The sequence below is a fragment of the Callithrix jacchus genome, chromosome 9 (assembly GCF_049354715.1).
Source record: "Callithrix jacchus isolate 240 chromosome 9, calJac240_pri, whole genome shotgun sequence".
NCBI lineage: Eukaryota > Metazoa > Chordata > Mammalia > Primates > Cebidae > Callithrix > Callithrix jacchus.
The window spans coordinates 12,935,219-13,137,436 of NC_133510.1; the positions used below are offsets into that span (position 1 = coordinate 12,935,219).

Below are 202,218 nucleotides of genomic sequence, written 5' to 3' on the forward strand. Positions count from 1 at the left end.
AATGAGACTTGGGATTCTTTTATTTTGTGAGTCATTGGAGTCCTTGACTTCTATTCACTAGGAAAGACAAGGTGATGAATCTACACCTGCTTCTTGAAAGCCATAACCTGTAAGTAACAGGTTTCACATTCACATCCACCAAACGCATGCCCGAATTTGGATATACAGTTTGAGCCTGAAAAACGAAAGTTTTGCCTGGACAGCAAGCTTTTGATGATCGCTTCACTCTAGAAGGAAAGCATGAATTATTTAGTTGACAGATGACCATTTCTGCCACGTCTTGTGACGGTAGCATCAGACACTGGAGATTTTAATCATCATTTGTTGTTTGATCACTTGTCTTTACGGCATACAGCGATATGCAAGATTGCACTGTCTGCTTTTGTCTCAGTATCTCACTGGATTCTTCAGTCTTCTCCCTGGCAATCAAGCCCCCAGAAGGAAACAAATGGCACACACAAGGGGTAATCTACGCGAATTTAATTAAAGGACTTTATATAAAGTTTCGGCAAGTGTTAAGGGAGCCAAAAAGGGTTTGTGACATGTGCACAGGGAAGCTGTCAGGTCACCTTAAGAATTAAGTTGAAAATTAGCTGGGCACGGTGGTGCGTGCCTGTAATCCCAGCTGCTCAGGAGGCGGAGGCAGGAGAATTGCCTGAACCCAGGAGGCTGAGGTTGCGATGAGCCGAGATCGTGCCGTTGCACTCCAGCCTGGGTAACAAGAGCGAGACTCTGCCTCAAAAAAACAAACAAACAAACAAAAAAATTAAGTTGAAAATGCTTATTGGAACTGCATGACCTGCCTGACAAGGGCCCTGGGCTAAAATAGAGAATGTGTATCCTTTGCCACACAAACACATGGCAGGGAGACAGCCAATTGAATAAATCCCCCACCTCTGCTCACCAGCGCCTTCCATTGGCTGAATTAACTAGAAGCCAGAGGCCAAGTTTGTTTGCCCTAATAATGTATTCATCTGAGCTCAGCCTCTCAAAGCACAGGTTGGAACTGAGAGAATTTCCAGGGGCAACTGAAGAATATCCAGTCCATATGCATATACATATACGTATACACATGTAATTTTATTTTTTTAGTTGGCGTTTCACTTTTGTTGCCCAGTCTGGAGGGCTGAGGCCTGCTCTTGGCTCACTGCAACCTCTGCCTCCCAGGTTCGAGCAATTCTGCCTCTGCCTCAGCCTCCCAAGTAGCTGGAATTACAGGTGACTGCCACCACACCTGGCTAATTTTTGTATTTTTAGTAGAGATGGGGTTTCACCATGTTGGCCAGGTCTCAAACTCCTGACCTTAGGTGATCTGCCCATCTTTGCCTCCCAAAGTGCTGGGATTACAGGCGTGAGCCAGTGTGCTTAGCCCCATTCTTCGATATTTTATATGATGCTCATGTGACCTGAGATTCAGATCTGAAAATTAATGTAACTTAAACCCATGTAGCCTTTAAAGTAGGATCACTTCTACCTTGAGGAGAAACAGAGGAAAAAATCATAAGCATACCAAATGTACACTGAGACTAAGGTTAGGGACAAGGTAACAGAAACTTAAGATGTCATTAATTTCCAATTATTCTCAGATTTTATCGGCACTAAAAATCTGGCTTAGAAAGACCCCTTTTCCCCAAATGTAGAACATTCCCTGATAAATTTCTTTGTATGGAGCCATTGGCTTCTCCCAATGAAGGATTAATATATTCATTTTATTACTTTTGATGTTTTTAATAGTGACTTTATTATTCATTATATTCTAAGTACTATTTTCGAAAACTTTTACATGAATTATTTTGATTTTTATCAATAGTTCAATGAAATAGGCACTATCATTAGTATAGAGTACAGGCATATTTTGTTTTATTGAGCTTTGCATTTTTGTGCTTTGCAGATATTGCATATTTTAAAGTGAAGATTTGTGACAACCCTGCGTCAAGCAAGTCTATCAGTGCCATTTTTTCCAAGAGCGTATGCTTATTTTATGTCTCTGTGTCACATATTGGCAATTCTCATAGTATTTCAAAACGTTCATTATTACTATCTGTTGTGGTGAGATGTAATTGGTGATCCTTGATGCTACTGTTGTAATTGGTTTGCGGCACCATGAACTATACCTATATAAGATGGCTAACTTAATTGATAACTACCAATAAATACTGTGTATGTTCTGACTGTTACACCAACTGGCTGTTCCCTCATCTCTGTACCTTTCCTTGAGCCTCCTTATGTTCCCTGAGACCTAACGATATTAATAATGCTACAAAGACCTGTAATTGTTGAGGGAAAGAGTTGCATCTCTCACTTTAAATCAAAAGTTAAAAATGATTAAGTTGGCCGGGCGCGGTGGCTCACGCCTGTAATCCCAGCACTTTGGGAGGCTGAGGCGGGTGGATCACGAGGTCAAGAGATCGAGACCATCCTGGTCAACCTGGTGAAACCTCGTCTCTACTAAAAATACGAAAAATTAGCTGGGCATGGTGGTGTGTGCCTGTAATCCCCGCTACTCAGGAGGCTGAGGCAGGAGAATTGCCTGAACCCAGGAGGCGGAGGTTGCGGTGAGCCGAGATCGCACCATTGCACTCCAGCCTGGGTAACAAGAGCGAAACGCCGTCTCAAAAAGAAAAGATTAAGTTTAGTGAGGAAGATATGTCAACAGCTAAGATAAGCCAAGAGCTAGGCTTATTACATAAAGCAGCAAGCCACGTTGTGAATGTAAAGGAAACATTCTAGAAGGAAATTAAAAGTGCTGCTCCAGTGAACACACAAATAAGAAAGCAAGAAGCCTTATGGCTAGTATGAAGAAAGTTTTGTGATCTAGATGGAAGATCAAACCAATTACAACATTCTCTTAAACCAAAGCCTAATTCAGAGCAAAGCCCTAACCCTTCACTTCTGTGATGGGTGAGAGAGGTGAGGAAGTTGCAGAAGAAAAGTTGGAAGCTAGCAGAGGTTGATTCATGAGGTTTAAGGAAAGAAGCCGTCTCTAATGAAAAAAATGAAAGACGAAGCAGCAAGTGTTGATTTAGAAACTGGAGAATGCTATCCAGAAGATCTAGCTAAGATATTTGAAGGTTGCTATATTAAACAGTAGATTTTTAGTGTAGATGAAACAGCTTTGAACTGGAAAGAGATGACATCTAGGACTTTTATAGCTAGAGAGGAAAAGTCAATGGCTGGCTTGAAAGCTTCAAAGGACAAGCTAACTCTATTGCTAGAGGCTACTGCAGCTGGTGACTTTAAGTTAAAGTCAATAATCATTTATCATTTCAAAAGTCCTAGAGACCTTAAGAATTTTCCTAAATGTACCCTGCCTATTCTCTATGAATAAAGCAACAAAGTCTGGATGGCAGCACATTTGTTTCTAGCATTGTTTACTGAATGTTTTAAGCTCACTGTTAAGAACTACTGCTCAGAAAAAGTTTTTTTTTGAGCAAAATATTACTGCTCATTGACAACACCTCTATTCACTCTAGAGCTCTGATGCAGATGTACCAGGATATTAATGTTTTCATTCCTACTAACCCAGCCTCCATTTCTGTGACCAATGGATCAAGAAGTAATTTTGACCTTCAAGTCTTTTTCTTTAAGAAATGCATTTTATAAAGCTATCACTGCCACAGATAGTGATTCTTCTGATGTGTCGGAGAAAAGTGAATTGAAAACCACCAGGAAAGGATTTACCATTCTAGATGTCATTGGGAAGATTTGTGATTCATGGAAGTATCAGCATTAACAGATGCTTGGCAGAAGTTGACTCCAACCTTAATGGATGACTTCGAGGGGTTCAAGACTTCAGTAGCAGAAGTAACTGCAGATGTGATGGAAATAGCAAGAGAACTAGAACTGGAAGTGGTGCCTGAAGATGTGGCTGAATTGATGCCATCTCATGAGAAATGAACAGATGAAAAGTTGCTTCTTAGCAGTGAGCAAATAAAATGGCTTCTTGAGACAGATGTTACTCCTGGTGAAGATGCTGTGCATATTGTTGAAATAATAACAAAGGATTCCAAATATTGCCTGAACTTAGTTGATAAAGCAGTAGCAGGATTTGAGAGGATCGACTCCAATTTTAAAAGAAGTTTACTATGGGTAAAATGCTGTTTAACACTACTTCAAGTTATAGATAAAAATTTCATAAAAGGAAGAATAAATTGATGCCACAGTCCCCACTGCTGTCTTCTTTTTGAGACACAGTCTCTCTCTGTCTCCAGGCTGAAGTGCAGTGGCACGATCTTGGTTCACTGCAACCTCCGCCTCCTGGGTTCAAGTGACTCTCCTGCCTCAGCCTTCCAAGTAGCTGGGACTACGGGCATGCACCACCACCCCTAGCTAATTTTTGTATTTTGAATAGAGATGGGGTTTCACCATGTTGGCCAGGATAGTCTTGATCTCTCTTGACCTCGTAATCTGCCAGCCTCGGCCTCTCAAAGTGCTGAGATTATAAGTGTGAGCCACCACACTCAGCCCATTGTTGTCTTATTTTAAAAATAGCCACATCTACCTTATCCTTCAGCAACCATCACTCTGATCAGTCAGCATCCATCAACATCAAGGCACGAACCTCCGTCAGCAAAAAGATTTCTACTCACTAAAGACTCAGATAATCATTAGCATTTTTAGCAATAAAGTATTTTTTATTTTATTTACTTTTTATTTATTTATTTATTTTGAGATAGAGTCTCACTCTGTCACCCAGGCTGGAGTGCAGTGGCACTATCTTGGCTCACTGCAACCTCTGCCTCCCAGGTTCATGTGATTCTCCTGCCTCAGCCTCCCAAGTAGCTGGGATTACAGGCGCCCACCACCATGGTTGTCTAATTTTTATATTTTTAGTAGTGCCAGGGTTTCACAATGTTCGTCAGGCTGGTCTTGAACTCCTGACCTCGTGATCCACCACCTCAGCCTTCCAAAGTGCTGGGATTACAGGCGTGAGCCACTGCGCCTGGCCAATAAAGTATTTTTTAGTTAAAGTATGTACATTTGTAGACATAATGCTATTGTATACTTAACAGGCTACAGTTTATGGTAAACATAACTTGTATATGCACTAGGAAACCAAATAATTAGTGTGACTCACTTTATTACAATAATTGCTTTATTGTGGTGGTCTGGAACTGAGTCCACAATATTTCTGAGGTGTGCTTGTAATTTAGTTGTAATTTGAAGCACAGAGAAGTCGAATTTTCCTAAGTTCACTTAGATAATATGTAGAAGATTTAGTATTTGGAATGAAGCTGTCTGATTTGTGCAGCTAACGTTTGTGCAATTTTGATTCCATGTTAAGATGTTTTAGATATGAATACCAGGAAAAAATATCTTGGTAGGCACAGTTTGATTGTCTAACATTTTTAAATTGTATTGTTGCCATGCAATAAGCTACTATTCTTCTAAGTTTATGTGTGCCGTAGTGATGTATAAACAGATGCTTTTCCATTTTGGGGGGATGAAACGAAGTCCAGAGATATGGCTAACTTTTGGACATTGTTCTGAATTATTAGTTCCTATTTGGTTTCTCTAAATAAACAATTCAAAAAAAATAGTGATACCATCACCCAAATCCAAGATCTCCAGACATTTGAAATAACCAGTAGAATCTGAGGCATTTCTGTTATTTTTCCTCAGCCCTCCAAATCTGCTTATTTACTGATAGCTTAGGACAAAATAAGGATTCAAGTGTCTTTGAGTGTTAGCGCACAAAGCTTTACGAGTTACACACATTTATTGGGAATGTATTACATGCTTGGTATTCTGATCAATATTTTATATAATCATATTAAATGAGCTTCACAATTACCTTATGAGCAAGGTAATAATATTAAACCCATTTCACAGATGAGGAAACAGAGTTTGAAAGACACTAAATTACTTATCCAAAGCCATACAGAGAGTAAGTTCTAAAGTAGTGATAGTTCTCTAACTGTATCAAAGACTACTTGCACAAGAATTATGTCATGGTGCTGGTAAAAACCCAGGTCTCCGTGTCTCCTCAGCATTCCCACTGGGTAACATCAGCATTTGTGTTTGAAAATCTCCATGTTTTAACCACTTCAGTTGAGATGTTTGAGAATCATGTTTATAAACTGTATTCACTAGTTAAAGAAGGGAAGCTGTGGAAAAGAAATGCAATTTTTGCCTATTATCCTGTGAAAGGGTGCTTTTCCATGTATTCTATAACTACTTGCTGTTACTCAGCAAGAAACAAGCATAGAGCTGTTAAGAATAGACCTAAATAAAGCATTTTAACTTGTCCTTTTGTGTAGTAGCCTCTGCGCCATGTTGAGAAGCATTTATTCATTTTGCAAACCCCATGAGCTTTCTTACAAACTTTCTTTTCCTTCTTTTGCCCCAAAACTTGTTGCTGTTGAGTCTAACCAGAAATGAACTTGGAATAGTAACTGTATTTATGAAATGTCTCTCTGTTTCTTGTAAGCCAGGATCTGGATTTGGTGGTGTTAATAGAATAGTAAATGGAGAAATCCCAGTGCCCGCTTTTGTAAACTTTCTGGTATAGCTAATGCTCCAAGATTTTAAGTTGTAGAACTGTGAAGTATAAATAGAGGATGTATTATTCCTATTAGCTAAAAAGTCCAGGTGACTGGGTCATGATTGTACTTTAAGTGACATTATCTAAATTATTCTACTGCTTCCAAGTTTAATATTCTTTTTATTACCTAATGCCATCTTTCAAAGTTACTCTGCACAGATTTTAAACTTCAGTATTTTGCGCAACTTAATTAAGCCCTAACCTATATTGTCCTGATTTTAATTTCATATGTGTATATATGAAGATGCAGTAAATCATACTATTTTTCACATAATTAGATGTTGAAGACAAGAAGAAAGAAAATTAAGGGAAAATAGAATAATTGGGAAGCAAATGATCAGTTTACATGTTGGTTTCCAGTTATTCAAAGAAAGGAGTAGGTAAGTGATTCTGGCAGTAAAGATAATATTAAAACTGACACCAAGGAGAAGAAAGGAAGAAATACGCAATTTTTGGCTATTGATTTATTCAATCAGAACTTTTATTGTGCAATAAGCCTTTATCTGTGATATCCTGCCCATCTGTTTGCATTAAGGTAATTGACCCATGTTGGCCATGCCGGTCTTCCTCTCACACATTAAATAATGTTTGCTCTTACAGAAGGTAGGGTGCATTCTTCCATTATGAAAATAGGCACGATTCATATTTTCTTTCCCATCTTCAGAAAGCTCAAACCTGTGAATGGGAAAGGTAGAATATATTCCTTCAAAAACTAAGCAACTAATCAACAATCAAACTCTGTGTATAGTATTTTCACACACAAAATGGAGACTGGGAAAAACAGAATAAAAAGTTTCTCATTGTTGAGTAACCCCCAACCTCCTTGGTAGTACAAGGTATGTATATTTGAAAAGCTCAGTAGCAATTTCATGTGGCGTAAGATTAAGGAGCAAGGGAACCCTAGTACAATAGGAGCCCCAAAGAAGCGATGAAGATGGCTCTGAAATAATGGGAAAAAGCTTTGTCTACAAGATCAACTTTTAGTTTGGTGTTGACGGAAGGGAAGGACTTAGATGAAAAGATAGGAGACGGAAGAGCCCTGCAGGGCAAATAGCTGCAGTGGATGGGAATATGCTCATGGAAAAGTGAGTTGATTCAATATTTTTGAACTGAGGTTTTATATGATAGGATAGATGATCTAAGACAGCTTGCTGTATTGTAATGGCTGTTAATTTATCTTTATTCCCTTCTCGACTGTTTATCATGAGAGGACAAGGAATGTATATGTATTAGTTTATTTGGCATATTTCTGCATAACTATGTGCCAAAGTTGTTCGATGTGCTGAGGATAGGCTGGTAAGGAAAGACAAGAAAGCCAAGGGCTTTCCTGTTTGGGAACTTCCATTTCAGTGCGGTGATGTCAGTTAGGAGCCCACAAACAGACAAAAAATTTCTGACAGTGGTAAAGTTACAAAGAAACGAAACAGTGCTAGACGGTATGGTTGTGGGCTGAAGGGAAGCTAATTTAGTTTAGATAATTAGACTTAGCCTCACCGAAGAAGCGATGTTTAAATGCAGACTTGATTCACAAGGAGGAGAAAGTCATGGAGTTGTGGAGGCAGAGCATAGAAAATAGCAAATGCAAAAGCCTTGAGACAAAAAAAAAAGAGTTTAATTTGTTGGAAGAATAAAAAAAAGACCCACTAATTTGTCTGCAATATTGTGAATGAAGTAGCAAGTGACAGAAGATAAAGCTCACAGTCTGTGAAGAGTTGTAGTCGTAGTATCCTGGGATCCTACCTATAGTAAATGCTTACTAAATATTTATTAAACAACTTAATAATGCAAGTAATCATTAGATTGTACACGTTTTGGCTATCAGTTTAAATTTTAATTGGAGAGAGACTGCAGTTTTGATATACAGGATGAACAAAGGACATTGGAAAACCGCACAGCAAGCAACTGAGGTCCACAACTCAGTGCTAACAGCCCATTTGCCTCCATCATGTGTAGAAGGATAGAGCTTCATTAATGGGCATTGGAATTATCCTGTGAACCACAATGTATCAAATTCTCGGGAGACCTGCAGAATGGAAGAGTAGGCAGAATGACACTGAAAAGTCAAAGGACTCTCAAGTTTACAGCTTTCAAATGTAAAATAATGAGGATGAAATTTTGTTTTAAAAATATGTGGAGAGAATCAGAGCAATCAACACACACACACACACACACACAACATTCTATGGTAATGATGAATGTAGAAATGAATGGGAATGATATCAGGTGTAAAGATGAACTGTGGCTTAAAGAGTGAAATAGGAGAAGGGAAAGTAGAATTGTCTTATAACCAGTGCTCTCTTGTTTAAAGCAGAGGGTAAGTGACTCAGCTGCTGCTGATATAATCTGTAGTAGGTTATAGAGACACATTTCCACTGTTAAATGACTTGGACTGAGAGGAAAGGGGATCTCAGGACTAAGAGTTTCTAGTCTTACTTTCTATTCTGAGTGTCATGGGACTTACATATTTTTTGAGAGAACTGAGCCATCTCCCACTTCCAGACCTCATTCGAGTTCTGGTGAGATAATCCGACTCAATGAATTAAACAGTCCTGGCTTTGATGTATTCCTCTTGTAAACATAAACAAACACAATGGTCAGAATCCCTCCGCAGCTCTTGGTAATGATGTAAAGACAAAGCTTTAGGATAAAACCTTGAGCAAAAAAAAGTTGGATTAGGCCGGGCACGGTGGCTCAAGCTTGTAATCCCAGCACTTTGGGAGGCCGAGGTGGGTGGATCACGAGGTCAAGAGATTGAGACCATCCTGGTCAACATGGTGAAACCCCCTCTCTACTAAAAATACAAAAAATTAGCTGGGCATGGTGGCGCGTGCCTGTAATCCCCGCTACTCGGGAGGCTGGGGCAGGAGAATTGCCTGAATCTGGGAGGTGGAGGCTGCGGTGAGCTGAGAAAGCACCATTGCACTCCAGCCTGGGTAACAAGAGTGAAACTCCGTCTCAAAAAAAAAAAGTTGGATTACATGTCTATATTAATATTAATAGATTTAAGTTTCACTTGTCTTAGAACTTAAGCGTGTAGGACACAGGTAAAATTGTACACAAAATAGCTGATATTCTAATCTTTCTATATATTTATAATAATATGTTTATATTTTCAATCAACTGAAGACTGTACTCCCAAATAGACTACGAAACATGATTCAAAGAAATAAATGTAAACAGAGAAAGAAAACACACAAAAAAAAATACATTGTTGGTGAGCTTTATATTTCTTTTTTTTTTTTTTTTTTTTGAGACGGAGTTTTGCTCTTGTTACCCAGGCTGGAGTGCAATGGCGCGATCTCGGCTCACCGCAACCTCCACCTCCTGGGTTCGGGCAATTCTCCTGCCTCAGCCCCATCCTTTGGTTTTATTGCTTAGCTTGCCTATAAAATCTTACATACAGAAGTATTAATTTGTTTTAGTTAATTGAGTAAAGGAGTATACGGTGTCTTTCTCAAAGGGACTTATTAATAACATACATCTGCCTTTCCTAGTTTATTTTTGTCTAGTTGGCAATAATCATTATCTACTATACTGTATACTGTGTCATTCATTTTGTTTCTTGGCTGTTTCTTCAACTAAAGTATATGCTCCTGGAGCTTAAGGATTATTTTATCTGTTTTATTAACTGCGTATGTCCAAGTCCTGGAATAGTTTCAGCACATATTTGTTGAATTAAAGAAGAAATAAGTAAATCAATCAATATATGAGTAAGAAAATTAAATGGAGGACAAATGTTTATATACACTCTTGCATCTCCCAGAACAACAAGAATGCATTGTTGACAAACAGGAAATGACTTGAGATTCTTGACATATATGTGAGACTCAGAATGGCATTCCACAGGAGATACTGTGTGACAGTCACGTGTGACTGTTTATTTCTTAAAGCTTGAGCCATCAGGAAACTTTCTCTTATTTTCTAATTTTTTTTCAATATATCAATATGATATGCTTTTCTACAGAATCTGACAGAAACTCTACTTGAAATTCAAGTATACTTTTCTTTCCTGAAAAAAATGCCTGACTACTTTTAGTTATAAATCTTTAAACTGGCACTAGCCTAAGACATATACACATTCAGAATATACATATATGTTTCCAATTAATCTTACTGTAATAGAGCTGAGATTTTAGAAAATTCTCTTAGTGTGCTGGAGTAGAAGGAAAAGCTAATTTATTTTACTGAATATCTTCTGTATGAGTCTGATCTCACAAAAACAGTAAGTGGACAGTGCAGCAAGTTAGAACAACACAGGACACAGATGATTATGAACGTCACTGGGCTGACTCTTCACATGTGATCCACTATGTACCTGAGCTGTCAGGAAGGGACAAGTCAATTTGAAAGATCAACTCCAGCAATGCTGCAAAATGTGATTGGATTGAACATTTGGGTTCTGTAATTCTTACTAGGTTTCATAAGGTTCTTAGATTAGTGCAAACTGAAAGATGTTTGTTAAGAAAAATGTAAAAACAGGCCGGGTGCAGTGGCTCAAGCCTGTAATCCCAGCCCTTTGGGAGGCCGAGGCGGGTGGACCACGAGGTCAGCAGATCGAGACCATCCTGGTCAACATGGTGAAACCCCGTCTCTACTAAAAATTACAAAAAATTAGCTGGGCACAGTGGCATGTGCCTGTAATCCCAGCTACTCAGGAGGCTGAGGCAGGAGAATTGCCTGAACCCAGGGGGCGGAGGTTGCGGTGAGCCAAGATCGCACCATTGCACTCCAGCCTGGGTAACAAGAGCGAAACTCCGTCTCAAAAAAAAAAAAAAGAAAAATATTTGACATAAGAATCTCCCTACTGGAATGTTCTTGTTGTCAGTCTTCAGGAGAGTAGAGTTCATGTCAATGCAGTACTGCTTCTGTCTTCCCACATCAAGTTGTGCTTGAAGAACCCATAGCATCTACCTCCGTAATATCTCCAGTTTGTGTCACAGGGGCTGCATTTGTGGTCTTCTTGAGAAATCAAGCACAGGAATGTTGCTGTTGTTGTTTCTAAATTGGACTTACATTTTCCCCATACTCAATGTTTCCTGCAGATTTCAAGATTTCCTTCAGTTGCCATCAGTGAAATACTCCAGGGGTTGGATAAATAAAGAGGTTTAAAAAAACAATACTTACTGAAAGTGCCCTTTTGTTCTTTTTTTTTTTTTTTTTTTTTTGGAAAGAGGAAAAAAAGGAGTGAAGGAGAGGAAGAAAAAGAGGGAGAGAGAACGGGAATGTGGCTTTATTCTAAAAATGGGTATTAATAATGGCTGATCAATATTTTGTGTATTTAAGGTGGAGAATGTATATTTTGTGTATTTAAAATGGAGAGCGCTATAAATATTTATTAAGTTTACTTGTTCCGGATCTGAGTTCAAGTCCTGGATATCCTTATTAATTTTCTGTCTCATTGAGTCTAAATATCTTTATGGGTCTTATGTATCTGGGTGTTAGGATCGTTAGCTCTTATTGTTGTATTGATCCTTTTACCACTGTATCTTTGTTGCTTTGAAATCTATTTTATCAGATGCAAGAATTGCAATTCCTGCTTTTATTTATTTATTTATTTATTTTTGCTCTCCATTTGGTTGGTAAATCTCCATCCTTTTGTTTTGAGTCTTTGTGTATCTTTGGATGTGAAATGGGTCTGGATATAGCATACCATTAGGTTTTGGCTGTATTTTTTGATTGGGGGATTTAGTTGATTTAAATTTAGGGTTACTGCCATTTGATGTTAACTGGCTATTTTATCCATTCGTTGATGTAAATTCTTCTTTATGTTGATGCTCTTTACTTTTTGTTATATTTTTAGAAAGGCTAATACTGGTTGTTTCTTTCTGTGTGTAATGCTTCTTTCAGAAGCTCTTGTAAAGCAGGCCTGGTGGTAATAAAACCTCTGAGTACTTGCTTGTTTATAAAAGATTTTATTTTTCCTTCCAGTTGTGAAGCTTAGTTTGGCAGGATATGAAATTCTGGGCTGAAACTTCTGTTCTTTAAGGATGTTGAATATCAGCCCCCACTCTCTTCTGGCTTGTAGGGTTGCTGCTGAGAGATCTGCTGTAAGTCTAATAGGCTTCCCTTTGTGGGTAACCTGACCTTTCTCTCTGGCTGCCCTTAGTATTTTCTCCTTCGTTTCAACCCTGGTGAATCTAATGATTATGTGCCTTGGGGTTGCTCTTCTTGAGGAATACCTTTGTGGTGTTCTCTGTATTACCTGGGGTTGAATATTGTCCTGCTTTGCTAGATTGGGAAAGTTTTCCTGAATAATATCCTGAAGAGTATTTTCCAACTTGGATTCATTCTCTTCGTCATATTCAGGTACACCTATCAAACGTAAATTAGGTCTTTTCACATTTTCTTTTTAAGACCTAGTCTCACTCTGTCACTCAGGGTGGAGTGCAGTGTCACTAACTTGGCTTACTGCAACCTCCGCCTCTCAGGCTTAAGTGATTCTCCCACCTCAGCCTCCCAAGTAGCTAGGATTACAGACATCCACCACCGTGCCTGGCTACTATTTTTTTGTATTTTTAGTAGAGACAGGGTTTCACCATATTGGCCTGGCTGGTCTCGAACTCCTGATCTCAAGGGATCCACCCATCCTGGCCTCCCAAAATGCTGGGATTACAGGTGTGAGCCACTGCACCCAGCCACCTTTTGTTCTGATTGTTTTATTACATATTAGCAGAAGTGCTTTGCTAATTGTTGCAGAATTCCTGAGAGATTTTCATTCTCAACTTGTAGATAATTTTGCTGCATAACAACTGGATGTAAAAAATAAATAACATTTTGTAATCAGAATTATCAAAATGATGCGAAGATCTTTTGTTGAATTTTAGTTTCATTAAAATTGCCAATATATGAAGAGTTTACTAGAGACACATGATTAAATGAGTGTTGAAAAGAGTGAAGGGGCTATGAAGAACCAATTAAGAAATACACAAAATTGATACCTGAGTGTTAATAAGTGAACTGTTTGAAGGAGACAACCACAAATAGAAAAAAAAAATCCCCAGATCAATAACATGCCCAACGTGGTTGTTTTGACATTTTCTTGAGTAGAGGATTCTCAGCCGAGTTAATGGAGGTGAATGAACTCTTATTTTCTGTTCTTTGTGTGATGCCAAACTATTTATTTATTTTAAAATGCATACTGATTTCTTGTTATGCTTAAAGTACTTGTGATAAGGTTGGGCATAGTGCCTCCTTCCTATAATCCCAGAACTTTGGGAGGATGAGGCCAGAAGATCACTTGAGGCTAGGAGTTTGAAACCAGCCTGGCCAACATGGCAAAGTTTCATCTCTACTAAAAATACAACAGCTAACCAAGTGTTGTGGTGCAGACCTGTAATCCCAGATACTTGGGAGGCTAAGGCACGAGAGTCTCTTAAACTTGGGAGGTAGAGGTTACAGTTAGCCAAAATAGCACCTCCGCACTCCAGCCTGGGTGACAGAGCAGAACTCTGTTTCTAATATATCTATCTATCTAATATATATATCTATATATAGCTAATATATATAATATAAATATATTAATATCTCAATATATAAATAATATAAATATGTATAAATGATGTGAAAATATGTATTTTTATTATATATAATGTATAAATAATATATTTATATTATATATACATTTTATATATATATAAAGTGCTTGTGATGGGTAAATAATGAAATAATGAAATATTTTTTCATTATTTACCCATCATTAGCACTTACATATAAGTGCTTGTGAAATATAATTTATATTCATGTCAATCCAGTTTCTATATATAAAATATTTTATATATTTTTATATATATAATATAAAGTGCTCGTGAATATATGAAAAGCTTTATATATATTTTATATATATATATATATATATATATGAAGTGCTGGTGATAGGTAAATAATGAAAAAATAAAAGATGATAAACAAAAGATTCTAAAATGTCTTACGAAAAGTCAACAAATATACAAACAAGGAACAGTTGTGCAGACTACAACGGGCATTGGAGGATGGAGAGATTTACAGGAGGAAAAAAGCACAATATTTCAGTAAGCAAAATGGGAAATGGGATGGAAGAAGTTTTAGGTAGAAAGAACAGAATGAGAAAGGTTTTAGACAGGGGAACATAGGATTTACATATGAAATTGGAAAACTCCAGTTTGGCTGGTTCTTAGCATATGCAAGATAGGAAGAGGGACAAAAATGTTTTAACAAACAGTTTGGATCCATACTGAGGAGTTCTTAAAAGGCAGTAGTAAATTCTTAAAAATAACTTTTGAGGCAGGGCCTATTGAATGGGTTGGGGGAGAACTTCCTGGTTGATACCTACTAATGCATATGCAAATCTGAGGCATATTTTAGGGGAGAGAGTGGAATTTAGGTACAACATACCTATGACCCCAAAAAGGTGTCAAGCCGAAGTGAAAAAAGGAAGAAGCACGTGAAGTAAAAAATTAAATTCTAAAAGACGACATGGAGGTTCTTGAAGAAAGTATTTTCTTGTATACACACACACACACGCATACACACACATACACAGACACACACACACACACAGAGACACACACACACGCATACACACACACACACAAAATGTTTTCTTTATCCACTTGTTCATTAATGAAGTGAACATTTAGGTTGTTTTCATATTTTGGCCATTGTAAATAACCTTGCAATGAACATGGGAGGAAATGAGATATTTGCAAGACTAACTCAAACACTGCATTAAATATTCCGTATTTAATATAAAGACATCAAGATAATTAATATATACCTCTAGTTTTTCAGATCGTGGATGTAAGCCCTGTCCCGAAAGGTGGCAACGGAGCAAAAGACCAGTAATGAAAAATAATTCGGGAATCCAAAACATGGCAAGAGAGCAAGGATAAAAAATTTTAGAGCAACTAAAAATTCTACCCTCCTCAATAGAGAATACGGAACTGCTGAGTATGCAAGTCTCCTGTCTTTCATTAAAATTACCTCCTCACCTCACAGAGGTGATAAGTAAAAAATTTACTTAAGATAAGTAAAAGAAATTATTGAGTACCTAAAAATACTATGCTCTAAAGTGAGTCTATAAACGGTCACATTTAATCATTTAATTCTTCCTTTGTGTGCAAATAACAGCCCTGCAAGTTTGGCAACATTGTTCATGATTTTTAGATATGAAACCTAGGCTTTAGATGATAAGAAACTTGATTTAATTCACACATTCTGGTTTTGCATATTGAATAGAATAACAAAAAGAGGCAGAGTAAATATATACTTCCTCATTTAAATACTTATTTTTATCTTTCTTTATTGAATTCCAAATTCTAACACATCATTTTGGAAAAGAGAATCTAGGGAAATAATAGTGTACAAGAAGAAGAAAATAAACTATAAAACAAAAAGAGGATAATTTTAAAAGACATTACATCTTGAATTTATAATTGTTCTGAGATGGATAGATGGATATATCAATATTGTATAAAGTTAAGGTTTATTCAACAACACCTGACTTCTGACAATTCTGACAAATCAAATGAAACTTTGGAAAGGTTTAGGAGAGTGCCTTTCATGAGGGAATTCAGTCTACGTAAATGAAAAGTATGCTGAAAGAAGAGAATGTACGACTGATTCTGTGAAGAAACTTTAAAAAGTAAACACTTAATTTTATTTATGTTGGATTTAATAGAGTTTGGAGGCAGAGGAAAAAGCAGGATAAGAAAACAACTTTCTAACTTGTGCATTTTTCCAATGTCCATCCAGAGCACAGAAACCATGGTGGTGTCATGGAATATTGTCAATTTCTGATATATTTCATCACAGTCAAATCAGCTCCACGAGGCAGCATCATGGACGATTTGACTTATGTTCTGCTTTTGTCTTCTACATGACTTTGTGTCTGTCATCTCCTTCCTGGCTGGGGTTATCACATGGCACTTCCAACTAAGAGTGTTGGAAGATGGTACGATCCTCTAACTGCCTCAAATTCTTAGGAAAGTGTGAGTCTTATAAGATGACACAATCTCTTCCCTGATGTGTGTCAAGTTCTTAGAAAAGTGTTGTGAGCTATTCCTCTTTCTTTGGTAGATTTTTGTCTTGGTGTTTACCAAGTGATCCAAGAGAGAGGTGGGGGGGCAGGAAAGAGAGAGAGAGAGAGAGAGACAGAGACAGAGAGAAAGAGAAAAAGAAAGGGAGAAAGAAAAGAGAGAGAAAGAAGTGGAAGGAGGGAGGGAGGAAGGGAAGGAGGGAGGGAGGGAGGGAAGGAAGGAAGGAAGGAAGGGAGGGAGGGAGGGAAAGAAGGAAGGGCAGCTTTATTGCATGGTCTGTGCTCTTAACCACAGCGATTTGCTTCCATGGAAGGAATTTCCTATTTAACTCACTGATTACATAGAGGGTACCTCATACAGATGATCTATAATGAAAGTGATTGGAATAAGCTTATTTTTTGCCAAGATTATAATACCTGGTATAATACTAGTTTACATCTCTTACAAGCTACCTAAGACTAGATTTATAAGTTCTGGTCTATTATTAAGTGAGATCTATGCAATTTCAAATACTGGGGAAACACACATAGTGAAATACGCATTACTAGAAACATTTTTAAAAAATCACTTGGAATTCCTGTTAGAATTCTTATAACCAGGATACCCTTACATCCCTTAGGAGATATTTTTTGGCAATTTACATTCCTTTTATGATTAAAAATGTGGTTTTTTGGCTACTGTATTAGTAGCCAAATAATAGAGACGGGGACGTCTTCTTCTCATGCTGCTCATAAAGATATACCAGAGTCTGGGTAATTTATAAAGGAAAGAGGTTTAATTGACTCACAGTTCCACATGGCTGGGGAGGCCACACGATCATGGTGGAAGGCGAAGGAGAAGCAAAGTCATGTCTTGCATGGCGGCAGGGGAACTCCCCTTATAAAACCATCAGATGTTGTGAGACTTACTGTCATGAGAACAGCACAGAAAAAACTTGCCCCCATGATTCTATTACCTCTCACTGGGTCCCTCCTGCAACACGTGGAGATTATGGGAGCTGTAATTTAAGGTGATATTTGGGTGAGGACACAGCCAAACCATATCAGCTACTCTAATCTATAATTTTCTCTTTTTTAAATTTTTTATTTAAAGTTCTGGGATACATATGCAGAGCCTGCAGGTTTGTTACATAGGTATACATGTGCCATGGTGGTTTGCTGCACCTAACAACCTGTCATCAAGGTTGGAAGCCCCACATGCATTAGGTATTTGTTTTAATGCTCTCCCTCCCCTTGCCCCTAACCCCCCAACAGGCCCCAGTGTGTGATGTTCCCCTCCCTGCGTCCATGTGTTCTCATTGTTCAACTACCACTTATGAGTGAGAATATGTGGGGTTTGGTTTTCTGTTCCTGTGTTAGTTCGCTGAGAATGATAGTTTCTAGTTTCATCCATGTTCCTTCAAAGGACAAGAACTTATTCTTTTTTATGGCAGCATAGTATTCCATGGTGTATTTGTGCTGCATTTTCTTCATCCAGTCTATCACTGATGGACATTTGGGTTGGTTCCAAGTCTTTGCTATTGTAAATAGTGCTGCATCAATTTTCTCTTAAAGGTTGTTTTCTCTTCTAATACAAAGAGCCAGAGGAAAAGCTGTACTTATACTTCAGCTTCCAAAATTCCCAAAGCTACAACACAGACTTAAGGACTGCTCTAAGCTATATCTCTGTCAACTGAATTATAGTCCTATTGTCTTCTAACAGGAACATAGGAAAGAAATAAAGATACATGTTAATTCTGTAAAACAGTCATGTAAACATAGGCTGACAAAATGTGTAACTTTCTTTTGCTCCTATGATAAATTCAAATTTGCAGTATACCACAAACGGAGGCCTACATCTGAGGAATCGAGCTTTCATAGAGCAATAAAAGCACTTATTTTGTTCATTTCTAACTAGCAACCTAAAATACAAAGTTCTTAGAAACAAATAGTTTAAATTAATAAAATGAATATACCACATTTTATTTATATTCTCTTCACACGTCAATGGACATTGAGGTTGCTTCCGTGTGTTGGCTATCGTGTGCAATGCTGCAATACACATAGGAGTTCAGGCATCTCTTTGAAATTGCAATTTCAAGTTCTTTGGATATATACCCAGTGATGGGATTGCTAGATCATATGGTACATGCCATGGAATATTTTTAGCCTTAAAAAAGAAAGAAGTCCTGTTATTGCAACAACATGGATAAATATGGAGCATGTTATACTAAATGAGATAAGCCAGATACAGAAGGACAAATACATGATACAACTTACATGAGGAATCTCAGATAACCAAACTCGTAGAAGCAGATAGTAGAATGGTGGTCGCCAGGGATTAGAGAGGAAATGAGGAGGTATTATCCTAAGGGTAGAAAGTTCAACTACACAAAATGAATAGGTCCTAGGGATCTGCTGTGTAGCATCATGCCTATAGACAACAATACTATATTTTATATTTGGAATTTGCTAAGAGGGTAAATCTTACATTGTGTTTTTATCACCCTAAAGTAATAACAGTAAATAAAGAGAGTGGGAGGAAACTTTTCAAGATAATGCCTATGTTTTTGTCATGCACTGTGGTTATGGTTTATTTACATGTGTATACTTATCTACAAACATTAAGTTGCATAGATTACAAAATATATGTACAGCTTTTAACTGTCAGTTATACCCGATAAAGTGGTTTTTAAAGAAGAAATCTTTATGAATGAGGCAAGCAAGTAGGGAAGGCGTGCCTAGTGGCTATGGAGGGAGATAGCAATACATAAGGCCAGAAAGGGGCTGAGGACAGATTTAATTAAGAATAGTAATAAAATTTATACTTAAAAAAAGATGATACCTGGGGTGGGGTCATCACTTATGGGAAGTGTCACTGCATACCATCTTCTGTGTTCCGATAGATGCTGCTATCTATCATACTCTATATTCTGTTGCTATGATTCTGTGAAAAGATAATAGGACTCTGGCGTGTGTGAGACCTGGTTCAAAACCTAACTTCGGCCGGGCGCGGTGGCTCAAGCCTGTAATCCCAGCACTTTGGGAGGCCGAGGCGGGTGGATCATGAAGTCAAGAGATCGAGACCATCCTGGTCAGTATGGTGAAACCCCGTCTCTACTAAAAATACAAAAAATTAGCTGGGCACGGTGGCGCATGCCTTAATCCCAGCTACTCAGGAGGCTGAGGCAGGAGAATTGCCTGAACCCAGGAGGCGGAGGTTGCGGTGAGCTGAGATCGTGCCATTGCACTCCAGCCTGGGTAACAAAAGCGAAACTCCGTCTCAAAAACAAACAAACAAACAAACAAAACCTAACTTCACACTTTCTGGCTGTAAGACCTTAGCCAAGCTTTGTTCTAAACCAAGCTTTAGTTTCCACATGTATGGAATGGATCTCAGATGAGATTATGTGTTGAATTTGTCAAGTTCCTGCCATGTAAGGGCCATCTTAAAAACTGTAGGACCCTTTGCCCCTAGCTTTGAACTTATTGTGGTTAAAGGTCCTGTCATACTGATCTTCCCATCTATCCCAAGGATTTGTATATTGACTAGCATTTGGTTGACACACACACACAAAATCTATTGTTAAGTAAGTGAATAATTTGCAGCTGCCACTCATACCTGTCCAAATATCAGTTGTGCATTTGGTAGACTCAAAGAAAGGGAGACCAGAAATCTGGTTTTCAATCCAATTCACCTTCCTGAGACTTATTTCCTACTCTCCTTCATGCATTTTTGGCTCCATAACTTTTGAGAGGTATTTCTTCCCAACTTGTCTGATTTAGACACAAAGGAATTTCAAACTCAAGACAAAAACAATCAATGCTGTCTTCTCGCACGGGAAATTGAAGGTCAGTACTTGAAGAACAAGAGAGAATGTAGTCTCCTAGAAATTACTCTACTCAAAATACAACTCACAGCTCATATGGGCTGGACCAGATTGGGAAAGCCAACATCAATCCACCCATAAGAGTAGCTTTTCTCAGAAACAAATTCTGTCCAGAAACAAAGAAAGTCAGAGAACTGAAAATAATGGCCTTGGTAACTATAACAATAAAAATTACTACTTCCCTACAATTTCCAATGCTGCAATAAAGCATCAAAAAGATGAAAGGGTCTGGACCCTGTCCTTGTCCACCTCGTTTCTGGCCTCCACATCACAGAGGGCACAGACAATACAAAAATAATCCATGGGTAACATAGTGCCTGTCTCAGGTAATTACCTAGAGCTATCTGCCATCTATTATTTGCCTTCCTGTTTCCCTCCCTGATTTCTCTTCCCTGATGAGCTGATGCTAGCAATCTGAACCAACCTGCATGATTATATTTGTATTTTTAAAATGTTGCCTTTTAGTTCCCTGAGATAATTTTCCTGAGGAAAATACCATTGGTGGTGAAAACCAAGCTGAGCACCCAGTGCAGGAATGTTCTTGGGACTAGAAGGATCATGCGGATCTGATATCTAAGGGGAAGCAGAGGATGGCAAAAGGAAGAACTGCTAAACTTATTGGGGTGTTCACTGTACCACGTGTGTTATCTCTTTTTGTTTTCTTCACAAAAATCTCACAGAATGGGTGCTAGTTTTATCACCCTCTACTATTTATGAGATGGGCTTAGATAATTTAAGAGTCCTGTCTGCTATGGTTTGAATGCCTGTACCCTCCAAAATTCAAGTTGTAATTTAATTATCATTATCAGAGTATTAAAAGGTGAAACTTTAAAGAAGTGATTGACTGGGTGAGGTGGCTCACACCTGTAATCTCAACACTTTGAAGGCCAAGGCAAGAGGATTGCTTGAGGCCAGGAGTTCAAGATCAGCCAGGTCAACATAGCAAGATCCCATCTCTACAGAAAAATTATTTTTAAAAAATAGTTGAACATGGTGGTGCCCACCTGTGGTACCTACCAATTACTCAGAAGACTGAGGCAGGAGGATTTCTTGAGCCCAGGAGTTCGAGGCTGCAGTAAACCATGATTGCACCACGGCTCTCCAGCCTGGGTGACAGAGCAAGAGTCTGTCTCTAAAAATAAAAACAAACAAATGAAGAGATGATTAAACCCTCATGGGTGGAATTAATGCTGTTATAAAAGGATGAGTTCCATCTCCTTTTGCCTCTTGGTCATTCTGCCCTCTGCCACATGAGGATCCCACCCTCCTGCTTTCCCAATGTTGCGGTGTGCACGTTGCCATCTTAAAGAAGAAAACGGCCTCATCAGACACCAAACCTGCTGGTGTTCTGAACTTACACTTTCCAGCTTTTAGAACTGTGGGCCAAGAAATTGAAAGAATATTCAGTCTAAGGCATTCTTTTATAGCAGCACAAAACAGACTGAGACATTGTCTAAAATATACAGCTCTTACATCGGGTATAAAAACATGAACATGGCTGTCTGATTTAAAAAATGGATTGTCTTAAGCACTAGGCTGTACCACTTCCTAATAAGAGGCTGGGATACTTCTGCATGCTTGAAAGTTGTGAAATATTTTGAAAGAACTGAAAGATGATGCATTTTATTATATTTATATTATTATATACCCTGAAAAAGAGAGAGAAAAAAGAAAGAATGAAGAGAGAAGAAAGGAAGGGAGGCAGGAAAGGAAGAAGGGAAGGAAGGAAGGAAGGAGGGAGGGAAGGAGGGAGGGAGGAAAGGAAGGAAGGAGGGAAGGAGGGAGGGAGGGAGGAAGGGTGAAGGGAGGGAAGAAAGACAGGCAGGTATATTACTTACAGTTACTTGTTCAGCAAAACTAATATACCTGTGGAATAAAAAAATTACATTGCTTTAGGATCACATTGTTAATTTTGGCCACCTGTTCATAATCTGACTCTTGATTTCAGTCCTCAGTTTCAGAGTGGATTCTCAATTTCGATAATGTATCATCTCCCCCTCTTGCTCAATTTGACTCCATCATACCTACCCTGAGGAAAACAATGTTACTAATGTGTCTAAATCCTTCTCCATGTGCATACAAATTTATACAAATATGATTATATATGCTTGTATGCAACCTTGAATATACCATCAACCCTAGCTTCAGGTAATCATCACTACTGTCCCTGTCTCAAACATGTATAATCATCACTAATGGAGCTAGTTCACCTGTTTTCTTAATATATAATGGAGGGCTGGCTATTTTACTGAAGTAAAGGCCATTGGGATGACCTCAGTACAAGGATTTTCAACCTTAGCTTCACATTGCAACCACATAGAAAACTTAAAATTTTTGTAATAACCCAGCTACATTTCTCAATTAAATCAGCATCGTAAGAGATGGGACAATCTTAGGAATCAGTATTTCCTCAAAGCTCCCCAGTATAATTTCAGTCTGTAGCTAAGTTGAGAATTATTTTCAAAGAGTCAGACAGATCAAACTTCATATCACCTGCCTATCCTGACCATGCCAATTACTACCCTCAGTAAGGGTTCGTTGGCTAAGATTACAACAGTGAAATAGCGGAGAATTGTCACTACACCCGTCCCAATTCTGACCTGTCCTGACCTAACTTGGTCTGCACAAACCAAACTAATTTTGCTAACATTGCAGAAAGAGCCATCCAACTTGAGGATGGTTCCAGCACCTTTGGCTTCGGGCCTATTTGCTCAGGGAGTTAGTATTGAGGTTGTTTATCCAAGCATTGCCACTCCGACTGAGTTAATAAAAATCACCAGTGGAGTTTGAGAAACTTAGATTCTCCATTTCTGTTCTCTCATCATTCTGATTCTATAGATTTGACGTGTGGCCCAAATATCTGTGCCTTTAAGGGACTATCCATGTAAATCTGAAGTGAAACCAGGTTTGGAAACCATGTTGATTATCACTGAGAGAAGAAAAGTTATTCCAAATAAATATAAAACATGACTGTATTAGTCCTTTCTCACATTGCTATAAAGGGATACTCAAGACTGGGTAATTTATAAAGAAAGAAGGTTTAATTGGCTCACAGTTCTTCAGGCTGTACAGGAAACATGATGCTGGAAACTGCTGGGTTTCTGGGGAGGCCTCTGGAAACTTACAGTCACCATGGAAGACAAAGGGGAAGTGGATACTTCACATGGCTGGAGCAGGAGCTGGAGCAGGAGAGAGGGTGTGGGGTGGGGGTTGAGGGGGATGCTACATACTTTTTTTTTTTTTTGAGACAGAGTTTCGCTCTTGTTACCCAGGCTGGAGTGCAATGGCACAATCTCGGCTCACCACAACCTCCGCCTCCTGGGTTCAGGCAATTCTCCTGCCTCAACCTCCCGAGTAGCTGGGATTACAGGTGTGCGCCACCATGCCCAGCTAATTTTTGTATTTTTAGTAGAGACGGGATTTCACCATGTTGACCAGGATGGTCTCGATCTCTTGACCTCGTGATCCACCCGCCTCGGCCTCCCAAAGTGCTGGGATTACAGGCTTGAGCCACCGCGCCAGGCCTTGTAATTCTTACTAAATTTTCACTCTTGACATTTTTCCTTTGTGCTAGAGTTGCTGTTGATGCATATATAAAACATGGATTAGTTCATAATTTTAAATATTTAGAGGATAACAAGCTACTAGGTGGTATATATAAAGTTGTAGTTTCAAAGGAATGTCAAAATATTGAAATGCAACTAACTCTGAATTTGGGTCACATCAATTTTCCAGTAAATTCTAGATTTCTGATCTAGCAAAATCGTTATCAAAGGCTAGTTTGCCATTATTTTCTGCCTATATATGGCTATGCAACAATATGAGGAGAAAGGGAACACTGTATCCTTTACCAGTATTCTGAAATCAGCAATTTTGTTCCAGAAAATATCTTGAACCCTAGATTTACAATATTTAGCATCCAGTGTTCAGGAACACTGACAAACTATGATTCAAGATAGCTCTAAATAATTAAAGATAATGGTTCTTATATTTTTCAAATGCCTTCAAAAAAATTATTAGAACTTTTCTGAGGGAAATAAAATATCAGTTGTAAGAGAGTATACTTTTATAATGATACCCAGATTACAAAATCAATAACATCACTATTACTAATTTAAATAAAGGATAAACATATAAATATTGGCCAGGGGCAGTGGCTCACACCTGTAATCCCAGCATTTGGGGAAGCTGAGGCTGGCAGATAGCTTGAGCCTAGGTGTTCAAGACCAGCCTGGGCAACATGGCGAAACCCCGTCTCTACAAAAAAATACAAAAATTAGCTAAGCATGGTGTTGCATGCCTGTAGTTCCAGCTATTTGGGAGGCTGGGGTGGGAAGATCCATTGAGCCAAGGAGGTCGAGGCTGCAGTGACCCAATCATACCACAATGCTCCAACATAGGTGACAGAGTGAGACCCTGTCTCTAAAAAAGGGTAAATATTAAATGCTTATTCTTCTTCACCTAGATTTCAAGTTATCTAAAATTAAAAGATTAATAAAATATTTATTTTAATAGGATTGTTGGGGAAGAAGAGTTATTTTGCAAGTGCAGGGTGATACTTAGCTGGTTCACAGTGTTACAAACATTTGTTCAAATAAACCATTTCTAAATCAGTTGATACAGTGCTGCAGCCCCAGCTACCGGGATCCTTAGTGTGGGATACCCCGGACCTCCACGTGACCTGGCAGCTATCACAAAAGGCATCTCTTGGACCTTGTTCTAGTGCTGTGGCAGTTCCAGTTTTCAAATATGTAAATATCACCCTAGTGCACATGTGAAAATATAATAATAATGTAAGAAACAAATCTTTATTTGAGAAAGCAAAGAAAGTCAGTGAAAAGAGAGACAATCACAAGGCCATAGTATGGCTGTTCCCCTTGGTCCCCAAGGATCATTTTAAGACTGAATAATAACATAAAAGCAGAAGGCATCAGACAAGGGACTGGAGAATGTTCCGTTAAGCAAGTTCATTTGTCTGAGGATGTAAACACACAGTCATTTTGAAAGCTGTTCTTGGCTCTGGTATTGTAGTTTCCTCTTTCCTCACATGGGATCACTCACAAAACTCCTGCTTCTTGGGGAATTTGGAAGAAACATACTAATCAAATCTTCAGTCTTCACTGGGACCGCGGTCTTCTCGCAAATCCAAAAAATCTCAGCACTACAGCGAGAAATATGAATGTTTCCTTTTTGAAAATAAGCACACCTTTTGGATCCATTGATCTGGTCAAGTTCTTTAGTACTAAATCTGAAAATCAATTTAAAATTAATTATAAATTCTATATTTGAAATATGATCACTGTTTAGTTCTCTCAGTTTCTCTTAAAGCCAATGTCATGTATCTGAATATTCGGAGACTTCTGCCTCCAGAAAACTTCAAAATCTGAAGCTGCCTAAAGCTGGCACAAAATCTGCCTAGAGCTGGCACATCTGAGCTCTTTAAGTTAATCACGATCCCAGGTAGAATTCTTTAAGAGAAATACTTAAATCCTGGGCTGAGAATTTGTATTTCCTTCATAAATATGGAATTCCATAAATGAAATCTACCCAGTTCAGCTTATATTAGAAGTACTTGAAGTTCTTTGAGACTTTACAAAGAAAACAAAGAAATAAAGTTACATTATGTTGTAAAAAGTTACCACATTTTACTATGCGCGAATATAACTTTTTACATAGTTATACATATGTGTTAGGTAAAAAGAGAACAAGACAGACTAAGAGAGGAAGTGAATGACTGTATAGATATGGTTCCAGCAATAGTACTCACTTCCTCTGCTAAGAAATTGGTGTTAACACTGAAAGAATGTCTTTAGAAAATTACACTTGTCTGGTCTAAATTTTCTGTGTGCCCAACACTGTTTTTGTCCTAAATGACGCGCATTACGCTACCGTTTTATTTTCCTGCTTCAGGGCTAGGCTTACTAAATCATAGCCTTGGCATTTACTCAGTAGTCAAGGAAATGGCTATACAACTGGAAGCTCAGTCTCTCTAACCTGAGTTTCTCAGGCTGGCTTATCTAAACTGCAGGTCTCAGGGGCCGGGGGCTGCAGGCTCCGAAACCTGCTTGGGGCCCCCTCCTCCACACTTTGAGTAAGAGTGAGTAAAGGGGCCAAGGATGATTAAAATCCCTTTGGGAGAAGGGACACATCTTAGACTCCAACATGAAAACAACGTGTTTACACGATGTCATCCTGCTACTCCTGGAATCCCTCAGTCTAGTAGCAACACCTCAGATTAATATTAATTGGTTCATGCCCAATATTGCTCTTGTCACAAAAAGGTAACCGTCATGTTTGTTTGTTTGGGTATTACTCTGCATGTGCTTTTTGTCATTATTATTTGTGTGACACCAGACTAGTTGACTTAATATGATTGATAATGGTGATTAGAGAATGGGAGATTCGTGTTTAAGTAAAAATAGCCATGACAAACCACTGGGAAATGGATGAAGATGAAGTGCATCCAGGGAGAAAATAATAGACTTATCATTGTTTGTGATGGAAGGAACTGCTGAGTCACAGCTGAAGCATGGCGTCTTTGACAGAAGACCTGCGATTATTATTCAGTTTAAGAAAACTTGACAGCATGCTTTAAAGAGTGAAACAGGAGGGAGGGGTATGGATAATTATTTGTTGGGGAGGGAAGGTAGATAAAAAGCCATAATGGATACATATATTTTGTTAGATAGAAGAGTAAGACCTAGTGTTTGATAGATTATTAGGGTGAATACAATTAACAATAATCTACTGTAGATTTCACAATAATGAGAAAAGAATAATTTGAATCCTCCTAGCATAAAGAAAACATAAATATTTAGTGATAGATATCTCAATTCCACTTATTTGATCTTTACATACTATATCTGAATGTATCAAATTATCACATGTACCCCAGAACATATGTGTCTCTTATGTATCAATAAAAAATCTAAAAATCCATTAAGAGGCCAATGATCTTAAATTTTATCTAATATAAAAATACTGTTATATTTAAAATATTAATACAGTTTTATTTAAATGTAGTTATGATGAGGGCTGTTTCTCAAAATTTTTGGTTTTATAGTCTCTGAAAAAATTTAGCAAATCTAATATGCCCTTACACATCTATTTTTCATAACTTTAAATAGTTAAAAAAATTGAAATTTTCCAAGTTTTATATATTCTATATGTGCTTTGAAATTTTTCATCTAAACCCTGAAGTGGCAGGTTTAGTTTATTTTAATTTATAAAAGATATTTGCCATATATTGTAATTGGCAAGTCCTCAACATGACACTAATTGTTGAACTAATCAGTCAATTCAGTCTTACTTTTTGTTAGAAAATAACTGACAGTTGTTTCATATAAATAAATGTGTCGATGTGTGTTCTTTTTTGTTTTTGTTTTTTTGTTTTTAGAGACAGGGTCTCGCTATGTTGCCCAGGCAGGGGTGCACTGGCTATTCACAGGCGGGATCCCATTATGGATCAGCACGGGAGTTCTGACCTGCTCCGTTTCTGACCTGGGCTTCACCCCTCCTTAGGCAACAGGGTGGTCCCCCACTCCTGGGAGGTCACCATATTGATGCCTAACTTAGTGTGGACACCAGATCGGCATAGCACACTGCAGCCCAGAACTCCTGGGCTCAAGCGATCCTCTCACCTCAGCCTCCCGAGTAGCTGGGACCACAGGCACGCGCCACCGCTTCAAGCGATGTGTGTTCTTATCATCAGCAGCACCCTTTGGGATTGTAGGTGCTGGACAGTCAGAGTAGCTGAGTGACTGAGTGCACAGTCCCTAAAGTGCAATTTATAAGCTGAGTGATCTCAGGCAAGTTACTTAATCTCTCTGTGATAATATTTCTACCTATAAAATGGGAATATAATGGTAATTTCCTCAAGGTTTAATCTTTATAGAGTACTTTGAATGTAGGATTAGCCGGGGTGGGGGGTGTGTGTGTAAGTAAACACATTTCTACCCAAGGATAAAGTTGCCATAAATTTGTCACAGAGATGAAATGAACTATACCTCCTTTCAATATTTGTTACTGGAGCTCTTTTCTCAGTATGTTGTACTCCTCTTTTTATATCTGTATTTATAATTCTCACAACCATTATTAATTTTCCCAGGATTCCATGGAAAGCTTGTGTTTACCCTCCATAGTTAGAGACGTACAAGGATGGAGAGGGAACAGAGCCATCTTCCCAGAACCAACTTCGGCCAGAGGAGTCCCAGGATAATCCCAGCCAAAAGAACGAAAACCTGAGTAATGGCTGTGACATAAGAAAATCCTAAGAGAGAAGACAGAGGGAAAGTTTTATGTGAGAGCCACATTCCAGTTTGCAAAGTTAAGATAGATGAGAACATTCATTAAATTCATGTATTATTCTAATTTAAGATGCACTCAATTTCCATCATGTGAATCAGATATTCTATTTCTCTCTCATTGTATGGATAATGTCAAGAGAATGAGACTCCATCCTACCTTTTCTTCCAAGCTGTCTATCTTCACTAGGGTGGAGTTCTTGTCTATGCAGTCCTTTCTACTGTTAGTCCAGGTTTTCTCTTCATTTGTGGTAAAATAATAGCAACTATTTTGGTACCATTGCCACATCTTAGGACATGGATTACATCTGTGGTCTGAAAAGAAAATTATACCCAATAATATAAACTGAATGTCCCTGGAGTGACTGGAGGTGGCTTTGAAACTAGATCATCTAATTGAACAATAAGGTCTAAGAGCAAGCACCCTGAAAACGTATTGCTTTAGAAGCCTCTGAAAATAAAGTGACCCCTGGTTATGGGTTGGGGCAACAGGGATTCTCTCTTTTCAGGGCTTAGCCTTCTGACCTCAGAATTACCAGCTATGCTTTTAAGCTTTTGTAACAACAGGATCACCTAGACAGAGTTAATAAAATGAGGGGTTGAAGTATCCAGATTGGTATCGTTCCAAGATACTTCTCAAATTTGTCTGTGGTGTCAAAAATACTAAATCAATTTGTGTATTTCCTTACTGTCTGTAAACGTAGTGCAATATCACTAAGGGTCATTGCATGACATAACTCTCTCAATACTCAGAAGTGGTGCACATGATCATATGCCATCTGACTGGTTAGCAGGTCTAAGTCTGTTTACCTGACGTATGAGTGATTAGCTCTTGGCACAGTTTGACGGCCATTTGTTCCAGCCTATTCAGTAGACTGGAGATCCGTGACTTGAGAAATTCCTCCTCTGTGGACAAGTTATTGGAGTTGCCCAGTTGCTGGGATAAGTTATCCTGCTGCTGGTCGACGGTTTTCTGAAGTTGACTCAATATCTCTGAACCTGAGTTAATTTCATTAGATATCTGCAAAACTCCAAGACACGACAGAAGACAAGTTCATATATTCTTCTGTTCTCATTATAACTATAGATAATTCTCTTGAGAGAAACATTTCTTAATTGTTCAAGATTTATTAGTAGTTCTTAGTATTTGAGGTATCATGCAAGAAACAAACCAGATGCCTTTCTATTCCAAATTATTTATAGTTCTTTATAATTTTATTTACATCTTAATTATTATTGCACTACATAAAATTAATGAATTAATAATTATCTATTTCTGACATTGCATCTAAGGAAGTGCTAGTCATTCTGCCATTCGTTTTCATACAATTATTTTATTTTTGTTTTATTTTATTTGTAGGCGAATGATGTAATAAAAACGGAATTCTTTGAAACAATGGTCTCACACTCTGCAGACCACCTGAGATGCTTGTTTACCAAAAGAAAATAAAAAGCAGATCTTAATGGCACATCAGACCATTTCTGGTTATGGGTCTATGAAGTATGCCTTTTCTGTAAGCACTTAAGGTGCTTCATCAGCACGACAAATTTAAGAACCACTGCGCCGAAAGTACTAAAGTTTAGAAAAGAAATGTCACACTTCTGTATTGAATAAATGGACATACGTTATCATATTTTCACTTAATTTTTAAATATACATTATTGTAGAAGATCAGCTGCTAATCCTCATCCTCTGATTGGCTCCAGAATATCTGTTACTGCTGCTTGAACATCATATTTCTTTTCAAAAGAGCAAGCTACATCATTAGCCTCCTTTCACATGGACAAATATATGTCCAAATCCTAATTATCCATTAAATCATTGAAAAGAAATGACTGTAGCAGAGAGGTTAGCATCATTCAGCAAATTAACTTCCTTGACCACAAGTTAATTTTTTCACTACCCCATGAGTGAATACCATGCCAATTCACTGCTCTGTATACCATATACTTAACAACTCTATGAAGTTTGTATTCTCAAGATGGTTTTTCTCATTACTCAGGAACTCCCATATTCATCCCCAACTACCCAAGGATGGGTCAGAATAAGTAGAATGTTCCTTTGTGGCTGTGGTGCTTGAGAGCGGAGCTTCCATTGTCATGTGGAGAGGGTTCGACTTTCTTACTCCATAAGGTGTATCAGGCCACTCTTCCTCCTTGTTCGTGTGTCTTTCTCATTCATGGAAACCAGCCTCCTGCTGCTTGGAAGATTTCTCTCCACTAGAGAAGTCTCATGTGAGGAGACTGAGCCTAGTCTAGTACTAAGTCTTTTAGGTAAATAAAATAGCGTGCATTTTCTTCAATACGTATTTCTTGACTTTATTTCTCAGCATTGGAATGATAAGTGAATGTGTGGCTAGGCAGAAAACAGGCTCTTTATTCTAATGAATAACTAGGAATGAATAGGCTTTGTCTAAGTCCGGTTATCAAGATAAAACAATTCAGAACCAAATCGTGATCGTGTCTTCAGGAAGATATGAAGAACAGGAAAGATATGAGACAGCAGAAAAGTATCAGAGGATTTGGATGCTAGGATCCATCCACAATCCAAGCTGAATAGACATGGTTTAAAATATGTTTTCTAGCCGCCTTTCTCAGGTTCGATGCTGTTATACTTACACATAATCCCCAATGTCACCAGCCCAATCAGCAACACCAGGCAAAGAGTTAGCAGACCCAGGGCAGTGTGGCGCCACATGGGCGATGGAGCTGGATGCCCTGGAGAAAGCCAGCAGAGCAATTAGCAAACAGAACCGGTTTGTGCTTGTTTCACTTCGGGTTGTTCCTTTCTCCCACTTAGGGAGCTTACAGATACTGACATTTCTCTCTCGCTTCCTCAATGACCTCTTTTAGAAAATATCTAACATGAAGTGCAATGAGGGTGCCATCATTGCTTCCACCACTCTTCCCCCTTTAGGAGGAAGTTTATCCTAACTTCAAGGTTTTTGTTTTGCATCATTACTCACTTTTCTTCCTCAAGTTCATTGAATTCATAAATGAGAGATACAAAAACTGCTTTTCCTGGACAGTAGGAGACACCTCAAGCTTTTGAGCTCAAAAGTCTCTATAAGGCAGATGTTCTAGCTGCCTTTTAAAAGTGGATTCTACTTTTAAAAGTATCTTTTGCCTGTTAACAATAACTTATCTATTATTCATGCTATTTATCACCTGGTAAATAATGAATGAATACTGAAAAAAAGAAGGGAAGAATGTGCAGGCTAACTTACAAACAGCAGAGTAGACCAGAAAGCCAGAGTAAAACTCTTCAAATGTTAGCATCCTGCTCACTGTAGTTTTTGTTTAAAATATCAACGGTGGTCATATTTTCCTTCACTTAGTATTCCTTGATTTAGGTCCAAATAACATCTAGCCCAATGTTTTAGATATAGTATTACAGTCTCCAGGTGCACTGTGATATGCACCATATCCACATCTCCCTTCTTCCTCACAGGTTAGAATTAGAATTAAAAAACCAAACAATGCAAGGCAAAAATGTGGAACCATCTTTATTAGACATATGCAAAGTCGAAGTCTATCCCCATCGCCTTTTTGTAAATATCCTTCCCTCAAATGTCATGCACCACACAAAATGTAAACATAAATCTAGAGAGCAGGAGAAAGTTGTTCAGATGACTGACATGATTCAGGAGAACCTGGAAAGTCAACTTATCTGAAAATAAGAGATGTGGTCTTATATATCAAATCAGATTCTTGACCATGGAGACTGCGATTTCTTCCAATTAGGCGTAAGAGAATCAGTTGAAGACCAGTGCTGAGTCTGAGCTTCCCCACATAGCAGCTGTGTAAACTCACTTATATTATCTAATTTCTCTCAGTCTCAGTTTTTTTATCTATGCAATGGAGGAAATAATATTCCAATATTAGTGTGAATTTTCATCACAGAATTATATCTGTAGAAAATGCACATAAAATACTACCTAGATACTATCATAACTGGTTCAATGCTACAAATTATACTTGGATTTCAACTACCCTAAAATTTGAAAAAATAATGACAAAAGAGAAACTAGCTCTGGTCCATTATCTTCCAGTTTTAAGTAACTTAACATCATCTAAAAAAATATGTCGAACACATGGACAGAGGGAGCATCACACACTGGGGTCTGTGGTGGGGGCCGGGGGAAATAGGGGAGGGACAGCGGGGGGTGGGGAGTTGGGGAGAGATAGCGTGGGGAGAAATGCCAGATATAGGTGAAGGGGAGAAAGGCAGCAAATCACACTGCCCTGTGTGTACCTGTGCAACAATCTTGCATGTTCTTCACATGTACCCCAAAACCTAACATGCAATAAAAAAGAAAAATGTCCTCTACCTTCGCTATTTTAGAAGCCTCCAATCTGGATTCTGAAAGAATATCCTATCCTCCTGGCATCTCTAACAAGGTATAAATATCAAGGATTAAGCTTAATTTCTGGCATATCCAGTTAGAATCTTTCACTGCAAGACAGAGCTTCCTGTAACAGAGTGATATCACACAATTTTAAAGAGGTTCTGAAACCCACATATTTTCACTCCAACCTTGGGAACACGTACTCTTCTAATACGTTCCACAATTTGTCCCCACTCTGAAGATTTCACAGCACACTTGTCTTTGACACCAGTTTTAAAGCCGGCACCTCAAAGCATTTCACGCCTTCCACTCCCCACAAAACACAGTTGGTGTTCTCTGAACTCCTACCTCTTTTTCTTAGGTTATTTCCATCTCGGTTATTTCTTGCTCCAGCAGAATCCTGAAATGTGAGTGTCGCGTAGGTCACTTCTTCAGACATTGTAAAAGGAAGCACTACTTTAAAGTATCTAATTAATGTTTCAATATCTTCAGGCCTGGGAACAGGGTGTCCTTTTCAAGGCTGGGAGTTTCTATACAGACACTCAACTGACCCAGACACACTACACTGCCCCTCTCTAAGAGGAGAATGACAAATTGTTTCTCTGGAGAGAAAGTGAGAAAAGTCAAATATTCTGCTTTAAAATATTCTCATTAGAATGTTACAGATCTCAAACTGTCTGCTCTGTCAGAATTATTTCTTGCTGTGCAGCAAAAAAAGGGGTGCTTAGAAGCAGAGCAGGAGGATCGTGAGGGAATTTCCATGATCCTCAGGGTAGAGGTTGCTCTGAATATTTCAGAAAAGAGTCAAGTTGTCTTCTTTACATCTATCTAAGCCTAACTAATCTGCATGGAGACATTGGTTCTGGTTTATACTCAGCCACATCAGATATCAAGCAGAGAGACACATATTAAGACAGAAAGAGCTGTGTCACACACCTGGCTGCTATTATAGGAAATTCAAATGTGTGTGTGTGTGTGTGTGTGTGAGAGAGAGAGAGAGAGAGAGAGAGAGAGCACAAGAGAGAGAGAGTTGGTAATGGGGCATGGAAGAGAAATTGATAGCTACTTAGCTACTTAAGGAGAGTATGAATGGGAATGCCCTTTCCCATTCATGGGAAAGGTTCCCAACAGAACAACAATCCTAGCTTAATCTTCCTGTAGATAGCAAGGAATACACAGGACAAGATTTTAAAAAATAACTACCTGAAGTTTCAGGCAAATGAAAGTGAAAAAAGCAGGCCGATTCTAGCAAGAATGAGACTGGCACGTGGTAAGGTGTTTTTGGTTTTAGTTTGTTTGTCTTTCAGTCATTCCTGCAGGGTAGCAGAACTCTTACAGAAAGCATGCTGTATTTCTAGACTACAAAATCAGATGATGCTGTGTGGAGCAACCACAGCCACAAACAGTGCTGCAATTATTGGATATCCATACAGACTACTGGATAATGAGCATCTCTAGAGTGTCTGTAGGATTAGCAGTCTCTTTAAACCTTATTTATTTACATTTTATTTTTTTAAACTCAATAAAATAACCAACTTCTATTTTCTCTCGCATAGGTCTAAAAATGCTCTGAAAAAATGCATCCGATAAAATTGAAGTAAACTCACTGCACAAAGCACTATCACTGTGATGCTTTAAATTTCAACAACATAACATGAGCAATAAAGAGTTGACAATTTGTATAAACAGTGTTCTGTTATCTGGAAGAACAGGAGAAAAACATGCTGCACATGTGGTTTGTCATAGGATTCATAGCCATAGGATTTACACACACCTTAAAGGACTGAATCTACTTCTAATCCTGCCAGAAGGTGGAATAATAGCCCCCAATGATGCCCTTGTGCTAATCCTCGGAACCTCTGAATATGACAGCTCACTGTGGCAAAAGGGACATTTCAGATGCCATTAGTTCTTTAACAGTGTAATGGATCAAATAAGCTACAGAGATGCTGTAAGTTTTTAAGGTTACAGACACTGAGGTGAGAAAAATACCCTGGATTATCTGGGTAGACGCAATTTAATTACTTGAGTCCTTAACATTGGAGAATATTTCTTAGATGTGGTCAGAGAGTGACGTGACCAGAACAAAGACACAGGGACATGGTGATTTGCCAGCTGAAGAGGGAGGAAGGGGCCGGAACCAATGAATTTGGGCTAGATGATGGAAAGGTAATAGCAAAACACTGTTTCCCACAGAGCCTTTAGAAAGGAAGACATCCTTGCCAAGAGCCTTGATTTTAGCCCAATGAGACTCATGTCAGACTTTCACCCTGCAGAGCCTTAAGATAATACAGTTGTGGTAATTTGTCACAGCAGTAATATGCAGTCAATACGGAACCCAGGAAAATAAGGGTGGGGGAGCTCTACATGAGTGAAGAAATTAAGGAATCTCCTCTAAAGATTTCCTCTGGGGAGAGGTAGAATATTAGATAAGGGCACTTAGCGGGAGGATTTGGTATGGGTTTTGCGGTTTCAGATGACTGGGGAGTGATCTAAAACCTCCAAGGTTTTCATGTCTGTGTGGAGATTATCTTAGTCAGAGGTGTCCAGCGTGAGGCGCACTCTCCCCACGGATGTGAGGAGAGGCAATGTAATAACTTTCTCTTTAGGGACATTGTGCACATCTCTAAACACCTAAATGTACGTATGTTGCTTGTTCATGTTTTTTTTTTTTCAAATTGATGAAATAATAGAAAATGTTTACAGGCTCTAAGTCATATATCAACAAAACTCCACTAACAAAAATATGGAAACAAATAATAAATCTATGCTTATGTTTACTATTCTAGGTAAGTTAAGGAAACGCAGAGACCATTGACATGAGGACTATTTAAATAGGTGATCACAAAAATAAGAAATTAAGAACGGTTTTCTATCTCTGCTCTGCTCTAACTTTCACCAGATTTTGCAAAGACTGGGTTTTTATTCTCATTTCCTTAATTCTTGAAGTTTCCTAACAAAATCTTAACCTCTCACTATCCATACAATGATGCTTAGCTTGAACAATGATGAAGAATGTCACGTGGTTCCTATTTCTAAGAGAAGGTTAATAACACTTCTGCAATCCAAAAAGCTATGTCGTCTATCATTATTTGTGTATGACCATATTAATTTAGACATTTCTGTATATACTTTTCTCTCTGAAAACTTACTGCATCTCTGTAGCTTATTTTATCAGTTACACTATTAAAAACCCCACTTTGCTGCAGTCATTTACCAAATTCTGGGACATTCCTCCTTATTTTTTAAATTCTTTTTTCAACTATCTTAAACCTTATTGACCTCTACTCCTTTCATGATTATTACCAGTGATGTTGACATTCAGGTAGGTGATAATTCCAATACCCTGGACTCTCAGTTCTTGAATTTGCCTCCAATAACCTTGCCCACACCCAGAAATGAGTTGCTTGCACTCAAAATTCAGTCGGCCACTAGATGATCCCAACTTAGAGCTATGCTATTCCCCATAGGAATCACTAGGCATATAATAGCTATTTAAACTTAATTACAATTAAATAAAATTTAAAGTTTATTTCCTAAGTCACACTAGTCATAGTTCAGGTACTTAACAGTCTCAGGTGGCATTGGCTATGCAATTGGACATAGCATTTCCATTATTACCCACTTTGCCATGGAACAGCACTGCGCTAGAGTGCAGATGATTTCATTTCCAATATGAGAACCTCCTCCACTATCTGTTTCAGATATTTCACTCTCTGACCTCCACCTCCTATCTCTCCAGCCCACTCTCTCTGAGGATTTGACACTCTATGGTATTTCAGTGCCCACTGAGATAGTAACTTCACTGACCATGTCACCATTTCATTGCTGTCAATCCCTCATGTCTCATTGCCTATTATACCTAGCACGTACCACTTACCAGGACCAATTATAAAAGTTACTTTCTTACACACAGCTACAACTTCCTTGCTTCCCTCTTTATTCATCAAAAGCATCTAGAAAATGCAGCTTGGTTAAATCCAATGCTACCTGCTCTGTGCATACATTCAAGTGGCTGAATGTGACCATATTAACTGGTTTTATCTTATGTTTTTGAAATATAACTTCCAGCGCTCTTACTAATCAATCTGTTCTGCAAATCTCCTAAAAGATTATTTATTCCCTGTCTCTTTTTCTTTCTCAGACTCTCAAATTTCTTTCTGTCTTCTCTTTCTACAAACTCAACAGATGACCTGGCTTTTCCATTAACATTATCCTAAGAAAAAAAATTTCAGAAAGGAGTTTTCTCGGTTTCACTAATCAAATATCCCAAAACATCTACATCTGTATGTAAGGTAGTAAGTATCCCTTTCAACAGTGTAGTATCCCCTTCAACAGTAAGTATCTCTTTCAATTGTACTACCTCATCTGAAATCAATCTCCATCTGTATATTAAAATCTATCCACCTATCTCCTTAAAGATTTCAAGCTTAAAGTTTTCCTTCTTTTGTTCCTTCTGGCACTATCAATTTTTCCACTTTTTAAATCTCTACTTATTCACTTACATTCACTTCCCAAGATGATATAATATCTCTGATGTCAAAACAAGCGAAAGCCATCTTTTGTTCACCATACCACCATACACATGATCATCCCATTTCTCTAATTTTCTTAACAACAAATAGGTTCAAAAATCTCTCTATGCTCTTCCTGAACCTATTCTAATTAGGCTTTTTCCTTCACTATTTCTATGAAAAAAAAAAACAACACTCCTGCTAAAGTCACCATTACCTCAATATAAACATATCCAATGGCTAGTGTTCGGGATTCATCTTACACATTGTGTAAGCAGAATTTTAAATAACTGATTATTCCATTTTCATTACAAACTTTCTTCTCCGAAATACTTTGTTCTCTAGGGCATCATTCTCTTGGTTTTCCTTTTGCTTCACTCACAATCCAATCCTCCCTCAGATTAACTGATTTCTCTTTAAATTAATTTAAAATGTTGTGTCCCAGAGTTGTTCAGTTCTTGGTAAGCAACTCCTCCTCTTCCTCCTTCTCCTTTCTTCTTCTTCTTCTCCTCCTCCTCCTCTTACTCCTCCTCTGCCGCCACCTCCTCCTCCTCTTCCTCCTCCGCCGCCGCCGCCTCCTCCTCCTCCTCCTCCTCCTCCTTCTTCTTCTTCTTCTTCTTCTTCTTCTTCTTCTTCTTCCTTCTCCTCCTCCTCCTTCTCTTCTTCTTCTTCATCTTCTTCTTCTCCTCCTAGAATGAACTAAATTGGATAGTACCCAGAGAAAGACTTTAATTTCTTATATATTTATGACTTGAGATAACAGCCACATACTGATAATGCCCAAAATCTTTTAGCTCCATATCAGTGCTTGTTATACAGGACCACATATCTGACTGGATTCTTGGCATATTGACTTTGATATATTATAGGATTTTCTAACTTAACATATCAAAAAATGGGTACCTCTTCCCAATGTGCTTCTTCATCTTAATAAATGAACACTCCATACATACAGTTTCTCAGCCAAAAACTTGGAATTGCCTTTGACTTTTCTTGCTGCTCTCACATCAATTAAACCTGTCAGAAAATATTGTTCACCTTGGAAAATATGGAAACATAGTTATAAAATGTGGAAGTATTATTGATTGAGAGGACCTTAAAAGAAATACTGATTTAACATGATAGGAGGGTTCATTCTCACTCTGATCTTTCTATTCTCATATCTCATGCCTATTTCAGAGGACACTTTTAAAGTGGGGTATAAATTGGAAAGTACCCAGAGAATGGCCAGAATGGCAATTAATTCAGAATTTATTTACAAAAAAGAAATAGGGAAAAATGAAGATGAAAGCCAGAGGTATCAAAGACTTAAAGGAAACAAATAAACTAAAAGCAGAAGGAAAATAAATGGCCACAAGGAGGAGACAAAGGATGGATATATGATTAAATTTATTTTGAAATCTATTAATATATTTACCCAATTATGTGAATATTCCTGACCAGGATAATAACATGTCCCAATTAAAATGAAGCACTATGAAGACAGTCCGACTGATTCAAATCCTGGATCAACACTTACTTCCCTGTGGCTTTTGGCAAGTTATTGAACCTGTGTGCTTTATTTTTCTTAATAGTAAATTTGTCATAAGTTTAGTGCCAACCACAAATATAACTGATAAAAGCATATAGAAAGAACAATCAATGGCAGATTTTATCACAGAAGTAAGTTTGGATTATTCTGGATTATCTTAAACATGGAAGAAACCTGGGCAATTGTTCAAGCACTGACAGTGAAGCTTAAGCCCACCAAACCACATGAGCGAAACCAAGATCTGCCCTGAACCTGTCCAGAAGAACTTGATGATATCACTTTTCTTCTCTTATGACACTTGACATGATGTACCATTATCTTGATCTTTGCTTTCTATGTTTCTTTACTATCTGTGCTTACCACCCTCTACTATAACATAAGCTAAATGCTTGTATGATTCGTTAACCATTGGTCCCCAGAAAATAGAATTGTGCCTGGGACATCTGCAGTGATCAACAAACATATGTTCAAATAAATGATTAATTAATAGTCCCTGCCATGTTTTGTAGTAATTTTAATAGGAAAGTACAATAGTAGATTTAACATTCTGCAAATTCTCAATTCAAATATAGTAGATCAATTTACTTTCCCTTCGATATAGACAAGAGACAGGGAAATACTGGGTAGAAGAGGGTGGTTCTCTGGCAAAAGCCCCATCCTTCAGTCCCGGAGACCAGCAGCCCAAAATGGGGACAGGCACATGTTTAATCTTTCTGTTTCCATGCCCCCAAAAGTTGCCTTTTGGCCTGCCATGCCCCCAATTTTGTACCCATATAAACCCTAGACCTCAGGCTCCAGATAAGAGAGCAGATGAGAAGACAAGCAGATGAATGGTGGAATGATCTGGCAGAGAAAGAGAGAAGAGGAGGAACTTGAATGCCAAGAGGATTTCAGCAGGGACTGATTGGCTGTTGGACGGCCAAACTCCAGAGGAAGATGACCTTCCCACTTCATCCCCTTTCCAGCTCCCCATTCATCCCACTATGAGCCACCTCCACCACTCAGTAAAACCCCCACATTCATCCTTTGAGTCCATGTATGATCAGATTCTTCTGGGATGCTGGACAAGAGTGTGGGATACAGAAAGCTGTTACACTGGCCCTCTGTCCTTGCAGAAAGGCAGAGGTGGCCCTTAGCTGGTTAACACTTAAGCTGGGTGCCGATGGTAGAACTGAAAAACCATTGTAACACTGGGGTTCCAGGCACCCACCTCCAGACACTGCAGTGAGATCAGAGCCCAAAGTGATCACCCCAGCTCCTGCACCTGCCTATCTGCATGCTCTCCCTCCCACAGGGGGTTTGAGCTCGTGGCTGTCAAACAGACAGACATACCCTTGTCGCATGCCCTGCAAGGGGGGCCATAACTCTCCCATTTCACCTTAATCACACTATTTCCCTTAATCACACTGGGAGATTAGATGAGATTAGATGGTACTGCTTATTTTTTATTTCTTTTTGAGATGGTCTGGCTCTGTCACCCAGGCTGGACTGCAATGGCACAATTTTGGCTCATTGCAACCTCTGCCTCCTGGGCTCAAGTGACCTTCCCACCTCAGCCTCCCAAATACCTGGGACTACACACACACCACCACACCTAGCTAATTTTTGTAGTATTTTGGTAAAGGAAGGGTTTCAGCATGTTGCTTAGGCTGGTCTCAAACTCCTGGGCTCAAGAAATTCTTCCCACTTTGGCCTCCCACAGTGTTGGGATTATAGGAGTGAGCTAGCATGTCTGACTGCTAGTAGTACTTTTTACAAGAAGTACACGTAGTCAAACTTCCTGACCTTTATTCAGATGTTTGCCCTGCCTGAAAAATACTGCCTTCTCCTTTCTCTTCTTAGGCAATATTTCCTTTTCTTCAAATATTGATGTAAATCTTAATTAATCCAATTGATTATTATTTATTATTGAACTTTTTACAGGCATATGGTTTGTATACCTATGCCTGATCAACTTTGTGGTATGACTGCAGACTGACACATATTTCCCTACTGTTTGTAACAAATGCTCTGTTATTTTGGTCTGATAGTTATTAATTATTTAGTTTATTAACTTTTTAAGAAAGCTCATTTCACTTTGAAATCCACACGTTTAAGCTTTCTGTAAATAAAGGAGAAAATATTAATTATACTCTTCTATGACAGGAAATCCTACCACTTCCAAATTAAACAGTATTTCGTATTTGTGGAAAGCCTGGTAAGTCAAAGGCACACAGCTTTAGCTTAAAGGTGGTATACATTTAACAGCCTGTGAAAAGCTATCACCAATTGCAAAATACTCACTTCCTTCTGTTTCTGTCTGGAATCATTATTATAACACCCACAGTGGTCAACAACTTATTGTCTTTCTCTTTTACACATCCACTGGCCATCCCTGTATATTGATCAGTCTTAACCACAATGTTATGTGTTCTACTAATTTTCATTCTTACTGTGTGTACTCCTTGTCATTGTTATCTTAGTGTCTTTTATTCATTCTTCAGCCATAGACATAGATAATGGAGTCTATGAATGACATCATAATGTAGTGGAAAGAAATCAGAAACCAGGTTAAAGACACTACTTTTTATAAGAAGTATGGTGATTAGAAAATTCCTCAAATTACTTAGATTTCTCGTCCCATGTGCAAAATTGGGATTATAATGTCTGTCAGACATATATGCTTCACTCATTCAACAAATACATATTGGGTAACACAGGAAGTCCTCACTTAACATCATCAATTCATAGATTCTTAGAAACTGACTTAGGTGAAGCAAGGTGGAACCAAGCTAATTTGATCATAGGCTAATGGTTATAAAGAAGAGCTAAATATTTACGGCATATTTCTGGTCACAAAAACGTTACTCAGCTTGTAAGTAAAGACTCAAAACATTTCTAAGGGCTGGGCGCAGTGGCTCAAGCCTGTAATCCCAGCACTTTGGGAGGCCGAGGTGGGTGGATCACAAGGTCAAGAGATCGAGACCCTCCTGGTCAAAATGGTGAAACCCGTTCTCTACTAAAGATACAAAAAATTAGCTGGGCATGGTGGTGTGTGCCTGTAATCCCAGCTACTGAGGAGGCTGAGGCAGGAGAATTGCCTGAACCCAGGAGGCGGAGGTTGCAGTGAGCGGAGATCATATGCCATTGCACTCCAGCCTGGATAACAAAAGCAAAACTCCATCTCAAAAAAAAAACAAAAAACACTTCTAATAGTAAACATTTTTAGAACTTTGAACTATACATAACACATACATGTAGGAAGGATGAATAAAAACATGTAAGTTAATTATTTACTCAACTTTTGGTCACACGGTGGCTGTTGGTGGTCATAGTAGTAGGTTAAATCAAGGAACTGATATTTGCAAAGCAAAAATTGTCAGAAGCACCTCCTAAACAATGTAGTTCAATAAGATAATCACCAGTAGAGTGGGCTCCCTGAGTGCTTTCAGACTGCGTTGCTTATTGTCTTGCATTTGTATAATTATTGATTATTCTACAAATTCTTATTTTACAATAACTCGTATTCATTCATTCATTTATTTTCCTATCTGCTTATTCCAGCTCTATGGTTTAGGTGGCAGGAGCACATCCCAGTAACTCAGGGACAAGGTGGGCACTGACTCCGGACAGGCCACCATCCCATCACAGGGCACACTCACACACATGCCAACATTCACTTATACTGGGACCATGTAGACACACCAATTCACCTAAGGTGCACAGTTCTGAGATGTGGGAGAAAACCGGGAGGCCTGGAGAAAACCCATGCAGACCTAGGAGACTGTGCAAACTCCACACTCTGGCTGCAGCCAGGAAACATTTTTTTTTTTCTCAACAACATATGACAAAGCAACCTTATACAAAAGGATGTCATTCAAGAACCTTCAGGTGAGTGTCCCTCACTATTATAGAGCCATGAAACATTTGTTGCTGGGGATAAGGACGAAAATTTTACTACCTAAGATAGCTATGTGTGTCAGATAGCGATCAGCATTGCAGAAAGAACGAAGCAAGGAAGAGGGACAAGAACGTGGGCTGCTGTGTAGTCGGGTGGAGAAGATGTTCTAAATGTTAAAAATAAGTTTACATAGCTAGAATCTAACAGTCTATGGTTCATAAAGACTAACTTCAAGATATTTCTCCATGAATACTCAGCACCAATTTCAGTATTTAAAACGTATTTAACATTCACTAAATATTTGCTTTAAAATAGACAATTTAGTGTGCCTCTTAATCTGTAAAATATTAAATATATAAAAGGTTTTATTTCAAATTCAATTTCATCGGGAAATTTAGAATAAAGAATTTTTTTAGCTGTATATAGTTTCTCTGGTGAAGAAAGGAGAAGGAAATGATATTCAAGCAATGTTAAAATATTGCAGCAGAAATAAAATATGTTAATAATGGACTTTGGAGGGTGATTAAAAGGTAACTAGCAATGCCTCTGGATTTGGGAAAAGGAAAAAGAAGCATTTGTAATATCTATCTCTCTTTCCTGCTGTTCTCTGCTTAATTTTTGCTAAGTAATTCAACTTACATTTATAGAATGTGGGCAGGAAGCAAAATTAGAACTCAATGTTATCAAAGGTTAGTTCCTTGGCCCTGAGAGTCTCTGCCTTCACTCGGCATGCTTCTAATACTACAAGGTCATGTTAGGGAGGATACACACAAAGGCAAACATGTATCTGCGGAACACAGATCAGCTATAAGACCCTCAGACTGTGGCTGGAATGATCAAAGATCCAAAAAGCAAGGTTAAATTACAATGAGAAAGAGGAAAAAAGCAGTGGAAAATCCAGGCCTGAGATAGAGGAAAGGAGGATCTTCAGAGGCTGTTACCCACTTCAGACCACCTACTTCTGGCATTAAATACAGAGTTCCAAGCACTGAAGGACCAAGAACTAATCCCGGCACATTCCTGGTGGTTTACAAAAACAAATGGGATGTGTTTTCTAATGAAACCAGCAGCTCAAGATGAGAAAACTCAGCAAAGCAATCTAATCATTATCTTTAACACCATCTTAAAGTTTTTAACAAACAAAAAAATGTTCACAATAATTAAAAATTGTCTAAATGTCCTTGGATTTTACCTTTACAAATCTGATTTATTTTAACAGATTACGTTTTCATATGTACTAACTGATTTGAAGAGTACAAAGAAAGAAATTTAGAATGAAATATAATTTTAAGTGAATTGACAAGGAATTCAGAGTGAAAGAGATAGGAAGGAAGAAAAAAAATCTACAAGCTGTGCCAAAGGGCAAGTTAGTAACAAAATAGCTGCCTCTACAGCCTACATAATCACTATATTGAAAAGTCTAGATGGGCACGGTGGCTCACGCCTGTAATCCCAGCACTTTGGGAGGCCGAGGTAGGTGGATCACGAGGTCAAGCGATCGAGACCATCCTGGTCAACATGGTGAAACCCCATCTCTACTAAAAATACAAAAAATTAGCTGAGCATGGTGGTGCGTGCCTGTAGTCCCAGCTACTCGAGAGGCAGAGGCAGGAGAATTGCCTGAACCCAGGAGGCGGAGGTTGCGGTGAGCCGAGGTCGTGCCATTGCACTCCAGCCTGGGTAACAAGAGCGAAACACCGTCTCAAAAAAAAAAAAAAGTCTAGCATTCTGCTATTTAAGAAAAATAGAAATAAGATGACTTATAAGGTAAATGACTACTACTTAAAGCTTCCCTAGTCATGGCAATTTAACAAAAATAAAAATCTGCTGTAAAGCTATATAAAAGCTACTCCATGGCAAAATAGACAACATCCTCCCTGGTATTTCTACGATAAACCCATCAACTAGCTTTGTATGGCTTTTATTTTAACTACTTTCAGTGCAAGATAAAATAATTTAAAAGCCTATTTCATAAAGTTAAAAATGTGCAATGCAGATTATATTGTGATGAAAGGGTGCTAGGAAACCATTCAGTCTTAAATATATACCTAAGCACCACTATAATTGAAATTAAGTGATTTCATCAAATGAAAATTTCCATTTCAGGAAATTCACTTTAAAGTGCAAACACTACTAAAGAACAATGCAGCAAGTCACTAACTCTGTGTATTTTACTTTATTTGATAGTTTTCCTTTAATACTTTAATTAATATCAGGCCTGTCTAAAGTGGAGCCCACAAATTAAAAAAACTTGATGTAAAAAAATTCTACCCAAGAAGTTGGGTAGATTCTAGGTCATAATCAGGAATGATCTCTTTCTCTTCCAACGCAAGACCACAAATCATCCCATTTAGCCCCTATTAGATCCACTCATATTAGGCTTGCTTCTCACAATGGGATAAACTGTATATCTGCTGGTGAGCTATCCATGAATTTTCATCAGAAATCTCTTCATTTGAGCAATATGATTTAGACTAAGCTAGGGCTAAGATAGAACATGAACATTTTTTCTTAGAAAGGATATGGAATGTCTCTTTATTTAGTGTTGAAGATAAGAAAACAGGAAGCAAATATCCTATCTACTCCTTTACCGCAGGTTATTATCATTTTGTATTTTTGTGTTCAAACTCCACGTATCTCTGAGCAGCTCTGAAAAGGCTTCCTAGAAAACAAAAAGCAAAGCACAAAAATGTGTCCCCTCTCACATGGTTCTACCCTACTAGAGACAGGAGGATCATATACTGACAGATGTTGAAATTGTAAGAGTTGGACACTACATTTTGCAAAGTCATTGAACTCTAAGCTCACTTGCAGTACTTGGGAAGCCATGCAGGATGAAGATGGATACATCACCTTAAATATTAAAACTCGAAAACCGTCTCTCATCTCTGGTAAGAACGCTCAGAGCCAATAATTTAGAAATTAATTTTAAATAATGAGTTGATTCAATTTTTTCTGTTTCTACTATTGATCATATATATAATTTAATTTCTTTTTCCTGGATGACGTTAATGCTCTAAAACATTTGAGTAGTATTTTCCTAGGCTCGTACAGACCTATTTAGAATACAAGCTGCACAAATATATGTGCAGGGAAAATTGCATTAAGGTTCTGAGAGTTTAATGCTGCAGAGCATGGAAGTCAAGGGGATAAGGGAAGAGAATGTTTGGAAACTTCATTTTCTAAATGTGAGCAAATGAGTATGATTCTCCAGTTGCTGTTTATTAAAGCAATTATTTATGGCATGGGTGGGCATAAAACAAAACAAAACAAAATAAAAAAGACAAACATACCAGGCCTTAACAGAGCATACTATTTTGGCTTGGAGAGGGAAAGTCCATTGGGGATGAGAAAGGGTGTGTTGTTTGGGGTGGGCCATGCTTATTGTTGATGATCAGGAGAACACAGGAGAGATCTGCCAGCGAAGCTCTTTCAATTACTTGGAGAATCCTGAGAAGGCAGGGGCAGGGCAGGGGCAGGGGCAGGGGAGAGCCTTCCCTGTAGCTAGCCTATACTGCCTGCTCCTTGATATCTTTATTGTATGCCTGCAGTTGGCCATGCTTCCTCCTCCTGGTGGCGTGTGATGGCTTTGATTCTGCTGATCCTGTGCGTGGGGATGGTTATCGGGCTGGTGGCTCTGGGGATTTGGTGTAAGTGTTGACTCTTTGCCAAAAATTTGATTGGCGGAAGGCAATACCGAAGGGTCACAGCATATCCCACTAAGCTTCTCAGTGGTCACTCTTTGTCTGTCTGTCACTGCTCCAGTTGTCCTACAAATAGTTGCCAAGATAATCTCATTAAAGAGAACACTGACCTTTTCCTTGTGATTAAAATAAGAGTTTACATTTTTTAATTAATTAAAAGTTATTTTTAAGAATCTACTTCTGGCCTTTAAGATCCTCCTCAGGATGGATCCAAACTGTTTTTTAAAACTTTATTTCCCCCTCTTCCTAGCTTGCATATCATAAGAACCAGCCAAACTGGAGTTTTTCAGTTTCATATATAAATTCCATGTTCCTCTGTCTGAAATCTTTCTCATTCTATTTTTCCTACCTTAAACTTTTTCTTTCCCATTTTGTTTACTGAATTATCATGTGTTTCTTCTTTCTGTTAATCTCATAGCCATCCAATGGCACGTTGTAGTCTGTGTAGTTGTTCTTTGTATATTTGTTGATTTTGCAAAAGATTTTAGAATCTTACATTTATCATCTTGTATTTCTTTACTATTTACCTGAATATCACAAGTACATAACAATAAATCAGTATGCATTTTTAAATGAATGGTTTGACATCACATGAAGAGCAGGAAATAAGAGGTCATTCACCTCTATAACTCAGCTGAGAAGCCTGTCTTCAAGAAAATGAAGACAGGTCTTAGGCATGTTAATGATGTTGGGAATTTTATTTGTGATTGTCTCCTTCGAATAGTTCACTTATTAACCCTCAGGTGTCAGTTGTGTGTTTCTTAATTTGTTTTATATAGCCTCTTCACACTTTTCAACATTCATTTAATCATGCGTATCTAGTAAACTCTTCATGTATTAGCAATGTTAATGAAATGAAAATTCAATGACATCTTTGCATCATTTTTGTGGTTCTAATTACAAATTATTATTATTTACTTTTTGCATCTAGCTGCCGTGCAGCAAAATTACCTACAAGATGAGAATGAAAATCTCTCAGCAGCTCTGCAACAATTAGCAAAGCGCTTCTGCCAATATGTAATAAAACAAGCAGAACAAAAGGGCACTTCCAGTAAGTATTGTTCTTTTTTCTTTTTTTTTTTTTTTCTTTTTGAGACGTAGTTTCGCTCTTGTTACCCAGGCTGGAGTGCAGTGGCGCGACCTCGGCTCACCGCAACCTCCGCCTCCTGGGTTCAGGCAATTCTCCTGCCTCTGCCTCTCAAGTAGCTGGGACTACAGGTGTGCGCCACCGTGCCCAGCTAATTTTTTGTATTTTTAGTAGAGATGGGGTTTCACCATGTTGACCTGGATGGTCTCGATCACTTGACCTTGTCATCCACCCGCCTCAGCCTCCCAAAGTGCTGAGATTACAGGCGTGAGCCACCGCGCCTGGCCTAAGTATTGTTTTTTTAATGTCTTTCTCTCTCCAAACCCTGGAGTATTTCTCTGATGGTAACTGAAGGGAGTCTTGCAAGCTGCAGGAAACACTGAGTGAAGAAAATGTAAGCCCAATTTAGAAAAAATACACCAGTCCTGTGCTTGGTTCCTCCAGAAGACCATAAATGCAGCCCCTGTGACACAAACTGGAGATATTACGGAGGTAGCTGCTATGGGTTCTTCAAGCACAACTTGACATGGGAAGAGAGTAAGCAGTACTGCATTGACATGAACTCTACTCTCCTGAAGATTGACAACCAGAATGTTCAGGTAAGAAGATTCTTATGTCAAGTATTTTCGCAGCAAGGGAGAAAACCTCGAATGTAACATTGAACCTTTTTTGTTTCTGACATTTTTCTTAACACCTCTCAGTTTGTACTAATCTAAGAACCTTATGAAACCTAGTAAGAATTACAGAACCCAAATATTCAATCTAATCGTAATATTCTACAACATTGCTAGAGTTGATCAGTCAAATTGACTTGTCCCTTCCTGACAGCTCAAGCCACAATGGGTCACACGTAAGAGTCAGCCCAGCGATGTTCATAATCACCTGTGTCCTGTGTTGTTCTAACTTGCTGCATTCACTTCTTACTGTTTCTGTGAGATCAGACTCATATAGAAGATATTCAGTTAAACAAATTAGCTTTTCTTTCCCCTCCAGCAAAATAAGAGAACTTTCTAAAATCTCAGCTCTATTATACAGAGATTAATTTGAGACATATGTGTATATCCTGAATTTCTATTAGTTCAGGTAGATGCCAGGTTGAAGATTTATAATAAAAAGTAGTCATGCAACTTTTCAGAAAAAGAAATTGTATAGTTAGATTTCAGGTAGAATTTATCTGTCAGCTCCTATTGGGAAGTATATAATGTCGATATATTTTAAAGAAAATATTAGGAAATAACAGAAAGATTCCTGGTGGCTCAAGTTTTAAGAAATAAAGAGTCGCAGGTGACTTTCACATAATATCTCCTGTGGAATGATATTTTGAGTCTCACATATCTGTCAAGAAGCTCGGTTTTTTATTTTATTTTTTTATTTTTATTTTTTTTACCAAGAATGCGTTCTCATTCATTATTCTGGGCGGTCTGAGAATATATAAACATTTGACCTTCATTTGATTTTGTTACCCATAGGTCAGTTGATTCACTTATCCTTCATGAATTCAATAACTATGTGCTGAAACTATTCCAGTACTTGGACCTATGTAGTTAATAAAACAGAAAGAAAAAATTTTAACCTCAAGGAGCATATATTCTGGTTAAAGCAACAGCCAAGAAACAAATAAATGATATAGCATATAGTAGATTAGATGGTGATGATTGCTAATTAGAAGAAAGTAAATAGGGAAAGATAGATATGTTATTTATAAATTCTTTCAAGAAAGACATCATAAACACCTTTACTCAATTAACTAAAACAAATACTTCTATATGTAAGATTTTATAGGCAAGCTATATGTATATATATTTTTGCTTTTTCTATAGTTTTGAAAATGTTTACTATTAGAAGTGTTTTGAGTCTTTACTTACAAGCTGAGTAATGCTTTTGTGACCAGAAATATGCTGTGAGTATTTAGCTCTTCTTTATATCCTTTAGCCTATGATCAAATTGGCTTTGCTCTACCTTGCTTCACCTAAGTCAGTTTCTAAGAATCTATTAATTGATGATGTTAAGTGAGGACTTCCTGTGTTACCCAATATGTATTTGTTGAATGAGCATATTAATTTTAAAACCAAAGCAGGTGAGGCTTTAACTCTAAGGAATATAGAACTCATCAACAGTGTATTTCTTTGTGTTTTCTTCCTCTGTTTACATTTATTTCTTTGGATCATATTTGGTATTCTACTTGGCAGTATAATCCTCAAGTGATTGAAGTTCTAAATATGTATTATAAACACAAAGGAAGAATAGAATATCAGCTATTTTGTGTACGATTTTACCTGCATCCTACAATTTTTTTAAGCTCTCAGACAAGGCAAATTGGTACAATTTCAAACATCAAATGTAATCCATTAATATTAATATATACATGTGATCCAACTTCTTTTGTCCCAGGTCTTATCATGAAGCTTTGTCTTTACATCATTACCAAGAGCTGTGGAGGGATTCTGATTATTGTGTTTATTTATGTTTACAATAGGAATACATCAAAGCCAGGACTCGTTTAATTCGTTGGGTCGGATTATCTCGCCAGAAGTCTGATGAGGTCTGGAAGTGGGAGGATGGCTCAGTTCTCTCACAAAATATGTGAGTCACTGGACACTTAGAATAGGAGGCAGTACTAGAACCCTTATTCTTGAGATTCCCTTTCCTCTGAGTCCAAGTCACTACTATGGGTATGTAAGCAGCAGGGGAGTCACTTACCCCCTAATTCAAACAAGAGAGAACTGATCATAAGACAATTTTACTTTCCTCTCTAACTTTTTTTTTGCTTTTTATCTAAGCCACAATCCACCTTTATCTCTGATATTATTCCCATTCATTTCTACATTCAACTTTATCATAGAACACTGTTGCATGTATGTGTGTGTATGTATGTGTGTGTGCATGCACATGTGTGTGTTTTTGTGTTTTGCTTGCTCCGATTATCTTCACATATATTTAAAACAAAATTTCATTGAAAGTTGTTACCTTGAGAGTTCTTTTGAGTTTTCAGTATCATTTTGCTTACTCTTCTATTCTAGGAGTCCCCAAAAATTAAATACATTGCATTTCACAAGATAATTCCAATGTTCACTGATGAAGATTCATCCTTCTACAAACAATCCAGGCAAAGGGACTAATTGCATTAAGGGTTGAATTGCCTCCTGTATGGCTTTCTGTTCTCCAGTCTCCACATCTTTTGTTCACCCTGTATATCAAAACTGCAGTCTCTCTTGAATTAAAACTTAAACTGACAACCGAAACTTATAATCTGATCATTAGTCAAATTATTAATTAAATTTTTAAACAAATATTTATTAAGTATTTACTATAGGTAGGATCTTAAGATACCACAACTGCAAGCAAGCCTCTTCACAGAGCTTGGGCTTTATCTGCTATTGCTTGCTGCCTCATTCACAATATTGCAGGCAAATTAGTGTTCTTTCCATTCTTCCAGCAAATCAAACTTGTTTTGTTACCTTAAAGCTTTTGTCTTGCTATTTCCTTCTAGAATGGTCTGCCTCCACAACTCCATGACCATCCCCCACAGAGACTCAAGTCTCTATTTAAACATCATTTCTTCAATAAGGTGAACATTTCCCAAACTAAATTAGCCTACCTTAAACCCACATCCATACAGTCTACCACTGTTTTGTTTCTTTGTAACTCTTACCACTGTCTGAATTTTTCTTGTCTATTTTTTGTGGGCTTCTTACTGGTATCCTCACACTGAAATGAAAGTTCCCCAACAAGAAAGACATTAGCTTTCTTGTCGTTATCAGTGTATCCTCAGCACATAGGACAACTTTGCCACACAGTTGCAGATATTTTCCAAGTAAACTAATAAATACATATTCCTTGTCCTCTCATCACAAGCAGTTTAGAAAGAAATAAATGTAAGTTAACAGGCAAATAGAACACAGCTTGCTGTCTTAGATCACCTATCCTGTGACACAAATCCTCAGTTCAAAAATACTGAATCAACTCACTTTTCTATCAGTGTATTGCCATCCATTGCAGCTACTTGTCTCGTAGGGCTCTTCCATTTCCTGTTTATCTAAGTCCTGCCCTTCCATTAATACCAAACTAAAGTCTGATCTTGTAGATAATGCATTTTCCCATTATTTTGGAGCCATTTTCATCACTTCTTCAGGGCTTCTATTGTACCTAGATTTCCCTTGCTCCTTAATCTGATGCTACATGAAATTGATATTGGGTTTTTTAAAATATACATACCTTGTACTGCCAAGCAGGTTGGAAGTTTCTCAACAAGGAGATTCTTTTTTTCCCCTATTTTCCCCAGAGTCTCTATTTTGTGCATCATAATACTACACACAGAGTTTGCTTACAGATTGTTTGCTTAATTTTCAAAGGAATTTATTCTAAATTTCCCATTCACAGGTTTGAGCTTTTAGAAGATGGAAAAGAAAATATGAATTGTGCTTATTTTCATAATGGGAAAATGCACCCTACCTTCTGTGAGAACAAACATTATTTAATGTGTGAGAGGAAGGCTGGCAAGGCCAACGTGGACCAACTACCTTAATGCAAACAGACAGACAGGATAACACGGATAAGGGCTTGATTGTACAATAAAAGATGTGTATGAATGAATCAGTAGCTGGCAAATGCTTATTTCTCCCTTTCTTCTCCTTGAAGTAATTTTTAATATTATCTTTTCTATCGGAGATACCTAGTCCCTTCTTTGAATATGCAGAACCCAGCATGAGTTTATCATTTGCTTCCTAATTATTCGATTTCCCTTTAATTTTCTTTCTTCTTGTCCTCCATTTCTTTTCTTTTTTTTTTTTTTTTTTTTTTTGTGATGGAGTTTCGCTCTTGTTACCCAGGCTGGAGTGCAATGGCGCAATCTCAGCTCACTGCAACCTCCGCCTCCTGGGTTCAAGCAATTCTCCTGCCTCAGCCTCCTGAGTAGCTGGGACTACAGGCACGCGCCACCATGCCCAGCTAATTTTTTGTATTTTTAGTAGAGATGGGGTTTCACCATGTTGACCAGGATGGTCTCGATCTCTTGACCTCGTGATCCACCCACCTCGGCCTCCCAAAGTGCTGGGATTATAGGTGTGAGCCACTGCGCCCGGCCGTCCTCCATTTCTAATTACCTAAACAAAGTATAATTTACTGCATCTTCAGATGTACATATATAAAATTAAAATTAGGGCAATATACGTTAGGGCTTAATTGACTTAAGTTGTGCAAAATATCTGTGTTTGAAATCTGTACAAAATACCTAGGTTTGAAAGACCATGAAAGAGAACAAAAAGAATATTAAACTTAGAATCAGTAGAATAATTTAGATGTCAATTAACTAAATTACAATCATGCACCAGTTTCATAGCCTCTTTAACTTCCCTTTTCTGATTTTTCTCATATTTAAAATAGAAATAATAACTCCTATCTTTTATATCTCACAGTTCTACAATGTAAAATAAGACTTTAGAGGATGAGCTGTACCAGAAACTACATGAAAGCAAACACTATGACTTCCCCATTCACTATTCTGTTACCAGCACCAGCTCTAGACCTTGGCTCACAGGAAACAAAGAGATATTTATTTCTCATTGTATAAGATTGTGAGAAAAATACTCAATCACTAAAACATTACACAAATACAATTACTATTCCAAGTCTACCTATGGTTAGATTCAACAATAGTAATTTTTTGTGCTGGAGACAGAAAAGAAAGTTTGCAAGAAAACTCATGGTGTTTGTAAGATGAATAAATGTTTAACAAGTTTCAGAGGCTATTAGACAGAAGGACAAGTAAAAATGCTTTATCTAGCATTTTCCTAACAGTTCTATGCTTGATTTTTGCTAAGTAACTCAGGAAGTACTTATAGAATATGTGGAAAGGCACCCTTTCACAGGATAATAGGCAAAAATTGCATTTCTTTCCTACAGCTTCCCTTCTTTAAATAGTGAATACAATTTGTGAACATAATTCTCAAACATCTCAACTGAGACGCTGGTTAAAACACAGAGATGTTCAAACACAAATGCTGATGTTACTCAGAATGCTGAGGAGACACAGAGAGCTGGGTTTTTACAAACACCACGACATAATTCTTGTACAAGTAGTCCTTAATACAGTTAGAGAATTATCACTACTTTAGAACTTACTCTCTATGTGGCTTGAGATAAGTAATTTAGTGTCTTTAAAACTCCATTTTCTCATCTTTGAAATGGGTTTAATATTATTGCCTTGCTCATAAGTTAATTATGAAGCTCATTTAATATGATTATATAAAGTACTGATCAGAATAACAAGTATGTAATACATGCTCAATAAACAGGTGTAACTCTTAAAGCTTTGTGCGATAACACTCAAGATGCTTGAATATTTATCTTCTTCTAGGCTATCAGTAAATAAAATTGAACAACCTGTTCCTGAATGATTCTTGGGTAAATAATGAAGTCAAGGTAGAAATCAAGAAGTTCCTTGAAACTAATGAGAACAAATATACAATGTACTAGAATCTCTGAGACATAGCTGAAACAGAGCTAAGAGGGAAATTTATAGCACTGAATGCCCACATCAGAAAGCTAGAAATATCTAAAGTTAGCAACTTAATATCACAACTAAAAACTAGAGAACCAAGAGCAAACAAAACCCAATGCTTGCCGAAGAAAAGAACTAAGATGAGAGTTGATCTGAAGGACAGAGAGACATAATAAACCCTTAAAAATATAAACTAATCCAGGAGTTGGGTTTTTGGGAAAGTTAATAAAATAGACCACTAACTAGACTAATAAAGACAAAAAGGAGAAGATTCAAATAAACACAATCAGAAATGACAAAGGGGGTATTACCACTGTCCTCAGGGAAATGCAAACAACCATCAGAGAGAACTGTAATCACCTCTATGCACATGAACTAGACAATCTAGAAGAAATGGATGTATACACCCTCCCAAGATTCAACTAGGAAGAAATTGAGTCCCAGAATAACTTCTGAGACTGAGGAAGTGATAACATGCCAATTTTAAAAAAAGCGGGACTAGACAGATTCACATTCGAATTGTACCAAAGGAACAAAGAAGACCTGGCACCATTCCTACTAAAACTATCTCAAGTAATTAAAAAGGAGGGACTCCTCCCCAACTCACCCCATGAGGCTAGCATTACACCAGTACCAAAATCTGGCAGAGATAATACAAAACAAACAAGCAAAAAACTTTATGCCAATATCCTTGATGAATACTGATGCAAAAGTCCTCAACAAAATACTAGCAAACCCAATCCAGCAGCACATCAAAAAGCTTATCCACCAGAATCAAGTAGGCTTCATCCCCAGTATGCAAGTTTGATTCAACATACACAAATCAATAAATGTGATTCATTACATAAATGGAACTAAAGCCAAAAACCACATGATTATCGCAATAGATGTAGAAAGAGCTTTTGAGAAAATTCCATATGTCTTCATGTTAAATGCTCTCAGTAAACCAGGTATTGAAGGTACATGCCTCAAAATAATAAGAGCCATCTATGTCAAACCCACAACCAATATCATACTGAATGGGCAAAAGCTGGAAGCATTCCACTTGAAAAATTGGCACAAGACAAGGATTCCCTCCCTTACCACTCTTATTCAATATAGTATCAAAAGTTCTGGCTAGTGCAATCAGTTAAGAGAAAGAAATGAAAGATATTCAAATAGAAAGAAAGGAAGTCAAACATTTTCTGTTTGCAGATGATGTAATCCTATATCTAGAAAACCCCATCATCTCAGCCTAAAAGCTTTTTAAGCTGATAAGCAACTTCAGCAAAGTCTCAGGACACAAAATAAATGTGCAAAAATTGCTACCATTCCTATACATCAACTATAGGCAAGCCAAGAGACAAAGCAGGAATGAACTCCCATTCACAATTGCCACAAGAAGAATAAAATATCTGGGAATACAGCTAACAAGGGAAGTGAAGTACCCCTTCAAGGATCTACAAGCCATGGCTCAAAGAAATCAGAGATGACACAAACAAAAGTAAAAACATTCTGTGCTCATATACCCATTATTGGGTATATACTTGAAGAAATATATCATTCTATCATGGACAGGAAAAATCAATATCGTAAAAATGACCACACTGCCCAAAGCAATTTATAGATTCAATGCTATTCCCATTAAATGGCCATTGACATTCTTCACAGAATTAGAAAAAAAATTTTTTAATTCATATGGAACCAAAGATGAGCCCAAATAGCCAAGGCAGCACTAAGCAAAAGGAACAAAGCTGTAGGCATCACTCTACCCTACTTCAAACTATACTACAGGGCTACAGCAACCAAAACAGCATGCTACTGGTACAAGAACAGACACATAGACCAATGGAACAGAATAGAGAGCCCAGAAATAAGACAACATACTTACAACCATCTGATCTTCGACAAACCTAACTAAACAAGCAACGGGTAAGATTTCCTATTTAATAAGTGGTACTGTGAGAACTGACTAGCTGTATACAGAAAATTGAAATTGGACCCCTTCCTTGCACTTATACAAAAATCAACTCAAGATGTATTAAATATTTAAATGTAAAACCCTGGAAGAAAATATAGGCAATAATATTCTGGACATAGGCATGGGAGAAGATTTCATGACAAAGATGCCAAAAGCAATCACAAGAAAAGGCACAAATTTTACAAATAGGATCAAACTAAAGGGCTTCTGCACAGCAAAAGAAACTGTCAGCAGAGTAAACAGACAACCTACAGAATGGGATAAAATTTTGCAATCTACTAATCTAACAAGGATCTAATATCTAGCATCTATAAGGAACTTAAACAAATTTACAAGAAAATGAAACCCAAAGAACCCCATTAAAACATGGACAAGGCCGGGCGCGGTGGCTCAAGCCTGTAATTCCAGCACTTTGGGAGGCCAAGGCCGGTGGATCACGAGGTCAACAGATCGAGACCATCTTGGTCAACATGGTGAAACCCCGTCTCTACTAAAATTACAAAAAATTAGCTGGGCACGGTGGTGCGTGCCTGTAATCCCAGCTGCTCGGGAGGCTGAGGCAGGAGAATTGCCTGAACCCAGGAGGCGGAGATTGCGGTGAGCCGAGATCGCGCCATTGCACTCCAGCCTGGGTAACAAGAGCGAAACTCCACCTCAAAAAAAAAAAAAATGGACAAATGACATGAACAGACACTTCTAAAGAGAAGACATACCTGCAGCCAGCAAATATATATAAAAAAGCTCAATATCACTGATCATTACAGAAATGCAAATCAAAACCACCTTGAGATACAATTTTACATCAGTCAGAATGACTATTATTAAAAAGTCAAAAACAACAGATGCTGGCAAGGTTGTGGAGAAAAATAATGCTTTTATGCTGTTGGTGAGAGGACAGATTATTTTAACCATTATGGAGGACAGTGTGGCATTTCCTTAAAGATCTAGTGGCAGAAATACTATTCAACCCAGCAATTCTATTACTGGGCATATGCCCAAAGGAATATAAATCATTCTATCATAAAGAAACCTGTATACATATATTCATTGCAGCACCATTCTCAATAGCAACGATATAGAATTTACCTAAATTCCCATCAATGATGGACTGGATAAAGAAAATATGATACCATGGAATACCGTGCAACTAAAAAGAGGAACAAGATCATGTCCTTTGCTAGGACACAGATAGACCTGGAAGCCATTATCCTCAGCAAACTAATTCAGGAACAGAAAACCAAATACCACCTGTGCTAACTTATAAGTGGGAGCTGAATGATGAGAACACGTGGACACATCGTGGGGAACAACACACACTAGGCCTGTTGGAGGGTTGGGGGTGGGAGGAGGGAGAGCATCAGGAAGAATACCTGATAGATGCTGGGCTTAATACAGAAGTGATGGAATGATCTGTGCAGCAAATCACGATGGCACACGTTTACCTATGTGACAAACCTGCATATCCTGCATATGTAACCCTGAACTTAAAATAAAAGTTGGAAATGTAAAAAAGGGAGGAAAAGTTGATACACTGGTGGACCTCATAAAACGAAAAACACATACTATGCAAAAGACATTAGGAAGAGGATAAAAAGAAAGTTACAGGCCAAGTGTGGCGACTCACACCTGTAGTCCCAGCAATTTGGGATCCTTTGATCCCAGAAGTTTAAGACCATCCTGAGCAAGATGGTAAAAAATTTTTAAATAAGATCATATGACTGGTTGCATGGTGGATATGCTCATTATTTAGATTATGAAGATGATTTATTTCATGAACATATCCATGAAAATGGATCAAACTATGCATGTAGTTGTATACCTCAATACAATTTAACAAATTGCAGCAGCCAAGAACTGCTTTACCCTCCTTCCCCCTCAAAGAATTGAATATGTCTGTCCAGATGAAGACTAAATTAGTAAAATAGATGATAAAGCAGACATAATATACAGAAATTTAAAAAGGAGTTGTGAAAAGATGGCAAAGTGTAGAAAGTGGGTGAGAGACACAAAGTGTACATGAGAAAGATTAGCACATGTGTACTAGATGATCCAAAGCTGAAGACAGAAAATTAGAAAAAAGTAATGTAAGATCTTTGGATAAAAATTGTTCAAAGTTTATTAAAAATATAAAGCCAGAAGTTTAAGAAATTTATTTTTTTTAATTGGCTTAATAAGCTAAACAGAATAATAAAAAAGAAAAACATAAAATAGTATAAAAGTATGAGAGATTGAAGTAAATTATAAAGCTTAAAGTGATTAAGGGCATGTGGTGATAACATATGAATAACGAAGTAAATAGATTTAATAAAACTAACACTAAAATATACCAAATACTTTATTAGAAATGCATAGTAACTTAAAGATAGTAATTAAAAGAGAAGAAGGGAGTTATTTAATAATATGACACGACTATTTAGCCATATGGGAGAAAAATGTTGAAGTCATATCTTTTAATTTAGAACAACAGACATTTTGGCTACATCAAAATGTAAATGTAAAAATATACATGTCAATTTCACATACAATATTCTTTTACTAAAAATAACCCAAAAAATAGCGAATCTTTGTGCAGTAAACAACCACAAGCAAAGTCAAAAGACAAACTGGGAATATGCAATGGTAGCTCATATCATCCAAAACTCTAACTTCACCAATGTCAATGGAAAAGTGCACTAACAGTGTCTGATAATAGGGCTGGTTGCTAAAAAAAAGACTCATTGAACCAAAAATGACAGTGCTTTAAAAACATGGTTTAATACAAGATAAGCATACAGTTTAGCAATAGCATTAAAGGATATGCATCAGACAAAGTCACAAGAAGCAGTCTGGAGAGGTCAGGTGCAGTCTCCTGTTCCTCACTCAGTAAGTGTCCTTTCAGGACTTCATTTCTCGCTTGAATCAGGAACCCCTGGGAGTCAAAATAGAGTCTCAGTCGGGAATTTTTACATTTTGCTGATCGTATAGTCATATTCCTGCTAGGAAACCAGACTCAGCAGGACAGTTCTTTCTGGATCTCATTGTACCAGGGGAAAGCATCAATCACATTGTCAAAAATAACCAATGCTAATGAGCTGGTACCATATGACCTCAAAATTCTCAGACTTGTGATTACAAAGCTACACTATGAATCAGTATGCTTCAGGCTTGTCTGGAGGTCAGTGCCATGTGGGAGCTTTAAAAACACTGCTCAGGCTGATTTTAGGTCTGCTGAAATGAATGCCCCAGCACAATAAAACAACAAGGAAAAGACAGGAAACTCAACAGGGAAAAATGACAAAAAATAAAATCACAGACATCCTAGAAAAGGAAATACATCTGACATTTGTTTATATAAATGTGAGCTTCAACCACAAACATAAAAAGATAAAGGCAGATGCAAATGATATGTCATTTGCAACATTACTTATGGATAGTAGATATTATGTATTTTAAATATACCTAATATAATTCAAATGCACACAATTTTGACCCAGAAACTTACCTTAGTAAGTTTTATATGCGTGACATTATGACTAAGGTTCTTTATACCATATTTCTTGCTGTAATAGCAAAAGGTAACAGTCTGAAAGGAAATAAAAACTACTAAAATAAATCATGATGCATTCATACAAGGAAAGTCTGTACATTAAGTGATAAAAAGTGTAAAACCATGTAAACATTTGTTACCATTTTTGTAAAGGGGAGGAAAGGAATTTTATATTCATTTGTTTTCATTTTATTTATAAAAATCAGAATATCTCCGGAAGAGTAAAAAAGAAATTGTTAAATCTGGCTGCTTTGGGGAGTGAAATTGGGTCAATCAAGAAGTGGGTGCAAAGAGACTTATTGTTCCACATCCTTTGTAGCTTTTGATTCTTGTACAATGTAAATTTTAAGCAAAAACCTGAAGTTATACAAAATGAGTCTTGAAAATAATCAGTAATTTGCACTTTTTTGTAGTCTGTGTTGATGAATTATCTTGTTATATAATGTCAGTATTTTATTAGAAATGATTGCTATTGTTTGAAGTGTTTTAGGTGTTCACTATTGCAATGCAGCAACAAGAAAAACTCATCCAAGACAGTGCACTCATAGCCTTCAGACAGCGGACGAGAAGTCATGCCCTTCAGATGAAATATCAGACCTTGGCCGGGCGCGGTGGCTCAAGCCTGTAATCCCAGCACTTTGGGAGGCCGAGGCGGGTGGATCACAAGGTCAAGAGATCGAGACCATCCTGGTCAACATGGTGAAACCCCGTCTCTACTAAAAATACAAAAAATTAGCTGGGCATGGTGGCGTGTGCCTGTAATCCCAGCTACTCAGGAGGCTGAAGCAGGAGAATTGCCTGAACCCAGGAGGCGGAGGTTGCGATGAGCCGAGATTGCGCCATTGCACTCCAGCCTGGGTAACAAGAGCAAAACTCCGTCTCAAAAAAAAAAAAAAAGAAGAAGAAGAAGAAAAAGAAAAGAAAAGAAATATCAGACCTTGAGGCAAAACTCTTTCAGTTCAGGTAATTTATACAGAATCAGTTTCCACTCTGCAGATCTAATTATATGCATCAATAATTCAAAAGAAACAGTGACACACATTTTGTGCCCAACAAAATGGTTAGTCAAGATTTTATAATAAGGAAGATAATTTTGATCACTCTTTCGTTCAATCTTATTTATAACCTCCAATAGTATGTGGAAAACACTAAGCTTTCAAAAAATACAAGTAAGGAAGATGTACAGTCAAATATCAAGGAGGTATGTGTGCAATTAGTATATCGGATTTAGAAAAATTGTCTGGGCATGGTGACCCCAGCACTTTCAGAGGCATAGGCAGGCAGATCACAAAGTCAGGAGTTTGAGACCAGCCTGGCCAATATGGTGAAACTCCATCTCTACTAAAAATACAAAAATTAGCCAGGCATGGTGGCGGGTGCCTTTAGTCCCAGCTACTCAGAAGGCTGAGGCAGGAGAATCGCTTGAACCTGGGAGGCAGAGGTTGCAGTGAGCTGAGATTGCACCACGGCACTCTACTCCAGTCTGGGCAACAAAGTGAGACCCCGTCGAAAGAAAGAAAGAAAGAAAGAAAGAAAGAAAGAAAGAAAGAAAGAAAGAAAGAAAGAAAGAGAGAGAGAGAGAGAGAGAGAGAGAGAGAGAGAGAGAGAGAGAGAGAGAGAGAGAGAGAGAGAGAGAAAGAAAGAAGGGAGGAGGGAGGGAGGGAGGGAGGAAGATGGAAGGAAGGAAAGAAAGAAAGACACACATTTTGTTTTATCCAGTCATACACATTTTTCAGTGCATTTTTAATTCTAGCTCCAAATTTCCTAATACATTTACTTTAGACATTGCTTTAGATTCAAGTATAAATCGCTTTAAGCAGAAAAATTCGTTTTGAAAATAGGAGTATTTACCACAAATTTCTCATAACAATGCAGGGATTGGCTCTTTTTAAAAAATCTATGATGTTACTCTAGTTTAATCTTTTATATGCCTTACAAGTGTTTTAAACCTAAAAGCAGTCTATTCCTACCTGTCATATAGTTTGTCATGTGTTCTATGGTTACTTAATTGACATTTCATAATGCTTGTGCATATAGAGGAGTCATTTTTCATAAAAAATTTCCTGTTGTGGATTCCATTTACATAATTGTCAATTAGAGATGTCAAAAGCCAACCATAGTTCATTCTGATTAAAATTTAATCAAGTAACTGTTTGAAGAATCACTGTGTGTCCAACAGTGTTTCTGTATGTAGCAGGTCACTGCAAGCTTGAGGCCCAGCTCTGAGCCATCAACCTTGAATACAGTGACGATGACCCATTTGGAGACCTACAAATCCAACACATTCTCCAATCCCACAGATACCATTATCTACATTATTTATACTATAACAATGTTCAGGATATTGGTTAGCAGGGATTCCAAACAAAAGATATTGAAGAGCTTTAAACATCTCAACATCTGGCCCGTGAAAGCTACTAATGAATTACTTTTTACCCTAAATAGAGGGCCTGTCTAGAAACCATAGCTGTGTAGTTTCAGTGTCTTTCCTTCTATTAACCTATGCCAGAACCACTTAGTCAAATTCTTGCTCTTCGCTTCCCCTTTTATACATCTGATCATCCTTCCTTTATGACGACATTTCTTCTTAAGACAGGTTTCATAAAACTGATGAAGGCTTATTTCTTAGTTAAATCAGAGTCCTGAAATAAGCTTAATGTTCATTTATGTTCTTCTCCAATTTTTCCTCACCAGCATGTTTTCAAATCACTCCTCAAGGTGAATTACTTGTCTTCTCCATTATATATGAAATATTTTCTTGTTTAACTCTCAGAATTTAAACATAAATTCAAGGTTTAGTATTGAATCCACCCAATGGTCTAGTACATTTCCAGCTAAATTGAAACAGTAAGAGTAACTGACAGGAAACAACAAGAAAACAAGTGAACACTATAAATGATGAAAATTCAGAGAAAGGAAAGATTGATACAACTGGAATAATCAGATGAATTTTTATAGATGAGGAAACATTTTGGTAAAAATATCTGCAAACTAACTTTATCTTAAACTAAGTTAAAAGTCTGTGCAGGTGGAAATTATTACTTAAATCTTACTGTATTCAGCCTCAAAGAAGCTAAAATTGATAAGTACTGCAAAATGTGAACCATTCTGTTATGGGGTTCAGCCTCACTGGGTCTAATACAAGGGGAGATATGCTGCTAATATTTTACAATGAGGATAATAAAGTAAAATATTAATATTCATGCTCATAACTGTAGCTCTTGTCCAGACAACTGGATTCAGAATTTAGAAAAGTGTTACTATGCCTCTGAAAACTGGAAAATTTGGCACACCAGTCAAAAGAATTGTTTAAAGGAAGGGTCCACACTGCTACAAATTGACAGCAAAGAAGAAATGGTAAATAATATTTTGTGAGCTCATGTTATTTTGAAAGTACCAAGTTACTTATTAAGAGAAATCCCAGATTCACACAACTTATAATTCCTTAATATTCTACAACAGTAGTATAATTGTTAAAATAAAAGTTTAAAAGAGACAAAGTAAGAATTAGTATGTTTTATTTTCCTTTTAATGGGAAAAACATAAAAACAGAATGATTACCCAGAAATTGAGCAGAATCTGATTGTTCTATGTGATTGGTTAATTATAAAGAGGGTGGAATCAGGAGAATACCATTTTGTGGCATGCTAATCCACTTCAGGATATATATAAATACACACACACACACACACATTGTAGTTGAATATATGTTTTAAATGCATTATTTTCAATGTTGTAGGCAAATGCAGCAATTATACAAATTTTATAATTATCAAGGAAAAACAGAAGAATAAAAACTGAAGTTATACCACAAAACAGGTAGGTCTTTAAAAATCAGTATTTGTTAAATAGAAGTTTAATTGGCATTAAACCTAGTTTACCAATATCTTAATAAGTGAAGAGTAAGCTGTTTCCCGAGCCCACTCTACCTACAAATACATATGAAATAGAATGCGAAATTACACATTTTTGGCCCTACGAAAAATATATACCTGCTATATTCAGTAATTAGTTGAAGTTCATTTATATAAAAATCAGGAGAAAATAATTTGTTAAGGACATGCAGTAAACCAAGAAGCCTCAAACTAAATTATTACAATTACAGGTTCAAATTAGAACACAAATTAGAAATGCTTCTTCTAACCAAATGTGTTCATAGTTAAGTTGCTTCTGGAATCTTCTGAACTATTTTCCACATTGAAGTATATTAAGAAAGACTAATCTATGTGGTCTATGGTGTCAAAAGTATTTTTACTTTTGATAATGATGATTCATTATAACACTTATATTTTTTTACATATACAACCTTCCAGACTCTGAATATGTGAAAAAGATTTTAATCCCATTTGTCTATTCTTTTCATAGTAAACTGATCAAATAGCAATAGAAAAACATCCATAAAATGTATCTGCACTTTTTAAATAATACTCTCTTCTCTCTTTTTTCAGCTTTCAAGTTCACATAAACTTCTATCTAGGCAAAATGTCACACTTTATATTTCACTCTACTGTGTTTTTCTCAGTTCACAGCTCAGGTCTTGTTTCTTACAAGATATTATTTTATTTATTTTCTTATACCTTTGTCATTTTTTATTTCATCTTATACCTGCCAGATGTCAGCCAGAGCTCTCCTGTATGAAGTGTGTCTTAGGATAAATGGGGGTCAGGGAGCCACTTGAGAAGGCAGTCTGTTCCTCATTAGAGCCCAAGTACTATGCTGGGAGCTCTGTTGCTCCCTTCAGAGCTGCTGGGCATGGACGTTTAAGTCTGCTTAATGTGGAACTCACAACCGCTCGTTTTCCCAGGTGCTCTGTCCCGGGAAGGTGGGGCTTTTTTTTTTTTTCCTGAGACGGAGTTTCACTCTTGTTACCCAGGCTGGAGTGCAATGGCGTGATCTCGGCTCCCCGCAACCTCCGCCTCCTGGGTTCAGGCAATTCTCCTGCCTCAGCCTCCTGAGTAGCTGGGATTACAGGCACACGCCACCATGTCCAGCTAATTTTTTGTAATTTTTAGTAGAGGCAGGGTTTCACCATGTTGACCAGGATGGTCTCGATCTCTTGACCTTGTGATCCACCCTCCTCGGCCTCCCAAAGTGCTGGGATTACAGGCTTGAGCCACCGCGCCCGGCCTCCTTATGCTTTTGTTTATACAGGTGAGGTTAGAACTGCCTCGATCATGGTGGAATGCCTTGGTAATGGCATCTGCCGCGGTAATGGCAGAGGCCTTTCCCACCACGGAGCTTGACTGTCCTGGGTGGAGCTCAAGCAGCTGTGCTGGCTGCGAAAATCCCAAATCAGTGGGATCCAGTTTGCTGATTTTTCTCAGGGGCATGGGTGGCTCTGTCTTGCAGGCGCTCCAGGCGCCAGCCAAAACAGCCACTCAGATTTGCGCTAGAAACCCACGGCGCCTGTCAGCCCAGGGGGAATCTCCCTGTCTGTGGGCTGCAAAGACCACGGGAGAAATGTAGCATCCGAACCCGAGGGCCAGAGCGGCCAGAAAAGTCCCCGATGGCCTCAGTTGGGTGGGGAGGGGGGTGGTCCTCCGTCCTGTTGCACTTCCTCAGTGAGGCGGCGCCCCACCCTGCCTCAGTTTGCTACACTTACTGTCCAAACAGTTCCACTGAGATGAACCTGTTACCTTGGTTGGAAATGAGGAGATCACTTGCTTTATGTATTGCTCGCTGGGAACTACGCTCCGGAGCTGTTCTTATTTGGCGGAAGTCTGCTTATAGGATTTTATTACTGGCAGCTTGAGGAAGATCAAAAGAAGCTACCAACAGTGAATTGGGGATCTTATCTCTCTCCCATTGAGTTCTAAGTTAGCCTTAAACAAAGAAAAAGAAAAAGGGAAAAAATTGTCCTACAAATGTAAAGAGGCTTTGTTACATAGTTTGCTTAATGTATATTAAATGTGTAAAAAGAAAAAATACTGTAATCCCAGCACTTTGGGAGGCCGAGGCGGGTGGATCACGAGGTCAAGAGATCGGGACCATCCTGGTCAACATGGAGAAACCCCGTCTCTACTAAAAATACAAAAAATTAGCTGGGCATGGTGGCGCACGCCTGTAATCCCAGCTACTCAGGAGACTGAGGCAGGAGAATTGTCTGAACCCAGGAGGCGGAGGTTGCGGTGAGCCGAGATCACGCCATTGCACTCATGCCTGGGTAACAAGAGCGAAACTCCGTCTCAAAAAAAAAAAAGAAAGAAAGAAAGAAATACATAATAATGACATTGGTACAATAATAGTAGATATTATTAGAGCCTAAAAATCTATTCATGCAATGAAGCATGTACAAAAGTCGTGTACATTTTAAGTCAGATGATCCTGCTGTTTGTAGTCTTCAAAAACTGTAAGAATCTCTCTACAAAGAATGTGAGTCCCAATTATTAAAGCTGGCCCTGTGACAACCTACTAGGCTCTCCTATTGTATTCATAATCTGTTTGCATCCTCAAAATAAAAGCTTTTGATCACCCTTCTGTCACTTCGCCATACTTCCTGCTGTCACAGGACTCAAGGCCTGTTTTCTGTTGATAAATCCTGAGAGCGAGTTCAATATCCTCAGGAAAAGAAAGAGCTTATTGTGTACTGGAGGATCGCAGCACTACTAGGAAAGGCCAGGCTCCTCGTTCGACTTTTCCTGCAATTTCCTCAAAATTATATAAACAAGAACCTAGGACAGATAAAAAGCCTCCTCGTGCTGAAAAGCCCATTCGTGTGGTACCCCTCTGCGATTCTCAACTGGATATTGTCCTCAGCAGATCAGTTAAAAATTCATTTATGATTATTTCCTATTCTTAAAATCGATTACAATAAAGTGTGTAGAGTGAATGTTATGGTCTTTTTCTGTTAATTTAAAATGTTTGTTTATATTGTGATTAATCTTGTGAGTTTTGCCATACAGATGAGGGGATCGAGGGCAAAGATGAAGAAGAATCAGCTCAGGGAAGGAGCCCAAGTATGCCAAATATATGCTGTTTTTCTCAACCTCTCTATAGAAAGTGACACTATCCCTTAGTTACAGACTTGGAATGAGAATACCATTCAACACTCACTCTGCTGGCAGCTGGACTCTTCACATCAATGGCACTTAAAGAGAGGTTTGCCAACCATCCCTGAGGTAGACTGCAGCTCCACAGGATGCTGGGAGTCAAAACTTGAATGAATGCATGCCTCTGTTTTAAAGCTTAATCCACAGAATCATTTGAATTTCTCTTAGCCATATTTTATTTCTGTAGCAGCAAGCCTTACAAAACTTCCTTAACTGCAGGCTTACCTCTCATTTCCTGTGATGAGGAACTGTATTATCTGAACTACTTCCATTGATCATCTGCGCTCATTGTAGAAAATATGTAGTAATCGAATCCCTAGCTCCCCAATGTAGATGCCCTTTTTAATTTGTTTATGAAAACAGATCTCCAAAGAAAGTTTATGTATGTTTGTGCTCCCCTATATTTAAAAATGAATCACTAATTCCTTTGTAAAGGCTTTTATATAACAATTTAGATTATGAAACTAATTCCACATTTACCTCATTACAACTAACAGTAACATTATGAGGAAATTTTAACTATTTTTACTTTATATAAAATGAAATACGCTTCATGAAGTAGTGATTTGCCAAAGAGTCAATCAGAATAGGTCTAAAATCATCATTTTCTGACCACAAATTCAATTTTCTTTGCATGACACAACGTATCAACAGAACTTGTTCAACTCTGAAGAAATTTTAAGCTAATCAGAAGAAAATTGAAAGGAACCTTCTCAAAGAAGAATCTGAAAGTAGTCTTTGGTAAGTGACAATCTTATGAAATAAAGTCTTATGAGAATAAACATAAAAGTGTTCTTTCTATTATATGATTGCTGCTCTCTGTCATTTCACCATGAGAAAGAGGTTTACAAAAAACAAAACTGAAGCACCTCAGTTTGCATCGTTGAAAATAAAGATCTATAATATGTTTATAACATGTTATCCTTTTTGGTATTAAAGCCCCTAAATTGATTTATCAATAAACCAATAAACTTGGTGGCTCTGATAGTGTCACTCACAACGAACCCTGTTATATTTGTGCATGGAGTCATCTCAAGAAAGAAGTGCTTACCAAAGGAGCAGCTATGCAAATGTCACCGTCTCCGTTCATTTCTCATGACCTGTTTGGAAATAATTCAACTCAGCTTACTCAGCAACAATGTGTTGATGCCTTAAGCTTGCCTCAAAAGATTTCAATTTAGAAAAGTGTTAAAACTGTTCTCTTGAAGACATGTATTTCAAAAACGTCTTATTTACCCCAAATAATCACACAATCTGTACTCTTGTAGAGTTCCCGCAAACCGTTAAGTAAACAGAATCAAAATAATGATTGTTTTTTTCATATTTTTCATGAAAACATTCCCATGCTAAATTTCCCCCCAAATTGTATGTTCATTGTAAAATCACTCATACTTCACAGTATTTACATTTATTATTATTAAATCTTCAGAACCTGAAAGGTGTAAGTATTACTCAAATGGAAGGAAATAGGAACTGAACTCGAACTATTACAGGTGCAGATGTAGTGATTGACTTTTTCTCCAGTCTTCAGTCTTTCTGAAGGGAATATTGGGGATAGTAATTCTGATATGGTTTCTAGTATTAAACCCCCCAAATTAATTTATCAACAAACCAGTAAACTTAGTGAGCTTAGGATGTATTTCTTTTCTGAGAGAAATTCCATGTAAGGGAGAAAATTATCAAAGTCTTAATCGACAAAGAGAGGAATGTTTATAAGACATTGAGATTCTCATAAAAAGAGGCATCCCTATTGGGAAACAGGCCATAGACATGGTAGATGGGGTGTTTACTGAGACACTGGGAAGCGAATACTATAAACTGAAACAAAAAAAGAATTTCTTGTGCATTTGGTGGTACAATCTGGGGAGTGACTGCAAATTTCTCGTGGACTACTTGACTGTCAGGGGAAATGGTGTTACTTCCATGTATTTCCTCTACTTCAAAAAGTTCTCAAAAGTGAGAAGTCCTCCAAGTGTAAGAAAGATATAAAAACAGGGAAGTGATATTAGATGTTGAGAAGAAAGAAAGCTAAAAGTTATCGCTAAGCCAAGAAGGTAGATGACATTAGGGGTTTCTGAGGTTGGTTGGTGGCCTATAAACAGGACTTCTTGTGACTGGACACAAGCTCAGAAATGTTGGTGATCCAGAACAGGAAACATGAAGCTCTCATACTAGTCAGAGAGATAGTCTTTCCTGATTATATTCCATTTCCCAGTGTCTCAAGTAGCCCTTGCACTGGCGCAACTCTGTAGGTAGTTGCAGCTAGAAAGAAAAAAAATCACCTTCACCTAATGGTTTAGGGAGGCTGATGGAGGCTCTCCAGCTTCACCATTGCACCCTCCTCTCACACACACATTGCCTCAACTCTTGGCAGTTCTTTGAGAAAGCCATTCCATTGAGGATGGCCACACAGTGTCTGCTTCTTGTGATGGTGCCATGCGTTATAACATTAAACCTTTAAAAAGGGGGAAAATAAATTTAGTCACAGCATATTTTATTTTTAAATATTTTCTCTACTTATTTTAGTTTATACTAAAAGGTTAAAATGATTTTTTTAATTATACAATTTAAACCTTTAACTTTATATCCTAGAGAGATTAAGAAAAACACATAATAGTTAGCAACAGAGCAGGGATTCGCATCCAGACCAAACATTATAATCACAGTTTATTTCTAAAATAAAATATTAAATATCCATTCTTCCAAAGGTGATAAAATTATAGTCTAGATACCAGAATGAGTTTACTGGAAACATGAGGTCACCTGCCTCTTTTTTTAGCACATCAATTTTCATACTTGTTCTTAGAAAGAGCATGTCACCCAAAACAACAAAAATTTTTTCAGACTAAAACTAAGATATGTGTTCTACTCCAAATTTATATGATTTTCCTGCCACTTAAAAGTTATCTACCTTCTCTGTAACACAGTTTACTTAACTATAAAATACCAATGATTGCACTGAATACGTAATCATTTCAGTGCTTTCTCCTGGGAGCACAAATGCTATATTGCATCTACGGAAGAATGATGTCTGTTCAAACATGGCTCTAAGTGTAATATACTTTGATAGAGAAATTACATTTTCCTATTTCAAAGGATGCTGATATGGTTTGGATGTTTCTCCTCTACAAATTGAAGTTGAAATGTAATCCCCCCTGTTGGAGTTGTGGCCTGATGGGAGGTGTTTGATCCCCAGTGTTGAGATGGGGCCTAATGGAAGGTTCTTGGTCAAGGAAGCAAATCTCTTGGTGAGTTCTTGCTCTATCAGTTGCTGGGAGAAATGATTGCTAAAAAGAGCATTGCATGTTCCTTCCCAATTTCCTGCCTCCTGGAATTTTGTTACATGACCTGCCAGCTCCCGTTCATTTTCTAATATTAGTGGAAGTTGCCTGAGGCTCTCAGGAGAAGGAGATTCTGGCATCATGCTTCTTGTAAAGCCTGCAGAAATGGGAGTCAAATAGAGCTTTAAAAAAAAAAAGTAAATTACCTAGACTTATGCATTCTTTTATAGCAACACAAAGAAAGACATTGATCATCTAATTTTACATTTTAAAATACACTTAATTCTAACACGTCACTAGAGTAAGTGGTCCATGAGAGCAGAAATCCTGTGTGTTTTGTCAGGTATGCATCAGTAGGCATTGAATAATTTCTGCAACCGTACTAGCAGTGATACTAACTAAATGGGTAGATAAATACTGCTTTTGTAGGTGGATGGATGGATGGATAGATGAATGGATGGAAGAATGTCTACTGGGCAAGATGAAAGTAAGAAGTAAAAAGTAGCAGATTAAACCTCAACTAACATCTAACCAAAAATATGTGAGAATTTTAATAAGACTAAGAAACAGTATATTTGCATGCAGATTTTATAGTTTAATTATGCAACTTATTTCAGGACTTCTCTTTTTATATCTATATACCCAGATGAAAATTTCAAAGACCATTTGTGTTATTTAAAAAATCTGGATTATGTATTTAAAAAAAAAAAATTTTGAGATGGGTTTTTACTATGTTGCCCAGGCTGGTCTTGATTTCCTCAGCTCAAGCCATCTTCCAATCTCAGCCTGTCAAGCAGTGAATTATCTTTCTGAAGATATCGCAACCAACAAAGGAAAGTATGTACACTGGGTCATTAGAAAAACTAGAAATTAAGAAAATTATCACCACAGAGATCATCAGTCATGTGGTAAAGAATTCCTTGGAAAAGTGAAACTCTGCCTATTATTATTTACTGGATATCCACACAATCGGGATGTCTCTTTCAGGTGGGAAGTGGTGTGTGTACGGTAGATGAGAAGACTTTGCCATACTTTAAGTTCCTAAAAGGTAAGTAAAAAGTGGAACCCTGAACATGTACGGCATTTCCTAAGCAAGCATGATAAACAGGGAAGAGACAGCTGACTGTAATGAAGAGGATCTTCACAAAACCTAAAAGGAACAGAGAATAGGAATACACACACCTACACTGAAGTCATGTTTCTAGGCTTCTTCAGCAGTATTTTTATTGTTTATCTCCTAAGTCTGCCTTGAGTCTTCAGCAGTATTTTTATCAAAACATGGTGGTTCACCTATCACTGGTATTTTCATCATCTATGGTCCATATTAAAATACAGATTGTGAAAAAAAATTGGAATTGAATTCTGGTTATCTGCATTTTTGAACCAGTTCCTGTATGACTTTTAAAATTTGATAACCGCAGTTATGAGTTTGTCAACTTCTTGCTAGGAAAGGATTTGTAAGAACATTTGCCAAGATAAATTGAGACATAACCTGGGATTTTATGTACTCACAGTGTTATTTTAGTTATTCTCAGTTAATCGTTTTCATTGTTTTAAGTGTCTGCATTTGAAGAGTCCCTTCATCAATGGTGACACAGATACATATGAACGGTATGTTCCCAATAACCAGTCATGATCTTGAAGCCAAAACACTTTATTCAGTTTACCAGATCATTAGTTAAATAATGCTTGGCTCTCAGTTTCATTGGTGAGAATTCCAGCTCTTCATTGCCAAATAATCATGTGAGAAGCATCACCAGGACACTCTTACCTCCAGTTTTGTTGTAGAGCTCACGACAGAGTTTTTCAGCCACATGCTGCAGACTTTCTGCAAGTTTCATGGTCTGGGCTTGAAGAGATTTCAGCTGTTGCAAGATACTTTCTAATATTTCTTTCATTTCAGAAATGGTATCTTGCTGAGTACTGGAGAGTTTATAGTACTGAAAACCTAACCCAAATGACCACATCAGACTGGACACCTTATTTGTAGCTATAGTTTTTATTTTTTTGAGATGGAGTCTTGCTTTGTCACCAGGCTGGAGTGCAGTGGCTTGATCTTGGCTCACTGCAACTTTCACCTCCCAGGTTCAAGGGACTCCCCTGCCTCAGCCTCCCAAGTAGCTGAGAACACAGGTGCATGCCATCACATCTGGCTAATTTTTTTGTATTTTGGTAGAGATGAGGTTTGACCATGTTGACCAGGATCATCTCAATCTCCTGATCTTGTATTCTGCCCACCTTGGCCTCCCAAAGTGCTGGGATTACAGGAGTGTACCACCATGCCCAGCCTCTATGTTTTACACCTAGTTTCTGCATATAGGGAAGACCAAACAGTATTATTTTTAGTATCTCAGGTTCTGAAATCTCACATTGCCTAATTCAAATTTTGACTCCAATACATATATTATAAATTGTACCATTTGGGCAAATTAATTTCTTTAAGTTTGTCTAAATATGTGGAATCATGGAGAGAAAATGACAGAGAGGAGACAGGAGTAAGGTGCAGCTCCCACTTGGAAAACAGAATAGTGTGTGGAGACTCACACTGTGAACTTTTGTTTCCAAGAACCAACTCAGGAATGTACCAGGAAAACCGAATGAATTCACAAATCCTTTGAAATAAATGGCTTGTCAATGCAAATTCTGCAAGACAGCCTAAAATGTATGATGGGGAAAAACTGGTCTCTGAACACACATCCCCACTGGGGAACTTAAAAATCCAGATCTCCTATTGCTTGCTGCCTCATTCACACTATTGCAGGCAAATTCATGTTCTTTCCACTCTTTCAGCAAATGAAATTCGTTTTGTTGCCTTAAGGCTTTTGTCTTGCTATTTTCTTCTTCTAGATACTCTGCCTCCACAACTCCATGACCATCTATCGCTTGTGATTCAAGTCTCTATTTAAACATTACTTCTTCAATGAGGTTAAATCTAATTACCCAAACTAAATTAACCTCCCTTTTATAACTCTTACCACTGTCTGAAATTTTCTTGTGTTGTGTATGTGTGTGTGTGTTTGTGTGTGTGTGTGTGTGTGTGTGTGTGCATCTTGTACTGCCCCACTGAAATGGAAGTTCCTTTGCAGGAGAGAACTTAGCTTTCTTATCTCTCCTACCTTGTCTATCCTCAGCTCTTAGAAGAACTTTGACACATGGTTCTGTAGATATTTGCCAAATAAACTAGTGCATATATATATATATATATATATATATATATATATATATATATTCCTTGTCCTCTCCTCATAAAGTCTAGAAGGGAATAAAAATAACAGGCAATTACAACACAATGTGCTGTCTTAGATCATTTATCTTGTAACATAAACCCTCAGTTCAAAAATACTGAATCAACTCACTTTTCCATGAGCATATTCTCAGCCATGGCAACTATTTGCCTTGTAGGCCTCTTCTATCTCCTGTGTGTTCATCTAAAGCCTGCCCTTCCACCAATAGTGAACTGAAGTCTGCTTTTGTAGGTAAAGCTTTTTCCCATTATTTTGGAGCCATCTCTTCTTCAGGGCTCCTATTATACCTAATCTTCACTTGCTTCTTAATTTTATGCTACATAAAATGCTATTGGGATTTTCAAACATACATACTTTGTACTGCCAAGCAGGTTGAAAGTTTCTCAACAATGAGAATCTTTTTTTTCCCTGTATTCCCCAGTCTCCATTTTGAGCAACAAAATACTATGCACAGAGTTTGGTTATTGATTGTCTGCTTAGTTTTCAAAGGAATTTATTCTACTTTTCCCATTTGCAGCTTTGGGCTTTCTGAAAATCAAAAAGAAAATATGAATTGTGCCTATTTTCACAATGGGAAAATAGACCCTGTCTTCTGTAAGAACAGACATTATTTAATGTATGAAAGGAAGGCTGCCTGGGCAACGTGGACCAACTATCTTTACGCAAAGAGAAAAACAGGATATCACAAATAAGGGCTTTATTTGCATAATAAAACTTCTGGATGAATGAATCAGTAGCCAAAAATTGATTCTTTCTTCCTTTCTTCTCTTTGCAGTCATTTTAAATATTATTTTTCATACCAGAATCACTTACCTACACCCTTCCTTGAGTATCCAGAAGACAACATGTGAATTGGTCAGTTGCTTCCCAATATTATGTTTTCCTTTAATTTTCTTTCTTCTTGACTTCCATTTCTAATGATCTGAATGCAGTATGATGGACAGCACCTTGAGATATACACAAATAAAATGAAAATCAGGACAACATAGGTTAGGGCTTAATTAAGTTGTATAAAATAGCTATGTTTGAAATCTGTGCAGAATATCTAAGTATGAAAGACAGCGTTAGATAGTAAAAAGAATACAGAACTTGGAATCAGTAGAATAATTTAGATAATCTTACTTAACTAAAGTACAACCACAAACCAATCACATAGCCTCTTTAACTTCCCTTTTCTCATATTTAAAATAGGAATAATTACATTCTTTGTTTATAACTTACAGTTCTACAAATTAAAGTAAAATGTTTTAGTGTTGACTATACCCAGAGACTCCGCAAAAGCAGACACTGTGACTTCTCCATTTATTATTTTATTACCAGCACTAAGCCCACTTCCTGGATCACAGGAAACAGAGAGACATTGCACAAATACAATTACTATTCCAAGTTCGTTTCTGGTTAGACTCAACAGCAGTAATTTTCTGTGCAAGAGAAGGAAAAGAAAGTTTACAAGAAAACTCCTGGGGTTTGTAAAATGAATAAATGCTTCTTAACAAGGCCCAGAGGGTACTAGACAGAAGGACAAGTAAAAAGACTTTACCTAGGTCTTTCCCTAACAGTTCTATGCTTGTTTTTTGCTGAGTAACTCAGGAAGTATTTATAAAATATGTGGAAAGGAACTCTTTTACAGGATAACAGGCAAAAAATTGCATATCTTTCCCACAGCTTCCCTTCTTTAGTGAATACAATTTGTAAACATATTCTCAAACATCTCAACTGAGGTGTTGGTTAAAAAGTGGAGATGTTCAAACACAAATGCTAATGTTACTCAGTCAGAAGGCCGGGGAGACACAGAGACCTGTGCTTTGAACAAGCACCATCACGTGATTCTGATACAAGTAAACTTTAATACCTTTAGAGAGATATTACTTTAGAATTTACTCTCCATGTGGCTTATGCATAAGTTAATTGTGAAGCTCATTTAGTATAGTTATATAAATTATTGATCAACATACCATGAATGTAACAAATACTCAATAAATATGAATTTATATGTAATTATGTTACTATATAATTATATACATGTATATATTATCTATAATGATTAAAAATAATATATTTAGAAGTACTGTTTAACTGCTTCTGAAGGAGCAAAGTATGTACTTTTCTTAAAACCACACTACAGATCCAAGATAACCAAATAGGAACAGCTCTGGATTGCAGTTCCCAGTGAAAACACAGAGGGTGAGTGATTACCACATTTCCAAATAAATTTTTACTGCCCACAGACCAGGAGAATCCCAGGTGGAAAAGCACCATGATGCCCTAGAGCAGCTGTTTCAGCTGGCACAGCGGGTCTCCACCCAGAAACTCACACAATTCTGGGTGGCTTTTCAACTGGTGACTGGAAATCCTGGGAGACAGAGTCACCTGAGCAACTGAAAAAAAAAAAAGGGAACTGAAACAGGGAGCCAGGTGATCTGGCTAGGCCAGTTCCACCCCCACAAAAACCAGCAATCTGAAATGCTCTGGATTGAGAGTTTCACAGCAAGCACAACTGGACCTGGGACCGTCCAGCTCTGTGGGGGAAGGGCGTCCGCCATTACCAAGGCAGTCTACCACTACCAAGGCAGTCTGCCATTACTGAGGCAGCCCACCATTACAGAGACAGTCCACCATTACAAAGGCAGACTGCCATTATCGAGACAGTTCTAACTATACCCCCATAAACAAAACTGCAAGGAAGTTCACACAGCAGCTGGGCAGAGCCCACAGCAGCTCAGCAAAGCCTCTGCTGGCAGACTGTGACTAGGCTACCTTCTTGCTGGGCAGGGCATCTCTGAAAAAAGGCAGCAGCATGACAGAAACTTTGAAATAAAGCCCCACCTTCCTGGGACAGAGCACCTGGGAAAAAAGGCAGTTAGGAACTCTGCTGCAGCAGACTTAAATGTACATGCTCAGCAGCTCTGAATGGAACAAAGGAGCTCACAGCTCAGCACTTGAGGTTCTATAAAGGACAGACTGTCTCCTCAAGCAGCTCCCTGACCCCTGTACATCCAAAGAGTCACTTCATAAAGGGGAGCTCAGGCTGACATCTGGCAGCTATCCTTCTGGGACAAAGATAGCAGAAAAGGAAACTGCCAGCAACCCTTACTGTTTTGCAGCTGCTGCAGGTGATCCCCAGGCAAGCAGGGTCTGGTGTGGACCTCCAGCAGTCCTACAGCAGAGGGTCCTGACTGTTAGAAGGAAAACAAAGAAACAGAAAGAAATAACTTCATCATCAACAAACTGGACATCCACCCAGAGACCCCATCTGAAAGTCACCAACTTCAAAGACCACAGGGAGATAAAATCCACCAAGATGGGAAGAAACCAGCATAAAAAGGATGAAAACACCCAGAACCAGAATGCCTCTCTTCTCCCAAGGGATCACAACTCCTCACCAACAAGGGAATGAGCCTGATGAATTGACAGAAACAGGCTTAAAAAGGTGGGTAATAAGAAACTTCTCTGAGCTAAAAGACCATGTTCTAATGCAAAGAAACTAAGAAACTTGAAAGAGGTTTGATGAAAAGCTAATGAGAATAAACAGGTTAGAGGGGAATAGAAATGACTAGATGAAGCTGAAAAATAGAACAATAGAACTTCACAAAGCATACACAAGTTTCAGTAGCTGAATTGACCAAGCAGAAGAGAGGATATCAGAGATTGAACATCAACTCGATGAAATAAAAAGAGAAGGCAAGATTAGAGAAAAAATAATTTTAAAAAATGAACAAAGCCTCCAAGAAATACGGGGTTAAGTGAAAAGACCTAATCTATGTTTGATAGGTGTGCCTGACTGTGGCAGAGAAAATGAATCCAAGCTGAGAAACACTCTTCAGGATATTATCCAGGAAAACTTCCCCAACCTAGCAACGCTGGCCAGTATTAAGTCCAGGAAATACAGAGAACACCACAAAGATAGTCCTTCAGAAGAGTAACCCCAAGGCACATAATTGTCAGATTCCCCAGGGTTGAAAGGAAGGAAAAAATGCCAAGGGAAGCCAGAGAGAAAGGTCAGGTTACCCACAAAGGGAAGCCCATCAGACTCACAGTGGATCTCTTGGCAGAAACCCTACAAGTCAGAAGAGAGTGAGAACAATATTCAACATCCTTAAAGAAAAGAGCTTTCAACCTAGAATTTCATATCCAGCCAAACTAAACTTCAGAAGCAAAGGAGAAATAAAATCCTTTATCAACAAGTAATTGCTCAGAGATTTCATCACTACCAGGTCTGCTTTACAAGAGCTCCTGAAAGAAGCACTAAATATAGAAAGGAACAACCAGTACCAGCCACTCCAAAAACATGCCAAATGGTAAAGAGCATCGATACAATGAAGAAACTGCATCAAGTAACAGGCAAAATAACCAGGTAGCATCAAAATGGCAGGATCAAATTCACACATAAGAATATTAACCCCAAGGTAAACGGGCTAAATGCCCCAATCAAAAGACACAGACCAGCAAATTGGATAAAAAGTCAAAACCCATTGGTGTGCTGTATCCAGGAAATGCATCTGACAACAACAAGCAATGGGGAAATGATTCCCTTTAATTAAATGATGTTGGAAAAACTAGCTAGCCATGTGCAGAAAGCTGAAACTGAACCCTTTCCATACACCATATACAACAATTAACTCAAGATAAATTAAAGACTTAAATGTATGACCTAAAACCATAAGAACCCTAGAAGAAAACCTAGGCAATACCATTCAGGACATAGGCATGAGCAAAGACTTCATTACTAAAACACCAAAAGCAATGGCAACCAAAGCTAAAACTGACAAATGGCATCTAATTAATCTGAAGAGTTTCTACACAGCAAAATAAACTATCATCAGAATGAACAGGCAACCTACAGAATGGGAGAAAATTTTTGCAATCTATCTATTTGACAAAGGACTAATATCCAGAATTTACAAGGAACTTAAACAAATTTACAAGAGAAAAACAAACAGCCACATCAAAAATTGGGTGAAGGATATGAACAGACACTCCTCAAAAGAAGGCATTTACACAGTCAACCAACATATGGAATAAAAGCTCATCATTACAGGTCATTTGAGAAATGCAAATCAAAACCACAATGAGATACCATCTCACACCAGTTAGAATGGCAATCATTAAAATGTCATTAACATGCTGGAGAGGATGTGGAGAAATAGGAACAGTTTTACACTATTGGTGGGAGTATAAATTAGTTCAACCACTGTGGAAGACTGTGTGATGATTCCTCAAGGATCTAGAACTAGAAATTCCATTTGACCCAGCAATCCCATTACTGGGTATATATGCAAAGGATTATACATTTAAAGGATTAAACATACAGGAAGACACATACATATGTATGTTTACTGCAGCACTGTTCATAATAGCAAAGACTTGGAACCAACCCAAATGCCCATCAATGATAGACTGTGTAAAGAAAATGTGACACATATACACCATGGAATACTATGCAGCCATAAAAAAGGATGAGTTCATGTTTTCTGCAGGGACATGAATGAAGCTGGAAACCATCATCTTCAGCAAACTAACACAGGTACAGAAAACCAAACACTGCATGTTCCACAATGAGAACACATGGACACAAGGAAGGGAACATCACACATCAGGGCCTGTTGAAAGGTGGGGTATTGAAACTGATCATTAGAGAAATGCAAATCAAAACTACATTGAGATGCGATCTCATGCCAGTTAGAATGGTGATCATCAAAAATCTGGAAACAACAGATGCTGGAGAGGATGTGGAGAAATCAATATGTATATTAAGAAAAATATTTACTAGAATAGGAACTGATACTTCAAAATGTAATTTATTTTTTTAAAAATTGGCTTAATAAGCTAGCTGAAATAGTTAAAAATAAAAGTATAAAAGTATGAGTTATTGAAATACACTAAAAAGATAAATAATTAAGGCCATGTGGTGCTAACATATGAATAGTTAAGTAGAATGAACAAAATTAAAACTGAAATATACACAAATGATTTCTAAGAAATGTATAGTAAGTTAAAAATATAGTAATTAAAAGAATATGGGGGATTATTTAATAAATGCCATAAAGCAACTATTTAGCCAGAGGGGAAAACAAAGTTGAAGTCATACCTTTAATTTAGAACAAAAAAATTTCAGCTACATTGAAATGTAAATGTAGAAATATACTTATAAATTTCACATGCAAAATTCTTTTGTTAAAAATTACTCGACAAATGGAGGATCTATGTGGGATAAATTACCATATGCAAAGTCAAAAGACAAACTGGGAAAATGTAACTGTAGCTCATATTATCCAAAATTTTAACTTCACTAATATCAGTAGAAAAATACACCAACGGTATCAGATAATAGGGGTGCTTGCTAAAGACTCACTAACCAAAATTACACTGTTTAAAAAAATCTACAGTTTATTACAATATAAGGATACAATTTAACAATGGCATTAAAGTAAAGGTATGTATCAGCCAAAGTCTATTTCACAAGAGGTCTGGAAAGGTCAGGAGCAGGCGCCTGCTCCTCACTAAGTATCCTATCAAGACTCCATTTCTCTTTTCAATCAGGAGCCACTGACATGTAAAGGAACCTCAGTACCAAGGAGCCAAAATGGAGTCTCAGTTGAAAATTGTTATATTCCTTCCAGGGAACCCACCTCAGCAGCAGAGTTCTCTCAGGATCTCATTGTAACCAGGGCAAAGCATCAACCACATTGTCAATAAACAATGCTAACAAGCTACTATAATGTGGCCCCCAAATTCCCATACTTGTGATTACAAAGCTACACTGTGAATCAGTATGTTTCAGGCTTATCCAGAGGTCAGTTCCATGTGGGTCTTTAGAAACACTGCTCAGGCTGATTCCAGGTCTGCTGGAATTAATGTCCATGACACAATAAAACAACAAGGAAAAGACAAGTAACTCAACAAGGGTAACAAATTACAAAGGATATATAATCACAGACTTCATAGAAAAGGAAATACATCTGATATTTCATTATATATATGTATATGTGAGTTGCAACTACAAACATAAAAAGATAATTGCAGCTTGAAATGATATGAGGTATCATTTGCAATAGTATTTATGGATAGTAGATATTAGGTATTTTTAAATATCCAATATAATTTAAATGCACACAAATTTTGATCTAGAAACTTACCTTAATAATATACTTGCACATGTGTGAAATTATGTGTAACTAAGGTTCCCTATACTGTATTTCTTTCTGTAATACAAAATGATAGCAGTCTAAAAGGCAATAGAAAACTACTAAAATAAATCATGATGGATCCATAGAATGAAATCCTATACACTTAAAAGGAAAGAATGAGAAAACTGTCTAGGTGCTGATATGAAATTGTGTCCATATATACATTTAAAAGATAAAATAAAAGGCGCAAAACCATGTAAACATATTGTTACCATTTGTGTAAAGAGGAGAGGGGAAATTTTATATTCATTTGCTTTCATTTGTAATATTTCATTTTGTTTCATTTATAAAATTCTAAATATCTCCCAAAGAATAGAAATAAATTGATAAATCTGGCTGTTTTGGGAGAGTGAATTGGGTGCAAGGAGACATTTTGTTCCACCGGTAACAGCATATGTGCAATAAGTCAGATTGAAACACATGCACACACACACACACACACACACACAGAGTTTTATCCAGTCATTCAAATTTGTAAGTGTATCTTTAATTCTAGTTACAAATTTCCTAATATATTTAACGTAGCTATTACTTTAGATTCGAGTTTAGGTAGCTTTGAGCATAAAAATTCATTTGGAAAATAAGAGTATTTACCACAAAATTCTTACAACAATGAAGGACTAAGCTCTTTTAAACAATTCTATAAAGTGCTGTGGTTTAATTGTTCCTGTTCTTTACAAGCATTTTAAAGCCCCCAAAATATATTTCTGCCTGTAGTACAATTTGTCAAGTACTCCACGGTTACTCAATTGGCATTCAATAACACTAGTACATATAATTTAGAAAATTAACTTTCCCGTAGTGAATGCCATTTACATAATTACCAATGACAGAGGAAAAAAGTCAACCATAGTTCCTTTCGATTGAAATTTAATCAAGTAAATGTTTGAAGAATCACTGTGTGTCCAACAGTGTTTCTGTATGTAGCAGGTCACTGCAAGCTTGAGTGAGGCCCAGCTCTGAGCCATCAACCTTGAATACAGTGACAGCATCCAGCATGGAGACCTACAAATCCAACATGTTCTCCAACCCCACAAATACCGACGTCTATGCTATTTTCACCATAACTTTTACAATCGTCAGGATATTGGTTGGCAGGGATTCCAAACAAAAAATATTAAAGAGCTTTAAACAACTCAACATCTGGACCATGGAAGCACTAATTAATTATTTCTATTTATTTATTTCTTTAGAGACAGAGTCTCATTCTCATTCTGTTGCCAGGCTGGAGTGCAGTGGCGCGATCTCTGCTCACTGCAACCTCCAGCTCCCTGGTTCAAGCGATTCTCCTGCATCAGCCTCCCGAGTAGCTGGGACTACAGGCATGCACCACCACACCCAGCTAATTTTTGTATTTTCTTTAGTAGAGAAGGGATTTCACCATATGGGCCAGGATGGTCTTATCTCTTGACCTCATGGTTGGCCCGCTTCGGCCTCCCAAAGTTCTGGGATTACAGGCGTGAGCCACAGCACCCGGCCATGAATTATTTCTTATTCTAAACACAGGGTCTGTCTATAAACCAGAGTTGTGGACACTTCAGCATCTTTCCTTCTATAAAACTGCCAGAAACATTTGGTCAAATTCTTGGTCTTTGGTTCCCCTTTTGCACATTTGATCATCCTTCTTTTGTGAATATATTCCTTCTTTTTTTTTTTTTTTTTTTTTTTTTTTTGAGACGGAGTTTCGCTCTTGTTACCCAGGCTGGAGTGCAATAGCGCGATCTCGGCTCACCGCAACTTCCACCTCCTGGGTTCAGGCAATTCTCCTGCCTCAGCCTCCTGAGTAGCTGGGATTACAGGCACGCGCCACCATGTCCAGCTAATTTTTTGTATTTTTAGTAGAGACGGGGTTTCACCATGTTGACCAGGATGGTCTCGATCTCTTGACCTCTTGATCCACCCGCCTCTGCCTCCCAAAGTGCTGGGATTACAGGCTTGAGCCACCGCGCCCGGCCCTATTCCTTCTTAAGACAGTTTCCATAAAACTGATGAAACATTGAGACTTAGTAACAGAGTCCTAAACTAAGCATATTGTTCATTTATGTTCTTCTCCAATGTTCTTCACCAGCATGTTTTCAAATCACTCCTAAAAGTGCATTACTTGTTCTCTCCATTATCTATAAAATATTTTCTTTCTTAACTCTCAGAATTGAAACATAAATTCAGGGCTTATTATTTAATCCATCCAATGGTCCAGTACATTTTAGCCAAATTGGGACAGTAAGATTAGTTGACAGGAAACAATAAGCAGACAAGGGAACACTATAAATGATGAGAAGTCATATATACAAAGGAAAGATTGATACGAGAGGAAAACTCTGATCAATTTTTATGGAAAAGGAAACCTTTTGGTAAAGACATCCCCAAATTAATTTTATCTCTACGTTAAAGGCCCATTGCAAGTGGAAATGATTATATGAATTTTACTATGTTCTGCCTCGGAGAAGCTGAAATTGATGAAGCCCTGCAACATGTGAACCATTCCGTTACAGAGTTCAGCCTCACTGTGGGTGACGCAGGGTTTATTCTGGGAAGGTATGAAGCCAAAATTTGATGATGATAATAAAGTAAAAAGTTTGCATTCAAAGCGCATAACTGCACCCCTTGTCCAGACAATTTGATTCAGAATGCAGAAAGTGTTTACTATGTCTCCGAAAATTGGAAACTTTGGCACACCAGTCAGAGAATTGTTTAAAGGAAGACTCCAGGCTGCTACAAACAGACAGCAAAGAAGAAATGGTAAACACTGTTTTGTGGTTTTGTTATCTTGAAAATATCATGTTTCTTATTTTTAAAAAAATCCCCGATTCTGTTAAGATCAAATTCCTTAATATTCTATAACAGTAGTGTAATTGTAAAAATAAAGGTTTAAAAGACGCAAAGTAACGATTAGTATGTTTTGTTTTCCAATTCCCCATCTCCTCACTTCCAATTTGATGCACTTTCCTCACAGATATGTAGGTGGGAGATTCTTCTCTGCAGGTTGTTTTGGTCCGGCACTTTCAACTCCACCTCATGGTGTGTCAACGGTCTCACTGTAAAATAATGATATAACTTACTTCAGAATATTATTTGGGGATCAGTCCATAAATATATATCGACGGTGAGTACAGTCTTGCACCGACTGAACTCTGTCAGTGTTTGCTGTTGTTCTCTGGGGTACATCACAAGTCATCTCTAGGTTTCAACCTTTGTGCATCTCAGGAAAAAAATGATCCCCCCGCCTTTTTTTTTTTTTTGCTCCCGATGCAGGGATATTGAGAAGTTAAAGTTTATGTGTAAAACATCAGCAGTACTCTGGAGAGAATATTTGATTTAAAGTTAATGGATTCTCCTCAAATCTATAGACAGTCTCTGCCCTAAGTCTGTAGGCCCCTGAAGCATGAATTATCTTGGTCCCAAGAGACAGTTAATAGCTAAGTACCTTGTGATTTACAGAAAGAACAAATTCCTTAATTATTATTATATCACTTTTTAACACCTATCATCCTTACACCTTACCACACAGTAGGTTCTCAACAAGTATTTGCTTAATTCAGTATGATTTTATTCAGTTCTTCATTTCTCACAAAGAGGAGCTGAGGTACATTCGATTCTCATCTTTTCTTCTTCAGGATCAAGGCATCACTTACTTTGGACACAGTGGCTCATGCCTGTGGTTTCAGCACTTTGGGAGGCCGAGGCAAGCAGATCACTTAAGGCCAGGGGTTTGAGACCAGCCTGGTCAACACAACATGGTGAAACCCTGTCTCTACTAAAAATGAAAAAATTAGCTGGGCGTGGTGGTGGGCACCTGTAGTAGGCAGGATAATTGCTTAAACCAGGGAGGCAGAGATTGCAGTGAGCCAAGATTGTATCACTGCACCCCAGCCTGGGTGAAGGAGTGAGATTCTGTCCCTAAAAATTAAAAATAAAAATAAAAAAGGCATCATTTAAATATATAAAGTAGAAATACAACCTAATTCACCTAGTCAGTGGAAATCATGTAAATAAAACTAAATACCTTGTTACCTAAAGCTTTTTTTTTTTTTTACAATGGGTAAGGTCATATAAGGAAGGGAAAGGCATGTTTTTATTTTTATTTACCTTTGACCTGGAATTTAAATATGGAAGTTTAAATAAAAGAGACTTTTCTCTAGTGTTCTGCCGAACTTGGAAAAGAATAGCAGAGAAAACACAACATATATCGCCTCCTGTGTTTGGCTTCAGCTGACAGCTGGCAGCTGAATGTAATAGCCTGGAATCAAGGAGAAATGGTAGCAGAGTTTGCTAGTAAAGACTGTCTTCAAAGTATTGTCATGGAGTCATGTTTAGAGAAAGGATAGGAAACATGTATAATTACTCTTAGTAAAAGTACAAGGAAGCAAAAGGGCAAACATCCTTCAATGGATGTCATCCCACAATGTCTGATGCAGCATTTACAAATTAGAATTTATCCACAGCGCAATTGACTTCAGCTCCTGCAAATCTCCTCAGCAGCGATGCTGCTTTTCTCACAGATACTATGGGTGGGAGATTCTTCTCTGCAGGTTGCTTCTGGTCCAGGATTCAAGGCATTTTCGAGACAGCTCGAGACAGCACTGGGAACACCGGTCTTATATCCTAGTCCCACCAACAATGAATTGGGTATCTTAGATCTCTCTCATCAAGCTGTAAGTTAGCTTTAAACAAAGGAAAAGGAAACGGAAAGTCCAACCGTCCTGCAAATGCAAAGAGGTCTCTTTCCACGGTTTTGTTAAAGTACATTAAGTGCGTAAAAAGAAAAACAATAGGATAAAAATATTGGTAGAATTATACTAGATATTATTGGAGCCTAAAAAAATTATTCAGACATGAAGCTAATGAAGAAGTCAAGCACAGTTTAAATCGGATTATCCCGCTGTTTGTAATCTTCAAAACCTGTAAGAATCTCTCTACAGAGGAGTTGACTCCCAATATTAAAACTGGCCCTGAGACAACCTGCTAGACATTTCTATGCTTATAATCTGTTTGCATCCCCAAAATAAAAGCTTCCCATTACCCTTTTCACACTTCCTGCTGTAACAGGGCCTGTTTCCTGTTGATACATTCCGAAAGCAGGTTTGATATCCTTGGGTAAGAAGGAACTCAGTGTGTGTTCTGGGGATCTGTGCTCTGCTGGGAAAGTCTAGGCTCCTCGTTTGACTGTTCCTGCAGTTTCTTCAGAATTACATAAACAAGAACCTAGAAGAGGAAAAAAAGTCCCCTCATGCTGATAACCAATTCATACAGTGCCCTTCTTTGGTTCTTAACTGGATATTGTTCTCAGCAAATCAGTTAAAATTTCATTTTATAATCATTTCCTATTCTTAAAATCGATGTGCAAAATTGAGTGGAGAGAATGTTATGCTATACTCTTTTTCTGTTGTTTTGAAATGTTTGCAATTTTTTTCCCTCATGATACTACTGCTTAGTCCTGCACTTAAAAAGGCATCATTCAACACTCACTCTGCAAGGAGCTGGACTCTTCACATCAATGGCATTTAAAGAGATGCTTGCCCTCCATCCCTGAGCTAGACTGCAACTACACAGGATGCTAGGATTCAAAACAATTAGAATACATGTCTCTGTTTCACAACTTAATCCCCCAAATCATTTGACTTTCTCCATAAGCCATATTTTCTTTTGTAGCACCAAGGCTTACATAACAATTGCTTAATTACACACTTAATTCTCACTTCTTCTTGTATATCTATAATAGGAACTACTTTCATTGAACATCTGCTCTGATCACAGAAAATATTTGCTAATAATTTCCTTAGCTCCCTAATGTAGGCGTCCTTCTACAATTTTTTCTTAAATACAAATCTCCAAAGAAGTTTGTCGTTATAACAAGTTTAACAGCAAAACTTCTCCTGTTGTCTCCTTACATATTTTAAGTTCTGCCTAAAGGTTTCTCTGTCCATTGTCTGAACTATAGCAAGTGGACGTGTAAACAGACCGCAGCCTACACTTGTGCCAATCACCATGTTTTGGTCAATCATATGTAGCCAACTGTTAGAACCATGTTCAAACAAGGCAAACGCTGAGCTGTAACCAGTCCAGTTTTTTCTGTACCTCACACCCTTTTTCTGTACTACACTTTCCTATTTCTGTCCATAAATCTTCTTCCACTACCTGGCTGTGCTGGAGCCTGAGTCTACTCTGCCTCAGGAGGCTGCCTAATTCACAAAACATTCATTGCTCGATTAAACCCCTTTAAATTTATTGCATCTTAAGTTTTTCTTTTAACATTATTTATGCATGTTTGTGCTCCCCTGTATTTGAAAGTAAATCACTAGATCCTTTTAAAAATATTTTCTTGATTTCTCTTACATTTTTTATATTGCAATTCAGATTATGAAACTGATTTCACATTTACCTCATTTTAGCTAACAGTAATAGTATACTATTAGGAAATTATAACTATTTCTACATCATACATAATGAAATATGCTCCATGAAGTAAAATGGTTTGCCAAGTAAGTACATCAGAATAAGAGATCTAAAATACTCATTTTCTGACCACAAATACAGTTTTCTTTGCAGGACGCAATATATCAACAGAACTTGTTCAACCCTGAAGAAATGTTTAAGGAAATCAACAGAAAATGGGAAGTTCTCAAGGAAGAATCTGCAGCAGTCTTTGCTAAGTGACAATATAAGAAATGAAGTCTTATGAAAAGGAGCACTGTGTTCTTTCTATAAGGTAATTGCTACTCTATGTTAGTTCAAAATGAGATAGATGTTTACTGAAAGCAAAAGTGAAGCACCTTCGTTTCTGCTATTGAAAAATAAAGATGCCTAATATGTTATCCTTCTGGCATCAAAACCCTATAATTGATTTATCAATTTACCAATAAACTTGGTGGCTGTGATGGTGTCACTCACAACAATCCCAGTTAGGTTTGCTCATGGAGTCATCTCAAGAAAGTGGCTACCAAAGGAAAAGCTCCACAGATGTCATTGTCTCTGTTCACGTCTCATGATCCGATTAGAAATCCTGTGCACTAATGCAACTCAGCTTACTCATCAACTCAATGGATGCCATGAGTTTGCCTCAAAAGGTTTCATTTTAGTAAAGTGTTAAAACTGTCCTCTTGAAGACAATATGCATTTCAAAGACCTCTTATTTTTTTCCCAAATAATGACATAATCAGTACTCTCGTAGATTCCCCAAAAACTCTTAGTAAGGCAGATTGTTATATTTTGAGAAGCATTCCCATGCTGAATTTTCCCCCAAATCATAAGTCCCTTCTAAAATACACACTTCACCATAGTTGCATTTATTATCATTAAATCCTCAGTCTATGAATGGTGTAAATTTGAGTCAAATGGAAGAAAATAGGGACTGAAATCAAACTATTCCAGGTGTACATGAAGAGAGTGACTTTTTCGGTCTTCAATTTTGAAGGGAGTATCAGGGAGAGTAATTCTGATATGGAATTGAGTTAGGATATATTTCTTTCCTGGAAGAAATTCCTATGGAAGGTAGACAATTATCAGAATTATTCCCCACTCAGGTCAGATGGGTAATGTACGGGTAATGTTATGACGATGTCATAACAAGGTTCAGAGGGTGGCATATCTCACATGTGCTCATGAACACCCAATCATCATGCTCATGAACTACAAAAGGACCAAATTATCAGAATTTTAATGGACACAGGGACAGATGTTTATAGGACATTGAGATTCTCATAACAAGAGACATCCCTATTGGGAAGCAGGCCATAGATGTAGTAGATGGGGTCTTTGCTGAGGGACTGGGAAGTGAACATTGTGAATTGAAACAAGAAAAAGATTCCTTGTGCATTTGGTGGTACAATCTGGGGAATGACTGCACTGTGACTCATTCCTGTAATCCCAGCACTTTGGGAGGCCTAGATGGGTGGATCACTTGAGATCAGTAGTTCAATACCAGCCTGGCCAAAACGATGAAACCTTGTCTGTATGGAAAGTACAAAAATTAGCTGGGCATGATGATGGGTACCTGTAATCCCAGGTACTTGGGAGGCTGAGACAGGAGAATCACTTGAACCCAGGAGGCAGAGGTTGCAGTGAGCCGAGATCATGCCACTGCACTCCAGCCTAGGCAACAAGAGTGAGACTCCATCTCAATAAAAAAAAAAAAAGAAGAAGAAAGAAAGAAAGGAAAGGTAAAATGATCTGGGGCTAAGAACAAAACAAGACAAAACAGACAAACAGATGAAAACATACAAATTAAAAGAATTATAAAATTTAAGATGTTTAAACAAACTTTACAGAAAGTAGCTGTAAGCCCTTTACCTAAATGTCTTATGAAAATGGGTACTACATTTGACTGGGGAATGTTTCCCCTTTCTGGTATTATAAAACTGAAGGCATGTAAGTCTGCTCTTTTGGTAAATGTTAATTGAACACAGAAAAGGAGAACTAGTAAAATTGCCTGAGCAAACCAAGTATTGGGTGTAGTGGCAGTCAGGACAAATCTTCCACTTCATAGCTATTTGTGGCACATTTATTGGGGCTGATTGCAAAAAAAAACCTGCAAATAATTCCCAATGACAATAACTGAACTGAGAATTTCCACCTGAGAGGCATTTACTGCCTTGCTATGGAATTTTAACTGAAGCTATCCCTGTGCTAATAAAAATGATGGTGCCCAAAATAGTGCCATAAAAAATGATTGACATAGAATCTTGCTACCTGGGGTTATTAGGAGAAAATAGTAATAAGTAGGGAGCCTCTTTCCTAGATTCTATCATACCTGATAGACAGTTTTCATGAGCTGTTGGCTTGTAAATGGCATTTCCCAAATAAACAAACAAGTTGTTTGAAAGCTACTGCTATGGTTAAAGCATGGTCAAGAAAATCTTTTTCTTTTGAGTTATTTAGGTGAAGTGCGTTTTTGTAAGGAAATTTGCTTTTCTCTTTGAGTCCTAAAATTTGGATTGTGATTTTATGACAAAATAGTTATTTGCATAAATTCAAAAAATGTCTTTTAAAACAAAATAATTTGAGACACTGATCATTTTAACAATACTTTAACTAAAATAGCATATTTTTAGGTAAATTTCTGGCATGGTCAACTTCAAGAATCCTATATGGCCAATCAATTCTTGCTGCATTATTTATTTATTTATTTGGAGATAAAGTCTCGCTCTGTCACCCAGGCTGGAGTGCAATGGTACAGTCTTGACTCACTACAACCTCCGCCTCTTGGGTTCAAGCAATTCTGCTGCCTCAGCCTCCCAAGTAGCTGGGACTTATAGGTGTGTGCCACCACACCTGGCCAATTTTTGTATTTTTAGTAGAGACGGGATTTCACCATATTAGCCAGGCTGGTCTTGAACTCCTGACTTCAGACAATCAGGCTGCATTTTATGCAAAATAACCAGGCCAAGTATAATAAGTCTAAAACTTATTTTGCACACAAATTGGTCTTGTTATAATTTCTCTTTAATAAAAAAGAGGGGGGTCTAAAGAAATTGCTTCCAAGGAAAACATTTAATACTAGATTTCAGCCCTAACTTTTTTTTTTTTTTTTTTTTTTGAGTGCAGACTGGATCATTGTTTCTTGGCTACAATAATCCACTAGAGAGTACCAGATTATAATTTTTCTTTATATTTTTAGTCGGTACCCTAATGGAATATGTTTCTTTTTCTGTTCTGACACACACATTACTATTTTAATTGTCAAACTACAAATGTTATTTATCTCTTCTTGTTTTACTTCCAAGAAAGCCCAAATCATGGTATTTTGAAGACCAGAGATGTGAATCTCCCTCATCTTGACATCCCACTGAGGCGGAATCTGTATTTCACCGTGAATGCACTGCAGCAAAAACTATACAAGCAACCTTCCCTCTTGGCCCAGCTACTGTAACAGAAGAGGGAGGGCATAAGATTGTAAGGGCTGATTTTGAGGGATAAGATTCATTCAAGGTCAAACCCTCCAAATCAAGGAGGGATACAAAAATGCCTGAACAGCTGGTAAAACAAGTTTAGTTGCCTTCCCAACTTGTCGCTTTCTGTCTACCCAAACTATAAAAAGTTTTTGCTTACTATAGAATTACAGAAAAATATTTGCTAACTGGATAAATAATACTTTGTAAGTTTTCATTGTAGTTCTGAGGTTTTTAGTGAGTTTCTTAATTCTGAGTTCTAATTTGATTGCACTGTGATCTAAGAGACTGTCTGTTAGGATTTGCATTCTTTTGCATTTGCTGAGAAGTGTTTTATTTCCAATTATGTGGTCAATTTTAGAATAAGTGAGATGTGGTGCTGAGCAGAATGTATATTCTGCTGATCATGGGATGGGGAGTTCTGCAGATGTCTATTAGGTCCAGTTGGTCCAGAGTTATCCCGTTACTGAATATATGCACATAGGATTATAAATCATTCTACTGTAAAGACACGTGCACACGCTTATTGCAGAACTATTCACAATAGCAAAGACCTGGAACTAACCCAAACGCCCATCCATCATAGACTGTATAAATAAAATGTGGCACATATACACCATGGAATATATGTAGCCATAAAAAAGGATGAATTTATGTTCTTTGCAGGGATATGGATGAAGCTGGAAACCATCATTCTCAGCAAATTAACATAGGTACAGAAAACCAAACACTGCATGTTTCACTCATAAGTGGGAGTTGAACAATGAGAACACATGGACACAGGGAGGGGAGCATCACACACTAGGGCCTGTTGAGGGTTGAGGGTCTAAGGGAGGAATATCATAAGGAGAAATGTAGATGATTGGTTGAATGGGTACAGCAAACCACCATGGCACATGTACACATATGTAACAAATCTGCACATTCTTCACATGTATCCCAGAACTTCAAGTATAATAATAATAACTAATAATAATAAAGCTTGTAACAAAGCCTCCTGGGTATAACACTCCCAGTTGTGAGTTATGAAGATAAAGATATATATGCATTTAATTTTTTTCAGAACAATGCTTATGTTTGCGTAACTAATTGCTGTATGTCTGTAACAAAAACCAAGCTTATAGTAGCTAAACACACAAGTTAAAAATAAATCAGTCTTATAACTTTGCCTTTCCATTTTTGTTTATTGACTTTTACACAAAATAATAATTTTAAGAGGTAATAAATGCTTGTTCACATCCATTCTTATCTGGTCTAAAACAATCAATTGGCTATAAGTCATTTGACTCATAAAGCCTTCAGCCACAGAGAGTCCCGTGGAAGTACAGGATGGATCTGGGGCAGGCAGCCATGGCACCCTGGCAATGCTATGGGAAAAAATAAAAATTTGCTGGTCTTTGATGTTGCCTCTGACAAATCTTGACCAGAAGGGGAAGAATGTAAATAAAAAATACAATTCTAAGCAGTCCCCCTCCAACCATCTGAATGGACTTCCTCTTCAACCAGGACTCTTTTAAAATTCACCCGAAAGACTAGATCAGGCCATGATGGGAAGTGGGAGGTCGGACATGCTTCATTATACCTCTCCAGCGTTAACATTCACAATCTACTCTATCTGAAGCCTTCTACCTGCATGATGAAATCCCAGGTCTTTAGACAAACTCAACCAATTGTTAACCAGAAAGTGTTTAAATTTACCTATAGCCTGGAACGCTCTGACCCCCTGCCACCAACTGCACTTCTTAATTTTTTATTTCATTTTATTTATTATTTTTGATTTTTAGAGATGGGGTTCCACATCTGAAACTCCTGACCTCTTGTGATCCGCCCTTCTCGGCCTCCCAAAGTGCTGGGATTACAGGGGTGAGCCACTGCGCCCAGCCTGCACTCCTTCAATGTATTTAATTGATGGTTCATGCCTCCCTGAAATGTATAAAACCAAGCTGCACTGGATCGGCCACCTTCTCACATATCATTCTTGTTTTATAAGTGCAGAAATGATACTGAACATATAGTCCATTTAAATATCCACAATACATGTTCGTTAAGTCAGATGCATTTCTTATAACCCTGAAAGAGAAAGTAAAGAATTACACTTGGCAAATCAGATATTTGAAACATATTCACAGAAAAAACATTACATTTCCAATTTTTGATACTCTGAACATTAAATTAGATTTAGTTTAAATAATTGCCTTAGACCCTGCATTGTTTAAACTAAATCTAATTTAATGTTGAGTATCAAAAATGTCCAAGTTAATTCTTTATATTGACACACATGAAATGTCAATTACTGCTTCATTTCCCCCTGCTTTTTCCACTTTCTAGCATCTGATATTTGCTGTCCTTTACTTACAGACTTAGCACCCCACCCCCTTCATATATAATATAATTTGGAATAATGCCATTTCCGAAGATTCTCTAGTCTAACTGACCCAGTAGTAAGTCTTGGACCCTGTCTTCCTCAAGTGCTTTTCATAATCATCAAAGTCCAGGAATTCACCTAGGGTATGATGCCTTAAGTTCAACATCATCTCCAAGTGATGCTTTCGTAAGATTATACTCTGAAGTTCTAATACCAGCCCATCAATACTAGATTAATGATCAGGGATTATGCGTTAAAAACAAATTTGCAAATTAAAAATATTATCTTTTAGATTAACTTAGTATCCACACTTGGGTAAAAAGATAATGATTTCAACCAGTAAATAATTTCATCAATTAAATTTTTAAGAATGAGATTTATTTGTGTTGACATGGTACAGATGTTAATTATTACTGCCCCCTTTCAGAAACAAACCCCAAAATAACACAGTTTAAAAAATGAAAATAAAATATTTATGTACATACATATCATGCATACAATTATTATAGAATTTTTTCAGTTTCCCTTTTGATAACTGAAAATATCTACTGTTTTCCATTCCATTATAGATTACGATTGCATTTTCAATGATTACAAACACATACATATTCTATATTTTCAAAACAAGATTCCATCTGTACTCTCTCCTGACATACACGTTACCTTTGACTCTAGTCCTTCACTCCAAAGGAGACCTTTAAAACATATGTCCTTCTCCCCTCCATTTGGAGCTTGCTTATCTCTCTTCTACCCTATCATTGACAACCACCAGGGGTGGGGCCACCTTGTCTTTCTGACCCACACGCCTACACTTACTATTTCTATCTGAAGGAAAAAGCAAACAAACAAACAAAAAATTCTGTTTGCCATTATGGCCCAATGTGATGAGTATGCAGGGATCACAGTACCTAAACTCAGTGTGGGGCACCTCTACACAGTTGACTCAGAGCTATCTCCTGCTAAAAATATACACTAAAAAACACGTGTTAAATGATGAACTTCCGGCCGGGTGTGGTGGCTCATGACTGTAATCCCAGCACTTTGGGAGGCCGAGGCAGGTGGATCACAAGGTCAGGAATTCTAGACCAGTCTGTCCAACATGGAGAAACCCCGTCTCTACTAAAAATACAAAAATTAGCCGCGTGTGGTGGCTCATGCCTGTAATCCCAGCTACTCAGGAGGCTTAGACAGGAGAATCAATTGAACCTGGGAGGCAGAGGTTTCAGTGAGCCAAAATTCACCATGTTGGTCAGGCTGGTCTCGAACTCATGAACTCGTGATTTGCCCTCCTTGGCCTCCCAAAATACTGGGATTACAGAGGTGAGCCACTATTTTTATGTAAAGACTTATTTTTTTCTCATTATAAGCAGAACAAATACAACACATAAACCCACTTAAAATAGCATATAACCACATTCCTCATTATTCTACACAAATTATTTTATCTCTACTATATATGTAATGTATCATGCTAAGGTTTATTCTTTGACCTGAAATGCTCTTCTAAACCAGTCTTTAAATTTTTTATTCAAAAATATCCATTTCAGAATATAAGTTAGTGCTGTAGCAATTTCTCAAAGAACTAAAAATGGAATTCCATTTGATCCAGCAATTCCACTCTTGGGTATTTACCCAAAGGACAACAAATTATTATATTAAGAAAAAGACACCTACACTCCTATGTTTATTGTACCACTATTCACAATAGCAAAGTCATAAAAAAATGACCTAAGTTTCCATCAACGGATTATGTTTTCTTTCGGGGTATATACACCATGGAGAGTATTCTCTTAAGCGAAATAACTCAGAGACATAAATTTAAATACTGCATGTTCTCATTTAAGTGGGAGCTAAATAATATGTACATACAGACATAAAAAGTGGAATAATGGACATTGGAGACTCCACAAATAGGAGGGTGGGAGGAAAATAAAAAAGGAGAAATTACCTACACGGTAAAGTGTACACTCTCCAGGTAATGGTTACACTGAAAACACAGACTTCATCACTATGGAATATATTTATATAACAAAACTGCACTCGTACCCCCTTATTCCAGAAACTTTCTTTTAAGGCATTTCAAGTGTCATTTATAACAAAAGCAGCAGGGCCGGGTGCGGTGGCTCAAGCCTGTAATCCCAGCACTTTGGAAGGCGGAAGCGGGTGGATCACGAGGTCAAGAGATTGAGACCATCCTGGTCACCATGGTGAAACCCCGTCTCTACTAAAAATACAAAAAGTTAGCTGGACATGGTGGCCTGTAATCCCAGCTACTCAGGAGGCTGAGGCAGGAGAATTGCCTGAAGCCAGGAGGCGGAGGTTGCGATGAGTCGAGATCGCACCATTGCATTCCAGCCTGAGTAACAAGAGAGGCACTCCGTCTCAAAAAAAAAAAAAAAAAAAAGCAGCATTGCTAAAATTTATGATTGGTTAGTCTGTGTATTCTTACTGAAGCATTATCACGCCATATTCTCTTTATCTCTAGCATCATTCAATCAGTCTGCACATACAATCAATGGTTAAGTAACTTTAGTGATGAATCAATCTTTCACTCATCTTTGAACCCCAGTACTTAGCACAATATTAAGTATTTGTTAGAGTCCATTGACTTTTCTGGGCTTCCATAATTTTTCTTAAACTTGCTATTTTCAGTAGTCTCCATAATTTGACTACTGTAATTTTGTTAGTGGCTTGTCAAAGTTACCAGAAGACATTTATGGTAACTTTCTATATTAGAAAATCATTGAAAAAACATGAGAGAAAATGGTTCTTTTAGGATGCAATTTCTACTGAAGCTAGTTTTAATTTGAATCTACAGTGCTCCTAAGGAAAATACCTCTACTCAAACCCAACTATAAAATTTTAACAAGAATAGACACTTACCAGTCAGAGGAGTTGATTATATCATCAATGCTCTTACCACTAGTGTAATAACTTTGGGGAGATAATCCCAGCCAATATTGATATAATTTATTTTGGGATTTTATAAATTCCTACAGGAAATACAAATGGTCTATTTAAGAAACAGTTTCTTACTTTTGTATTTTACATTATAACGTAATTTCTTACAAATTGCTGTTTTAAGGTAACATACTTGACATTGCACTACTGCTATTAAATGCCATTAAAAGAAATTGAAAGAAAGTACTCCTTACTATAAACTTTCAACATTTTAAAAAATAATATCATTGCTGGTCTCACAAGAAGAGAGGCCCTACTAATCCACATATAACCTTCATTTACAGTCATTGAAAAGTTCACAATGACAAGTTCAGGATTCAAAAATTTGAGCTGTAAACATTGTGTCCAAAGAGATGGCTAATGGCTACCAAAAAGAGTTAATAGAAACAGAAAGAGTAGGAAAAAATGCCACAGATGTGAGTGGTTATAAAACAAAATTCAAAACCGGTTCAGAATTTTGTAGCCAAATAACAGGTATTTTTTCTTATTCCACACTTTTAAAAGACCTTTTTTAGAGTAAGCAACTGTGAATGGGTCACTTGAGAATAATCTGATGAGGAAGAGATTATGGATTAATTTCTCTCTCTTCTAAAGTATAACAGAAGTTTCTTATTGTGGGGAAGCAGAGACTTTTAGAAAATGTAATTTTGATTAAAAATATATGATTATTATTTGAGAGACCAAATATGCTATATAAAATAAGTGTAACATGGAAACACTAGACAAGAAAAATTAAGAAACTGAATAAATCAATAAAGCTACTAGAAAACACATTTTTCCTGAGACTCAAGGACTCAGTGCAAGACATCTGTTTGACACTTGGCTGTGTCACTTTCCTTCAGCTCTTCTTGTTTACACATATTTTATGCTAGCCTACTATAACTTGCCTATTTCTCTTAGTGAATTTAAAAATACAAAATGGTAGAAACAAAACAAATCCTCCAATGTCATTTTTATGGAATTAGTAACCCTCAGGAATAATCTCTGTATCTTGTTTTTAATGCTTATAAATTATGTTCTGAGATTTGATTCCAGATTCTAATTTGGAAATACATACAGACCTATAAATTCTGGCTGCCCAGTATCTACTCATCCACCTGTCAGCTAGCAATATTCCTCTTATGCTAAGGTCCTAAGCTAAGGTTTTATACGTTTTACCTTGCCTGTGATATCTTGAGATAAATGTACAAAGTTCCAGTCACTTCTCACCCCAACTAAAATAAACCAGAATCATGAGTTGGTTGATTGAGGTCTCCTCTAACATGCCACAGCCCTCTCTGTCCCATGATGGTAGAAACACCTGGGCTTTACCAATGCACTTTTATTGTTAATCTTCAGCAGGCTGGCATTCTGATCAGCACAGGCCGTTTTACTCTCCTGCCATGTTTGGTAATTATCACTTAGGAAATAACAGCTGTCCTCATGCCACATCCATCCCTTTGGACAAGGCTTACATTTGTGCTCTGAAAGAAGAACATAGTTTTATTTGGGTTTTACTAATAGTCTTAATAATTCTTATTATTTCCTTTCCTCTCTAAGTGACATTCTCCACATTTGCTGTTTATTATTCTTTCTTTCTTTCTTTTTGAGACAGGATCTTGCTCTGTTCCCCAAGCCAGAGTGGAGCAGCACGATCTCAGCTCACTGCAGCCTCCATCTCCTGGATTCAAGCGACTCTCCCCTTGGCCACCCAAGTAGCTGGGATTACACGGTGTTTCTTCTTTTTACATCAAGGGGGAAGTACGTGAATCCTGTATTCTAGTTCCCTGTATACCATCATAATATGTCAGACACATAACTTGAACAAAAAAATTCCAAATTAAGCACTGGGATTCAAGTGTATCTTCCTATATCAATCCCTCTTTGCTATTTTTTGTATTCTTTAATGACAACAAACACAAATTACAGGACACATTCTGTATAGTAAGAATTAACCACACCTATCTATACTAATCTTACCTTCTTTAATTTCTGTTCTCTGACTCAGTGAAACTTTGAGGTTTCTCGGGAGCAAAAGAAATACGTTTTAGCAACCATGACTATAGAAATGTATGGAGATATTATAAGACCAACTTCTCCTGATCCCGAAGGTGACATCTCAATTTATTTTTTTCTTGTGGACTTTGTTATCAATCACTGACTGAAATTTAAGAATGAAGTCACCTATAAAGAGGTGTCACTTCCTCCCTATCTTTTATTAACCTTATTGCCCAGAATAATTATCGTGACAGATTAGAGAAACTGTTCTAACATTTTATCATGTAACTGTTATCTCCTGATAATTTGGGGCCCTATTGTTATTATTACTCTTTCTGTCTTTCTTCTAAAGGAAATGAATTCTCTATCAACCACATGTAATTCCTTCCCCCAAATTATGACTCCCTAGGAAAAGGCTGCTAATTATAAAATGATTCTTAAGAGACTCAGTGATTTAGTTTATTGTCCAGTAAATAACACCAAGAGAATACAGGATTACCTTTTTTTTCTCTGTATAGCTCACGACATAATTTGGTGGCTGTTGTTTGCAGTGTGGTGGAGAGGTTCCTGAACTTGTTGGAGCTATTCATGTTACTCATCAGTTGTAGAGACACATTTCTCTGAAGCTCTTCATTGATATTTTTTAGTTCATTCACTTTTTCCATTTCTATCTTCAAAGTTATGTAAACTTCACATTAAAAATGACAAAAATTTGTAAACTCTCAATAGAACCATCATCCTTTATCACTTGCAGAAGTAGTACAAAGATTAAAGGGGTAGGGAAAGCCATTACTCTACAGGAGTGAAGGAAAGACATTATGTTCCACATTGTAAGTCCTCCTTGTGGCCACATCACCTATCATTATCACAAATCTTCCACTCAAAGAATAAACTTTTGTTGTTAAATCTTTGAAATTCTAGATACTTTCGCTTTTAACTGAAATAGAGCTAATACATACATATGCTTCCCAAGACTCCCAATCCAATGAGCAGGAGAAGGCACAGAAGAGTCAGAAACAAGGCTGCTGGACGCCATACACGAGAGGGAGCGGGAGGTGCTGTGGAAAGGAAAATTAACAGGGAGGTCTAAACCTGATATACACTTTCATTTGAATTATTTACTCATTCATTCATTCATTCATTTTACTTTTATTTCCTAATATGCCTATTAGAAAAGAATGGATTTGTTATTCAACGATATTTTAAAAATATTTTGAAGAACATGTCAAGAAAAAGTCAAAATCACTGATGTGTTTTGTATGTAAATTGATTCTGGCATGAGAAGCTGTTAACTGGTAGACTGATTCAAAAAACAGAGAAGCAAAACCAGAATTTATAATAGAGAATGGAGAACACCAGTCAATCTAGATATAGTATACTTTGTTTGTACAAATTGGGGAAAAGCGAGTAACTGGAAATTAACAGAGAAGCCAATATGAGTAGTTATTGCTTGAGCAGACAATTGTGGCATGTCAGGAAAAACAATTTCAGTTGTTCACATATCCCTCAGGTAATTCTGAGAGTTTAGCTGCAGAATAAACAAGATAGGCTGTCTCTTTGTAATGTATTTGGGACAGGATCTTGCTCTATCACCCAGAATGGAACATAGTGGCCTGATCATAGCTCACTGCAGCCTCCAACTCCTGGGCTCAAGTAATCCTCCTTCCTCACCCTCCCAAGCAGCTAAGACTATTGGTGCCCAGTTAATTTTTTAAAAAATTTTTGGACATAGGCACAGGCAAGGACTTCATGGCTAAAACACCAAAAGCATTGGCAACGAAAGCCAAAATAGACAAATTGGATCTAATTAAACTCCAGAGCTTCTGTATGGCAAAAGAAACAATCAGTAGAGTGAACCAGCAACTAACAGAATGGGAAAAATTTTTTGCAATCTACCCATCTGACAAAGGACTAATATCCAGAATCTACAAAGAACTAAAACAGATTTACAAAAAAAAACCACAACCACAACAACAAAAAAAAACATTCAAAAGTGGGTGAAGGATACGAAAGACATTTTTCAAAAGAAGACATACATGAGGCCATATGAACAAATGCTCATCATCACTGGTCGTTAGAGAAATGCAAATCAAAACCACATTGAGATAGCATCTCACACCAGTTAGAATGGCTATCATTAAAAAATCTGGAGACAATAGATGCTGGAGAGGATGTGGAGAAATAGGAACACTTCTACACTGTTGGTAAGAGTGTAAATTAGTTCAACCATTATGAAAGACAGTGTGGCGATTCCTCAAGGACCTAGAAATAGAAATTCCATTTGACCCAGCAATCCCATTACTGGGTATATATCCAAAGGATTATAAATAATTCTATTATAAAGACGAATGTTCATTGCAGCACTGTTTGCAATAGCAAAGACCTAGAACAAACCCAAATGCCCAGTGATGATAGACTGGACAAGGAAAATGAGACACATACACACCATGGAATACTATGCTGCCATAAAAATGATGAGTTCAAGGATCCCAAGATGGCTGAATAAAAGGCAGCTCCAGAAAGCAGCTCCCAGAGAGAGAAACTCAGAAGCTGAGTGGTCTTCACAATTCCAAACGAGGTAGGTTCATTTTGTGTGTCTGGTTGGACAGTGCATATAAACCAAATAGGGCAAGTTGCTGCAATGTGGAGCATTGCCCTACCCAGAAGGAGTGTGCAACCGACTGGAGGACTGGGGGATCTCCCCCTCTGAGACTTTGATTCAGATACAGTGCTCCACTCAAGCCCTCTACAACCCACAGAACAAGAGATCTTCACCAGGCTGAAAAGCCCTAGCGAGCTGCCTGAACAGGGCAAACAGCAACTTTGGCCAGTGCCAGGGCTGTCAGCACAGATCTAGGTGGAAGCACTGGCTGAACCAAAAAGCCAAAAATCCGGTGGGACAGAGCTACCTGCACCCCAGTAAGAAGGGGAATGGAATGCAGGATAACAGCCCAAATGGCAGGATGGGTCCCCCTGCCCCAAAAGGCCCAGCAGGCCAAAACCTCTCACTCCAGAGTTAGGAACCCAGAACATCAGTTAGAGAGCAACCAGGACCGATCCAGCTCGGTGGGTGGAAGGGAAGCTGCCATTGCAGAAGCCCGCCTAATTTTCCTGCGTAAATAAAAGATGCAGCAGCTCCACTGAATCTGTGGCAGCCCAGCAGTGCCTCTGCAGGCAGACAAAGGAAAGGCAGCCTCCCCAAGCAGTTAACTGAGATCAAAACTATATAAATCCAAGAGATAGGGAGAAACCAGTGCAATAAGAATGAAATCATCAAAAACCAGAACATCTCTCCCTCACCACGAGATCACGACTCCTTACCAGCAAGGGAACGAAGCAGGATGGAGAAGGAATTTGATGAATGGACAGAAGCAGGCTTCAGAACGTTGGGTAATAACAAACTTCTTTGAGTTAAAGCAACATGTTCTATCCCAATGCAAAGAAACTAAAAACCTTGAGAAAAGGTTAGATGAAATGCTAGCTAGAATAACCAGCTTAGAGAAGCACATAAATGACTTGATGGAGCTGAAAAACACAGAGCGAGAACTTCATGAAGCATACACAAGTTTCAATAGCCAAATAGATCAAGCATAAGAAAGGATATCAGAGATTGAAGATCAACTCAACAAAATAAAATTAGAAGGCAAGAAAAGGAACAAAGAGTGAAAAGTAATGAACAAAGCCTTCAAGAAATATGAGAGTACGTGAAAAGACCTAATCTACACTTCATTTGTCTACCAGAAGATGATGGGGAGAATGAATCCAAGCTGGAAAACACTCTTCAGGGTATTATCCAGGAGAACTTCCCCAACCTAGCAAGGCAGGCCAACATTCAAATACAGAAAATACAGAGAACACTACAATGATATTCCTCTAGAAGAGCAACCCCAAGGCACATAATCGTCAGGTTCACCAGGGTTGAAATGAAGAAAAAATACTAAGGGCAGCCAGAGAGAAAGAATGGGTCACCCACAAAGGGAAGAACATCAGACTCACAGCAGATCTCTTGGCAGAAACCCTACAAACCAGATGAGATTGAGGGCCAATATTCAACATCCTAAAAGAAAAGAACTTTCAACCCAGAATTTCATATCCAGCCTAATTAGGCTTCATAAGTGAAGAAGAAATGAAATATTTTATGGACAAGCAATTGCTGAGAGATTTTGTCACTACCAGACCTGCCCTGCAAGAGCTCCTGAAGGAAGCACTAAACACAGAAAGGAAAAACCAGTACCAACCACTGCAAAAAAGAACCAAATGGTAAAGACCAATGATGCAATGAAGAAATTATGCCAAACAAAGGTCAAAACAACCAACTAGTAATAAAATGGAAGGATCAAATTCATACATAAAAATATTAACATAAAATGTAAATGGACTAAATGCCCCAATCAAAAGACACAGATTGGCAAATGGGATAAAAAGCCAAGAACCATCTGAGTGCTGTATTTAGGAGACCCATGTTATGTGCAAAGACACACATAGACTCAAAATAAAGGGATGGAAGAAGATTTACCAAGCAAAAGGAGACCAAAGAAAAGCAGGGGTGGTAACCCTAGTCTCTGATATAATGGACTTTAAACTAACAAAAATCAAAAGTGACAAAGAAGGGCATGACATAATGGTAAAATGATAAATAAAACAAGAAGAGCTAACGATCCTAAACATAGATGCACCCAATACAGGAGAACCTAGATACATAAAGCAAGTCCTTAATGACCTACAAAGAGACTTAAACTCCAGCACAATAATAGTGGGAGACTTGAACACTCCACTGTCAATATTAGATAGATCAATGAGACAGAAAATCAACAAAGAAATCTAGGACTTGAATGCAGATCTGGACCAAGCAAACTTAATAGACAGTTACAGAACTCTTAACCCCAAATCCACAGACTATACATTCTTTTCAACACCACATCACACTTACTCTAAAATCGACCGCATAACTGGAAGTATATCACTCCTCAGCAAATGCAAAAGAATGGAAATCGTAACATAAACTCTCTCAGACCACAGTGCAATCAAATGAGAACTCAGGATTAAGAAACTAACTCAAAACTGCACAACTTCATGGAAACTGAACAACTGGCTCCTGAATGGAGACTGGATAAACAATGAAATGAAGGTAGAAATAAAGATGTTCTTCAAAGCCAATGAGAATGAAGACACAAACACAATACACCAGAATATCTGAGAAACATTTAAAGCTGCATCTAGAGGAAAAATTATAGCAATAAATGCCCACATGAGAAGAAGGAAAGATCTAAAATGGACACCCTATTGCCAAAATAACAAGGAATAACTAAGATCAGAGCAGAACTGAAGGGATAGAGACACAAAAAAACCTTTCAAAAAATCAACAAATCCAGGAGCTGGTTTTTTGAAAAGATCAACAAACTAGATAGACCACTGGCCAGACTAATAAAAAAGAAAAGAGAGAAGAATCAAATAGATGCAATAAAAAACGATAATGGGGATATCACCACTGATTCCACAGAAATACAAACTACCACCAGAGATTACTACAAACAACTCTATGCATACAAACCAGTAAATCTGGAAGAAATGGATAAATTCCTGGAGATTTGCACTCTCCCAAGACTAAACCAGGAAGAAGTTGAATCCCTGAATAGACCAATAACAAGGGCTGAAGTTGAGGCAGCAATTAATAGCCTACCAACTAAAAAAAGCCTGGGCCCAGACGGGTTTACAGCCGAATTCTACCAGACATACAAAGAGGAGCTGGTACCATTCCTTCTGAAACTATTACAAGCAATAAAAAAAGAAGGAATACTCTCCAACTCATTTTATGAGACCAACATTATCCTAATACTAAACTGGGCAGTGACACAACTACAAAAGAAAACTTCAGGCCAATATCCATGATGAACATCAACAAAAAAATCTTCAATAAAATACTGGCAAACAGAATGCAACAGCAAATCAAAAAGCTTATTCATCATGATCAAGTAGGCTTCATCCCAGGGATGCAAGGTTGGTTCAACATACACAAGTCTAGAAATGTAATCCATCACATAAATAGAACCAAAGACAAAAACCACATGATTATCTCAATAGATGCAGAAAATAACTTCGACAAAATTCAACAGCCGTTTATGCTAAAAACTCTCAATAAACTAGGTATTGATGGTACAAATCACAAAATAATAAAGGCGATTTACAACAAACCCACAGCCAATATCATACTGAATAGGCAAAAACTGGAAGCATTCCCTTTGAAACCTGGCACAAGACAAGGATGCCCTCTCTCATCACTCTATTCAAAATAGTATTGGAAGTTCTAGTCAGAGCAAGCAGACCAGAAAAAGAAAGTGTATTCAACTAGGAAAAGAGCAAGCCAAATTGTCTCTATTTGCAGACGATATGATTGTATATATATATATAAGACCCCATCATTTCAGCCCAAAATCTCCTGAAACTGATAAGCAACTTCAGCAAAGTCTCAGGATACAAAATCAATGTACAGAAATCACAAGCATTTCTATATACCAATAACAAACAGAGAGCCAAATCAAAAGTGAACTCCCATTCACAATTGCTATAAAGAGAATAAAATACCTAGGAATACAACTAACAAAGGTTGTAAATGACTTCTTCAAGGAGAACTACAAACCACTGCTCAATGAAATAAGAGAGGACACAAACAGATGGAAAAATACCCAATGCTCATGGGTAGGAAGAATCAACATCGTGAAAATGGCCATATTGCCCAAAGCAATTTATAGGTTCAATGCTATCTCCATAAAGCTACTTATGGCCTTCTTCACAGAACTGGAAAAAACCACTTCAAACTTCATATGGAACCAAAACAGAGCCCGCATAGCCAAAACAATCCTAAGCAAAAAGAACAAAGCTGGAGGCATCATGCTGCCTGACTTCAAACTATATTACAAGGCCACAGTAATCAAAACAGCATGGTACTGTTACCAAAACAGAGATATAGACCAATGGAACAGAACAGAGGTCTCAGAAGCAACACCACACATCTACAATCATCTGATTTTTGACAAACCTGAGAAAAACAAGCAATGGAAAAATGATTCTCTATTTAATAAATGCTGTTGGGAAAACTGGCTAGCCATGTGCAGAAAGCAGAAACTGGACCCTTTCCTGACACCTTACACTAAAATTAACTCCAGATGGATTAAAGATCTAAACATAAGACCTAACACCATAAAAACCCTAGAAGAAAACCTATGCAAAACCATTTAGGACATAGGCATAGGCAAAACACCAAAAGCAATGGCAACAAAAGCCAAAATAGACAAATTGGATCTAATTAAACTCCAGAGCTTCTGTACAGCAAAACAAATAATCATTACAGTGAATCAGGCACCAACAGAATGGGAAAAATTTTTGCAATCTTCCATCTGACAAAGGACTAATATCAAGAATCTACAAAGAACTAAAACAGATTTATAAGAAAAAAAACAAACCCGTTCAAAAGTGGACAAAGAATATGAACACACACTTTACAAAAGAAGACATTGATGAGGCCAACAAATATATGAAAAAATGCTCATCATCACTGGTCATTAGAGAAATGCAAATCAAAACCACATTGAGATACCGTTTCACGCCAGTTAGAATGGTGATCATTAAAAAATCTGGAGACAACAGATGCTGGAGAGGATGTGGAGAAATAAGAACACTTTTACACTGTTGGTGGGAGTGTAAATTAGTTCAACCATTGTGGAACACAGTGTGGCGATTCCTCAAGGACCTAGACATAGAAATTCCATTTGACCCAGTAATTCCATTACTGGGTATATATCCAAAGGATTATGAATCATTCTATTATAAAGATGTATGTTCATTGCAGCACTGTTTACAATAGCAAAGACCTGGAACCAACCCAAATGCCCATAATGAATAGACTGGATAAAGAAAATGTGGCACATATACACTGGGGAATACTACACATCCATAAAAAATGATGAATTTGTGACCTTCATAGGGACATGGATGAATCTGGAAACCATCATTCTCAGCAAACTGACACAAGAACAGAAAACCAAACACTGCATGTTATCACTCATAGGCAGGTGTTGAACAATTAGAACACATGGACATGGGGAGGGGAGCTTCACACACGGCAGTCAGTTGGGGGACTAGAGGAGGGACAGTGGGGGATGGATAATGAGGGGAGAAGTACCAGATGTAGGTGATGGGGGAAGGCCTTGCCATATATGTACCTATGCAACAATCCTGCATTATTTGCATATGCACCCCAGAACCTAAAGTACAAAAAAAAAAAAACGATGAGTTTGTGTCCTTTGTAGGGACATGGATGAATCTGGAAACCATCATTCTCAGCAAACTGACACAAGAACAGAAAACCAAACACTGCAAGTTCTCACGTGTAGGCGGATGTTGAACAGTGAGAACACATGGACACAGGGAGGGGAGCATCACACACTGTGGTCTTTTGGGGAGTCTAAGGGAGGGATGTGGGGAGTGGGGAGATTGCAGAGGGATAACACAGAGAGAAATGCCAGATATAGGTGATGGGGGATGGAGGCAACAAACTACCTTGCCATGTGTGTACCTATGCAACAATCCTACATGATCTGCACATGCACCCCAGAACCTAAAGTACAATTAAAAAACAAAAACAAAACAAAACAAAATTATAAAGGCCTAAAATTAGGAAGGATATTGTTTAACCACAGATTAAAAGGAGATTTAATGAGAATATAGAAGACAGTATTCTCTTAGTTTTTGTTTTTGTTTTTCTGAAATGATGTTGATGCATCCTAAGGGATGATCTATACCAGAATGGTATGCAAATAAAATATTGGGATACCTAAGGAAAAAAAAATCTCTTTTTATAGAAATCGCATCTCTCTACTTTGCCCAGGCTGGTCTCAAACTCCTGGCCTCAAATAATCCTCTCATCTTGGCCTCTCAAATTGCTAGGACTATGGGTTGAGCCACTGCACCTAGCCAGAACTAGGGTTTTTAGTGAAAATAAAAAGTACATTGGAGAGCGGAAGTGTAAGAGACTAAGGGTGGATGTTACATAATACAATGTTAAATTGTGTACATAGTTTCTAAGCTGGTTAATGAGAAAATTACATGAAGTTAAGAACATGAAGAAGACATGGATTCAATATCTCCATGAATTAAAGGAATTCTTGTGATGGGAACTTAAAATAATTTGGATTGGCAGGAAAGGTGGAGAGAAAGGGTGTGAGAGGGCAGTTACAGGGCAATTGTTGGTACTATGAAGCTCATGATATGGCCATCCTCTTTCAGCATATGAAAGAAGAAATACAAACAAGGAACTAAAGACAGAAAATGGAGTAAAATTCTTAGACCCTTCTTTCTAAAAAAGTTTCAGTGTTAAAAAAGCCCACAAAATTAATCTGCTAGCCTTTCTCAAGATTTACCATGCTCATAATAAATGGATCCAAGATTTAACAATGAAATTTCTGTTTACAGCAATGCTAGAATGTTATAGATGTTGTATTCTGTGTGTTCTCCATTATCATTATTTAAGTTATTTTTAACTCAAACACACTGATTTTAACGATGGATTCACTAGGGCAGATTGCACCCCAAAAGCCAGGAGTCAGAAGGTAAGAACCATACATATAGTAAAACTACAGGATTCTGAGTAAGATGAAGAGTAGAGTTTTGTTGAAGTGAAAGATGAAAGTCAACACAGATGGTTCACTTATTTCATGATTTAAATTGAAAAATATAGTGTGGTTTTGAATATTATGAATATATTTTGTCTTCTGATATTTCTTTATCTCTTTTCCTCCTTTATTCCTTAATGAGTCACTTCATTTAACTTAACATCTTTTATTTTTTAGTAAGTTAGTAAAAAATCTCCAAAAGAAGTAGGAGAAATTTTAGCATGGTATGTGTCGAGTTTGGTAGATAGTCAAATGGAATCCTTAACAGGTCACTCTGGTACCTGTCTGTCTGTCTTTCCTTCTTTTTGACATACATATACAAAGCATTTTCTTAAAAAAAAGAAACACATAAGAAATCATGACTTTCCTGAACACATTCCTTGTTCCATGGCTTCATCTTATAAAGAAATAAAATCTTTACAAAACCCAATCACTTGAAAAATTATGTCCCAATTATCTTGAGTGTGATAATAAAAATTTCAAAAACATAAAAGATTCAGTGTTCAATGCACTCATAAGTGTTTTTACAGAAACCATTTTTCCTAATCATTTTGTTTAGATACCTTTGGTTCCTTTGCTTAGATATAGGAAACTAAATTGAAATTTTCAGTTGAATGATAGCTATGTCCTAATAGTGAAGATGCGGGCCTGAAACGACTTCTATCATACAACTGTACAACACATCCATAACTCAAAATCTTACCTTTTTCCCCAAATTTGTCCATTTCTTGGATATTTTCTGTCTCAGTGGAGTTCTGGAATTTAAGATCTGCATAAGTAACTTCTTCAGACATTGATAAATACCTGAAGAAATCTTGACGAAGTGTAAAAAAACAAAGAGGCGAGAGTAACTTAACAGAGCTGAATGTTAAACGGGACCTACGATTTGAAACTTCTGGTTATAAATGGAAGCTTAAGCTTACAAGTTTAAACTGTCTCTAAATCTACTGTACCAATCACCGGTATGTCTGCAAATGAGTCACTTCTCATCTGTGGCTTCAGTTAAGAACATTGAACTGTTGCAACGGATAACATCTTTCTTCCTCATATTTCTTTCTTTTTTTTTTTCTCATTTCTATATATTTACCAACTACAGAGAGTGGTTTTTGAAATTTTGTTTGGATAATATTACTAGTGTCATGCAAGAGTACACAAATAACTAGCACCACATGGTGCAAACATAGTGCAGGATTTATTGGTGAAAAACTTCCAAGCAGAAAAATGACAAAAGATGCAGTTCTCAGACACTCACTAATCTTCGGCTATGGCCTGGCATAGATGTTCCTTATGTGTTATGATGAAGGTCCTGTTAGAAATGTTCTCTTCACTGGGACACTGAACATGCAGAGAGCACTCCCAAGAAGAATGAGAGAGTTAGTGCCACTCTTTTGCCATGTTACATATCTATAGGCTTCCCTAAGAGAGCTAGGGAATACCTAGTTTCTCTAACAATATATAGGTTGGCGCAAAAGTAATTGTGGTTTTTGCTATTAAAAGTTTACGAAATTACTTTAGCACCAACCTAGATAGTAAGGAATTTGAGGCCCAGAAACCCCCACCAGGGAGCATGTATACTGATGGCCAAGGTCTGTATACTGAGGGCTCGTAGGCCAGGAAAACTATAATCAGCCTATCTCTCTACAGACTGACTCAATCCATTTGATCTCCTCCTCACCTAAGCTACCAAAAGCGGGAAGGAAATGAGTCTCCAAAGTTTGGATTTGTGTCTTATTGACTCAATAGTCTTAATATTTTTTATTATTTCATTTCCTGATCAAGTATGCAAGTGGAAGTGAGGGGGTGGAGAGGACCGTTTTTGAGTATGTTTTCTGATTTTTGTTAGGAAATCTTACTTTAAAATTCTTCTTGGCATTTCTTCACGTAAATCATAGAAAATGGTTAGGTATTATTATTATTATATATATAAAAGAGAATGCATAGAGATTTTTGAAAATCAAAAACTAACTGCTTTACTATGTTGGGTAGACAGGAAAAATGATACTCCCTTTATAAGTGCTACTAAAAAGTAACTAGGAAAATATTACAGATACAAATTAACTAGATATTTTCACAACCAAAATGAACAAAAAGACTAAGACTATTGAAGAAAAGAAAAAAATAGAAAAACATTCCTTCAGATTAGAAGCCTCAATACTGTAAAAAAAGAAATTAAATTCACCTAAATATATCAAAAAAATTCTATTTCAATTTAATTAAAACAATGATAGGTTTTCTCCTGATAAATAAAAAGCTTTCAAAATACCTCTGAAAATATTACCATCAAAATATTGGCAGCAAAATTTAAAGGAAAATATATTCCAAACATGATTACTTCGTCCTATCTACTTTACCAATGTTGGTTTTATCTTTATAACTCTCTATACCAGGTACCATTATTATCACTCTTATTTTACAGATAGAGAAGTGAGTTGCAAAGTGGTTAAGGCTTTCTTTGTTTTGTGTGTGTGTGTGTGTGTGTGTTTTTTTTTTTGAGAGAGAGTCTCACTCTGTCACCCAGGCTAGAGTGCAGTGGCATCTTGGCTCACTGTAACTTCCGCCTCCAATAATTCAAGTGATTCTCCTGCCTCAGCCTCCTGAATAGCTGGGACCACAGGCACGGGCCACCACATCTGGCTAATTTTTGAATTTTTTAGTAGAAACGGGGTTTCATCATATTGGCCAGGCTGGTCTCGAACTCCTGACATCGTGATCCACCCCACTTGACCTCCCAAAGTTCTGGGATTACAGGTGTGAGCCACTGCACCCATCTGCGAAGTGGTGAAGTTTGTATCTAACATCACACAGTTGGTGAGTGGTAAAGTTGAGACTTGACCGAAGACTCTGGCTGCCTTGTTCAAATACATGCACAAGCTCTAATGCCTTTCCCGGTGGGAAAGAGTAGCCCTCTGTTTTTCCTAGGTGGATCAAATGTTTGTATATAAATACTTGTTTATAATATTCTCTGTTTATAAAAGGATGAAAACTGGCCACTCCACAGGTAGAGCCCTGTTCTGTGTTATGTTGCTCTGTTTTTTCACATGGAAGGTTGTTTCATCCATCATCACTAGAAGATAAAGCGTATGATGAATTGTAAGGGGCAACAACTGAAAAATCTAAAAGTCCTGTTTGCAAGGTATTCTTGTTTGGTAGAAATATTTGATAACTATTACTTCACACAAAATCCTTGGTTTAGAGCCAGCTAAGATATTTACATCCACAGGAATAAGCTGAGATCTGAGATGATTTGATGGTTTGCCCTTCACAGTCTGTATCAGTTTTTTAAAAACTTTGTTATTGATATATAATAGTTGTATAGATTTTAGAGGTATTTGCGATATTTTGAAACCTGAATACAGTGTGTAATGACCAAATCAGGGTAATAAGCATATTCATTCCTTCAAATACTTACCTTTTCCTTGTGTTGGGAATACTACAATTCTTCTCTTTTAGCTATTTTGAAATATACAATAAATTATGGTTAACTATAGTTTTCCCACTGTACTGTCAAATACTAAAACTTGTTCCTTCTACCTATCTGTATTTTTGTACCCAACCAACTTGTCTTTATTCCCCACAATCCCTTTCCAAGACTCTGGTAACCACCATTCTACTCTCCATTGGAATCATTCTTTCAACTCTCACATGTGAGTGAGAACATGTAATATTTGTCTTTCTATGCCTGGCCTATTTCAGTTAACATGATGACCTTCAGTTCCACTCATGTTTCTGCAAATGACAAATTCCTTTTTCTGGCCGAGTAACATTCCATTGTGTATATGTACTACAGATACCTGCACTCCCATGTTTACTGTGGCACACAAGATATGAAATCAACCTATATTAATTTTCATTCCAGTTGAATAATAAGAGATGATCTGCAAATATCAACTACAAATATCTTCCAATATTAAACATAAGTGACAAACTATCCATTACCTAAATTAAGTATTTTCTGTGGGTTGTTATAATGAAAAAAAGGGAAGTAAGTAAAGATAGGTGAAGAAAAGTGCACAGGGGTAAAAAGTTAGAGACACACATCTTCAGAGTCACATAATTTAAAAGTTGAGAGACCACCGTGACCGTGATATACTTGTACAAAAAAGAAACACACACTTGGGATCCAAGAACAATAAAAAATTTTACACATTAAAAGGAAAATTTAAGAAGATAAAATAATGGGACAATTTACAAGATGCAGCTAAGACCAAAGGAAGCGAATGGGATAGTGAAATACCCCAGGGGCAGCTGCTGTGGGCAGCCTGAGAGAACGATATGGGTAGCAATTAGCTGGAGCAGCAGAAACTACAGCTGAGGAAGGCTGCCTCCCTGGAGGTGCCCTCAGTGAGAAAAACTCCGTACCCATTTCCTAGCGCTGTAGGGAAGGATTCTCCCACCTTTTAATCTTTGCTTATTCTTCCTATTAGCACAAAAGTGCCTAGAGCTTCAGGACATTAGTGTCCAGGGAGATTGTACATACATAAGAGTCAGCATCCCGGGGCGCTGAAAAGGGATTACAATGGTGAAGAGGAGGTCTGTAAGAACAAACAGAATATCCCGCACAGCTGATCTCTTTCACCCTCAGCATCCACTCTTACTGTTCCGGATGAAAAGAGGACACCCAAAATTCTGTAACAGGAAACTTTCCTTGACCATTTCACAGTCCTTGCGACAGGGGTGCCTTGCTTACTTAGCCTGCAGCTCTCAACCCCTCACAGGAGGGGGAATACACAGATGAGTGGGTGCAGAAGCCAGAGTGAGTGCTTTTGGGCACCCACAGGAGCAAAATTCTGTGTGGCCCCACAGAAGCATCTAGGCGGTACTAGCGACCCCTGAAGACCCAGAGGACATTTGTTACAGTGCACTCTTTTAACTTTGCTGCTGCAGATGTCTTAAGTGTTAACAGCTCAGCGGAGGGGCAATGTGGCAGCCTTTTGCACCTGCACCCGAGTCTTGTCTGGCATCCAGGAGGAACGAGGTTGCACGAACAGGTTGAGGGGTGGTGAATGTGGAGGATTTTATTGCTGATGAAAGTGGCTCTCAGTCGGAAGAGGTGCCAGAAAGGAGATGGAGTGGGAAGGTGATATTCCCATGGAGTCCAGCCATCCCTGCCAGGACTCTTCTCTGAAGTCTTGCTATCAAGCCATCCCTCTGAAGTCAAGTGGCTTCTCTTTGATGTCTGGCTGCTGCTTCTTTTCCCTCCTTCTCTGCTCTTTGACAGTGGAGCCTGCAGTTTTTCTGGGTACAGGATGGAGGTAGGGTAGGCCAGGGGTGGTTTTGCAAAAGGTAACATTTAAGTGAAAAATAGGGATGTAAAATTCTCACTTTAAACCACAGATCCAGGGCGAGGCTCTTGCCAGGGGCCCGGCCCTTTTCTTCCTAGAATGTCTCTGCCTCCTGTCCCTATCACTATCAGCTGCCATATCATTATGGGTTAATATCAACTCAGTAATACTTTAAAATAGATCTATAATGTTTACTACCACCTCTGCAATTTACACTGTAGCAGGAACGGCCACAGGAAACAGATTTCCCCAAGACCAAGCGTGTTATTTTCAGGAAGGAGATTCAGGAGGCTCCAGCTAGCCTGCTCTCTCTTCTATTGAGATGCACAGTGGATGACAGAGGGGGAGGGAATCCCAGATGCCTGGGTCTCCTTCCTCAATAGAACAGAGCAGAATAGTGTAGGGGAAAGGGGAAAATTCAATGTTTGAAAAAATTACTATTATTGTCTTTCCACATATAACTAAAATAGAATTATAGTTTCTTTTCCAAGCACTTATTTTACATTCCCTTTATCCTCTTCTGCACTGTTTTTACCATAATTTGACCCTCATATTCATTCTCACTGAATCTGAGTTTTCAGTGGTCCGTTTACATAGGACTCTCATAACTTTTTATTGCCTATTCTCTTGATAAAGACAGGACAAAGTGCTATTTGTTTATTCCTTGGGTCCTAGATAGAATCCTGCTTGTCTCATTGTGTAGCGGTACTCAAATTGCACTTAGCATTTGAATCCTTCACTTTGAACAATATTACTGGTTGTTTTAGGAGCATAAGCAGCACACAATTGCCAGTAGTGACCGGGCTCTCAACTTCTAAATTATTAAGAACCAAATTCCTAAATTATTAGGATAATAATTCCTGGATTTTTATTTCTAAATCAATAGGAACATGACTATGTTCTTTTATTGGAAACATTACAACCTTTGGGACTGGGACCTCTAAACACATCAAAATTTAGTTTGGCAAACCAGAAGCTCATATTTATTATGCAGGCTCTCACATGTAATACACAAAGCAGCTACTCCTACTTCCACATTCCACATATAGAAGGTTGACACCATATTTTGACAGGTGTTTTAAAGCAAATACAACAAGTTATATAAGAAAACACTTTAATCTGCTTAAGTATTGTGTTCCCTATTATACCACAATTAAGTCTTTAAAAACGTGTTCAACTCATTCCTCTGCTCTAACAAACTAGCTGATTTGGGGTGATGGATGTGTGTGTTAAATACAGTAAATTGGTACTCACTGCCCCATTTCTTTTGCCATGAAATGAGTTTCTTTGTCAGAGGGCATATAAGGAATGCCAAGGAGATTAACAACTCATTTTGTAAATCCACAATTAATAAATTACTCCACAAACCTCATCAATATAATTCAACATGAATTCTTCTCTTTTAAAAAAATAGGTCTCACCAAGTTCAACAAAGACTATCTTTTTACTCTATCCACGGAATATTCCTTACATCTTAACTGACTTGATTCTTTAGAACCATTTGATATCCATGGCTATTCCTTCCTTCTTAAACACATTCATTTGTTGGATTCTATCTTGCCCTCTTCTGGTCCTTAATTAAATTACTCTAAACTTTATAGTTATTTATTTCAGTTCTATAATTTTTGTTTATTCTTGAATTATTTTATGTTGTTGAAATTCTTAATACTTTTCTCCATGTACTTGAATACAGTAATTATTGCTTTCCATTTCTGTCTAACACATGAAAAGAAAACTCAAAAACCCAGCTCACTATCCCAATAAGAAAAATAAAATAAAGCTGAAAGCTAAATCACACAAAAAAAGTGCCTTTCTTGTTGTTCCTAAGCAGATAGCTACAGATGAAAGGTTAAACATCGCCACAGACAGCTCTGTCTTCACCTTATCTTAGGTAAAATGCCCATTTACTGTAAGGAATACATCACTGACTATTCCCCTTCCTGCTTTTTCCTTGCAAACTGTGGATTACCACACCTTCACTTTTTCCCCTAAAGCTTGTTTTTCCCCTTTAAAATCGAAACTCTCAGAGTCATCTTTGTAGAAAATCACAGACCACAGACTATTTTGGTGTTTCTATTTTATTCTTCTGGGCATGTCCTTCAGCTCGGCAAAATAAACTTCTAAATTGAATGAGACCTGTCTCAGATAATTTTCGTTTTACTGATATTATTATCTGAACCACATGTAGGTCAGTTTTTATAATTTGGCCTATCAATCGATGTTTTAATATTTAGTTCCTTTTTTTAGGTCATCTCATAATTTTTTTTTATTAAATGACAGGCCTTATGTATTAAAAACAGAGATTTTAAATGATCTTCCTACCAAAAAGTTTTGTTTTCTTTTTTTCATGGCAGGCACATAGACTATAAGCAGTAAATCTTGATCAATTGGAACCCCTCAAATTTTGCCTTCTCAGTTGTTTTATTAACTTTATCCACATTTTATAATTATGTTTTTGTAGGTTTCTCTCATCTGATACAAGCTGCAGTGCTATGGCTAGAACCGGCTTTATTCTGGCTTTGTTCTCCAACAAACTAAAATTGGGAGGTTATATAGTGGGGAAGGAATATAGCTATGTGCAGGCAGAAACGTAGCTGTGTGTGGGGTGTAAACCAAAAATAAAATTCTAAGATCCTCCAACCATCTGAATGGACTTCCTTTTCAACCAGGGCTCTTTGAAAATTTAACCTGAGAGGTTGGTTCAGGTAATGACAGGAAGTGTAAAATAGGAATTTACAAGTATGTGTAACAGACGTTTGTTTTCCATGACCTCCTCCCAGTGGTGCCTCATGGCTGCAATTAGACTTCACTTAATGGTAGCCTGTCTGGCAAGCCTTGCTGTGTCACCTAGATAAGAGTTCAGGAATGTGGCTGCAGAGCAATCAGGGTGGGGGGCTGGGAGGTCAGCTTGCATGGAGGGGATTTTCTGAGGCAACTTGTCCCTAACAATTAATGACCTAGCTTCTGTTTCTAGGGAGGAAAAAAAATCCTCAAGCATCAGAGGGTCCACGAAAAATCTCCAAGTCAACATTTTGAAAAGGGCTAAGAGCCAATGAATTTCTGGGGGCTACCAGTACGCTTAGCAGGGCAAGGGGGCAGGAAGTTTTCCCAGGTGAGATCTCGGGACCCCCAAATCACTAAGCCAAAGGGAGAAGTCAGGCTGGAAACTGTCAGGCAAACCTGATTCCCATTTTATTCCACTGACTTTCGCCCTGGCATGGAAATGGATAGCTTATCTTCACAGGTATGGGACAAAGCACAGAAGTCTAAGTCATCCCTCTGCTCATCTGAAACAAATGCATCTCTGATTGCTTCGTCTGCCCTTTTGTTTGTATAAAAATGCAGATTCACTGAACTAGACTGAGGCAGAATTGACTATTCCTCTACTCCTTCTCACATGTAATTGTGCATTCAGTGAAAGGCTGATCAAAGTCTCAGAAGAATGCAACCATTTGTCTCTTATCTTTCTACACCTTTTTAAAATGTTTCCTCTTTCCCCAAGATCTGCCCTTTCTCCTTTAAATATTGAAGCCCTCAAAATCATCTTTGGAGAAAGGCACAGGTCTGTCTCCCAGGCACATATCCTTACCCTTGTCAACATAAACTTTGAAATTAATTGAGACCTGCTTCAGATACATTTTGGTTCATATAGATAACAAAAAACAATGGATTGAAATTTTTTTAATTAGTTTTTATTTCCTTATGCATCCAGTGAACCAACTTCTTAGTATTGAATCCGTATCTAAATTTCACTGGTAACATTTACCTCTAATAACTGAGTGCAACACAGCACAGATATATCTCCATATCATGGGCAACCACCTTGCCGTAGGTCAAAGATTAACCTAATAACAAGCGTACTATAGTTTTCTTCCAAAACATAATTTTTCTCTCTCCTGTTCTCCATTTCCATGAAAGGCAAATCTAGTAGGACCAATTTATTTGCAAAATCAGTTTTAATCTTATTATAGTTTGCCCGATTATTTGCATAAAGTGCAGCAAGAATTACTCTTCATAAAGGCTCTTTTAAATTGGCTTTGCTGGAACTTTTTATCATAAGGAATCTCTGATTTGATTTTTAAAGGCCTCTTGAGCACAACTAAGAATTTATCTGTGCTTGCAGATACCTGTATGAATTGGGTGAATTCCTCTTTTCTGGAGTTTCCAAAATTGCTTGAGATTTCTGGGCCTGAAAGAAACCTCATTTATTTATAAAATGAGGTATCTCATTTATAAAATGTTAATATCTGATAGACAGCTCAGGATTTCATGCTTCCTAGCTTTCCATTAAAATTTTGAGTTATAATTCTTGTGACTTGCATAATTCCATGTACAAAATGTGCCAAAGAAGATGTGTTCTTATTGATAAAAAGGATAATTTAGTTTAACTCAGAAGTTATCTAAAGGTTCATTCAAATTATGGACTTAGGTTGTTTGTGAAACAAGCCGGAAAGAAACCAGTAACTAGCGGAGAGAGATATAGATTCGTTCCCTGTGTTAGAACAAGGTTTTCTTAAAATACTGATTGGACAAGAAGTTTTGATTTTCATTCTATAATCCATTGCTTGAAACCTTCTCACATTTAGATCTTCAAAGTGTAACTTCCTTGTGTTTTGTTGTTTTTAGCTTGTCTTTTGTTGAAGGAGCCTGAAATAATCACTCTCCCCTTCAACTTTGTCAGTTTCTATTTTTTTTCCTCTGGCCTTAATTGCTATTGTTGTCTGATGCTGATATATTTCTTTTAAAAGTCTACAAAAGCAATGTTTTCCTCCATTATAACTTGATTCTGTCCTCCTGGCTTTTCTTGATATGTCTACATTTTTTATGAGGTTTGACTTTCAGGTTTTCAAGACGGGATTCCCATAGAAGAAGCACTCACTGCAGGAGGTTTTTCTTTGCCTTTTGGTAACTGATTAAGAAACAGATTTTATATTTTATCAAAATAATTTCTATGTCATTTCTGTTAGGTTTTTGATTGTTTAGGAAAACTGAGATTTAAAGGAATTTACGTTTTGACCTCATTTAACTTTCTGTATTACAACCCTTTCATAATTGGAAATGACCCAGACATCTCATGAGCATCTGAAATAACTTCAAGATATTAAATTACACAAAAAGTTTACTGAGAGCATTTATGCCATTCATATTTTATTCACTTTTTAGCAATTATCTATATTACTTAAGAGAAATGAGATGTCAAAGCTATTCATTTTTTCCTTGTTAACCATTTTTACAACTTGTGCGTATTAGGTATTCACCTAAGAAACATAAAGTTAAATATATGGATACCTGTGGCAATAATGCAAACGTTCCAGCTGTTTTAATTAAACTAACAACATTTAATTAGTCTTATTTATCAAAAAATCACACAGATAATTAATAGACAAAGCTAAATTATAAAGATAATTTTGTTCTTGGCTGGGTTTATACTCTAATAACCTTTTTGCCAAACTCTGACATTTTTAAATATCTAGCAGATACCATTGTAAAACCAAAACAAAAAGATATGCTGACTGTTCCAAAGACATTTCTATTTTTATTTTACAAATTCCCTAAAAGCTGTCTTGTTTATTAAAGATTTACTTAAGTCATGTAAGCTTGAAAATGCTGACTCATCTACTTAATTTATGAGCACTTTTTAATTTATAAGCCAATTTATTACCCTCTAAAAACAACAGGTAACATCCAGACACTTACACCTACACTAAAGCTTCACAGAGAGGTGTGACTTGGGGTTTAAGTAAAGAAAAACCCCAGGCCAAGCATTGGAGTACTTATACAAAGGTAAGACAGATTCTTGTAATCTAAGGAGGACTGTCAGATAAACCAGGAGATATCTAGCTAAAGCTGAATTTCAGATAAAAGTGACTTATTTTAATGTAAGTATTGCTCATTCAGTGTTTGTATTTGTTGTCTCTACAACATTTGCGGTTGATCTGAAATTCAAATTTAACTGGAAATCTTGTGTCTTAATTTGCTAAATATGGGCACCATATCCATAAGCCCATTGGAGTGGATTGACTAAAAAAACAAAAAAAAATGAAGACAAATTTGTATATGCAGTAAACATTCTTTTAATGAGAAGGGAGGTTTATTCTCACTACCCACCCTAAAGTACACTCTCCACACCGTTCTACACACATCATCAGTCAACCTATTCACCACCCAATCCCATGTTTTTCACAGCATTCATCAAGTGTTTGGGTGCCCAGTTAATATTTTCCAGATGACTGAGAGGCATCAGGACATTTGTTATGTTTCTTTTATGGATTAGCTGCCCGCTACTCTAGGTTCTGGCCTTCACAAGTCACAGAAAGCTTATGGACTAAAGCAAGAACCTATCTACTAAGGATTCTGCAAAGTAACTTTCTTAGTAAAAGAAACTTCATAGAACCAAGTTCTAAAATCAGACTGCCACAAGAACAGCAGCAGAGTAACTGAAATATATGCACTTATACGCAACAATGCTAGGTCTAGTTGTCACCATCTCTACTGTTTTAAATTTTTCAACTGAAAATTTGATGGGGAACAAACACCCCACAAGCTCTGTGCAGTCGTACCTGGAAGTGAGTCCAGTCAAGGGAATGTTGCCAGACAGCCAACTCCGCTTCAGAACGTCTTCAGATCATTACCCACCAGGGACCACAGGCTTTGCCAGACAATTATGGTCCATATTTTTGGTTACTACAATTCAAGTTGGTTTCTAAATCTCAAAAACTGTGATGATCGATGATACAGATTTTTTTATCTACTTTTGTCTAAAACATTAAATACTCATTCTGAAGTAACTCATCTCAAAATTCAATGCTAGAAAAATGAAAATAATTACAGGCAGATGCAATGATTTAAAGGTTTAAAAGAAACTGTTCATTCTGAGGACTGAGAGGGAATCTTTCCTTATAAAACAGTTCATGAAATAAATAGAAGAAAACCCTCCAACCCAATCATGAGATTCCAGAAAACATTGCATATTTACTAAAAATGTAATTTGTATTAATAAAATATTTCTTAAGGTTGTGTCTTTCTTCCCTTCCACCCAACAGAAAATGAAATTACTGGGTTTATGGTCAAGGAAAAATCACTAATCCACCGCCCTCAGACACACGCAGGATAATGGGAAGAATGCATCACAGAGGGCAGAGAAACAGTGACTCTTGTGGTTGGAAAGAAACACACTTTGGTATGTACAGATAGAATTCATTTATTTTCCCCTCAAGCTGACTCTGAGACTTAGCAATCCCCTCATCTGGGTAGGCTGGAATCAATCCATGGCTTTCATGGTTCCTTTAAGTAACAAGAGCAGTCTCATGTCAGAAATTAATAGGTCCAGTCTAGCACAATATTGAAACTCCAAACTTCAATTTAAAACCTCTTCTTCATGGCCGGGTGCCGTGGCTCAAGCCTGCAATCCCAGCACTTTGGGAGGCCGAGGCGGGTGGATCACGAGGTCAAGAGATCGAGACCATCCCGGTCAACATGGTGAAACCCCGTCTCTACTAAAAATACAAAGAATTAGCCGGGTATGGTAGCGCGTGCCTGTAATCCCAGCTACTCAGGAGGCTGAGGCAGGAGAACTGCCTGAACCCAGGAGGCGGAGGTTGCAAGATCGTGCCATTGCACTCCAGCCTGGGTAACTCCATCTCAAAAAAAAAAACCTCTTCTTCAAAGCCTGCAGAAGAAGAGGCAGGCTATTTTGCTGCCTCTTTTTACCCTAGCATCATAAAATCCTCTATTCATTGGTTGCTGTTCCTTAAACTTTTCATGGGGGAGGGGAATAGAAGCACAGATTATCTGCTGTTAATGGCTCTTCCTCTTACCAAGTGCTCTTGTGCGTTGTTCAGAAGTCATGTCATATGACTGAAACTTACTTCCTGTCAGAGGTACTTCTCTTAAGCTGATTTCTCCTCAGCTTTTGGGATTCTACAGGTTCTCACCATTAGGATTTCATTGTCCAGCAGTCCTCTGGGATACTACTTTTGAAAAATTGTGGTAAAATACACATACCAACATTTTTCATCTTAACCATTTTTAAGTGTACAGTTCAGTCGTGTTAAGCACATTCACATTGTTGTGCAATCTCCAGAACTGGTTTTATCTTGCAAAACTAAAACTTTACTTGTGAAGCAGTGACTCCCCATTTCCTCTTTTCTCCTCCCCCAGCAGCCACCATTCTACTTTCTGTTTCTTAACTGTCTTAACTGCTTTAACTACTCTATGTACCTCATATAAGTGAAATCATCCAGTACTTGTCCTTTTGCGACTGCTTTATTCCACATAGCATAATGCCTCCAATGTTTAGTTATGTTGTAGCCTGTGTCAGAATGTCTTTCCTTTTTAAGGCTGAATAATATTCCATTGTTATGTATATACCACATTTTTTTAGTCTGCCCATTGATGGACACTAAAGTTGCTTTAACCTGCCGGCTTGTGAATAATGCTGCTATGAATATGGCTGTACAAATCTCTTGGAGATCCTGCTTTAATGATTTTGCCTATATATCCAGGAGCAAAAGTGCTGGATTGCATTATAATTTCATCTTTAATTTGGGTGGGACCACCACATTGTTTTCTGTAGTAGCTGCATTATTTTACATTGCCATCAAAATTTCATTAGGGTTGCAATTTATCCATATCCCCGTAATATTTGTTATTTTCTGTTTTTTTCTTTCTTTTTTGTTTTGAGACAGAGTCTTGCTGTCACCCAGGCTGGAGTGCAGTGGCGGGATCTCAGCTCACTTCAACCTCTGCCTCCCAGCTTCAAACAATACTCTCCCTTGGCCTCCCGAGTAACTGGGAATGCAGGTGCCCACCATCATACCCGATTCATTTTTGTATTTTTAGTAGAGACGGGGTTTCACCATCTTGGCCAGGTGGGTCTTGAACTCCTGACCTTGTGATCCACCTGCCTTGGCCTCCTAACATGCTGGGATTACAGGCATGAGCAACCGGGCCCAGCCAAAATGAGCAGTCTTAATGGTGTGAGGTGATCTCTCAGTATAGTTTTGGTTTGAATTTCCAAAATTATTAGTGATATTAAATGTCTTTTCATATGTTTGCTAGCCATTTGTTTGCTTTGTGAAGAAAAATCTATTCAAGTCTTTTGCCCAGTTTTTAAATCAAGTTATTTTTCCTCCTTTCATTTGTTTGTTTTCTATTGCCTTAGAGGAATTTGTGATATATTCTGCATTTTAATTCCTTATAAAATATGTGATTTGCAAACATTTTCTCCCATTTTGTAGGTTGCCATTTCACTCTGTGGATTACGTTCTCTGATGCACAGAAGTTTTTAATTTTGATGTAGTCCAATTTGCCTATGTTTACTTTTGTTGCCTGTGCTTTTGGTGTCATTTCCAAGAAATCATCGCCAAATCTGATGTCATAAAATTTTCTTCTTAAAAGTTTTATAGTTTTAGCTCTGACATTTAGGTCTTTTATCCATTTTGAGTTAATTTCTGTTTATATTGTAAAGTAAAGGTACAATTTTATTATTTTGCATGTGGATATCCAGTTTCCCCAGCACCATTTATTAAAAAGACTGTCCTTTCCCCATTGAATGAGTTTGGCACCCTTGTTGGAAATTATTTCACTATATATGTGAGAGTTTATTTCTGACTCTGTGTTCTATTCCGTAAGTCTATGTGGCTGTCTTTATTCCATAACCATGCTGTTTTGTTACTATAACTGTACAATAAACTTTCAGTTCAGGAAGTGTGACACTTCTAACTTTGAGCTGATTTTGTTTTGGTTATTTGAGATATCTTAACATTTCACAGAAATATTATTATGGATTTTTATATTTCTGCAAAAAACACCATTGGAATTTTGATAGAGACTGCATAAAGTCTGCATTGGATACATTTTACAATCATCCAAACCACTTGCCCAAGGTGTGATGCACATTTGGTTCTCCTCTGTGCTTGGTGGAAGTAGATGAACTCCTTTGCAGTCTTTTCTTTCCTCTAATAACTCCAGGCTGCTCTGTAAATACTTTTTAAGCTTCTCTAGTTAGGGTCTGCTAAGGGTCACTGCTCCTCCATTCTAACTCTGTGGAGTACATTTGTATCTACTGAGTGGTCCCTTGGAAGCGCCTGTCATTTGTTTGGGGCTGAGTAGGAAATACTTTCCCTCCTTTACTGTGGATCTTTGAGATTATGTACAGCATAATGACAACTCATTCCAAATACATTTCTCCTTTCTATTTTTTTATTCACATTTCTTTGTATTCATAAGGAGAATCATGGATTAAAGTAGGTCAACTTGGTATTATACTCTCTTAGTGTCTCCTGCTAAGTAATATAGCGTCTGTATCTTTTTTTTTAAGCCATTCATCTTTTATTTGAAGAACGTTTTATGCATCAGGAAGTGGGGTGGGACATCGATTGGAAAACTGACTTTTTGTTTGTTTGTTTGAATACACTACTTATTCTATAGGAATTGAAATCAAATTATGGTAAATTTGATTTACCATAGTAGAAACAGTTTTGGAAAAAGTAAAAGAAGACCTATTTTAGAAGTTCATGAATTGATTCATTCCTATGAACAATAATGTTTGCTAGAGTCTGAGAATTGTTTTTCCAGCTCAGAGCTAGTAATCTGTAAGTTGTTGGTTAGATGATGATATTAGTTTTGGAGATACATGACAACTTCTGTACATAATACTATATCTGGAGAGTGAGTTGATGGACCATCTCTAATTTTTCACTCTTTTAAAATTAAGATTTAAAGTTTTATTTTTGCAGTGCTAAACATCACAATTGTCTCCTGAGGATAGATTTTGATTGCATATGGCCGTGAAATTCCTACATAATATATTTTATACAGCTCAGCATACTTAATATGCAAAGTGGTTGCTATAGCAGAAGATCTACTATGTTTCTGTGCTGAAATCTGATTGCTATTTTCGTATGTATGAAATGTTAATCACTATTTTTTCTAATGGGGAAATATTTTGTTTTACAGGGGATCTTCCCTGCAAATTGCATTCACTTGAAAAAGGCAATTGTCAGTAATAGAGGGTGAGTAATTGGCCTTACTAAATTTATTTACTTTTTTTATGGTATAATTGTTTTATTATTAGGCACTAACCATGTTGTAGAAGGACCCATTTCCCAATCCATCTGTGCTAATTTTAACTGCCTGGCTTAGCATGGGAGTTTCGATCACTGACGAAACCATCACCCACTTCTGGGTGTGTCTGGCAGAGCTCTAGTAGTCCCAATGCCAATTCCAGACACTCATTCCCAAGTCTGCAAATTGCTGTATCGTTTCTTGTAGTGATGCTCCCTCAAGCATCACAGATTTTACACATTGGTTAGATTGAAGTGAACACACCCTGGAAACAGAAATGCTGGAAACAACAAACAGCTGCCCTGTGTTGCTTCCTCACCCACACAGTCAAATGACTGAGGCATAGAGTAGTGAGTTCACTGTGTACTGAGAGCATCAGGCAGGCAAAACGGTGTTGCTGTCCTGGGTTAGCCAGAGACTTCCAGCCTCTTGGGTCACTCTGCCCTTTGCTACTTAAATGAATCATCTGGGACCTAGTTCCATACATGGTGGGAAAATAGCACAACCCTCACCATCAATATTTTCAGAGATTCTCAGAGGCGTATGCTTCACCCAGTGATCTCTTGGGTTTTGTAGTAGCTTTAAACATGTCTGCACATTCTTTGATACCCTTTCTATTAAGAGGTGGAATTTATTTATTTATTTATTTTTTGCTCTGGAAATGAAACTTTTATTTATTTTTTTTAATGTTTTTATTGCATTTTAGGTTTGGGGGTACATGTGAAGAATATGCAAGATAGTTGCATAGGTATACACGTGGCAGTGTGATTTGCTGCCTTGCTCCCCTTCACCTATATCTGGCATTTCTCCCCAAGCTATCTCTCCTCAACTCCCCACCCCCCACTGTCCCTCCCCTATTGCCCCCAACAGACCCCAGTGTGTAGTGCTCCCCTCCCTGTGTCCATGTGTTCTCATTGTTCAACACGAGTGAGAACATGTGGTATTTCATTTTCTGTTCTTGTGGTAGTTTGCTGAGAATGATGGTCTCCAGGTTCACCCATGTCCCTACAAAGGACACGAACTCATCATTTTTTATGGCTTTATAGTATCATGGTATATATGTGCTACATTTTCCTTGTCCAGTCTATCATAGATTGGCATTTGGGTTGATTCCAGGTCTTTGCTATTGTAAACAGTGCTGCAATGAACATATGTGTGCATGTGTCTTTATAATGGAACAATTTATAATCCTTTGGGTATATACCCAGCAATGGGATTGCTAGGTCAAATGGAATTTCTATTTCTAGGTCCTTGAGGAATCACCACACTGTCTTCCACAATGGTTGAACTCATTTACACTCCCACCAACAGTATAAAAGTGTTCCTATTTTTCCACATCCTCTCCAGCATCTGTCTCCAGATTTTTTAATGATCACCGTTCTAACTGGCATGAAGTGGTATCTCAATGTGGTTTTGATTTGCATTTCCCCAATGACCAGTGATGATGACAAATTTTTCATAGGTTTATTGGCCTCATATATGTCTTCTTTAGAAAAGGATCTGTTCATGTCCTTTGCCCGCTTTTGATTGGGTGGGTGCTTTTGTTTTTTTCTTGTAAATCTGTTTTAGTTCTTTGTAGATTCTGGATATTAGCTCTTTGTCAGATGGGTAGATTGCAAAAATTTTTTCTCATTCTGTTGGTGCCTGGTTCACTCTAATGATTATTTGTTTTGCTGTACAGAAGCTCTGGAGTTTAATTAGATCCCATTTGTTCATTTTGACTTTTGTTGCCAATGCTTTTGGTGTTTTAGTCATAAAGTCCTTGCCTATGCCTATGTCCTAAATGGTTTTACCTAAGTTTTCTTCTAGGGTTATTATGATGTTAGGTCTTATGTTTATGTCTCTAATCCATCTAGAGTTAATTTTAGTGTAAGGCGTCAGGAAGGGGGCCAGTTTCTTTTTTCTGCACATTGCTAGCCAGTTTTCCCAACACCATTTATTAAACAGGGGATCCTTTCCCCATTGCTTGTTTTTGTCAGGTTTGTCAAAGATCAGATGATTGTAGATGTGTGGTGTTGCCTCTGAGGCCAGAATATTGGTCTATTCTGTTCCATTGGTCTATATCTCTGTTTCGGAACCAGTACCATGCTGTTTTGAATACTGTAGACTTGTAATATAGTTTGAAGTCAGGTAGTGTGATGCCTCCAGCTTTGTTCTTTTGGCTTAGGATTGTCTTGGCTATGTGGGCTCTCTTTTGGTTCCATATGAAGTTTAAGGTGATTTTTTCCAGTTCTGTGAAGAGGGTCATAGGTAGCTTGATGGGGATAGCACTGAATATATAAATTACTCTGGGCAGTATGGCCATTTTCACAATATTGATTCTTCCCAACTATGAGCATGGAGTGTTTTTCCATCTGTTTGTGTCCTCTCTTATTTCCTTGATCAGTGGTTTGTAGATTTTCTTGAAGAGGTCCTTTACATACTTTGTTAGTTGGATTCCTACGTACTTTATTCTCTTTGTAGCAATTGTGAATGGGAATTTGCTCTTGATTCAGCTCTCTCTTAGTCTGTTATTGGTGTAGAGGAATGCTTGTGATTTTTGCACATTGATTTCATATCCTGAGACTTTGCTGAAGTTGCTTATCAGTTTAAGGAGATTTTGGGCCGAAACAATGGGGTCTTCTAAATATACAATTATGTCATCTGCAAATAGAGACAATTTGACCTCCTCCTTTCCTAATTGAATACTCTTTATTTCTTTTTCTTGCCTGATTGCTCCGTCTAGAACTTCCGATACTATACTGAATAGGAGTGATGAGAGAAGGCATCCTTGTCTTGTGCCAGATTTCAAAGGGAATGCTTACAGTTTTTGCACATTCAGCATGATATTGGCTGTTGGTTTGTCATAACTAGCTTTTATTATTTTGAGATAAGTTCTGTCGATGCCTAGTTTATTGAGAGTTTTTAGCAAAAAGGGCTGTTGAATTTTGTTGAAGGCCTTCTCTGTATCTACTGAGATAAATCATGTGGTTTTTGTCTTTGGTTCTGTTTATGTAGTCAATTACGTTTATAGACTTGTGTATGTTGAACCAGCATTGCATCCCTGGGATGAAGCCTGCTTGATTGTGATAGATAAGCTTTTTGATGTGCTGTTGCAATCAGTTTACCAGTGTTTTATTGAAGATTTTTGCATCTGTGTTCATCAGGGATATTGGCCTGAAGTTTTCTTTTTTTGTTGAGTCTCTGCTGGGTTTTGGTATCAGGATGATGTTGGTCTCACAAAATGATTTGGGAAGGATTCCCTCTTTTTGTATTGTTTGGAATAGTTTTAGAAGGAATGGTACCAGCTCTTCTTTGTACATCTGTGTACAAGAATTTGACTGTGAACCCATCTGGACCTGCGCTTTTTTTGGTTGGTAGGCTATTAATTCCTGCCTCGACTTCAAACCTTGTTATTGGTCTATTCAGGGTTTCAACTTCTTCCTGGTTTTGGCTTGGGAAGATGCAAGTATCCAGGAATTTATCCATTTCTACCAGGTTTACTGGTTTATATGCATAGAGTTGTTTGTAGTAATCTCCGATGGTAGCTCCTATTTCTGTGGAATTGGTGATGATATCCCCTTTATGATTTTTTATTGCATCTTTTGGATTCTTCTCTCTTTTCTTTTTTATTAAACTGGCTAGTGGTCTGTCTATTTTGTTGATCTTTTCAAAAAGCCAGATCCTGGATTTATTGATGCTTTGAAGGGTTTTTGTGTCTCTATCTCCTTCTGTTCTGCTCTGATCTTACTTATTTCTTGTCTTTTAGCTTTTGAGTTTTTGATCATGCTCCCTAGCTCTTTCAATTTTGATGACAACATGTTGATTTTAGATATTTTCTTGCTTCTCATGAAGGCATTTATTGCTATAATTTTTCCTCTAGACACTGCTTTAAATGTGCTCCAGAGATTCTGGTACATCATGTATTTGTTCTCATTGGTTTCAAAGAACATCTTTATTTCTGCCTTCATTTCATTGTTTATGCAGTCAACATTCAAGAGTCAGTTATTTAATTTCGATGAAGTTGTGTGGTTCTGAGTTAGTTTCTTAATCCCAAGTTCTAATTTGATTGCATTGTGGTCTGAGAGACTGTTTGTTATGATTTCCATTCTTTTGCATTTGCTGAAGAGTGATTTACTTCCAATTATGTGGTCAATTTTAGAGTAGGTGTGATGTGGTGCTGTGAACAATGTATATTCTGTGGATTTGGGGTGGAGAGTTCTGCAGATGTCTATTAGGTCCACTTGGTCTAGATCTGATTTCAGGTCCTGAATATCCTTGTTAATTTTCTGTCCTATTGATCTGTCTAATATTGACAGTGGAGTGTTAAGGTCTCCCACTATTATTGTGTGGGAGTCTAAGTCTCTTTGTAGGTCATTAAGAATTTGCTTGATGTATCTGGGTGTTCCTGTATTGGCTGCATATATATTTAGAACAGTTAGCTCTTCTTGTTGTATTGATCCTTTTACCATTACATAATGCCCTTCTTTGTCTCTTTTAATCATTGTTGGTTTAGTCTATTTTATCAGAGACTAGGATTGCAACTCCTGCTTTTTTTTCTCTCTCCATTTGCTTGGTAAATCTTCCTCTATCCCTTTATTTTGAGCCTATGTTGATTCTCATAGGATGGGTTTTTTTTGTTTTTTGTTTTTTTTTTTGCCTACCACAGAGACACCATTTATTTTAACAAAAAGCTTTCCAAGTATACTGGGAAGGGCTGGGTTTGTCATTTGGGAGCTGAATCCACACCGTGGTAGCTGGCAGAGGAGGACTCTCTGGGAACATTTGGGGACCCATATTCAGTTTGAAGTCTGCCCGTCCGAAACTCTTTCTGTATTCTGTGAGTTGAAAAGCCACATCCCCTCCTACCATAGGCTGAATACAATATTGAAAACAAAGAAGGAGTGCAAAAAAGTGATCAATACAAAAAAAGTAAACATATCAGTTTTAATTGTCAAGATTATTCCAGGGCAAGAGTTCATTTCCCATCACTTCTCTCTGCTTCTTGCTCCTAAGCGGCCCAAGCCAAGATGATCATTCCAGTTTATTCTCAAATTTGCGCTGGATCTTCCATGCCTTCCCCAATTTGACCAATGCAGAGGGAGGTGATTCTGCTGGGTTCACAGCAGCAAATCGTCATCTAAGTCCAACAAACTAGTCAATCTTGGTCGGCTGGCACCGAATGAACCCATCTCGCTCTGGGTCGCCAGGTGCAGAATCGACGTGGGATGGGTTTCCTGAACACAGCACACTGATGGGTTTTGACTTTTTATCCAATTTGCCAGTCTGTGTCTTTTGATTAGGTCATTTAGCCCATTTACATTTAAGGTTAATATTGTTATGTGTGAATTTGATCCTGCCATTTTGATACTAGCTGATTGTTTTGCCCATTAGTTGATACAGTTTCTTCATTTTGTTGATGATCTTTACCATTTGGTACATTTTTGGAGTGGCTTGTACTGGTTATTTCTTTCTATGTTTAGTGCTTCTTTCAGGAGCTCTTGTAAGGCAGGCTTGGTGTGACAAAATCTCTCTGCAATTGCTTGTTTTTAAGGGATTTTATTTCTCCTTTGCTTATGAAGCTTAGTTTCGCTGGATATCAAATTCTAGGTTGAAAGTTCTTTTCTTTAAGGATGTTGAATATTGGCCCCCACTGTCTTCTGGATTGTAGGGTTTCTTTCAAGAGATCCACTGTGAGTCTGATGGACTTCCCTTTGTGGGTAACCCGACCTTTCTCTCGGGCTTCCCTTAGGATTTTTTCCTTCATTTCAACCCTGGCGAATCTGATGATTATGTGCCTTGGGTTACTCTTCTTGAGGAATATCTTTGCGGTGTTCTCTATATTTCCTAGACTTGAATGTTGGCCTGCCTTGCTAGCTTTGGGAAGTTCTCCTGGATAATATCCTGAAGAGTGTTTTCCAGCTTGGATTCATTCTCTCCCTCACATTCAGGTACACCTACCAAATGTAGATAAGGTCTTTTCACATAATCCCATATTTCTTGGAGGCTTTGTCCATGTCTTTTCACTTTTTTTCTCTAATCTTGCCTTCTCATTTCATTTCATTGACTTGATCTTGAATCTCTGATATCCTTTCTTCTACTTGGTCAGTTTGGCTATTGAAACTTGTGTATGCTTCGCCAAGTTCTCATGTTGTGTTTTTCAGCTCCATCAAGTCATTTATATCCTTCTCTAAGTTGGTTATTCTAGTTAGCATTTTGTCTAACCTTTTTTGAAGGTTCTTAGTTTCTTTTCATTGGGTTAGAACATGTTCTTTTAGCTTAGAGAAGTTTCTCATTACCCACCTTCTGAAGCCTGTTTCTGTCAATTCATCAGACTCATTCTCCATTCAGCTTTGTTGCCTTGCTGGTGACGAGTTGGGATCCCTTGGAGGAGGAGAGGCGTTCTGGTTTTCAGTGTTCTCATTTTTTTTGCACTGGTTTCTTCCCATCTTTGTGGATTTATCTACCTGTGGTCTTTGTAGTTGGTGACTTTCAGATGGGGTCTCTGAGTGGAGGTCCTTTCTGTTGATGTTGGAGTTATTTCTTTCCGTTTTTTAGTTTTCCTTCTAACAGTCAGGACCCTCTGCTGTAGGACTGCTGGAGGTCCACTCCAGACCCTGCTTGCCTGGGGATCACCTGTGGGAGCTGCAAAATAGTAAGGGTTGCTACAGGTTTCTTCTGTTATCTTCATCCCTGAAGGGTACCCACCTGATGTCAGCCTGAGCTCTCCTTTATGAGGTGTCTCTTTGGATATACAGGGGTGAGGGAGCTGCTTGAGGAGACAGTCTGTCCCTTACAGGAGCTCAAGTGAGCTGTGAGCTCCGTTGTTCCATTCAGAGCTGCTGGGCAGATATGTTTAAGTCTGCTGCAGCAGAACTCATAACCACCTTTTATACCAGGTGTTCTGTACTGGGAAGGTGGGGCTTTATTTATAAGTTCCAGATGTGCTGCTGCCTTTTTTCAGAGATGCCCTGCCCAGCAAGGAGGTAGTCTAGTCACAGTCTGCCAGCAGAGGTGTTGCTGAGCTGCCATGGGCTCTGCCCAGCTCCTGTGTGAACTTCCTTGTGTTTTTTTTTTACAGGGGTATAGTTAGAACTGCCTCAGTAATGGTGGTCTCCCTCAGTAATGGCGGACTGCCTCAGTAATGGTGGACTGCCTCAGTAAAGGTGGATTGCCTCAGTAATGGTGGTCTCCCTCAGTAATGGTGGACTGCCTCGGTAATGGCGGACTGTCTCAGTAATGGCAGACTGCCTCAGTAGTGATGGACTGCCTCAGTAAGGGCTGACACCCTTCCCCCAACTGAGCTGGACCATCTTCGGTCCAGCTGCACTTGCTGCAAAACTCTCAATCCAGAGTGTTTCAGATTGCTGATCTTTGTGGGGGTGGTCCCACTGAGCCAGATCACCTGGTTCTCTGTTTCTGTCCCTTTTTTTCAGTTGAACATGTGGCTCTGTCTCCCAGGTGTTCCAGGTGCCAGTTGAAATGCCCACCCAGATTTGTGTGAGTTTTTGTGCGGAGACCCATGGTGCCAGCTGAAAGAGCTTCATTGGAAACTCGTGGCACTTTTCAGCCTGGGAATCTCCTGGTCTGTGGACAGTAAAAACTCATTTGTGAATGTCACAATCACTCACCCTCTGCGTTGTTTCCACTGGGAGCTGCACTCCAGAGCTGTTCCTATTTGGCCATCTTGGATCAAGAATGTGTTTTAATAGATCAGGTTGGTTTCTTCTGAGACCTTTTTTCTTGGCTTGGAGACAGCTGTCTTCTCACTTTGTCTTTATATGGTCTTCCATCTGTACACACTCAAGTCTGTGTCTAACTAATTTCTTCTTATGGGGACATCAGTCATATTGGATTAGGGTACATCCTAAGACTTTGTCTTACCTCAATCACTTCTTTTAAAAAAATCAAATACCTTATCTCCAAATGTTTCATTCTCAGGTACTGGGAGTTAGGTATTTAATGTATGAAATTTGGAGGCATATAATTCAGCCCATAACAGTTGTTATTAGTAGGCACTATAAATTGGATAAGCATGAAAATACACATATATTTTGGGAATGGGCAGGATAAAAATTTGAAGATACCCTAGAAGTTAGGAAAGTGTACACCAGTACTGTGAAGTTCCTCAAAATAATTACAATATAACCAGAAATGTATCACAATCCACCATTCTATTTTCTCCCATTTTGAATTTTTAATTTCATATGTTCATATGTATGGCCTAAAATGTAAACTGAGGAAATCTTTTCTATATATTTTATTTATGATTACTCAATAGATTATGTGCATCATAATCTATTGAGTAAAGAGTACCTATTTCACTACAGTGATGGTGATAAAGAGTGGCCAAATGAACATTTATTTCAGCATTAATAGACCAATTTTATAATATATGAAAGGTATGTTTAATGAAATGTCAATTATACTCCCCCTCTTTATAATTTCTAAATGGCCAAATTGATTTATCAATGTTTATTCTACAGTATAAAGGTAAAAATCCAATCCCTCACAAAATGATTTACAATGTTTGCTATAGTATCAACAGCATAGAGTTTCAGGACTGTGTTGTTAGGCACTGAAGCACCACAGTGTCCTTTTCTTCTTACCATCAGGGTCCTGAGGCGAAGTTTGGAGAAAGATGTGAGGAGAGCGACAGCTTATTTCACTTCCTCTGCTCCTTCCACATTGCACCTGTTTTAGAAACAAGGCTAACAAAGTTTACAATCTGTTTTTGAGGTTTGCTCAGTTATTTCTCATGAGTTCCAGTAAATAAAGAATTCATGTCTTTGTTTTTTTCTGGGTTCAGTACTGAAGAAGGAGGCGATTGTGCCTTCATACATAAGACAGGCATAAGTAGTGCCCATTGTAATGATACAAAAAAAATATGTTTGCAGCAGGAAATGGCCCTGTCCTTAGATTAAGAGTTCTCCCATACAGGAAATAAAATAATTAACAGAAACCCCTTCTTTTTGTGTATTACAAATGAATATAGATGCATTTTTCTTTGTATAAAACATGTTTTAAGTTGATCGATGAGCATTTAAATGATATTCATTTTTATTTAAATAATTATCAAGAAACCTAGAAATTAAAATGAGTTTTTACACGGTGCTGCCAAACTACATAAATTGTTACATTTAAATCCATGGGCATAATGGTGAACTTGGTCAGAACTGATTTATCAGCAGTTCCTCAGCAGAACAAATTGAAAGGTAAAGGGAAGGGGGTGAAAGACACCTCCACTTGACCAAAATTCAACTAACTGACTAAAAGATAAAAAGATATGCAAAGTTGGCCGGGCGCGGTGGCTCACGCCTGTAATCCCAGCACTTTGGGAGGCTGAGGCAGGTGAATCACGAGGTCAAGAGATCGAGACCATCCTGTTCAACATGGTGAAACCCTGTCTCTACTAAAAATACAAAAAATTAGCTGGGCATGGTGGCACGTGCCTGTAATCCCAGCTACTCAGGAGGCTGAGGCAGGAGAATTGCCTGAACCCAGGAGGTGGAGGTTGCCGTGAGCTGAGATCGCGCCATTGCCCTCCAGCCTGGGTAACAAGAGTGAAACTCCGTCTCAAAAAAAAAAAAAAAGATATGCAAAATTTGGTGAGTATCCAGTATTTTACTCATCCGTAAGTGGTATGTAACTCATTTGTAATACCATTCGACCCAGCAATCCCATTACTGGGTATATAATACTAAAGGAATATAAATCACTCTACCATAAAAACATGTGCTTGAGTATGTTCACTGCAGCACTATTCAAAATAGCAAAGACATGGAATCAACCTAGATGCCCATCAATGATAGACTGGATAAAGAAAATATGGTACATCTACACCATGAAATACTACTTAGCCATTAAAAAGAATGAGATCATGTGCTTTGCAGCAACATGGTTGGAGCTGAAGGTCATTTTCCAAAGTGAACTAATGCAGGAACAGAAAACCAAATACCAGGTGTTCTCACATATTAAGCGCAAGCTAAACACTGAGTACACGGGACACAAAGAACAAAAGACAACAGAGCCTACTTGAGGGTAGAAGGTGGAAAGAAGGTGAGGAATGAAAAACAATCAGGTACTATACTTGTTATCAGGGTGATGAAATAATTGTACTCCAACCCTCCATGACACGTAATTTACCTATATAACAAACCTGCACATATACCCCTGAAACTAAAAAGTTAAAAAATGCAATTTGGAAAGAAGGTCCATGGGAGAAATACTCAGAAATTGATTAGGGTCTCTGACCTTTCATCAGCAATAGAGACCAAATTCCCTGGAAATAAAGTTCATACTGAGCCACGTGCAACTTCCCATGATTCCCTAGGTCTTTAGTTAATGTACTAAACTGGCAAATTATTTACATTAAGTGGATTTGTTGTGGCTGTTGCTGCTGAAACTAGTGAAAGAATCAAATTTTGTGCTATGAGTCATGGAAGCAAAACATGAGTATTTAGAGATGGAAGAACCACGAAGTAGGAAGCCCTGGTGACTTGAAGAAAAAAATGGAGACTTCTCTGGATTCCCACAAAGCTCTGGGGTTTAGATTCCAGGTAATACTTAAACAGGTCTCAGCGGAACATAGGGCAAGTGTGAACATCCGGCTGTCATTACAAGTCTCTGTACCTTTTAATATTTTACTTTGGCCTCGTTTCCTTTTCTTCGCTTTTACATTCCCTGAAATAATGAGTATTAACCAGGCAGCTAGTGGATGTTTACTATAGGTTAAAGATAAACTAGAAAGCACTCTTTAGAGAGAACAAAGGAAAGAGTCACATTTCTTGTGTTCAAAGAATGAATTCATCTGGTGTGAGACATATTCATATTGGTTACTGTTTTATAACGCTTTGAGCTGTTTTCTGCTTAGAGGCAGTTTTCCACTTTGGGGGGCTGACTAGGTTTTTCTTGCTGCCATTCTAGCAAATCATATTATTTCTCACGCAGAATTTGCTCTCAGCACCCAGGTAAATAATCTTTCATTTGCTCATTTATTTAAGCCAAAATACAATTAAAAAATATTTAGCATAGTTCACGGTACAGCTTAATACTCATTATTTCAGGAAAGCAGCAAGCAGAAGCAAGCATCTGGCTGGGACCTGCCAGCACGGCTGCCATCCAGATAACTGCAGGCTGCTCTCCACAGGTGACCCACAGGGAAATTTTGTGCATTCTCGAGTTGTAAAATTACATGGATGGATTTGACCTCAAAATAATAATAATTCCTTTTTCAAAAATTCAAATTCAGCAAGCCTATATTAATAGTATAACGTGACAAGCCTATTTGGTAAATTTTATGGGCACTTTAGATAATCATTATCCAAAAAACAAAATTTTTCAATTTGTGAAATTGACCAATTGGATATTAACCAAAATTACTAAATCAAACCCCATTAAAAATGCAGAAAATGTTTTCACGAATGAATCTAATAGCGGTAAAACTTCTTATTCAGGATCTAAAAGCAAAGTTATTCAAACTCCTCATATGTCAGCTCAAAAGGCAGAGTTGGTAACTGTCATTCAGGTTTTATCAAATTTGAAAAAAAAACTATTAATGTAATTTCTAATTCTACATATGTTGTACACTCTACTTGACTGACAGTGTGCTCAACTGCGTTTTAGTACAGATGATCAACTTATAAAACTATTTACTCAATTATAAACAAAAGTAAAAAATAGAATGCATCTTTTTTACATTACTCATCCTAGAGCTCACACTATTCTTTCAGGGCCCCTAGTAGCAGGCTGTAGATTGGCTAGTGGCTGCAGTCTTTTCTGATACTCAACATTTTCACCCACTGACTCATCTAAACACAACAGGACTGAGAAGGCAATATAATCTAACCTGGGAAGAAGCTAAAAGGATTATTCAAACCTGTTCAACTTGTCAGTCAATTTTCTCTCCAATTCAGCAGGTGTAAACCCTTGGGGGTTAAAACCACTTTGTGGCAGATGGACGTTACCTACGTTTAATTTCGGAAAGTTAGCCTATGTACATGTTTGTGTAGATACTTTTTCTCTTTTTGTTTAAGCAACCTGTCAAACTGGTAAACCATCAGCCTGCGTCAAACTACATCTAATACAGTGTTTTGCCATTATAGGAATTCTCTCTTCCATAAAAACTGACAATGTCCCAGAATATGTTAGTCATTCCTTAGCAGCATTTTTAAACAATGAAACATTACTCATATTACAGGTATCCCATATAACTCTCAGGGACAAGCTATTGGGGAATGAATAAATCTTTTTCTTAAACAACATTTGAAGAAAAACAAAAGGGGGGACAGTGAATATAGGACCCCACGAATGCAACTTAACAGCATTACTAACTTTAAAGATTTAAGTTTGCTAAGGAGGACCGATAACAGTGGCTGAACAACACCTGGCTGAACCAACCAAAGAAGACACTTTAAGGCAATTTATCTGGTGGTGAGATCCACTCACAAAGAATTGAAAAGGCAATGTAATAACATGGAGGAGAGGATTTGTTTGCATTTCTCCAGGTTCAAATCAACAACAGGCGTGGGTACCATCCAGACATTTAAAGCCTTATCATGAGCAGCGGTTGAGTACTCCTGGAGCTGGGGCAGAAGCGAGAGGAAGTGTCACATACTGGGCATATGTTTCTTTTTCTCCTTTATTCAAATATGATTTCTGGCCTATAGCAATTCAGGAAATAAAACAACTATGTTTCACCCCCCAAAACCTAAATACAGACAAAATAAAGAGTGGTGCTCTAAGTGAAAATAATAATTTTGGGAAGATTGTATTTCAGCACAGGCTGAGGTGCTGCCCAATAATTCCCACGGAATTGTTATTAATTGGTCCCCTAAGGGGATATTTAGCATTAATTGTATCAGTCAGCCTTCTTGTCATGACACGGAATTACTTAGGTGGTATAAACAATTAATAACAGTTTTGAGTCAACACGCGCTGAAACAAATGTCCCTATTACGTGAAGAAATGGGAGCATGGTAGGACCACGACCAAGAATGATGTGGCCAAAATTGAGAATTGAACAAAAAAAACTTTGGCAATTATTGATGGCCCTGAAACCAATAAAGGTCTGGGAAGGAAATTTTACAGGATCTCGTTACAATCATTATTATTCATTGGAATTTGTGAAAAATGGAACTCTGGATTCAGAGCCGTTTTAAACCTCCTTATCTTTTAGTAGTGGGAAGGTTACAGATCAATTTTCTTAACTCCAAGGTAACATGTTAAAATGGTAAATTGTTTTCTCGTATCAATGCCTCCAGGTTTGACACTGTAACTCTATATATTACTAGTGAGAACCCAAGAGGAAATATGGCTACCAGTAAATCTGTCTTGTCCAGGGAAAGCATCCCTATCAGTACATATTTTCACTTAAATTTTACAAAACGTTCTAAAACGTACCAGGAATTTCATTGCCACCTTAATTTTAATTACTATGGGTCTAATTGCAGTCATGGCTACAGCCACTGCAGGAGGAATGGCTCTGCATTCATCAGTACAGACAGCTGAGTTCATTAATAATTGGCAGAAAAACTATACCTTACCATGGAATTCTCAAACAAAGATAGATCAAAGTATAGCTAATCAGATTAATAATCTTAGGCAAACTGTTCTCTGGCTAGGGGACAGGGTAGAGTATAAAATTCAATTACAGTGTGATTGGAATACTTCTGATTATCATATCACTCCTCATCCTTATAATGAAATGGAACATGACTGGAAAAAAAAACAAAGCGTCACTTGGAAGGTCATGCTGAAAATTTATGACTTGATACATTTTAATAAAAATTTATGACTTGATAAAACTTGTTCCAAAACTAAAGGAGCAAGTTTTTCAAGTCTCTCAAGCACATTTAACTTTAATTCCAGGGACTGAAGTACTTGAGGGAGCTGCTGATGGAATCGCACCCCTGAACCCTGTGGCTTCGGTAAAAACACTTGGAGGATCTATGGTTGCTGTTATAATTGTGTTATTAATTTGTCTTATTTCTCTTTGTGTAGTCTACAGATGCAGATCCTGAATCCTTCGAGAAAAACTCACCAAGGTAAAGCTGTACTTGCTTACCTAGCTTTGCAGAAAAAGAAAGCGGGAACATGTTGAGAGCAAATGCCACCTTATTTGTGAGAAATATGTGTGAGAAATCATATTGTTTGCTGAGAGCAGCAGCATGGAAAACCTAGTCCGCCCCCCGAAGTGGAAATCTGCCTCTCAAAGCAGAAAAAAGCAGAAAATGGCTCAAAGCGTTATAAAACAGTAACCAATATGAAGGTCTCATGCCAGATGAATTCGTTCTTTGAACACAAGAAATGTGACTCTTTCCTTTGTTCTCTCTAAAGAGTGCTTTCTAGTCTGTCTTTAACCTATAGTAAACACCCACTAGCTGTCTGGTTAGTTTACCTTTAACCAATGAAAGAACACAGAGCATCCGCTTGTAAAACTTGTCGCTGGAAGTAAAGAATAATCTCTGGGCTCTCAGCTGGAAATGCTGTGAGACCCCTGGTGCTCCACTCTGAACCCACCTTTTATTTCCTATCTCTGTGTCTATTTCTTAATTCTTTCAGCATCGCCTGGGTTAGGGTCTCCACGGCTAAGCTGGTCTCGGCACCTGGGATTATAGTAAATGGTAGAAACACATTTTAAACTCAGCTGGGTCTCACAAACATTACCGACATTCAAGCAATACAGAAAATAATATTGAAAAAATAGATGTTATGTTTGACATCATCAGAAACAAATGTCACCATCTCTTTATTTTCTCCTAGGCTGGGACTTAATAGTGTATAAATTGTGTTAGGTTAAATGCAGGCTTTGTTAAATTATAATTTACATGCTGTACAAGAATAATTCAATCCTAATGATGAAATTTTTATCAAAGTGTCCTGAAATAGAAATAATACTAAAAAGAGTCAGAGTGCCCAGTGATGAAGCTTTGACAGGTAAAGAAGAAAAGAGAAAGGAACAAATAACGGGCTATTGGTTGAAATTTACAAACATGAGGAACAGAAGTTTGAATTTCTTTTTATGGTGAAAAGACATATATATATTTAGAATTAGCCAGCTGGACTCAGTTTAGATGATCCCAATTTTGTTGGCAACATCCAAAGCATAGTAATCAGGAGCCAGTGGAACATATGATTTCTTTTCTCCATCAGGCCGAATCAGGGTGCTGACTTTGGCCACATCAGTGTCACAGCCTGTTTGATCTGGTGCTTGTTGGCTTTAACATCCACAATGAACACAAGTGTGTTGTTGTCTTCTGCCTTCTTCGTGGCGGACTCAGTGTCAGCGGAAACTTGATGACAGCATAGTGGTCAAGCTTGTTTCTCCCGGGGTGCTCTTCCGAGGATATTTTGGCTGCCTCCAGAGTCACAGTATCTTGGGCAGCCGGAAGATGGGTGAAGTGTGGATCTTCTTTTTTTTGTGGCTGTGGACACCTTTCAACGTTGCCTTCTTGGCCTTTAAAGCCTTCGCTTTGGCTTTGGCTTTAGGAGGGGCAGGAGCTTCCTTCTTCGTTTTCGGTGCCATCTTGTGAAAAGGCAGAAGTTTGAATAAGTATACTTATTGGCTAAATAAGTAGATTTCATCCCCTTCCAATTTATTCTGAGGACAGCACCCAGAAAGAACATACTAAATGTGTGTCAGATCACACTACTTTTCTGCTCAAAATAATTTTCCATCCTCCCTTTTCACTTAGAATATTAGCCAGACACCTCAGAATGGCAAAAACAGAATTACCCTGTCAGTACTTACCTAAAATCTTCTCTCACTACTCTCCTTATCCAGACACAGCTGGCTTCCTCGCTCTTTCTGGAATGTGACACACCTGCTTTAGGATCTTCACACAATTCCACCAGGATGATGCTCCCCCATATAACCACCCTCCTCAAACTTCATTTACAGTTCACCTTCTCAGTAATGCTTATCCTGACACCTATTAAAATTGCAGCTAACATTCCTCAATCTTGACATTGCTAATCAATTTTAACCTGGCTCATCTTTCGTTTTTAGCGGAACTTATTACATACTGAAATATCACACCATTTGTTTATCATCTTTAGACTTTAGAGTATATTTAATCTTCCTGGAATGGAAACCCACAAGTAAAGGAACCTCTGTCTATTTTGTTAATAGATGTATCTCAAGCACCCAGAAAAATGCCAAGTAAAAATTAGGCACTCTGTAAATGTTGAATAAGAGAATGAAGAGACAAAATGTATGCATATACGTAATTCTAAGGCAGCAAGTGATGTGTGTGTGTGTATCTCTAAATGTATTCTTAATGTATATTTGAATGTATTTTTGTTTGTTGGTTGAGATGGAGTCTAGCTCTGTCTCCCAGGCTGGAGTGCAATGGCACGATATCTGCTCACTACAACCTCCACCTCCAGGGTTCAAGTGTCATGCCTCAGCCTCCCATGTAGCTGGGATTATGGACACCTGCCACCACACCGGCTAACTTTTGTATTTTTAGTAGAGATGGGGGTCTCACCATGTTGGCCTAACTTCAAGTGATCCACCTGCCTCTGCTTCCCACAGTGCTGGGATTATAGGCAGATGTAAGCCACGGTGCCCAGCCAACATCTCTATATGAATTCTTGGAGAATGAGAAGTACGAGATCTTCGTCTGATTTCTATGAAAATAGTTTTTTCCCAAAAGACTCCTCGGAGAAAAGGTGACTTATCTGAATAGTGGGTTTAAGTGAGGAATTGGGCCTGGTTCAGCCCCTAGCTCCATCCTACTTCAGATCTACTGTCTGAGTGGAGCATATTCTATCCTGCATGGGCACGAAGTGCATTCTATTTTGCTACTCAACACCTTCCTTCGGGAGTCATGCTGATCCCTGGGGAAGTAATCCGTCTCATTCGAAGAAACAGAATTGGGAAGCCCATTACTGTGTGCACTTAAGCCATATTCTCCCAACACCAACTTGTCTTTTTTTTTTTTTGAGACAAAGTCTTGCTCTGTTACCCAGGCTGGAGTGTGAGTGGCATGATCTCAACTCACTGCAACTTCCCCCTTGGGAGATGGAGAAATGCAGGCTAAAAGTTCAGTCACTGTTTTACTTAAAGTAAAAGAGTTAATGTTTTAGTGAGGCAATTGCCTCAATGACTGGTACTTACTATTTTCTACTTTTTTCTACCTTCTTCAAATCTAGACTTCTACATTAAGAAAGAAAAACAAGATAAAACTAAACCTAATGTAAAAAAGAACGAAGTGAAAACAATGAAATAAAAATGAGAAAACTAAAAGAGAAAATTAATGGAAACAATACCTGATGTCTTAGAAAGATCATTTTTTTTTTGAGATGAAGTTTCACTCTTGTTTCCCAGGCTGGAGTGTACCAGCACAATCTCGGCACACAGCAACCTCTTCCTCCAGGGTTCAAGTGGTTCTCCTGCCTCAGCCTCCCGAGTAGCTGGGATTACAGGCATGCACCACCACGCCTAGCTAATTTTGTATTTTTAGTAGAGACTGGTTTTCTTCACGTTGGTCAGGCTGGTCTCAAATTCCTGACCTCAGGTGATCCACCTGCCTCCGCTTCCCAAAGTGCTGGGGTTATAGGCATGAGCCACTGCACCCTGCTGGAAAGATCAACTTTTATCCAATTCAAAGATGGTTAAACATCTAGCCAGACCAGCAAACTACGAATAGAAGGAAACTTCCTCAAGCTGATAAATAGCGTCTTAAACCCTACACCTAGCATACACCTTATGATAGAAGGTGATGGTTTCCTTCTAAGACTGGAGACATTGCAGGAAGAGGAAATGTCCCCCTTATATTCAGCATTTATGCTGGTGCTAGCAGGAAAATAAAGCAAGAAAAAGAAACAGAGGAATATTGATTAGAAAAGAAGTAAAAGGCGGTGTACCCTGGGAGCGGGGCCGGCGGCGAGGCGCCTCCGCGGCTGCTGGTCTGTGTCGCCCGGGCGGGGCGGAGGCGGCCAGGCCGATACCTACTTGGCGAGGCGGGGCGACGCCCGCCTTCCCCCTGGCTGTGGCAAGGCGGGGGCGAGGGCCGAGGGGAAGGGAGGATCCGGCCATCGGGACGTGGGCGCACAGCTCAGGGCGCCCTGCGTCCGGGCAGAGGAGGCGAGCATCCCTCCCAGGTGATGAGAAACCCCTCGCACACCCAGCGCAGAAGGCAGCTACCGCCGGACGCCTCCATTGTTTGACCACAACAAGGGCTGGATTCTCACCATAGCAGGATCATAATGCCTTTGTAGCCCTTCAGCCACTGTGGGCCCTGCCTCTGCCTGTTCTGGAATGTCGTGGGGGTTTTGATCCTATCACTGTGAACTGCAAATCCAAGAGACACATGTCTGGAAGATAAGAGAGCTTCTTCCTCAAGATCAAAAAAGAAGACGGCATGATACCCATGTAGGAATTTCCAAAAGCAACGCTTGCCACACCTGGACCCCGAGGAGCCTGCTTCCTGGAAAGGCTTTCCTGTCTGATGCGCAGGAGGCAGAATGTCAAACTGACTCTTCAGGGGCAGCTGCAGGGGCTCGAGACCAGCCAGCAGAATCCCATCCTTTGATACAAGGGATATACTGTACAGTCCTTTTTCTAGAAGTGAGAAGTACAAGATTGCTCTACAAGAGTAAGATTCTAGGGACACAGAAACGCAAAGGTTTGCACCTTGAGAGCCCCTTCGAATGTTGACAACTCAGGATCTAAAACAAAGTTCTGTGTTAATGAGTTACAGAATTCACGTGGAAGTCAATGTCACTTTACAATCAATAGTAACACTGAGTGAGGAACACTATGCAGGAAGAAACCTTCCGTAGAAAGACAGGCAGGGAAAAGCTTAGGCTGCCCTTAAACTTAGACTGCCAAAATGGCCGAATAAGAGACTCCATGAAATTACAGTCTTGTAACTAGTAATTGTAAGGAAATTTTCTCCTCCAAATGACGATACCAAATAGGAAAAATGATCTACAAGTGCCCCATGTGTAGGGAATTTTTCTCTGAGAGAGCTGATCTTTTTATGCATCAGAAAATTCACACGGCTGAGAAGCCCCATAAATGTGACAAGTGTGATAAGGGTTTCTTTCATATATCGGAACTTCATATTCATTGGAGAGACCATACAGGAGAGAAGGTCTATAAATGTGATGATTGCGGTAAGGATTTTAGCACTACAACAAAACTTAATAGACATAAGAAAATCCACATGGGGAGAAGCCCTATAAATGTTACGTGTGGCAATGCCTTCAGTTGGAGCTCCCATCTTCAAATTCATATGAGAGTTCATACAGGTGAGAACCCCTATGTCTGTATTGAGTGTGGAAGGGGCTTTAGTAACAGTTCAAACCGTTGCATGCATCAAAGAGTCCACACCGGAGAGAAGCCCTTTAAATGTGAAGAGTGTGGGAAGGCCTTCAGTCAGAGTTCAAGCCTGTGCATCCACCAGAGTCCACACAGGAGAGAAACCTTTTAAATGTGATGAGTACGGAAAGGCCTTCAGTCAGAGTATGAGCCTCTGCACCCATCAGAGAGTCCACACAAAGGAGAGAAACCATCTCAAAATATCAGTTTTACAAAATGTTCTGCTAAGAGTTTAAAATCTTAAAACCCATAAGTGCCACTAGGAAGGAAACCCTGTATATACAGGTATCTACATTGTAGATATCTACATGGACCCAATAAATATTTACAGCAATCCCTAGCAGAACATTGTTTCTGAGGAGGCGTATGTGAGATTGATTTGTTGGTTTATGCCAAGTGTGTGTTCCACAGCTTGACTTTGAATGTGGACCTCTGAGTGTCCGCCCAGGATGGGTGTTAGGTCCCAGTCATAGACGTCACTTCCTGGGATTCCAGCACCATGCCTCCATAGTTGAAAGACTACACAAAAAGCCATGAGCGTTACCTGGCCTCCTGAGTCACCTTCTATCTATGCTTTGCTTAAAAGCTATCCCAGATACTCCCCCTTGAGGAGCTCATGCCCTTCCTTCCTCTTGATTCCAGCATACTGGCAGTGCTTTGAAAATGGACAGCTCCCACACTAAAATCACATTCTGGTATTTCTGAGGTTACCACTTGATTTAGCCCCTACGCATCTTTCCATATATCCTATTATTTCTGAACCCACTCTACCTATATGTCCTCAGAATCCCCATAAATATCCGTCGCTTTCTAGATGGCATTAACTTTCATTTTAGATTTTAGGTGACTCATAATACCCTTTCACTTAGCCTGTCAGAAAAATCACTGGCAGACATACATGTCCTTGGACCTTTTTGATGTGGATTCTGCTCATCACTGTCTCTGTTAGACTTATTTCCAGTAGCTGCATCGCATATTTTTCACTTGAATTTTTTTTGGAAATAGCTGAATGTAAATAGCAGGGAGGAAGAAGCAAGCAAAGTGAGAGCCTTTCTTCATCCAGAATTGCCCTCTGGGCTCATTTGGTAACAGATGGGGCTCCTTCCTAGCTAGGGAGACCTTACAAGAAGTGGATGGTAGGAGGAGTCACTAATAATGTTTTGTCTCTATTTCTGTAATCTTGGGCAATAATGCATAGGAGTTTTCTATACCCCTTTGTTGATTACTATGTATCAGTTCTTTTTAAGGCATGAACGTCTTATTAATCCATCATTCTTTTCTTCATTCAACAAATATTTATTGAAAACCTCCTGCGTGCCAGGCACTGTGCTAGGTGCTGGGAATACCACTGATGAGATAGACAAGGTCCCTACTCTCGTGGAGTTTACTTCTGGTGAACGAGACAGATGCTAAATAGACAAATAAATAATGTAGTTTGAGGTAGTGATTAAGTGCTATGAAGAAAATAAACTAGGGTGATGATTTAGTGGTGGGTGGGGTGGGGGTGGGGTGACATTAGCTGGCGGTCAGGGAGGCCTTTCCGCAGTGGGGCCAACGTTGAGCTGAGGCTGGAAGAGAAGCAGCTCTCACTGGCAGAGCACAGAGGCTGCTGGTGCGTTTGAGGAAGAGAAGGCCAGCACTGGCGTTCGCGAGTGGCGGGGAGGGGAGAGGTGCTGAGGTGCTCAGTGTCCTGACTTTCATAGGCCTTTTTCAGTTTGTTTTAATTTTTGCTAGATTGGTATTAAAAACTCATGTGGAGGAACTCAAGGAATGTTTAAAAGACCAAAAGTCCCCAATGACAGGAACAAAAGCAACCAATTTCTGACTTTGTTTTTCTTCTCATTTCTATTTTCATTGATTTCCCACATGTAATCCTTTTGCTCAGGAAGTCTTTGGGGGAAATTAAGGATCTTTGAAGCTCTGAAATGGGTGATCAGGTTAGTGGTGTCTGTCAGCTGTCTAAGAGGTTGGAAAGTAAAATACTCAAAATAGTCACGAAAATACTGAAAGTTTGATTTTTCTCTCCACATTTGAATTAATGTTTTTTTCTGTTTGACTGGAAGGGGTTTTTGTATAACTAAAACCTCAGTGCAGAAAGGAGATTTGAAAGGAGCGCATGATTTAGTGGGTGGGCCATGAAACTAGAGATGGGATTGGGGAGTAAATTTGTCAGTATCTGGATTTTAATCCAGACGTCTCTGCTAACAAACCTTTGGTAAGTCATTTTCCATACTTTTCCTCCTTTTTACAAAGAGAGGGCTGGCTTAGTTATTCGCTAAAGCGCCTTCCAGGCCTGAATTCCATAAGTACGATCTACTGTAGTGTCTTATCACTCTTTCATGTCACAATAGCGTGGAGCATTAGAGAAAAGCCCAGACTTTTAGTTGATAGAGAGTCCATTGAAATATCATTGATAGAATTTTAGTTTTAGGAAAAATTGGTTTGATTTCTAGCTTTATTACTATTAGGTGTGTGAGCTTGGGCAAGTCGCTTAATCTTGGAGTCTAGTTTTCTCTCAAAATGAGAACATTAGGCTAAATGATTTCTGAGTTTCCAGCTAGTCCTAGAGTTCTATATTTCTACATAGTTGAATTATTTTATCATGCTGTTGCTGGGGAATATGACTAACCCTTTTGAAGCTACTAATTTTATGTTGAGCTTTAAAGTCCATAATTGTTATCTTCAGAAAATATTATTTGAACTACAGTATGTCCAAATCAATTTAATAAAATCACTTTATAACAGGGGAAAAAGAAAGAAAAGAAGTAAAATGGACTTTATTTACAGTGGCATAAATGTCTCTGCAGGAAATCCAAAAGAATCTACAAAAGAGATAATAGAACAAATAAATGAATAGTTTGGCAAAGTCTAAAGATGCAAGCTCAATAAACAAAAATAAATTACATTCCTACATCGTAACAACAGACAATTGGAAATTTAAGTTAAATATATAATACCATCTGCACAGATATCGAAAATATAAAGTATGTGCAAAAGTTGTACACTAAACACTGTAAACATTGCTGAGTACAAATCAAAGAAGATTGAATTTTCATCTACGTGACAAAGTAATTCAAAAAAGAAAGAGAATCTTTTCAGCAAATGGTTCTGGAACAATGGGATATTCATCTTTTGAAAATTTTATGTTGATTTTTACTTCATCCTGTATGCAAAGCTTTTATCAACATGAGCAAGAAACCTAAATATGAAAGCTAAAACTTTAAAATATCTAGAAAGAAATGGGGTAATGTTTGTGATCTTGAGATAGGCAAAGGTTTCATAGTGAAGGCACAAAACTCATAAAACATGGAAAAAGTGATAGATTTGACTTTATTTAAAAGGTATACTTTTGACATTTCAAAAATCTGTGAAAAAGTAAATAAGTCATAAATGGGGAAATAATATTTACAAAACATATGTACACTGAAGGACTCATATCCACTGTTTATTAATAATTCTTATCAGTAGATAATAGAAAACCCAATTAAAAATTGGCAAAGTATTGGACAAGTATGGCACCAAGGAAGACATATAATCAATCTGTACATAAAAAGATGCTGAACATGATTAGTCGCTAGAGGAATGTAAGCTGAAACCATATGAGAGATCAATAAATATATAGTACAATAGTTAAAATTAAAAAAGATAGATAATAACAAGTGGTGTTGATGGAAACTGAAACTCATAAACCTACTTTGGAAAACAGTTTGACTGCATTTTTTTTTTTTCGATATGAAGTCTTGCTATGTTGCCCAGGCTAGAGTTCAGTGGCACAATCTCAGCTCACTGCGACCTCTGCCTCCCAGGTTCAAGTGATTCTCCTATCTCAGCCTCCCAAATAGCTGGGATTACAGGTGCCCATTACCACGCCTGGCTAATTTTTTTTGTACTTTTACTAGGGCAGGGCTTCACCATGTTGGCCAGATCAAACTCCTAACCTCATGATCTGCCCACATTGGCCTCTCAACATGATGGATTACAGGCATAAGCCACCACGCCTAGTCTTGGCACCTCTTGATAAAGATAAACATACTCACCTGATGCAGCAATTCAATTTCTGGAAATTTACCAAAGAGAAAACTCGCCCACACTGGAATGCTTGTGTACAGCAGTTTCGTCCATAATAGTCACACCCTGGCAACAAAAGTCCATCAACTCGTGATGGGATAGACAATTTCCGATAAAACATGCAAATAGGAATGGCACTCAGAAATAAGAGGGAATGAACTACTTACCTGCACAACAACTTGAGTGAATCTCAAAAGCATTATTATAAATGTAATAAGCCAGAGACAAGACACTACATATGATACCATTTATATAAAATTCTATGAAAGGGGCTAGCAGTGGTGGCTCACGCCTGTAATCCTAGCACTTTGGGTGACTGAAATGGGAGGATCACTTAAGCCCACGAGTTCAAGACCAGTCTGGGCAACATAATGAGACCTAGTCTCTACAAAAAATAAAATTAGCGGGGGATGATGGAGCATGACTTTAGCCCCAGCTACTTGGATGGCTAGGGCAGGAGGATCACTTGGGAAAAGGAAGTCAAGGTTGCAGTGCGGCCAAGTTTTCCCCACTGCACTCTAGCCTGGGCAACAGAGGGAGACCCTGTCTCAAAAAAAAAAGTTTCACGAAAGGAAAAACTCTGTTGATATAAAGCAAATCAATGCTTGCCAGGGACCAGGGTCAGAAAAGATAATAATTACAAAAGGGAAAAAAAAACTGATGGAAATGTCTCATAGCATGGTTGTCGTGTTGTTTACTGATTAACTTCATGATCCTTTTGCTATGGATGAGTCAACGTTTAAATCTTAATTTTTTTCCCTAAACTAGTCTGCCCACTTTTATCTTTGATCTCAAGTGAGTACTGACATTTTCTGCCTGGATTGCGTAAGAGTTTTGATTGGCAATTGTCCTGTCCAACAGAGAAGCTTCTTCACTGTAGCCTAATAAGTGAAACTTTCCATTCCTTTCCCACGGATCTCCATCAGTTAGAACAGTGCGATGATGAATCCAGAGCTCCGCGATGGCAGATCTGATGGCCTCATATGTCGGACAAGTAAGTTTTATTGAGTGAATGAGAAGGAAGTAAAGGAGAGATAAAATAAAATACAGGACAGCTTAAAAATGTGGACTCTTTACTTACGGTGAAAGTCTACTAGAGTAAGTGAGGCATGGGGGAAGCATTATTCCAGCTTATTCTGGAGCATTGTGGAAGACTACCAGAGCAAGTAGAGTTTTATTTCTGCAAGAGACGGTATAAGCTTGTGTATAAGAAGGTTTCTGGGGAGAATTTTATGCTGTGTGTATTATATCTCAATAAGGATGTTTTCAAAATGTATTTTCACCAAAAAGAATTGCTCAACACTTTTATCCAGAATAAAAAGTAAGTGCTTCACTCTGGGAGGAGGCTTGATGATTGTGACTTAACGAGATTGAAATAAGTTAATTAGTAGAATGGATGCTGATTAAGAATGAGTAAGACCTAGGAGACTCTATTAAAAATATGACAGAAAAGAAAACAATACAAAATAAAAGCTGAGAGATATGAAAAATAGAAGTAGAAATGCCACCTTCTAGATAACAAGAATCTAAAATGGAGAGAGAGAGAAAAAGAATAGTCAATTGGAAATATTTGAAGAAATAATATACAAATATGTATTCAGTATCATTCATTTAACAAAACCATCCTATGTCTGTATACCAGAAGTGTTTTTATTTAGTTTTTTCAGCTTTTTTGTTGTCACTGTGAGAATGATAGGGTGTGTCACTGTGAGAATATTTTTGATAGGATACAAGCTATCAAAAATATCCCATGCAAGAATATGAATGACTTCTATGCTATCGAAAATATCACATGCCAGAACAAGAAAGGATGTGCATTTTAATTAAAAATAAAAACTGCTAAGGAGTTTTCGCAAACGCTCGTACATTTTTGTACTTCAGCCAGTGGTGTATGCGTTTTGGTCGCTCTATATCCTGACACTTGACACTGTCAGTCTTTTTCATTTTAACAGTGCAAGGGGCACATAGTCATATTTCATTGTGATTTTATTTTGCATTTTTCTTGTGACTAATAATATGGAACATCTTTTATGTGCTTCTTGGTCACTCGTGTGTATTCTTTCGTATTTGTTCAAGAATTTGGTTCATTTTTTAATCAAGTTGTTTGTACTCTATCTCTAAATTACAGGCCTTTTAATATTTTAGGATACTAGTCTTTTTTGGTCCATGTGTTACAACTAGTTTCTCCCAGTCTGTAACTTGCATATTTATATTTATAACAGTGTCTTGTAACTTGAAATGAGCAAAAGTTTTACATTTCTTTTCTTTTCTTTTTTTATTAATTGAGACAGAGTCTCACTATGTCACCCAGGCTGGAGTAAAGTGACATGATTTCAATTACTGCAGCCTCCACATCCTGGGTTCAAGGGATTCTCTTGCCTCAGCCTCCCAAGTAGCTGGAATTACAGGTGCCCACCATCACACCCAGCAAATTTTTCTTATTTTTAGTAGAGATGGGGTGTCACCATGTTGGCCAGGCCAGTCTCAAATTCCTAACCTCAGGTGATCTGTCTGCGTTGGCCTCCCAAACTGCTGGGATTACAGGAGTGAGCCACCATGCCCTGCCCTTAAACTTCTATTAGGTTCAACTTATCATTTTCTCTTAATTTTATGCAGTATTTTCTCTGCTCTCTCTAAGACATCTCTAAGACTAATTCTCATGGTCACGAACAACTTATTTTGTTTCCTAGAAATTGTATAGTTTTAGGTTTTATGTTCAAGTCAAAGATATACCTTAACTAAATTTTGTAAAATGATGTTGTAGTATGGTAAAGTCTTTTTTTCTGTTATTTTAATACCTTTTGTGTAAGATGTAGCTTTGCTCATTGCATTGCTTTGTTACCCTTGCAAAAATTATTTAACAATACATGTGTGTGTGTCAATTTCTGGACTCCTTATTGTGTTTCATGCATCTATACACCAATCTTTTCCCTCAAAACACATTGTTTCATTATTGGAGTTTTATATTAAGTGTTACATTACTCTTTTGAGTGTCTGAAATTTATGCAGTGAATTTTATCTTTTCCTCTTTCTTGTTCTTCATTTTTCTCTAATCTTGAAAACAAAAAAAAGAAAACTCATTTTATATTTTCTCTTTAGCTATTGTTTCTCTTCATGTAAGATAAATTACCAAACTCTTCTTATCAAACATTCTCTTTGTAAACATCTTAGAATCTGGCTTCTCGCAATGCAATCCGTTCTTGAAATTGCTTTGTTACATATTATCTGTAGTCTGGTGATCATGAAAACTAATAACTTTTTTAGTTTTCATTCACCAAGGCTGCTTCAGGCTCTGAAGAAATAGAGAAAGCTTGTAACTTCTTTTTAAATTTTGCTTTCTTCAAGTCCTCTTTTCTAATATTTGAACATATGTATATATAAATACATGTAAAGCATATATGCATACAGGCATGCATACACGTGTGTATATATATACACAATATGTGTTTATGCACATATACACTATATACATATATAGTCGTGCACCACGGAGCAATGTTTTGGTCAATGACACATTGCATAATGACAGTGGTCATAAGATTGTAATGAAGCTGCCCTGTAAAGGTGTTTCATTTTTGATCTTTTATGTGGTATTTTTACTGTACCTTTTCTATGTTTAGGTATGCAAGTATTTAGCATTGTGTAATAATTGCCTACAGTAATTAGTACAATAACATGCTATCCAAGTTTGTAGTCTAGAAGCAACAGGCTGTAATATATAGCTTAGGTGTTAGTAGGCTATACTGTCTAGGTTTGTGTAAGTATACTCTACGATGTTCACGCAATGACAAAATTACCTAAAGGCACATTCCTCAAAATGTCTCCCCATTGCTAAGCCATGCATATATATGTATATGCACATATATATGTATATTATATATATACACACATATAATATATACATACACATATATACATCTATATATGTACACACTCATCCCTCCTAGATTGTTTCTACATCTAATAATGAATCAGATACAATTATTTTATCATTAATAGAATTATTATTTGTTCTTAACGTCATAGCTTTTCCATGAGTGGGAAATCCTGTGTCTTCTCTAATTTTTTCTGCTTACCACAAATAAATAAATTACGGTTTTTATCTTGATAGTCTCTTGCTCAAGCACACTGTTTCGTTCTGCCATGGCTTAAAGAATAAAGGAAAAATTATATCATTTAAAATCTTCTGTCATGACCATATGACTTTTTTTTTTACTGTCTTCAACTTTATTGCCTTATATATCTGTTATAAACATTTATGCTCATCATGGATCTTTGGATGATCTTTATGCTGTTTTGCTTACAATTCCCCATTCAAACTATTTCCACCTTTTGAGTAACCTTTCCTTTCCTTCCTCATTCCCCTAAGACAAGTGATTTCTCCACTCACCCTCTCTCCATTTGAACAGCTGTAGCAATCTTTTTTTTTTTTTTTTTTTTGGTACTTACCTTCCTTGCACTTTGTGATGGTTTCTATTCTTTATTATTTTGAGATGTATAAGCTTTTATTAAGGATTTTTTGATTAACAATTATGAGGAGGAACACACCAGTAATAATATCCAGTCAGTGTTTATTTATAAAATTTATAATATGTGTTGATTTAATTTGCAGTTTGCAAGAAGAAGATTTGCCTTGGTATATGCTTCCTGTTTTTTATAGTGCTCATTTCTGCAATAGGTGAGTGGTTTAACTCATACACTTTCTATGGTTCTTCACACCTGGGAGGTCCATTTCTATCTCAAGCTTAACTCCAAATCTCCCAGATCTGGAGTAATTAAAGGGTTTTGTAGTGAACTTGTCCTCAAGTTTTTACCAGTACAACAGGTATTACCATAATCCTTGCCTCTCCCTAAAATAATCACAGTCTCACAATAGAATTATGTTCTTGACTTTATAGTTCTTGATATTTTTAAAAAATAAATTTAAATTCTCAGATGACCACCTGACAGCAACAGCAATAGCTATGTTACTGAAATTCCAGGGATTCAGTCTAGGTCCCATTGCTCACAGCACAGAAAACCAATCCCAAAGACGATGACTCTTGCCAGTGAAAAAGACTTCTTTTTTTTTTTTTTCAAAAAAAAAAAAAAAAGCTGTGCTGGCTAGAAATCAAGCAAACACACACACACACACACAAGCATGAAGGCAGGATCAGGCTGAAAATGTAATGCCTATGTAAAGAAGAGATGATTTGTTTACTGCAAGGATCCTCTTGTCCTTAAGCATAATCCTGAAGGGTATCCGAGAGAATCCTAAAAAGTGAGAGGTGTTTTTGTTTTGTTTTGTTTTGTTTTTGAGATGCAGTTTCACTCTTGTTGCCCAGGCCGGAATGCAATGGTGCAACCTTGACTCACTGCAACCTCCACGTCCCAGGTTCAGGCAATTCTCCTACCTCAGCCTCTCAAGTAGCTGTGATTACAGGCATGCACCAACATGCCTGGCTAATTTTGTATTTTTAGTAGAAATGGGGTTTCAGCATGTTGGTCAGACTGCCCTCAGGTGATTCACCCGCCTTGGCCTCACAAAGTGTTGGGATTACAGATGTGAGCCACCGCACCCCACCCCACCCAAAAGGAGAGTTTTGTTTTGTTTTGTTTTGTTTTGAGTACTGGTGAGGAAGTAGGATGTTGAAAAGTAAAAAAAGGAGAGAAGGAGAGAAAGAAAGAGGAAGAAAAAAGGGAGAGAGAACAGGAATATTGCTTCATTCTAAAAATGGGTATTAATAATGGCCAATCAATATTTTGTGTATTTAAAATGGAGAACTCTATAAATATTTATTGAGTTTACTTGTTCCGGATCTGAGTTGAAGTCCTGGATATCCTTATTAATTTTCTGTCTCGTTGAGTCTAAAATCTCGTTATGGGTCTTATGTATCTGGGTATTAAGATCTCTTATTGTTGCATTGATCCTTTTACCACTGTATCTTTGTTGCTTTGAAATCTATTTTATCAAATGTGAGAATTGCAACTCCTGCTTTTTGTTTATTTATTTATTTTTGCTCTCCATTTGGTTGGTAAATTTTTCTCCAACCCTTTGTTTTGAGTCTTTGTGTATCTTTGGATATACCGTTAGGTTTTGGCTGTATCTTTTGATTGGGGGATTTAGTCGATTTAAATTTAGGGTTACTGCCATTTGATGTTAACTGGCTATTTTATCCATTCGTTGATGTAAATTCTTCTTTATGTTGATGCTCTTTACTTTTTGGTATATTTTTAGAAAGGCTCATACTGGTTGTTCCTTTCTATGTATAATGCTTCTTTCAGAAGCTCTTGTAAAGTAGGCCTGGTGGTAATAAAATCTCTGAGTACTTGCTTGTTCATAAAAGATTTTATTTTTCCTTCAATTGTGAAGCTTAGTTTGGCAGGATATGAGATTCTAGGCTGAAAGTTCTGATCTTTAAGTATGTTGAATATTGGCCCCCACTCTCTTCTGGCTTGTAGAGTTTCTGCTGAGAGATCTGCTGTAAGTCTAATAGGCTTCCCTTTATGGGTAACCTGGCCTTTCTCTCTGGCTGCCCTTAGTATTTTCTCCTTCATTTCGATCCTGGTGAATCTAATGATTATGTGCCTTGGGGTTGCTCTTCTTGAGGAATATCTTTGTGGTGTTCTCTGTATTTCCTGGGGAAAATAGTGTCCTGCTTTACAAAAACTTCTGAAAGAAGCATTATACATAGAAAGGAACAACCAGTATAAGCCTTTCTAAAAATATACCAAAAAGTAAAGAGCATCAACATAAAGAAGAATTTACATCAACGAATGGATAAAATAGCCAGTTAACATCAAATGGCAGTAACCCTAAATTTAAATCAACTAAATCCCCCAATCAAAAGATACAGCCAAAACCTAACGGTATATCCAAAGATACACAAAGACTCAAAACAAAGGGTTGGAGAAAAATTTACCAACCAAATGGAGAGCAAAAATAAATAAACAAACAAAAAGCAGGAGTTGCAATTCTCACATTTGATAAAATAGATTTCAAAGCAACAAAGATACAGTGGTAAAAGGATCAATGCAACAATAAGAGATCTTAATACCCAGATACATAAGACCCATAACGAGATTTAGACTCAACGAGACAGAAAATTAATAAGGATATCCAGGACTTCAACTCAGATCCGGAACAAGTAAACTCAATAAATATTTATAGAGTTCTCCATTTTAAATACACAAAATATTGATTGGCCATTATTAATACCCATTTTTAGAATGAAGCAATATTCCTGTTCTCTCTCCCTTTTTCTTCCTTTCTTCCTCTTTCTTCCTCTCCTTCTCTCCTTTTTTTACTTTTCAACATCCTACTTCCTCACCTCTGCTCAATACATTCCTCTGAAGACCTGATAAAAGAAAAATAAAAAATAAATAAATAAATAGATCTTATATAGTGGCAATTAATAATTTAGTAATAACATTAATGGAGTGAAACAGCACCAGTATGGTTTTTTTTCCTGGAATTCAGCCTAACTGCTTCTCTGGCTTATTTGATTTGCTAATATAAGTATTTATGGAATGGAAAAGACTTCCCATGACACATTCAGAAAAGAGAGCAGCAGGTCATTTATCTTTATGTTGCTTTAAAGACTGTCATTTGGAAGAATGAAGTACATCAGATCTGCTCTCACCCCCTTGACCAACCTTTCTAACTCAGTCTTTGATGAAGGGACACCATCTGGCAATTATTTATTTATTTATTTTTGCTTAAATGTGAAGCCTTAGTAGATGCCTGATTCCCATTCCATTAAAAAAAAAAAAAAAAAGAAGGAACTCAAATGAGACAAATGTAAGTTTTAAGCTTTAAGACCAGAAGGATCAATTTCTATATATATATTTTTTTTTTCAGACCCACATAAACATCAGTTTTATGGACTTGTTACAGCTAATTTTCTTTTTAAGAGTTTGTGAATTTGTAAGCTAATGTCCAATACACTATATTCTGTTATTTGTATTTAATCCTCATTAGACTAGGACACAGATATAAGGAAATCCATTTACAGACAAAAAGTATTCAGGACAGAGTGAGTAATTTGTCTCTCACAAATAATAAATTCCAGACCTAGGATCAAAAACCCTGTCTGTATAACTGTAATCCATGATAAATTTTAAAAATCATGCAGCTGTACTTCCATAATTGTAGCATTTCTTTAATTTCTTTTTAATCAAGAGTAAGTTATGCCACTAACCATTGTTCTATAAAACATTTACTGATTTCTATTAGTCAAGAGGCAAAATTTTACCTCTACCCTCTCAGGGTTTTGCTGCTGGGCTTGAGAATGAAATTGGCACAAGGCACATCAACTTGAGCAAAATACATGCATTTATTTCATATAAGTTTTATGTGACATGTATGTCTTCCTTATGAAAGCCTAAAAAGATTCGATTAGAGTTAGACATTTAGATACTAAATTAAACAAAAGGTAATAAATTATGAAAAATGCGGCAAGGAAAAGGGGGTTAATCTAGGGTAATTAGTTGGGTGGAAAAGTGACCAGAAAGATAAATGTTAGTTTAACCAACGCTGTTTGTACACATTTCCTTTGGCCTCAACTACCTATCCTTGGTTATAAGACTGTTACTTTCCTTCTGGTATAGAGAAGCTATCTTTCAGGTAGGTATTTTATCTACTGCTCATAAGAAAAAGAAGGAAGTTCAAAGTGTTTTGTCTTCCGTTTGCTGTTTTATAAGTGCCTTTAACTCAAAATAGTCTATATGCTAGAGTGACATATTTAGGGGCATCATGTTCTGAACTCCTTTTCTATCATATTAAGTTAAATGAAAAAAATGAAGAAATAATGGCATATGTGACTTGTTGCAAGATCGTCTCATTGTAGGAGTTGCAGTATTTGTAAAGATGAAGTTGTTAAATTTCCTCTGGGTACTATGGGTTTATTTTGTGAAATGGATCCAAAGGTGGAATTTAATTACGGCCAAATAGCCTCAGCACTTGATTTTCAATATGCATGTTTCACTTAATTTAGCACTTAAATTTGGCGAAGTTAGTGCTTAGCACTGCTGATTCTTGTTTGTTTTGTTCTGGTTTGCTTTGGTTTTGGTCATTCTCAAGAATACTAATAGTCTTGTTTATAGTCTCTTCTGTCACTGTAGTATTAGAGCTTAATGTTATTGGTGTCTAAACATCTGGAAGTTAAATGTAGACAAGAGTTTCTACAAGAAGTTTTTTATATTCATTTACCCATTGATTAAAAAGAGCAGAAAGACAAAAGAAGACATTTATGTGGCCAAGAAACATATGAAAAAAAGCTCATTATCACTGGTCATTGGAGAAATGCAAATCAAAACCACAATGAGATACCATCTCAGATCAGTCAGAATTGTGATTATTTAAAAGTCAGGAAACAATAGATGCTGGAAAGGCTGTGGAGAAAGAGGAACACTTTTACACTGTTGGTGGGAGTGTAAATTAGTTCCATCGTTGTGGAAGACAATATGGTGATTCCTCAAGGATATAGAACCAGAAATACCATTTGACCCAGCAATCCCATTCTTGAGTATAAACTCAAAGGATTATAAGTCATTCTACTCTAAAGACACATGCACATATATGTTTACTGCAGCACTATTTACAATAGCAAAGACTTGGAACCAAGTCAGATGTCCATCAACGATAGACTGAATAAAGAAAATATGGCATGTATATACCATGGAATACTATGCAGCCATAAAAAAGAATGAATTAATGTCCTTTGCAGGGCCATGAATGAAGCTGGAAGCCATCATCCTCAGCAAACTAACACATGAACAGAAAACCAAACACTGTGTGTTCTTACTCACAAGTAGGAGTTGAATAATGAAAATACATGGACACAGAGAGGGGAACATCACACACCGGGACCTGTCAAAGGGTAGTGGGTAAGGGGAGAGAGGGCATTAGGACAAATAGCTAATGCATGCAGGGCTTAAAACTAGATGACGGGTTGATAGGTGCAGCAAACCACCATGGCACGTGTATACCTATGTAACAAACCTGCACATTCCACACATGTATCCCAGAACTGAAAGTAAAAATTTAAATAAAAAAAGAGCAGAGAGAGTTGAAACACAATATGTTTGATCCCCTGTGTAGTAGCATGTATCCACTTCTGAGCATTACCACAACAGCAGCAAAAATACATCATGGTGGAGCAGAGAGTGCAGGCTTTGGAGTTTGCCCTACATTTGAGTTTTCCGTACATGAGTAGCACCATTTCTCAAAAAGTAGCCAGGAAAATAGAAAAAAAAAAAAAAGCATATACTGCTTGATCACTGAATGATCTTCCTTACAGATGGGGGAAGTTAATTAATCTTCATTCTAGTGGTGAAGCTAATTTACAGGCCTCAAACCATGGAAGCAAAAAATAAAATGAATACAGTAGAATGAGTAGAAACACTTTTAACTTATGCTTGATCTTATCATTTCTTTCTTTTTTTTCAGTCATATGCTCAAAACTTGCTAAACCTGTGGCATGTTCAGAGGACTGGCTTGGAGTAAGAGATAAGTGTTTCTATTTTTCTGATGATACCAGAAATTGGACAGCCAGTAAAATGTTTTGCAGTTTACAGAAATCAGAACTTGCTCAGATTGACACACAAAAAGATATGGTAAGAAAATTAAAAAGTCTTCAGGAATTTCAGAGATTAAATTTGCATAAAAATATAATAAAAGCAATAATAGCTAATACTATAATACAACTGAGCCTTGAACAATATGGGTTTGAACGGTGTGGATCACTTATACATGGATTCTCTTCCCTCTGCCACCCTTGAGACACCAAGAGCAACCCCTCCTCTTCTTCCCCCTCCTCAGCATACTCAATATGAAAACAATGAGGATGAAGACACTTAGGATGCTTCACTTCCACTTAATGAATAGTAAATAAATTTTCTCTTCTTTATGATTCCTTAATACCATCTTTTCTCTAGCTTTGTTTTTGGTGAGAATACAGCATATAATTCAAATAACATCCAAAATACGTGTTAATTTACTTTTATATTATCAGTAAGACTTCCAGTCAACAGTAGGCTACTAGTGGCTACTTTTTCTGTTTTTACTTTCTCTTTAAGAAAGGGTCTCACTCTGTTGCCTAGGCTGGAGTGCAGTGGTGCAATCTCAGTTCACTGCAGCATTGAAATCCTGGGCTCAAGCAACCTCCCACCTCAGCCTTCTGAGACTATAGATGCACACCACACTGGCTAATTTTGTTTATTTTTTGGAGAGATGAGGTCTCACTACATTGCCCAGACTGATCTCAAACTGGGCTCTAGCAAGCCTCCTTCCTTAGCCTCCCGAAGTGCCATAATTAGCTTAAGCTACCGTGCCCAGCATGACTTTTCAAGGAGTGAAAAGTTATATAGGACTTTTGACTGCACAGGGGGTCAGTGCCCCTAACTGCCACATTGTTTAAGTCAACTGTATATGACAATATGTGCTAAACAGTGTTCTAAGCACTGAAACTTATGTAATCTTCTAGTAACACCCATGAAGGAGTTATATAACTCTCCCTACTTTAAAGACGGGAAAGTGGGTCACAGAAATGTTATGTAACCCAGCCAATGTTACAGCCATAAGTTGTTGAGCTGGGATTTGAACCCAGGCAAGATGACTAGTGATGCCATGTCCTTTACCACAATGCATACTGTTTCTGTATCTAAATGTCTTCATTAGATGTTCTTAGATTATTAAGTAGATTATTTTTTAAACCATTTAAATTTGCATTCTACCAAGCATAGACTGAAAAAAAGAAAATACAGCTCTTGAAATTTAGAGACAAGGATATGAAGGAAATATGTGCACTTTGAAGAAGCGAGTGAATTAATGGAAGTGAAGAAGGAGACACGTGGACTCTAGGGATAGAGTAAGAAAATAGACTAGTTAGTTTTTAAAGAAAAGCTGGGAATTGTAGAGTAGGCAAGATTGCTGGCTAGAAGTAGCTTGTGTACACAGCTTTCACAGACAGGAACTGAAAGGGTAAGTAAATACAGCACTTTCAACTGAAACATCGAGGGTACACGCAATGGAACTCATCATGGAAACAACTCAACCCGTGGACAATGGAGAAAAGCAAGGCAGGCAGATGGCCAATCTGGGAATGACACAGAGCCAGGGGAAGTGGTGAGTGGATGTCCAACCCCAGGATCCCATGCCGCTCCCATGGATCTTGGCAACCCTCAGGTCAGGAGATCCCCTTGTGAACCAGCTCCACCAGGGCCTTCAGTCTGACAGAGCTACCTGGAGCCTCAGGAGAGAAGCCACTCAGGCACATGCAGAGACCTGGGAGCCTTGGCCAGGCTTTCCAGGCTTTCTAGAAAAAGTAGTTGCAACTCCAGCAAAGAGGGATGTTATACACTACCCCTAGTAAAGGGGCCGAATCCAAGGGGCTGAGCAGCAACATTCTGCAGGACCCACTTCCATGGCACCTCACCAGATAGGACCTACTGGCTTGGAATTCTAGCCAGCCATCAATAACAGCATTGCACCTCCCTAAGACAGCTCCTGGAGGGAAATGCGGGCCTCCATCTTTGCTCTTTGGGTGACTTAGCCATCCAGCCTTCAGGCTTTGGAGAGTACATGTTGACCAGGGGCGGAAGTGGCCCCCCAGTACAGCACAGCTGCTCTACAAAAAAGTGGCCAAACTGCTCTCGTAAGTGGGTACCCAATCCCATTCCTCCTCACTGGGCAGGATATCCAATCAGGGTCGCTAGCCACTTTCCTCAGGTGTGTTCGGGTCAGCAATAGGTGTGTACCTGCCTGACACAGAGCTCACAGAGGGAGGGGCAGGCCACCATCTTTGCTGTTTTGCAGGCTTCACCACTGGTACCTACAGGTATTGGAAAATCCGAGGTGAATAGGGACTGGAGATGGCCGCCACCATGCCACAGCAGCCCTATGAAAAAGTGACCAGGCTATTACATGGGTGCCCATCTCCTTGTCTCTTCACTAGGAGGGTCTTCCAGGTTTCAGCCTCCAGCCACCCCTCTCAAGAGCTGTCAAGCCAGTAGCAGCTCTGGAATGTCCTGGACAGAGCCTCCAGAGGCAATGAAGACCTCTCTGCCTCTGCCCTGGAACCACCCTTGCTGCCCTCAGACTAACAAAGGAGCAAAGACGCTAAGTCTCTTATCCACACCTGCAGTAAGTTGCAGGAGAGGAGGTCAGTCCATCTTCACAGGCTCCGCCCACCCACCTTGACCAGACGTGGAGCCCCCAGCTGGGCCCACAGCACAGACTCTCCATCCTAGGCTGACTGCACTGAATGATTGCTTACTTGCATCTCTCTGGAGTGAAGCTGCCAGGAGAAAAGCAAAAGACTGTTGGCCTTAACCACTACTAAGTTCCCTTCCATTGCTGCTCAGAGTTGCAGAGGAAACATAAACACTGACATCACCCAAGAGCTTCAGTGGGCAGCCTAGGAGTGCCAGGCCACAATCTATAGCCATAACTCAACCCTGTGAAAACATACATCGAAGAAGTCTGTTGACAATACTAAATATGCACTTCAGTTACAGTAACACCCACACACAGAGATGAGAGAATTAATACAAGAACTCCAGTAACTCAAATAGCCAAATTGTCATATGTTCTCCGAACAACTGCACCAGTTCTCCAACAAGGGTTCTAACCAGGCTGAACTGAATGGTTAACAGTTGAATGATATTGAAGGGCAGAAATTCAATGCTATTTCTATCAAACTACCAATGACTTTCTTCACAAAACTAGAAAAAATTATTTTAGAATTCATATGGAATCATAAAAGAGCCCAAATAGCCAAGGCAATCCTATGCAAAAAGAATAAAGCTGGGAGCATCATGTTATCTGACTGCAAACTATACTGCAGGGCTTCAGTAACCAAAACAACACGGTACCAGTACAAAAACAGGTGCATAGGCCAATGGAACAGAATAGAAGCCCAGAAATAAGGCCACACACCTATGACCATCTCATCTTTGACAAAGCTGACAAAAACAAGCAATAGGAAAAGAACTCCCTATTCAATCAATTGTTCTGGATAACTGGCTAGCCATATGCAAAAGATTAGAAGGACTCCTTTCTTATACCATATACAAAAGTCAATTCTACATGTAAAACCCAAAATTATAAAAAGCCTAGAAGAAAACCTAAGCAATACCATCCTGGACATTGAAATAGGGAAATTTCATGACAGCGACAACAAAAGCAATGGTGAAAAAAAAATTGCAAAAATTGGCAGGTGGTATCTAATTAAACGTAAGAGCTTCTGCACGGCAAAAGAAACTATTAACAGAGTAAACAGACAAATTGCAGAATGAGAGAAAATTTTTGCAAGCTATGCATCTGCCAAAACAAAGGAACTTAAACATATTTACAAGAGAAAAACAACCCTATTAAAATCGGGCAAAGGACATAAACAGGCACTTTTTAAAAGAAGACATACATGCCACCAACAAACATGAAAAAAAAACCCAACATCACTGATAATTAGAGAAAAGCAAATCAAAACCACAACGAGATATCATCTCACACCAATCAGAATGAATATTAATAAAAAGCCAAAAAACTACAGATGCAGGCGAGGTTGCAGAAAAAAGAGAAAGCTTTTTTTCCCACTGTTGGTGGGAGTGAAAATGTGTTCCACTGCTGTGGAAAGCACTGTGGCAATTCCTCAAAGAGCTCAAAGCAGAACCACAATGGTTGCAGTGGTGTTTACATGATTGATTTATAATTCTTTTGTTATGGATGAATTAGTTTTTTTGAATGTCTTCCCTTAACTAATAAGTCTGTCTACTTTTATCTTCGATCTAAAATTACTACTGACAGGTAGGATTGGATATGACTCATGTTTAATTAGTTAATTGCTTAATGCGGAAGTTCGTTCAGTACTTACGTAAATGATATACACAAAAAACTTCTGGTCCTCTCCTATCGATCTCAATCAGCACATTGCCGTGATTAACCCAGAACCATGTGATGACAGACATGACAGATATAAATATTGGTTAATGGTTCAATACCTGGGTGATGAAATAATCTGTAAAACAAACCTTCATGACACAAATTCTTCTGTGTAACAAACCTTCACATATACCCCAGAACCTAAAATACAAGTTGAAGAACAAAAAGCTGATGAAGAGGTTTGTGGTTTAATAGCAAAAAGCCAATAGAGGAACGACTAAACCCATCACTTAATATATCTCGTTCAGTAAATTATATTCACATAGAAGTTAGTTTCATATCTGATTGTGTAAAAAATACAATATCAGTGACATTCATATAGTATATAATCAAAGTAATTTATCATTGGGTTTTTCTATTCTAATAGTACTTACACTTTCCATTAAACTCCTCCCCCTGCAATCCCTCTTCTATGATTTTTGGAAGAGTACCTGTGTGCACAAAAATATATATAAACATTAGTTCTCTATCATCCTTGAAGAAGATGCTGTATCAAATCTCATAGAACTTGCTAAGGTTTTATATTGTCATCTAGGCAAATTTAACATCATATCAATTGATAGCCTATGTCATTCAATCTGTGACTAGAATGTATTAGGAATTTGAATTTGAAGGAAATAATCTCAAATATGGTTTTGTCATTAATTTCCAACTAGAGACATGGAAGTTACCTTTAAAGATAATCAGAGTGTAGCTCAGCATCAATTACTTGATTATAGCCCAACTCTTTGAAGATACTTAAGATGCAGAAAAGCAAAATGAAAATCTTTCCGATAAAACTAACAAATGTCAACGTCTGTGCCGTTTGTTATTATAGAAGCCTCAGGGAAGACAAATCAGAATGTGAAACCAAAAAATGGAATAATTGGGGTGGGAAGCATGTTCAGCAACGTACTACAACATATTAAGTAATTGATTATTCCCTTTGCTTTGTGAAAGGAATTTTTGAAGAGGTTCGCAGGAACGGGCACATACTGGATTGGACTAAGCAGGAAACCAGAAGATTCTTGGAAATGGACAAATGGCACCACATTCAGTAATTGGTGTGTTTCCAAAGTATTAGGAATGTTCTTATTCTGATGTTGTATAAAAAATTTTAAACCATTTTCAGTTGTATTAATATAAACAAATCTTTCTCTATCCTATGTGTAATTAACTTTTCAGTCTTCTATCTATGACATGGGCTCTTTCACACTGAAGCACACACTAGAGTAACTCATTTTCTTCTCACCTTGTTAAATAACACATGGTGAAATTTTCCATTTTTATTTGTTATTTTATCTTTATTGTCAGGCTCTTGCTTTACAATAAGCTCTTGCTTGACAATAAGTGCTCTTTTGCTAATTCAAATTCAACCAGTCTCCCAATTTTAAACCCAAACTCATGTATTACTGGTACCTCTTTCCAGCTAATTAAGTTTATATAAGATCTCTTTGTCTTTAAAGAGTTAAAGACCTTATAATTGTCTTTAACATTTCAAATGTCTCCCACAATGAGTAGTATTTATTTTTATTTATTTGTTGCTTATTTTACTTATTTTTATCTCTGTAAACATTTCCTGAGTGAATTAAAATTGTTAAAAGTGTTTCTTGGGATGAAACAGTTAAAGATTGTGTAGCTGTCTTTAGCTTTCCAAATGTTCATCATAGCAATACTGTATTTATTTTTTAAATTTTTGATTATTTTTTATTAGTTTACTTATTTATTTATTTATTTATTTATTTATATAGCTATTTCTTGGATACATATGTATTTCTGCCTTATTATTTTAGTTAAGTGCTAGATAAGAAAAGCAACCAATAATATAAATATTGAAATATGCAAGACAGGACAAATTGTATTTATAAATAAGTAAAGATTTGGTTATCAACAAAGAAAACTAGTTTTAAAACTATATATATATATATATATATATATATATATATATATATATATATGTAATTTTACTGTAAGTTCTGGGATACAAGTTCAGAATGTGTGGGTTTGTTACATAGGCATGCATGTGCCATAGTGGATTGCTGCACCTATCAACCCATCATCTAGTTTTTAAGCCCCACAGGCATTAGCTATTTGTCCTAATGCTCTCCCTCCCTTTACCCCCTCAACTCCCTGACAGGCCTGGGTGTGTGTTGTTCCCCTCCAGGTGTCCATGTGTTCTCATTGTTCAACTCCCACTTATGAATGAGAACATCCAGTGTTTGGTTTTCTGTTCCTGTGTTAGTTTGCTGAGGATGATGGTTTCCAGATTTATCCATGTCCCTGCAAAGGACAAGAACTCATTCCTTTTTATGGCTGCATAGTATTCTGTGGTACCACTATGTATCACATTTTCTTTAACCAGTCTCTCACTGATAGCCCATTTGGGTTGATTTCATGTCTTTGCTATTGAAAATAGTGCTGCAATAAATATATGTGTCCATGTGTCTTTATAATAGAATAATTTGTATTCCTTTGGGTACATATCTAGTAATGGGATTGCTGGGTCAAATGGTATTTCTGGTTCTATATGATTGAATAATCACCACACTGTCTTCCACAATGGTTGAACTAACTTACATTCCCACTAACAGTGTAAAAGCATTCCTGTCTCTCCACATCATCACCAGCATCTATGGTTTCTTCAGTTTTTTTTTTTTTTTTTTTTTTTTGAGATGGAGTTTCGCGCTTGTTACCCAGGCTGGAGTGCAATGGTGTGATCTCGGCTCACTGCAACCTCCACCTTCTGGGTTCAGGCAATTCTCCTGCCTCAGCCTCCTGAGTAGCTGGAATTACAGGCACGCGCCACCATGCCCAGCTAATCTTTTGTATATTTTTTAGTAGAGATGGGGTTTCACCATGTTGACCAGGATGGTCTCGATATCCTGACCTTGTGATCCACCCGCCTCGGCCTCCCAAAGTGCTGGGATTATCTTCAGTTTTTAATAATTGCCATTCTGACTGGCATGAGATGGTATCTCATTGTGGTTTTGATTTGCGTTTCTCTAATGATCAGTGATGCTGAGCTTTTTTTATATGTTTGTCTGCTGCAGAAATATCTTATTTTGAGAAGTGGCTGTTTATATCCTTTGCTCACTTTTTGATAGTTTTTTCCTTGTAAATTTGTTTAAGTTCCTTGTAGATTCTGGATATTAGACCTTCATCAGATGGGTAGATTACAGAAATTTTCTCCCATTTTGTCAGTTGCCTATTCACTCTGATGATACTTTCTTTTGCTGTGCAGAGGCTCTTTAGTTTAATTAGATCCCATTTGTCAATTTTAGCTTTTGTTGCAATTGCTTTTGGTGTTTCAGTCATGAATTCTTTGCCCATGCCCATGTCGTGAATGTCATTGCCTAGGTTTTCTTCTAGGGTTTTTATGGTTTTGGGTTTTACATTTAAGTTTTTAATCCATCTTGAGTTAATTTTTCTGTAATATGTAAGGAAGGGATTCAGTTTTAGTTTTCTGCATATGGCTAGCCAGTTTTCCCAGCACCATTTATTAAATAGGGAATTATTTTCCCCTTGCTTGTTTTTGTCAGGTTTGTCAAAGATCAGCTGGTTGTAGATGCGTGGCACTATTTCTGAGGTCTCTGTTCTGTTCCATTGGTCTATATATCTGTTTTGGTACCAGTACCATGTTGTTTTGGTTACTGCAGCCTTGTAGCATATTTGAAGCCAGGTAATGTGATGCCTCCAGCTCATTCTTTTTGTTTAGGATTTTCTTGGCTATATGGACTCCTTTTTGGTTTTATATAAAATTTAAAGTAATTTTTTTCTGATTCTGTGGAGAATGTCAGTGGTAGTTTGATGGGAGTTGAATTGAATCTGTAAATTACTTTGGGCAGTATGGCCATTTTCATGATATTGATTTTTCCTATCCATGAAGATTAAATGCAAAAAAATATTGTAAGCAGTCTCTTAAGTTTCTACTGCAGTATGTTTCAAAAGTACCAAGTAAATATAAATCTTATTTTTACTTTTTGAAAAAGTACATCTACTAAAATTAGGCAAGAAAACTGATTTTTTTTAAATTTCAGAGATCTTTGAATTTGGCAAACACTCTCTTTCTTTCCATATAGAGAGCAAGAAAGGAAAGAAGGAAGGAAGGAAGGAAGGAAGGAAGGAAGGAAGGAAGGAAGGAAGGGAGGGAGGGAGGGAGGGAGGGAGGGAGGGGAGGGGAGGGGAGGGAGGGGAGGGAAGGAAAGAAAGGAAGGGAAGGAAGGGAAGGAAAGAAAGGAAAGGAAGGAAGGGAGGGAAGGAAGGAAGGAAATAACAGTTTTGCCCCTGTCTTTGTATATCTATATGTGTCTGTCTGCCTATCTACAAATTGTTTTAAATAGGGTGACAGATTTTAACTCTTAACAAACACTTAACAAACAAACACTTAAAACACTTAACTTTAACAAACACTTAAAACACTTATATTCAGTCTTAATTTCCCTTAGTATGCCAGATATTTTAATGTAGCATATGAAGATGGGTGGGTATATTTTCTGGGAACTCACTGTTTGGTATATTTCATATCATTCTATTCTTAATTGTCTTTTTGATTACAGCTGTAAGTGATTTCCAGACTGATTTCGACTGTTCTTTTTCAGGTTTGAAATTACAGGGAATGGATCCTATGCTTTCCTGAGTGCTGATGGAGTCCATAGTTCCAGAGGACTTATTGATATCAAATGGATTTGCAGCAGACATAAATAGTTTTATTTTATTTTAATTTTTATTTCAGTGAAAGTTGTTTTTCTAATTTTTTTTTAAACTTTTGGTTCTGAGGTACATGTGCAGATCATGCAGGATTGTTGCATAGGTACGTTCATGGCAATGTGGTTTGCTGCCTCCATCCCTTGCCACCCATATCTGGCATTTCTCCCCATGTTATCCCTCCCCAACCTCCCCACCATCCCCCCCCATCAAAAAAGCTTGAAAATAACTATCACACTTCTAAGATAAAAAGAAAAGCTACTAGAGGGATTGTTGGCAAGCTAGCCAAACAGGAAAAGCTCCAGTGGGCAGCTCACAGTGAGAGCACTGCAGAAGGTAGGTGATTGCCGCATTTGCAACTGAGGTGCCTGATTCATTTCATTGGCACTGGTGAGACAGTGAGTACAGCCCAAGGAGGGTGATCTCAACCAGGGTGGGGCATCCCCTCACCTGGGAAGTGCAGTGGGTTGGGGAACTCCCTCTTCTAACCAAGGGGAGCCATTAAGGACTGTCCCCTGCACTCCAGCCCAGATACTGCACTTTTCCCATGGTTTCACAGCCTGCACACCAGGAGATTCCCTCCAGTGCCTACAACACCAGGACCCTCGGTTTCCAGCACAAAACTGGGCAGCCATTTGGGAAGACGTCAAGCTAGTCACACCGGTTTTTTTTTTTTTTCCATACCCCAGTGGCACCTGGAACACTAGTGAGACAGAACTGTTCACTCCCCTGGAAAGGGGGCTGAAGCCAGGAAGCCAAGTGATCTGGCTCAGCAGGTCCCACCCCCACAAAGACCAGCAAGCTAAGATCCACTGGCTTGAAATTCTCACAGCCAGCACAGCAGTCTGAGCTGGACCTAGGACATTTGAGCTCAGTGGGAGGAGGGGCATCTGCTATTGCTGATGCTTGAGTAGGTGGTTTTAACCTCACCTGTTTAAAGAAAGTTGCTGAGAAGTTCAAACTAGATAGAGCCCACAGCAGCTCAGCAAGGCCTCTGAAGGCAGGCTGTGCCACTAGACTCCCTCCTCATGAGGCAGGGCATCTCTGAAAAAAGGCAGCAGCCTGTCAGGGATCTATAAATAAAGCCCCCACCTTCCTGGGACAGAGCACATGGGAAAACGGATGATTGCGGGTACAGCTTCAGCAGACTTAAACATTCTTGCCTGGCAGCTCTGAAGAGAGCAGTAGATCTCCCAGCACAGTGTTTGAACTCTGATAATGGACAGACTTCTTTCTCAAGTGGCTCCATGACTCCCGTGGATACTGACTGGGAGATACCTCCCAGCAGGGGCCAACAGATGCCTAATACAGAGAGCTCTGGCTGACATCTTGGGGGTGCCCTTCTGGGATGAAGCTACCAGAGGAAGGAACAGGCAGTGATCTTTGCTCTTCTGCAGCCCCCTGCTGGTAATTCCCAGGCAAGCAGAGTCTGGAGTTGACCAGACCCAGCAAACTCCAGCAGACCTGTAGCAGAGGGGCCTGACTGTTAGACGGAAAACTAAGGAACAGAAATCTTTTCAACATCAACAGAAAGAATGTCTACTCAGAGACCCCATTCAAAGATCGCCAACTTCAGAGACCAAAGGTGGATAAATCCACGAAGATGGGAAGAAATCAGTGCAAAAAGGCTGAAAATTCCAAAACCCAGAATACCTCTTCTCCTCCAAGGGATCACAACTCCTTGCCAGCAAGGGAACAAAACTGGACAGAGAATGAGTTTGACAAATTAACAGAAGCAGGCTTCAGAAGGTGGGTAATAACAAATTTCTCCAATGTAAAGAAGAACATAAACCACCTGATGGAGCTGAAAAACACAGCGTGAGAACTTCATGAAGCATATACAGGTTTCAATCAGTCAAGCAGAAGAAAGGATATCAGAGATTGAGATCAACTCAATGAAATAAAGCTAGAAGACACATTAGAGAAAAAAGAGTGAAAAGAAATGAACAGAGTCTCCAAGAAATATGGGATTATGTGAAAAGACCAGATCTACGTTTGATTGGTGTACCTGAAAGTGACCGGGAGAATGAAACCAAGTTGGAAAACACTCTTCAGGATATTATCCAGGAGATCTCCCCCAACCTAGCAAGGCAGGCCAACATTAAAATTCAGGAAATACAGAGAAAACCACAAAGATACTCCTCAAGAAGAGCAACCCTAAGACACATAATCATCAGATTCACCAGCGTTGAAATGAAGGAAAAAAATGGTAAGGGCAGCCAGAGAGAAAGGTTGGGTTACCCACAAAGGGAAGCACATCAGATTCACAGTGGATCTCTTGGCAGAAATCCTACAAGCCAGAAGAGAGTGGGGGCCAATATTCAACATGCTTAAAGAAAGGAATTTTTCAATCCAGAATTTCATATCCAGCCAAACTAAGCTTCATAAGCGAAGGAGAAATAAAATTTTTTATGAACAAGCAGCTGTTGAGAGATTTTCTCACCACCAGGCCTACCTCACAAGAACTCCTGAAGGAAGCACTAAACATGGAAAGGAACAACCAGTACCAACCACTGCAAAGACATTACAAATTGTAAAGACCATCAATGCTATGAAGAAACTGCATCAACTGAAGGGCAAAACAACCAGTTAGCATCATGATGGCAGGATCAAATTCACACATAAAAATATTAACTTTAAATGTAAATGGAGTAAATGCCCCCAATTAAAAGATATAGTCAATAGTCATCGGTGTTCTGTATTCAGGAGACCCATCTCACATGCAAAGACACACATAAGCTCAAAATAAAGGGATGGAAGAATATTTATCAAGCAAATGGAAAACACAAAAAAGCAGGAGTTGCAATCCTAGTCTGATAAAACAGACTTTAAACCAAAAAAGAGCAAAAGAGATAAAAAAAAAAAAGGGCACTACGTAATGGTAAAGGGATCAACGCAACAAGAAGAGCTAACTATTCTAAATATATATGTACCCAACACAGGATCACCCAGATTCATAAAGCAAGTTCTCAGAGACCTACAAAGAGACTTAGACTCCCACACTATAATAATGAGAGACTTTAACAAAGAAACGGCATGACTATAGTCACGTGCCTGGTCTATTATTCCACCAAATGCTTAGAAGGAGTTAAAATCCAAGGAATAGAAAACACATGTGATAGATGAAGGAGGCAGATAAGAGAGGAGCCTCAGACGATCTCTGACCCACCCCAAAAGTGTTTATATCAGATGCTTTTGTGCAGATGAGGGATCCTGCACAAAATGGACTGGGGGCCTGCTTTCACACTGGGAGAATGGGGTGGAGCTACCAGGAATTCAAACTTTATGCAGGTAGGGGAGCCTGGCCTCTTTGGCTTGCATGTGTGGTGGCCTCGTATTCAATATGCCAGCTGGGACTGTTGGCAGGATGCCTCCCTCCACTTTTTTTTTTCTGAGCACTTTCTTTTAATAAATTCTGCTCTCCTCACCTTTCAATGTGTCCATGTGCCTAATTTTTCCTGGTTGTGTGACAAGAACCTGGATTTTAGCTCAATTAAGTCACAAAAATCCTGCATCGCATAGAAAAAGTGACAGAATGAGATTAAATTTAATTTTTTAGTATACTGAAAAATAAGGTTTTTTGGTTTTACATTAAAAATTAAACCCCCAGAAACAGAGAATAGCATGCTAGTTTCCAGGAGCTAGAGGGAAGGGAAATGGGAAATTGTTGCTCAAAGCACAGAAAGTTTCAGTGATGCAAGATGAGTAAGTTCTATAAGAGGCTGGGCATGGTGGCTCATGCCTATAATCCCAGCACTTTGAGAGGCAGAAGTGGGCAGATCACTTGAGATCAGGAGTTTGAGACCAGCCTGGCCAACATGGTGAAAGCTTGTCTCTACTAAAAATACAACAATTAGCTGGCCATGGTGGCACATGCCTGTAATCCCAGCTACTCGGGAAGCTAAGGCATAAGCATTGCTTAAATCTAGGAGGTGGAGGTTGCAGTGAGCTGAGATCACACCACTGCACTCCAGCCTGGGCAATGGAGCGAGACTCCATTTCCAAAAAAAGAAAAATTAAGAAATTATATTTCATGTTGTGTTCTTATAAAACTAAAACCAGGTAGACACAAAGACCATAAGGACATATTTGGAGGTGATGAATATGTTTAGTACCTTAGATGTGGTGATGGCACCTCAGGTATATACAAACTCACCAGAAAGTATACATTAAGTATGTGCAACATTTTGTATATCAGTTTGACCTCAATAAAGCTTTAAAGAATAAATGTATTAAAAATAAAAATGAGTTATTGTATTTTTTTATTTAAAAGCATTATGTTAACATTTTATATTTGGATTGAAAATGAAATACATTTGTATTTCACTAAAGGAAAAAAAAATGGTCACTGTTAACATCCATACATATTTCTTTCAATTCTTTATTTACATGCACAGATTTGCTTTTATTCTTTTCTGTTGTTTAAATATTTGGCCACGACTTTATTTTATTTAATTTGTATAAATTTAATGGGTACGAGTATAATTTTGTTACATAGATGTATCACATAGTGGTGAAGTCTGAGCTTTCAGTTTATCCATCACCTGATTAGTTCGCATGATACCAATTAGGTTATTTCTCAACACCTACTCCCCACCAAGCACTTCAGGCTACAATGCACAAATGAACAATTCACAATTATTCCATGCTTCGATTATTATATTTATACATATGTTGCTTCTTTCCTTCTCATCTATTACACAGCACATATAGTTAAATAACATTCCTTTAAAGTCTTATTCTATGCTATTTTTAATGCAAAAAATATGAAACTGTTAAATAACTGTTACCTTTTGATTTAGCTTTTATTGCACAGCCATGGAAAAGACAAAACAGAAATCCAAGTATGGAGTAAAAGTTCTGTTCAGAAGTTGTCTTAATAGTCAATTTAGGACAAAATACTTTTCTCCTTTTTAGATGGTGTCTGTTAGCAGAAACGTTCTTTTAGAAACTACCTAAAAAAACCCAAGTCTTTAAAATCTGGCTCTGCTTTAACATGTAAAGTATTTCTACATTTTGTTGCACATTTACACACTACTGATTCTATTGTGTGTCAAGATCGCATCTCTCTGGCAAATGCCATTAAATGTGGAGCTACAGTCTTCAGAATACACCTGCTTTCCTGTGATAACGGCACAGCTCCTGTCATCAGTTGGTCCAATCACTGAAAACCTAAAGATAAAGAATAAATTTTTGAGCGTCTATCTTAAAATGATGATAGTATCTTTTTTTTTTTTTTTTTTTTTTTGAGATGGAGTCTCACTCTGTCGCCAGGCTGGAGTGCAGTGGCATCTGAGCTCACTGCAACCTTCCACTCCCTGGTTCAAGCCATTCTCCTGCCTCAGCCTCCCAAAAGCTGAGATTACAGGCACATGCCCCCAAACCCAGCTAATTTTTATATTTTTCGTAGACACGGGGTTTCACCATGTTGGCCCAGTTAGTCTCGATCTCCTGACCTCCCAAAACGCTGGGATCACAGGCATGAGCCACTGTGCCCAGCCCGATGTTAGTATCTTTTAAAGTTTTCCCCAGCCAAACTTTTATAAGTAATTCTTCAGCAGCCAACATTTTGCACATGTTTTAGAATGGAATTTTCATTGCTGATGCAGCCTCTTCTCCTCTCTCCTCTTAGTAACAACGCCGTGCAAGCTCAAGCTAGACTAGAAGACATCCCGGCTTCTTCCTCACCTCTCAAAGCTCTCATCGTATGTACCTGCGAGACCTGAGTATTCTATTTCCAGATTATCCCTTCTATCCATTCACTTCTCCCAGCTTCTCAATTTAGACTCAAGCTACCATTATCTCTCCCTCATCTCTAGTCATAGCCTTCGAACTGACCTCCGTAGTTTCCATTTTGTCTCCCATCTATTCATTTTCCATATAGCAGCACAAATAATTTTGTGTATAGTAAGTAATGCCAAAATAAATGTTTCCAATAAGAACTACACAATAGGGCCGGGCGAGGTGGCTCACACCTGTAATCCCAGCACTTTGGGAGGCCAAGGCGGGTGGATCACGAGGTCAAGAGATCGAGGCCATCCTGGTCAACATGGTGAAACCCCATCTCTACTAAAAATAGAAAAAATTAGCTGGGCATGGTGGCGCGTGCCTGTAATCCCAGCTACTCGGGAGGCTGAGGCAGGAGAATTGCCTGAACCCAGGAGGCAGAGGTTGCGGTGAGCCGAGATCGCGCCATTGCACTCCAGCCTGGGTAACAAGAGCGAAACTCCGTCTCAAAAAAAAAAAAAAAAAAAAAACTACACAATGATAGATACGCTATGACAATGTGAGTTGGGAGGCAGCCGGCCACCCAGGATTTTGTTTAAGTCAAAGTGAAACCTATTAGATGACTCTTAAATTTCTTACATAACTTCCACAATCTAAGGTAGGACGATGCACGATGTATGTATGGAATGACTTTGAAGAGAGCTATTTCATAAACTATTTTTTCTAGTTACTAGTGATAATTTAAGAAAATACAAACTGAACACTATTATAACCACCTGCATGTGTGTTGTTTCCCTTAAATGATAAGATAAAAGCTTTTAAAAGGGATACGTTACCTTTATAGTAATACTAGTTTCCAAAAAAGTAAAAAACATAAAAATAATATAAATCATAATAAAAATTAGTAAGAAATATTACTTATTTTTCAAAGATTGTATTAAAAGCAGGTCCAGGAAATGGATACAACTTCATACGTTCATTTTATGTTTATGAAGGATGATAATAAACATAGAATAGATGTACCGAAGTAGATAGCTATCAACTGAAATGCACTATCACTCCACAATCTTTGCTTTTACCACATCTCAAATGTTCTGGCAATATGACTAGTAAATGAAAGTACAGAAGAAAATGTCTAAATGTGACACTTCAGAATTTTAAAGCACTCTTACATGCAGTACCTCATATTGTTCACATAAGAACAATGTAAAGAAAGTACCATTGTTCTTTTTATACTGATATACAGGTATCAGGCTGGGAGTGGTGGCTCACACCTGTAATCTCAGCACTTTGGGAGGCTGAGGTGGGTGATAGTTTGGAGATGGAAACCAGCCTGGGCAACATGGAGAAAACCCATCTCTACAAAGCACACAAAAAGTTAGCCAGGTGTATTGGCACACACCAGTAGTCCCAGCTACTCTGGAGGCTGAGGTGGAAGGGTTGCATTATCAAGTGAGCTATGATCATGCCATTGAACTCCAGCCTGGGCCACAGAGCAAGGCTCTGATGAAAAAAAGGAAGGAAGGAAGAAGGAAGGAAGGAAGGAAGGAAGGAAGAAGGAAGGAAGGAAGGAAGGAAGGAAGGAAGGAAGGAAGGAAGGAAGGAAGGAAGATCAACATGTTTAGCTGAATTTCTGAAGGCCAAAATTTTTTCATTCATGTTTTCTGATTTCAACTTTAGACCTTTCTACATATTCCAGCTGCTTTTATTTACAGGCGAATTTTGTCTTTGCATTTACCACATAAAAAGATTTGCATAATATTATTTCAAATGAGATTTAAATCAGTTTAGAAATTTAAAAATTATTATGAATTTTGGACAATTAAAATGCCAGGAGACAAATGCTTTCCATCCCCGGTTTTCGAAATCAGTTAATATAAAAGAAGAGAAGAAGTAAAAAAACAAAAGGTAGGGGGAAGGAAAAAAGAGAGCTAGAAAGGAAAAAAAAGAAAACAAAATTAAAGATGAGGGAAAATGGAGAAAGAAGGACAAAAAGAATGGAAAGTAAGGAAGCGTAATTTTATAAATAACTCTATCAATAAACATTATCACCCCTCCCTTACAAATAACTACTCACAATTGTGGAACTAAAAAGCGTTCATCTATCCACATCCATAGGTTTCCTTGGGTTGTAACATGTAATCCAATCCAACCAAAATACCCAGGTTTTAAACTGTTCTGTATGAACTTCTGCAGAGAAAATGGTTTATTTATTCATTCATTTGTTTAAACAAATTTTGATATCTTCTACAGAGTAAATCTTTGTGCCAGGCATTAATAAAATATATTTTATATACATTAGCATTTTCATAAACAATAGTAACTACCTTATGGCTAACGCATGTTCAAAAGCAATGACCTCCCATGCTTCTTTCTTCATTTTTTTTTTTTTTTTTTTAGACAGAGTCTCGCTCTATCGCCAGGCTGGAGTGCAGTGGCCCGATCCCGGCTCACTGCAACTTCCGTTTTCGATTTCAAGCAATTCTCCTGCCTCAGCCTCCCGAGTAACTGGGACTACAGGCACGCACCACCACGCCTGGCTAATCTTTTGTACTTTTAGTAGAGACGGGGTTTCACCATGTTGGCCAGGATAGTCTCGATCTCTTGACCTCGTGATCCGCACGCCTCGGCCTCCCAAAGTGCTGGGATTACAGGCGTGAGCCACGGCGCCCAGCCCCTCCCGTGCTTCCTAGACAGTGAACCTGCACCTAGCAAGTTTTCCTTGTGCAGCTAGATCCTGTTTTTGATTTCTCACCAGCTCATCCAAATTTTGAATCACCAGTAAATGAGCCTGTAGCTGTGTGCAATCACGTTGACTCTCTTTCCACGTTTTAAAAGAAGTTGAAAAAAAGTAACATTTCCCTTGGTTCAACAGCCAGTCATTTGGGCACAAATAATTATGTCCTGAAGAAAACACAGGGGAAAATTAATTAAACTTTATAGCCAATTGGGAAGATGTAAATATTATCAAATGTGATTTCTTCGAAAATAGATTTTTCCAACTCATTTTTTGTCATGACAGAAGCAGTTCTATAAAATGAGAATAATTTACTAACCTGTCTATTTCCTGGAGTTGGACAGGGTTTTGGATGATGGAGTAGGTGAGAACAAACTTTGTGGATTCTGATCCCCATAATCAGAGGAAGCAAATTATAACCTTTTTGACAGTTAATTACCAACTGAAAAAGTAAAAGCTTATTGTTTAATTTCTTCCACTATCTGGTTCTAAGTCCTTTGACATTTCAAGATTGTCTTTGCAACCTGTATTTCATGTCTGTGAGATTACTTACAATTACTGATGCATTGGGTATTTATTCTCCTGTGCTTTTCATTCATACTGTTACCTTAGTCTTAAATAGCCTCCTCTTCCTTCTTTACCTGCTAACTTTTTCTTTAATGTACAATTATATTTCCACCTCAAAAAGGAAGCCTTGAACCAGTCAATTTCTGCTGTCTGTAAAACTCAACACTTAGGTATCATAAATGATATCTTTGCTAAAGCAAAGGACAAATAGTTTACATCCTAGTCACTTGTAAACATCTCCATATCTTCCACATGATTGAAAGGTTTGTGAGGGGGGACCATCATATTCATCTTTGGATTCTTATCATTCAACACTTTGTATGTAATAAACGATTGTTGTTGAATGTTGAATGGTTGGATTAAATATTTTAAGTTAAAGCATGTAATATTTTCATTGTTAATATTTTAGTATGTCAACTATAAGCCTAAAATTTCATTTAAAAATTAATTTTGGAAATTAAATTATATGTCCATCCAAGCTTTAAAAAGTAACCTGAGCAGGTATAACTTGAAGGAGGTTATTATGACCTAAATATAGATTTATGAAACTTCATGTATATTCTTAACTCATTAATACATGCTATATCAGGGCAAGTGTTGCCAATGCTGAAAAAATTATCATTTAAAAAAATTGTGAAAAGATCCAGGATAACTGAATTGTAATTTCAGTTGTACAAACACATAGCTGTTTGCTACAAGGTGTAAAATGACCTCTAATATACCTCTCAAGTTACAATTTGAGAGGGGATATTTATTCACGATTATTAGTGAGAAGGTGTCATTTAGATGAAATAATTTTATTATGTCGATATTGACAGACTGGTCAATGCAGTATTACTGCAGTGCTGCAAAACACAATTAAAATGCTCCAAACAATCAGTGTGGCATGGTGTGGAGGCTAACCGTCCAAAAGAGTTATTGTGGGTGACTCAGCTTTAAGTGCTGTCTTCTATAAGAAGAAGAAATACAGGATGAAAATAGAGAAAAGTATTTATTGAACAGCACTTTGCATCAATTACTCTCTTAGAGGCTTTACATAATAATAACAACATACACATACAAGTTTGCGGGCCAGGCAAGTTTCTAAGCACCTTATCTACATTCAGTTTTTAAAATAACTTTGTAGAGTTAAATGACACCAGGTAAGTATGAAAAGGAAAAATCAGAATATAAAAAATTATGCCCAACCATGACCTACCTTTTGACAAATAAATGGCAAAGAACAAACAAAAGGAGGAGACAAGGATCTCTAAATAAAAAGAGGCATATTCTATAAATGATCTATAAATTCAAGAGGCATATTAACCAAATGCAATTAAAGTCTTTGATTATAATTCTTAGAAATCCAATGAAAAGAAAAGAAAGACAATTTAATGCTAACTATTAGAGGATATTAAGAAGTTATTTCTAATTTTGTTAGGAATTGTTGTAGACGGAATTCCAAAATGGCCCCTTAGAGCCAGCCTCTGGTGCACATGACCTTTGTAATTCCTTCGTGACTCTGGGTAAGACTGTGAATATGATGAAATGTCACTCACATAATCAGGTTATATTAGATAGCAAGATGACAGGATTTTGAAAACAAAACAAAAGAAGGGTCCCCAGTCTGTTGATTTTGAGTTAATCTATAGAAAGATTATCCCAAGTAGGTCTGACTTAATCAGATGTAAATCCTTGAAAGAGTGAAAGAGGGCTGAAGCCTTCCCTGAAGAGAGAGAGAATGTTGCCTTTAAAGAATTCAGCTTCCATGTTTCAAGAAGGTGTATGAGAGAGACACATGGCAAAGAAATACAGAGGTCTCCAGAAGCCTAGAGGAGTTATGGATGAAAGCCAGGAAGAAAGTGATAACCTGTATCCAACAACCACACGTAATTGTTCCAACACCATAAGAGAGAGCTTGGAAGAGGAACCTCAGCTCTAGAAATATGGGTTGTCTGGCCGGCATCACATCTACACCGCACTCCCTGTGAGACCCTGAACAGAGGACTTAATTAAACTGGGCCGTGACTCCCAACTCTTGGGAACTGGGTGGTAACAAGTATATGTTGTTAAACTGCTGAGTGTGTGGTAATTTGTTATACACCAATCAAAACCAAATGCAGGAGTTGCAGTGATATTGTGATTGTGTCATAGCAAAAGGCATCTTTAGCTATAAGATTCACATACAGAAGTATTTAAATATTAAATGGTATGAGATCTAGTCACTATTTTAATATAATCTAGCTTGGGGGAGTGATGATGGTGGAGATATAGATGGAAAATATTGATGTGGTGATGGAAATATTGTACCTTTCAAACAGGTACAAGGAGATTTATTATATAATTCACTCTACTTTCATTTATATTTATACAATAAAAATTTAAGTATATAATAAAATAAAACCTTATTAAGTAGGTGTCATTATTACCCCCAATTTACTGATGAAGAAATTGAGGTATATAGAGATTGTTTAACTCTATGTACTGATACAACATATAAATATCAGAACTGAAGTTCTAACCCCGCTAGTTTAGTTCTACGGCCTATGTTCCTTTTTTCTCTTTTTTAGTTACTGTACTTTAAGTTCTGAGATACATGTGCAGAAAGTGCAGGTTTGTTACATAGGAATACACGTCATGGTGGCATGCTACATCTATCCCCCCATCATCTACATTAGGTATTTCTCCTAATGTTAGCCTTTCCCAATCCCCCTACCCCCTGCTGTCTTCCCCTAACCTCCCCCACCCCCCAACAAGCTCCAGTGTGTGATGTTCCCCTTCCTGTGTCCATGTGTTCTCATTGTTCAACACCCACTTATGAGTGAGAACGTGTGCTGTTTGGTTTTCTGTTCTTGTGTCAGTTCTCTGAGAATGACAGTTTGCAGCTTCACCCGTGTCCCTGCAAAGGGCAGAAACTCATCCTTTTTTATGTATAGCCTATGTTCTTATCCACTGCACTATACTGCCTCCACACTGTACTAGTGTATTAGTCAGAGTTCTTAGCCACAACCAATGGTGTGTGTGTGTGAGAGAGAGAGAGAGAGAGATTGAGAGATTTAAGGTATTGGATCATGTAATTGGGGGGGCAGGCAAGTCCAAAATGTATAGAACAGGCCATCAGGTTAAAAACTTGATATATATCTTCAGTCTGAAAGGAAAAATTGGTATTATATCTTCAGCCTGAAGGCAGTCTGGAGGTCAAAATCCCTCTTCTTTTGGAGACCTTAGTAGTTTTTCTAAGACTCAGCTGATTGAATAAGACCAACCCACATTATGGAAGATAATCCATTTCATTCAAAATCTACAAATGTAAAATCCAATTTCATCTAAAACATATCTTCCCAGTGACATCTAGGCTGGTATTTCACAAACCGTCTGGGTATATGGCCTAGCCAAGTTGACACACAAAATTAATCATCACAGTTTGTTCAATCTACATGAAACATTCTGTGATATAGTTATTATTATAATATTCCCATTTGAAAATTTAAAAAACTAATGTTTAATTTGCCTAAATTCATGTGACCATTTGGCTGAAATCTCTTGATTCAAAGATAGGTCTATCCCAAGCCCACACGCTTCCCACTACAGCCCACAGCCATTACACACCACACCTATCATTGGCTGCTTGATAAATATGTGGCAAGTTATGTATGGCAGGAAATCCACTATCATCCTGTTGATGACTCACTAGAAAAAAACCCTATTTTCTTCCTCTGCAAATCACCATAACCCTCCTTCCTTTCAACCATTTGACATGCAGCAGTGGCACTGAGGAAGAGGATGTCCTTTTCAGTCCCATACCTTTCTTCACCAGAGCTGTTGGCTTAGTGTGTAACATGAGTGAATGCAGGAAGAGGGAAGTCAAAACTACATTTATCCCTAAGAGTAGCACGTAACAAACAAAAAGAGCATTACCTGATAGACTGCTGATATTTACATTCTGAGAGAAATCCATTTTTTTATCTGTACTCAGTGCAAAGAAAAGATATGAGAAACATTAAAAATTAAAAGCAATCTAGATACATGAGAATAAAATACCAGCACAAAATGGAGGCACACTAATAGAAATGGTGAGTTTCTCTTCTCCTTTGCGTCCACTCTTCTTCCCCAGATTCAACTACTTTTCACTGTATCTGTTTTTACTCCGTTAAGTGCAAATCACAATTCTAAATAATATGTGCAATCTTAGACTTCATATATGATGTTACATTTTTGTATATTATTTTCTCTTCTCATGGTCTTCTAAATTGATGTTCTTAACAGGTATGAGCTCCAGCACCTAGTCTTGATCTTATTTATCCTTGTTGCAGACCAAAAAAAACCTTTTGACCATATCATCAAGTTCCTTCAGCTTCCTAGTTACATTATTTACAGTTTTTTTTCATATGGACAGAATTCATTGCTGGCTAGGAACACAGACCAGTTGTTAATTTGAAAAGTCTTTTAATTGTATTCTGGGGCTAGCTTCATGCTATCTAAAGTTAGCCACCCACCTCCCATGTTCTTTTTTGCTGTTGTTTTTCCGAAAGAATGACTAGGAAAAATATTTACCTGATTACTCTTACTTTAAATCTAAGTTAAAATCAAGATTGCTAATAACTTTGAAGATATTGGTGCAGTAGAGTGTTTTTAGGTACTTTTAAAAATCTGATGCTGGCTGGGAGCGGTGGCTCATGCCTGTAATCCCAGTACTTTGGGAGTCCAAGGCAGGTGGATCACCTGAGGTCGGGAGTTCGAGACCAGCCCAATAAACACGGAGAAACCCCGTCTCTACTAAAAATACAAAAGTAGCCAGCATGGTGGCACATGCCTGTAAGTCTCCTACTCAGGAGGCTGAGGCAGAAGAATCAGTTGAATCCTGGAAGCAGAGGTTTCGGTGAGCTGAGATAGCACCATTGCACTCCAGCCTGGGCAACAAGAATGAAACTCTGTCTCAAAAAATAATAATGCAAAACTGATGCTAATTTGCTTTGGGGGAAAACTAATTATTTATGTAAAACTTTCCTTTAGGATTATGTTTTTATTCATAGTGTTCTGAAATTATCTATCATCTATCTATCTATCTGTCATCTCTTTCTATGCATTATCTATTTTGGTGTCCTGAACTTAGTGGGTTCTTATAAGCTGAAAACTCAGTTTTTTGATTTCCCTTTTACTCTTGAAAAATGGTTTAATTACTTTTTCATTATTTTATGTCTACTTTTTTTTTCCACTTATTTTCTTCTTCTGGAAACTCGTTAAAAGAGCTATTGACCTTCCTGGATAAACAGGTGAATTTTGGTTTTCTGTCTCAGATAGCCTCTTATATTTATTTATGGGTTTTTTCCCTGACATTTTTCTCTATGCTCTGGGATATTTGGTTAGCTACCATGAATTTTCAGAAGAAAGGGCACAAGAAATAGCCAGGCTACATAGTAGACCTATACACTACTCCCCTCTCTCACTCCAGAACCAAAACAAAGGGGTATACATCTTATTGCACCAACCAACAGTCCATAAATCAGGAGCTCTAGCTAGCTCTATCTATATATCTCACTGTTTTAGAGAGTTCTTTGATTTTATTTATTTATTTTTTGCATGATATAGGGGCAAAAGCCACTGTGTAAATGGACCAACAGATTGACAAAGCACCAATTTAAAAGAGCATGGCTTAGAAAGTCTTTCACGTAATTACTTTGCTTCATTTTTCTTTTTGTTTCAAAGGTTATTTTATTTTTAAATTTAATTGCCAATAAGCATTGTATGTATTCAAGAATTAGCTTGTTTTAGACCTTCGTTTACCCTCTGACTCTCCTCTCTGAAATGGAGCCCTGACTGAGCTTAGCCATAATGAACAGCTTCCATCTACACTGCAGCTGTCTTTAACGCTTTAACTAAGGTTCTCTCCAATAGCATTATTCTATCCAGCTTTCATTTTCTTTAAAATTTTCTCCCCTTTCCATTCTATGTGCTTTGATTAATTTATTCTATTTTGTTATCATTTCTTGTTCTACGGATAGATTCTTGGGAGAGAGGAGATATAAATATTCATGGTCAATACTCCATTTTGACTGAAAGACATGGAAAATTTTAAACGGGTCAAAATCCAAGGACAAATTTTATTGAAACACACATATTGTAATTGTTACTAATTTATTAGAATAAAATATATGGCTAGAAAAAATATTTTTCTGACTAGTAATTTATCAACATGTCAAATTTTACTGATTTCTTCCCAATTGCATTTCTTTTATAAAAAAAATTGCATCACTTATGTCATTTTACCATTTATACTTTGTTGAAGAGAAAACTGATTTACAAAAGAGCATGTTGGTTTATAAAGATCACACTCAGTGTCTAACAAGCAACTATCCACTCCTAAACTTTAGGAGCATTTTTAAAGCCATTATAATTAGTACAGTGAATTCAACTTCTTAGAATTTCTGGTTAACAGAAAGCAATACTTACTTAGATAGATTCATAAGAACTAAAAAATAATTGTTTAACACTGAATGTTAAGTGAGCATGTTCAGATTATTAGTAATTGATTTCAATATAGCATTGAACATATTTGAGGTGTATGATTGATATTCAGAGAAAAAAATACATTAAGTAGAATATATATGTGGTCTGAGAAAAGTCTGACATTTTCCCTTGTTGTATTAGGAAAAACACAAAATTGCCCAATTGCCCAATACAAAAAATACTTCTTACTGAGAAGTAAAGAATCTTCTACCCTAAAGAAGTTGCTTTAGGGTATTTTTGGAAATCTCATCTCAAAAGAGATTTCTCACCTATTTTTGGAAATCTCATCTCAAAAGCCCCCAAAATCCATTTCCTATCATGTTATATGTAAGACAGTACTCATTTTAGCTCACAGCCTTAAAAGCAAGACAAAAAAATCAAAGAAACTATGAATTTCTTTGGTTGTTCAAATAGTATAGCAACAGTATACACATATAAATACCACTTCAGGAAGAAAAAAGTCTGGAAGTCTACCTAAAATGGTTTTCAAAGGGGACTTAGAAAAACTATTTAAATGGTGATCTCACAAAGTGATACCAATGAGCATATACTCTTTTAGAAAAAAAAATTTACAAAATTTTTATTATAAGATAATAAAGTCAACCTCTATTGAGGACTCTTTATAAGGAAAGATGCAGAATAAATACTAATTTTGCATTTAAGCATTTAATTTTTTAAATGTAATATAATTTTATAATATGACATATACCGCTGGTCTGTTTAATTTACCAATTTTGGGCTATAATGTATATCTTATCTTGGCATTAAGAGGAATGAAGGATTAATGTTTATCTTCTGAAAATGTTCAAAGAAATAAAAATTCATTACTCACGCCAGAACAGGTCAGTCACTGTCATAATGAAAATAAGGGTCCCAACGCATCCAAGCATGAGCAGAAGACAGTAACATCGTGGACATAGGAAGAAATCTGAAATGTTGAATTTTATTTCATGAATTTTTTAATTCTTGTGATTTTTCACTTTATAAACATTTTTCTGTTTCATTATTACAGAGATGATTCATCATTTTGGATATATCATTAGAATTTATGAGGAAATGAAAATTTTAAAAAGTCAATAATCCCAAGCTAAGGAGATACTACTATTATTTAATGTTTTGAATTGAACTGAGATGGCTTTGTTAATTATTTGGTGGTGCTTTTGAATACCTAAAAATGATGTCTTAAATTCCACATATAGTATACATACAAATAAATATGATATATATTTATATAAATTATATATATTTATTACAACATATCAATATATAAAATATAAATATATGCACTGTAAATGTGTATAATACATTATTTTATATATGTAAATTATATAGAAAGAATAACATATAGAATATACATCTATGTCAGGCACAATGATGTGTTTTATTCAATTTAGTGACTCACTGTAAGAAATAAAAGAGGGAAAGAAATATTTATTAAAGTTCTAGTATACGCCAGTCACTGTTCTGGGAATATTCACATTCAGTTCGCCTTATACATGTAATACCTTATATTCTTCTGGATTTGGCTTTCTAGACAGGAATCAGTTTCAGCCTAGGCAGTATTAGATCCAATTAGTGATACTTATAAGGAATCTAGGCTATAGTATTTCATTGCATTAGAGTTGACAAGAATAGTTTCCTTACAGATGAATAAACAAGTAACCTCTAGAGAGGGTAAACAGAAACATATATATATATATATATATTATTATTATCCTCTTTCAATTTTATCTACTTTCTTCTACATATTAGCAGCTTTGAATAAATTAGATGTATACACTTTTTTCACAAAATTATGACAGGTTCCTTTTACCTGCAGACATGTGATTAGTATCTCAGTCTAGAATCATTCCAGTCAATTTGCCAGGCTAGTGGTCAAAGAGAAAGCAAAGTAATTTGAGATACTCTGATAAGTATTCCCTAGTGTTTATTATTTTATCTATAAGCAGGCCCTTAATTTCATCATCTTGGTTGTACATTTCACAAAAAAACGCGTCTTCTACGTCATAATAAAAGTGCTGTTTCCCATATCTAATTACTGTGTGGATGCCTTATTTCCATAGGTTTTATGGATTTACCGCATCTGATTAGCTCTATAGCATATACTCAGAGAATTTACTGTATGTAGTGTACCTTTTGAAATTTACCACTCAATTGTCTGTACTACTAAGTCCAAAATAGGTTTCTTTCTTTTTCCTACCTGTAGATATTTCTGCTGTTCAAGGAAATATGGAAAGACTTCTACTTAACTGAAAATCACCAAAACGCATTTCCGTAATTTTATGAGAAAATACCGGTCATAGGTAGATGGCTCGGCGGTTAACTGGTAATAAAGAACAAGTGCATATTCCATACACGCCAGGGAGGGAGACTTTAAAGTTCTTGCCAAAGAAGATTTATAGAAAACCTAATAGATCAAAAATTAATATTTTTATGTGAGCCATGATTTACATACTACATCAAGCCAGTGAACAGAGAGCTGAGTGCCTGAAGCACAGTATGCTGGCCTGTCCTAGCAATGCTAGGCTACATGCCATTGGCTTACATGGGGCTATATGAAGAAATTGCCCTTCAAAATCTTTTAATGCTGCTATTGCAAGAACGATAATTGTATTATTTTATGTGCTTTATATTTTTTTCTGAATTAGAATCAAGATTAATTATATCTATCTTAAGAAATAGATGTCACTTTATCTTATACACGATGTGAATTGAACAACTAGTCAGGCTTCCCTTATCTCAATAATAACAAGGAAGCTTAGAAGCAAATGTATGACAAGAACAAACATGCCTACAGTAACCTTCTGGCCCAATTTATTTTCCCGCCCCTATCCTTAATTCATAATTTAAATGGATATTATATTTTACGCATCAATACTCAGATTTTAAGTCTCTGTACATATTTGTGTATTAAAAAGTAGTTTACTTAATAAATATTTATAGAGCTCTCCACTTCAAATACACAAAATATACATTCTTGTCAATACCACATCACACCTACCCATTAGTTTAAATGAAACATTGATTGGCCATTATTAATACCCAATTTTTTTCAAAATAAAGCAATATTTCCATTTACTCTCCCTCTTTCTCTTCCTCTTTCTTCCTCTCCTTTACTTATTTTTTTTTTCTTTCCTTCTCTCAAAAAAAAAGAAATCAACTTGTAAACCTCTAGATCCAGGTCAGCAATGTCTCTTTCATTGCTTGATTTCCTTTCTTCCCTTCCCTCCCTCCCTCCCCGCTTCCTCCCTTCCTTCCTTCCTTCATCCCTTCCTTCCTCCCTACCATCCTTATTCCCTTCCTTCCTGCCTTCCTCCCCCACCCAAAAAAAAAGTAGTTTACAGATTCAAAATAGTAAATTTAGTGTAACATCCACCTAAAAGCATCATTAGGTAGATTTTTCTTATTATAAATCAATGTACTGAGATTTAAGAAGACTAAATGCTTCTTCCCAGAGCTGTACATTTAGTCTGTGGGTTATAGGGTCGGACTCAATTTTTTTTTTTTTTTTAGATAGAGTCTCACTCTGTCACCCAGGTTGGTGTGCAGTGGCATGATCTCAGCTCACTGCAACCTCCACTCCCTGGTTCAAGTGATTCTCCTGCTCAGCCTCCCAAGTAGCTGGGATTACAAGTATGTGCCATGACACACAGCTAGTTTTTTGTATTTTTAGTAGAGACAGGGTTCCACCATATTGGCCAGACTGGTCTCGAACTCCTGACCTCAGGTGATCCACCTGCCTCAGCCTCCCAAAGTGCTGGGATTACAGGAATAGCCACTGTGCCTGGCCTGACTCAGTCAATTTAATACCATTGGTACTAGCTTTTGCTGCATGGAAGCAAGTTACTATTGAAAAAGTAAACATTTGTTTCATTATATTAAAACACAAAAAGATCCTGAGTCTTCAGATAATGACAAAAGTGTCATTTGGGGGGGGGGTTGCATTTGCTAGATATAAAATGAGATAGTACGCCAGAATGTTCGATACATATGGCAGAACTGCCACTGTGGCTGGTAATTCTGAATTTCTGGCCTATGTCATCTTAACTTAGGTCTTGACTATTTCAACAAGATTGTTTTCAAAATTCCTTTTAGACAAATTGAATTCAGGCACCAGCATGTTGTTTATCAAACTTGTCTATAGAACCTGTAACAGACCTTAAAAAGCAAAAACCAACCACAGAGCAGCCCTAAGGAGCAAAGATTAATGTTTTTTTTTTCTCCCTCTTCTCTCATTCCTGGTAGATTGTTCTACAAATCGTATAGAGCTTTTATGAAAATTAAAACTAATATATGTATGCTTTTTTAAGCTGTAAAACACTACAGGACCACTGTTACTCCCACCACCACCGCTAGATCTTACCTTCCAACTGTAATAGGCAACTTCATGAAACATGTTTTCATAGATACCATACCAAGATAAGTGTTTCTATAAACTTTAAGTTTTGTAGGAGGAAGTTTCTGTAAAAACACAATTTTTCAGCCTTTCCTTTGAAAGTTATACTCTTTCTTATGCTACAACACGCAGGATTATACATCATCATATTAGCATTTTTCTTACCTCATGACTCTGAAAATGCTGTGTTTTTATTGTTGATGCTTTCATGAATCTAAATAATTTATCTCAGACAATTTATGACCATTTTTATATTTCTTCTTATGATAAATTTTAAGATGTTTAAAATATTCATAGATAATTCTCTTCCTAGAAGAATAATGCAATTTCAAACCAAATGGGGGGATTGGGGGGCAATATTCCTACCTTTAGATTTCTGCTTGGATTTACAATGATTCTTGAAATTCAGCATCATATATCCATCTTCATTCTCCATCTCTTCAAATGTTTAATATATTATTATCCAGAAGAGAGCACAAAGAAAATAGAAACTAATCTCGACCTTGGATATGTCTCTTAAGCACAAGATACCAAAAGAGACTAAAAGGAAGACCAAAAATAGTCAAAATTTATTCAGACTTAGATGTCTAAAACCACACAGGATGTGTTGGTAAATGAAAATGGACATAAGCTTGTTAATATTTGGCTATAATTCTGTGTATTTCAACATAAAGTTAGCTAGTGTGTTCTACTCTTTCCAACAAATGGACTTGTGTGTACCTGCCATTTGCATGCGGTGTATTAGAAACTTAATGGTGAACAAGATAGATGTACTTCCTTCCTTCATATTTTTTATCATCAAGTAAGAGAAAAAATAAAATAAACCAAATAATCTCTAACAAAACAAAACAAATTTCTAGGTAAATAAAAATTCAAATTTTAAATTAAAAAAAGTTAAAATAGCCATTTTGCTATTTGGGACATATTTGACTTGTAGGTTCCAAATAACAATGGTTAGATGGAACAAAATAGTAAATAATCAGCAAGTCTCAAGTTAGTGAAAATAGAAATCACTTTAAAAGAATTTAACTTTTTTAATTTGTTTGTTTGTTTTTCAGAAAATGCCTGACATTTTCCTTCAGTAGGTGTGACAGTTTATTTTGTGCCAACTTGGCTGAGCCGCAAAGAGTTCAGATACTTGATCAAACATCATTCTGCTTATTTCTGTGAGGGTGTTTTCGGAAGGGATTCATATTTATTTAAATTGGTGGCCTTTGAGTAAAGCAGATTTGCCTTGCTGTAATGTGATTGGGCCTCATGGAGTCAATTGGAGGCTTGAATAGAGCAAAAAGACTTATCTTCCCTGAGTGAGAAAGAATTCTCCAGCAATGGCCTTCAGACTTTATCTGCGACATTGCATTGGCTTTTCCTGATTCTATAGACAATAAATAGACTTTGCACTTGAATTGAAACACGAGCCTTCCTAGGTACCCGGTGTGTCCACGCCCACTTGCAGAGTTTTGACTTACCAGCCTCCATAACCACATTCCTTATTATATGTGTATATATATTACTTAACACATACACACACACACACAACTCACACACACACACACAACTCACACACACACAACTCACACACACACACACACGCACTAATGGTTCTGTTTCTGCTACATGGCCACTCAATATCAATTCATTGATTAAACACCATAGTATCTGGGGAAAGTGACTGTTTCCCACAACACATGTTGTGTCCACCTGGTTATTCAATCTCCTCCTCAACATTGGATGTCACTTGTGAGTATGTACATGGGAATAAATATTTACACACTCCGTGTCCTTTCTGCATGATCTCTATATGTACCTCTTAGCTTCTCATTAATTTTTGCATTTTGTTCTTTTTGAGTTTCTGATAAGGCATCTCACCTATTAATTTCTGACGAGACAATTTAGATTACTTCTCTGAGTGCTTATCCTTCCTGTCAGGTGAACAACCAGACATATCACCCGAACTTCAGTTCATTAGGAAGATTTACCTTCACTTCTGTCTTTCACAGTCTTCTCCTGAATGGGATTATAGTATGGCATCTATTTCCAGTTGCCTTGGGGAGGTGGTCCTTGGGGAGGTGGTCCTTGGGGAGGTGGTCCCTGGAGAGATCTGTGTGGTCTTCCCCCTTGAAGTGGAGGAGATCCCTGGGGAGGTGGTCCCTGTAGAGATCTGGGTGGTCTTCCCCCTTGAGGAGGTGGAGGTGGTCCTTGGGGAGGTGGTCCTTGGGGAGGCGGTCCCTGGAGAGATCTGTGTGGTCTTCCCCCTTGAAGTGGAGGAGATCCCTGGGGAGGTGGTCCCTGTAGAGATCTGGGTGGTCTTCCCCCTTGAGGAGGTGGAGGTGGTCCTTGGGGAGGTGGTCCTTGGGGAGGTGGTCCCTGGAGAGATCTGTGTGGTCTTCCCCCTTGAAGTGGAGGAGATCCCTGGGGAGGTGGTCCCTGTAGAGATCTGGGTGGTCTTCCCCCCTTGAGGATGTAGAGGTGGTCCCTGGAGAGGTGGTACCTGGCGAGGCGGCCCCTGAGGAGGTGGTCCTTGGGGAGGCCGCCCCTGGGGAGGTGGCCCCTGAAGAGATCTGGGTGGTCTTCCCCCTTAAGGAGGTGGAGGTGGTCCTTGGGGAGGTGGTCCTTGGGGAGGCGGTCCCTTGGGGGGTGGTCCCTGAAGAGATCTGGGTGGTCTTCCCACTTGAGGAAATGGAGGTGGTCCCTGGGGCTTTCTAGCAGGAGGTGGGGGAGGCCTCTGGGGATGGCCTCCTAGTGGGGGTAGTCCTTGTGGCTTTCCTGGAGGAGGTGGGGGATCTTGTTGCCTTCTTGTGGAGGTGGTCTATGCTGAGGCCCATCATCCTGGCTTCCATTACCAGCAGGGGGCTTAGGTGGGTGTCCTCCAAAAGGTGGTCTCTGAGGCTTCTCCTCTGAGCTCTGGTTTGAGTCTCCTCCATCTGTGTGAAGTGACACCAGAAGAGCCAAGTTCAGTGATAGAAGAACCTCCTCCCTTTATACCTCTCTATCCTTAGCACACTGTCCCTCTCTCCCAGAACGTGCCTGACAACCACTAACATCCCTTTTACTCAAGGCTTTCATAGGCAGAGTTCCTTTCACCCATATCTCATGAAAAGTCTCATTTCTTTGTGTCTAGGACAAGCATGTCTATTAGAAGTTAGCCAAAAAATAAAAATTTACAAAAAGATCTTTGAAATGTCAGAATCGCCAGATGGGGAAAAATATAAAAGGAAGAGAAACATCAGTCAAGCAGCCAGTTATGATCCCAGCTGCCTCAATAACTTGCTGACTGAACTCCATGCCTGGGCACCTGGCCCCAAGACCCAAGTAAACAAGTATAAAGAGAGAGAAGAGAGAGAGTAAAAGCCCACAAAGGATTCACCAAATAGTGCGGCAGTTTTATCAGCTGTGATAACACAGCTGAGTGGGGAAACACATGAAAATGGGACCCAGACAATAATTTCTTTGCATTTCCAGCAAAGCCATAGAACTCTGGAGTGGAAGGCTGGGGGAGAAGGAAGAAGTTGAGGGGCTCTCAGCATAAGGAGGAGTCAGAATGAGGACGCTGCCCATTTGTCTGTCATTTCCATCAGGCACTCGCGGCCTGGGGGAAGGTCAACCCACTCCTGTTGTCAGCTAAGCCAAGCATCTCTGCCATTCAATGTGGTTGCCCTGCTCATGGCCCCAGAGTCAAGGTTGCAGGAAGATGGCCTGTATCATTGGAGCAGTGGCATTTATCAATTCCTGAAAGGAAAGTGTTGATAAGAAGCCACTGGGGAACTGATCAATTCCTAGGCAGAAAATGAGAGTCAAAACAGATTGAGAATGAACTGGGATTTACCTGATATTAGGGAGAGAGGTTGTTCCTGGCTGACATCTAGAAGAGAAGCACAAGACGATGGGAAAAGTTACATCTGGAATCTTTCATGACTCACAGGTGTTCTACAGGGAAAAGGGACTTCTGACCACACCCCATGCATTTCCTGCATTAACTCATCAGCCACCATCTGTGAAGCTGCTGGAAGGGGAGGAAGGTGTAAGGGGAGGCAGGTTGTTACTACACAGAGCAACAGCCACAAACTTGACACAGAAGTGTCCCTTTTCTTCCTCCCTAGGATCCCTCAAGACTTAATACAAATGTATTTTACACATGCCAGGCACTTAAGTGTGATATTTCGGTATTGTCATGCCCTAATTCTCCTGTAAATATGTTGCTTATGTCCATATGCTTTCTCAATAGGAGTAATCAGAAGTAATCATTTCAATACAGTCTTACCCATACCACTCCCAGCACATTGAAATACTGCATGCAGGGGAGAGAAAAATGACAATGATTGGCTCTGATATTTCTATATCTCTAGGTAGACGGAGACAAGTGTTTTATCCAATTCTCTGTCTCTGCAGTTTCTCTAATGTGTGTTTACCTTCGTCATCGATGCTGATCCGCCATCAGCAAGGCCACCATCATCCCCGTCCACTTACTGAGGTGAGCACAGGATCTTCACAGCTGCACTTCCCTGACTCTGTCCTGCATTCTCCACTGCATCCTTCACAGCACAGTCATATCTCTCATAAATGCAAATCTTACATTCTCATTGCCCTGGTACACATTTTTTATTGCATCTTCATTGTACATTAAATAAATTAGAAGCCCTTGGAGTGGAATGATGACACAACAGGTCTCCTGATCCTAGGCATGAAAACTCTGCAGCCCCATCTGTGTTTTCATTCTCCTCTCTTCCCACTAATTACCTCCTAAGCCCCAACCACAGTCTCTGCATCTTCTCCCCCTTCTGTTTTACCTTCACTTAAGCTCTGAGCTGAGCCCAGGACCAGCAGGGCCACTGACAGCAGAATCAGCAGCATCTTGCAAGAAGGTCTGGAGTTGCCCTCAACTCTGTGCTGGGAGCAACATGGCAGCTCTCTTTATACAGAGGAGCAGAACAATGTCGCCTTTGAGCTCCACACTGGATGGACCTCACCACGCAGAGACTGGGTTCTGCTTTGCTCACTGCAGGTCAGGTGTGTCCCTTATTTCCCTTTGGGATTATAGCCCAGAGGGATGTGTTGGGTGGATGTTGTTTGTGTCTTATTTCTAAAAGGTACAACTATGAATTGAACAAAGGTTTTAAAGGAACTGTGTCCAAGCAATCAGCACTGTGACATAATTGAACTTCGCATACCATTAGAGTTTCAATCTTTTTGACAAGACTATTCTCTGCTTTTCACTGTAGTATTTATTGCTATGTGTATGTGTGTGGGGAGAAAAGCTACTGCCAGCAGTGAAGATGGTCAGTATCTTTGACTTTTTGAAGAGCCTATATCCATCTCTTGTGATGTGTGTGTACAGATTGTTTCCCATTCAGCTACATTTTTGATGTGATAGTGATGGTTGCTGCTAACTGTGAGATGTGTGAGGACAGCACACTCCTGGGCACACAAAGATGACAGAAAGCTGCCCCGCAGCCTGCTCAGGCTACACGAATTGTCCAAACTTCTCTGGATCTCACTCAGCTCAGGCAAGGCTTGGTGTCGTGCCACACAGGAAGGCCAAAATTGTGTATTTCAAAGTATCTTCAGGGGTTATTAATCTGAAATGGACACAGAAACCACCAGGATATTCCTAGACTGAGGAAACTGAACACACAGTTCCTTGAGGGAGCCACATGATGTCACATCACCAAAACTTCCTTCATGCTCTTCCCTTTCTCTACAACATTCCATTAAAGTCACCCTCAGCTTCATTTTCTTAGAAATTATTTGAATTCCCTCCACTGATAATTAAATGGTCACAATTTTGCATTCAAATAAGGTAATCAGATACCACCCAGTCAATGCTCAATTGCATTGTAGAGGTTTTCTTGGTTTAGTCAGTGTCCGTGTTACCTGTTTTCTCAGACTGTTCTTCCACAAACAGTAGTTTTTCTACAATATTCCCATATGCATCCCTCTTGATGTTCTTTCTGGTACTTCTTGGTTCATATTTCATTTTCTGAGTCAAGCTCACTATGTATATTTTTCTTCACATATCTGGCTTTTCCCCAACAAATTTGATAAGGTTTCCTTTATTTAATCTTCTAAGTAATAGGCTGTAGTACTCGTCACCATCTTTGTTTCATTCTCGTCTGTGTAATTTCACAATAAACGTTGTGTTTCCAAAAGCCCTATCAGAGTCCTGCGTTGGTAGCTCTTGTTTCAGCTGCTGATTGTTCTACCAAGTAAATCCGGTCTCATCAGTTCATGGAATATACGGGTGAGTCAGTATCAACAACTGCCTTTTACCACTTGGACCTTCCGTGTGTCTTGTGCACTTGTTCACATTTGTGTATAACGTGTTAATTGAGGACAGCTTGGTTGGAGGTATGATGAGGGTAGAGAGGATGTGTGACAGTAAATCATAAAGACAGACCTCATGACCACTGTGGATGAGGAGATCCTGGGCTGTGCAGATGAGGATCTGGTCTGGCCCTTCAGAAGGGTTACAGGTAATAGTACAGGAAGACTTCCTAATACAAAACATTTTGCTTACATAACTTTGCCCTTGCAAGAGAACCAAGAAGATTGCTATTTTCCCTGGCATAAATATAGGCATACTTGAAGGGGAAATATATTATTAATTGGCAATTCTTCTCTGGTTCGGTAGGAAGTGAATTGGTTCTAGTTGGGCTTCATGAACTTTATCTTAGGCAGAGAATAGTTGCTTGGGCCAGCAGGTCCCACTGTGTTATCGAGATTTGTGTCTCTGGTCTCACCGGTCACTTTTTTCCTTAGGAAATGGAGATGAGCAATCCTGCCTTGGTAGCTTAAGTTGCACCATCGGGTAACAAAAGAGTGTCAGGGACAAGGAGCAGCAAAGAGGCCAAGCCAACATTGCCTGATTACGTGGCCGACTGAGGTTGCCGCAGACCTGATGCAAGACTTGACATTAGAGGAGAGTACAGGAAGAGAACAGGTAATGCCCCTAAAGGTCTCTCACCTCAGGCCCTTTTGCTGACCTTCTCCAATGTCAGCAGTGAGTAAAGTGTATCAAGAAAGCATAAATATCAGCTATGCAATCCAGACACAACAAAAATAGAAGGGATGGAAGAACTGAAAGGACAGTGTCTGTGAGTGAGGGTGGGTGGAAGGGAGAAGCAGGACTGCAGCAGGAGCTTGGGCACCTAGAGGTGAGTGGCAGCCCTCAGCACTCCACTTGCTTTCGACTATGGATGTTCATATTCTTAGGGTATGAAGTAACAGTGTTCAACATATGAAATTTTAGAAAACACAGTTCAGCTCCCGTAAGAGCTCCCAACCGTTTCTAAGTCACTAACAGGTGTTTAGTGGTTCAGAAATCCTCACTCCCCTCAGTCACTGACCATTAGCAAATTAAGTTGCCTCCACTTTCAACAGGCATCCCAAACAGAATCACCTGCATAATCTTTACTAGAAGGTGATAGATCAGGCCGTGATGCTGTCTCCTGAAGGACGTTCACATGCTGAGCTGCTCTTGGTAACGTTCTACCCCAGCACATCCCCTGTCAATTCTCCTCACATCACTCAGAGTGATGATTTAACAGTAGGAATTAGATCATAACACTTTTGTGCTTCAGATGCTCTTAGAACTTTCTTCTGCCCTTGTAATAAGACCCAAATTTCATGCCTCAGCTCTCTCATACCCACACAGAAGCTCTCTGAATGGAACAGAAGGCAGAATCTTCCTCAGCTTACTGTGTTCATTGGATAAACTAACCATTCTGATAATGCAGTTGTGTTTGAAAATTCAGCTTTGCTTTGACTTGTCTAAAAACTTTGGTTACACTAGTTTGATAGTCATCTTTATATTTTTATTTGATATTGATGCTCCCTAAATACATATTTCACAATTATTTGAGTGTGTTTATGTCCTTTCCATGTAACCCAGCAAAGACTGATTATAACAGAAAACATTTCTTCGGCATTTACGGTATGATATTCAATCTCAGGGAGGTGTGATTGTATTATTGTCTTAACCTTGTAGATAAGCTGACCCTGGTGCATGCCTAGGTTGGTGTAAAGGTAGGAAGGGGAATGGAAGGCAGGCAGTTCTCAGAGCTGAGTTCTTGCCCACTGTGCTCCACTGATTACTTGCTCTTCATTCATTCATTTCTTTACTACAGAGTAAGAGGAAATTAGGTTCAGAAAACAAAATCAACTTTCTCTTAGAATATTTTCAAGGTTACATTTTCCTGAGACTTTTAACAAGAGTGGTGAGAAAAAGTGTATTTTCCTGAATGAACATGTTTGTTTAAAATCATAATCACTTCAAAAAATCTTCTAGTATTCTGCTTTACTCCTCACATTTATGTAAAGATAGTCAGAGGAATTAATTCCTTTCTTTTCTGATTACAAAACCCTGTCAATGTAGATCCTGTATGTACTTCCTTAATCCACACTACCCGCGTTTCCCTTGGGTGACATATTAGCGTTGCAGCATTTGTGTGTGCCCTTTTACCTTGACTACATTTGATCCTTATAATCACAATGGATATAAAATTTTAAAAATCAAGAGTGAGTCTGGTTAGAGAGATGTCCAAGAAAAGATAAATTGTATACTGTTTACACAGCCTTCAGTCTTCTGCATGATGTCACCTGTGTCCCATCCCCAGAGATGGTGTTCCTTCCTCAGTGGTTGGGGCTGTACAAGGCATTGGTCATCAGACTAAGGTCAAGTGTCTGTAGCCTCAGCTCACCAGTGCCATCACAATGTCAGAGTATGTTCTTCAACTTTCAGTTATACTTCGTTTAAGTTCATAGAGAAGTGCGCTCACAACTTATAAGAAATATGAAGCAGTGTATGTCACCAACATATTTTACTGATGACGTACAAAGTCGGCAAGCTGATACATTGAAAAGAGGAATTTGTCAAAGTGATTAATCAGTGACTCAGGCATTAAACGCCTATTCTCTCACATAAGCTGTTGTCTCTTCTGCCTACGAACCACAAATTATTGCTATATTTTGTTGACTTGAAATGCACTTGTGTGCATATTTATTATCTTGGAAACTGGGATGTGTGGCTTATTGTGTTTTTAAAAGTTGATCATGATAGAATCATTCTTCTAATGTTTTCTTCTTACAATGGTGCCTTGACATCCTCTCTTGAAGGGATGAGTTCTTGTTTTACCCCCTTGAGCTTGGGTAGAACTTCGTTACTGTCATGACCAATAGATTATATCAGAAGTGATACTTTGTGACTTTTGAGTCCAGATCACAGAAATGCCATGCAATTCCAAATTGTTCTTTATGGAACCTGCCACATGCTGTGAGGAAGCCCATGCTGTGAGATAGAGATTTAAAATTCATTTAAAAATCACGAATATGTAATTGTCTCTATGCAATACTGAATAATCAAGTTTGCTTTAGTAACCAAATTGCTGTCTACATCATATATTATATTTCTACCCATGCATGGCTATATAGCTGAAGTTTATTAATTATTCCTTTCTACCTTGTATGGTAGATGTTTCAGATGCCTTGCTCTTTTAGTCCTTACAATAGCACTTTGAGGGTATTTTGCATTTATGTTCACTGTTCAAAAATAGAAATAAAATCTTAATGTGATTGAGTGACTTTCTCTAAGACATACATTTCACAGGTAACAGTATAAGACAATGCAAAAAGACACACACACACACACACACACACACACAAGGAGAGAGAGAGAGAGAGAGACAGAGGGGGGGGAGAGAGAGAGAGAGAGAGATGAGAGATGAGAGAATGAGCTTATTCATGAGAACAATATAAAATACCTAGGATCAAATAGCAAGAAATGCACAGGATTTAGTGGATGAAAACTAACTTTGATGCAGAATATGCACTAAAATGTATATACATATGAATTTCTGCACAGGAAAATGCAATGTTCATATAGGACCAATTTTCCAGGGGTTCTGGTGAAAATTGTGGCACCACCATCCTCTTTTCATGTCGGATTTTGGCTTTGCTGATTCATAAACTCTGTTATTTTTCTATTTGTTATTCCAATTCCACAGTCTTGTTTACATTTATTGCTATTGTCGTCTCTTGTTTCATTCTCCTGATCCTTGGATATTAAATTTCCTTTGTGCTTCTTTATTGTAATTTTATTGGGACATTGGGAAAGAGCATTAGTTTATGTGTTCAATGCACTGTGCTTTCCAATACCCTTATTATAGAGACAAATTCCTTATCACAGTTTATAGCAGATTCCACAGATGATCCTTTTGTTTATATCTCTTTCTATTTAAGTGTATTCAAGTTACTTTATAAGGCAGACTGCTATTACCTGTGTTCCTAATTTTATCAGAAGAAGCTGCTGCTGTCTTTCCTTCACTGGCTGCATTAAATGTAACATGGCCATGAGTTGATAATCACATGGTTATTTTTTATTTATTTATTTTTTTGAGACAGAGTCTCACTGTCACTAGGCTGGAGTGCAGTGGCGCATTCTCAGCTCACTGCAACCTCTGACTCCCTAGTGCAAGTGATTCCCCTTCCTCAGCCTCCCGAGGAGCTGGGATTACAGGCATGTGCCACCATGCCCAGCTAATTTTTGTATTTTTAGTAGAGATGGGTTTCACCATGTTGGCCAGGATGGTCTTGATCTCCTGACCTCATGATTCACCCACCTCGGCCTCCCAAAGTGCTGGGATTACAGGCATGAGCCACCACGCCCAGCCTACACAGTTATTTTTTACAAGATCACTGAGTAAATATAACCTATGTTTGTAACTCTAGCAACAGCTTTAAATGATAAATGCATTTTTATACTCTGAGAGTCTAACAAATATAGTTTTTTAAATAGAAAATTTACATTGTTTCAGGTCTATTACTTATCCACCTTTACAACTGCCAAACAAACCTTTCTATATCATAAAAAATATTCTGTGACCTTTAATAAATAGACACAGATAGAAACAGAAGTTTATGATATCATACATAAAGAGTTTGTATTTATCTTAAATTTTGACTAATTTTATTTTTTAGCTAAACTTTTCTATGTTCACATTTGCGGATTGTCTGAGACATGTGTTTGTACATTTTTATTGAGCAATTAAAGGCGTATTTAAATAGGCATCCTAACAAGAATGACATATGACTTTTTTCAGATTGGAATGATCTACTAAGCTTATGAAGCTTCAATTTTGGGATCCTTCATGTTCACAGGCTCCTTCCAAGACCCTGCTTAGAGTGAACAGAATAAAAAGAGATTTCAAAGCTTCATGAACTAGCAGTGGTCTTCTGCATGCCAACTCCTTTACTCAAGCCTTTACTTATTTTTCTGTCTTCCATTTACCCATGGGGATCATAAGATTTCAAGACCTTCTCCTACCTAAAACAAGCTCCAATTGTCTGAGGGATAACTGAATTTTTTTTCTAAAAAGAATACTTGGTAATACCTATGGAAGCAAGTTTCTGAACAATCTGAATCTTATGTCTACAGATAATGGCTATCTTCTGGCACTGCTGTAAATATACTGTGGGATTGCACATAGTTCATGGAGAAATCTAAAGAATGTACTTTGGTGGTGACTGAGGGCCTATTGAAATGAGGTATGGCTTTACATTCTTGCTCTTCCACTAGTTTTTCCTCTGTAGAACATACTCCCTGCACAATGGTGCCTTCCCTTAGTGTTTGTAGTGTTTCTACCTCTCAGAAGGGAAGGAATGTTCAATGTGAGCAACGTCTTCTTTCCTTTACAACCCATGGCAGGGTCAGGAAAATTCTCATGTTTGACTATAAAAGCAAAGGGCGGCTTCAAGGCCCTAATCCATTTAGGCATTTTTGCTAGTGTCCTGGACCCATCTGTTTCCACACCTCCGTATCCAGAGGTGGTGCTGACTGTGGCAATTCCCAACTTATGGAGGTTCTTTGATTTTTAATAGGAAGAGGCATTTTCCCAGAGGTTTTACCCTTTAAATGATGACAGTCCTTCCCATTCCTTCCCTGATTTCTAGGACATATTGCTGTCGTTTATTCTGAAGAGTCCATGACTGGAACACCATGTAAGGGCATAGAGTTTTGTATTCTTTCTTTCTTCCTGATCTTTGGTTTTCCTTAGGAGGGATTCTGTGACAGGCTCTGGAACTCTGCCCCAATTTTGTGCCCTTCTTACCCAGGGATCATGTTTGCTTAGCTGAGTCCACTCTTGTGGAGAAGAGAATATGTTGGTAGCTTGAGGACAAGTCCAGTTCACCTGCCACTCTTAGGAACTTCTAAGTGTGAGTGGACCAACCTTTAATCACATCCTTCTCAGGGAGTGTTTTTGCACTTCACTTCCATTGGCAGGATATCAGCCCTGGCAGAGTGCCTTGGCAGTTAGGAAAGGGAGGATTTTGGTGCCACGGATTCAGTGGAATCCTACATTTACCAACACTACTGGAGGCTGACAAGAGAATACTAGGCATACATACGTGAAATGAATCTTAGCGAAAGTGAATCAAACCAATTCTTTATTGCAGAAAACCCAGCACCTCCACAGGATACAGAATCCATTTCAGTACCTGTTTGTGATTTTTATCTTCTTTCCCTCTAATATCTTAGTAGAGGTATCATACCATTCCCAACGCTGGTTTCAGTCCTCTGTAAAAGCGTTGCAAACTTACATCTTCCCCGATGCTCATATCAGCTGTGAAATCTGACATGGAGGTTAAAGACGTTCTCTTTCCTCCCTGTTGTCATGGTTGTCAGTTTAGATCATGAAGCAACTTTTTTATTAGCCCTGAGTATCTCCATGCTATCCACCAATTTCTAATAAGTTTCTGAGCTGTAGAACAAGGCCACCCCCAAATTACAGGAGAATGAATAATTGTAGAAAACGAGAGAAGCATGGGATGTGCCCAGCTGAGGCGTTGATCCTGGCTGAGTTGAGGGAATTGTCCAGGCTGAGAGAGGGACGTTACTAGCTGTTCTCCATTGAATGTGGGCTCCATAATTGTTTATTGAAATTGCATTTTGAGAGTGGTGTTCATTGCATGGGGAGGATGCTGCTTATTAGCCGGGTATTATAAAAAAGCCATGATAATTCTATTCCTCTCTTATACTTTATACACTGCCACTAACACAAACAGGCACCACAGAAAAAGCATGAAATTAGTGTGTGGAAAGTAGATTAGTTTTCCTATTGCTGCCATAACACATTATTACAAAGTGAGTCGCTTTGTAGCTCAGAAGTCACAAATGGGTCTCACTGGCTTAAATCCAGGCGGAAATGCTGATTTCCATTCTGAAGTCTCTAGGGAAGAATCCTATTTTCCTGCCCACATTCCCTGGCCCTCTTCCATCTTCAGTTTCAGCAATAGTTGCTCAAGCCTCACATCACATCACATCCCATCCCATCCCATCCCATCCCATCCCATCACATCCCATCACATCCCATCACATCCCATCACATCCCATCATATCCCATCACATCCCATCACATCACATCCCATCACATCACATCCCATCACATCACATCACATCCCACCACATCTCATCCCATCACATCACATCACATCACATCACATCACATCACATCACATCACATCACATCACATCACATCCCATCCCATCCCATCCCATCCCATCCCATCCCATCCCATCCCATCATATCACATCACATCCCACCACATCTCATCCCATCCCATCACATCACATCACATCACATCCCACCACATCTCATCACATCACATCACATCACATCTCATCACATCACATCACATCACATCACATCACATCACATCCCATCCCATACCATCCCATCCCATCATATCACATCACATCACATCATAGCACATCACATCATCACATCTCCCTGACACTGAGTCTTCTGCCTCCCTCTTCCACATTTAAGGACCTTGTGATTACACTGGTCTATTTGGATGATCCAGGAAAGACTCCATATATTTCAGTCAGTTGAGGAGCAAATGTCATTTCCCTTTGTCATGTAAGTTAACATTGACTGGTTCTGGGAATTAGTAAGTGTGTGTCTTTGAGAGTACATTATTCTTCATAACACACAGAGTGGACATCTTACTCCTCTAGATCTGGTTTCGTTCAGGGCAGGTAGAGAGAGTTACCCAGGCTTCTTCCAGATATTTGCATGAGGATATTAATGAGTTCCTGGAAAATTGGTTGCAGTGAAAATATTTGTACTTCAAAGTATAGATCTATGCAGTAGTGTACGGCACACACTGAAAAGGCAGATACTTACCTTTAATAACCTTTTGCATTTAATGTAGTTGTTGACATTTTAGTCTTTTTTGTTTATTTTATATTTATAATACTTTTGATTATTTTCTCTCTACAGATTTATAAATTCCTGAAAATCTTTTTTGATTCTGTTTCAACTGATCTTTAGTTTTTAGGGTCTCTCCATACAGTGTGTTTAGTGGTTGATCTAGGTGTTACATTACATATACACACACAGCTTATGACAGTCTAGTGGTGTGCGCATTTTACCGTATTAGATGAAATATGAAAACCTTGTTTCTCTGTCTCTTGAACTTCCCATTTATAATATAATCATCTTAAATACATGTCTACAGGTATTTAGCACCACAGCAAGTTTTATAATTTTTTCTTCAACATTAATTAATTGTCTTCAGTTTTGCAGCTCAGAATCTGAACTGGGTCTCACTGTGTTTAGTTCATGTGTCATGATGAGTTCCTCTCTGGAGTTTCTAGAGAAGAATCTCATTTTCTTGCCACATTACCTGTCTCTCTCCCATCTTCAAAGCTAGGAATGGCCAGTTGACCCTTTTGAAACTCAGGCAGAAAACTTGAGAAGAAAAGAAAGATATTTTTGTTTACTTACTGTTTTCCCACTTTCTGTTTCATTTTTTCTACACTCTTGAATTTCCAAAAATTCCTCTTCTATCCTTTCTTTTCTGTTCAGAAAGCTCCATCAAGCCATTTTTAGAAGATAAGATTGTTGGAAACAAATTCTTTTAGATTTCATTCTTTTTTTCTGAGAATACCTGAATTTCCTTTTTATTATGGAAGGATAGTTTTGTTAGACATAAATATCTGGTTTGCAATTTTCTTTTCTTTCAGACTTTAAATATTTGAGCTACATTCTTCTTCTTTTTCTGGTTTCTGAATTAAATCTATGGTTGTTCACGTTGTGTTTTTCCTATAACTATAATGCCATTTGTTTCTTGCTTTTGTCAAAACATTGTATTCGTTTGTTTTTCAGAAATTTTGCCATGGTGTTCTTGGGCATAGATTTCCTGAGTATATTATGATGGGAATTGTCTCAGCTTCTTGCATTTGTAGGTCTATGCCCTTTGCAAGTGTGAGCATTTTTTAGCCATTTTTTCTCTGAGTCCTCTTTTAATACCATCCTCATTGTTCTCTTTTCTGAAACTCAGATTGTGTGATTGTCGCATCATTTGTTGTAGCCTTTCATATTTGTGAAACTACGTAAAATTTTTTCAATTATTTTAACCTGGGTTGTTCAGAGTATAAAATTTCTATCAGTCCAGTTCCAAACCACTGATTGAGTCTTTCCTTAAGCATTTACTTTCTGGTAATTTTCACAGTGACTAAGGTATATTTTCTTTTTTTTTATTTTAGACATTGTATATCTCAGCTCTAATATTTCTGCTTTATT

At 38.0% G+C, this 202,218-nt stretch overlaps 5 protein-coding genes, 2 long non-coding RNA genes and 3 pseudogenes across 13 annotated transcripts; 4 read left to right on the forward strand and 6 right to left on the reverse strand.

Moving 5' to 3' along the window:
• Positions 1-7,074: 7,074 nt before the first annotated feature.
• LOC100387755 (C-type lectin domain family 1 member B-like) lies at positions 7,075-13,288 on the reverse strand (annotated as a pseudogene).
• Positions 13,289-16,387: 3,099 nt separating this feature from the next.
• On the forward strand, positions 16,388-29,412 carry LOC144577744 (uncharacterized). Its single transcript, XR_013522269.1, has 3 exons — positions 16,388-16,571; positions 28,158-28,233; positions 28,533-29,412. It is a non-coding gene; the product is annotated as an uncharacterized LOC144577744 (long non-coding RNA).
• Positions 25,212-33,532, reverse strand: CLEC12B (C-type lectin domain family 12 member B). The gene is made up of 6 exons (XM_002752184.5): positions 33,426-33,532; positions 31,348-31,446; positions 29,539-29,757; positions 28,889-29,043; positions 28,579-28,694; positions 25,212-25,673 (listed from the first exon to the last, which is right to left on the reverse strand). Exons 1-6 carry the CDS (start codon positions 33,514-33,516, stop codon positions 25,469-25,471), a joined length of 885 nt encoding a protein of 294 aa, XP_002752230.1. The 5' UTR covers positions 33,517-33,532; the 3' UTR covers positions 25,212-25,468.
• A 12,252-nt stretch (positions 33,533-45,784) lies between these two features.
• On the forward strand, positions 45,785-52,386 carry CLEC1B (C-type lectin domain family 1 member B). 2 transcript variants are annotated; one of them, XM_002752166.7, is made up of 6 exons: positions 45,785-45,893; positions 46,554-46,652; positions 47,638-47,757; positions 48,238-48,392; positions 50,270-50,376; positions 52,174-52,386. In XM_002752166.7, the coding sequence occupies exons 1-6, from the start codon at positions 45,830-45,832 to the stop codon at positions 52,316-52,318; spliced, it is 690 nt and encodes a 229-aa protein (XP_002752212.4). In that variant the 5' UTR covers positions 45,785-45,829; the 3' UTR covers positions 52,319-52,386. The 2 variants fall into 2 exon arrangements, with proteins under 2 accessions (XP_002752212.4, XP_002752213.4); XM_002752167.7 differs by lacking the exon at positions 46,554-46,652.
• Positions 52,387-88,059: 35,673 nt separating this feature from the next.
• LOC118144705 (small nucleolar RNA U13) lies at positions 88,060-88,178 on the reverse strand (annotated as a pseudogene).
• Positions 88,179-91,581: 3,403 nt separating this feature from the next.
• On the reverse strand, positions 91,582-108,278 carry CLEC12A (C-type lectin domain family 12 member A). The gene is made up of 6 exons (XM_009003347.6): positions 108,099-108,278; positions 98,687-98,785; positions 98,227-98,415; positions 97,062-97,213; positions 95,673-95,782; positions 91,582-92,494 (listed from the first exon to the last, which is right to left on the reverse strand). Exons 1-6 carry the CDS (start codon positions 108,187-108,189, stop codon positions 92,338-92,340), a joined length of 798 nt encoding a protein of 265 aa, XP_009001595.4. The 5' UTR covers positions 108,190-108,278; the 3' UTR covers positions 91,582-92,337.
• Positions 108,279-138,726: 30,448 nt separating this feature from the next.
• Positions 138,727-141,649, reverse strand: LOC128928512 (uncharacterized). 2 transcript variants are annotated; one of them, XR_008473606.2, is made up of 4 exons: positions 141,595-141,649; positions 140,998-141,304; positions 139,475-139,531; positions 138,727-139,249 (listed from the first exon to the last, which is right to left on the reverse strand). It is a non-coding gene; the product is annotated as an uncharacterized LOC128928512 (long non-coding RNA). The 2 variants fall into 2 exon arrangements; XR_008473607.2 differs by having other exon boundaries at positions 140,998-141,307.
• Positions 141,650-141,787: 138 nt separating this feature from the next.
• LOC144577745 (uncharacterized) lies at positions 141,788-143,861 on the forward strand (annotated as a pseudogene). The gene has a single exon (XR_013522270.1). The product of XR_013522270.1 is annotated as an uncharacterized LOC144577745 (transcript).
• A 4,171-nt stretch (positions 143,862-148,032) lies between these two features.
• On the forward strand, positions 148,033-169,596 carry LOC100388835 (C-type lectin domain family 2 member A). Its single transcript, XM_002752185.8, has 5 exons — positions 148,033-148,115; positions 151,734-151,799; positions 157,551-157,717; positions 162,981-163,084; positions 166,619-169,596. The coding sequence occupies exons 1-5, from the start codon at positions 148,061-148,063 to the stop codon at positions 166,722-166,724; spliced, it is 498 nt and encodes a 165-aa protein (XP_002752231.5). The 5' UTR covers positions 148,033-148,060; the 3' UTR covers positions 166,725-169,596.
• Positions 157,712-190,501, reverse strand: KLRF2 (killer cell lectin like receptor F2). Of its 4 annotated transcripts, XR_004728558.3 has the most exons (9): positions 190,464-190,501; positions 188,617-189,561; positions 187,004-187,075; positions 183,074-183,169; positions 179,653-179,700; positions 175,207-175,355; positions 174,529-174,641; positions 171,515-171,896; positions 157,712-162,472 (listed from the first exon to the last, which is right to left on the reverse strand). XR_004728558.3 is itself a non-coding variant. In XM_078338310.1 (8 exons), exons 3-8 carry the CDS (start codon positions 184,062-184,064, stop codon positions 171,752-171,754), a joined length of 561 nt encoding a protein of 186 aa, XP_078194436.1. In that variant the 5' UTR covers positions 184,065-187,075; positions 188,617-189,561; positions 190,464-190,501; the 3' UTR covers positions 170,979-171,751. The 4 variants fall into 4 exon arrangements, 3 of the variants coding, with proteins under 3 accessions (XP_078194435.1, XP_078194436.1, XP_054093948.1); XM_078338310.1 differs by lacking the exon at positions 157,712-162,472 and having other exon boundaries at positions 170,979-171,896; positions 184,055-187,075; XM_054237973.2 differs by lacking the exons at positions 157,712-162,472; positions 190,464-190,501 and adding an exon at positions 184,055-184,109 and having other exon boundaries at positions 170,979-171,896; positions 188,617-188,680.
• Between the last annotated feature and the right edge of the window lie 11,717 nt (positions 190,502-202,218).

Bases quoted from the DNA above. Each gene is read 5' to 3' on its own strand.
- CLEC12B (XM_002752184.5), bottom strand. From the start codon at position 33,516: ATGTCTGAAGAAGTGACCTACGCGACACTCACATTTCAGGATTCTGCT. The intron at 28,695-28,888 runs GTAGGATGGAGT...CTTCTCTCTTAG, and splicing joins TAGACAGCTTGGAAGAAAAG to GATTTTCTTATGTCACAGCC. The intron at 25,674-28,578 runs GTACGTCTCTAA...ATTGATTTTCAG, and splicing joins TCTGTTCCCTCTCCATCCTT to ATTTAGTACTAAAGAACTTG.
- CLEC1B (XM_002752166.7), top strand. From the start codon at position 45,830: ATGCAGGATGAAGATGGATACATCACCTTAAATATTAAAACTCGAAAA. The intron at 46,653-47,637 runs GTAAGTGTTGAC...TTTTGCATCTAG, and splicing joins GGTGGCTCTGGGGATTTGGT to CTGCCGTGCAGCAAAATTAC. The intron at 47,758-48,237 runs GTAAGTATTGTT...TGGTTCCTCCAG, and splicing joins AGAACAAAAGGGCACTTCCA to AAGACCATAAATGCAGCCCC.
- CLEC12A (XM_009003347.6), bottom strand. From the start codon at position 108,189: ATGTCTGAAGAAGTTACTTATGCAGATCTTAAATTCCAGAACTCCACT. The intron at 97,214-98,226 runs GTAATCCTGTAT...TTCTTCTTTCAG, and splicing joins GCTATACAGAGAAAAAAAAG to AGCACAAATGTAAGCCTTGT. The intron at 95,783-97,061 runs GTAAAGCCCAGG...TATTTCCTGTAG, and splicing joins TTAACAATAAAAGTGCATTG to GAATTTATAAAATCCCAAAA.
- LOC100388835 (XM_002752185.8), top strand. From the start codon at position 148,061: ATGATGAATCCAGAGCTCCGCGATGGCAGATCTGATGGCCTCATATGT. The intron at 151,800-157,550 runs GTGAGTGGTTTA...CTTTTTTTTCAG, and splicing joins AGTGCTCATTTCTGCAATAG to TCATATGCTCAAAACTTGCT. The intron at 163,085-166,618 runs GTGTGTTTCCAA...GTTCTTTTTCAG, and splicing joins GGCACCACATTCAGTAATTG to GTTTGAAATTACAGGGAATG.
- KLRF2 (XM_078338309.1), bottom strand. From the start codon at position 188,668: ATGCCATACTATAATCCCATTCAGGAGAAGACTGTGAAAGACAGAAGT. The intron at 175,356-179,652 runs GTAATGCTCTTT...TGTTTTCTTCAG, and splicing joins AAATATCAGCAGTCTATCAG to GACATAATTATTTGTGCCCA. The intron at 171,897-174,528 runs GTGAGTAGTTAT...CTTTATCTTTAG, and splicing joins CGCTTTTTAGTTCCACAATT to GTTTTCAGTGATTGGACCAA.